At 45.9% G+C, this 288358-nt stretch overlaps 1 protein-coding gene across 1 annotated transcript; it reads left to right on the top strand.

Annotated features, from left to right (window-relative positions):
* The first annotated feature begins 50176 nt into the window (after nucleotides 1-50176).
* Nucleotides 50177-287686, top strand: PAPPA (pappalysin 1). The gene is made up of 22 exons (XM_027616550.1): nucleotides 50177-50963; nucleotides 82339-83401; nucleotides 103706-103851; nucleotides 107966-108259; nucleotides 115406-115598; nucleotides 122036-122157; nucleotides 129826-130324; nucleotides 157516-157644; nucleotides 162584-162675; nucleotides 191997-192190; nucleotides 217141-217254; nucleotides 218158-218293; nucleotides 220536-220749; nucleotides 229297-229465; nucleotides 231723-231906; nucleotides 241006-241216; nucleotides 241928-242099; nucleotides 250473-250620; nucleotides 255660-255769; nucleotides 264414-264485; nucleotides 269137-269235; nucleotides 282175-287686. The coding sequence occupies exons 1-22, from the start codon at nucleotides 50540-50542 to the stop codon at nucleotides 282280-282282; spliced, it is 4893 nt and encodes a 1630-aa protein (XP_027472351.1). The 5' UTR covers nucleotides 50177-50539; the 3' UTR covers nucleotides 282283-287686.
* The last annotated feature ends 672 nt before the right edge of the window (nucleotides 287687-288358 follow it).

The raw sequence follows: 288358 nt of genomic DNA, 5'->3' as shown, positions 1-288358 counted from the left end.
AAATAAATGTATTTTTCACAAGGGAAAATATGGGTGTCGTTTGCCATTGAGTAACATGGCAACAGATGGAACTCAGTGTGAGGCACAGAAATCCATGGGTGTTTCCTGGTGGAGATGCTGTTGCCAGAAGAACGCTGAATTGTGAGGCTGTTTTATAGCAATAAAAATTGTTTAAAAAGTTATTCAAACATAATTAATCTTCCCCAAAATATTCTTCCTTCCTTGGTGTTTTTGTTCTCACCAGTGTTTGAGGAATCTCTCCCTAGGTTTGAGTCATCAAACACCTATTTTGATTTTTTTTAATGTTTTATGTTTAGATACAGACATGTCATTACCCACTGAGAGCTTAGTCATCCCTTTTCAGGGTCACATTAGTGCCTCCACCCATCCCCAAGTCTAGCTTTTCAGCCTCAATTATCCTATACCCACCTTTAAACCCAGCTCATCTAGCTGCCAACTCGTCCCCATAGATGGCTTAACCCATCTCATCTTCATATCTTTGTGTTCCCCCCCTTCTGGTTTTCTCCCCTTCACATCCCCCTTAGAAAATCCTTCCATCTTCCCACATCCAGTCTCCTTTCTGAAAAAGCTTTTATTTATTTGTGTGTTTGTTTTTCTAATAAGCCTTTACCTATGATATTGCTATAGAGGCTCATTTACTTTAATTCTTCCAATTCCATTAGATTTTGACATGAGAAAAAAATAAAGGCAATTCTGAGATCCACTGGAAGTCAGAAGGCAAGAAAGCAGGAAACCAACATCCTTGAGTACTTACTCTGTGCCTGGCACAATGCCATGCACTTTACAGATCTTACTATATTGACTGCTCATGATGACCCTGTGAAGTAGACTGGCATATTCCTATTTAACAATTAAGAAACATAAAGCTTAAAGAGCTTAAGGAATTTCCCCAAAATTACCCAGCCATGAAATAAGTTAGAGTTTGGGCATTGAACCAAGTTCTCTTTGCCTCTAAATCCCTTATACCTCCCAGGACACCATTATATTCAGCTTCCTTCACTGAGTAAACCAGGAACCTAAATACTGATAGGATAGGATCGTTAAGAAAAGGAGAAACATACATATTTAACTCTCTAAATTTTAGTATCAACCACATTATCTATCCTTGGTTTCATGGAGATTTGGAATCTAAATAGTGCCGGCATGGCATATCTGTTCCTGCTTGACAAGTCAAGCATCCCATCAGCTTCTTCATTTGCACCAAAAAACTGGAAGAGTTGGTGAATTCAATGTCCCATAGGAAAACTGTCCAACTGCTTCTGTTACTTTGAAGTCTGTGTTATATTAAACCCTAAATGAATTCTTAACACTCCAAACCCAAGAAGAAGAAAAAGGAGGAGAAGAAAAATTGTACACTATTACTAATTTTCCTACAGCCAACAGGATCCCGAAGTAGTTATCATCAAATAGAAAACAGACACTGTATAAGAAAGCATTGCCCAGTAAAAACGATACAGACCCTAGAGCATAAAGTGATTTTTTTTTTCTTCTGAAGCAGAGGTTTACATTTCTATCTGGAAAAAAAAAAATGCTACCAGATGCTACCTGGCAAGGTATTGACTTTACTGCTCCTGGAACTTATTAAATAAACAACCAATTTATTTTTTAAAAAATGTTAACGGATTTTATTTATTTAGTTGAGAGAGAGAGAGCACAGAGGGAGAGGGAGAAGCATATTCCCCACTGAGCTGGGAGCCCGATGCCGGGCTTGATCCCAGGACCCTGAGATCATGACCTGAGCCAAAGGCAGATGCTTAACCAACTGAGCCACCCAAGTGCCTTTAAACAATCAACTTCTTACCAGGGCTGTTGTTCAGGTAACTCTTGTACTGGCAAAGAGTTAGCTTAGATGGTCTAACGTTCTATCAAGCTCTGATAGAGATATACGACATAGGGATATCAACTCTTACTCAAAATCTATATGCCAGGTATGGTGCTATATGTTAAACATGAATTAACTATTCTAACACACACATACACACACACACACACACACACAGACTAAGAAGCAGATATCTCTCATGGTCCTCATTTTAGATATGGAGGAAACTGAGGCTCAAGCAGTTTGGACTACTTATCCATAGTCATAGAACTCACGAATAAGGGATTGAAATTAGGTGTTTGTGGTGAAAATTTCTAGGCTACACTGCTTAACTTAACATCTCCAAAAGTATATAACACTCTTCTAGGTTATCCTGCTATGCAATTTCTAAACTATACTGCTTAAGTTAAAATCTCCATAAATACATATATATAACAAAAATTACATATAAAATAAAACTATGTTAAAAATATAAATATATACAACAATATATATTGGCCCAAGGCCGCCCAGAAACTAGATAACTAGATGATGGAGACAGAGGCAGTCTGATTGAAGAGACCTAACCTATATTCACTCCACTGTGATGCTCTAAATAGAACACCCTCTGGACCCCATTTTCCTTGTAAAATCAGGGAAGCATAACTCCGAAACGGAGAACAGAGATGACTAAGTAACGAAAAGAATACCTGGGAGTTAAGTGACCTCAGCTCTTATTCTGGTTCAGAAACCAGATTTCTGCATAACTGGGGCAAGCCATTCTTAGTGATTTTCAAACTGCAAAGAGAATATTAGGGGCTCCTGAGCTTTAGGGTCCCTGGAGGGGTAGGAGTGGAACCCATTAGATAAAGCCATGAGAGAGACAAAGAGGGACTAAATAGCACTTGGTGAGGTCCCCCCAGAGTTGAATATCACATGCTTCACATATATCTCATTTAATTTTTTCATCAACCCAGTGAAGGGGGGGTATCATTTTCCCCATTTTACAGATTAGATAAGCAAGGCTTATGAAACCTTAATAAGAGTGTATCCACATCTTACTCCAAAATCATTTGACCCACGCCACTACTCTAAGAGGATACTTTCTTTCTGAGGTGTCAGAGGTAGAACGGTTCTGAATTATGAGAAACTGGCCTCCTGACACTGCATCAGCCATCTTACCAGTGCAATTCCTGGGTCCCCCCACAGTTCTACTGATTTGGGGTATCCTGGGCTGTGTCCCAGTGATCTGAATTTTAATTAGCTTTTTGGATAATGCTTATTAACATTGATCTTATAAAACAACTTTGTGAAAGGAACAGTTGAGTGGAGAACTGGTAGGCTCATGCTGTGAATGCGAAAGTAATCAAGACTGATAGGGGTAGAGGAAGAAGGTAGGATATGCATGTGTGTGTGTGTGTGTGTGTGTGAGAGAGAGAGAGAGAGAGAGAGAGAGAGACATGGGCATATGTGTGTGTGTGTGTGTGTATAAGTATGGGGGTGGCGTGTGCATGCATATGAGTGTGGTGCTAAGAGACACTGGGTAGAGGAGAGAAAAGGGAGCCCTTTGTCTCAAGGATTTCTTTTGAGGAGTGAGTCACAGGTTCACTTTACTGTCAGGTTCTCCAAGAGACTTCCTGAATCATTCTATTCAAAGGTCTCTGCCATTATTCTCCATCACTTTGTCCTGCTTTATTTTTCTCTCTAGCCCTCTATCTTACTTTACTGGTATCTTGGCGCATTTACTTATTGTTTTTTTCCCTGTAGAATGTGAGCTGCGTGAGGACAGGGATTTTGTTTTGCCCACGGCTCTACATCATTCATAAACAGAACCCGTATCTTGTAGAATCTCAATAAGTGCTTGTTAAATGAGTGAATAGTAAGATGAGCTTCCAAAGAGGCATAATTTTGTGAGTTTTGAAAATCATTTGGAGTGGCCATAAAAGAAGGAAGATTAGGGGGCTCTGGAAGAAGTAGCCCAGTGAAAGAAAGCAGAGAAGTCTCTACCACCTGGGAACCTTAAGAAGTTGGTTCTTCTCTCTGAAAATGAATTTTACCATGAATAAACACGGCTACCTCCTGGGGCGATTTTCGGGGGTTAAATGTAAAAATGCCATAAAGGATCTAGTTCAGTGATAGGGATGAAGGAGAGACTTAGTACAAGTTCGTTTTTGAGGAGACAGTATAATGAAGTAAACCGTCTAGAGTACAGCTCTGTAGTCATATTGCTGATATTTTTGTTCTGGCTTCCCCGCTTCTTTATTGTGGAACCTTTGGAAAGTGACTCAACCTCTCTGAGCCTTTGCCCTTTTATCTGTGAAATTTGATTAAAATGATACCTACCTTACAAGTCACTGGGAAGAGTAAATGGCTCTGGTCAGGAGACTAAGACCAGGGAAGGTTTCCTGGACAGTGTAATATATCAAATGAACCTCAAATGGTGAATTGGACCTAGCTAGGTGAAGGGCTAATGTATATTGCCCTAGACAGAGGCTGCTCACATTGGCCAAAGTATGGTTAAGAGAGTGAGCAGAGGCTGTTTGCCTAGCCAAAAAGTCATTCAATGTAGTTAAAGGTAAGAGAACTCAAATTTCTTAGCATCTTTTTCATGCTTTCTGAGGCTATAAACTATACTTTATGTAATATTCACTGCAACAGTATGTGGTAAAATGGTCTCCATTTTACAGATAAGTTTGAAACTCAGGTAAGTTAACATACAAATTTGCAAGATATGAAGGGGGAGCTGAAATTCATACCTAACTTTCTTGGGCTCAAAAGCCTCTATTTTTTTTATTAGTGTCATGTTTCAAAAGACATAATAAACATCCTCAAGTTTCTAAGGTGCCAGCCATTTAACAAACATTACTAGCATCTGCTATGTGCCAGTCTTTGTGCTTCGTGTAGGTGTATATGTGATGAACTAGATAAATTCCATGACTTCAGAGATCTCTGAAATGTGTACACATATAAAAAAATAGGAGGTGACTTAATATCTGAGAAGAATTATGGTAAACAGAAAGAGCAGATTGAATTATAGGAAGATCATGAATTGGGGATCTGCCATATTGAATTTGAAATGCCATTCTATGTGGGGGTATCTAGGATGTAGGAGATATACATTTAGAAATAAGCTGCATATCTGTGGCATTTGAGACCTTAAAAATAGTTGGGTTTGCCAAGGGTAGGGTCTAGAGTAGTAAATTTCAATTTGCTCCCAAGTGTTTATTGAGTTTTTTAAAGAGAAGACTAGATTAGGTAGTGTTTTCTAGAGTTTGTTCACCATAGAATCCTTTTAACAGAGAAACTTTCAGAACCAGTGTTCCAGAGCACACACTCTGAGAAATTATGATCTAGTCTAGCAAAGAGAAGAGGACTCCATTAATCAAAACAAACTAGATTTTGCTCCAGTAGCAACTAACCTGTATCTCTTTTAGTGGTTTAAAATAACAAAGGTTAATTTATTGCTTATCCCTCATCAGTTGGCAGGGGGAACTTTACTAACTGTTGTTACTCAGAAAGCCAAATTGGTGGTGCAGCCACCATCTTTAATGTTGTTTGTCTCTGCATGAGAGGGAGGGAAAGAGCAGGGAAAGAGACCTCTGGTGGGTTGCAAGTCCATCCACTAAATTTCCTGGCATGGCAGAGATACATATTATTATTTATCTTTGTAACTCACTGGCTAGGACCATTCTCCTGTTCCACTTGTCCACAAGAGAGATTGGAAGTGTGATCTTACTGTGTGCCCAGAAGGCTGATCCTATCATGTGATCAGAATTATTTGGTGAGCATAAGTTACATTCATCCTAAGGAGACAACCTTAAGGAATTTTCTACTTATAGAGCAAGAGAGAGGCTTGAACAAAAGGGGTAATGAAAAAGGTTGATGAAGTATTTCAGAGTGTTCTTTAAGACACAGGTTTTCCTGCACTCTGATCATTGAAATACTCTTTTCAGACTTCTCTTTCAAATTTCTTTCCCTTTGGAAGGTGGGATGAAGATTGCTGGAAATTCTGTGCTGGTGTGAGTTTCGCTCTGATGTTCTAATGTTTCACCATTTCCCCTCTTTCTAATCTAAGGTCGCTTTTTTTTTTTTTTTTTTTGGCTGGATTGTTGATTCACCATGTCTGGCGCCCTCACCTGTGTCACTCTTTCTTCCTGAAATCCTTCCTGCTTCCTGACATATTTCTGGTTGGCGATCAACTTTTCCTTTCTTTCATGGTTTAAGGAGGTTAGAAAATAATCATCCAATTTGACCTTTGTGGTTTTACTCCTGGTGTTCTCTTGCTCAGACTTTGGTGCCTACCTTTAAGGAGCCCCACCCCTGGGTGGGGAGTGGACTTTCCTCCTGTCTCCCCTACTGTCAATTTTTCTCTCAAAGCCAGCCACCCTGCTCAACCCATAAGCCAACTTCTTCATCTTACTTAAGGTGACAAAGTGTGATGTATACAGGATTTGGAGTCCATCAGACTTTGTAAAATCCTGGCTCTACCAATTCTAGCCATGTGACCTTGGGTGAGTTACTTCTCACTCAATCTTCCTTTTCTCGTCTATAAAGGAAGTGATGTAAAACCTCACAGACCATTTGTGACAGTTATAGAAGATGGTAGGTAGTACATGAATATTGCTTCTTGTATCATTTGCATAGCTTACCACCCCAAAACTCAATGACTCAAAACATAAACAACATGTCATGGGTCACAAGTCTTTAGATCTACTACGAAGTTCTGATGTGGCCAGGCTTAGATAATCTCAGGTGTACTCACACATGTGTTAATAGTCTACTGGTGGGTCAACTGGGGCTGGCTAGTCTAGAACAGCTTCACTGATTGTTTGGCAGTTTGCTAACTGTGGGCTTGGGCAACAAAGGTGACTTGACTATGTGTCTTTTAACACCCAGCTAGCTAGGGTGGGCTTGCCTTCATGGAAGCTGACAAGGATCCAAGGGAGAAACTGTAAGTGTATAAGGCCTCTTGGGTCTAAGTTCAAAACTGGTGCAAGGTCTCTTTTGCCACATTCTATTGGCACGGTCCCCAGGCTATCCCAAATTTATGGTTTGGCGAAATAGACTCCACCTCTTGATGGGGGAAGCTGTCAAGGAGCACTACAAAGGCTGTTGATACAGGAACTTGTGGGACCTCAGAGCCATTTTTGCAAGCAGTCTGCCACAGTTCCAATTTCTTTCTTCTGCTCTCAAGTCTTTCCTATCCTGCTTTAGTTCTGGTCCCACCAATTGTGACCGTCTTAAAAGCAGGGTCTATATATTATACGTCTCTACAGTCCACATTTTCTGAGCACCAAATGAACACAACTATCATCACCGTATTATGCTGAACTTCTTCCAGACTCTGTTTTAATCATTTTTCAATACATCACGTTGTCCTAACAACTATTCTCTTTATGATTGCAACTCTTGACTGTCTTCCCATTCTCATGCACTTAGTAGGTGCCCACTAAAAATCTATTAAATGAACTTATTTTTCTTCTGCCCCCAGCTATTCTGTGGGGTTAACACCTGCTTTGTGGTTCCAGGAGATGGATACAGAAGTGAGACAGTGAGTCAATCATTCCCATCTCTGACTTCTCCCAATACCCACTTCTGTGGCTCACCTGTCTTACCTCCAATTCACCCCACAGACTTGTTATCCTGGGTTGAATTCAGCCTCCCATGAACTCTTGTAATACTTCTCATGCCCTGCAGTGCCTGTATTACTCATCTTGCTCACCCACACACCTCCTACTCCCCTCTGTTCATGTCGTTGCCCACAATCCTCCCAGGCCTTTGCTGATGTGAGTTTATCACAGTTATTTTTCAGAGAGAGATACCATAAACCTTTATGCTTAGTCATAAAGAGCAATAATAATAGCAGTGTCTTTGTAGTGCTAAGTACCTGTCCTGACATCTCATTTAAATTCTGGAACCACCCTGATAGATATGTGATACAGGTACAATAGTCCCCATTTACAGACCTCACCACCAAGGCATGGAGCGGGTTAGCAGCTTGCTCAAGGGCACACGATACAATGATGTTCAAGATGGGACGAAAACTTAGGATTTATGATTTATAGGCCAGCAATGCCTCTATCCTCTTAATCAACCTGATCTATTCTGAAGTTTCATACATTTCTCCAGCTTTTTGTTTGTTCTGTTGTTCAGCTATGCTAACTCAACATATCAAGGAACATCTAATGGACATCGGCTGTACGCCAGGCATGATTCCAAAATGGAAGGCATGCAACATCTTTCCATCTAAGGAATGCTGTGTTGTATATGAGAGTGCTTTGTATTTAAGCAGCCCTGGTTTCTAGTCAAGTTTCTATCCCTTGCTTGTTTTGAGATCTTGAGTACATTTTATATACACTTTATTTGCAGTTTCTTCATCCCCTAGAAGTGGATATTAACCTTCACATCACAGGTTTATTAGGACAATTAAATGAGGTGATGGAAATAAAGCTCTGACACATAGGAGCCACTCCACAGGGCTACTATTATTGTTGTTGTTGTTAATAAATATAAACAAGGTAAGAATGAGTCACGTTAGTCATGATTGCCCAACCCTCCCCTGTTAGATCTTCATCACATTTATGTCTCTATTATTCACTCCTTGTTTGTCAACCAGAGATATAAACCTTTTTTGTTTTATGTACCTAGTTCTAGGATGACCCTTCTAGCTCATAGTGGTAATTTGAAACATTTGTGACAAATCTGGATCCCTTAAGTATCTTTTTATTTTCTTTATGCAGAGGTACATATGAGCTAGAATTGTAGCCTTGGAAAATAATTGGTATCCAAAAAAATCTAGGGAGATGAAACAGTGAGTTCTTCATCTCTGGACTCGCATGGGACCCAATTTCTGAGTAGTAAACATAGCAGCGTGGACTGTGATGTTAAGAAGAACAGTTGGTTCAAACCCTTATGATCTACAATTCCTTAAAGTCAATTTTACATGTCTTATAGCTTTCTTATATTCTGAGATGTATTAAAAATCCACAAAAGTTAAAGACAAATCTAGACAAATCATAAGATTTTTCCCTCTGGTGTTTCATCCTCTGCAATGTTCTAATAATAAGTGAATCAACATCTTTGCTGGATTAGTTTTGTACTTCTTTGTTTACAAACAGGCTTGCATTTCTTTCTTTCTACTTAGCCATCTCAACACCCACATGAGTTAAAGTTATAGCTCACTTGTAAAGCTAGAGATGAAGAAATTGGACTCAGAAGGGTAAAGTGGCATGCCCAAGTTTGTGAAGTTAATGATAGGAAAACTTAAGTCAATAAAGGTGTTAAAAAACCAACCAAACAAGGAAGTCTGATGCATGTTCCCTGACACTAGTGCTCTTTCACCCCAGCCCAGGCATCTGTCTACCCTAATGGCTGTGCTGAGTAAGAAAAGAGAGGACCAAAGCTTGTCTGGTGAAAGCATTTCCTTCCACACTCAGCTATGCAGGAGCACTTGTAAAGCATGACTTTCTACTTGAGGATTGGAGAATTGGAAAGAACTGAATGGAACCATAGAAGACAGATTGCTCTGTGAAGGAGCAAGGAAGGGACTGAATAATTCAGTGAAATTTAATGGGCTTTTCAGAATATGCCAGCAATCTGTTCCCATTCTCAAATCAGATGCCACAGAGCCAGCACTCTTCCTGTCTGATCCATTTGAGCAGCCTCACTGGGGGGACAAATAGTGGTTCTTCCTAGAAGGTGGAGGGCCCTGTCCTGATAAAATTTGTCTTTTGAGAAGTTCTTTGTAGATGCTGGGGGTTGATTTGTGTGGATATTGGTGGGGCTAAGTGAGGTGGTAAGATTCTTGAGAATTCCCTCTTTTTGGACAAATTGTTATACACTAGAGCAGCAGAGATGTACTAGGTAGAGGTTCCTGGCCCCGTCACAGCTAGCTCACATCTGTGATGTCACAAACCCAGTTACCATTCTGGATGTCAGCTTACCATCTGAAAACAAGGAGGTCGGACTCTTCTCCCAAGCATTCTTTGAGTTACAAAATTTCATGGTTTTCGGTCATTTAGTAAAGTAAAGAGATCTCCTCAGGACTTATTTGGATGAGACAATCTAATTGTATCACCCACCTTGGGCAGATTCATTTACTTGAGCCTCAGTTTCTTCATCTGTAAAATGAGCACAAAAGATAGCCCATCTTATAGACTGTTGGAAAAAGTTGAATCAGTTCTTATATGTAAAATTCTTTGTTGCCGACCTTAGCAGCTAACACTCAAATTTTAGCTACCATTGTTATCACATTTAGTATTGTCTCTTTTTTTATTATGTTATGTTAATCACCATACATTACATCATTAGTTTTTGGTGTAGTGTTCCATGATTCATTGTTTATGTATAACACCCAGTGTTCTTTTATTCCTTTTTCACTGGTCTGAGGTCTGAGCAAGACGTAACGTGAAATTGCCTCCCTATGGACGTATTGGGCCCCAAGGAAAAATGGACACTTCACATCCTCAAGGCTATCATTTGCTATGGAAAATCTACTCCCCCAAAGAAAGAGAAGTATTCAGTTTCAAGCATGAGAAAAGAGAAGGAAACAAAGATTAGTCACAGCCCTAAAATGTTCCAATGCCATCCGTGTTATTATCTCAGCAGCCAGGTATCTAGTGCTTCCACAGCTATTTAGCATCATGGAGAATTGCTGACAAGCTTCTCAGCAACGCTCTCACTTACAGGTGTATAACCACAGTATTAGCTGGGACTTCATTGGAACAACATAGTCATCTCATGACTAAGTTGAAGGGCTTTTGCTTTCAGGGCACGCCATCTGCTTAATATAGAAATGCTGGCTTTGGGCTGCTTATATGTCTGTGCTAGATCACCCAAGAAGATTCAAGCTCCGCTTCTCGAACACACATGGGGTTGAAACAGAGTCAGGCCCCCTTTTAGGTTGGTCTCTCCTCTTATTCTATAGTGCTTTATCACCAAATGGGATCAGTTTCTCATTTGTCTCATGTCCTTTTATTCAGACAGTGGAAATAGTGAAATGAGACTGTGTATCTCCTTTATTCATTTGATTACAAACATACTCTATAAGAAAATTCAAGTAATAGATATATTCATGAAAATGTAAAATTACTTACCCAACTATATACCCCAATCTCTACAAGCTCATGCTCTGAAGGTTGGGACTATTAATGGTATAGACACTTTTGTCTGTGATTTATAATTGTAAGTAGATGGGGGAAAAATGCATCCGATGGAATTCATTGTATAAAGGGCATTTTTTGTGAATATGTTTCAGGTAGAAAGTGAGCTCCTAAGAAAGAAAACAGGAGCCCTAGTTATGGTAAGAAGGGTTTTGGAGGGAATAAACACAAGAGTTTTGTTACTCTGGAGGTAGAGAAAGGGAGAGGAAAGGGCAGGATGAAAGGGAAGGAAGTGACGAGGAAGCCAGCAAGATGTCAGGAGGCCATATCTGTTTCAATGCCACCCTATATGCTTAAGAATAACTCTACAAATCTTCAGCAATGTCCACAAAAATAAGAAAAGACTTGGATGTGATTTAATTCTTGGAGAGGCAGCTAAAAGGATTGAGTTTAGCATCCAATTTCAAATGAGCTATAATGAAAGCCGCATGGAAACATGGATATGGGGAAGAACATAAGGGGAAAAGTCCTGAAACCTGCAGATGTCACAGAAGTCTTTTCAATATTAAGAGTAGGTTTGGGCCAAGGTTAACCAAGGCTTTCGGTGTCAAGGATCCTCAGCTACTGATATGCATATATATGTATCTGTATGCTTTATTATTCTGTGTGTGTGTGTGTGTGTGTGTGTATAAACATGTCTGCATATCCATATGTGCATATAATATATATACACAACCATAAAAATATATATGCTATTGTTTTACAACTTGCTCTTTTTTACTCAGAAATATGTTAGGACATTGATTCATTGTATTTCAAAAATATTTTGTGATCACCTGCAATGATTCAGGCACTATGCTACGGGCACTAGAATCAGCCATGAAGAATCTTTTCATGTCAACTGACCTATCTATCATTCTTTTTAATGACCACATCAAATTGTATCGTGGAAAGTTTTGTTTTGTTTCATTCTGTTTCATTTTGATAACAAGTCCTCCAGTGATAGACACTCAGGTTATTTTTAGTCTGTTAAACAGAATGCTCCAGTGTACTGGTATATTTGTGCATATGTGCAAATATTTTTGAAGGTAGCTTCCATGAAGAGGTTTGGAAGAGTCAGGGCATATACATATTTTCAAATTAAATCTACTGCCAAATTCACCTCCAAAAGGCTAATGTCATGAACACTTCATTAAATCTCAAATAACTAAAGACTATTGTAGAAGCAGAACCCCACCAGATCCTGTCAAGAATACTGATGATGATGTTGATGATGGTGACGATGATGACATGTATCATATTCTTAAATGTGCCAGGTATTAGGCTCTGTGTCTTTCAAACCTTGAGGCTATTACATATGAGGTAAAGGACACTCAGGAATAAAAGTAACTTGTCCAAAGATACATGGTTAGCAAATGGCAGAGCCAGGATTTGAACACTTTTCCGTCATGCTCCAAAGCCCACTCTACTACTTCATTGTATGCAGGGTTTACCATACCCGAGTATTATGGGGTATTCCACTAGGAAAAACTGCACAATAAATGAAAGGATTCTATGGCCAAATGACTTTGGGAAACATTTTATAGAGTCTGTACATTTTTGGAGATTTACAACATTCATTAACTAAGTCCTCTGGGAAGATATTTAACCAAGCCAAATAAACATTTCTCAAGGTTATTTGATTGTGGAACCCTTACATTACAACATGTCTGTTCTGAGAAACACACTTTGAGAAATGTTGTCCTTATTGTACAGTATCTTTGTGATTCATTCCTAGAATCTCAGGCATTTTTAAAGATTTTTAAGTTATCACCTACCTAAAAGATTGATATCGATAACATGCCTCCCTCCATTGTTTGCTAGAAGATCTGCAGAAATGGGAGCTTACTACCTAGTGGGCCAGCTAATTACATTTTAGGACAGCCCTATTGTTAGAAAATCGTTTCTTATATATTCAACCCATATAACCCTGCGAAACTTATTCACTGACTCTCTCATCTTACCCATTTGCAGTTCCACAGAGTATGTTAAATCCCACTTTTCCCTTCAAATTTTTGAAGCCAGTAATTATATCTCAGTCCATCCATCATCATCTTATTCCTATGTTTCATAGACCAAGTTTTCCTTTCACCTGCTCTTACTTTATCATCTCCTTACTCTCAAGATGGTTCTCTCTTTAATATACTACAGTTGATCTGTATTGGCATCAAAGTGAGATGCCCAGAACTGGACAATCCGTTTCAGCTGTGGACTGACCAACAAGAATGAGTACAGAACCAGTCTTTCTCTTGCTCCAAACATTCCATTTCCATCAACACACCCGAGGTTGGAACAATGGGATTTTGTAGCCACGGCATATTAGATCTCCAACTGCACTTTATAACAATTCAACTTTCTAAATAGCTACTGGTTTGGAAAGGGAGGGGGTTGTTGATAATTGCAACTTTTGAAGAAAGCAGACATACAAGTGAGGGTGAAGTTTTGTTCAGTAGAGCTCTGACCCCAAGGGAATACCTAACTTTGTGCTCTCCCGGCTTGAAGAGCTCTCTCTCTACCCAGAGAAGCAGATAAGGGGTGGGGGGAGAGGGGAGCAAGAAACAATATGAAGAGTAAAGGATGAATTACAGCAATTATTTGGCAAATTTGAGAGGAAGATAAAAATCTTTAAAGTATAGACCAGAGGAAAAAGAATTAAAAATAATAGTAGGAAGAAAGTATAACTGTTATGACAATGTTTTGCATATATCTTCTCTTGTTTGGTTTGGGTTTTTGTTGTTGTTGTTTCCACATGTCTTCTCTCTTAAACTTTATAACATAAAGGAGAATATGACCCCTATTTTTAAAGGACAGAAACTAAGGATTTCAGAGGTTAAAAGGCTTGTCCAGTTCTAATCAGCTAATAGATTATGGAGTCAAGATTTCTGCCCAGGTATGTTCAATCTGAAAGCTCTAGAATTCTCATTCTAAGACTTTTCCCTCAAAAGCCCTAGATGAATCCTGGTGGTGTTGGGATGCAGCAGCAAAGCCCGATGAGCTCTGTTCTGAGATGGGCCAGTGGGGAGGGCTGGGTGAGGAGCAGCATACAGTGACCTGGAATAGTCATGACTAATTGCCCAGTAAATTGGCCCCCTCTGAGGCCTGCCAGAAAGTAAATCTCTCAGTTCCCCAGTATGAATTAATTATGAAAACCAAAAGCCTTATAGAGAACAAGTTGCAGACCTCCTGTAAGGTTGCCTTGAACTTCATTTCTAACTTTGAAATTCCTTTATGGCTTCTTGTAATTTCCTCTGATCCTGGGGATACCTCTGCCCTGATGGAGGAGTGAAACAGGCTTAGCTGGTGTCCTTTTCCTGTGTAGAGATTGGGGTTGGCCAACTTATTCACCTATGATTTTGATACTATCAATACGACTAATAGATACTAGTTATTGAACACTTGCTCTGTGTCATGCACGGTGTTAAATGTTCTATCCACAGCATCTCTTCCAATTTTCAAAAATCATATTTTGAAGTATTATTTTTGTTATTTTAAACAGCTTTAACACAACAATAACAATTTAAAAAACAGAGGGGCAGGAGGAAACTTTTGGAGGTGAGGGATTTGTTTAGCACCTTGACTGAAGTTCAGTATTAGTATCCCCATTTCTGTCGATAGGGAAACTACAAAGGCAACTTGCCCAGAATCCCAGAGTGAATAGGGAGTGGAGCCAAAATTCAAATACAAGTCTCTCTGAAATCAAAGCCTAGTTAACCCAATACTTAAACTGAAGGTGCTCAGACTTTGGAATGTGTTGTAATTTCCTAAGTCTTAAACACACATCCCAGTCCAGATTCTGATTTAGTGGGTCTGTAGTGGGCCATGCAATCTACATTCCAGTAAGCACCACCAGATAATTCTGAGCACCATATTTGCAAAGAAAGGTTTTTGAGACTATAAGTAGCGCCCTTAGTATGAATTCCTCCCCCAACCCCAAAATGTGAATACGATGTCCTTCTAATCAGAAGCTGGAGAGGGGGTTGGACCCGTGTGTGAAGAGAGAAGTGAGTGAGGTTGGGATAATGAAAGAGGATGAAATGATCCATCCTGAAAATCCTGACCCTCAGTGATTCCTAGAAGTTTGACTTACACCCTGAGTTCTAAGCATGGTGATCTTCCTTTGCTTTGTCCACTGGCTTCCTGAGTTACTGGTTGGAACATTTCCTGGACTACAAACAACACAGCCAGGAGAAGGAAGGAAAGCAGTGCGTGGGCAGGTGCTTGGTTTACAAATCAATTGCCTCTCCCCTCCTGCTCCTCCCAGACCCCTGCACCCAAGAGGAGTGAACAGAACCATGCACAAAGGGGCCAGAAAATGAGCAGTTTCCTGAGTGATATGAAATGTATAACTTATGCATTGCCTGGAAATGCCATAAGAAATTAATATTTGTTACAGAAACAGTGGGGCTACATTAATATTTTAATGGTGAATGAATATTTAATCCAAAACTCTGGATGGAAAGTGGACAAGACAACCATGGCAGGAACAGTTACAACCACCCGATTAGAGATGTTAATGATTCATTGGCTCTGTCAGTACTAATAATGCCACATGGTGTAGCCATTATCTAATTCCTTTGAAATATTGGTAATTGACTCCTCAGAATCAAAATCAGAACTGTTGTATATTCTTTGAGAGGCAGCATGATGCATTGGACAGTGTGAGTCTGTGAAATCAGGGGAGCCTGCAATTGGGTACCAAGTCTATGGTTTACTGGCTGTTCACCTATAAACAAGTCCATTTACTTCTTTCAGCCTTATCTTCAAGATGAGACTAGCATCTACTTGATAGGGTTGTTGGCTGCATACATTATTCACTCAACTGATGTTTCCTTTGTGGTTTCACCTTATTTTTATTTGCGAAAAGAAAAATTAAAAGTGACTAAAATGTCTCTTAATTTAGCCCCACACCTATTTCTCAAAGAAAGACAATGACATTTTTATTTTCCTCTCTCTTCTTGGGAGTTGGACCTGTAATCACTTCACTTCAGTGGAAATTACTATGAATGGTTTGGAGAAAACTTTGTATCTAATTAAAAATCCCATTCTACCTATGACCCTGAAAATGCACTGGGATGCTTGGGTGGCTCAGTCGGTTAAGCATCTACCTTCGGCTCGTGTCATGATCCCAAGGTCCTGGGATCAAGTTCCGCCTCAGGCTCCTTGCTCAAGAGGAAGCCTGCTTTTCCCTTTGCCTGCCGCTCCCCCCTGCTTGTTCTCTCTCTCTCTCTTTTTTTCTCTCTCTCTGACAAATAAATACATAAAATATTTAAAAAAATTAAAATACATTGATGATACCTGTTTAAATGCACTAAGTTGTCTCCATATGATCCCACTGTTAAGGGTCACATTTACGATATAATTGCAATGAATCAACAAGCTTCTCCTAGCAGGTAGTTCTTTTTCCTCCAGTGCTAGAATATAGTCTTGTAGTGCATGGTCCCTCTCATCCTTCCTCTGTGGTCCCACTACACTTTGTTAGCTTCTTTATCCCACCCCTCAGGACTTTCTATATTTAAATAGCTACACACATAGGTTTGGAGTCCAGTCGCCCTTAGATACTAGTCTCTGCTTGGCCTGTTATTCATAGCATGATCTAGAGCAAAGCCATCAACTAACCCCTAGGCCAGAGGCTCTTCATTTGCAAAATTGAGACAGTGGCATTTACCTCATTGAATTACAAGGATCTGTGAAATATGTATAGAAACTGAAATATTTTGGACCATTTCCCTGAGTCAGACTCCCTGCTCAGCAGGAAGCCTGCTTTTCCCTCTCCCTCTGTTCTTCTCCTTGCTTGTGTTCTCTCGCTCTTTCTCTCTCTCTCTCTCTGTCAAATAAATAAAATCTTTAAAAAAAATTAAAAAAACTAAAAACACAATACTGAAAAACTTGATGTTTTAGGTTTAAATCTTAGGTACAAATCTAACAAATATGTACAGGATTTCCTATTAGTAGCCAAAAACTAAAAAAATACTTGTAAAAAAATTTGAAGAAGGTATTGAAGAAATACCTTCAATAGAGAAACTTGCTATGTTCATGGATTGGAAAATTTGACAAAGTAAAAATATCAGTTCTTCCCAAACTGATCTATTGGTTTAATGTAATTCCTATCCAATCAAAGCAGGATTTTTATAGACACAGAGAAGCTGTAACTGAAAATTTATATGAAAAACAAAAGAACTAGAATACCTAAAATCATCTTGAATAAAATGAATAAAATTGGAGAAATGACACTACTTGATTTTCAAACTAACTTTAGGATAGCTCTATTTGTAACTTCTCAAAGAACCTCCATACCATTTTCCAGAGTGGCTGCATCAGCTTGCATTCCCACCAACAGTGTAAGAGGGTTCCCCTTTCAATGGAAAGAGCCGAGATGTCCATCGACAGATGAATGGATAAAGAAGATGTGGTGTAGGGGCGCCTGGGTGGCTCAGTCGTTAAGCATCTGCCTTCGGCTCAGGTCATGATCTCAGGGTCCTGGGATTGAGCCCAGCGTTGGGCTTCCTGCTCTGCAGGAAGCCTGCTTCTCCCTCCCTCGCTCCCCCTGCTTGGGTTCCCGCTCTCACTGTCTCTCTCTCTCTCTCTCTGTCAAATAAATAAATAAAATCTTAAAAAAAAAGATGTGTATATATATATATATATATATATACACAATGGAATATTACTCAGCCATCAGAAAGGATGCATATTTCCCATTTACATCGTTGTGGATGGAACTGGAGAGTATTTTGCTAAGTGAAATAAGTCAATCAGAGAAAGACAATTATCATATGGTTTCACTCATATGTCGAATATAAGAAACAGGGCAGAGGACCATAGGGGAAGGGAGGGAAAACTGAATGGGAAGTCATCAGAGAAGGAGAAAAACCATGAGAGACATTTAACTCTAGGAAACAAACTGAGGGTTACTGGAGTGGGGAGTGGGGATGGGGCAACTTGGTGGTAGGGATTAAGGAGGGCATGTGATGTGATGAGCACTGGGTGTTACATGCAACTGATGGATTCTTGATCACTACATCTGAAACTGATAATGTACTGTAAGTTGGCCAATTGAATTTAAATTAAAAAAAATAAAACTAACTTTATAGTTACCATAATCTATGCAGTATAGCACTGATGGAGGGATAGGCACATAGATCAATGGAACAGAATAAAGAAACTAGAAACAGATCCGCACAAATACGCTCAACTCATTTTGAACGAACGTGCAAAAGCAGTTCAATAGAGAACAGATATTTTTCTCAACAAATGGTTTGGGGACAATTTGGACATCCATAGACAAAAATAAATAAACCACACTTCACATCTTACACAAGAATCAACTCAAAATGGATTATAGCACTAATTGCAATAGTGCAGGCAACCACAAAACACTTAAAAGAATACATAGAAGATCTTTGTGATGTAAAGCCAAGTGAAGATTTCTTAGGTGTGATTCCAAAAGCACAATTCATAAAAAAATGTTAAATTAGACATCATAATAGTTTAAAAGGTTTGCTCTGTTAAAGACACTGTTAAGAGAATAAAAGACAAGCCATAGACTAGTAGAAAAGATTTGTAAATCACTTATTGGACAAAGAATTTGTACCCAAAATATATAAAGAATAGTCTAAGTGGAACAGTGAGAAAACAAGCAGTCCTCTTGGAAAATGACTAAAGACTTATACAGTCATTTCACCAAGTAGAACATATAGAAGACAAATAAGCACATAAGAAGATGTTCAGCACCATTTTCCATGAGAGAAATGAAAATTAAAAGCACAATGTGATGCCACTGCACACTTAAAATGACTACAAAGTCTGGTAATACCAAGTGCTGGTGAGGATGCAAAGCAAGGGGACAGCTCATGCATCACTGATGAGATTCTAGAAAGTTAAGTCATGCTGGAAAACAGCTTAGCAGTTTCTTATAAAGTTAAATATAAACTTAACCTTGTGAGCCAGGAATGGCCCTCCTGAGTATTTGTCCTAGAGAGATGTCTCATTATGACACAAAAGCCTGCATATGGATATTTGTAGCACCTTTGCAATTTCAAACCATTGGAAACAACCTGGATGTCCTTCAATAGAATGGAGAAAAGAGCTGTCAAACATCTACACAATGGAATAGTACACAGCAATGAGAAGGAACAGACTATTGATACAGCCAGCAACTTGGATGAATCTTAAAGATATTCGGCTAAATTAAAAAAAAAAAGGATCCTAAAATATTGTATACTGTGTGATTCCATTTTTATACCATTCTCAAAATGACACAGTTATACTGATGGACAGCAGGTCAGTGGTTGCTGGGTCAGTGTTGGGGGAGCATGTGCCTACTAAGAGGTAGAATGAGGGAGTTTGGGGGGTATTGGAACAGTTCTGTATCTTTATCGTGGTAGTGGTTATACAAATTTATACGTATGATAAAATCTCATGGAACTATATGCTCCAAAAAGTACATATAAAACCGGATGAAATGTGAATAAGGTCAGTAGTTTGGGAGTGCTGTGCCAATGTCAATTTCTTGGGTGTGTGTGTGTGTGTGTGTGTGTGTGTTTTTTAATATACGGTGGTTATATAACGTGTTATCATTGAGAGAAGCTGGATGAATGGTATATTGGAATGCTCTGTACTATTTTTGGAACTCTGAAAATACAAGAATAAAAGAAAAATTGAATATCTTACTCATTGTCATTTTAAGTCCAGTTGATTTTTCTTACTTCCCTGTGCCCATGAGACCATGAGCTACTATCTTCTGAATGTCTCAGCAGTTTTCCCACCCTTTGCCAAACTGTCATATAGAAGGTTTTTAACAACAACAAAAATGTGTTATTTTAGATTAAAATTCACTAGTAGCTAAACTGAGAGCAAGAGCAGTGCTTTATACCAATGGTGGATCCTCTCCTTTGGTAAATCTTCACTGAATGTCTATTATATGCCTAATGCTACAGTAGGGGGTGTACAGAGGTGAGTGAAGGGAGACAGGGGGTTATCCAGATGAAGAATCAAGAAAGTGGGATCAGACAGAGCACAAGTTACTATAATACAAAGCAGAAAGTCATTTTTGGCCAAGAGAAGAATATATTGCAAAGCAGGGATAAAGTAGTAACAAAGCAAGTTTTAATTCATATTTTGGGGTTCTGTGTAAAATTTCACTGGGAGAAAAAAATGTGTCCACTGATAAGAAACAGGAAAAGGGGGGGGCAAAACCCACTATGATGTCAATGAACTGTAACCAAACTTTTTTCTGGAAGAATGCATGAAGTATACGTGGGAGAGAGGGCGTGATGGATGGCTGCAAGACAGAGAAAAAGCCAATAGCCTGCACTCAGCAATAAGAGTCTGTAGTTCCATTTAAGTTTCTACTTTGTCAAGGAGGGGAAGCAACTGTATGATTCCCTGCTAGAGGCTAAACAAAATTCCTTGCATATCTAATTTCATTTACTCCCCCCAAAAAACCTAGGAGGTGGGAATTGAATGAGCAAGGACAGAAGTAACCTCTACTTGTCTTAAGCAATAGACCATTGCTGGGTGGCAGACGCAGAGGCCTCTGTAGGCCTCCACCACCTGTGGATATAGATTCTTCTAGATACCTCTGCCTCACCTGAAAATCCCCTCCCTCATATTTTCCTATGTGAACCACTCACACAACCTCCAAAGTCCAAGTCAGGAGCATCTGATCAGCCAATTCCAGGTAGTCTTCCAGACCAGGATAACTAATGGAATACATATCCCCACCCCCACATTGGCTCCTACTACTTTCCTTCCAGACTGACAGTGAAGTCCCCAAATTGGGAACAAGTCCATATCCATGGCAGACCAAATGACAATTACCTACTGTATGTAATATCATACCAGTTTGATAAATAAAAGCATCAAGGCTCAGAGAGGTATGAAAATTATCCTACGAATGCATAGCTGGGTTTTTTTAACCCCTTTATTCAGGTATGATTGACATGTAAAAAGCTGTACATATGTAATGTATACAACTCAATGAGTTTGGGGATTAAGTATGCATCCATGAAACCATCACCACCATCAAACCCATAAACCATAACCATCACCTCCCAAAGTTTCCTCCTGCTCCTATTATTTTGATGATTATTATTTGTGGTAAGAATGTTTAACATAAAACCTGCCTTCTTAAAAATGTTAAATATCTATTTCAGTATTGTTAGCTATAGACCCTATGCTGACTAGTAAATTTCCAAAACTTATTTCTTGCATAACTGAATTTTTGTACACTTTGACAATTTACTTTCCATTTCCTCCTCCTACCGGTCCCCAGCAAACACCATTCTATTCACCTCTCCTGTGAGGTTGGCTATTTTAGATTCCACATGTCAGGGAGAACATACAGACAAATATGTGTCTGGCTTGTTTCAGGTAGTATAATGTCCTCCGGGTTCATCCAGGTTGTCCCCAGTGGCAGGATTTCCTTCTTTTTAAAGGCTGAATAATACTCCATTTTATATATATATATATATATATATGTATATATATATATATATATATATATATATACACACATATACATATACACACCACATTTTCTTTACCCATTCATCTGTGGTAGACACATGGATTGCTTCCCCGTTTGGCTATTGTGAATAATGCAATTGTAAATGTGAGTGTGCGGATATCTGTTCGGATCCCTGCTTGCAATTTTTTGGGATACATACCCAGCAGTAGAAGTACTGAATCATATAATAATTCTATTTTTCATATTTTAAGGAATTGCCATTCCATTTTCCATGATGACTCTACCATTTTTACATTCCCACCAACAGTGCCCAAGGGGTCCAATTTCTCCACCTCCTCAATGCTTGCTAGTTTGTTTTGTTTTGTTTTTAATAGTAGCCATCCTAATGAGCCTGAGATGGGTTCCCTAGGAAAACTTTCAGTGCATGTTCAAAATGGCTCCCAGAGTTCCACAGTGGTAATTATGCTTTATTGGTTTCCCTCTCTTTCTTATCATACTTCTCTTTTCCTCTATTGTTTCCTTGGCTTACCTCCCGAATAAACTACTTATACCTCAAACTCATGCCTCAGGGTCTGCTTCTGGGGAACTTGAACCAAGATACATCCTTGAGATTATTTCTTATCCCCTATAGTATTTATTGACAACACCTACCTAGATCAGTTACATTAGACCAATCTGCTTCTCAGTCTTGGTTTTCCAAATGTATCTGTCCACACAAGCATCATGGAGACAGTGATATCCTAAACACTAATCAGCTCCATGAACAGAATCCACACTCCTGAAGAAGTACAGGAATCATTCAACCTATCCCATGGATATCTTTCTGTTTTGGGTATACTCAAAACCTTTAAAACTTACAACCTCAGAGGTAAGTGGGCATCATAGATCTACAGAGCAGTTGTTTTAGAACTGTGTTCCATGGATCCCCAGTGTTCTGGGAACTCTGCACATGTTTACTTTGTGCAATATGATAAATTGGTTCTACACCAAATATTAATATTTTTCAAATGGTCTAACTTGGGTTAGTTACCAAGGTCACTGTTTTTGGTACAGAACTCTGGTCACAAATTCTCCAACCATCTCTGTTAATTAAAAATTATGCAGACTCTCCAAGGCAAGATTTTTTTTTTAATGTTGTGATAGACATCCACATATCCTTGTCAATCAGTACTTTATCAATGCCGTTGTATAGTAACTGCAGATTTTAAAAAATTTTTATATTAATCAAAACACTGAGAATATGAAATCATTTCCAGGAAAAAAATACATTGCTGCATTTTTTTCTCATATGCTGGGGGTTCTAGTACAGTTTGATTAAACATAAACCAACAAACAGTAAGATTTCCATAGTCCTAAAAGTTTCTAAACCATAGATCTAGGTCAAGCCCTTGTCCAACTCCTAATTTCCCTCCACAGCATCTTGATATGCATGCTTAAGCATGATGAGTTAAAGAAAGCTTCTACCTCCTGAGAAAGTCTGCTCTATTTCAGAACATTTCTAATTGCCATGAAGATTCATGGTTTTCCCTTATTGGGCTGAAATCTGCCTCCCTGCAATTTCTACTCTTCCATCTAAAAGCAATGAGCTTCTAGACCTTGTTGGAGTTACCTAGTGTTCTCACACAAGCAGGCAAGACCCTTGCAAGCATCTGAACTCCTGAATCTTTTGGCACCCAGCAAGGACAGGGTCCCCCTTCCTCACCATTGGCTGGCAACAATCCTTCCTTCTCTAGCCCATCTGTAACATATAGGAAAGTGACGGCAAAGATACGGATTTCGCCAAACTTAATCAGAGCCTTAAGTGAATCAACAAGGGCAGGGGTGGGAGGGGAGTTAGGGGTGCAGAGAAGGGGTGGGCAAGTTTCCAGCCCCACAACATATGGCAATAGTTTCATTGAAAGCTCAAAACAGTATTTTTTTCATGCAATGACATCGCCTCAAGAAACACGCAGGCCAAATTCTAATACATGAACCCTAAATCCAGTTTTTCAGATCTCCTCTTCCTCTGATTTTCCTCCCCCCCAACTCAGTGCTAGTCCCTCCTCCTTATGTTTTGAAGACTCCCTGTTCTCCTTGGAAGCTGGGACAGTATGAATGGAATGTTTTGCTTTACTACAGCCCCCCCTGAATTCTACTTTCCCGAATCAATTAATTTCCGCACAGTCTGACAACTGAGGGGTAGGAGCAAGGGCTAAGGGGTGCAATGGTTGGGTGGTGAGAGGTTAGGGTATAGCAGGGGGTGAGGTGAGTGGGAGATTGGAGCTCCCTAGAGGGGGTTAGCCAGGGGAAGATAAATTACCCCTGTGCTTGGTGTTGAGAGAAAAGGACTGGGGGAGAGCTTGGGATCTGAGATGAGCACTGGGGGCAGGGGGATTGGCCGTCAATCAGAAGGCTTGAAAAAATAGAAGAAAAAGGCAACTTCCTTCCAACAAGAGAGGGAACTGGGGAATTAGAAGGCCTCCTGTACCTACAGCCCTGAGTTGCCTGGGGCCATCATTATGCTCTGTTGCCTGCCTATTTACTCCTGCAGCTGTATCTCCATCTGAGGTGGGTAGTGGTATTTCTCTAGAACAAATATTTAAGAATTCTGGTGGGGAAAATGGGAAGAGGAGCCTTTCCTTTTCCATCTTCCTTTGTTTCTCTATTTTAATCTCTTTTATTTTTCTTCCTTCCTTCTTTCTTCCCTTCTACCTATTCTCCCGTTCTTCCTGCCTCTCTCCCTTTCCTCCACCATCCCTCCCTCTCTCTCTTCCTGGCTTCCTCCCTTCTTCCTCCCTCCTTGCTTTTTTCATTCTCTCTCTTGATCACTCAGCCATTCATTCTTCCAAAATGTACTAAATAGCTATTCTGTGTGAGACTCTATGTTAATTATGATAAGAAAGACCAGACTTCTAAGATAGGATGCAATTCAATTGAAAAGACATTGGCTCATCAAGCTTTGTGCTAGATGCTGGACATACTGGTTTTACAAAGAGGAACACAGCACTGACTGTGATCTCAAGAAAGGCACTGCTATGTAGAGAGAGACAGACCTATCGTTACTCATCTGTTTATTCATTGAATCCCTATGTGAGGTGCAGGAACTATTGAATATTTTTGAATCTGTAGCATGTAGGACCATGCCTGGCCTCTGACTGATGTACAATAAATATTCAATGATGAAAGCAACTACATTTATTAGAACACCTGTAATGTGTCAGATATTTTGCATGCTTTCCTGTTAATCCTTTCTCCAACCTCATAACAAAGTATGGCTATTCCCATTTTATAGATGAGAAACAGAAGAGGAAGGATTAGGGTGCCTGGGTGGCTTAGTTCAGTAAGCATCTGACTCTTGATTTTGCCTCAAGTCACAGTCTCGGGGTTGTGAGATCGAGCCCCACATCAGGCTCTGCGCTGGGCATGGAGACTGCTTAAGATTTTCTCTCTCCCTCTCTCTCTGCCCCTACCCTCCTCTCTCTCTCTCTCTTCCTAGCTATCTCTCCCTCTCTCCTCCCTTCTTTCTCTCTCTGGAAGTATTATACAATTTGCCACTGTTAAACACCACTTAGAGGTAAAATTGAGTTGCTTATTTAGGTCTGCCTGATGCTAGGGCAGAATATTTTCCTGTTCTTCCATGCTACTGTTTGCAAAAACAGGTGAATAAAACACCATTAGGTTATTTTTCAAGTTGATGAGATTAAAGCCTTCCTAATTCCAGAAAGAACTCGTATCCTAATCTATCCTAGAAAATCTAGGTTGTACCATATTTTGCAATGTATGAACCAATACAGATAAATATGTAAATAAAGCTGGCATGTTCCATGTTGCACTGGCCTGAGGACTCCATAGCACAAACATCCAAATTTTGTTCCACATGCCCACCTGCATGATTGTAGGACCTCAGCACCAATCCACTTGAAGTCTCTTTCCAATTCTTTTTGGTATCAACATATGCTCAGTAGTAAGTTAACTCTTGTCCTTCTATGCTGATGTCTTTGTTGGTGTCTTCTGCACAAAATTACTTGGGACAGTTGCTCACCATTAACATGGTCCTCAGGACTCTGAAGGGAATAATGTGCTCCTGCTGAGGATGTTTCATCCCAGGGTCCCTGAAAACACACTACCAAAGATTTATGTATACTCCTACCACATGCCCAAAGTAGATCATCAAGGAGGCTCTGCTCATGGAGTAACTGACTCATCACATGCTTCCACCACCATTTCAACCATGAGCGGAGAGCTCCTTGAGTTGCCAAACCCTGCTGCTTTTTCTAGAATATACCTTGCATCAGAGCCAAGCTGTGTTCCAGTTAGAAATGAGGAGAATGCTCCACTCCTCAACTCTGCATGACTTTATCACCGGAGCCTGAAGAAAGTTTGCTTATATGTAGTAGATTGCCAGCAAAAGCTTTCATTCCTCCCTGAATCCATATCCTTTGATAGTAAGCCCACTGATTCTGGGCATGGGCCGTGTGACTGACTTTGTCCAATGAAATAATAACAAACAATGTAAGCAGAAGCTTGGAAAAGTACTTGCAAGAGCATGCCTGGACTTGCAGACTCCTGGAGGATGAGACGTGTGAAGCAGAGGTAGTTGGCCCAGCTAAGACTATTGTAGATTTTCCAACACTCAAGTGATCACCTGAGTCCCAGGAAGACCAGAAGAACTGCCCAATCAGGATCAGTTCAGTTCAGCAGAACTGTCTGATCAACTTACAGACTTATGAAAAATGGCATATCATTGTTTAAAACCACTACTTTTTTTGGAGGGGGATGATGGCTTTGTTATATAGCTGTATAACTGATCTTTTTATTGTAAGTCTCACAAATGATCTCGTGAAAACAGATTGTTTAGTTCTTGCCTCCAACATTTCTCTCCAAAGGGTCAGAATCCATCTGAGAAGGAAGCCTCATTCTCTACTTTCCCTTCCTTTCTGCCTTTTCCTCCAGAGATCTGCTTACAAAACTAATCTGTGGTGCTATCAAGAAGCAGATGATCTCTGGGGCGCCTGGCTGGCTCAGTCCTTAAGCGTCTGCCTTCTGCTCAGGTCATGATCCCAGGGTCCTGCGGTCCAGTCCCGTGTCAGGCTCCCTGCTCAGCAGGAAGCCTGCTTCTCCCTCTCCCACTCCCCCTGCTTGTGTTCCCTCTCTCACTGTCTCTCTTTCTGTCAAATAAATAAATAAAATCTTAAAAAAAAAAAAGCAGATGATCTCTTACTCATTCTACTCTTCTGCTCTTAACACTTCTTCCTTCTTCCTGTGCCCTCTTTCTGTATTCACCAGGGTGCCGACCTGCTCCCTCCTCCCTCACTGAGAGAAAAAGCTAAACACAAGACTCTCATATAAATTAACTCATGCAAATAGATGCCTCTGGGTTTACCAAATCTATTGCTTCATTAGGCATACACAGACAAAGCTAAATTCCCTTTAGACTAAACCAAGATCTCACTACAGAGAAAAGAAATATATGTAAATGTAATTGATATATACTAGAATATCACACACACACACGGAAATGTGACTTGTATGAATTACACACTGAGATTAAATCAATAAGAATAAGTAAAAGAGATTGTGAAGAGTAAAGTCAGAGAAGATTGCATTATGCAATAATACATTGTTACCACTAAGAGCAGACGTCATTACTATTTTGGCCTCTATCATACATTAGCATCACACATAACATCTCTTAATTATAGCAGATTAAATTAGCAGGACATGGTTTAAAAATGATTTTGTGTCTGCATCCTGCCTTATGATTTTGCCAAGCACACATGATAATTTTTGACCTTCCAGGAACCCACTGCTGGTAGCAGGTAGTGGACTGGCCCCAGCTTTGCTAGGTCATCACGGTGGCATCAGAGTAAATCAGTCCTGCGCTTGCTGGCATATTTCTAGGAAGCTCTTTCTTATCTTCCCGACGCCTACAGACAGCCCTCTTTTCTTTGATCCGTACTTTTATTTTACCTATTACAACCCTCAACATCAAAAACAGCCTATCTTCTTTCTGTCAGCCAAAGAAAACAGGTCTCTGCATTCATGAGCAATACGTTGCTTATGAAATACTTGACAAGGACCAACTCTGAGCATGTGAGTGCAGTAAAAGGAGTCGTGAATTAGGTAAGAGCCAAGAGATACAGGCTGTAATCACAGATTTGCCCCCAGTTTACTTGATGAACATGGAGACCAGGCTGGATTTTAGTCTTCTTGTCTTTTTGTCTCTGAAATGCAGAGTTGTATTAAATCCTCTTTAGTACTCTACCTTCAGAAACTAAATGGATTGATCCTGAAGTTCTCAAATTGTGCTGTAAGACATGAAGCTATACAGCTCGAGAGATTGGATCTTGGACTCCATCACTGGACTCCAAGGCACCGTAATCCTTTGCCTGGACCACTGCAAGAGATTCCTATTTGGTCTTCCTGTTTCCACTCTTGTGTTACTATAATTCATTCCCCAGGTAGAAGCCAGAGTGAGATCTATGAATAAATTAAATCATGTCCCTTGCATAAATGCTCCAGTTATTTTCCATTGAACTTAGAATAGAATTCAAACATCTACAAGGCACGACCTGGCCCACATCTCCATCATCTACCACCACCCCCACTACGGGCCAGAAACAGGAACTTCAGTCTTACAACCATAAGGACCTGAACTTTTCCAACAACTTGAATGAGACTGGAAGTGGATCCTCACCCAAGAGACCCAAAAAAGGATCACAGCCCTGTTGACACCTGGATTTCATCATTGTGAGAACTTAAGCAGAGCCCACTGGGCTTTTTCTGAGGCCCTGCCAAGCCAAACTGGACTTCTGACCTACAAAACTGTGGGACAATACATTGTGCTTTTTGAAGGCACAAAGGGAGTAATAATTTTTTATAGCAGCAATAGAAAACTAATATAATAAGCGACAGAGCTCCATCTGGGAAGACTCCATGAAAACAGCTATCCCCCAGTCTTCTTCCATTTCTTATGCCTGGTTTTCCTCTCTCAGAATCCTTTATTCTTCTCTCAAATAATACAGATACTAAGACTCCAATTACTCCCAGCTTCTGGGTGAAGTCTTAATTGACAGTACTGAGCTGCCATTATACATAGAGACATCAAACTTAGGCTCTAGAGGTGTCATGCTGATTTCCCCTGAAGTTAGCACTTGAAGATGCTAAGGACAGAGTGAAACAAGTCCAGGATGGAAGAGTCTGAAAATGATGAAACAGAAGGAACTGGGTAGGGGATAGTCATTTTCAGGTAGAGAGAGGGGAGCTCAGGGGAGACAAATACGTGTAACGTTCTTAGAGGGGTGAGGAAACAGACATCTTTTGGTGCCAGAGAAGAGAAGTTAAACTGATGGGTACATATTCTAGACAGTTTAGTGCTCAAGAGGAAAAAAAAAAAAAAACCAGCTAACCAAGAAAGGTGTTCAGGACTGCCTTAGGAAGTGCTCACACTGATGATGTTGTGTTAGGGGGAGCTCAGCCAAATTGGCAGAAACTCTAGCACCTCAGAAACTCTGGTCCCACATTCTATCAATGAGTAAACCAAGGCCCAGAGAGCAAGACTTGTCACATGACTTTTAGTCTTTTGCCACTCTGAAATTCCATTTAAATTATTCTTGCCTTATGGGATTATGAAAGGCACATGGGCAAGACTTGCCCCCTTCATCTCTGCTGCAGACTCTGGCTCATGGTACCTTTACAGTGACCTACTCCTGCTACTCATTTGCTGAAAGGAAAACATTATGGGAATTCCAAGTTCTTCCTTATATTTCCTTTCACACTGTGTCCAAATCCTGCTTTACCTGCTGAGAGACATTCGAACTTTCCTTCCTTCCTTCATTTGAAAACCATTAGTTCCTTCCATGCTAAATACAAGTATTGTAGAAATGAATAAGATAAAATCCCCACCGTCCGGTAGCTCATAGGGCAATGTTATGGGAAGAGACCACTATACCATACCGTATCATTAAGTGCTGGAGTGAGGAGCTCTCTAAGGTGAAGGTGAAGGTGAAAGGAACAAAAAGAGCAGAGCCTGAGGCATCAAGGGTACAGCATGTTCCAAGTACAGTTGGATAGTTATGCAGGGAGCTTGGGGACAGACAGACTGATAGCAGATGAGGCTGGGAAGGTTCACAGAGACCATGCATGCCATGTTAAGGCACTTTTATTTTATCCTGAAGCTCATGTGGAATGGAGGCTATATTTAAAGGAGAGAAAGGACATGGTGATACTTTGTTTTTAGAAAAAGATTTCTGGCACAAAGGAAGACCCCAATTTCCCATAATCCCCTTAGTAACATCCAATTTTGTGTTGTGCCAAAAATTATTCTCCTCACTACAGTAGATTCAGTGGGTTCCTCTTTTGGCTTTGTAAGGTAAGCTCCTAATCCTTGCTTTCAAAGGATACATGTCAGCAGTGATTAAAAAATACTTTTGTAATATTTGCACATCCATATTCACAGCAGCAGTATTCACAATAGCCAAAAACTGGAAGCAACCCAAGTATCCATCCACAGTTGAATGGATAAACAAAACATGATATATACATACAATGGAATATTATTCAGCTTTTAAAAAGGAAATTCTGGTGCATGATGCAACATAGATGAACCTTGAAGATATTACGCCAAGTGAAGTAAGTCAGTCACAAAAGGACAAATATGGTAGGGTTCCATTTATATGAGGTACATAGAGTAGTCAAATCCATAGATACAGAGAGGAGAATTGTGGTTGCCAGAGGCTGGGGGCGGGAGAAATGGACAGCTATTGTTTAATAGATACTGAGTTTTAATTGGGGAAGATAAAAAGTTCTGGAGATGGTTGGTCCTGATGGTTCCACAACAGTGTAAATGTACTTCATGCCACAGAATTGTACACTTAAAAACAATTAAAATGGCCAATTTTGTGTTATGCATATTTTACCATATTAAAAACCAATTTAGGGGCACCTGGGTGGCTCAGTCAGTTAGGTGTCCAACTCTTGATTTTGGCTCAGGTCATGATCTCAGGGTCATGAGGTCAAACCCTGTTTCCATCGGGCTCTGTGGCACTCAGCGGGGAGTCTGCTTGAGATTCTCTCTCTCCCTCTCCCTCTGTCCATCCCCCTGCTCGCACTCTCTCTTCCTCTCTAAAATGAATAAATACATCTTTTTAAAAAACCAATTCAGTGAAATTGAAGTAAGCAAAATCCAAATCCAGTTCTGACAGGTCCTGAGGTAGTGTTCTACACTGTCCATCTTGTCATTGATTGTGCAGTTGCTGCCTTCATTCCATCTACCTCGGGATTCCTTCTTAGATGCATGCCTTCCCTTAAATGGGATAGACTCATCCTCTTCTGGCCCATATAAAATGGAGACAGGTTCTACTGCTCATCAAACCCAAAATGACAAGGGGGTTTATGAGATCATTCCATACATCCCACGTCTTTGTTTGTACCAGGAGACACACTCGGGCCAACTCTTGTCCATTTTGTTCTGCTGAATCAGGGAAATTGCATCTCTCTTATGGTGTATGATCACACTATTAGAGCCTCAGGTAGCGAGACAGCCTGCCAGAAGTCTCTTGGTCTCTCGCCTTCTCTCTCATATTTGGCATGTGACCCGGAGCTCAGGCATTTTCAAAGAGAGGGGAGGGAACGCTTGTGAGCTGAGCCAGCCCAGAGATCCAGGTTGACAACTCTTAATCAGAAACCAGAGAGGATGTTTGCTGCAGAGTAGGACTCCAGAAACTTAGTGCCTGAAGATGAACCCCCAAGAAAATGGGAGGTGTGGTCAGAAACAGACATAACGAAGAAGGAGAGGTAGGTAGAGCAGTCCAAGTGCCACAGAAAAAGTAGTGAACTAGAGCTGGGTGGCCTGGGGTTAAGTCCTGCTCTGTGATCTTGGGCACTTCTCTTCACCTCTCTGCACCGCAGGAGATTTACTTCAAAAATGAACACATCACTCTACAGAGTTATGATGCATAGTAAACAGGATGACAAAATATGAAGTGTAGATATGGTGTAGGTGCCTCCAAATGTTACTTCCCCTCTTTTGGACATGCTATCAAGAGGTGGTCCAGTTCTACAGCATATACGGGTCTCCCCTCGACATGCATTTCTGCATCTCTCCTGCAAAAGATGACACCGTGCATTTTTCCTTGTGCGTGTCATCATCTTGTTAAATGCTTACAGTGTGCTGGGTGTTGTGCTGATCACACGTCTTAGATCTCATTACTAGCTTTTACTTCTGATGCCCAAATTGCTTTTGAGGCTTCCTCTGATTTCTCCTTTCAAGTCGATCTTGTCTTGTGGGTTTCGGACCATACTTTGGGGGAAGAATCATTGCTAGAACCCTGACTAGGTGGTACCAAATGATGCTTTCAGGTCTGTCAGAGCTTGTCCTTTCCTTATTCACCTCAGTGGGCTTGCATTCCGAGTTTTGCTGCTACTTGCTACTCTCAGTTACCTGGTAAGGGGATCACATGGAGTGGGGAATAGCCAGGGCCTTGCAAGTCAGAAAAAATAATCATTTAATTTTGCCACATGATTACAACTCCCCCTTGAAGATTTCTTTAAAGAATACCTTCACAGGATGATTTTTTTTTAATTTACATTTGAAAAGCATTTGTCTTTTTTTTTTTTTTTTTTTTTTTTAGAGAGAGAGAGAGAGGGAGGGAAAGGACAGAAGGAGAGGGAGAGAGAATCTTAAGCAGGCTCCATGCCTAGTGTGGAGCCCAACACAGGGTTGACCTCATGATCCTGAGATCATGACCTGAGCTGGAATCAAGAGTCAGATGTTCAACCCACTGAGCCAACCAGGCACCCCAAGCATTTATCCTTTTGAAGAAAAAAGAGTCAATAGATGATATTTGCTCCCTATTATGTCACATAACTAGGGACTGGCATCCAGGGATTTTAAATGTAGAAAGTCTCTGTGAGATCATTTGGTCCAGAGGTGATGAATTTAAATGTCCACCAGGGCCAGGAAGGGAAAGTGAATGAGTGACACCAGTCAGGATAGTGAACCAAGGAGACCACGGTCCATCTGAAGGGGAGGTTACTTCTAAGGTCCCAAGACTGATGTCCTCTGTATCAAAGAAGGCTCTCATACATCCAGATTTTAATGTATTAGCAATTAAGCTTTAAAAAATATTAATCTTGGCACCGAATGTAAGTGTTTTAAAAAATACTATGTAGGCTAAGCATAGCATGTTGGCACAGCCCATGGGCTACCATTTTGCAATTTCAGACTTTGCCCAAACCCATTGTTTTGTAAAGGTCCAAGAAATAGAAATGAGTGACCCAATATTGCACCAAATCCTTCTGGCAGAACTGCAATGAGAACACAGATCTGAGGTGGAGCCAAATCTTTCCACACCTCCAGCTATATTGCCCTGATGATCCCTTCACCCCATTTGAAAAGAGCGTGAAAAGAAGAAAGAGACAGTGAGTCACATTTAGAATGGGACAGCAAAACAGTCACTGTGATAGAAAATGTGATCACTTTCTCAAAACCTCATCAACCCAACACATTTTTGCTGAACAAACAGAGTCTGCTGACCCCATACTAAGCCTGGGGGACTCCGTGAGGAAAAGGCAGGAATGGTTTCCACCTGGTGGACATCTCTCTTTAAAGAGAAAGAAATTCAAGTGTTCAGGCAGTTGTAAAATGATGTGATAAGAGCTGAAAGTGGAACTTGAAAGGATTTGTGAGAATGCAACAGTGGGACCCTAAGCCTGCCTGGTGGTCACAAGCCTGAGGAAGGGAGTTCCAACGGAGCGTCATGGACTGATGGATGACAAGGAGGACAGCATTCCCTGGAGCATGCAACCCCAACTACACAGTGGTCAGAGGAAGAGGAAAGGTATCATTCAACTACCCCAGTGGGTGGCATTTTAATGAATTCCAGCTTTGAGTATTAGGAAGGGGCATTCCTCCCCTGTTTATTTCCAGCCTTCCTATCATTATCTACATTGGAGAAACTGAAAACCCATTTGTTGGGGTTGGTGTTGGGGGAACTCAGTCTCCAACTGACATTCAAAATGCTATTATGGTTGACAGCATTTTGGAATCACAGACTTTGGAGCCAAACTCTTGGTGTGTGATTCCTAACTCTGCTACTTACTAGTTGTGTGTTCTTCAGGGAGCTACTTCAGTTCTCTGTGCTTCGCTCTTCACCTTATAAAGTGGGAATCATAATGGCATCTACTTATAGGGTTATTATGGGAAATAAATTGTAAAATCTCAAAAAGCACATAGAACAAATGCCTGGCACCTGGTGAGCATTTAATATGCTCACTAATATAACTATTAGGGAGGTGGGATTCAGCGGTCTTTAAAGTCCTAGATTTCACTTCCTCCAGGAAGACTTCTGGGATTCCCCCTGGTATAAATACACACACACACACACACACACACACACACACACACACACATACACACACACTCCTCAGTGCCCTGTACTGCCCTACTAAAAGCACATATCATAATGTACTCTAATGTCCTTGTCTCCAATAGACACTAAGTGACACGTGGGCACATACCATGACTGTCTTCTTCATCACTTGCTCCCAGCATTCCTAGCATGAAAACTGGTGCTCAGAAAATGTTTGATGCCGTGCCCCTCCTAGGAATGGTGATGAAGACTATATGAGATCTCCAGTACAACCTCTCTGATAAACTTAGCATTGTTCCCCACCCCTGATCTCCTGAGAGTCTAATTCCCCTCCACTGTGACCCCCTCCCTCTACCCAGATCTTTCTCTCTCTCTCTCTCTCCCTCTGTTTCACCTCCCATCAGTTCTGGAATCGGTCCCTGCTTCATTAGGCGTGTGTTCACTTTGAAGCCGTGGCTACACATGACCACACAATCTCTGGCATCCAGGCCTCAAATCATCCAGATCCTTGGTGACCTGACAACAAAACATCTGGGCAACTGACTCATCTTGGTTTTCTTTTCATCCACATGGTTTGGCACTACTTAGGCACTGCCTGAAGGTCGGGCACTGAATCCCCGATGCCGTGACAATTTTCCTCTGGCCTCTTGAAATCATCAAGGGCTTGTATACATGGACAAGGCTTTTTTAATCAGGGACCAGCTGGTTGTGGTGGGGGATCTATTTGTCGCACCCACTATTAATTAGTAACATTTTGGAAAGCAGAACAAGCAAAGGGAAAAAGGAAAGTTTACAGCCGGGAGAGAGAATTGGAAGCCATGTGTAGAAACGGTGGGCAATGAATGTTGGATCAACATGGCATGATTGAAGATTCTCAGGTGGAAGACACCTATTTCTTCTCTGTGGCTTGAGAGAGGGAAGCCATGATCAAAAGTTTCAGGGGAGATGGTTTAGATGATTTCAGACGTTGTCCTTTCAACAAGAGGGACTGAATCAGGAGATGTTCTGTTGCCGTTGTTGTTTTTCAACAAACATTTAACAAACAACCTAGGTGTTCTGGGTCAGCCCCTGAGCAAGGCATGCGGTGAGCAGTCATAAAGCAGAGTTATGGCTCACGAGATTGTAGTCAAATGCAGGGGAAATGACACAAAATCAGAAAGTCCTGATGATGTGGTGTTTAAGTACAGTGGCACACATGGGCTAGTGGGAGCAGAGGAGCAGGGCACCTTTTGGGGGTTTCAGACCTGCTTCTACCACCTCCTGGTGAGGTGATCTTGATCAACTACTCAACATGATGGTAGTGAACCAGGAAGGATTTAACATAGGCAATTGCATTTCGGAGAGTGAAAATTGATTTATGGGTGTTAATGTCCACCTTTCACTGAGCCCAAATTCACACAGGGCAGTCTTTTAAGTGATTGAGCTCTTGGCCATTGGAAGCATTTAAGGAAGCCAGATGGCTTCCTGGATAAGGAACGTTTAGAGAGAGAGTCCTGCACTGGGAAATGCCAGAAGATCTCTTATTTACAGCATTTAAGACTGGTGAATTTGATTCTTGCTCTAGAACATAGAGAGTGTGTTAGAGTCAGGAAGCTATCAGCCACCGGGCACTGAAGAGTAATCCACCCCTGCCAGTGGGATGGAGAGGGCCATGCCTGACCCTGTCCAGGCTTTGATTTCCTTATTAACAATATATAACCGAGGCCACCAGCAAGGATGAGGGGTGAGTTCCTCTTCCTTCTCCAGTGCCCCTTACTCTATAGTTTCTTCTTCTAAAATTTTGCAACTCCTGCTCTGTCTCATCCTTCTCCTATCACCAAGTCCCACTAATCTTATTTCCTAGATATATTTGAATCATTCACCAGGCCTTAGCTTTGTTCAGGGCTCACCATCCCTCACATTAATCTTCTGGCCTCTAGCAACCACCATGGTCCCTTCCTCAACCAACAGCCAGACTGATCTTTTAAAAATGCAAATTTCAAAATACAGTCTCTAATATAAAACCATTTATTGTTTCCCACTGGCTTCAAGATCAGGTCCAAGTTTGCTGAATGTCTCATAGGGGCACCCCTCTAGCTTTCGGATCAATGTGCATGTACCACTGGTCAGCCAAACCAACTGCACCTTTCAAACTGGCTATCTCAGACCTTCCACAGGACCTTTGCACATGCTGTTTCCTCTGCTTGGAAATGTCAATCCTATCTCTATATGATTAAAATTATGTTTTCTTCTTCTTTGAAACTTTCTCTAACCTTTGCCCTCTTTACCCCTCATCTAAATTAGCATTAATCATTTGTCCCTTGAGGCCCCACAGTACTCCATGCGCACTTATATCAGAGCAGTTATAATGCTGTATTGTACTCATTTCTTTACAAAATTGTCTTCCTCTCTAAACTGCAATGTCTTTGAGGGCCAAGACTGCATCCTAGTCACCTGGCACACTGTATTTTTATTTTTTTATTTTTTATTTTTTTCACACAGTATTTTTAAATTAAGAAATTGAAACGGCCCAGATTACCATGTGGTGTTAAGAAGAAAAATATCAGCAAATTTATATACTCATTCTTAGGCTCTTTCATTCTTTAAGAAGTTCCAGGCACTGACCATGGAGCCAGAGATAAAATCAAGCAACTTTCAAGATTTACCCTCATTCTTCAAGTAGCTCACAATCTCTGGACAGGAGCCTGCTAATTAGACGTATAATTAGTGTCATCATGGAGATCTGAAGAATAATCAAGTGAGGTGAGATTTTTCATTTTCCTGTGCCACCTGGGGACAGGGAAAGCATGACTATCAGAAGCCATATAATGAACAAAACACTTCTTCAAGCAGGAGATAGTCCCATTCATGTTTCCGTGGGACAAGAGCCCAGACTAAGGATGAGCTGCTGACCTCTAACAAAATCTCACCTCCCCATCAAGGTTCAGATGGTGGGCATGTGGGCAGTAGCCAGTACTCCCATCATCCTTGGTGGAGGCTATGAGCCAGTGGTGGTCTGTCCCACCAGGGACCCTACCACGAAGGAGGAAGATTCAAGGAGCATATTCAGTCTTCAATGGGTCGCCATCTGGAGCTGTCAGACTTCTTTCCCCCAGGAAAAAAGGTGTTGTTTGGAGCTTATTAATCCAGAAAAATCACAACAACAAAAGAACATAATTACCTCAAAAATTTATCTGGGTAAGGCAGAAGTGGCAGGACCATGTATAACTTTCCTGAGAACATGACCATTCCTTGAGAAAACTGCAAAGGGCATTAACAGTCACCCTTCAAGGACAAGCAAGGAATACTAATGAGTACTTTTAAAATGGCATGTTAGTCTTCATGGCAACCTTTCTTCTGCATGGTAGGGGTGTACGACACCTTGGACTGGAATCACATCATTTTCAGAAGTCATGGAATTCCTCACAGTGCTATTACTAAGGTTGATAGCCTGTTGGGCTTATTTGTTGTCCTAAAAAAACTTTAGGCTGTATAAAGTGTTTCATTACTATATCCCTCCAAAAAGATTCAGCTGAACTAGTGCTATGCACAGGAGTTATGATAGAGGGTATTGGGCACTTATGTAGGACTCAGGAGACCTAGAATCTTATCCCAGTAGAGCCCAGAGTGAGTTGACACCCCCCTCTGTCCTTTTCTCTCCGAAATGGGGGTGGGAGCTGCTGGGCAAGATAGACTTCTTTCTAGTCCATTTCTCTTGGCATATATTTTGCCATGGGTTTTATTAACTCAGCTGCATCTCTCCCAATAATAATTCTATAGTAAGAATACTACAAAGAATTATTCAGAGAAATTTCATTAGAACATCAACATTTCTATACCTGTGAGAAAGAGATTTGTAGCTCTAGGGTCTCTGTCCTTTCTAAAGAAGACTCTGTAATCAGCCTTAGTGAGGTTTGATGTTGACTGAAGTATCTGTAATGTTCCAGAAAGTACTGACAACCACATCAAGCAGGTCATAGAAAACATTCATTACACAGCTACCATGACTGTAAAGGATCAAATCAAATTAGCACACTAATTGTACTTAAGTGGGCCACGTACCACTGTGGCCTGGGTCAGTACTCAGATTGTTAATACCAATAATAATAATAATAATAATAATTGCTATCTAGCTTTATATTATGTCCAGAAAACTTTTCAATTTGTACATGGCATTTCTTAGTGGATAAAGAGAGCAAACTTCTCAGGGCTGAGTCCTCATCTGACAGATACCAGCTCTGTGGCTTCAAGGGATAATGGTTGTAAGACTTACAGCATGGCATCTGGCATAAAGTGAGTGTTCCATACATGTGGGATTAAGTGTTGTCATTTCCATGAGACCTGTGAGGAAGGCAGAGGAGGAATAGTTGAGTGGCCCATTAACCGTCTGCTTTAGAGAAGAGAGCAATAGGGAAGGGGTTGGGGAAAAAGGAAGGGGGAGGGGAAGGGAGGAAAAGGGGAAGGGAGTCCAGTAGCATTCCTTGCCCGTGCTTCCAAGGAAGCAGCATTTCATTCTTTAGATCTGAATGTCAGCACCAAATGCAAAGGTTCTTTTGCCATTATTGAACTAATATTGAGCCTCCCTGAGAACAGGGGGGGAAAGGACAGACATGTATTTATAACCTGGGCATGTATGTTGCCTGGGCAGGGAGTTTGGGAGCTATGGTAGTGGATGTATCAAGGCGGTGTCTCAATTTCTTTACTGCTTGCCTGGCATGGCAGACACGTGTGTGATATGGCACAGAGAAAATGACAGCTAGAAATGCAAAATTTATGTTTATTTGCGTCAGATCCTAACTTCCCAGGTTATGTTCCCTAGTCCCTCAAGAGTCTGAAATTTAAGAGAGAGAGAGAGAAAGTTCCAATGAAAATAGAGAATGTCCTTTCTCTTTTTCCCTCATGAAATATAGACTGAGGATGAATGAGTCCATTTGGATAGAATGGGATCCCTTGGAACAAGTATCTGTGGTTGGAATTGCTCCTTTAAAAGTTGTGTAACTCTGTCATTCCATGGGTTCCAAGCATTGGCAATAGGCTGGGTGTGGTGTGAGACACAGACACCTAACGCAGACAGCCACGTCTCTAAGCACATACTCGGGACCAGGAGCCGTGCCAGGGCTTTTAGTGAACTATCTCATCCATGCTTCACAATAACACTGTGAAGTAGGTAATTTTAAGCCTATTTACAGATGAGGAAACGGAGACCAGGAGAGAGAGGAGGTGAGGGAATTTGCCCAGGGGCATGCATCTTGTAAGTGACAGAGCCAGAAATTACACCCATGCTTGCTTCCAAGACCTTTTCCACATCTTTACATTGTACATGGCCATAGAGGACATTTACATAAGACCACAAAGCCGGGGAGCTGCTTCCGCAGGGACACTCCCTTGTGCGGGCACTTTGGGTGTATTGGTCACATCAGCTTTAGAAGCACGCTCTGTGAAGTGAAGGGGGCTTTGTTGCTTCCATTTCTCAGATGGTGAAACTGAGGTGCAGATGGATAGAGTGATTGTCAGGTGGATAATGGTGGGACCACTTGTACAGGTGTTCAAGGACATTTTTCCCAGGAGTTGGCCTTGACGCTGAGGTAGTGGGGTCTGTCTTCTCCTTCTGATGACTGACATGGAAGCATAGCAGAGAACAGTTGGGAGCAGAAGTCTCTGTGGCCTGTTGGCTTTGGCTGAAGCCCTCACACAACCTCCAATGAGTTGCTTGACCTCTCCTGGAGAGCCTCGGGCTCCCCATCTGGAAATTGGGACTAAGAATAGTGCTGACTTCAAATGGATGTCGGAAGATTTGATGAGTTAAAGCTTAGTAGAGTGCCCTGTCTTAGCACCCTAGAAATTTCAGTTATATCCTCATCGTTGCTAGTGTTTTATTGTTCAGCAATGATAGGGACCTTCATTAGCCAAGATGGAGTAGCTCACGGATGAAGGTGCACATGAGAAACCTGGGCTCACCGCCTCTTAGCTGGTTTATCCCAGGACAGCCCCTGGGCCCCCTGAGTTTCAAACTCCTCCTCTCTCACATGGGGCTAGTAAAAGACCCCCATCCTGTCACCCTCTTTGCAGGGAGGTCCCAAGTCTCAAATGAGACCATGCAAGGGAAAACCTTTTTGCCAACTCTGAAGGGGACTGGGTATAAAAAGAGCCTGTGTTGCTAACTTAATATCATCCTCCGCTTTTTCATATCTAAAATGTCTACGCAAATATGGCTCCATTGTAAAAGTAGAAGCCAAACAATACAGACAAAGCAAAAGTCCCCTTGACTCATTTCTGTTTGTTTGCCCGGGGCTCTCTTGATCTCTTCCCCCAGAGGTCACTCAGTGTGCACCATCCCAACCTGTTTCTATCACACTTGTTTTGTTTTGTGTTCTAGTTATGTAATGTTTCGCCTTTCCAATGAGCTATGCACCTGAGTGGTTGAAGACTACGTTCAGAATCCAAACTGCCTGAGTTTGAATTGTGGCGCTATCATATTTTAACAATGCGGCTAAATCATTTATTCTTTCTGGGTCTCAGTGTCTTCCTCTGTTAAGCAAGGGCAGTCCTGGTACCCAACTTGGGTCTTCATTGTGAGGATTTGAACAGGTTAATGCAGCAACTGTGTGAACAGCACTCACCCCACCTGTGATTCTCCATGTGCGTTCAGTGGTATTATTATGAGACAGGTGAGCTCATAAACACATGGGTCAGAGTTGAATCTTTGGCACTTAGCTAGTGCCTGGTACTCAATGGACAACTGATAAGTATTCTTAAATCTGTAAAAGAATTCTACATTCAGTTTTATCTGGTGATGCTGTGAAGGAGTGGGGAAAGCTCAGTAGAAAGACGACTGAACTGAGAATACCTTGTACCACTTGAGCGTTTGCTCTGCACCACACTAGCCCTTTATGCTCTATATGTATTGTCTCATTTAAGCCGCAAAGAAAACCTACAGGGTAGATCTGACAATCACTGGCCTCCTTTTCCTGGTGAGGGAACTGAAGCACAGACAAGTTAAGTCTCCTGCACCTGATCCTGCAGTGAGGATAACAGCCCAGCCAGTGTGGGCTCATCGAGAACGTTCCTTTCTCCTCAACCTTGCTTCTCCCTCCAAAAGGTTTGTTCACTGGCTTCTCCTGAGACACTGTGTGACTTGGGCCGGTAACAATCACCCAATGGTTCCCCTGCTTATCTTTCTTGGCTGACAGTCCTCGCGCACCGGAATGGTGAATGTAATGATGCAGGACATGAAGATAAGTTAATATTTCCTTTGAGACCAGATGTGCCAGAGTAGTACGGACAGTTTCCAAAAGGCATGGAGACTGGTGGCTTGAAAGCTGGCTCGCCAGGTCAGGTTACTGTCCAGAGAACCATTCCTAACCCTAGAGCCCATCTGAGCTCAAGCGCTGACCCACCACTCTGACCTGTGGCAAACAGTAATGTGGAGTGAGTCCAGAGTCCTGACGAGATTCCAGGAAGAACTGAGTGGGAGGGACTGCCAGGGGGCACATCATCCCATCAGCTCTTAGCAGGATTCCCACTGGAATCAGGATGATGACGATCAGCTCTCTGAGCTCAGATGTGAATTATCCACCTGGGGTGATGTTCAGAATTATTTTGCAACTGATAGGTCACAGATACCAGGCAATCAGAAAGAACATTGGCCCTAGAAGATAGAATGGACAGTTGTCCTCCAGCCCAGTGGCACTAGGGTGTATCCCTTGGCTGTGAGACCCAGGGCTGGGTGGTTCTCTACTTCCCAAGTTTTGACAGGTTCTCAAAGGGAGAAAGGGTGAGCACTTGTCCAAGGAAGCACAGGAGTTGAGTGGCCTAAGTGAGAACAGAGCCTGGATCTTGGCCCCTCCAAGAGCTCCTCACCTGTCCAGTCTATCTCCTGGTCCTTATGAACACCACAGGAACACAGTCAAGTGGAAACTGGTTGTTTCTCTACCTGACACAGCCCCTTTCTCCATAGGAGCACTCAGCTCTCGACATCTGTTGGGACCATTATCTAAGGCCATTGTTGGTGGTGCTGTTCTTCTTCTTAATTAATTCACTGTTTAAAATTACTGCTTTCGCAAGTGGCCCAAGTCAGTCCATGTCTGTCTTCTCCCAGAACTGAGCAGCGTTCTCTCTCAACGTTGATTTTACCAGAGGTGCCCATTGACTTCTCAATAGAGGGCGGGCCACTGCTGGTTCTCTACATCCGTGAGTTTAAGGACGGGCATGGGACACTGAACAGTACATTCCCAGTGTCTTGAAGGAAGTTCCAAATTTCTCATTGCTGTAGTTAAGGCTAAGAATGTGGGCTCTGGGGATGCCTGGGTGGCTTAGTCGGGTAAGCGTCCAACTCTTGATTTTGGCTCAGGTCATGATCTCAGAGCTGTGAGATCCAGCCCCACATCAGTCTCCACGCTGAGCATGGAGCCTGCTTCAGATTCTCTCTCTCTTTCTCCCTTTGCCACTCCCCACTTGCACTCTTTCTTTCCCTCAAAAAAAAAAAAAAAAAGGAACATGGGCTCTGGAGGCCGTCATACCTGGTTTTTGGTTGTTTTGAATTCATGCAGTGTTCTAAAACTCTTTTTCTCCTCTGTAAAATGGAGGTAATCACATTACTTTCCTCTTAGAGTCGTTATAAAGATTAAATGATATAATGTATAAGCACTCACCACATAAAAGCAAGCAATAAATTTCAACTATCAGTGACAAAGATAATAATTTGAGAGTGAAAAATCATGCGAGACATCGAGATAGACCTTGACACAATACCAGGCACATAACTGATAACTGATAAATAATTGTTGAATGAACAAATGAAGTATCAGCACATGCAACAAGAGAGATAGCAGTATAGTAGAAAGAATGGTTTGGACGTGTGACTTTGGAAGAATCCCTTTCCTTCTGTGAGTTTTCATCGGCAAAGGGTGAGTGCTAGATTTAGCAGGCTGTAACACACTTTCTACTTAAAATATATATATATATATATATGACGACAGGCTGGTAGGGCACATACTGACATCATCCCCATTTGCCGTCTACATAGGGTTATGTCCATGTGACATGGTAAGTCAAAGCTATGCATGATAGTGTTGGCTGAATGGCTTGAAGAGAAGACATGAGAGAGTTGCAGCAGAGGAGATTAATTCTGATTGGAGGAGGGCATGAGTAAGGTTTCCTGCAAGAGCCAGAACTTTCTTCGACTGGGTTTTAAGAATCCAAAGAACGCAAGTTAAAGTGAAATGAAAGAAGCTGAGCATTATTCTGAATGTCACACATACCTAGGAGCTACAGAGGTCTCAAGGAGTTCACCAAATGTTCATGGAGCTCCCATTCAGCATAAACCATAGAGGATTAACCCCATGGGGGATCTCAAAAGGCAGAACACTCAGATCTCCTCCTCGAGATGCTTAAGATCTGGCACAGAAAAGAAGACAAGGGCATAAATCCAACAATATAGGAGAGGAAAGAAAGCTAAATAATCCTCGGGGAATGATTTATTTTAATGTTTAATAAAGAATAATGTTATGGAGAAGGTGACATTTGCACTAGATTGGAGAAAAGCACATAAGTTAGAGTTCTGATCTGGACATATATCTTCTAGCTAGGTGATTTGGGGTAAATTGCTCCCTCTTCCTGAACTTGAATTTCCTTTGCTTTTAAAACAAAGACCAACCTAATCAAGGTGTTGTCAGACTATGTACCCATAGGTGCATGCATAGCATAGGCAAGGTGCTCAATGCGTCCTGTTGCTCTTAACTGGTATAAAGGGAGTTCGTCAGAAAGCATCGCTGGATTAGTTTCCCAAGGGAAGGTCTTCACTGAAGAACGATTAATTGCACGCCTTCCATCTCAGTTGATATAAAACGTGGCCAATTGGACAGTGATTCTGCAATTTCTGGAAGAAAGAGAGTTGAAAGCATTGGCCATGTGTGACTCAGGCCTCTTCTCAAATAAGCCACAAGATACATTTGTCCTGGAAGTAAGCGGAAGGGGTTATCAAACGCTTTATTTTCCGTCAAGCAAACCATGGTGAAATGAGGAGAATGTCAACCATTGCCCATTTCTTTCTTTTTTTTCTTTAAATTTTTTTATTGTTATGTTAATCACCATATATTACATCATTAGTTTTTGATGTAGTGTTCCATGATACATTGTGCATAACACCCAGTGCTCCATGCAGAACGTGCCCTCTTTAATACCCATCACCGGGCTAACCCATCCCCCCACCCCGCCCAGAACCCTCAGTTTGTTTTTCAGAGTCCATCGTCTCTCATGGTTCGTCTCCCCCTCCAATTTACCCCCCTTCATTCTTCCCCTCCTGCTATCTTCTTCTTCTCCTTTTTTTTTCTTAACATATATTGCATTATTTGTTTCAGAGGTACAGATCTGTGATTCAACAGTCTTGCACAATTCACAGCGCTCACCATAGCACATACCCTCCCCAATGTCTATCACCCAACCACCCCATCCCTCCCACCCCCCCACCACTCCAGCAACCCTCAGTTTGTTTCCTGAGATTAAGAATTCCTCATATCAGTGAGGTCATATGATACATGTCTTTCTCTGATTGACTTATTTCTCTCAGCATAACACCCTCCACTTCCATCCATGTCGTTGCAAATGGCAAGATCCCATTCCTTTTGATGGCTGCATAATATTCCATTGTATATATATACCACCTCTTCTTTATCCATTCATCTGTCGATGGACATCTTCGCTCTTTCCACAGTTTGGCTCTTGTGGACATTGCTGCTATAAATATCGGGGTGCACATACCCCTTCGGATCCCTACATTTGTATCTTTGTGGTAAATACCTAGTAGTGCAACTGCTGGATCATATGGTAGCTCTATTTTCAACTGTTTGAGGAACCTCCATACTGTTTTCCAGAGTGGTTCACCATTGCCCATTTCTGATTTCTCACAAAGCTTCCTCTTCCACAAGATTATGGAGATATTTTATTCCCATTTAAAATAATAGGAAGCTTACAGGTAGATTAGAGGCAGATTAACAAGGAGTTAAGAACGTGGACTTTGGAGTCAGACAGACTTAGGTTCAAACGTGCCATATAATCCAACCTACCAAGACTCATTAAAGAAAAAAAAGAAAAAAACAAAAAAACAAAAAACAGGCAGCAAAGCAAAATAGCGATTAAAAAAAAAAAAAAACTACAGATGATGGTTTTGTGCATTAAATAATATATGTAACCACTCAAGATACTGCCTCTCAAATCATAGTTATTAGAATTACTAGCATAAAAATAAACATTTATAAAATCATGTTTTGGTACAAATTGAAAAAAAAAATGCAGTTTCAGGCAGTGATCTTCATCTTCGACTAAAATTCTAAGCAAAGAAATGTCTTCAGCACCAGAGTTGGGCAAAAACTCTTTGGGACGAGGCCGAGGACAAGGTTGGATGATGGAAGTTGCTCTTTAAGTTTCCAGTCATTAGCCCGCAGGAAGAGTAAGAGAGGACTCCAGTTCACTTCAGAGCTGCCCACCTGTAGACACAAAAGGTTCCAGAAATACAAAGGAAAACACCTCGAGCCCAGCCAGAGTGGTCCCTCACCTTGCCCTCTGCAACCCCACCTCATGAAACTGTGATTGCTGGCTCCCTGTTCCCCATGGCTTTGTAGAGCAGTCAATGATTACACCACAGACTTAATTTTTTTTTTCAGACAGAGCTTGGAGATGCTAAAAAAAAAAAAAGTCAGGGCTGAAAGTTATTTTTTCTAATATGAGTTAAGAAGACAGAATGATAGAAAGCTACTGAGCAATGTGGATATATCCTGGGTTAAAACCTACCTCTTAGTCCTGTGAAGAGAAAAGTTAAAACTTGGTGTCTAACACATAGTAGGTGCGCAACATGTTATCCTCTTGGCGTCATTTCTTGCTGTTGTCAACTCTGGTCTGTGTGCTAAATTAATATAATCCAACTACTGTTGGGGAGGAAGTAAAGAAGCTAATATTTATCCAGCACCCACTGACATATGTACTAGTCACTGTGCAACATGATATCCTTCATCTCATTTAATTTACCAGATAACCCCATGAAATCTATAAAAATGAAAAATGAGATTCAAAAGGTTAAGTGATTCTTCCTAGCCCCTGGAGCTAGAACACAGAGTGCTAGGTCCAGATTGGCTGGGCTCTCCACTATTTATTTAGTCTCTGTGATTCAGGTTTTTGTTTTGCTTTTTTTTCTCCTGTAAAATGGGATGATTATCAGACCTCCTTCGTAGGCTTGTTATGAGCATTAAATAGAATCATTCCTATAAAAAGCCTTTAAATATTGCTTGGAACCTACTGTGCATTCAATAGAGGTAAACTGTTGTTAGAATTGTTCATTTAAGCAAAGAGAAGATTTGAATCGAATTTCTTTTACTCCAGATATTCTCCATATATATGGAATAATTAAATTGAATGGTTCTAAAGCAGAAGCTCTGTGCAAAGTGCTGGGCTAAGCATCATTTGGGGAAACACAAATATGAAGGCAACAGAGTCTCTGTCCCACAGTGAAAGGGGAGACCAGCAGATGTGTGATTAAGTGTGATGGTTGGGTTTGGGGATGTGCCCAGAGAAATTCAGAGGAAGTTCTGTGAGAGCCCAGAGGAGGGAGCCCTTCAGACTGGTGGGGGAGGGCTGTGGTAACAGAAAAAGCACCTGAAGATCCTTGCCCCTGGTGGGTTCTGATCTTGAAAGAAAGACATAAACAGGACACCAGGAACAATGCAAGATCCTATCTCAGGGAGTTCCAGATTCTACCACACAGAAAATGCTTGCCTAGGAATTCTGAGATGAGTGTAATCCTGGCTTGGAGTAAGAAGTTGGTGGGGCTTGGCTGGAGATGAGAGGTAAAATTCAGAGCCCTGGAAAGGAAGAGAGGGTGCTCATTTATTGAGCACCTACTATGTCATACAGCCCATTGTCCTCGAGACAGTTCTGTGATAAGGCCACTGAGACTCAGGGAAATTCACATGCTGAAATAGGAACCCAGGTCATAATGATGTGTACTTTTAAAAAAAGATTTATTTATTTATTTGTCAGAGAGAGGGAGAGAGAGCACGAGCAGGGGGAGCTGGAGAAGAGGGAGAAGCAGACTCCCCGCTGAGTAAGGAGACCGATGCAGGACTCAATCCCAGGACCCTGGGATCATGACCTGAGCCAAAGGCAGATGCTTAACCGACTGAGCCACCTAGTTGTCCCTGATGTGTACTTTTTGATGTGTATATGAACCACTCTCACTCATTCAAACCCCACCAAACTTTAGGATGCCACTTAGATGTTACTCTCCTAACTTCCCATAGACCCTTACATCCTGCCTGGCAAAATATCTTGCTTTTAATTATTACCAGATAAAAGGAATAAGGAAGGTGCATAGCCAAAGAGTGGAGGAACAGAATTATTTTTGTTCTAAAAAGTAGTATTTAGGACAAAACTCCCCTCCCCAAACAAGGAACTCCTTGGGTGGGAGTTGGGATGGAATTGACTAAATATGGGACGATCCAGTGGAAATTACTGGCATACTTTAATAACTGGTGGCTCCATTATACTTCAGATTTGGAAGCGATCTTAGGTATCTTCAACTCCAGTTCTTTCATTTTATGGAAGAGCAAACAGGTCAAATGTCCACACAGGTCAGAATTAGAACCTGAGTCCCCTAACCATCTGATGATTGCTCTTTGACTGTAAATGATGAAAGGACAGGGGACAAACCCTTGAAAGACCAAGGGATGGAGTAAAAGAAGGATAGCAGCGGGTGATATGTATCTCATATAAATAAATAAGAATGGCTTGCTTCAACCAGTGATTAGGGTGGGTCCTAAAGCAAGGGTTACACTTCATTCAGTCCTATTCACTCAGTTAAAAGCAAACACATACATACATGCATGTATAAAAGTCAAAGTGGCTTCCGAGACAGGTGGGATAGAATAATAAACATACGCTCAATGAAAAGACCGGTGAAAGGCTTTACCACTTCCTCCAGTGCACTTCGGGACTGAGATCAAGAAGCGCAGGAGCTATGATACTTGGCTCTATCCCTTTGTCTTTGTGTCTGCCACAGGAAAGAAATGAACACTTGGCCTCCTGGATTTTCATTTGTCCTTAAGAACCTAAGGGGCACTTGACACTTGACAACAGCAGTAGGTTAAATGGTATTCATGTAGCATGTTTATAGTTTACAAGGTATTACACCCCAGAGCATATTTTGTTCTCAAAATGAATTCGTGAGATATTCCCATTTTAAAGGTAAAGAAGTGAAAGGCTTGTGAAGCAAAGTGGCTCATGTGGGGCAGAGCATTGGCATGTGTTGGGTGACTGGGGACTTAGAACTGTAACTCTTGTGTTATGATTCTTTGTGGGAAAGTTGACAAAGTCCCAAAGGTCTAGGAATATTCAAAACTATTGTATACAATGACTTAGAAGCCCCTGGAAGAAATACAGTTTTCCAATGCCTAATTGCCACAATTTAAGTGATTTAGTAGTCATGTTCCAACCTCTGTTAGGGAAAGAGGGGGATTTTGCCGGATGTAATTTATGGAGTTCAACATAGATCTTTTTTTTTCTTTTTTACTGAATGCCAACCTCATGACTTTCACAGATGACTTGGAATTGCAGAAAGTGAACAATTTGCTTGGGCAAATTCCACTATCTATGGCATTGTACCCCCAAAGATCGTTTCCTTTCAGCCCGGAAACACATTTAATATAATACCATTTTCATTTCATAACTGGAGAAACTGAGTTCAGACATTCTTGGCCTTAGACCATATGGCAAGTACTTCCCAAACCAAGAAGATCTGAATCTGGGATCTCCTGTTTTCAGAATAGTGCCATAATCCCTGCATACCACATTCCGGCTTTTATAGAGGGGAGGTCTGAGTCATTTGCTCATTCTACAAATCTGCATACTTTCACCAACACATATTCTCCACTGGTGTTCACTCTCCCTGAAGTGTTCAGGAATGATCCCAGCTCTCCGGAAGGATCTGGAGCAGCCTCGAGGACAGGAGTGCATGGGGAGGAAAGTCCCTGGTTAATGGAGCAAATTTCACCTCAGGCTCCTAGCATGCTATCCACACGGAAACCTCACACAGAATATTTTTATCACTACATTATTTGAACATACTGGTAATTAATAATTTGTAATTCACCCCTGCTAACTCATTTTGACTTATTAAACACTTGGAAGGAAAAAAAAAAGAACTGTTTTGCCATAAGGGGGAGCTTTTGAGTTCCATAAAGAGGGGGGAAAAAGAACAAAAATATATTACATATATGTCCCAGTTCAAAACAGATCCACAAAGCAGCAAATGGTCAGATCCTTACCTGTGACTTGAACAGTGTCAGAGAACCTAAATTTCTTAGGTTGAAAAGAGCAAGCAAATTAATATTTTTCTCTCATTTTTTAATAGAAAACTACAATAATTTCTAACAGCCAATAGAATATTTTTAAGAGTATTCAGGAGTATTTAGAGACCTAGTTGTGCTGAGTGTAAGCTTCGGAAAGGCAAATGCCTTGGAATATGCCTTTCCCCTGGTTGTTCCTGATGATTCCGTGAGGATTTTGGAGACAACACTTGGACTAACTGAAGCCTGCGGCACTGGGGGCTCAGGGAAGAGGGGGGACATTCACCATTGCATAACTTTAAGGGAATTCTGAGCCCGGAAAAGGATAGGGAAGGCAAAAGGGAGGGGGAAAGGAGGAAGGAAAGAGGAAGAGGGAGAGAAAGGGAGTGGAGAGAGGGAGAAAAGGAGAGGGAGAGAGAGGGAGGGAGAGAGACACATGAGAGAGAGGGAGAGGGACAGCATTACAAAAAATTTAGAGAATCAAGTTTCAAGACCCTTTCTGTGCTATAGAGAAGGATGAGGTTTACCAGCAAAGTGCAAAGGGGATCCTGAGCGAAGAGAGAGATTTTTCTCCCGCCAGGAGGAAAAAAATAATAATAATAATAAGGGGACGGGTGGTGAAGGGGGGGAAGCAAGCAAAACAAAACAAAAACAGGAATGTGTGTTTTGAGCAGGAATGAGAACTGGAAGGACTGAAAGGGGGTGTGTACAGAATTTCATTAAATTGTTACTTTAAGATTGTCTTCTAAAAAAAAAAAGGAGGGGGTGGAGAAGCGGGAGCGAAGGAGGCAAACGGCGAAGTAGAGGAAGGCTGGGTAGCTCGGCCTCTCCAAACTGATTGATTAGTCATGATCCCCGCAGTTTTAACAGGGACTCATTCAATTGGGAAGGTGGAGCGCTCGGGAGCAGATTAGCATACGCTTGTTTACTCATCTTCTGAGGGCTTTTTCCCCCCTCTTTCCTTTCATTTTGTGAAGAAGGAGGGAGGGGAGGGGGGACTGGGGGGGGAGAAGGGGGCTGTGGCTTGTGTTATAAAGGACGCAAAAAATAAATAAATTAGAGCATCTTTTGGGGGGGAGGGAATTCAGCGGATCAGTGTCTTAGAGGAGCTTTTTTTTTTTTTGAAGAGCGAGAAATCATATAAAATAAAATGAAATAAAATAAGGAGGAAGGCAACCAGCTGTTAGAGGGGGAAAATAAGGCAGATAAAGGAGCGGGGAGAGAAATTAATTGCCAACCAGGAGGAGTTGGGCTGTATTTTTCAAAGGTGGGGGGAGTGGAGCACACACCTTGAGGAGGGAAGCGAGAAAGAAAAGAAAAAAGCAAGTGGAAGGGGGGGCTCGCCCAAGAAGGGTGAAGAAGCGAAGAAAGTCGAGGCGCCGAGGCTCCCAAAGCTGGCAGCTCCGGGCGGCGGTGCAGGGGCGAAGGGGGGGCGGGGGGGACCGTCGGACATGCGGCTCTGGAGTTGGGTGCTGCGCCTGGGGCTGCTGAGCGCCGCGCTGGGCTGTGGGCTGGCCGAGCGCCCCCGCCGGGCCCGGAGAGACCCGCGGGCCGGCCGCCCCCCGCGCCCCGCCGCTGGCCCGGCCACCTGCGCCACCCGGGCGGCCCGCGGCCGCCGCGCCTCGCCGCCGCCGCCGCCGCCGCCGCCGCCGCCGGGCGGTGCCTGGGAAGCCGTGCGCGTCCCCCGGCGGCGGCAGCAGCGGGAGGCGAGGGGCGCCGCGGAGGAGCCGAGCCCGCCGAGCCGGGCGCTCTATTTCAGCGGGCGAGGCGAGCAGCTGCGCCTCCGGGCGGACCTCGAGCTGCCCCGGGACGCGTTCACTCTGCAAGTGTGGCTGCGAGCAGAGGGGGGCCAGAGGTCTCCGGCGGTGATCACAGGTAGGCGAGGGCGCCTCGGCGGGTGCCCCGGCTCGGGTGGTGGGGCCGGTTGGGGGCTGGCGGGTGTGTCTGGGCGGGAGACGCCCGGCTGGAGGCACCGAGGCACCCGGGCGAGCTGCAAGCCTCACTTTGCCCCATCTGCGGAATGGGTGCACTAGGAAGGCTTTTTGCTTGGCCCCTAGGGAGGAACTCAGGGAGCGCTCCTGGGGGCCGGACCGGACCCGCAGTCAGTGAGGGCTGATCCCTGGGGAGCCTTGTGCCTGTACATCTTGTTCGAGATGGTCAGAGGGACCGTCTCTGTTTGGGATGGAGGGGAGGATGACCCAATAGGGATGCATGTGAAAAGAGGCCAGGGGATTATTGATTTCTTTGACTTTTTAATGGAGGTAAGCCCCCCCCTCCTTCATTTGGGCCCGTCACCCTGAAAGCCTGCAAGAACAGGGTTGTTGTGATCAGAAGGACTTAGAAGTCCTCGAAGTGCCCCAAAGTTGCTTTCTGCTTGATGCCTGCCTGTGGCATGCACCCCCTTCTCCCCTGCACACACACACACCGCCATCCCATACCCTGGCTTTTAAAGCTCGCTGCCTGTCACTAGGGACTTGGGCAAAACCTTTCTAACGCACACCCAGCCAGTGTTCTCCGGATTGGGCTGCGAATCGGGGCGCTTTCCTCATTTGGGACTTTTACGAGCCCGTAATGAATTTGAGTTCTCCCTCTTCACCCTCCCTTTCCCTGTTCCACAGCAAAGCCCATGGTGAAACCGGACACTTTGCGAGGGTTGCAAACCTTAGAAATGCTCCAGCATCCATTCCCCCCCCCTAAATGAATCTGTGGCAATGCCTTTAATACAACTGGGGGGCGGAGGGGGGGTGGCGCTGGAGGAGAGAAGGAAAGTTTTGCCTCTTCTGACTGAAACGGGGAGATTCCCTTCCTGCACCAACAATCTTGCCATGTCCTAGGACGTCTTAAAGTGAGAGTAGGGGTTCCCCCTTCACTGCAGCCAGGAAACGTGTGGAGGCGGTTCGCGATCCCACCCCCTTACACACACACTTTCTTCGAAGGGAAAACTGTGAGTTCTTCTGGCAGTTCTGCCTCTTTCTGTCTTGCTGTGGACTTTCTCAGATGTTGTGCTGATGCTCTCCTCCTTGGGTGAAGCCCATTTCAGGGGACCCAAACTCTGCTGCTATAGCAAGAATCTGTCCCCAAAGCTCCCAGTCTCCCGCTCCCAAACCGAGAGCAAGAAAGTGACTTTCCCCCACATCTGACGTCATCACATGCTATTTTTTTCTCACTGTTCCCCCCACCCCACCCCAAGAAGGAGAGGGAAACTGAGCTCATTCATTGTTAGCTCCCAGGTCCTAGGCACCTGAAGCAGGGTATACTGTAAAATAGAGGTAAAGTGTTATTTATAATAATAATGATGATGGTGATAATTCAGGGCTATGGTATGTTTACTTCTCTTTCGGAACATCGGAGAAGCACAGAGCCTACTCCTTGGAGATGATGAAAAAAAAAAAAGAGTAGATCTGATCTTTCCTAAGCTTTACCTGTCATGCTAGTGAGTTGGAATGCTTTTCCTCCAGAGGGGAGGGCCCAGGGTTATATAGGTATCATCAATGGAAAGGTAGTAAATATGGTTTTTTTAAAATATATATATATAAAACACCTGGGATTCCTCAGGAGCCTGCTTTATAAATGTCTATAATTCAGACAAGGAGCCTCTCTTCACACGCGTTCTCTTGAGCACTCATTCACTCTCTCACACAAAGATTGTGCAGTAAAATACTTTAATTGGATGGGGACATTAGGTTATTATTGCTTGTATAAAATGCCTGGCCCATTTTATGTGTGGAAATAACATTCCTCTCAAAATGAAAAAAAAAAAGAAGAAGAAAGAAAGAAAGAAAGAAAGAAAGAAAGAAAGAAAGAAAGAAAGAAAGAAAGAAAGAAAGAAAGAAAGAAAGAAAAAGAAAGAAAGAAAAGTCACCGCTGTCATGTAGTACCAGAAAGCCAGGAGCTTTTCTCCTGAGGATTCTGGTGGATTTTTTTTTTCCCCTCCCCTCGTTGAGTCTGAGCCAGAATTGGCGGTGTGTAAACACCTGGCCCTGAGCCAGAAAAGACTCATTCTGCGTATCCTCCACACGGTACAGACTGTTGGACTAAAAAGAACCTGCTTCTCCTTGAATTAAAAAGCAAACAAACAGAGGTTCTTTGCAGAAGCACTTTTTTTCGGCTCCTTCCTCCGTTCGTGTAAGTTCAGGCGGAGAGAGGCAGGGCCTAGGTGGGCAGCCCGGACGCCGGTGCCCAGCCACGTCCTGCCCGCCTGCGACCTCCGGCGCCCGGTTTGCTGCCTGACCTAGGCCGGCTCCCTCTGGCTGGGCGTCGCCACTTTCGTAGGAATCCCTGGTCCCCTATCTTGAGAGAGCAGGCATCTCTCAGCAGGGAGCGCACTGCTATTTCAGGCAGAGGGTTGCTGCCTCGCTGTCAGGCCAGGCTGCCTTACATCACGCTTTGCTGCAGGATTCAATTGGGTTTCGTAAAGGTCTAATTTTACGGTGCTGTTAACCGGGTCTGTCGTCTGGCAGAGGCAGGCCTTGCTGCTCCTGGTAGGCGGGCTGTGCTCCCAGATCCGCCCGGGATGCTATTTCTGCCCCGGTTCAAACTTCACTGACACCGGTTCAGACAGGCGCGCTCAGGAGAGGCAGGGGGAAGGAGGGAAGGAGCAGCGTGCTTCTGAAGCTCAGAAAACATGCCTTTTATTTTTCCAAAAGGGAAGAAGAAAAAAATATATATATATATTAATAAATAAAAAGGGAAAGGCTGATGCAGGCAAAAACAAAGACAAAGTTAGAAAGTACTTGTGTCCAGGCTTCTCCCACGGGCCCACCAATGATGGAGGGTTTTGAGGATTGAAGAATCCTTTAAGGCTACAGTGAAAAGGGGTCCATAGGGGTTACCCTTCCCCCCTCCGCCCCTCCCCCCGCAGTTCTCTCTGTAGCCAGGTAGGGAGACAGAGATGGTAGGGAGGGGTGCTGCTGGATGACATAGCTCCTGGAGGGCCGGAACTTGGTTTTAATCTCAGGCATGCACCTTCCAGGCCTCACCACCCCCCACACACACCGCTGAGAGAACACGTCTAGTAAACAGCATCACCTCCTGGACCCACCACCTAGGCACAGCCTTGCCTTCGTGCAAGGCAATTTGGGCTCCCTTTCAAGTCCGGCGGGGGCGGGGCGGGGGGGCGGGCTTTCTTCCACACTCCTCTGCTTTTGTCCCGTAGCCGGCAGGATCCAGACCCCTGCCCCTCATCCCCAAAGGCCCCCTCCCCAAAACCCTCCAGTCCAAAGAAAGAGAAAGGAGAAGAAAAAGAAAACAATAGACTCAATTTGCTCCATGGAGCAGAGACCCCGAGCAGCAGTTAATCTTGTTAAAGTTTCTCCTGACGTGTTAGATAAGTGAAATGCGGACCCCACAAGTGCTGCCCTCCTCCCACCCCATCCCTTAGTGATCCAGCATTCCTGCTCTGAAGGGGAAAGGGATTTACCTGAATCCCGTCCAACACCTCTGTTTGCCACGCTTTTTTTCTTTTGTTCCAAATGTTGGACTGTTGAGTTTGCTGGCTAGTCAGAAGAATCTTTTTTATTTCCTCGCTTCTGCAGCCCCCACTTCGTACTACCCACCCAACCCCCCAAAAAGAGTGCATGCATTTCCCCAACTTCAGAAGTTCTGGAACAGGGAAGGCTGGGTTTCAAGGAGTCCTTCTATTAACATGGCTCACCCCCGACGGTCGTAGTCACATCCAGGGTCTAGAATATTGCAAGGGTTAGAAGCCAGTTTTAGCCATCAGGTTACGTACGTGAGAATCCAGCTCTGCCCCTAACTGGCTAGGTGACCTCAAGTGAGCTAGTTGACCCCTCTGGGCTTCAGCTTCACCTACAATGTGAGGATAGCAGAAGTACCTACTCATTAAATGAGCTCACACATGGAAAGTGCTCAGCATTGGACTTGGTGTATCATTAAAGTGCTCCAGAAACTTCACTCTTATTATTGGGCATGATTTTCCAGAGAGCTCAGTCTTGCCTTTATGGACTGAGGACACTTAAAGGCAGGAAGGAAGGCAGCTCTTCCTAGATGCCTCCAAGGGGCCGGGCACTGGGCTAGGCACCTGCCTTGTGCCTGCATACTTCACCCTCACAAACACTCTGGGAGGTGGGCATCACCTCCTTTAGTTTTACAAATGAGGAGATGAAGTCTCAGATAGTGGGGATGACTTAGTCCACAGCCCCACAGGCCATCAGGGAAGCAGAGCCCCTATGTGAACTTGAGTTTTAATTGCCCATTCTCTCTTTAGCAATCTTTCTGGGGAGAGAAGAAACAGTTCACATTCCCTTCTTTAGCCCTGCTGCAGAATGTTCCCATTCCTTTCTGCATTTCTGGGTGCTGACCATGCACCTACAGATTTAAGAGGATAGAAAATGAGTCAAAATCTCACGTGGAACTCTGGATTTGACCTAGCAGGTCTGTTTTTCCTTTCACACCAGATTAGGCAGACAGACTGGCCTTGGGATATCTGTTGCCGGTTCCTTGCCGTGTGGTTTGAATCCAGCCATTTTTTCATCTCTCTATCCTTTTGTTTCTTCATCTGTAAAATGGGCATAGTGATCCTGGGATATTGCAGTGAAGTAAACATGCAGAAAGTACCTGGCACAGTGTCAGCTCCTATTAGGGACTCGGTCAACGGTAACGGGATCCAGTAAGTAACTACATTCCCTTTTCCAGTTTGCTAACTTGGCCTTCAGGAAGTCAGGCCTGTTTGTACTGTTAGGGTGTCCCTTCTTGAGTTACTGGGGGAGTTTATCTAGAGTAGACCACGTATCTCAGGGGACAGTTAGACAACCCCCCCCCCACATCCTTCCCTTGCACTTTCATTTCCTCTTCTTTGACCTACTTGGATGACCCCTTGGTGGTAAGAGCCAGAGGAAATCTAGAACCACTGGACCAATGAATAAGAAAACCAGTTAGCACTGAAGAGAGCATGCACGCTCGGGAACGAAAGGCAGACGGTGGTCATAGTGGGGTCCAGGTCACAGATATACTGTCACATGCCTCTTGGTCCTTCCCCAGATGCCCTCAACTTACCCTTTTCCCCAAGCAGCCATTCATGTGGCCAGCTGGGGTGAGGGAGGCTGCACCACCCTCACTTCTCTGCATCGAAGAAAGCAAACTCGAAGCTCAGAGGTGTGGAGCTCAAGAATGGTTCATGCGGTGTCAGCCTAGGCATGGACTGGGACAAGCAGCTCATTGTGCAACAAGGAAGTTAAGGGCCAGGGTATTTCAGGGGCTAAGAATTAAACTATATTCACAAACTGTGCCCTCTCAGAGGGTCCTGGGAGACCATATTGTCCAGTAGTTCACAACCCTGGCAACACGTGGAATTATTAACCTTTCAAACATCCCAGTGCCCAGGCTGTATCCCAGGGATGCTGATGTCAGGCGTCTGGGGTTGGCCTGGTCACTGGGGTATTTCAAAGCCTTCTCGGGTAACTTGGAAGGACCACCAGTGGGGAGAATCTCTGATCCAGCTCAATGTCTACTTGCTCTGCAGGAGGGGAAATTGAGGCCCAAAAGGGAAGTAGTATTTCCCATTTGCTGAGCTGGTTAGTGGCTAAGACTTCAGAGAATTTTACCTGTCTTGGTTCTGAGTTGCCAAACACCAGAAGGGACCCTTCCTTCATTCTCAGTTCCCCTGCTGACCCCAAACCCCTGGGTGCCATGGCCCTGACATTGCATTCTTCCAGAGCCATTCCTGTGTGTGAAACTACACTCTCTCCATCAGGGGTCACCTCTAAAGTGCTAACGCTCCTGTAGGGTGGTAACACTGAGTTCTATGCATTTGATTTTAAATGAATCTCTCCAAGTGGTTGGGAGGGGCGCCTCACTGTGAAGGAAGGGAAGCTCATTTCTGAGGCATTCTTCACTTTGCACTGGGCTAGTTCTATAGGAAGGAATATGTTCCTGTTATTTCAGAGCCGCATCATCTGAGACCACTCTGAAACCAGTACTGGCTTTCGCTGTCTCAGATGAGGAGGAGGGAAGATCCCCAAGTGCCCTGGGTAGGAGAACCCCATCGACAGCTGGCTTGTGCCTTGTTGACCTAAGGCCAAGGGCTCAGGAATCCAGCAAATGCCTGTTTCCCCCCTCAGCTGGGTCCCCTTCCTTTCTCTCAATGCCCCCATCTCTTTCTTCTTGCTGCACAAAGGCTCCGCTTCATGCCTTGATGCACTTACTGGAAATACTTAACTGAGGACTGACCTGTGGATCTTGGCCCCTTGACTTCTTTGAAGACCTGAAACAGGGCCTCAGGAGCTCTGAGTTCAAGTACTGTCTTGGCCTCCTCTGAGCTGTGGGACCCGGGGCCCCTAACTCAACCACTGGGGCCTCAGGGGACAACATTTCAGGTGTGGTTGCATTCAACATCCCCCTGTCATGGGTTGTCACAGGAACCCCATGAGCCAGTGGTGGCAGAAGCTCTTGGCCAAGATCAGAACCCAGTCCACATGTCAGCAGGAGGAGGGGGAGGGGCCAGAAGGTGAGAGATGTGAGGAATTTGTGCGATCAAGGTCATTCCTGGGAAGGTGCCTTCATTATCATTATTCACATTGTAAATGATAAATAGTGATTAAGTTAGCAAATCTTTTCACACCTCTGACCTCACTGGAGCCCTTTGATGTTGGGACTTCACAGGTCCACGGAATCGTACCGCTTACTTGCTGCGTGACCTTGACAACTGCTCATTGGGCCTCCGTGTTCTCAGGGTGCCCCAGGGGGGTGCCGGGATAGAATAGGGGCTTTCAAACTGTACCGCACAATCATAGGGATCCCCTGGGGAGAGGCTGAAGGGCAGGTTTCTGCCCAGCCCCCACTTTCCTTTCACCATATTCTTTGTAAACTGTGCACTTCTATAAGATTCCATTTGAAGGAATGGACCAGAGTCAAACGGACAGGGAATGACATGGAGGAATTATTGTGAATTCTGTTCATGTGTGATAACGGTAATGTTATTATGTATACTTAAGGCCCCTAATCTTTAGAAATGTGTCCCGAAGTATTTATGGGTTAAAACTACATTATGTCTGTTTTATTTATTTAAAATGCTCCAGAACAACCCAACAAAAAAAATCATAGTGGGTGTGCTAGATGAAAGGAGATCAGCAGACTGATAACAGTTGTTGGGAACAGGTGATAGAAATGATGGGCTTCAATACATTTTTCATCTGTCCCTCCATGTATAGTTAAGGATTTCCATTAAAAAAAAGTTAAAAATAAATTAAGAGTTTGAGCACCATAGGAAGAATTGAAAGTCTTAGATCCTTGCATGTTCTGTGAGCTGATAGGTGTCCTAATACTGAGGTGCCCGCTTGGGGAGGGTCAGGGACTCTCCCAAGGTCACACAGCAGTCAAATGAAAGTCGGGGTGCAGTCTGGGCTTCAGACACTAGGAGCTCCCTCTGCCCTCCTCTCTGCACTCTCGCAAACTCAGGTGACTGCCCATCCTGGGAGAGCTTGAGGGGAGGCTTCCCAGCTGCCTCTAGGAGGGGCCAGTGGAACCCTGCTGGACAGTAAGAAGCTTTTGAGTGAGGACATTCTTGGCTGTATAGAAGCATCTCCCACACTGTGAAGCATTTAGCATCTTTGATACCATGCAGAAGAATCCCCCAGGATCTGCAAGTCACTGTGACAATCCAAAGCGTATTGTGACAGTACACACACACACACACACACACACACACACATTTCCACATTTTCCTATTTCTCACTTTTCTGGCTCCTGATTTCTCTCCATCTCCAATTGCCCTGGGAACTTCCTAGAAACTCCTTGAGCTCTGGGGAAATGACCTGCCTCTGCCAAATCTCAGGAGAAGTTGACACTATCAGGAAACGGGGAAGGGGCCTAAGTTTACTGAGGAAGTATTTTGTAGTGGTTGATCATCAGACGCCAGAGTCAGATGGCCTGAGTTTGGTTTCCTGACTCCCACCTGCTAGCCGCATGACCTTGGGCAAGTTACTTAATATCTCCAAGCTTCACTTTTCCCATCTGTAAAATGTGGATAACACTGGCTCCTACTTCATGGGGTTGTTTTGAAGATTAACTGAGCTTCCATGTGGAAAATGCTTAGTAATGGAATCTAGACCATGGGTAAGCACAGTAAACGTTAACTCATGTTGGTGTTATGTGCGACCGACCCTTGCCACCTTGCCACACGTTAGTTCTAATTCTCTCAATAACTCTGTGAGTTGGACAGGCTTATCTCCTTTGGCAGAGCCAGGGATTGCCTTTTCCCTTTTACCACGTGGGAAAGATACATTACTCTCATCTTAACATCAAACAGAAAGTAAAGTGAAAGGCAAAACTATGAACACTCTATTGTTTCATATTACGAAAGCAATGTGTCCTCATGGTAGAGAATCTAAGGAATACATATCAGAACAAGGGACACAGTAAAAATGTGTCCATCCCCTGCCCAGGCATCAATCAGCAAGTCGTTACTGAGTTCTTGTTACATGCCAGGTACCATGTGGGGCCCTGAATCCAGAGCACTGAGCATATGAGGAAGATATCCCTGCTCTCAAGAAGTTTATGTTCAGGGATGGAGAAGGAAGTGGGTGCAGAGTATAAATGAGTGAGTGACTATGTCACACATTTATGTGCTCATGAGGAAAAATAGAGAAGGAAGTCTGTGGCACATTATAGAGGTGGGGTCACAGGAGGAGTGAAATTTGGATGGGTGGTCAGGGGAGACGGTAATGAGAAGTGGCATTGAGGAAGAGTCTTAAGAGTAGACCCAAGGCTATCTAGAGAAGACCATGGTGTATTGGAGAAGGAAGAGCAGTGGACTAGGAGATGTCAGTTCTAGAGCCGTCTAGTCAGTAGCTCACTGTGTGACTTTGGACAAGTCACTTTGCCTCTTGGGGGCCAGTTTTCCTCATCTGTATAGTTGGAGTAGGGGTGAATTTATCTTTGCCCTAAAGACCCTCCTGGCAGAGATCTCCTAGGATTCTATAATCCTAATCAGGACTGACCTAATACAAAATTGTAAACTTGGCAATAGTTCCAGTTTTCTTCCTGGTTTTTGTGCATTTTCCTCCACTAGGTGGTGCCTGTCCCCCTTGAGGGCTGGGTGCCCACACACTTTCTGCTTCCTCACCCCTGGCAACACTCATTCTTGAAAAATGACCCGGTATTCCTTCTTGCTGAGGTTTCATTGACTGACAGCAACTTAGAATGTTGCTCTTCCATGGATATATATATATACTTTAATGTCTCCCCAGAAAGCTTTATATCAAAAAGCGAAATACTAATGGGTAGAATTTTAGTCAAAGACTGACTGAAGACATTATTTAGGTAATATTGGTACTTCCCAATAGCTGGAAGCCATCTCAGTCATTTTGCTAATAAATCACTGCCAGAAATACCCAAAAAACTGAGTCACTTTTCCAGTGGTCACTTACTTGGCTCATGGTTAAATTACTCACATTTTATAATTTCTTACTCTACAAAAGCCATTTCAGGCAAGGTCCTGAGCATCATGGTGGCCCCTGACCTGTTAGTCTTGCTTATCGTGTTAATCAGATTATTCCGTGAGGTAAAATACTAAAACTCTATGCTCCATGGCTGTCTGTTTTCCTTCTGTGAATCCCCAGCACTGTCACCCATGAAGTAACTCTCCTTCCTCTCTCTTTGCCCCCTCCTTCCTCTCTCCCTCTTTCTCACACCTAACACATTTTCCTTGGCTACTTAGATTTTTCTTGAAACAAGAGAAAGAGCATTTGTTTTTCAGTATGATTTGCCACAGACCCAGGTTTCATGGAACCTGGAAGAGTAGAAGTGACCCTTCTTCAATTTTAGAGAACCTGAAAAGGTCCCAGGTTCCAGTTCATTTGGAGGAAACAGAGACAGGGAGTCTAGAAGGTGGGAGGTCACAGATTGGCATCCATGGATCTAATTATGGGGAACATGTCTGGCCTTTTGCCTTCAAGAAGCTCATGGTCTACCCTGGACCTGTCCCCTTGGTAGTCAAGAAGTTACTCCACTATCTGTCCTATTCTATCTTTTCTTAATTCCTGTTGCTCTATAAACATGAAATGTGGCTGGGCAGAATATGACCACACGTGTTCATACGAAGGGGTTATTTCTCCCAATGACATTGTAGGTCTTTCAGCTACAAAGGCAGATGAAAAAATAGAAGAAGATATGATAACAGGCATATCAGGTACAAGATGGCCTTGTTCTGAGAGATGCAAAGTACCTGAGCAGAAAACCTAAGAAATGAATCCAGACTGTACTGTTTTGTGAACTAACAGTTCATGTTGTAAGTCCCAAGAACCAAGGTGGGTGAGTCAGAAGGATGCATCGAAGCCGTTCCTTCCATAGATGAGAAACTGAGGGTTGGTGGGAGAAGACTGGTCCAAATCAGTGAGCGAGCTGGGTAAGGTCCTCTGTCCTTTGAGTCTTAGGCCAGGCCTCTGTCAGCTTGTCCCCTGACTTTGCATCCTTTCCCATCGAGTAATCACCATCTCTCTGCTGATGAGCATCATTTATCTGCTGGCTTTGCTGGACTCCAGACTCACAGATCCACTGGACATGTTAACATGCACTTCAAACTCAACATGTCCAAAGCTGAATCATCATTTCTCCAAAATTCCTTGTGTTCTTGTCTGGTGTCACCCACTCTAGATAGATCACCCACCATACTCGGTCATCCATTTCTGTCTATCCTGCCTCCTTAACATTTTTATAGCCAATCTTTCCTCTTCTTGGCTGAAGACCCTCTGGACCTCTTGCCTTGACTATTTCCCTAGTATTGTAATGCCTGCCTCTCTGAGCCTCAATTCCTGCACTGCACCCCTTCAGTCTCTCTCCCAATGTCCAACAGTCAGTGTTTTTCAAAATGTGAGTCTCTAGCTAGAGGCCCTTCAATAGCACTGGCATTATCCACAATTCACCCCAGATACCCTGGACTTTTTATTTTTCACCTCATTTTCTTTAGTTGGTATGTTTCCTATATTCCCGATTGTGCCATTTTGCAGAACAGTTTCTTCCGGTTTCTGCTCAAGACTCCCTTCTTCTGGGAAACCCTCCCTAATTGTTCCCCACCTCTCTAATCCATCTGTCTCCACGATACCCTCTGCACACATATACCAAAACACCTGGAATTTTTTTTATCACATTTAATTGTGTGCATATTTGGGGTCATCTCAACTTCTTCACTGCCTCGCACAGCCTCTGGCTTATAAAGGTACTATGTACGTTTCTGTTTAATGAATGCATGACTGGATAGGAAAACCAGCTACATGTCTAATGATCCTGAGAGAAAGAGCTTAGGAAACCTCAGGCATGTTGCATTACGTAACCAAAGCACATGACCTAACCCGTGCGTCATACTCAAAAACATTACACAGTGGTTAATTCCATTTCCCCTTGAGCGAAGAAGTCAAAAGGGAAAAGAAATCTGGCCTTCCAAAACAGAGGGGGGAGGGGGCAGTGCTTTCAATGCCTCCTCAACTCACATTTCGTCCCCTCTAATCCAAGCCACATTTTAGCCTTGGTCTTCCCCTCTCCGCACTTCGCCTGTTGGCAAAGGATTTGTTTGGTGTGTGCACCGCAGCACATAATCCCAAGCTTTGCTGTCCTCTCAGATTTCCCTTTCTCCTCCTTATCAGGTTCTTACTGGGCCTCAAGTGCCCTGGAAGTCATATCTGTTGCTTGGGTTTTCATCCATTTTCTTCCTTCCCGATAGGGGGGCCTTTCCATCTGCTTCCCTTGATCTTGTGAGACCTTGTGGTGACCTCAGGATCTGGAATCCTCTATCTGCTGTTTATATACCCTTGGGAGAAAGTACGCATTCTCAGCAGTAATGACAGTAATAAAAGCAGCAAGCTTATAACGAGCACTTACTATGTGCCGGTACTGTGCTGAGCGCTACACTTTGAACCCTCTGAATTTTGTTTAGAAAGTCACATGACTTGCTGACGGCCCCACAGCTAAAGGGTGGTGGGACTGGGGTTCAAACCCAGGCCAGTTTAATTTGATCTGTATCCACAGGCTTAGAGTGTAGCTTGGAACACAGTCGTTGTCCAGAAAGTGTTCATGAGAGGATACATACATGCATGGATACATGGGTGGATGAAGGAAGGCAGGAACCCAAGATGGTGCCCCCAGTGACTAACGGAAACATTTCGAGATTGGTTGTAGACTGAAAAGGGAAGGAATGGAGGGCGGGAGAGATGGGAGAAGAATCTGAATGAACATTTTAAGATTTCAAAGACAGTGGATAAGAAATCTCTTCGGTATGTGAAATATGTTTTATTTGCAGGTGACTTTTGAACAAAAGACCATTGACGTCCGTGAGAGCATTATTCACCTATAAGTAGTCTTCTGGGAAGTAGACGCTTTTTTCAAGACTGCTCTCTGCCAAAAACTTTTCTGAACTCCTTGTTTGGGAATCATAGCTTAGGTCCGTTCCCCCAACTGTTCTCGACAGAGACCCGCTGTCACCCTCTGAGGAGCGGCCTGATGCACTCTGAGCTGAATCTGAGATGTGTGTAGATGATCATGCTGCATGAACTATGGGGTTCTGAGTAGGAGAATGACCTTGGAGTGGCAAGGCTGATTTTGTGGTGTGTTCTCACTAGAGCCGATTAAGCCCCTGTAGTGCCAGTAGTAAGCTCTCAGGATGACTCCTTTATAGAACAGCCCCACTGGGCTGATTAGATCTGATCTGCTAAAAAAAAAAAAAAAAAAAGTACCACATCTGGTTCATCCCTTTCCCTCTGCTTTATCAAATATGCTCAATATACAGATGGAGAAACTGAGGTCCAGGCAAGTTAACTTGTTAAATTAAGCTGATTTGATTAATGTGAAGCAGCAAGTTGGCAGCAAAATTATAACTATAACTCAGATCTCTTGACTTTCAAATCAGTGCTCATTCCATTGGATCACTTTGTTTTCCTTTGCGGGAGCAGTGGGGGTGGGAGGGATGACAGTTACATTGGTGGGTTCACATGAGTGACCTATTAGAAAACATCATACAGCTGTTCGGTAACTTAAGCACTTCTTATGTGCCAGGCTCTGTCTACGGCATTCTGTGAGGTTCAGTAGGAAATGGCAATCTATTAGAAGTAAACCAACCAACCTTCCTCCCACGTACCCATCCACCCACCCACCCACCTACCCACCTATCCATCCATCTATCCATCTATCCATCCATCCATCCATCCATCCATCCATCAATGGATAGTTGTTGAGCACCTTTTAGTCTCTGTATATTATATGTTGAACCAGGAGGTAGGGACTAAAAAGAAGTACAGGGCATGGTTCCATCCCTTTAGGAGTTCCGAGTCCTAGCAGCGGAAGCAGACTGGTAAACAGATACATAACCTCATGGTAACTGCTATAACGAAGCAATTAATAGCGTCCTGGGGAAGCAGAGAGGCAGAAACAGTGTTCTTGAACACCCATGTTTATTACAGGGCTAGGAAGTGTTCTGAGCTTTCAGAGGCATAAGAGGCCCCTTCCACCCAAAAGGGGCAGAGATTTTCTCAGCAAGTAGATAGTATGTGTATGTATGTGGAGTGTGTGCTTTGCCTTGCATGTGGATCTATCATGCATGCCATTTTAGATGTAGAGCCATAAATCAAATTAGAACAATAAACACTTTTGATTCATGTCTCAGCTGAGGACATTGGCCCAGAGTAGCTTTGAGGAGCATGACACTAGGAAATGATTAGACAATTCCATCCATCACCACCCAAATCAAGTCCAGCAGCCCCTTAAATCCGCCCCTCATCACATTTATCACTCTGATGTGTTTGCCTTCTTATATGTCTGTCTCTCCCCACCTGTCTCCAAGCTCCCTAGGAGCAGAGACCATTTCTGTCTTCATCTCTCTTTATTCCTTGCTTTAGCACAGTACCAGCCCTGCCCATCCGTACTCCAAAAACTTTGTTGAGTGAATTGGAGATGGCTCCCAATAAGAGAGAAAATGGGGTGACTGGAAGTGGGTGCCCTGAAGGAAAGGCATGTTGAGAAATGACATCACGGACCCTAGTAAGGGCCAAGCAGTGAAGGCAAACATGTTATGAATGGCACCAGCCGTTAGATATTTCCTCATTTTTCTGGGCTGACTAGTCACCTGTGTGTGTTCTTACCATCCTTCCCTGCCGCTCTGGCTCCCTTTCCATCTGCTGAGCCAGTGTACCATTCTGTTAGCTTTAAGGACTTTTCCCCATGGTTTTCTATCAGCGTCTCCAGCCCCATCCCTGGAGAGAGCTGCGAAGAACCAGGTGTAACTGTGTGGGATGTGCTCATGCTCCTCCTGCAACCCTCACCTGTGCCTTAGAGACCTCCCAGAGTTTAAGGGAGCAGGATGATGGCAGGAATCAGGTCTGCTGCGCTCAGGGCACCTTCCCAGGGCCTGGCACGTGGCAGCAGTTCAATAAATATTTGTGGGGAGATTTCTGGAGGAGTAAATGAGTAAATTTACAACACATCTGGGCCAGTTTCCTCAGGTCAGAGACAAAGAATCAGATGTCCGGATGAGGCAAGACAATTATCCCAAGTTCTATCCCAAATTAGAGCAGAGGATCAGTAGAGCCTAGTTCTCCTGACCATTCCTTCTGTCCTGTCATGTTGTGCTGGGATTTGAACTCAGCCCTCTTGAACTTGGTCACACAGGTTTCAGATCACTGAATCCTGCAGTTGGATAGGACCCAAACTATCCTTTTATGCCTGAGAAGTCTGAAGCCCAAAGAGGGGGAGAGATTTGCCCAGGGTCCCACTGCTTTGGTAGTGATGACACCAAAGCTTCCATAAAACCTCTGTGTATTGCCACATAGCCAACAAATATATAATACGTACCTGGCGCTGTTAGAGATGCAATAGTGAGCAAGATAGAACAGGTCTATGCCCGCATAGACTTTATATTCTTCCGGGAAGAGAAAGACAACAAACAAGTCAACAATTGTAAGGTCTTGTATATTAACAATGATGAGTGATAAAAGTGGGTCATTAGAGAAGACTGGAGTAGAGGGATTTTGGTTTAGGTGGTCAGGCTGAGGTTTGAAGGACAGATAAGGAGTAAGCCATATGAAAAGATAAATTAAGAGAGTTCTAGAGAGAGGCGCAGACCAGGAGGCAGGGAGAGTTGTTGAAGACGCTGAGGGAGCAGGTGTGCAAGCCACTGGGAGACGGGTGTCCATGGCTCAAGGCAGTTCAGGGCATGGAATTTGGATTTTAATCCAGATGAACTAGGAAGTTACAGGATTTGGTGATCACTCTGACCTTGAAGTGGAGAATGAATGACATGAGGCCAAGAGTAGAATCTCAAGTATATCATGATCAAGGTGTACATTGATTATTGATGATATTATTTTAGTAATAACTTAGTATTTTGGTTAATATCATTACCATGCATTTCCTTGCTAATACCATTACCAATTAAAATATCTGAAGAGCACTGGTATTAATCAACAGAGAAGCGGGGTTTTCTTGCACCCTCTGGGAGGACTTGGACAGATTTGTGAACCCTGATACGTTTTCTGTAAAATTTTGAAGGTGTGCACATCTTTCTGGGGAGAGGCTGTCATCAGTTTCATAAAGGGGTCTGCGGTGCCCAAATGATGACTTAAATGCCTAATAGCAGGGGGCACATGAGGTCATTTCCTGAAACCTGTACCCAGCTCTAAAATCTGGACACTCTAGGATATCTGTGAAAATGAGAATGTTGATGTTGAGTTGTCATATCAGACTGAGGAATTGCACTTTCCTTCATCTGTACTCTTTTTGGAGTAAATAGAATTTAGGACTTTTTTTCCTCTGAGGAGAAGTTAGTTTATTCTTTAGAAATATAATCTACAACTTTGTTTATTCAAACTCTGGTCTGAGTTTCTCTGAGTTTTAAAATAGGCAAGTACACTTCAAATGTAACCCGAGGTGGTCCTGACCATAATTATTCACTGTGGACTGTCCATGAATCTATGAATCCAAATATCCACCCACCCTTCCATCCATGCATCCATCCGTGAATCCATCGGTCCATCCATCCATCCACCCACTTCCTTTCCTCCCTCCTTCTCTCCCTCCCATCCATGCATCCATGTATCCATCCAACCAACTAACCATCCACCCACCTCCCTTCTTCCCATCCATCCATCCATCCTTTCATCTTTCTAACCTTCCATCAGTCCATACCCTCATCCATCTACCCTTCTATCTGTGTAATCTTCCATTTACCAAGCTGTGTGCTAGGGCTGGGGCAAGAGTTAGAAGACTCCAATTCTTGTTCTTAGGTCACTCTGAATCCTTGAGAAAAAAAAAATCCCCTGAGACACCTCCACTGAGTCCTTTGCTTCTACTAGACTACAATTTGAAAACCCCACTTTAGAAGTTGAAAACTACTTTGAAAAAATTCAGCTGCTCTGCTTGCATAGTTATATAATTATAAGTATTCCCAGTGGTGCTCTGAATCTGCGTCTAGACTACTGGAAGCTCCTTTATCAACACTAATATTTTAGATCAATAACAGCTTCCACCCATAGGTCAGTAAGTGGTGGAAAACCAATAGAGAATGTGCAATAGTGGCAGGGATCTTTGAGAAAAGGCAGGCTTCATAAAGGGAACAGAGAAGGGAGCTGCCAGTCACTTAGCTCCTGGGACTCTCTTTGCCCACAACCCCCAAAGCCCTCGGATAGTGATTCTGAGCCTTCATGCTCCGTGTGTGCCCCTGGATGCATGATGGAGCAGGAAGCCCTCATGGCATGGGGTTGTTTCAGTTTCCGAAGCATTTTCGACATGTACCTATCATATTCCCACTCGCCTTGTAAAACAAGCATTTTCATTTAATACAGTGAGGTCTTTGTATTCTCAACAACAAACACATGGTCTAAGGCTCTCGGACACAACCTGCCTTTTTCTCCAACACCACCCCCCGCCGCACTCTGTCCGCCCTTACAAAGCCCAGTGTCAGCAGAAATATCTGTTTACAAACAAAGCCTCCAAGATCACAGTATCAGTAGCTCAAACAAACCTCTAAAATATGTCCCCAACTCTGTCGTTGGCATCCCTGTGAACAGTGTGTATCACTGGCAGCCACTTTCATGGAAGGCTTTTCTGTCTTTCCATCTTTCCAACTGTCTTCATGTCTGGCTTCCTCTGTCTCCTTCCACTTATTCATTACAACCATGAGAAGCCTGGACTGGAGAGGCAGTCGGATGCTGGCCCGGGCCTCCTGGATATCTGGAAAACAGAGCCCAGACAGGGAATGCTTGCAAACAGCGAGACGGACTCAGACACATCTAGCCTGTAGTGTCATCTGAAGCAGAAGCTGACTGAAGAAGGATTATTAATTGGGTGGATGTAATAGTCACATGATCATGCAGCTCTAGATCATTTTTCAGTGGATATCAGGATTATCAGTGGTTGAAGTCACTCTTTTGTTATTCTCTCGAACTTGAGTCTACTATAGCTTCCTATTACCTTATACATAGTAAAGAGAATAGCTAACATAGGGAGCTTGTAATATGTGCCAGGTACTATTTTGAATACTTTGTGCATATTAAGTCTTTAGTCTTTTCAGTGATCCTCTGAAATAGATACTATTCCGATGCTAGGTTTCCAGATGAGGGAACTGAGGTACAGGAAGGTTAAGTGACTTGCCCAAGGTCACACAGCAAGTAAAAACCAGTAGAATCAATCCTTAGTGTCCATTTTCTAGCCACTCCCCCACAAACATCTCCAGATCAGGTCTGAATTTCTTAGCCCCACATTCAGCTTCCTCCCCAAACATTGTTGCTCACCGTAACTTTTCCTAGTTCCTTATATCTCAGTTTTTCAACCTCGGCACTGTTGGGGCTTTGGAACAGAGAACTCTTTTTTGAAGGATGTTTAGTATTGTAGGATACTTAGCCTTGACGCACTAGATGCAGTAGCAGCCTCCACCCCTCAGCTGTATTGTATGTATTACCAAATGTCCTCTGCGGGGCAAGATCTCTGCTGGTGAGAACCACTGACTTACATGGATTTTTTTGATTAAAGAGAATGTATTCCTAGAACACACATCCCCACCTCCACGCTTTTTCACTTTTGGTTTTCCCCTTGACCTTTCAGTGTCCTTGGTCTCCTCCCCATCAGTCTTCTCTGTTCCAGAGTCTTTCAGTTCCTCGGCATCTTTTATAGCCAGAGAGGAAATGCTAGCCTGTCTGGGTTAACTGATCTGCTTTTTTTTTTTTTTTTAATACATTTTTGTTTAAAAAATGATTGCCACCTCCAAACTTTACATTTAAAATCCCCTAAAGATTGCACAGCAGTCTTGACTTAAAAGCTCAATTCATTTCATGCATTCAGTGATGTTTATTGGTTCAACCATGTGTTAGGTCCCAGGCTAAGCACTCAGAGTATGAAGTCAAGGACATGGACTACCTGTGTCTTGAGAACTTATGTGATAGGCTATCTGAGCAAGAGAAGATTCAAGATAACTCTGTGCCCTCTCCCAGCTGAGAAGGTGGGGAAACCAAGCCCCAGAAGGTGGACGATATTTGATCAACATCAACCAGAGACCAAGCTCAAGGCTGAACTAGATCATCCTCCACCTAGTGGAACAAAATTAACATTCTGAAGTCCTGGGGAGATCTAACTACCATTTATCCTTCTAGAGCCTTAAAGAGGTCCTTTGGGTTGAATCATGATACACAATTTTCTGGTGGATATTAAAACAGTAGAAAATTAATATCTGAAAAGTCTATCAGCCCTCTCTCTTCAAAAGTTTGCTTACACTCCATGCTTTCCATTATAGGTCTTGTCTGAATGACTCCAGATTGCCCCAAGGAGCACTGGGCAGGGAGTCCTGAGACATGAGTCCTGGCTCTTTCAGCACTGTGTGATTCTATTGATAAGAACATGATGATCCCAAGCTAATGACTCCCCAGCCCCGCCAATGGACTCTTTCTCAAAACCACCAAAGATTCCCTGTTGTCTGTGGAACGAACTTCAGATCTCTTGGCATGCCCTTCACAGCCCAGGGCACTGTAGCCTCAGGCGGACCTTGCAATTTCATTTTCCTCTGCTACTCTGTGCACCCTCAGTTCCCTCAAGAACAGAGGTCTTTTCCCATCTCCAGAGCCCCCTTCCGGTGACAGCACAGCTCCAGCCTTTGACCATGTTCCTCCTTTTGCTGGACGGTCTTGGCCCAGCTCCTCCCACCCAGTCCCTGTTTCTCCTGCAAGGCTTTTCTGTGCCACTCATCTGGGAAAACTTCTCTGAGCCTTCTTGTCCCGTACAAATCAAGTGTTCCTTCCATTGAGCTCTGTTTGCTCGTACTTCTATTAGAACTTACTCTGTTATACTTTGTGGAAAATTAAGAACTGCCCCTTGTCCTCCCGCAATCCATTTTCCCTTAGCTGGGAAGCCCAGTTTGGAAGTTATGAACATGAACTCTCACGTCTGATTGCCTAGGTTCGAATCCCACCTGTGTTACTTGCCAGTGTGTTACTTAGGCTTGGGCAAGTTATCTGTGCTTCTCTGGGCCTCTGTTTGTTCATCTGTAAAATGGAAATAATAATTCTACCTCCCTGCTTGGATTGTTGAGAAGGCTGCCTGAGCTAACCCATGCCATTTACCGCAGTGCCTGGGACAGAGCAAGTACTAATACCGGGTGGCACCGGCCATGCAGAGCGGAATGGGAATCTGCCTGTCTGGCCGCGTCCCTTCCTTATCTCATGTTGCCATCGCTCTCCTTGAAAGGCTCACCCCTGGCTGTGTGGGCCAGGATGAGGTGATGGCACACTCATCCGAGAGAGGAGCTTTTGTTTCCAGAGCTCAGCCCACACGGTCTGGGGTGCATTTTTACATAACTTGCTGTGGATCTGCGTCAGTTACGAAATGTATATTACTTGGCTCGCCCATGTGGGAACCTTCTCCATCCCTCTCAGCTCCTTAGGTTTGGCTACAGGTATTCAGCGACCCTCTTGGTGCTGATTTGTAGATGAGGATCTAAGGTCCAGATGTGGATCCAAGGCTGAGTGAGGGTCTACTAGGCGCAGCCAGCATGGTGCCTGAAAAGCAAGGTACTTTTACGGGCCAATGGAATGGCTTGGTTTCTTTTTGAAAATCAGAAGAAAATAGTCAATATAATAACATGAAGTATATAATGATGAATCCAGCCTCTTGATTATATACATCTTTATGCCAATGTAATTGTAAAATATACTTCTATATATTTATGGAAGAAGGGAAAAGTGCCCAGGGCCAGGAAAGTCATGATGTGACCCTGGATGAAAAAGCATTTGCCCAAGATCAATAGTATGTTAGTGGCAAACCAGGGCCAAAGTTCATGGCTTAATCACTCCCAGCTTAGATATCTTATCCCTGCATTTTTAACAGACTCCCTTAGAAATGAGTTCACCATAGTCTTCTCTTTTTCCCCGATGAGAAAGTAGACCAGAGACGGGGTGCATGTTGCCACAGGTCACACAGCTAAGTTATGCTTTCTTGATTCCTCGTTATTACTTTTAGTATTTTACACAACCAAACCCAGTGACTACAGATGCAACCCCACCATCATACAGATGGAGAAATTGAGGTCCAAGAAGTAGAAGAGGCTTTTATCCAGTGTCACAAGGATACCACTCCTGCCTCCAAGTCCGAGCTCTTGTTCCAGTACTCTAAAGATGGTTTGAAACTTAAAAATCAACTCAAATTGGGTTTCCTCACAAGCCCTGGGCATATTTCTTTCTTTCATTCATTCATTCATTCATATATACATTCATACATTCAACAAACATATACTGAGTGCTTATGTTCTGGGTACTACACAGAAGACTCTAGATACAGAGCTGGTGAACAAACATGTACTCTTTACCCTCTCAGAGGCTCACTCTCTCCATTTGTATGAACAGAATCATAGTTTCTATTTTTCTTCCTTTAGAGAGTTCCGAGAAGAGCAAGTGAAATAATTAAGACTCTTTGTACTCTTTAAAACTTCAGGGAAACTTTATGCTTCCTGTATTGTTATAACCAACAGAGTGTATGATCAATATCAGGAAGCTTTAAAAAAATGACTGTATGAAGAAATAGTCAACTGATTTTAAAAGAATTTTTTCTTATATTTATTCATAGAAAACATAAGGCATTGGTTAATAAGCACTTGACTTTGGAATCAGAGCTGGGTTCTAATCTTATTTATGTTATTACAAGTCACAAGACCTTTGCCAAGTCAAGGAAACTGAGTCTCACTTTCCTCATCCATAAAATGGGACCAAGAGAACTTACAGAATAGTCATAATAATTCAATGAGATGATGCACATGAAGTCCTTATCCTTGAACATGACACATCATAAATGGTGACTCTCTATTTCCCAGTAGGTTCATATGGCTCTGAGTAGCGTTAGAACAAATCAGAGTAGTGATCCCAGGGAAAATATAAGGAGGCAGGTATGATAATAATAGGTATTCCTGACTGCATATTATTAATTCCCACTATATCCACATTGCATCAACAGGAGGACCGGTACTAGCATTAGGGATTAGTGGTCTCTTACAAGAGGGTATCGCCTGTGTCTGGTCATGCTCCATACCCTGAATGTCTGGGTTGAACTTGATACAGTAGATGTCCTATGAAGATGTGTTGAATGAATCAGTGAATGGGTAAGTGGATAAACCAGGCAGGACCAGGGGATGTTAACATGGGGAAATAAAGCAGAGATAAAGCAATCAAAAGCCTCAGACATCTTCACAGCTGTCCTGAGCTAGAGGGCACAGAATAACTCTGTGGGTCCCTGGAGACCAGATCCTGGGCCACTGGGTGGCAAGGAAAGGGAGTTGATTTGGGTTCACTGAAGGAGAGCCCTGAGAAGTGCTCGAAGGTGCAGAGGCCTTCTTCACGTGGCAGGGTTCTCTAATTCTGAAATACGAACGCTCTCCTGTCAAGATGTTATACAGGTGGTTCAAGCAGGAAGTCGGGGTAAAATGGAAGTTATAATGACCTTTGAGGGAACCTCCAGTCCTTACTGTGCCTGATTCCATGAATGATGAAGGGTGAGGGCTTGGCACTGCTGTGAAGGACATAGACGGCAGGATGGAACGGTCCTTGAGAAGTCACTGTCCCTGAGGTTTGGTGAGTGAACGGGGAACAGCTTATAGGTCCTCAGATCATCAAAATGACCCAAAGTGGGTTCTCCTCGCCCTCCTTCTTGTTTCTTCTTTGTCTTCTTCCTCTCCTCTGCCACTTTCCTTTTTAAGAAGTTTATATGCTCCCATCTCACCAACAACGTGTGAAAAAGAGAGCAAGGCACGTGCCTTTCTATTTCAGAGAATAGTGTCAGAAAGGGTAAAGTTTAACAGCACAGAAGAAGGGGGGGGAGGAAAACCTGGTCCCAGTTCTGAGGAAAAGGAACAGACATTCATATCAATAAAAAGTGTAGCTGGCATGCGTCACGTGCTATGCAAATGAGTGTTTGCGTTCTCTCACTAAATCCTCAAAATGGCACTGTGCGTTAAGTACTGTTATTATCAGTTTGCAGTTGAGAAAACTATCAGGTAGGTGAAGGGATTTTGCCCAAGGCTACATAGCTAAGGAGCGGCACAGCTGGGATTCCGACAGATAAGACTTCATAGTGCACGTGCTCAAGGTGTGTTATGAGGCCGGTGCTCATGTGCCAAGTCCTGGTATGTTCACTATCTCATTAGTTCCCCCTACAACTGGCAGAGGTAGATAGTATCACCCCATTTAACAGATGAGAAGACTAATACTTTCCCAAGGCACGTAGTTAGTGAATGGTGGAGCCCACACTGGATGCACATTTATTGCTCTATGAAAGCCCTCACCTTCCCATGTCCACACAGGCTGCTTACATAGGAGTAAAGGAGGCAGGCTGGAGAGTCAAGAACCTGAGGGAGACACAGGCACACCTTGAGCCCCCAAGAGCCCTTTGCCATCCCAAACTCACCATGAAGTCTGTGTATTAATAAAGCTAATGGGTTTCCGGAACCTGTAAGCATACTCTTGTCAACCTTGCCTTCCCTCTGGATAGCCTTAACTAGTTCACAAGGAAATATGCATTCATTTATCTCCTTTCTTTCTCCAATGCGTTCTGTGAGGGATAAAGGATAAGACTTTTTAATCCCTGCAGTACACGTGGGAAAGCTGAGGCTCAGAGCATTCAACTCCTCCAAGGTCACCCAGCTCGTAAAGAAGGAGAGCAGACCCACATAGTCAGAGGGCTTTCAGGTAATGGTTCCCAGCAGAAAAACAAGTACAGGTGGAGAGCAGACACACTCGCCACTGCGGGCACTCTTCCCACTGTCCCATGCCACCCGGCAAAGGAAGATCTGGCCCCACAGGCTCACATGCGTGGCCAACACATGGGGGACACTTGAGCGAATCCTGACCTTGTGAATTCCTCCAGAGGGTGACTCTTGGTGCTCTTGCCTCTTACACCAGGAGATGGGGATGTCTAGAACTCAGTATAGTATATGATGTATTTCAAACCTCCTCCTTCTACGGAGCCTAAAATCAATCCTTTAAGCCAAGGTGGGCCTGGAGGCATGAGGATGCTGAGGAGCAGTCCCTCAGGTACCCACCTCGGTGATGTCCCCCCTTTCCTCTGAATGCCTGGGGCCGCTGAGTCCTCCGGGGTCATTTTGGTAGTCCTCCCCCCGACTGAACCAAGTGCAGGGACCACGGGTATACTTAACCCAAATCTGTCTGTTTTAATCATTGTCCTCTGGACAGATAAAAGCTTTCCATAGGATTGCTCTCTCAAGCATTCCTCTGTGGCTTTGATACCAGCCATTAAATCATGGAAGGGAAAACAAAACAAAACAAAAAGGGACCAGCTCCAACCTTTGGCTTTTAACTTTTTTAGCCTCCTGAAAGAAACCAGATTGCTGACCTAATTCCCCCCTTTGTACCCCCTCCCTTTGTACCATCCTCCCATCTCTGCTTGTCTTCCTCTGGCAGATGTCCCACAGTGAGTGGACATCCTTAAATTGGAAGGTCCTAAAACTGCCTTCCTTCCCCTCTACCTCTTCCTCCACGACCGTACCTCTCCCACCGTGGAAACCAAGGCTGGGCTGTCTGAAGGACCCAGGACCTCAGAATCACAGGGAGTCTAAGTGGGGCGGGGGGTGGAAACGCACTATGGCCATCTGGTGTAACCCTCCTCCTTCATAGGGCAGGGCGTGAGGAAGCCCAGAGAGGGGGGTTGCTTTCCCAGCAACCCACAGCAGAGCAATGGCAGACTAGGCCACAAGACCCTTGACCCTGGGCTAAGAGTTATTCCCACCGGAGGGAAGCATCCCGGAGGAGAGTTCTGGCTTTAGAGTTAGTCTGGTTGTGGTTCTACTACCGTCTCACTGTGATCCTTGTGGGGAATTCACATAGCTTCTCTACACCTCAGTGTCCTCTGTCAAAGGCCTGTCAGGAAAGCCCACTTCATGGGGTCATTATGAGCACTGAATGGGATCTTTGTGCCCAGCAGAGGAACTGCTACATAGAGGCTTTTAGCTAATGTTCCTTATTATTATCATTATTTAGTTGAAAATGCTGCTTTGTTAGCAGCCAAAAGGACCCAGGTAGAGTATCCTTCTCCTCCCATGTCCACTCTACCAATGAGAGAAAACCAAATAATAATATAAACTTGATATATTTGTCATGCTTTGTTAATTGTCCTCCCTGACAGTGCTGAAAGTTAAGTGTTGTCAGAGCTAAGTTTGTGTTGACTTAAACCATGCTGGGAGAACATCCTAGGGGGGATAAAACCATATGCACAGCATGGAGACATAGCTGAGGTCCCACTCATCTGTGGGGGAACTGAACTTGAAATCAGGAGTCTTTAATTCCAGTCCCTCCAACCACTTAGTGCTGTGTGACCTGAGGCAGGTGACCTCACCTCTCTGAGTCTCAGCTTCCTCAGCTGTAAAGAGCACCTGTTACACAAGGTGGCTGTAAGCATAAGACACCTTGACACAGAAGCCGCTACCCACCTGCTCACCACACAGCAGGGCCTTCAGATATGCACATTCAAGCTGAGACACAGAATCACCCCTCCCCTGTAAGGCATGTTTCCTGCATATGGCAACAGCAACACCAGTCTTTGTTTCCTCCTGATACACCTTGCTTTGCTCACCCTGAGAATTGAGTAAATCGAGGCAAAATGCGTTACCAGAGGAGGATTCTGAACTGGGCACAAGGCAGTGGATAATGAGATAGATTTTAGAGACATCTTGGTGAGAGAGCTTAGAAAATGTGTGAAATGATGGTGTTCTAATCTGCCAGAGCTACCATAACACAGTACCATGGACCACGTGACTTAAACAAGAGAAACTGACTTTCTCACAGCTTTGGAAGCTTGGCCTCTGAGAACCAAGTGTCCACAGTGTGGGTTCCTTTTGAGTCCTCTCTCCTTGGCTTGTAGATGGCCGTTGTTGCCTTGTGTCTTCACAGGGTCCTCCCTCTGTGTGTGTCTGTGTCCCAAGTTCTCTCTTCTAACAAGGACACCAGCCCTACTGGATTAGGGCCCATCCGGAGGACCTCATTTAAAGCTTGATCATCTCTGTATAGACCCTACCGCTAAATAAGGTCACCTTCTGAGGTACTAGGAGTTAGAAATTCAGCATACGAATTTTGAGGGGACACGATTCAGCCCATAACAAACAGAAAGGAAGATAGGAGCCAGCCAAGAATGTGACTGCAACCTGGGCCGGGGTGGGGTGGGGAAGGAGAATATTTCTGTATAGACCCCGGAGGTTGGGACAAACCTGGGTCAGAAACCAATAGGTAGGAAAGCTGGGAGTGGAAGCCCAGGTGCTAGAGGACAAGCTAAGGAAGGCATTCTGAACTCTGGAAAGACAACAAGACCCAGGCACGTCTTGGGTTCCAGGGAAGTTGGGTGAGCCAAGTGGAACAGATTAAGACTAGTAATAAAGAACCATGGATTCTTAGTCAGTTTTTTAGACCCAGGCAGAAGAATGACATGAAAAGCAGCTTCCTGGCTTGCAGTTCAGTTCAACGTGCTTGTGTTGGCGCTGTGGGACTTACAGAAATATTTTCGGAGGGGGCTGTGCCTTCAAACAGCCCACTTGGCTCTTAACACAGTGCTGTGATGGAGCACCTGAGCCGGGGAATCCTATAGACCTGGATTCCAAGCTTTGTTGCCTTTGGGTAAACCTCTTCCCTCCCTGAGTCTCATCTTCCTCTAAAGAATGGGCAAAGCTGAGAGTTCTGTTGTGAAGGTTAAGTGGGAGAATTACTGTAAATACGCGGGACTTAGCGAGTTCTAAATAAAGGGTACTATGCTCTTGTAAAGAACACAGCACTAGGGAAATGTCCCTCCTTCTTTTCCTTCCTTGATTTTTAATTTGCAATGACAAACTCTCTGGAGCACCTGCAAGGTACCAGGGTCTGTACTGGATGCTGGGCACTTTGAAATGAACCAAACAGACACACAGATGGGAACCACAGACATTGGATGAGTAATTACAGAAGTGGTGAATTCTCAGACAGGAAGGGTTGTGATGGATGTATGGAAGATTTGTCTGTTCCCGGAGTGGAATGGAGTGGTTGGACGGAGCTACCCTGGGATAGTGCCATTAAACTGATCCCGAGAGGGTGACCCCAGAACCCAGAGGACTCCCAGTACAGCCCTGGCCAAGGTTTTTGGAGACTCCATAGGAGCCTTCTGCCTTTGGGCTAGCCCCTTTTACATATGCTCTTCATCTCTGGGATGAGGTTTAGTGGATAGATGGGAAGAAAAAGCAGCAAGCTTCTGGGGGGATCTGAAGCCCTTTTCAAAGCAAGCCTAGCTGCAAGAGGATGAGGGCACATTAGAAGGGCCAGCTGACCAGGGTTTGTGGGACCGCTGATTACCATGAGGCCCAGGGCAAGCCCCTTCCAGGTCTGGGATCGGACCTGTCCATCTGTGCATGCCCTCCACACCTCACGGTCTCTGCACACTTTCGGAGTCCGCTTCCATGCGCTCATAGCCTTGAGGCAGGCTTATGCTAATTAGATGTAGATTGTGTGCAGGATGGCCCTGTAGCCTTCATCTTGTCACATGGGAATGTGTCCCCTGGGGTCAACTTCCAGCACCACACAGATGGTGCAGACTGCCGACCGCCTCTCTCTCTTTCCTTCACTATATCTCTATCTTCCTGGACAACTGTGGGGAGGGACAAGGTGAGGGTGGGGAGGGTGCCCTCCAGAGAACACCGTTCTGTGTCCTCTGTGGAGATACACAGAGCAGAGGGGACCTAAGCACGCAAGCATTAAGAATGACACAAGGCACCCAACATTCAAATCAACACCTATGTTGAGCTCCTTCTGCTTACAAGGAACCATTCTAGCAGTGAACAAAAGAGCTCTTAAATTGTAGGGGGGGATCATTTAATCCTAACTTCTCCTTTTTCAGAGAAGGGAAAGGAGGCCTGGCAGCAAGAAGGGATGGTGTGCTTGTCCCAGGCAAGGTCATCTGGATCTCTGGTTCCAGATCCCTGGTTCTGGGCTGGTGGTACAACCCCCTGAGAGTGACTACTGTTGATTAGGTTATTTTCATACAGAAATAAGTCCCCGTCACCATCATCCACCCCGGTCCCACTCCTGCTGAAGTTCAGTGATTTACTTTCGCCACTTACACTCCAGATAAATATTTTCTTCTGAACTTCTGAAGCCACTGCTTCAAGGTTCTCATTTCCCTTAACGTGTTTCCTCTTGGTTCCACTGAAAAGCCTCTCTCTGCCCTTCCTCTCTGCCTCCCGGGGCTAAGCTGCCTCTTAGTCCATGGCTCTGTGTAGCAGAGTCTGGCCTTTCTCACTGTGTCTCTCTTCTCTCTCAACTGCAAACAGAGGGGGCTTGAGCCTGGGTCCCAAGCCCCAGGAAGGTTCTGAACTGAGGGCACCCTACAGATGTGTAAACATTTTACCTTGCTCACCCAGCTAGCCACCTTCCAAAGGCAACAGGAAAACCAGGGATGGGAGAGCCCCTGGCAAAATAAAAAACCTGCAGGGAGAGAGCGAGAAAGAGAGAGAATGAAAGAGGGAAAAGGGATCCCGTTTCAGACATTAATTTTCTCATTAGAAGAATTTTCTCTTTGAGGGGGGTGGTTCGCCAGGGGAGCAAGAGAAGGTGAGCTCAGAGGTGGGATGGGGAGCCCAAGCGTGGCAGCTCTAGGAACTTTGCTCTCACTGATCCCCATAGCAAGTGGCAACACATAGAGCTGGGGTAGCCCGTTCCAAATCTGGAGTCAGAGCTTCCGCTTTGGAAGGGTCCATGGGGAGGTAGCTTTTCACAGGCAGTGTCCTGACAGCAGCTAAGCAGATGGGAGTTGTGATTTCTAAGTAGGCTTTGCCAGTGGCTTTGGGGAGGACTCTTGCTTTTTTTGAGCCTTCATCCTCCCAGCTCTTGCTACATCAGTCAAGATGCCTTCAGGTACCATCTCCCTTTGGCCTTTCTGTATTGTGTTTCTCGCCATGTCCTCCTTGTCATCACTGACATCACTCCCAGACTTTCCAGCATCTTAAAAATGAGCTCCCACTTGGACGGCTACTGTATGCCAAGGATGGTGTATCCGCTGTATCTTTTAAGTATGACAGCACACTTAAAGAGAGATCTAGTCAAGAGGGAGAAGAGCTGCAGAGGTGAAGTGATTTTCCCCAGATGTACAGCTAGTAATTCTTTTATCAGAATTACCCCAAGTCCAAAGATCCTGCTTGCTCTGTGGTACCGAGAAAACACCCTCTCTTCTGACTCTCCCTGTCCTTTAGCCATGAAGACCTGAGTTAAGTTGATTCTGTTTGTCCTTTTTCCTTCTCTGGATGTATTTGGAATCCTTCCTGTGCTCCTTCATGAGACACTTGCTGAGCGCCCGCTGTAGACAAGGAATGGTATAAGGTCCTAGGCAGGATACAGATGGCCCAGCCAGAGTCCTCACTTTCAAGAAGCCTCCAGTCTAGCAGGACTCCAAAACCAGAGAACAAGTGTCTGGTTGCCTTAAAGTAAAATGAGTGCAGAGGAGAGATGAGCATTCCTCACAGGGCTATCACGGAGAACTTCTTGGAAGTTCTTGGCAGCTTTCACACATCCTAGGGAAGGAGCTAGAAACCAAGTGGGCACCCCTCGGGCACTCAGGACCCCACTGAGCCACATAAGAAACCCCAGGTTTCTGTTTTAGCCATGGGGAAACCTGGAGACACAGAAAAGCAGACTGGGACCAGGCATGTGAGGGGGACCTCATTCAGTCCCCTCCTTCACCAGATAGAGAACCAAGATCCAGAGGAGGTACTCAGTGCTTCACCAAGCTTGCCCAGCCTGTGAGAGCAGGTTGAATTTGTGAGAAGACTCCAGCCATTGCCTGAGGGACTGTTGGGCAGGGAGTTGGAGGAGAGGTATAGGCTGACTTAGATGCCAAGCCAAAACTGCCCTCTGCATCAGCTGCTAACAGAGATTTATGCAAGTTCAACGCCCCAGTACCCACAAAGGAGTAGAGACCGCGTGGGCCTCCTCTGTTGATTTTGCTGGAAGCTCTCCATGCTTGTTTGGTGAATGCTAATGGCCGATGCACGCTCAGAGTTATGGGGACCACAACAGGTCTCCAGCTCAGAGTAAGGACTGTCCTCCTAAATGAGCATCTTGTATTCATTCCCATCTCTCTCTCTTTATCCTCCCACCTGGCCTTGTACATCATCCCACACTTAAAATAGACTCTTAATTAGAAAGTCCTCTTCCCCATCCAACAGCCTGTCTGTGCCAAGGATACTGGGTATATTCCAGAAAAGCTGAGGAATGGGGATTGGTGATTATAAAGATAATTCGATCCAGAGAGAATCTGCTAAATGACTTCCTGGGGTTCCCAGAGTAAGTCTAGAGACATCAGCCTTGCGACCTTCCCAAATACTCAGCTTGTGGTACCCCCAGGCAGGTGGTGTGTTCTGGATCCCTGGTGGCTTTGATGAGGAAGAAGGAAGCCCCCGCAGAGTTAGTGCACAGGGTAGTGAATGCCAGGGTCTGATGGATCGAGGAAGCACTGACCAAATATTTGACCTTTAACCCATCCATCTCTTCCTTCCTTTAGAATCCATATCTGCCTCTGTTCACTTAACATCACCACCTTAAGAGTGTTACATGGATTAAATGAACTCACACATAGACCTTAGTACAATACAGAGGCTTGGACAATTTAAGTAATGAAGGAGTCCCCAGCACCTTTTATGTTAAGAGGATGCTTTTCATTTCATTCTTTTGCAAATACTTGCATTAGTGTCAGAGAAAAGCAAGCTGAATTGGGTCTCAGGACATTTGTTAATGATACTGTGTAACCTGACAAATGCCTTTCATTTTCTGGGTCTGAAATCCCTCACCTGTCAAGAGAAAAAGTTGGAAGTGGTGATCTTTAAAAACCTTTCCAGCTCAGATATTAAGCATGTCTGCCCTTCTTTGGGGCTGAATTTCAGGGCTAACCAGGACTGACTCCTGTTAGAAGGTGGAAGCATTAGCTTTGCGGCTCTTGACCCTCGCTTCTCTGGGCGAACTTTGCTGACAATTCACTATCACTGGCCATGTGATAACTGCCCATGGTGATGTGTGCTCAAAGTTTTGGTGACTGTAGTAGGGGCCCTCCTTCTCAGTGAGCATCTTCTATTCATTATTACCCCCACCCCCCAATTCTCCTCTTGCCTCCTATGTCATCCCACACTTAAAATACCCTCTTGGTTTTTTTTTTAATTTTTTTTGAGATTTATTTATTTATTAGAGCATATGCATGAGTTGGGGGAAGGGCAGAGACAGAGTCCCAAGCAGACTCCCCGCTGAGCGTGAAGCCTGACATGGGGCTCAGTCTTACCACCCATGAGATCAAGACCTGAACTGAAATCATGAGTCGGACGCTTAACTGACTGAGCCACCCATGTGCCCCTAAAATACCTTCTTAATTAGAAAGTCCCCTTCCCCATCCAACAGTCTTACAAAATCAAAGGTGTTCAGATTTCCATTATTATTATTGTTGGTATTTTCTTTAGCTCAAATACCCATTCTACAAATGCAAATCTTTCTTGTATGTTCCATGTTCAGAACCAATAAAAGTGAAGCAGCTTGGGCTCACATAGTGGTGAGAGGCCCCCAAAGCCAGCTTGCCCATCCTCTCTGTTCCTCTAGCCCTCACCTTGCCCTAAGGCTGGTCCCAGAGGCATCATTAGGAATTGGCAGATCCTGCAGAGCACGGTTCGAGAACTGCTGGTCTAGGACATCCTGATATAAGTTTTATCAGAGAGAAGTAACTTTGTGCCCTTCCTCCATCCTTTATTGACGCATCTTTCTCTCTTCGGGTCACATAGGGCTATATGACAAATGTTCTTATACCTCGCGTGACCGAGGATGGGTCGTGGGAATTCACACCGTCAGTGACCAAGGCAACAGAGACCCCCGCTACTTTTTCTCCCTGAAGACAGACCGGGCCCGGCAAGTGACCACCATTAATGCCCACCGCAGCTACCTCCCGGGCCAGTGGGTACACCTAGCTGCTACCTACGATGGGCAGCTGATGAAGCTCTACGTGAATGGTGCCCAGGTGGCCACCTCTGGGGAGCAGGTGGGCGGCATCTTCAGCCCGTTGACCCAGAAGTGTAAAGTGCTCATGCTGGGAGGCAGCGCTCTGAATCACAACTACCGCGGCTACATTGAGCGCTTCAGTCTGTGGAAGGTGGCCCGGACTCAGCGGGAGGTCCTGTTGGACATGGAAACCCATGGCCTCCACACTCCTCTACCTCAGCTCCTCCTCCAGGAGAACTGGGACAATGTGAAGCGCACCTGGTCCCCCATGAAGGACGGCCATGTCCCCCAAGTGGAACTCAGCGGTGCCCATGGCTTCCTGCTGGACACGAGTTTGGAGCCTCCCTTGTGCGGGCAGACGTTGTGTGACAACACAGAGGTCATCGCCAGCTACAACCAGCTCCCGCGGTTCCGCCGGCCCAAGGTGGTGCGCTACCGCGTGGTCAACCTCCATGATGACAACCGCGAGAACCCCACGGTGAGCCGCCAGCAGATCGACTTCCAGCACCGGCAGCTGGCTGAGGCCTTCAAGCACTACAACATCTCCTGGGAGCTGGAGGTGCTGGAGGTGAGCAACTCCTCCCTGCGCCACCGCCTCGTCCTGGCCAACTGCGACATCAGCAAGATCGGGGACGAGAGCTGTGACCCCGAGTGCAACCACACGCTGACTGGTCACGACGGCGGGGACTGCCGTCAACTGCGCCACCCTGCCTTCGTGAAGAAGCAGCACAATGGGGTGTGCGACATGGATTGCAATTATGATCGGTTCAGCTTCGATGGTGGAGAGTGCTGTGACCCCGAAATCACGGATGTCACCAAGACTTGCTTCGACCCCGACTCTCCGCATAGGTAAGACCTGCTGGGCAGGCGATGCCCAGCTGTGAGCTGACTCGGTCCCCCCAACATTGCATAGGCAAGGTGCCTGAGACTCCTAGGGGTTCTGGAACTTGGTGAATTTTCCAGTTTGCATGGCAGCTTGGTGACCGAGGCCAGGCCCTCACAGTTCTCATGGGGACGGTATGCTAGGATAGCCATCACAACAGTATTCGCTGAGCCCCCGCCGTGGGCTAAGAGGGAAGACAAGCCCTGTCTTCTCAAGGGGCTCAGATTAGAAACTGGGTGATGGGAGCCGCATACAGATAACTGTCATAATGTATGTGGTAGAGTGGGGTACAGCGCATTATCCAGGACGTAGTCCCTAGCCACATGGGACTGTTTAAATCAGTTGAGATTAAGTAAACTTAAAATCTGGCCTGAGTCATATGAGCCACATTTCAAGTACTCAGCAGCCTTGTGGGCTAGTGGCTACCATGCCTGACAGAGCAATAGGGACCACGCACCCCGGCTGAATGTTCGTTCTGTTGCACTGTGCTGGTAAAGCTGGGATCAGCTGGGTCAGACAGCCTGGGTTCAGGTTTCAGCCATACTGTTTCCTCACTTGGTGACCCGTTAGAAGCCGTGTCTTCCTCTGTAAAGTGGAAGTAATAAAGCACCTGCTTTGTGAAGCTGCTCTGGGGATGGAGAGGTGGCGTATAAAGCGTGGTCTCTCTTACGGTGGCTGGCAGGCCACGAGCTCTCAGTAAGCATATTTGGTATTACTTGTGTCAGGAAGGTGGCGTGTGCTGTGTTTAGGGAGTGCCAAGGGAGATCAAAGAGGAAAAACTGACTTGCATCTTGAATATCTCCAGAAAAGCTTAGATACAGTTTGGACATCCAAGATTGGGTTGGGGGAGGGAGGAGGGCGCTCCAGGCACAGGGACTTCGTCCCCTCCTGAGAAGAGGGTAGAAAGGGGAAGCTTCTGTCTAAGGCTTCGCTTAGCCTCTGCTTGCACTATCAACTCTAACCAGCACCCCCCAAAGAAAAGCCCAGAGGGGAACCCGTGGGTGATCTATATTCAATATGGGCCTAGTTCCAAGCCAGAGAGACAGTCAACATCCACTTTCCTGATCTCTCAGATTCACGCTGAACTTTTCCATTCTGTCCAGCGCACAGGACCCTGGACTTGCTGATAGCTCGAGCACATTTGCCGACCTCTGCAGGTTTTCTGCTGACTCTTCTCTTTATGTCTCTCTCAAAAGAGCAAGGGCCTCCTATGCACAGACAAAATACCTATGTGCAAAGGAATGACGATGCTGGCAGGAGAATGTCGTGCCTGGCAGCAAGCCAGAAAGCACGTCAGCTCAGCCTGCTGGCACCAGGCAGGCCCTGGACTCTCACCTTGGTTCAGAGACATGAGCAGCCTGAGTGGGAAGAAGCCTTGCTGTGTGGCCGGTTCCTTCCAGGTCACAGTGCACTTTCATCTCTGCTCTCATTTGGAATTTGACAGAAGTTGGTAAGGAAGGCAAGGCAGGGGTTAGTATTTGCATTTGACTGACAGAGAGCTAGAGGAGCCCAGCAGATAGAATGACTAGGCCAAGGTCATGGGTCAGGAGAGTCATTCAGCTAAGTCACAAATGCAAGTCTCTGAGATTAAGGTAGTGCGTGCTCTCCTGAGCTGGACTCCCAGGGGTTACCCATGTGCCCAGGCAGAGTGGGCATGGAGGAGGGCAGAGGGCCACGGATAGCTGGAAGTCATTCACCCATTTATTTGCCCATTCATTTGTTCCTTCTTTCATGCATGCATTCATTCATACAACGAATGCTTGTTCAGCACCTACCAAGTGCCAGGAGGGTGGGTACCCTTAGCCCTATTGTGCTGAAGGAAATTCGGGATCCAGAATGACATAGGGATTTAGCCAAGGTCACTCAGCTAATAAAATGGAGAGCTTGGATTCAAATCCAAGTCTATTGACTCTAAAGCTCCCACTGAAGGGAGGTATTTTTAAGTCAAAGAAGCAGTAAGAGACAGAGTTGAAGGGCGGGAGTGGCAGGCAGGGCGGCTTCACTAAAGCCTTGGGAGAAAACTGCTGAGTTGATTGGGTCAGGACCTAGGGCAGCTGGCCTTTGTGGCGGGTGCGCTGTCCTGCTGTGGAGGGGCCGCGGGGGGCCCCAGGTCCCAGATACCTCACCAGCAGCAGACAGACTTGGCAGCCTCCAACAGGCTCCTCTTTTCTAAGTGAGGGGACGGCCTGCCCAGAATGTCTGTGAGCAGCCATGTCTAAGCTCTGTGACATCTCACGCCAGAGCATTTGTTTGCTGGCTGGGAAAGTCGGGAGCCCTGGGTGAGTCCCATCAGGCAATGTGTCATCTCCTGACGGGGCTGGGGGTGACGGCGTCTGGGCTGTGTCAGCTCCCCTGTGCGCAGAGAGAAACCTGGGGATGTTTGCAGAGAAATATTTGCTTTGTGACTTTAAGAAAAGGGAGGGAGGGAAGGAGGAAGGAAGAAAGAAAGAAGGGAGAGAGGAAGGCACCTTTAGTAGAAGCGGTGAAAATTTGATTGACATTATCTAGGGGATTTTTAATAAAGAGCTAAACTTAATTCTCAAGATCCTCTATCTCTTTCTCTCTCCCTCTCCTCTCTCTCTTTTTCTGTTTTAATGGGTAAAGACAATAAAACTATTGACTACTTCTCAGTCTATGGTAAGGCACCAATTTTGTTTTTTCCCCCTGTATATTGCAAACCAATACCTTTGAAATACACAGCAAAAAATGAACCCATATAAAATGAAATACCACAGGAGTGTCAGCGTCAGAGTGTCAGAGTGCTTGAAAAGTTTCTCCATTCCTGTATGCAGTGTCCCGTAGACTAGTAAGTGGGTTCTTGCACTGCCTCCTTTGAGTAGCTCTGATTAAAACTCATCATTCTGACAATTTATGTAGTGATTCCATTGAGTAAAATAAGATTCCCCCATAATGCAGCTGGGCAGACCAGTGAACTCCGTCAGAGAAGTGTTTCTTTTAACACGTTTAGACTCCAGGAGAGCACCTAATCCGAGGTCAAATGTCAGACCTAGAAACATCCTCAGAGATCATTGGTCCAAACCCCTCATCCCCCATAGAGGGAAACTGAGGCCAAAACTCACACCGTCCATTAGTGGTCAAACTAGGGTTGGGTTGCTCTGGATTTCTGATTCCTGGTCATCTGCTGTGGCACAGCTGTCCAGCGCCGTCCCAACGACATCCTGGACGGTCACAGGTCCCTGCCCCCTCACGTTCTGTCCTCACTCTGCCCAACTATCCCCGAGAGCTTGGGGTTATGGAGTGCTTGAGTGAATGAGTTTGGGAGAGAAGTGCATAATGGCCTTGGGGTTCCATGAACCCCTGTAAAACTATTAGAACGACACTGGCAGCTAGTTTTCCTTATTAAGGGGCCAGAATGAGAATAGCCAGTGAAGGATGTGCACAAAGAGAGGGACTGGACAGTGAGTGGCAAGAGCTGTATATCATAACCACTAACCGCATTTGGCCCGGATGAGAAAATTCTCCTGGGGCCATGACTATAGGGCCATGATACACGCACTTCAAGTCTCCAGAGGCCTATCCTGTGGGAAAGGGAACAGAATTCCTCTATATGGTTTCTAAGCCCTGGCTAGGGCTGGGGTGCTGTAATTATAGGAGGCCGCTCAGAGCTGAGTAACAGATGATGTCATCCCCCCTCAGAATGGTGCTCCCAGGGGAGGACTTCTCTGCAAGGGAGTGAGCGCCCTGTCACCTGAGGCATGCACAGTGAGGATTACGGCAGTGCTGTAGAGAGTAGCCTTGATGGTTTTGGGATTGAGCCCGGCACAGCCCAACTCTTTGCTGGTATCTTCCTCCCATAGTGTTAATGTAACCACATGGTAACATTTGGTTACAGACATTTCTTGGGTATGTGTATCCCTGCCAGGCCCTCTGCTCTTCACTGGGGATGCTGCAATGAATGGGAGGCATCCCTCACCACTAACGGGCTTTCACTTTGGTGGGGAATCCTATTCACCCATAAGAAGCTCTGATCCATGACACCCAGGTGGACAAGAGCTCTGTGGGGGCAGAGATCTGCTCGGATGAGGGGAACAAGGTGGGTTGGCTGGCGGAGGCATGCTGGGGATGGGCAACACTTTCGGAGGTAGAGATGCAGGCTGCATAGGCCAGGTCCTGGCAGAAAACAGGTGATACATTCAAACAGAACAATTAAGGAGAGTTGAAGGAGGGGCTCATTTGAAGGAGAGGCTATTCACAACAGGGTAGGCAGGGTTTAGGACAGTCGCCAAGGCCAGAGTCAGTAACAGTGGGGAGCCATTTCCATCCTTGGCTTGGAAGGGCAAGAAGAGAGAGTGGTTTGGGAACCTACGAGAGTGTGAGCAGGGGACTCCTGGGCAGCCGTGGTAACTCTCTGTAAAGAGGGGTAGCCAACCTACTGGAGCCCCCAGGCCAGAAGGGAGCCAGGAGAGTAAATGCTATGTTGTCATTCTCTTCTGCTTTCCCGCCTTCTGCTAGAAGTCACAGCGCAAAGGAACCCATAGATGCACCCCAAAGAGGCCAGCCTCCCCAGGGCACAGAGCAGGGCGGAGAGGGACAGGCAACGGATGTGGATGAGCAAACAGCATGTCCAGAACACAGAGGAAGACAGCCCATGCGGAGGACACGGGAGAAGCAAGGGGACCGGAGGGGAGGAAGGGCTTGGAGAATGAGTCTTCTGTACGGCTGGACCCAGACCATGAGGACGGGAGGGTCTGCTTTATCTCATGGCAGACTAATAGCAGGTTAAACCCTTCCTTCCTGCTTCTCTCCCTGTCTTCACTTCCTTCCTCCCTTCTTTCCCTTCCCTCCCCTCCTTCCCTTTCCCTTCCCTTCCCTTACTTCCTTCCCTTTTTTTCTTCTTTTCCTCTCCCAGTGAATATTTGTTGAATGCTCCCTCTGTGCCGGCCCAGACTCTGCCTTTTGGAGCTCACCATCTAGTGGAAGAGACAGACAAGAAAGCATGCCATTGTGATCACGGGTGTGAAAGAAGGCTCCCCAGTGTCAGCCAGGAGGAGCCGTCTGTGTGAGCCGTAAACGTTTTTCTATCAGACTGGCCATTTAGAAAAAGACATTCCAATGAACTTGGCCATTCTCTACAGTGGTGGAGACGAGCCAGGTGGGCAGAATTTCATCTGCAGCCATTAGACATGTCTACTAACAAGTTAGAATGCATTTCACATGCCTTTTTATAGATTAAAGGGAAAAACCTGAGTATTAAGGGAAACCCCTGGTATCAGGAACTCCAGGGGCATTTGACACTTTGCGCTGGCTGCATGTACCCCATTGTGAGAGTATATTGCAACAAACCCACTGAGCTTCTGTTTGTATCCTCCAAATTGCAAGCTATGGCACAGTTAGGTGAACTTGACCTTTGTTCATGAATATCTGCTTGTATACAATTGGAAGATAGAAAAAGACTTCCCTTGTACACTGTTGGCTCATAGGGAAACATTTTCTTTGTCTTCCCTTTATTATTATTTTTAATGGAACAAGGGCGTTCCCCGGGGGCCATGCTATTTTTTTTGGACCCGAGCTGACATTGCTGGAAGTCTTTGGAAAGGACTGCATTTAGCCTTGAGGCAGGCTCCTCGACCCCTCTGCCAGCACTACAGTTCTCTTCAGTGGCCTCCCCGTCCCCTTGTCAGAGACCGTTAAATGGTTTGCCTTCCCCTGTTGGGGTCTCTTCTTTTTTGGGATGATCTCGTGAAACATACACTTCCTTCTCCCAAGTTCTCCCCAAATCTGGAAAAGTTGCATGGAATCAGGGACTTTCTGGGCTGAAAGGAACAGCGGCAGGGTCCAGCCCTCTCTTGCTATAGATGAGGAAGCCGAGCTCCCAGGAGGGGCAAGCACTGACCCAGGCCTCCCAGCGAGAGTGAGGCTAAACTGAGAGCAACACCCAGGATTTCATCTCCTAATTCCAAGGCATTCCTACCCTCCTCCATTGCCATGGTCTCTTAGAAGCTTCGGATTTGCAACTTGGAAAAGTTCTGTTTAGTATGGTTGTGTTCTTCCCCATCGTCCGTATTTTGTTAAGACACTTTTATACCCAGGGCACTGTGGTAACTTCCCTAGGGATCCAGCCTGTGATTTGTGTCCTGAAGGTGCTTACATTCTGTGGTTTAATGACATTTTGTTACAGTCATTCAAGAGATGGTGAGAAGGCAGGTGATTCATTTCTCAGTGAACCACACAGATGATCAGGCTTGCATGAGCTCTGAAAAAAAGGCAGGATCCCTGTGGGTTGAGGAAGTCAGAAAAAGTTTTCTGGGAGAGGAGGTATGCAAACAGACCACCAGAATTCACAGGCTTTGTAATGACAGAAAAGAACAAAGAATGAGGTGGGAAGGTGAGGGGAGGGTTCCAGGAAAAGGTAAGTCTACTTGGGCCTTCATGTGGTTGAATGCCATGATTTGTTTTTCTGGCTATGGAGCTCTGAGAATCAGACTGATACAGAATGAAGGGAGGATTCAGGAGAAATCGATGCTAGGTCCCGGCTCAGCAGTGTCTTAGCTATGCAATCGTGCGCAAGTCTCATAATCTCCTTGAGCCTCCATTTCCACATCTATGGAAAGGGAATAATAATAATATCTGACCGCCTGGATCATGTGGTTGCCTTGAGGGTCACATAAAATAATATCCCAGCAAGAGTTCTGGGAAGAGTTAACCAGCACGCAGATGAAAGAAGGCTTTGTTATTTGTTCAGTAACTTTGTTCATTCTTTTCCAGTAATCGTGTAAGAGAAATTGCTTGGAATTTTATAATCAGAATATCAGAGTTTATTTAATGTGACTAATATTCATTAAAGCAATAACAGGAGTCAGGCCTGGTAGAGTGGAAAAGTGATATGTGTTGGAGACTGACCAGGGTCTGTATCCTGGTTCCACTCTTCATTAGCTGTCTGACCTTGGCTCGTTTCTCAGTAAGAGTTGCTGGTTTCTCATCTGTAAAAATTGGGTGAGGACAGCTCTCCGACAGCACGTCGTGAAACTTACACGAAGTCATCTGTGCCAAACCCCTGGTCACAGTGTGTGGCACATAGTAGGTGCAAGTCCCCTCCCTTCTCAAGTGCACATACGGACCCCTCTCAGTCAGCATTGTTTTCTGGAGACTGCCTTTCTTCAGGCTCATAAAAAAAAGGCCTGGCTGAAACTGCAGTACACACACTGAGAGCATTTACACAGATTACTTTCATTCTTAAAATACTGACTTTTTTGTTTTTTTAGGCCTGGTCACAGAATTGGTATTTTTAAATAAAGACCGTATAACATATCAAACCCATTGAGGTCGCACACTATTTTTGAAACGACCCAAATGTCGAACTGTGTTAGAGGACATAGTTCCGCATGGAACGATCCCGGGCGATGTTGGGATTGGTCACCATGAGTGATGTGCTAATTTGATTGAAGGTCCTAGATTTTTTTTATCATCTCCAGCCTATGTGCCTGCTTGGATGTAGATGCACAAATACCTCTATCCAGGCCATGTGTGGCAGGGTCCCATTTTCTCTGCTTCTGTCTGGGTTACCTTCATGCTTTTCATCTCAACCAAGTTCACCTTTACTCACAGGTCCCATCTGTGACTCTGCACAGGTGACTTTGGTCTTTGAGAGCAGGATAGAGGGGGAATGGAGCAAAGAGGGCTGTTTGTGGCTTCTACACATGACGTTAAGAAGGAGCTCAAAACAGGGACTTGTGAGAAGCCATGGAGGATTGGTATAGTCTCGAAAATAAATAAGAGTATGAGTTTTGGAGACCAAGCATATTTGAAATCAAGCCACTTAAACATTTCCATGACCTCGAACAAGTCTCTGACTTTATCAAAGCCTCAGATGCTTCCTCCGTGAAAGAGGGGATGAAAGTACCACAGTCTACCACATTGAGGGGCTCAGAGGATTCAGTGAAATGCTACAGGGGTCAGCCCTTTAGAACAGCACCCGCCATTGACGGAGCAATCAAAATAACAGTGGTGGTTGTTTGGGGATTTTCCGTCTCTGGGAAATCTTCTGACCTCTTACACACATATTCCCTAATTCCCAGCCCCCTCTGGATCCTGAGCCCCCTCCCTGGAACCTTCGGGCTGGAGTGGGGGTTGGAGACAAGCTAATCCCTCTCTTCTACCAAAGGCCCTTTTATTTTGGCTCCTGCAGGTTCCATTTTTAAAAAGATTGTCTTTACTCCAAAAACCCTGCACGTGCTAAATGATACCATATTCATTGTCCCAAGCAGCACACTGCAGTAAGTTTATGCATCCGCAGCATAAAGCCAAGGCATGTCTGGGATCCCAGGTGGGCCTTGCTGTGTAGCTTTCACACATCCTAGGGAAGGAGCTGGAAACCAAGTGGGCACCCCTCGGGCACTCAGGACCCCACTGAGCCACATAAGACGCAGCGTAAGAAGCCTGCTCGCCTCTCACTCTGACCACAGCAGGATCTCTGTCTCAGAGTCTACAGGGGAAAGTTGCAGGTGCTCCCTATCTCACCCCTTTTCCTGGAGGTGCATTTCCATTTCCAGCTTTCCGGATGGACGGATGGACGGATGGGCGGGAGCGCTTGGTGCCCTCTCGAGGGCCCCAGCGGGAGGCAGTTGGGGTTTTTCCACCCCGGTCTGGCCTCATCAGCACTCTCCTGTTTCTTTCACCATCCACTGGTGACACTGACCACTCATGACAGCCTCAGCTCAGCCAGACACCCTTCCAGGGTGGGAAACAAAGCAGTGGGGGTTTGAGGGAGGGTGGAATGGACAGACACCAGGACGTTTTGCGTTGGGGAGACACATTCCCCTAAATTGTGCGCGGCTCAGCTTGTACCTGCAGACTCACAGCTGGCCGATTCTCCACCTCCTGCGAGGGGACTTCCATAACCCCGCTCTCACTTTCTGGAAACACAAAACTAGTGTGTAAACGGGACCGCGTTGTGCTCATGGGTTTGTTTGCCTGAGTCCAACAGGCTCCCATCTCCTGGGTTCTTTGTTTTGTTTTGTTTTTGGAGCCATGATTTCTTGTCTCCCTCTCTCTGTGCCTTCCTTTCTTTCTCTTTTCCATGCTCTCAGTTGTTTGGGTGATCTGGGGGGGGGGGGTGTGGGGAGAGGGCGAGGAGATTATGGTCTCCATTTCAGGTGTCTGACGTTTGTGATTGCAGCCTTTTCTGAGTTCAAACAGCACAGCCCCCAGCCTTGAGCTTGACTCCTGCCTCCCAAACTATTTGTATGGCCACAGAGGGCAACGGTGGGCGACCAGAACGCCACACAAGCATGGACAATCTCAGGCTCTTACAGAGGGTGGGAGAGAGGCATGAGGGAGAGACAGCTCTTTCCCAGGAGGATTCATGGTAGAAAAACACAGTTTGCCCTGTGGCTTGGCAAAACATGAGGAAGGAAGTGACTAGCTATTTCCAGTGACATCTTAGCCAGCATGGTGTAAGTCAGTTCTTTTATTTTAAATTCTTCATCTGTAAAATGGGAGGATTTGCGTAGGATGTTTCTAAGATCTGTTACTATTCATACATTTTCAAATCAGACATTGTAATCCAGGTTGCAGGCCTATGGGGACTGCAGCTGGAATACAAATGGGAAGCTTGACATCGAAAAGGTATGAGTAAGGCTGTGTGTTGACACTGGGGACATCCAGGGTTATAAGAGACCATCCCTCAGCCTTCAAAGTATTTACCAGCCCCTCTGGCCAATTGAGTCTGATGTGTTCAGTGTAGAAGTAAAGGAACAATTATACTCTCTGACAACTGGAATGAATCTGACTCCCAATACTCAGGTCTCTGTGGCAGCCTGATGGTGGCACCCTACTGGGGTAGTCTACGTGTCTGCCATTTTATTTTCCCTTAAACCCTGAAAGTGGCATCCTCTTTCCAAAAATCCATTTGAATTTAATGCGACTTTTGATAGCCTGACGTACAATCTCAGCATTATGTCCCCATACTTAAACTTTTTGATTGTCACATGACCTTTTGAGCACTCTGTTTTTAACCCCGTTAGGGACCCAAATTTGGGGATGTTACTAGACTTGTTCAAGTCATCCAGAGAGATCTCCATCTACTGTAGTGACTATTTGGTTGTGTCTCTACGTGATTCTCCTATTTGCCTACAGTCAGGCAATTTGCATGGGGCCACAGTTCAGGCTAAAATCTAGAAGTTGCCATATTGACACACATCGGTGATGATGATGTAATTTTTGCTCTATCCTTCCCAAACACAATATTATTCAGTCAGTCATCGTATAAGTTATAATGGCTTATGTGGCTCAGAATTAGAGCCAGACTACACAGTCTACTGAAAAATCGCCTGCACCCAGGACATGGTGGCTGCTACGCCTTATGAAAAGCAGTGATTTGGCTTTATTTTAATTGCACTTCAAGTGGATGACAAACCACAGGGTGCTGGTGAGCTGGGTACATTCTGCTTAATGTGGTCAGTTCTATTATTTATCAGTTGTGGTTTTGATTCTCTAAGAAGAAAGAGAGGTGGTGGGAAGAGCTCACTTGTGGGCTTGGGAACTGCACACCTGTGTTGTGAAAACAGTAGTTCGATGTGCGATGGTCACATTACTGTTCTGGTACTTTCGAACCCACCATTGTACTTTAATTGTTATTTCTCTTTACCTGTCAAGGTATTCTTCATGTTTCATGGCTTCCTGAAAAGAAGTAAACTCTGAGAATATGGGGCTATCAAAGTAGAGATTATAAAACCCCAAGAAAAGATCTTAGGGAAGTGACTATTCCTTCTACAGTGCGTGTGTGTGCATGCACACCTGTGATGTGCAGGCACGGTGCTAGGTGCTGGAGGCCCGGCAATGAATATTTCACAAGAAAGGTGTGATCTTGCACTCATGGAATTTTCTGCAGGTAGATAAGTAGCTAGTTGGATAAATGCTTTAGAGAGAAGTCCAAGGTCTGAGGGAACGCAGAGGATGGGTACTTGACTCATCGAGGGTCAGAGTCACTTCTAGGCTGAGTCACGCTAACCAAGTGAGTAGAGCTCAGCTTGCCAGGAACCAGGTGTTCTGACTCTTTGCCTTCTGCCCCAGCAGTCTCTGAAAGCCATTTTCAAAAAGGCAAATGAGAAAAATAGGAGCTGAGTAGATCCTAGTGAAAGGGTATTCATTTATCACTAGCGTCGTCTCTTCTGAGATTATCTTGTTCTTTCCTTAGGAGGATTACTCCAGTATCCTTTATTTTATTATGTGAAGGGCATCTTAAATGGTGTGTGTGTGGGGGGGGAGGCTCATCTTCACATGCTTTATTTATTTGTCAGAATGTAAAATTCATACTTCCTCCCCGTTTTTTTTTTTTTTTTAATGACCCAAAGCTCTGAGAACCTCTCCATTGGCCCTCCTACTTCTGAATCAGCACTTTCTCCTCCACCCAAATCCTCAGGATTCTTGATCCCACTCCTCTCCAGGTCTCATCCTGATCCCATTCTGCAGAAAGCTGCAGACCAGTGACTTTCCTGAGAGTTGTCCTTCCCCGTGACTTAGCAGAGGGCACAACCCCAGGGAGCCAACTCTCCTGGTGGGCCTACAGTTTTAGGCAGCAATATCAGGGACTTTGAAGTATAGAATCTGAGCCTGATAAATGAGAAATACTCCAGTGGTACAAATTAGAATCCAGACCCATCATTTCACCTCCTCTTTCTCCTACCCACATCCAGTATTACGTTGTTCCCCATGAATAAATACCTTTCCTTTTTTGATAGTCTCAGACCCACCTGCTTTTCCGCAAGTCCCTGCTAGGGTCTTTACTGCCATCCCTCCCTTTGTGCATCTTCCACATTCCTCCAGAAAGGAAAGAAAGGGTCTGCTCAGAGCCTTCAGGACACTGTCCATCCACTATAACCTGGTATATAAGACCTGTCCGATGTGGCCATTGCTGACCCCTCCAGGCCCACCTTGTGGAGTTGTTCCCATGTTCCCGGCTTTGCAAGTGCACCAGATACCTTGGAAGGTCCTACCCTTCTCCTGCTCTTTCAGGCTTCCTGGCTTTCTGGAGCCCCTGCCCTTTACCCTGTCTCCTACACTTGGCCCGATATCCAACCAAGGTTTGTTCTTCGTATGAAAAGCCCAGTGATGTCTTAGTCACCTTCAGCTGGGTAAATGTCATTGTTCTGTGCTTCCCTCCCATTCAGCGCCCCCTGTGTGAAAACACATGTCATTAGAGAAGGTTAGATATTAATAATTAGGGATATGGTCTGCAATATCCAACAGATGAGCGGCCATATCCCGCCTCCCACACCTGTAGCCAGGTAGAGGGACCTTGGAAAAATGGCGTCACCTCCCTGGGTCTCAGTTTCTTCCCCTATAAACTGGGGATACTCCTACTTAACACATAGGGTTTTTGTAAAGCTTCAAAGAGATCATTTTGAAAAGTACTTCAACAGTGCCAGTGTGTCGTAAACTCCCCCAAATGGTAGGTTTTATTAGTATTATCACATTATGTTGTGATCATCTGATTATTTGTCTCACTTCCTTCATAAAACTGCTAACCCTCTGAGAGTGAAAATTGTTTCTCTTTCATATTTGTGTGCCCAGTTGCTAGCTTAGGGCATGGTTATAATAGAATCTCTGCAAGGATTGGTGAACAAAAGAGGAACCGACTGAATGAATGATTTGCAGAGAGGAGAGAAGAAAGGAAAATGAAGGCGGGGGGGAGGGAATGAACGAGTGACTTATTCAATAAAAGAAAGAAAGAATGATCGATTTTTCAATTGCTCTTTCATTGGTGCTGTTACATTTTTTTCTTAGACTGTGTGTCAGGCTTTTATACAAGAGCTGTTATTTTGGAAACCAATCATTCAGGATTCTGAGAATTTAATAAACTCTCCAAAGCACTTTATTTTTTTTTCTGTGCCTCCTCTTACAAGAGAGGCAGATTTAGACATTTCTGACAATGAAACTAAGCCAGAGAATAAAGTCCAGATCATTAGGACCCTTGGGATAAAAACACAGAATCCAGGGTTCAGCACTGGCCACGGCTTGGGGAATGCTTGTTAATTGCAACAAGGATATGGATGCAATAAACATTCTGAGGTTTATCTTGCTTTAATGACTTGCCTTGGGTAGCTTTGATCTTTATATTTAATAATCACTTTCAAATGGTCTGGTGTGTTCTGAAATTGGAGTAGTGATTCAGAGACTTGAGATCCTCCTTGGGAATGACAGGCTGCAATCAGAATTTGGAAATGGGCAGTGCTACAGGACTTGCCCTGTGAGTTGTAGAAACAGGTCGACCACCTGTGGAGGAGATAAGCACCCTGATACAGTGATGGGAGCAGGGTTCCCTGATGGGAGAAAGACGGCGGGCATTGGGAGCTAAGGCAGCGAAGGCCAGTTTCCTTCAGCTGCATGAGCAAGCTAAAAAGAGAATCATGCCTCTTGGGCCCTTTTCATGAGTTGGGCACGCTTCTTGCTTTCTCACATGTTACCTCCTTAAATTTTTATATTCTCCTACCTAGGTTGAATTTTATAATCCCCATTTTACAGGTGAAGATAGGTTCAGAGAGGTTGAGTCCCTTCCCTAATGTCACAGGGACACTTCTTGGCAGAAGAAGTAGGACTTGAACCCTAGACTGTCTCTCTCTTAAGATGAGGCTTTTTTCAAAAAGTTATAAAGCCAATGATTACAACAATGAAGTACTTCTTGGTGTGGTAATGCCAAAAGAAAATGGTGAATACAAAAATGTGTACCATAAACTTTGATGTACTTGTGCCCTCCACTTTCATATCACTGAATGAAGAATAGACCTCAGTCCAGAACAATTCTATCTAGAACTGTACCCAAGGATATTTAATTATGAAGTAACAGAGAGTCTTACAATGTAAGACCATCTTCCATATGAATTACAAGTAGAATACGGCTCTAAGGCACTCTATTTAAATGTTATGCTGCCATGTATATATATTTTTAATTTCCCCTTTAAAAAAAGATGTTCATGTTTCTGTGGCACCCTGCTGCTCTTTCCTTTAATCTGAAAGAACTGTCACCAGCCCCTGGCTTGGAGGTGGCCCAGTCACAGCCAGGTTCATCTCAGACAAACCCTTCTCAGGTGGAGTGCATCAGCATGTGGCCAGCACCATCGCTGTGTCCTGCCTGCACCTGTCAAGAGCCTAGGGAGCAGAACTTGGGCAGGACACTTCTCAAAAATCTCCTCTGGCTCTCTCTTCAACAATGGGGACATCAGTTGGCTTCAAGTGGGAGTAGAAACAAACACTGGTCAGTCTCGATCTGGGCTCACTGTGAGACATACTTCTGATCAACCATCTGTAAAATGGGAGAGCCTGTGTATTCTGTCTCTAGAGCTGGAAAAACTCAAGCCCTCCATAATTTCACTTAAGGGACCTGTTGTTGTTGCTCTGTTTTTGAATGCAGTTCCCTTTTGCTTCCCTTTCAATAAAACAGGCCTTGACAGCCCTCTCCTTGAGATTATTATTACAGAGTTGTACCATCTCAGGCCAGTGCATTTAGGAAATATGTTATTGGCACTCACCAGCGAGTGAGATGCATAAAGAAAATATTCTAATGACAGTGGAGTTGAGAGAGCTTTGATCTCCCTCCAGAGCTGCCCTCATGGCTTTGAAATGCTGTTCTGGCAGAGGGGGAAAGTCTGGGTGCCTTGGCACTCTGGGGCTGGGCCCTCCTGCAACTGACATTCCAGGGGACCCACAATCTTCACGGTAGGACCCAGGGGCATGGGCTATGCAGGAAGCAAAGAGACACTGAGACACCTCTCTTGAAAGGCAGCTTAGGAAGAGGGTCTAAATGAGGAGGGGCTTTCCAATTTAGCCCAACATTTCCCAAACTCTGTTGGTTGTGCTGTTATTTTATTTTTGGCAGAGGCAGAGGTTAGGGTTGGGGGGAAAGGATTATGGTCACATGTGTCTGGGAACACTCACACGCTATCTGCTCTACTCCCATTTTGCATGTTAAAGGCTCTGATAATGCTTGCAGTGAAAAAATGTATGCACTGAACATTGTTTAACAGAGCATGTCCTAAACCCATTTGAATCAGAAAACTCTTTTCCTTTAAACGCACATCTGCTTCTTGTGGATTTAGCCCTCTGTAGACTGGGATTTGGAAAACACGGATCTAATTCACAAACTCACTGAACAGAAAGGGATTCTGAGCGGCAGACCGGACAGCAGAGTGTAGGGTCAGAGGCCAGACACTCAGGCAATGCAGGCTCTGTGCAGGGATGCTCAGCTGAGGGGTGCCTGGAGCTGCAGTCCCTCCCATGCTTGACTCTCGAAGCCATGCACCCTGGCAGGGAACTGTGTTCCCCTGAATGAAGAGGTGATTTACTAATTCGCGCAAAAGTGCTGCTACACATAGGCTAGTGAATGGAGGCTTGTCAGGCCCTTCTGTGTCCCTTCTTTAATGCCTTGTGCAAGTCACTTCACTTCCCTGAGCCTGGACTTCTTCAACTTGTTTTGAAGTTACACAATTTAAGAGAGTGGTACTCAACACCTGCTGATCAGTGGTCTATCTGGCTTGCTCGCTTGTTCTCTGCCTAAAGTTTTAGGGAGCACAGAGATATGAAGACTTGGTCCCCACCTACTTGAAGCTCATAGCCTGATGAAGAAGACAGGTGCTCATGGAGAAGATAAAGCAAAGCAGGGTGAGAAGTACTAGAATCAGAAGGGGGAAGCTTTGAGGAGGGAGAAGTCATTGTCAGCTAGAGGCGTGATGATTTTGGTGCTGCTAATAATTACCAGTGTGATAACAATAATGTAACAACAATAGCTTATGCTAATCAACGTGTGTCTTCTACCCCTCAGGCACTGTGTGAGGCATTTTCTTTGTGTGGCCTCTGACCCTCTGAGAGGTGACTGTCATCCTCCCATTTTATAGGTGAGGGTGGTCAAGAGTGGATGGAAGCTGGACTTTGCAGGGACGATAAGATTTTAAGAGGCAGAGACTCCAGAAGGAAAGTCATGAGGCAGAGGAGGGAAACCAATAGGCATGCGTGAGGAGTGGGCATAATCGAGGGAACCCAGAAGCTCCAGAGATGAGGACACCATGAGAACTTGAGGTTGAGGTTGCTGGAGGAAGAAGAAGGTTGGGTGGTGGGGATGAGATGTGGGAAGCTGAGACCCTGAGAACCACCCAGAGGCAGACAGTTTAGGTTTTTCCTCAGTCAGAGAAAATAGGAGACCAGAGTATAAAGGGGAGTGTGGGCGCAGGCTGTCCTGAGCTGTCCCATTGAGTCCTGCCGGTCTGCTAACTGACAGAGAGGTAAAGCAACTTGCCCATGGACATCCAGCTCTGAGTAGTATTGGCATTTAAATTAGTAAACACATCGAGATTTGTATTTGTATTGATTTTCATGGAGCATGGGTAATGATTTTTTTATTTTTTATTTTTATTTTTTTTAAGACTTTTTTATTTATTTGACAGAGAGAGACACAGCGAGAGAGGGAACACAAGCAGGGGGAGTGGGAGAGGGAGAAGCAGGCTTCCCACCGAGCAGGGAGCCCGATGCGGGGCTTGATCCCAGGACCCTGGGATCACGACCTGAGCTGAAGGCAGACACTTAACGACTGAGCCACCCAGGCACCCCAATATTTTTAAATAGATTTGACCAATTTGCAACATACACATGAGGCTAACCTTCCCACAGGTACAAAATGGAAAGCCAAGGGGCCCTGGGTAAGTCTTTTTCCTTCCCTCTTCACCAATCTCCCTAGACTCTGATGACCCATCTCTATTTGACCTTCTGTGCTTTCACCTCCATTCGTTGGCAGGAGGAATTAAACATTCTCAAGGTAGGGGAAGAGAAGAAAATACCCACATGGACTCCTGCCCCCCTCTCCGAGATTTTCCCTTGATGCATTCGGGAGACACCCAGCTTGGCTCTGAATTGGTGGGAAGACCTCCGCCCACAGAAGGAAAGTTCTTAGCCACAGAGCTGTTTTTCTTTGGGTGCCCCCCCCAAAAGAGATGGAGAAAAGAGAGGCCTGGGGGGCCAAGAACCTGGATGGCTTCCATGGATTCTTCCTTTTGGGGGAAATGGAGGCTTCTCAAAGTGTGAAAAAAAAAAACCCACATACAAGCAAGGGAGAGGCTCCAACATCCCACATGTCTGCCTTGGGCCAGGATGAGTACCACCCCTTGAAAAGATTGGCTTCTGCAATTACAACTGAACAAACAACCAATTAAAATGTCTCCCCCGCCCCACCTTACCCCATCTCTTCCTCTCACGAAGCTTTCTCAGCCTAGAGCGGCAGGGCAAAGAGATGACTTTGTCTCATAACATCTGTGTTCTCTGCCTGAGAGAATGCTTGATGGAAACGGACAAATCAATTAGAAAAAAATAAATAATGTGGGAAGGGCTGATCCAAGAAAATCTCGGCTTCTCTTTGTTTTCATTCGCCCACGCATTGTTTCCCTTTGCACCGTGGCTCTGCGTGAGCCTGGAAATGAGAGTGAGGCTGTGGAAAGAATTGGACACATCGAGATTTGTGCTTGGCGTTGTCACTATTTATGTGATCTCTGAACCCCTGTTCCTTCATCTGTAAGATGGGGATAAATAATAGGAATAGCTAAACACTGATTGAGCTTTTCTACATGCCAGGTATTGTCCTAAGTCCTTTATGCTTCCTTTATTACGTCCCAAATCCTCTGGGGAACCCGATGAGGTAGACTGTTTTGTGTGTATAGACACTGGGGCCCAGGCAGTGAAGTACATTGACCAGGGTGACCCACACATCGGGGAGGAGGAGCTGGATTCAAACCCAGGACTCTGGCTTGAGAACAAGTCATCCTACCCACAGTGCTGCATAACTTCAAATACTGCAGAGATGGGATGACAGGTGTTTGCTAGCACGGGGCTGGCATACAGCAAGTGTTTAATAAATGTTAGTTTTCTTTCTTCTTTCCTTCTCTGATCACAGAGTAGACTGGCCAAAACTCCTTATGAGGCTTCCAGGCTAAGAAGGTGAAGGTTAGAATTTCCAGGGAGAGAAAGCATGGCAGCAAGATTTCGGGTCAATATCTGAGCATGTAGCCATCTTGAAATTGTTCAGCTCAAGCCAGACATGGCTATGACCTCTTTTGGCCCTGTCTGTATCTCTAACTCATGTTCACCTTTTTTTGAAAAGCCAGAAAAAAATTATGGTCACATGATCAGTTATGGGCTCTTGATGATGTAGGGGACGAGGAGGGCTCTCTAGGTCTCAAATGTATCCATTCCCATTGGAGTAGAGGTGTGGGTCTGTGACCTGTAGGAATGCTCTGGGAAGCACTAAGTAGCTGCTGCTAATCCTAGTCTATTAGTAAGGAAACTGAGGCCTCATAGGAAGGAGACCGGCACCTAAATATTTTAGCTTTTTTCTTTCCCAATGTAAATTTGACCCCATCGACGTCTACTGAGTGCTCGCCCGCAGGCAAGCCCTATACTGAGAACCGGGTAAACAGAAATGGATAAGGCACATGCCTTGCCCCAGGGAGCCCCAGACAGTGGTGGATATAGACAGGTGGAGTGATGATTTGGAATGGTGTGAGTGCACATACTTATAGGAGGTGGATGACTGTAGAGATGGTAAAGGAGGTGGGGGAGAGATGGGAATCAGGGAAGCCTTCCTTGAGGAGCGGTACCAGCATGGGCTTTGGATTTGTTCATCAGAGGACAAAATGCAGAGCGGAGTCCCTTACAGAGGGAACAGCGTGAGTGAAGGCGCCACGAATGATGCATCGTGGTGGGTGCCCCCAACCCACAGTGGGAGATTCAGGAGAGGGAGCCAAGAGAGATGGGGCTGGAGAGGGAGGCAGCATCTTGGAGGCCATGCTGGGGACCTTGGACTTACTCTTTCACATACAGGAGGCCCTTCTATAACCCCAGGAGGGAAGGAGAAGGGAACTGTCATAAGTATTCTACCAGCCAGGATTTGTGTCAACCCCCCAGGGACAGATAGCATTATGAAAAAGGAAACAACTTCCAACCCGCAGTGTGACCTTAGCAAGGTCTGAAGCTTAAGTCTCTTTTCCCTCCTCCAGTATATAGGCATCATAATACTACCTACCTCGGTCTTATTAAGAAGATTGATTAAAGGAGATAATCCATGTAAAGTTGGACCACATAGAAGGGCCCATCAGACATTAAATATCGTTATTCATAGGCTTCATCTCACCTACTACATCAAGCTGCCTACTTGCTTGTTTATGTATGTTTTTATTCATTAATTCATTTCCAACCTTACTCAAGAAATGATTGTCAGCTGCTCACAAGGATACATGACAGCAGACATAAAATGGAGGCTGAAAGACTCAAGAGAGAGGAGCTAGATGCCTCTGTCGATTTAGAAAATGATCCGTTGAGTAATATGCCTGTGACTGATGGAAAGCTTTAGCATTTCAGTGGTGATAGGAGAGTTCATACTTTGTGAAGGAGGAGTTCTTACTGAGTACCTAGGAGGTGCCCAGTCTCTTTCCAAAGACCATTTCTTCCTCTCACCAACCTGTGATCGTTCTACGTATTAAAGAGCTGATGATGATAATGGAGAGTTAGTTTGCTTTCCTGATCCGTCAGTCTAAGTGGCAGCCAGTCCAAATACAACATCCCTCTCCAAGTCCGTTTTACAGACAAATAAATAGAGGCTTGCAGAATGCAGAATCTTCTGGGGGGTGGGGGCAGCGTGATGCCCAGTGACAAGATCATAGGTTTCCAAGGTAGACAGAATTGGCCCTGAAACCCAGTTCTGCAACTTTGGGCAACCTTTTTAATCACATGTGGGCCACATGTTCCTTATCTTGAAAACAGAGCAATAATCCCTCACTGCAAGGTTGGTATAGAGAGGCAAAGCAGGCCTCCTAGTGCAGCTCCATATTTGCCAAAAAAATGGTCTGACGTCCATAGTGAATGAGTGAAGTAGAAAAGAAGCCAAGACTAGAAGTCATGTTGTCTTTTTCATGGTCTGTATTCTTGATTTGCATGGTCATTGTGGGGCCCTTTCATCAGGCAAGATAGCAGTCCTTAAGGGCAAAGATGTTGATTTTAAGTAAATGTACGCTCTAAACTGAACTCTGCAATTTATAAGCTGAGCAAACTTGTCATGTCTCTTCAACTTATAAGGACTTAATTTTCTTAGCTGTAAAATGGGATCATCTCCACTTACCTTATAATATTATTGGGGGAAGTCATTGAGGTGATGTGTATAAAGTGTTTAGCAAAGTACCTGGCACATAGTAGCTCTTAACTACTCGGGGGAATAGCTATTATTTGAATAGTACCTTTTTTGGATGGTGATGACAGCCAAGGTTCTTTTTCTGTTACAGAGCATACTTGGATGTTAATGAACTGAAGAACATTCTTAGACTGGATGGATCAACACACCTTAATATCTTCTTTGCAAACTCCTCGGAGGAGGAATTGGCAGGAGTAGCAACTTGGCCATGGGACAAGGAGGCCCTAATGCACTTAGGTGAGAATTAGAAACTTCTTCAGGAGGAAATTGGATTAGCACAGGAATAACTTTAGTGGTGATGATAATGGTGATGGTGATCATGACCATGACGATGGTGATGGTAGTGGTGATGGTGAACAATCTCTTTACTGCTTTCCAGTTTACAGAACTCCTTAGCACTTCTTATCTCATCTCAACCACCAAGCATTGCTCTGAAGAAAATAACATGATATCATTAGCCCTGTTTTGCCGGTGGGGAACCTGAGACCCACAGAAGGAACGGGGCTTATCCAGGGTCACACACAAGTCCATGGCTGAGCCACATTTGGAGTTCAAGTCTCCAGCTCTGTCTATTGATAGACCCCTTGCCTCTTAATGCATGCAAATATCTTCCCAGCCCAGCAACCGCATGGTGCTGACACAGCCAGTCAGGGCTTGGCTTCAGAGATACCAAAGAGACAAGAGAAAGTGAGCTCGTTAAGAACTCCTTGTTCCTCCGTGGTCCACCAACACCACCGGGAACTCTTCTTACATCCAAAGTATTCATATCCATAAGTCATATCCATATATTTACGCAAACCCATCACCAAGAGGCAGAAAAGACAATGGTTTCTGAACCAGGCCCAGTAAGTAAACAGCGTAGCTCTTTAATTTTGATTTTTCTGCGCTCTCTTCCAGTACACGTCTGTATGTGCGTGAGTTTTTTGGTAACTTGTCCATATTTGAAAGCAAATATATAAAATTTTAGAACATAAAATTTTATGTTCTTTTTTTTTACTTCATATTATGCTACCTATATTATTCCACATGGTAGCAGTTTTCCTAATCACTTCCCACCCAACTTTTTCACTTAACATCACAAGACAAAAGCATCCTTCTGGGTTATTTCCATCTCCCTAAAGGTGATGTTTTTAATGACCACACAATATTCCATCGAATGAGGGCACAACAACGTGCTCAACCTTTTTTCCCTCGATAGAATGTTCCTGTTGTTTATACCAATGGATAGCAATGCCTCCCTTGTTGAGCATCTTCATCTGGGGAGGTTAGGGCTCAGGAGAGTGACGGTCTTGGTGTTTGCCAAGGCCCGCTGCTCCCCCAGTGATACACCCAGGGTCCAGTCACCGTCTTCAATCTGTGGTATCTTGGAAATGAGGGACTCTGCAGCTTCACATGATAGAGACTTCAAACTCTAGAGTTAGTTCCCTCTAGACTGCTCTCATTTCCCACTTGTTTTTAAGGGAATGAAACCACTGTGTGAGTGTGTGTGTGCGCGTCCAAGTGCATGCATGCTAGTGTGTTGTTGTGGTATAAATAGAGCTGGAGACAATGAGAAATCTGTAGTGGTTCCCAACTGGGGGAATTTTATCCTCTAGGAGACATTTGGCCGTGTCTAGAAATAGTTCTGGCTGTCACAAATGGGGGAATGCTACTGGCATCTAGTGGGTAGAGGACAGTGATGCTGCTAAATCTACAGATTTAGCAAGAAAGAATTATCCAGTCCAAAATGTCAGTCATGCTGAGGTAGAGAAACCCTGATGATGGATAGACAGACAGACAGAGGTTGGGCAAAAAAGAGCATGCAACTTAGACATACTTGAAAGTAGACAATTTGTTTCTATAGTGTGCCTGGTATGACATGGGAATCCTACTGGCTCAGAGCAATACACAGGGTTGTTCCCAGCTTTGATTCTACTTGGCAGTATGGCCTTAGGCAAGTCTCTTTCCTTCCCCAAGTCCCAATTTACTCAGATTTTAAATGAACAGGTTAGACTAGATGGTCTCCAAGGACAGTTCTCAACACTGAAATGCTGTCCTATTGGAAAAGCAACTGAAAGGCTCTTGATCAGAGTCTTAGAAAGCTTCTTAAGTTAGAGAAAAATACTCCTGATGGTTCCGTGAATTTCCGAGACTGGCTCAGGACCAGGAATACAGAAGGCTATAAATCCATAGCATGTTCTAGTGTTTCAGGATGATGTCAGGCTCTAACTATTTCACCTTTTAAGAGAAGCAGTGAAACAGGACTCGGGCTCTGTGCTGTAGCTCTGTGCAAAGGGGTGAGTTGGAGGGGATGAGGTAAAGCAAACAAAGCTGGCCCGGACATCAAGTCTACAATCCTGTCATTATCCCTGGAAATACCTGTGGGGTCCTGCACCTTCCCACCCCCCTGCCCAGTGCCTCCATGTTGAACCCTCATGGAGAAACAGTATCATTGGCACTGTTGTAGCTCTTTATTTTAGAGCTCAACAGAGATGCAAAGTCACTTTTCCAAGATCACACAGCCGGGGGCAAGCAGAATGAGGGTTGCTAACTGCCCAGGGCCCCCAGCCTTCCATCTCCCCATCCCGAGAAATGTTGGCCAGAAGCAATTACTCTATACGAACCCCAATCAAACCCAACTTATTAGAAGCATACATATATTTTTACCTTCTTTTCCTGCTGTGATGCCATGATCCCTGGAAAAAGCCTTGGGTAGGAAGGGGATTATGTTTCATATTATGATTGACAGAAAATAATTGAGAGAGATTTCCTGTCTCAATTTCTCTTCCTCCCTGCCTCTCTGCCTGCCCCTTCTCACACATGCACACGTGTGCACACACCCCCACACACCCTCTCATACATCTTTATCTCTGTGCTAGAAGGCTCTGAACAGTTCAGAATTAATAGACTCCGTGAGCCCCATGACTGAGCAAGCTCGCCCTCCTGGCAGTTCAACCCAAGATAAAACTCCCCCAACGCCTGCCAGTTCAAATCAACATGGCTCTGCCTTATCACCATTCTTTATAAGACACTGCTCTGCACTTAAACTCAGGACTTGCAGAGTGTTTGGACCTGAATTTTAACCTTCTCTTAAACACATTTGGATTGTAAAGTTTAAGTGTCTCCCTACCAGCCTATATGCATTTCTCCAGTGCCTAAAATGAACATGAAAAATGCCATCTATTGATTCTGCTGAAATCTGTTCCATCTATCTGCCTAAGCTAAGTCATGCTCAGTCATCAAAGACATGGGGGGTAGACCATGGCTTCTCAAACTAGAATGTACAGACGAGCCATCTGGGGCCCTTGTTAGAATACAGATTCTGATTCTGTAGGTCTGCAGTAGGGCCTGAGATTCTGCATTTTTAATCCCTTCCAGGTGATGGTCCTGCTGCTTATTCTCAAGACACTCTTCGAGTCATGAGTAGTTAGATACCCACTGACCCATTTTGAGTCATGGTGCTATGCAAGCTGCTTATGTGTGCTTAGGTGGACCTCAGAAAACTTCTTTCGTTGGGCTAAGGTTCAGAGATTCAACACACATGTAATGAGATGCCATATTCCAGGCCCTGTGATTGGCACTCATGGTAGAACTCATTAAGAGGCCTGGCTCTGGAAACTAAGGATTTCAAATCCCAGCGTGATACCTTTCCTAACTCCTGATCATGAGCCTGGGAATCAGTCTCTCCTATAGGGTTGTGAGTTGAGTAAGTGTGATTATACAAATGAAGCCCTGAGCACAGGACCCGAGGATACATGATAAATGCCCAAGAGACATTGGCTGTAATGACACTGTCATAATGATGAGCTCAACATGATGCTGGCCCTCATGAGTGCTCACTCTCAGAGAGGACCAGAGATGAAGAAGTGGGATTCAGGGATGGTAATCAACTTGCTCAATGTCCTAGCATTTGCAAGGGCAGAGTGAGGACTGGGACCATGGTATCTGACCATGAGGGCTCCAGTTGGACTAGACTGTGCGGGATGTTTGTAAACCAGGGCATGCCTTACTGTTGAAGGACAAGGTGGCAGCAAAAATGTCCACCGGCCCAGAAATCAAAGTCCTTAAATACTGATCATGCCCCTTTGTTAAGTAGTTTGAGGTCACCTCGGTTAGGGTGTCTTACTTCTTCGGCATTGGTGTTTTCATCTGAAAAATGGAAGGATTGCACAGAATGACTCTTGAGACTCTTCCTACCCCATCAGTGGTGCATATCACAAGTCATAACAGTTCTTGGGGCCGTGGAGTCACAGGGTGGAGAAGCCTGTGGTTACTTTGGGCAGCACCCCATTTGCCTGCGATTGATTAGGTGATTTCTGCAGCAGGAAGCAGAGTGCTGCACTTGCTCAATGCTCTGGTTTTCCCTTTGCAGGTGGCATTGTCTTGAATCCGTCTTTCTATGGCATTCCTGGGCACACCCACACCATGATCCATGAGATCGGGCACAGCCTGGGCCTCTATCACATCTTTCGAGGCATCTCGGAGATCCAGTCTTGCAGTGATCCCTGCATGGAGACGGAGCCCTCCTTTGAGACCGGAGACCTCTGCAGTGACACCAACCCAGCCCCAAAACACAAGCTCTGTGGTGACCCGGGGCCAGGGAATGACACCTGTGGCTTCCATAGCTTCTTCAACACCCCTTACAATAACTTCATGAGCTACGCAGGTAGGGCTCCCTGCTCGGCCAGGCTCATGCGGCTGGGTGTCACCCACGGGCTCCAGTCCTGGCTCAGAGGAGCCTTGGGAAAGCTGCTTTCCTTTTCTAAGACTTCTTCATCCCAACAATCCCTCATCCCAGACAATCAGGATGTGACAGTCCTTGTGTGAGATCTCAGGGGTTCATGGGAGCTGTTGCATCTGATGTCTCCTCAGAAAGACACACTTTAAGGAGCTGTCTGGGGCCAAAGTCAGGAGACCTACACTGCAGTTCTAGCTCTACCACTGGGTCACCCAGTGCCTATGGGTCTATCACATTCTGTCTCTGGGTCTCCCTTCGCTCAAGAAAATGGAATCTTCAGATCTGAGGAATCTTGGAGAAGTTTCCTCTAATTTTGCAGTTGTATTTTTCTAAGCTGGTGGTTACTGCAACTCTTTCTTTATCTTTTCTTTTTTTTAACTGCAACTTTCTCTTAAATATAAAGCTCTTATACTCTCCTTTACTCTTTTATTACAAAAAAAATAGAATGCTTTTGGTTTTGCAAATACGAAATTACATGAGAGGGGTACATTCTTTTCCTAACTGCGTATATCCTGTCAAAGCCCTTTTTTATACCATCAGTAATAGCATTAAGGACTCATGCTTTGGGTTCAAAGATGCCCTGTACTTCTTTTAGAATATATCAAGGCCAATTCTAGCCCTTAGAGCATTTTTGGAAAGTTAGACAAGGCATTCTTTTCCCAAGGCAGTCTCAGCCCTCCCTACTGGCCTCTTCGACCAGGAACCCTAGTGTAGGAAACCAATCCACAAATTGCACATGGTAGCCCGGCATCGAATTCTATTATAATATTCGACTTAGGTGTCTCTTGACCCTACGAAAACCAGCAAGTTCTCCGAAAGCGGAGATTGTCTCTAATGCACCACTATATTCCCAGCACCTAGCACAGAGCCTGGTGCTTAATAAATGTTTGTTAAGAAGAAAGAGAGGGAGGGAGAGAGAGGCAGAGAGGGAAGAAAGTGAATAAATTCTCATAAAGGTTTAAAAAAGTGATTCTTATCAATTCTAATATTTCTCCTTGTGTAAAAGTTTATGGTTCATAAAGGACATTAGTACACACTATCTCATTTAACTCACAACAAATGTGTGGGGTAGAAACTATCCCCATTTTACAGATGGTAATACTGTGGTTCACTAAAGTCATTTGTACCAGGTCACATATCTGACTCCAGACATTTTTTTCTTCTACTCCTGTGTGGGGCTGTAGGTCTCCATCTCTGCTTGAACTAGGAAAGCCCTCTTCCCACAGTTTTCCATTTCTTGTTTGGTTTTTGCCTCAGATTGCATTTGAAGAGAGGATTTTGCTGCTGAAACCCCATGAATTTGATAATCCCCAATAGATCTTCCTGCTTTCCCATGTGGGCTTATGACCTCTGGGGGCCTCTGCAGTTTAAGGCTCCTATCATTCAAACCCGAGGTCTCCGGGAGGGTCAACAACCCAACCTTGGCACCAGAAAGGGGTCTTTAGGTTTAGGTCTTTTAAAAAGACCACAGTGCTGGGTATTTCCTCAAAAGCAGATTTCCCACTGGACTCCCCTTCCCAGCCAAGCCAACATCCCACATCCGGTGCCCTGTCCCCTCACACAGCCCTGCTTACGTTCCATTTCTGTAGCACCTTTCCTTGGCCAGCTCAACGCACATGGAAAATAAACAATAACATGAATTTGGAAGTTTGCCGGACACTTAGGGGCCTCGGAGCTGCCACTAGCTACCAGACCCCCATAAACTAAATCTTTTTTTTTTGTTCCCCTTTGTACAGATCTAAAGGGTGATTGATTTACTGTTGTTTTTTTAAAGGAACCCCTCAGCTCAGTGACCCATTAACAGCAGAACTAATTCACTGAGCTACGATAACAAACTTACACCCGCAAAAGCATATTCAAGGCGACCACGAGCTTTGAAATGTTTGTTTTCCTTAGGATCTCTGATAGATGAGGTGACAAAAGCAGCTGGATGAAATTCAAAATGCGGAACAGGATCGGGTTCTCAGGACCAGGGAGAGCTATGCACAGGGGCTGTGCAGTCAAGGCCAGAGGGTGGAGACCCTGCTGGGTCAACTGCTCCGAGTTCCTTCCTTCCTTCCTGGGTGCTTCTTCCTCAGGCCTGGTCACTCACAGAGCGAAGAGTCTAGAACAGTGCTGTCCAGTAGAACTTTCTGCAAAGATGGGCATGTCCTGTGTCCATGCTGTCCAGTGTGATCACCACTGGCCTGATGTAGCTCATGAGCACTTCGAGTATGGCTTGTGAGACTGAGGAATTGAATTGTTCATCTTCAGTAACTTTAATGAATTGAAATTGAAATAACTCCACCTGGCTGGTGGCTGCCATATTGGTCAGCACAGGTCTACAATCATTATCGAGTGCCTAGGATACACCGCACACTGTGTGAAGTGCTTCATAGGCTTCTCTTGTAGAATCCTCAAAATAAGGACTATGATTACTGAACCTATTTTATGATGCAGAAATTGTGGTTTAATGTAGCTTAGGTAACTTGCCCAGGGTCGCACAAGAAGAAGAATGTAAGCCTTTTTCACTGCAGAGCCTGTGCTATTGATCAATAAATATCTGGCTCTCTTTCTGATGCTAAGGCAGGTGGGGAGGGTCCCAAGTGCTCAGCTCCAGCAAACACCAGGCAGGTGATGGGGGCATGCCCTAGTTCAGCACCAGGAGCTTATGGTCATCTTGAGCTGCTGGATAAGTCCTGGGCAGATGAAGAGCAGAAGCCCAGACTCTACTTCCTGAAGATGATAGGCCATAGGAGGCCTCCCAAGAGCACCCTCTAGGCAGGGCTTCCTCAAGAGTGCAGAAACCAGGCCTTGTCCAGCCTGCAAGAGCAAGTGTCTTGTTACCATTGTTCTGCGTGTCAAAGCCTTTCAATATGCACATCTGCTTCGACCCTGCCATCCCAGCTCTTAGGAATATATCCGAAGGAAAGAAATCCGTTGATGTGTTTAAGGATTTAATCATAAGAATGTTCTTAGCAATGTTCACTGTCCAAATATCAATTAGGTATTTACTCTCTGCCAGGCATGAAGAAAAAAATGCTTATATGCGTGAAAAATTAGAAACTGCTTGCAAGTCCAGTGAGCATGGATTGTTGAAATAAATCACAAGGCATCTGTATGATAGAACATTATATGGCCGCTAACGATAACGTAGAAGATGCAAGAGAGGTGTAAACAGAAGCAGAGGAACATGGTGGTGCAGAGCACGAAGTTCGGGAGTGCAGGCACTGAACGTGACACCTCCATGCGTTAGCCTTTGACCTTAGGCAAGGTACTTCTCCAAGCCTCACTTCCTGGACACCACGGAGGGTAATCACACCCACCTTGTGTGATAGTAGGTGTAGTCATGCAGATAAAGGATTTAGAACTGTCCCTGGTACCATAACCAGTGCTCAATAAATGATAATTCATAGGATTATTTGTTAACTCTTTAAAGTGAAAATGGTCACAGAGCCTTGTACCGTGTAAGACCTGGCATATAAACGTGTGTGTGTATATGTGTATATGTATGTGTGTGTGTATCTCTCTATATATACATAGACATAGGTACGTTTATACATATATATGTATAAATGTATGTATATATATATGGTGTAAATGTGTTTCTGATAAGAATTATAAATATTCACATGCAATATACGTATACACACACATAGACCTATGTACTAAATACTAATTGTATTATCTCTAGGTAATGAGTTTAGGGGGATGTTTATTTCTTTGTAACACTTTGGGCATATTCCACATGTTTTACAGTGAATATAATCATTTATTGCTATTACTATTAGTATCACTATCATTATTTAATAAAAACCAAAAAGGCAGGGGCTCTTATGAAGGGCAGCTCTGTTATCCCTACACCAGACATAGGTTAGCTTGTTAAATGCCCTCATTAGCTTTAGGAGGTGGTTACATCATTATTCCCTATGTTACAGTGGGTGAAAACGAGGCTGGCTGGAGCGGCAGGGGTGGGGGCAGCATCTTGCTCCTGGTTCCACAGCACAGGGCAGCGCTGGCCCCCTGGCTTGACCCCCCGTGCTCTGCAGTCTCCATGCTACAGAGGGTAATGTGTTCTGGCGAACAAGTTCAGTTAGCAAACTCCGGGCCAAGCACTGACAGCATGGGGGCTGGTGCAGGCTTCCACAGTGACGAGATCCCCGAAGTCCTCTCTGCTGATAAAATAGGAACTGAAGAACAAGATGGGCTGGCTGGTCCTGGAGCTCAGATGTCGGGAGGGGAAATGTGTGGAGGCAGGAAGCCAAGAGGGGCTGACTCTAGACATGAGCTAATTGAGACAGAGCATTTGTGATAAACGGAAACCCTTTGGTCCTTCCCCATAAGATTCCGATAGCAGCAAAGTCTCTAAGCAATGTACCCTGGGGCAGGCATTTTCAGACTTCTGTTTTTAAGTTCAGATACATTTCTGTTCCCCTACCAAGTTCTGTCACCTATCTGTTTTTCATACTCTTTTTTGTTGACAAACATGGAAATGGCTAATTTTAAGTCACGAAAGGAAAATGCACTTCTTTGGGGAAAAGAAAGAAAGAAACAAACCAGAGTGTATGGAGGGGGAAAAATGCTGTTTTTCTCCTCTATTCATCTTGATAAATACTTTATGTGTTCCAGCTCACTGAGTCCCCACAGCAACTCTATGGAGTGGGGTTGATTTAAATCTCCCCAATTTATACCTGTGGGACCTGAGTTTTAGAGTTACTTCCTTCTTTGGAAAGGACTGATAAGTATTCTATTTGGTGCCTGTGCCTTAACATACATAGCCATTCCTCTCTGAATAGAAAGATGTGTTATTTCCGATATTTTTACCATTATAAATGATGCTTCAAAAAATAGCCTCATACCTATATTTTCCCCATGTTTGTTCATGAATATCTGTCTATTGAATTCCTGAATGTGCTATTGCTAGATCAAAAAGAATGAATATTTTACATTCTTATCATGGTTCTTTGTGCTCCACTCCCCTTAGCCTTCAGCCGAGTTTGGAGATGAACATTCTTGGTACCCTCATCATCTCCACCTACAGATTGGAAAACTGAGGCCCTGAGGGCATGACTTCACTTGCCCATTTGACTCCGGATCCCTCACACGCTGGTCTAGCTCTTTAGCCATACTTTCTTAGCCATTATCCCTTCCCCTGCCTCTAACCTATTCAAGTGGCTTCTCTAGAGGGTACTTTTTTTCACTAAGAAGCTCAAAGTTCCTAGGAACAAAGAAGAACATGCCTGATGATCTGGCCCTTCTTAGGCTGAGACGTCTGGACTCTATTCTCCAGGCAATGGGGAGCCACAGAATGTTTGTTATCCAAGGAGTTAGGTGGCTGCATGTGGACTTGAGAGAGATGTATGCGACTGAGGGTACTTGCTAAGGGACACTGGGCTCTTCTGCTTTCTCCAAAGCTATGAAAGATGTGCCCAGGGTGCTGGACAAGGGACCGGCTGTCAGAAATTACTAAGGGGAGCTTCTGTGTATAACATCTTTCACTCCTGTCCCTTCCCCAACCTGGATTTTCAAGGTTCCATCCAACTACACAGCACCTGCCCAAACTTATTTTCTGTTTGTTTGATAAGGCGAAGTGAGTTTATGCTGCAGGATTCCCAGTGGCAGGTTTATTTTAAGATCTGGTGAGCCCCGTGCTCCCCCATCTGGGGCCCAGCTGCGGAAACCCTGACAGGGCGGACACCTCTGGGAAGTGGCGTTTTTGGAAATGAAGCCAAAATAGTGTCTTGTTCTGCCCCCAGGGCAGCTAAATGAAGCTGGTGGAGGAGTAGACAGGAGGCAGGCTCCTTCCTTAGGAGGCGAGTCTCAGACAGTCTTCAGTCCACATTGTAGAAACGAGAGTAGGGCTGAAGGTCATTTGATCTAAATCCATTTAAGAGATTGTATTCCAGCCCACTCAGACTTGGGCTCACAATCCTATTTATCAAGCACCTGCAGGATACTTTTCCCATACAGGGTCTCATTTATGCACAGAAAGTTCTCATATTGATTAGAAACATGGTCTAGGAGTCCAGAATGCCTGGGTTCAAATCTCAGATGTATCCCTAGCATTGTGATTGTAAAAAAGTTGCTTGACCTCTCTCAGTCTCAATTCCCTTCTCTGTAAAATGGAGCAAATAGTAGTATTTACTCACCAAATAGCGGGAGTGTTAAATGTGTCCAAAGCTCAGTGCACCCATGCCTGGCTTATACTAAGCACACAGTGAATAGCCAAGTGACAGTACTGTCCTCATTCCCAGCATGGACGCTGAGCCTGGATTGTTCCTAGGGCTGCCTGCCTCTCTGGCTGTGCTCACTGCAAAGGACTCCATGCCCCTGTGGGCCTGCAGCTCCCTCTCCTACAGCCCCTGACCTTTCTCTCCCCATCTTAGCCCTCCAGTCTGGATGACCTCAAGTACCTCCTTCTTCAGAAGCCTCCCTGGGTCACTGTCCTTTCCCCATGGCACTGTCTCTTGTTCATCAGTGGTCAGCCACAGACTTTCACAGTCTTCTGATAACCTTGTCTCGTATAGCAGACTCGCCTTCACTCTATGCCTAGACCTTCACTCTATGCCCTCCTCGAGGGCAGGAACATTTTTCAGTTTCATCTTTCTGTGGCCTTTGGCCCGGAGCAGAGAATATGGGGTAGATGCTCAGAAGGTTAGTTTGAAGGACAGTATCACGGCCTCCACGGACAGCAGAGTGAATGAATGAGCAGATGAATGAATGGGAAGGAATGAGTGAGTGACTAAACAAGTGGAGGAATGAATGACTGGGAGATTTGGGGTGAGTGGTGAGGGAGGGATGGCATAAGGGATTGCATGGCTTACTGACCAGGGATGGGGGGGCGTGGAAAACCATTTGGCCCTTGTCCTTAGCTATGACCTCTGGGCCACTGCGGCCCATCCACCCTCCCCTCCCTCCTGTTCCCTCTTACCTGCCTCCAGAAGTGATGACTGCACTCACTTCTTCACAGACCATTAGCTCTTGAGCACTGGAAGAGGCCAGCTCTGCGTTGGCAAGGGCCGGGGGGCTGGCTGGCCGGCCCCTCCGGGAGACGTCATGCAGCGGCTTCTTATCTCTCCCTCTGCCCACTTGCAGATGACGACTGCACGGACTCCTTCACGCCCAATCAAGTTGCCAGAATGCACTGTTACCTGGACCTGGTCTACCAGAGCTGGCAGCCCTCCAGGAAGCCGGCTCCTATCGCCCTGGCCCCCCAGATTGTGGGCCACACGACTGAGTCAGTGACGCTGGAGTGGTTTCCGCCCATCGATGGCCACTTCTTTGAAAGGTGAGTGTGGCCTGTGCGGTGTTGATCCCTCTTTCCTGCCGAGACGAGGGAGATTCTGAAGGGAAGCTGTTTTCTTCGTCCTTTCTCTTGTTCATCGGGACCCCTAGCACCTAGCGGTGATGGGTCCATAGAGACACATGGTCAATTTGGGAGTCAGGGGATAAATGAACGAGTGCTCATTGGAATTAATATGTAAAGATGCATGCTTTCAATGAATGGATGTTTGGCTCTATTTTATTATGAAACACCTGGAAACTTTTATTGCCGGAACATCCTCTGGGATAGAGATGCTGGCTTCCTCTCCACGAGCTCAGGAGTTGAAATTGCCTCTGGTCAAAGCACAATTGTGATAGATGTGTAACATATATTATATATGAAGGTGTGTATGTGTATATATTCATACATCATACATGAATACACATACTTGAATACACTTGAATATATGAATACATAAAATTAGAATTTTTGTGCCTAGGCCTTTGTTGTAGAATTGAGGGTAGAATTTTTGGAAGATCAGGGATGATAAACTGAGGCACAAGAATTTTGCTCCCCTGTCTTTCACTTACTAACTGTACTACCTTGGGCAAGTCACTTTCCCTCCTTAACTGGTCCTCTCCCACAGGAAAGTGGGTCTAATGATGCCTCAGTGGCCTGAAGGCAGGGACCTGAATCCAAAGGTCTCTTGTGGTGCCTTTCAGCATTGAGACCCCTTGAGGAGCTCAAACTTTAAGGGAAACAGATTCTGAAGAGTCAGGAAAACAGATTAAGATGATGATATCTACACTTGGCTATAATTTAGGGCTTATTAGTATATTAACCCCCATCCCAGCCTTTCTTAGGGGCATTTTGTCCAGTAGTGATGATATACCATTGATGATGGTGAAAGTAATAACCAGCTAATGATTAACTAATAATTCTCTGTGGTTGTGGTTGTTGCCATTTATCAAGTCCTTACTCCAGGCCATATTCTGTATTAAGGCTTTATATGCAGAGTCTCCAGTAACTATGAAAGGGGAATCATCAAGGAGGATCTGGGTGGCTCAGTAGGTTGAGCATCTGACTCTTGGTTTCATTCCGCTGAGGTCATGATCTCAGGGTTGCAAGACTGAGCCCCACATTGGGCTCTGCGATCAGCATGGAGTCTGCTTGGAATTCTCTCCCTCTCCCTCCATGTCTTCCCCTCCCCTCGTTTGCATGCACGCTCTCTCTCTCTCTCTCTTTCTCTTTCCCCTCCCCTCGTTTGCATGCATGCTCTCTCTCTCTCTCTCTTTCTCTCTCAAATAAATAAATAAAATCTTAAAAAAAAAAATAGAAAGGGGAATAATCTTCCTCATTTGCCAGGTAAGGCAGGAATTAGAGAGAAAGATGCTAGGAGATTTGACCAAGAGCCCATAGACAGTGCTGGGAGCTGGGCTCTGACTCACATTTTGCAACGTCTTGTCTCGGGCCACACGTGCTTTCATTAAGTCCTTCCAAAACTTAAAGTATGAAGGAGGTATTACCCCTCCCCTCAAAAGAGCCACAAAAAGTGGTAAGGAGCTCTCATGTGCCTGTGTGTATATGTACAAATATATATCAGATCATGGTACCACATTAAATTTGGGCTCTAATTTTCTCCACTGCCATCAGTCCCTGAATCTAGAACCTTTGTTTGGCAGCTGGGTGAATGTGTTCATGGGGGAATGAAATGCACTCCCTGGCCCTCTATAACCACCACACACACCCCCACCCCTGCCTTCCCGTGCCCCAGCCGCCCTCACTAGGAGCTCAGAGCTGGTTTGGGAAACGTCATGTGACACTTCAGAGGAGACTTTCCAGCAGCCTGTAGATTTATTTATTTTTTCTGTGGTGATGAGAAGTATCAGACTTTTGGTCAAGCCTTGGCCTCAGTTCCACTTAAAAATGGAAGTTTTGTAAGTGAAGCTTCCCGTGTATGTATTTAATTTGTATTTCATAAAGCAGTTATTGTCCATTAAATAAATACCATCTGATTGTTGGAAACCTATTGGAGGGTTAATTGTTGTGTAATGAGATATGTCTCTATTACATAGTACCCTCAGCTTCAATCAATATGTTTTTAATAACCTATAGTCAGTTGGTACTTGAGGCTCATACAATAGCTATTCTGTTCAGTCTGAGATTTCATAACGGAGTTATCATATGTTAAATTAAAACGGACATTTTAGAAACATGTCTAATTAGGGTTAACAGCTACAGAGACCATAGTCTATGGGTAAAGGAAGTCGATCAGCAAGTTCAATAAATTGCTGCAAAGACATGGAGCTATCACTCTCCCATGCCCTCAGAGTTTATATTCATGCAGACTGGCCTGGTGCAGAGTGCACAAACTTTGCTGGCAAGTTGTCTGCACTCTGTTCTCAGCCCCACCACTCCTGGTCTGCGGAAACTTGTGCAAGCCATCTCACCTCTCTGGTTCTCTCTGACCCTCTGAGTCTTCTTCCATAATTGTGCCCACTTTGCCTGGCTTTTGTGGGGAATCCGAGAGACATGACATCTGTGATCTGCTAGCACATACACTCTATGTTCAAGAAATATTAGCTCCCATCTTGTGCAAAGTTTCCCAGAGCTGTTTAGCTACTTGAAAATTCTCTTTCCCTGCAAAATCTCTGGTGTTTTCCACTGCATCCATCAATGCCAACCTCTCGCCGCTGGCTATCCCTATGTCCTCCTGCTGTTCCTCACATCTGTGGTCTAAGAGAATACAAGGGTTTTCCTTAAGAAAACATATTCAGATCCTCCCACAGCCTGTGTCCTCACACATGGGCAACTGAATAAATAATTCAAGGCCACCCCTGGCTTTTCTAACTCCTTTATTTTTATCTGTCTTGCAAACATGTGTTGACTGAATGGTTTCAGTTATCTGAACAATTGGCGGTGGCGTATTAGAAAGAATTCTGGACTAAGACCCAAAAGACCTGGATCTGAAGTCTTTGCAACCTCATTCATTTCCTCCTGCTCGTCAGCCTCAGTTTTCCGATCTGTAAGCCAAAGGTCATCTGGCCTTTCTCAACCAAGCTCCCTATTCCAAATCTCAGAACACAGAAAATGACTAGAGTAACTATTTTCTCAATTCTCCCAGGAATGGTGCATAACGAATACCATTCTAGATGCACAGGAGAGAAGTTAACTCATGACACACAGTGGATATCTTAAAGAAACACTGTTCAATAAGACTTCTGCTGTAATGGAAATGTTCTGTGTCTCTGTTGTCCAATATGGTAGCCATTAGCCAGCCGGCTATGGAGCATTTGAAATGTGACAAGCGTGAAACTGAATTTCTAAATTTATTTAATTTTCATTAATTGAAATTCAGAGACCCCCGTGTGGCTGCTGGGTGCTGTATTATTAGCACAGACTTGAGCTTTAGGCTTTGATTCTCATGGAAGGTGGGTAAGAAAGATGATCTCTTCCGGGGTTAACATCTTGTACTACTGTGATTTCAGTGTCTGTGTGTATGTGTGTGTGTGTCATTGTGTGTCTATGTAGATACAGGTACAAATAAAAATCAAATAAATGCCAAACATAAGAAAACATATACTCCCTGGATGTGTAGGATGCTGCCTGATTTTGGTAAAGCTTGTATCTACTCAATGACTTTACAAGCTATGAACTTGGCCTGATTACTTTGTACTCATGATTTTCTATTTCCTAATCTGTGAAATGGGAACATCACCCACTGCCCAGAATCACACCATTGCATTTAGTTGCCTACTTTGCCTTTACTTTAGTCCTTTTCTCAATCCATGTTTCCATTCAGCATGAAGACCAGCCTTTTTAAAATGCAAATTAGATCCTGTCACTCCCTGACTTAGAGTGGCTCCAGTGTCTTCCCAATTCTTTTATGTACAATCTCCGGGTGGTCTACTGGACCTCCACGATCTGGCCCTTGCCTACTTGTCCAGCTGCCTCTCTTAACACTCCTTCCTTCATTCATAACTCCTGTCACTCAGACTTCCTTTGGGATCCCTATAGACCAAGGCTTTTCCTGTGTAGGGCCTTTACATACCTGAGACTGCCCCTGGAATGCTTTAGATCCACCCTTTATGTCATCCTTCAGCTCTCACCATAGATGACGTCCCCTCACTAAGGTCTTTCATGACTGTTTCAATTTTAATTAGCCCAGTGTACCTCCCCCACCTGTATTCTTGCCTACATCATCCACTTACTTTCCTTCTAGAACTTAATGAACCCATGATTTTTTTATCTGTTTACTTATTTATGTACGGTCCACCTGGCTGCAAGCACACCTGATTTCCTTCCCCTTGGATAGTCAAAGTCTGGAACTTGTACAGTGCTAGCAACTAGAGGCGGTTCAGTGACTACTCACTGAATGAACAGATGAAATAGTGAATGAATATGTGAATCAGTGACTGAATATGAGGGAAGGTACTTTGTGGAGCTCTGTGCAAACAAGGCATATTTACTGTCAGGTGGATGATGGTTTAGTCACTCATCAAAGTATTTATTAGAAACCTAGGATGTGTCAAGAACTGATATACAGGGGACTATATGACCATCATCTAAAACAGAGAATCTAAAGAAGCAGAAAGAAAGGCTCAGTGGCCATTAAGGTCCATGTGGTTCCTGACTCCATCCCAGAACTTTTATAATCCCATTGTCATCATAGAGCCAGTCATGTGACCCTGAGCTGCTAGGCATGGATTGTGGTCGTTGTAATGGAACTCTGCCCTCCAGAGTGAGGAAGTCTCTTTCTCCGCTCCTCATTCCCCACCTGCAAGTGTATTGCTATAATTATTATTATTGCTAGTCCAGGAGTAATTCATAGATATTCAAAATATATAGAAAATTCAGAAAACCAGAAGGAATAAAAAGGGAAGGGTAATCATCCTATACTCATTCCACCACCCAGAAACTGCTGTTGATATTTTGTCATATTGAAGTTATTTGGACAGCATTGAGAAGCTGCACTAAATTCAGTTTGGAATATGATTTTTTCACTGAACATTGTATCTTACACATTTTCCATGAGATTTCATAGAATATTTTTTAACGACTGCTTACCATTTCATTGAACGTATTAATCTTAGGCTATTTCATCATTCTCCTTTCACTGGATATTAATGTATTTGCAAAATTTCTACCTATCTATGATTTCATATTAACACTGATAAAGCTGAGGATGCAAAATCTACAATTTGAGAGTTTAGACTAGGTTAGTTATAAGTCTTAGCAGCATGTCTGAGTGACTGGTATTTATCCATCTATCTATCCAGCCACCCACCCATCCACCCATCCACCCATCCACCCATCCACTCATCCACTCATCTACTCATCTGTCCATCCATCTGTCCTTCTGCATATGTTGGCCACCATATATGCAGATAATCAGGAGAATGATCTATTCAGTTATAGGTTTGGGGATGAGCTCCCTGGCAGCTGTGTGGAGGAGGAACAGGGAACACCAGCAGACTGATGCTCACCAGTGTACTCTTTCTTACCATGTGAACCCAGGGGCTACAGAGCTTCCCTATGAAGGGAAAGCTATAAGGCTCCTCCATTCTATCTTTCAGGTAACTAAAGGATAAAGGTCCTTCTAGGAATGATGAAAAAGGTGTTGGCAGGACCATGGCATTTTGAGAAATAATGGGCTGATCCCTCTCCCCTCCTGGCAGCTGCCTTCTAAACAGATGCCAAGTCTGGAGAACAAGCAAGATCCCAGGGGCTGTTGTGGCTAAGGGGAGATTGAATCCAGATACATAAGACACTTGACAGTAGAGGAAGCCACCATAATATTTATTCCACTTCTGGGGCTCTTCCCTTCAAGGGATTGGCTTGCCCCTTGGAAAGCTGCTAAAATGAATTAGATGCCATGGTAAGGAAGCTGCTTTTGACTGTTAAATCAGAGGTGATTCATCCATCCCCAGAATGTCAGGCCTGGAAGGTTCTATAGGTATCATCTGGTTCAGCCAACTCATTTTCAGATGAAGGAACTGAATCGTGCCTTCTTTTTATTTAATACCTAGGACACAGGATGGTGCCTGGCACATGGGAGGTACCCAACGAACACTGTTAAAAGAATAAAATTTGAGGTCAAATGGAGCTAAAGATTTTTTCGCAACCACACATCAAATCCTCAGTAGAGCTTTGGATGTCTGATGAAACTAAGATTAGTATGGGTAGTAAGTCCTTGGCCTGTTGATTCTGTACTGCTTGAAATTAAAGAAGTGTATCTACCATTAGGACAGAAGCCACATAAGTCCAAACAAGATATTTGCTGGGCAATGGGGAGGAATTTCACTCATGGTCGTATTCTGAAAACTTTGGCAAGGATAAGGAGGATGGGGGTAGCAAGGAATTGTTATGTCTTCTCCCTGGTGCCTTAGGCCTAGCCGGATCAGGAGCTCATTCAACTGTTCCTAAGTCGGTGCATTTCCCTTCTTTCCTTGGCCTCCTAGAGAATTGGGATCAGCATGTGACCTTTGCCTGGAAGGGAGAATCCTGGTGCAATATGCCATCAATGCCTCCTCCCCGATGCCTTGTGGCCCATCAGGACATTGGAGCCCTCGAGAAGCAGAAGGTAAGCCAGTCGGGAAGCTCATTTACAGATTGGGGGTGCAAAGAACAACTCTTTTGATGTAGATGGAGCTTTATGATTTTACAATCTTTTCTGCATACTATCTCATTTGATCTTACAATTGCCTGGCAAGGCCAATTTACTTTATTTCTGGCTTTTCCCCAAGCTTTATTGAGACATAATTGACATATAACATTGTATAGGTTTGAGGTGTACAAAGTGATGATTTGATACATGTATTATTGCAAAGTGATTATACCACAATAAGGTTAGTTAACACATCCATCATCTCATACTTTTTGTTTGTCTGTTTGTGAGCTCATGTAAGATCTACCCTCTAGGCAATTTTCAAGTATATGATAGGGTGTTGTTAACTATAGTCACCATGGTGTATATAAGAACTCCAGTGTTTATTCGTCATACAACTGGAAGTTTGCGCCCTCAGCTCAAGATCAAGGCCAATATTCATGCATCGATTCAGCACATGTCCTTTGAACTCCTGCACTGTCTTAAGTATGTCATCCCACTTTACATACAAGGAAACAAAGATGCTGAGATATTGAACAAGTGCCCAAGGCCACACATCTGAGGAAGACATGGTGTTTTTGTGTGCCTCCAGACCCTGATGGCCTGTTGGTGCACAGAAGATCACCTTAGAATCAGCACACATACCTGGGGGAGGGGTCAAGTTTTCAGTAGTCTTTGTTTTCTTTAGTTGTTGCTAGGAAGATCCAGGACATCCACACACATGCCATGAATATCCCTCTTGAAGTTTTCTGCCATGTACCCTCCTTTTTGGGATCTATCTGTCAGCAAGACACTGGAGGGAAGCACCTCATCATTGCCACTATTGGTGGGCTCTCCCCATGACCCGACCCTCCCCTTCCCGGGGATCTCCCAGGCCCTCCTAGGGGCCAGCAGTCTCTGTGCTCTCTTATGGCCCCACTCGCTGCCAGACTTACTGGGTTTTCTGCAGAATTTAAGAGAGTGCCTTTTGCACAATGCTTTGTTCCACCAGCACTTGACCCCGACAACAGCCACTTGGAACTTAAAGAACCCTGTGGAAAGTTGCCTACTCAGTTTCCTTCCACAATATCCCCTTCTTTAGGGCTCAGTTCTAGTGCCCGAAGCCCAGCTGGCAGAGACCCCATGTTCTCCATGCCCTCAGAGCTTATGCTCCACCCCCCAGTGTCTCTTGCTCCTGTGCAGGGCAGCTCTCATCCATGGTTCCTGGGTGGGGACACCAGCCATCAGAGAGAGCAGAATCTGATTCCTCCCTGAGCTTCAGCAAGAACTCCCTCCGTTTTCTTTTATATTTTTAGAAAGAAGGTTGAGAAGAAAAAGCCAGAGAATAAAGCAAGGGAGAAGGATCAGAGAGGAGAGTGAAGGAGAAAAATGACAGCACTGTACTTTGTTATCTTCTAAAGTAGCTTAAAATAAAAATGAGAGCTGAACTCGGGAACTCTAAACAAATCCATCTGGAATGTAAAGTGAGAGGGATGTCTGGGAGAAGCCCTCAGTTCAGCCCCCCAGGATCACAGGCTGTCAGACTTGGAAGGGGGGCCTGGCTCATCTAGCCCCGGTTCCCACCCAGTGCAGGAATCCCCCTGGTGCCCTCCCTCACCCAAGCTCCCCTAGCACCAGCATGTACATTCCTGGGCCTTCCATTCTAACTCCATTTGTTAGAAAGTTCTTCCCGAAATCTACAATCATGACTTTTCTATCCCAACGGAACCCACGTTGGGTTCTCATGGAAGAAAGCTCATGTCCCTGCCAGCTGACAAATTGTGTCCATGCAGAGTGAACCAGTCTCATCTATGGCCACCATAGGAGCTATGTGCCAGGCACCATGCTTGGTACATGGCCAAGAGAGAGCTGACCATCTAACAGGGGAGTCGGATGAGTAAAAGGGTGGTTTCCATCAACCACTGAGTGCAGCAAGGCCCATGATAACTGAAGCACAGAGTGCCAGGGGAATTAGGAAGAAGCTGACCTCATCCAGAACTGAGACCACCTGGGAAAAGTCACCACCCCAGCGAGCAAGGCACATTTGAGAACATGAAAAAAGTTTGGTATGTTTAGAGCAGTGGGTTTTTTTTTTTTTTCAGTGTGATCTGGAGGCTTATGGGATTCCTGGAGACTTTTTAGGGTATCCTCAAAATCCAAAATTATTTTCATAATAATGCTATGATATTGCTTACCATTTTCACTCCCATTTTCTCCTGAGAGAGCAGTGGAGCTTTCCAGTGGCTATGTGGAATGTGATGTTATTACTGCTCTGATAGCTAACGGAGCACATGCTTATGTGTTCTTGTGTTTAAAGTTCCTCAGTGTTCATCTATAACATGGTAACTACCAGTAGATGTGACCCACATAAATGAAAGCTGTTCAATAATGCTATGAGAGCTTAAGTGGGTTTGGAGCACGAAACGTGAGGTGTGGAGCAGGGGGAGTTTGGACTGGGTGTTCTATAATGCCTGGATGAGGATGGGTTTATACTGAGGGCAGCAGGGAGCTACCACATGCCTTGGTGGGGGTCTGGGGCATGGTGCGATATGTGTGTTATAAAGATTGCATGGGCTGCTCTGTGGTGAAGAGCCTGGGGATGGGTGTGCTAGAGGAAAGGGAGCAGCTGCGTGGCTGTTGGAGGAATCCAGGAGAGGGATGGTGGTGGCCTGGGTGTGGTCCATGGCTTTGAGAAATGGAGAGAAGTCAATGGAATTGAGAGATATTTGAGAGGTGGAATCAGCAAGACTGTCCCCCAAGACTTCTCTGGCTAAAACCATCTTGGTTTGTTCTACGTGCTACATGAATGAAATAATTTTCAGACATCTTCCCACACCTCCATCCAACCCAACTGTCAATTGGTTAAGTCAATTCATGGTTTGCTCCTGACCATCTTCAAGCATGATATGCAGAGTAGAGCTCATCTGGAAGTGCTGAGCCCCCGGTTCCCTGAGCTGACTCAGGCATGCAAGGAAACCCAGCAGCCTTGGGTTTTCCTTCAGGATATGTAAATTTAGTGCATGCAGGCCAGGAAAAGACACTGTTCTTTTTTTAGAGCATCCTATTACAGGCTCTGTGATCCTTTTGGCTCAGACCCTTTTAATATCCTTGAAGAAATAAACTTTTCCATGAGCCAAACTCTGCAATTTATTTCTCAACTCATTTTCATCCTATTTATCTTTGCGTGTTTAAGTTTTTGGACTTCCCAAACTAACATAAAACTCCCAAATCCATGAGCGATGCCAGACATATCTTTGGGGTTAGGGAAAGAGTATGGGGTGGGGGAGGGGGGTGGTGAGGACTGGACCTTGGTCCGAGCCCTGCCATCAATGTGCTCTGTACCCTTGAATGAGTCACTTAGCTTCTCTGAAGAGAGTATCTCATGCACAGAATAAATGTCCTCTCTAGCTCTAATATTCCATGGAATTGTAACTTCTTTAAATCCATATTAGTAAGATAGAAGGTTTTTTCATTTAACAAATATTTATTGCACATCCACTATCTTCCATTAACTCTATTCCATGAACTTCAGGTAAATACAGTCACAGAAATTCTTGCCTTTGGCCACAGAAAGTGGTTGAATGCAAAAGAAACCCTGTTTTCGTATCTCTTGAGCAAAAACTTTATTTCATAGATGAATATTTCCTGAGGTGTTCAATACCATGGACACTTGCTACCTAGGACTTTGATAGCTAGACCCCCATCAACTCAGATCTCAATTAAGATCACGTATACAAACATATAATCCATTGCAATGTTGGGTTTTCCATGAGAGAGGAACACCTGGCACTAGCTGTTTTCATTTTTTATATTTCTGTGAGTCCTTTCCCCATTTTTCTGCCTAGAATATTTCAGGTGTACCGAAGTATTCATCTGGAAAAAACTTGGCACCAAGTTTTTATAACTATATTATGTGTCAACAGCTGCAGTGATATATAATAGATGTCTGTATGGATCTTCATAAACGTAAATTTAAATCAGCATAAGTATGTATAAATATATTTCACACACTTATATGGCCTCATTTCTAGTGGACAGCTTATATAAACATGTAACTTTTCGTTTAGTCACCATATATACAAAAGGGTATGTATTAACAATGAGGTAACAGTACCTTTGCCCTTTTCTTCCTTCCCCCTTCCTTCTTTTGTCCTCCCTCCCTCCTTGCTTCCCCTCCCCTCCCTTCCCCTTTTCCTCTGCCCTTCTCCCTGCCTCACAGCCATGCCTGGTCAACTTTCCAGCCTTGTTCTTTTTTCCCCCTTAGGCACTGTGGTTAGTTGTCAACTCCTCTGATGTTCCCTTGTCCAAGCCACAGGTACGATTATCTACATTAGTACAGCCATTTCTCCCCTGGTGTCACTAGACTAGAAGCTCCATGGGGCCGGAGACCGTATGTGTAGAAACTTGTTTCTCTAGGGACTAGCCTAACACTGGACACAGACCAGGCAGTCGATAATTATTCTTTGGATGGATGGATGGATGGATGGACGGACTGACAGATGGACAGATAGATACATGGATTAACACATAGATGGATGGGTAGTGTCTATGACTCTGAGCAGTGGTTTTTCTAAAAGACAATTCTCACTTGTTTGCTTACAGTTTTTCACCAGCCCCCCATCCCTCTTGGTATAAGATGCCGATTCCTTAAAATAACCTCTAAGCCCTTTGTGATCTGGGTTCTGTTTAGTTTACTGGCCTCATCTCTTGCACTTTCCCGTTGTGCTCAAAACCATAGTCGTCTTCCTTCCCGTTCTCTCTCAGCTGTTCTCTTTGCTTGGACTACCTCTTGCTCCCAAGCTTTCCCCTATTAATTCTTCCCTATGTTTCATAACAAAGCTAAATATTTGTGAGCATTTACTAATATCCCATCCCATTCGAGTTTTACAGCACCCCTGTGAGCTAAGTATCGTCAGAGTAGGTGATGCGATGAGAAGCTGTATAGCTGATGCTGTAACCCAGCTTCCGTTGCTTCAAAGCTTGGCATGCTGCCTGGACCAACAGTATCACATATACTCTGTTCCCCATCAGGGAGTGACTTATCCATCGGAGTCTCAGTTCCCTCTTCTGTGAAATGATTTTTTTAAGTGCCATAGACTTACTGCCAGGACGAAGAGAGCTGAGGCACGTAACGTGCTAGGTGCAGTGCCGCGCGCCTAGGGGATGGTCAGTTCATGGAACCTGGTAGGGGTAAAGGGGTTGCTGCATGGGTGATGGTTGGACTCAGCACACCCCCAAGGCTCTTTTTTTACATGTAAAAGTTTATCTCTGATAACCAGACAAGCACAAGCTTTGCTAAGATCTCCATTCCTGTTTATTTTCTTGAGTGTCATGTCCAGGCTCACCTTCCTGTCTTTCGGAAAGCATTTGGTCCCTCTGTTGATTAACAAGAAACTCGGGAGAAGAGAGGAGCCAAACCCATTTGTCATCTTTACTCTCTTGTGGCTCCCACCACCGATAGTCACTTTCTCCACGGAAGGGAGAAAGATGGCACCATCCCTTGACAGGTCCAGGAGAAAGTGTGTGAGGGGGTGGAGTGCTAACCGGGTGCTCCCTGTCAGCAGGAGTCAACGCTCCATGAAGTTCTCACTTTTTTTTTTTAAGATTTTATTTATTTATTTGACACAGAGAGAGTGAGAGAGAAAACACAAGCAGGGGGAGTGGGAGACAGAGAAGCAGACTCCCCACTGAGCAGGGAGCCCGATACATGACTTGATCCCAGGACCCCGAGATCATGACCTGAGCTGAAGGCAGACGCTTAATGACTGAGCCACTCAGGCATCCCAAGCTCTCACTTTTCTAACCCAATATTAACAAGATAGGAGATTCTTCATTTCACAAACATTTATTGAATGTCTGCTTTGGTCACTGTCTGTGGACAAAGCACTATAGTAAATAAAGGCTACCTGAAATTGAGTGAAACAGAGGGATAAGAGGCAAAAACATAACTGTCTTATGAGATCTTGGTGACAATCAGATGAATAAATTAATGGCTAGGGAATGTGCCTCACACAAATTAAAATGCTACCCTCAGTAAAGCTTTGTGAATAAGTGATATGTATGTGCCAATACTCCACAAAGCCAAGAAAATCAGGAACTCCAGTGAGTTGGAGAGTCTACAGGAAGAAAAGCTTCAGCCTCATTAAGGAGGCTTTGACTTAAACCACTGGTCACTTCTAACCAGCCTTTGCTGTAGATAATGGATGGACCTTGCCAAGGAGTGCTGGAGGTAATCCTGTAGTTCTGTCCATCTCTTCCTGCTCTGATGTGTTTTATCTAAAAAGTCTTTGGAATTTTCCTCACACTCTCTCCCTCCCTTTATTTCCTTTTTCTCTTCTCTTCATCTCCACTCGGTGTCTTCTCTCTTCTCCCTTGGCTGGGCAGAGACTCAGAGATTGGAGGCATTTTTATAGCCTTCACTGTAGTAGCTTTCCCACCCAAAATGGCTTTCTGGTTTTCATATTGTGATTCCTATGATACTGTAACAGTACCACAAAGCCATTTCAGACAAGAGATTGCCTTTTCCCTTTTGCTTTATAAATATCCAGCATCCCACCTCCCACCAACCAGTGATGTAAAAGAAGAAAAAAAAAAAACGTAGCTAATAGGACAATTTGAGATCTTCCATCCTACCATCACCAGCTGATCTGTATCTCTTGCTAGACTCCCTTAAACAAATTAGAGCCAATCACTACACTGAGTCCTGATTACTTTTCTCAGCAGTGCGAAGGAGAGCTCTCTGAGGGTCTAGGACTAATGATCTCAGCAGAGAAAAATTCAGAAGTTGCTGCAGGCTGAGATCAGTGGGGATGAGACATTGTCTCCCCAGGGAAAAAGTAGAAGAATCCCTCCTTCCTTCTCCCCACCCCCCCGCACCTTACCCAACCCTCCCCTTCCTGAGTCAGACCGGACAGAGCTCTGAGGAGCTCAGTGGTATGGAATGACCTCATGTGGCTTAAGAGGAGGAGAGATAAGATGGCTCCAGGGCCGCCTTCCAGCTCTGTCATTCATGGTTCTAGACAGTTTCCTCCCAGAATCCTCAGTCCAAGGGGAGAAATGATCTGTGCTCACCTCTTCTTTGCTGAAGGTTTCTGGTTCTTCTGTCATTTCATGCAGGTTGTACTGAAAGCAATACTGCAGGGATCCTAGTTTATTTTAGTGGCCTCTGCATGCAGTAGGGAGAATAAAGAGTATGAACTTCAAGATGAGACAACGCTGGGTTCTAATGCTGACCTTCACATCAAGCTGTGAGACTTTGATCAGTTCACTCCACATTTCTGAGCCTTAGTTGCCTCACCTCTGAGATGAGTCTTTGCAAGAAGTAAGCAAGTTCAGGGGACATATGGGTATTTGGCAAATGTGTGTCCCTCCCTTCTTTCCATCTAAGGCAGCAAAGCCTACAAGTAGGATATGAAGAAGGAAAGATGGGGCATTCACTAAAGAGTAAGATACTTATTGAATGTAGTTTTGACCAAATGTTTGGTGATTCATTCAAGATCTGTATTGCAGGGGTGGAGACGAGCTGGGTGCTATGCATACAGCTGATTCACTAGAACACTGAGAATCTTCCTTCTCCTTTCCCCTCTCTCTGAGCTCAAGTCAGGCCAGTCTCTCCTAGTCTCTACAGGGCTTTCAGGAACTCATACCCTCATCTCTTCTCCATAGGTCATCCAGATGTTGAACAGCCCTGTAAGTCCAGTGTCCGCACCTGGAGCCCAAATTCAGCTGTCAACCCACACACAGTCCCTCCAGCCTGCCCTGAGCCACAAGGCTGCTACCTTGAACTGGAATTCCGCTACCCCTTGGTCCCTGAGTCTTTAACCATCTGGGTGACCTTTGTCTCCACTGATTGGGACTCTAGTGGGGCTGTCAATGACATCAAACTGTTAACTGTCAGTGGAAAGAACATCTCTCTGGGCCCTCAGAACGTCTTCTGCGATGTCCCACTGACCATCAAACTCCGGGATGTGGGTGAGGAGGTATACGGCATCCAGATCTACACATTGGATGAGCACCTAGAGATTGATGCGGCCATGTTGACCTCCATTGCAGACAGCCCGCTCTGTCTAGAGTGTAAGCCCCTGCAGTACAAGGTGGTCCGGGACCCTCCTCTCCACGTGGATGTGGCTTCCCTCCTACATCTCACTAGAAGATTCACGGACACGTAAGTGCACTCTCTGGATAGGGAGATGGTCAGATGGGTGGGCCGCAGACGAATGTAAGGAGGCTCAGAGAGGCCTCCCTCAAAGAAGGTTCATTACTTCTAGGGATTCATAACCTCGCATTGACAGTAGAGTTGTCCTAACACGGCAGGGTTGATATGGTGGGAATGGCAATGCACAAGGAACCAGAAAGCCTGGATTTTTGGTGAGAGCTCTAATGTAACGCTAAGACTCCCAGACCTCTCTTAGTTTCCCCAACGATAAAATCAAAGAGGCTGAGTAAGATTAGCAATGAGAAAGTCATGTGTTACTCATGAAATTGGAAGAACTGAAGTTTGCTAATGATTTCATACATATATATATTTAAAGATTTTATTTATTTATTTGACAGAGAAAGACAGTGAGAGAGGGAACACAAGCAGGGGGAGTGGGAGAGGGAGAAGTAAGCTTCCCGTGGAGCAGGGAGCCCAATGTGGGGCTCGATCCCAGGACCCTGGGATCATAACCTGAGCCAAAGGCAGATGCTTAATGACTGACTGAGCCACCCAGGCTCCCCTCGTTTTTATATTTAATTGAAGAAGATTTGTGCATTATGATTGATTTTTCAGTGAATGGAAAGGGCGTGAAGTTATAGCAGGATGCCTAGAAATTGAGCGTGTTTCCGCATATTTGCATGAGAATGTTCCTGGAAGGTGAACATAAGTAGTCACAGTCCTTGTTTGGTTCCCTTTTCTGAAGTGGAAGAGAGGTTCAAACCCATTTGATCCTTAAGAGCCCTTGCAGCTCTAGGTCTCCAGGAGACTTCTGGGATACTCACAGCTTTTATGTGAGATAGTGCTTGCCCTTAATATTCATTTCTCAAGCTACCTCTTCCTCAAACATCCTCAGAATTTATGTTTTAGGAAAGAGACCACCTTACAGTGACCTCATCAGTGTCTTTGCCTATATACCAGACAGTGGGCTGAAATCTTTGCATCTTTTACTCATTTCATCCTCTCTGTAACCACAGCCCAATTATCCTTCTTGTTTTACAAAGAAGGGAATGACAGCCTAGAGATGTGAAGACACTTGTCCAAGATCACATAGTTAGAGAGTGGTAAGATCGAGGTTCTGTCCTAACTCCTAAGCCAGTACCTTCAACCAATGTTCAGTTAAAGATGTGGTTTCAACTTTTGCTTAATCTAACCGACCTAACTTGGGTACCAAGAGTCTACAAAGTTAATCACCAAACGTTTGTTGAACATCTACTATGTGCAAGGGATATGGGTCAGGAACACTTTGAGTACTGGAGAGAACAATAGCTCAGAAGTCAGATACCTTGTGTTCAGCTCCAGCCAGTCCACTTACTAATTTTAGATAAATCCGTCAATCTCTTTGAGCCTTACTTCCCTCTTCTGTGTGATGAAAAGGCTCAAGTCAATGGTTTCTATGAGCCTTTTGTGGCACTTTCTTTGGTTCTAAGATGATATAAGATCCAATTTCTGCTCTGTCTACATGAAAACATTTACTGAGCCAATCATTAATAGAAACCAAATTTTGGAGGAAACTTTTAATCTTTTTAAGAGAGAGAACCACTTTCAAACACTTTACCAGCACTCCCTTTTACATGCCAGCAATTAACGTGCACATCACAAGCAGACCCTTGCCCATTCATTGACTCAGAGATGAAGAACATCTGTTCAAGAACTCAGAGGGAGCACTTGGTTTGTGTTTGAGAATGTACTTAAAATTTAAAGGATCATCTTGCCTTGAAAATATTCCACAACTCTGTCTCTTTCATCTTCTTGCTTGTCTAGAGTGGTAAAGTTCTATAAATATGCATCCACTTAAAATTTCTTTATAAAACAATGGAGAGAAGTCATAGATGCCTTAAACTCTCAGTTTAAACACAGCTTTCATTTTTTGCCTGGAGTTGTGCGCCTGTAAGAGCTGACGTGGGTTGGGTTGGTAAGTATGGACGGGTAGAAATTCAATTGAAGAAGTGAGAGCCCCCTGAGTTCCATTCCCAGATAGTCATGAAATTGCTCTAGGATCTTAGGCTAGTCACTTACACTTTCTGGCCTTCTGAGGCCTTTATCTATAAAGAGGAGGTTGTACTAGACTGGGGGTTCTCAAAGTTATGTGCATGTCATGGAAATTTGGGACATTTTAAAATCTCTTGTGTTTCCCCAGCAACCCCTCTCCGACCCCATCCCCCCCCCCCCCACCGCCCCAGGTACTCGATTAACTGGTAAGGGGGATAAAGCTGGGCCATCAGAACTTTTAAAATCTCACTGGATGATTATAATGTGCAACCATGTTTAACAGCCACTGCCAGTTCTCAAAATAGGGCCTCAGACCAGCAGCAGCAAGACCTGAAAACTTAGGGCAAGTCCTTAGATCCCAGCCCAGACAACTGAATCAGAAACTCAAATATGGGGTCTTCCCAAATGACTCTAATGCTGGCTACAGTTTAATAGCCGCTGCTGCAAGTGATCTGTAAGGCTCAGGGATTTCCAAGGTCTCTTTCCCAATACTCATTCAATTTACAAATCTGTTTTGAGAACATTCTGTGTGCCAGAGTGTTCACTGGGAGCTAGGTATTTCAGGGATGACCCGGCTCCTTTCCTGCAGACACTCACACTTCAGTGCTGAAGCCCTTAACCATGTGGTTAAAAACACCCAGTCCTGTGCCACTTTGCTTCCAGAACCACCACTATTCAGACCCACACTCTAATGCTCCATTTGTTCCTTCATTCACTCAACAAATCTTTCTTAGGCCCCGCTCTGATGTTTCAGACACACGGGCTAGACTGAGCCTTTCACTGACTTCCTCTATGTCTTTCTCAAGTCCCGAGGAATTTACTGGAGACCTAGGCTGAGCTACGTTTCCTGACCTGAATGTTCTCTGAGTCTCTAAAAAAAGTAAAACATCATTCCAAGTCAACCTACCATTTCAACCCCTTTATCTCTTGGTAATTTGAGTTCTGAACTCCAACACAAATACCTCTTTGTGTGTGTGTGTGTGTGTGTGTGTGTGTGTGTGTGTGTGGTGTGGTGTGGTGTGTGTGCTGTATTTTGCTGCTTTCACATTTTTTCCATATCAAATAAATTGGCTCTTATACAAGTTCTATATAAAGACTGTTTTGGAGAAAAAGAGGAAAGAGAAAAAAAATGCTTTCTTTTTCTTCCCTGACTCAACCCATTACATGATTCCCTTTGACCTTTGTCTTCATTTTTTTCTCTCAACAAAAATATTTATTCTTTCCTTTATCTATACTGGAGTAGTTTCCCAAGGTATGACATTGATGAAGGGAGAGGCTTCTGTGCTTACCCAATGGACACTTCTAGGAGACTGATTACTTTTGGCCAGGAAGAGGAAGAAATGTGGAACTTCTCCATTCCATGGAAACCCATCCATTGAATGAGAAGTGACACTGGTGGAGGAAAAGGGGACCAGCAGTGACTCTGCCACTAACTCACCATATGTTGTTCAGACACATTGCGTCGTGGCCTTGGTCTTCAGTTTCCCTCTTTGTAAAATGAGGGGGGCGACACATTAAACTCTTCTCTGTGGGTAAACATCGTTCTTAGGTGACAGGTGATTCATTCCACTTTTTTTATAGTAAAAGGGACGTTTAAAAAGCCAGTAAAAGGGACTTAGCAGAGACTGTTTTTAAGAATCAGTACCCAGAAGGTACTCACTGATTCACTGGGATGCCCTACTACAATGTGTAGTGTGTGGACAATAATAATAAAAATAACAATAATGCCAACCATTTGCTGAGTATTCTCTCTACTTTAAGTGCCTTGCCAAATATTTATGAGGTAAAGCTCAGAGGAGAAGCTGAAGCTCAGAAAAGTGATTTATTCAACCTAATACAGCTGGTAATGGCAGAGCCAGGATTAAAACCCACATCTAATTCCAAATAACACCTTCTCAACCATAACACCATATTGCCTTCTGCTGTAATAAGGCAAAGGCAGAATTCTAGCGTTCAGACATTCATCCAAACTGGCTAAAGTTTGAGATACAGCAAGTGGAAGATAGGATATGATTCACGAGCCACCAGCCCTTAATCAGTTACTGTGACCCACTCTGGGAGTCCGGCAACACAGTTACATGGCCAGTTCCTTATGCATCTGGCTGGGAAGAAAGAACAGGGAAGCTTCTGTTTCTCAACTTGACTGCCAAGTGCTTTTGTACTGGCCACTGTGCTCCTTCGGTCTGCATAGAATCTTTAGATTTCTCAAAGAAGTAAAGACTCTGGACAAAATTAAGCTTTTTTTTTTTCTTAGAGAAATTGAGGTATAAAGCAAACCAGAAACAATGTATAGCAGCTCACTCTTTTCATCTATGCATCTATCCATCTATCCATCATCAATTCATTCAGCAAATATTTAGCAGTGTCCATCAGGTAGCATGCACTGTTAGGAAATGATGATACCGTGGTGCCAGGACAGGCATGGAGTCTGAGCTCATGGTGCCCACACTGTGAGAAAAGAGGGAAGCAGTGTTACCGCAGTATAGTAATGTGCTGAAGGCAGAGACAGAGACAAAAAGTGGCTTCTAACCCAAACTTGGAAGAGCCGAGGTACAATTAAGGAATACAAACTTCCTGAGGAGTGGATTTTTTTTTTTTTTTTTTTTTGCCTGTATGTCTGCTAGTGCTTTCCAAGTGCCTAGAACAATTCCAGGCACAAAGTAGACAGTGAATATTTTTGAATGGCTGTTGAATGAAGAATGGGAAGGAGTTTAGTGGTTGAAGAGAAATGGAGGAGCTATAATTTACTGAGCACCTATTATATGTCAAGAACTTACTAAGGGTGTTACTTAAGTAGTCTCATTTGATTTGATCTGCACAGCAGCTCCACAAAGTAGGTGGTCTTCTTCCCAGATTATAGATGAGGACCTGGCACTCAGGCTTTAAACAGCTATCAACCTGCCTAGCTGGGGTTGTATGTAAATCCATCAACTCCAAAGCTAGTGCTCTTAGTCATTCGTTCTCTGGTTGAACAGGTAGGTTTGTGTCTCTCTCTTAGGATTTCTGATTTAGAACTAGAAATATTCTTAGAAGTCATTTCTCCCAATTGGCTTATATGTGTATCTCAATTAATTATTCTATTGATTTTTCTCTCACGTTCAGACCTGTTAACCTGCCAACACAATCTCTGTCTATTTTGCCTCAGCTTCTTGGCATTCTTAATATAATTCTTAGGGGAAATGAATGAGCATAAGGAAAGGATACATTTATATGATCTGAGTGCAATTTCTTGTGAATATGAGTCCAGATTTTATAAATCAGATCCCAGATCGGATTCTGGACTCTACATGCTGAGAAACCCCACCAATCAGCTCAAAAACTTTAGTTCATTTATCAATCCCTTCACTTAGCAAATATTTCTTGATTCTCATCATGAGCCCAACTACTTTCTAGGCATTAGGGATGCAGTAGTGAACAGAGCAGGAAAAACCTCTGCTCTCATTGATTCCTATAATGTAGCTGGGAGACACAAACCAGAAATGATTGCATAATATCCCAGTTGGGTAGGATATAGTGACTTTAGAGAAGTGGTAAGGGAGGGCCTCTGATGAGGTGATATTTGAACAGAGACCAGAAGTGTCTCTTAGTGATTCATAATAAAGACTAACTGAACTGCCATCACTAAGTTCCTAGCCTGTTTGGAACATGGTGTCTTATAACAGGATCCTTGGTCCTTGATCACTGTTTGGCTTGTCTTATATTTAACTGTGCTTGTGTTTTTGTTCCTTTTTTTTTTTTTTCCTTTTCTCTGACTTGGTTCAGATTCTTAAATACAAAATTTAGCATGCTCGTATGTGACAGGATCAGGGTTCCATGAATGCTTGTTGAATGAATGAGTGAAGAATGAGTCAACAGTAACACAAAGTGGAACCTCTTGGAATATGGGTCTTACGCTTCCAGATCTTAGCCATAACATTGACATGTGATGCCATATTAAGCCTCAGAGGATTGGGAAAGTTTAGACCAAATCAGGGTCAGCTGAAGGCTCATGTGGCTCTCTCATGCTGTTTCTATGGATCTCAAGCTGAGTCACCACTTCATTGTTTTTCTTAGTCCCACTTCTTTTCCTGGCTTTCTGTATGTCACCCAGGCATCCATTCTTTGTTCTTGTATGTGTCCATTTATTAATTCATTCATCAACCAAAGAGTGCAAATCAAATATAATTGTGTTCAGTAATACTTGTTAAGTTTAGCAAGTATTTACTAAGTGTTTGTTCTGTGCCATAGACTATGTTGGAACTAGGAATAGAGCCCTGATTCCTAGCCTCATGAGCACACAGTTTAAAGGGATTGAACAGGCCAGGAACCAGATAACTATTCTGCAACATGAAAAGCAGTCTAGGGCAAGGAGCACAGGAGGTGTGGGATAACACAGGAACAGTATCTACCCCAGCTTGAGGTGGTTAATGAATGTTTCTCAGAAGAAGCAGTGTCTAAGCTGAGATCTTAAAGATGATTAAGAATTGATCATTGAAGAGGTTTGCCCTAGTACAGATGGTTGAAACCAGGTAGATTCTCAGCAAACATTGATAAAGAAATGAATGAATGGATGAACCAACATACCATACTTTATGGCAGAAGTTTGGTCACAGACCAAACATGGAGTTTTGAGGGAGGAACATAGTAATCTGGGTTATCGATCCACTTTGGTTCTTAAATTTGTTTCACTCCTTTTAAATACCCTACAGTACTCTGTAGTGGGAATGTGCTACAAGTTATTTAGCTGTACCCCTAATGCTGGGCATTTACACTGTTTCATACATTTTTCTATTACAACCAATGCTGTTGTCAGTACCCTTATAGGAACCTCCTTGTAGGCACATGTGAGCATTTCTCTAGAGTTGATACTGAGAAATAGTATTACTGGGTCGTCATCTGTGGGCCTTTTTCATTTTGGTGGGTACAACCTCTGGTATTCTGAGAGGGTGAACTATCTCATATCTTGCCAGCAGTGTGTGGCAGGACCAACTGTTCCTCACTGTCACTACTCCCTGGCAAAACAAAAGTGCTTTGTCTTTGTCCATTTCATGATTGAAAACATGGATTCTCATTTATGGTCTTGTGACTGAACATCTTGAGTGAGCATCTTTTCAAATTTACTGGATATCTACACTTTCTCTTGTGACTTGCCTATGAATGTCTTTAATTTATGTCTAGCTTTTCATGTCTCAGTTTTCCCATCTGTTACACTGGGATTTTGATGTCAGTGCTCCTGCTTATCCATCAATGTTATTGGAAAATAGGGTAGAATAAGTAGTCAGGAGAGAACTAGCATTTGTGAAGAAGTTACTCTCAGTGTAATCATTCATACATTGATGTATTTTTCAAATGCTGATTTAGCATGCTCCCTGGCTGGGAACCATATCACATTCTGAAAATACGATAAGGAAAACCAAACCAATTTCTGTCCTCCATGGATCCTGAATTTAGTCACTGTGTTAACCACCATCACATATGCAGATAGCACCTACTACTAGTAGCACTAGCACTAACATCACTACTACTAACTACCATGTAGTGAATACTTCCGATATGCTCAGTATTTTTATAAGCCTACTAAATGAGGTATAGATATCAATATGCCTTATTTTTAGATGGGGAAGCTGAGATTCAAAGAGGTAAAGCCATTTATTTAAGTAAGATCTCACCATTAATAGATGTTAGAGTCAAGTTTTACATCTCCTTGCCTGACCCCCAAAGGCTGTTCCCGGCAAATTACTGAGCATAATCATTGCTGTGACAGGCAGAGCATAAGGTGGCATCTTGATGGATGGAGGAAGTAGATATTTCAATTAGCTTTTCTTGTTTCTAAGGAGCAATAGAGTAAGAACACAAAAGAGAAGAAATATTTTCCTTTGTTTTTTGAACATTTAAGTAGATGAGGAGGAGGAGACTTGATGAAGTGTGGGGATAATCAGACCAACGTGGTTTCCATTAATGTTTGGCTGAAATGCATGCCTCAGGTCAGACCTCTTCCTGAGTAGGTCCTTCTTCCATGCCAGCCCAACATGGTCTCTCCTGCATTCTGATGTCCTGCCTCCAGGACTGATGAGCAGCATCAGGAGTAAGTGCTTTCTCTCCAAGCCCAGAATAAATACCTCTGTTCCTAGCCCAGGCTAGCAGGTTATATAGTCAGCATAATTTTACTCTATTTCTAGAAGCTGGGCATCATCTACCTATGACTCTCTCTTGTCAGTCTAAGGCCAAGTACCTCTTAGAATGAAATATGGGTTCTGGGAATATTAGAGTAAGCAAAGGATTTAGCAAAATCAACAGATCTCCACGGTTCGCAGCAGTATCCATAGAAGTGCTTGCGGTCTCCATACCTTCATGATTTTGAAAGCGTGAACAGTTCCTGTTTGGTGCTACCACCACTGAAATGACTTAACTAAATTTCTGTGGGTCGGTCTGATGCACCACTGGACTTTAAACTGAGTTGTTACAGTGTCTCTTTAACAGATGTTAAAGAAGACCCACAGAGGTTAAATGATAGACCCAAGGCTCCACTGATAAATTTATTCATTCACTCATTCAATACCAAGTGCCCTATTGTGTGTCAGTCTCCATGCTGGCACCGGGATTCTGAATCTTACAGTTGGATAGGAGGGCTGGGCTGAATAAATAGCTAAATAAAAATAGAATTACAAGCTGAAGATTATTATTATGAGGTTATAATAGAGTATAATCCCTCCTTGAATTAAGGGGGGATATATATAGAAGTCAAGACTGGAGAGGAAAACAGAGGCCAGATTATGCAGGGGGTGTGGCCAACTTTATGGAGTTTGGGTTTATTTGTTGGGAAATAGAGGAACAAACCAATCAGACCTGTGTTTTTTATAAAATTGCTCTGGGTACTGTGTGAAGAAAGGACTGAGGGAGAAAGAAAGTCCATCCAGAAGTTATTGCTCAAGTCTAAACTGGAGATTATGATTATTTGCATAGTGAAGTGGATGGGTTGGAGGTATGTTTTAAAAGTAGAATCAACAGTATTTGGTGATGTATTGGATGAAAGGGATTTAAGAAGGAGCTGTCCAATGACTTTCAAGTTTCAGGTTTGAGTATTTGGAATGAGGGAAATGTTATTTCTGGAAATCAAAGAATAGATTTTAATTTAGTATGTTATTAGAGGGTGGGGTAAGTCAAGAGTCCCTTTGGAAAACAACGAGTTAGTGAAATTGGGTTGCAGTGAGTGTCTTGATAGCACCTACTTTTTGTTCTTTCGCTATTCACCCTGAGGGTAGGTAGGACGGACTGGACTTGGTTGTGCTGCTCTAATTCCTGATTTTTAAGGAAACAAATGAATAGGAAAGAGAAGGAAAATAACAGCCATCAGAGTAATTACAGATGTGGAAAGAATGGAGGAATTTATCTCACACTGTCCAGTGAGATTGGCAAGAAGAGTGGACAAAATCCATTCAGTCTGTGCTCAGAGATGATGAGAATCCTTTGGGCAGATCTTAGTGGGTTCATGTTGTGTCTGTTCTAACAGGAACCTCAGACATTACTTTAGAGAGGCTGAATTAGAAATTAAGAGACCTGATTCACAGGCCAGTACACAGCTGCCTAACTGTGTGTACCTGACCGGGTCCTTCCAGTGGTTTGAGCCTCAGCTTCTTCCCTTCAAAAAAAATGGGTGACATTTCCTATCCGTGCAGTCTCTCAACGGGTGTCCTGAAAAAAAAACAAAAAACAAAAAACAATGAGATAATGGGCTTGCAAGAACACGACGCAATCCGGGGAACCATAAAGCTTCAAATGTTCTGATTCTTTCTGTTGTTTGGTTTTCATTAGGCTTGTTCTTGGACAGGGCCAGTCTGGAGAGTATGTGTGAGAGGCAAAAACACAGACATGTACAGACACACACATGAAGCAGTTTCCTGTGAAACTCTAACCAGAGTTGCTAAGGTTCAGTGTCGGATTAGAAGAAAGGAAAGACAAATTGCACTGTAATCTCTGTAACTGAGCTGAAGAAAAAAAAAAATCCCCCCGAAGCTCTGGCCATGGAATCAGACCTGGGTTCCAGTACCGATCTCCTAAAATTTTTCTGGGACCCCATCCGTGGACCCAAGCCTCCTTTCTGTAAAATGAAGGCATAGGTAGATGACTCTGCAGCACATTTTCAGCTCTGACATTCTGTTCGGACCCTCCTTGAGCTCTCATCTGCACTGAATGCCTCTAATTCTGTGAGGGTGGAGGGAGCAGGTCATATGTCACATGAGCAAACGGGTCTGCACTGTGAGCTCAGAGACTGGCCATCTCTATAAAAAGCCTTCTAAGATTCACACTGGGGCTCTCAGAACTCCTCACGGACATCCTGTCTCTCTCTTAGAGCCTGCCAAGCTCTCCCTTTGGGACAGTTTCGGATGTCTCTCTGTGTTTTTTCTGTTGGGTGGCATTTTGACTTGACAGTGAGATTCCAGAGGTGGGGACTAGGTCGTACTTGCCACATTATCCCAGCTTTTGGTGTGAGGCCAGGCATCAAGTAGATGGTCAGTAAATGTAGGTAAATTAAATGCATGCATGTATGCATGAATAAACTCTGTGACAAATCAATAAAGTCAGAAATTTATGATAATACAGATGATACATGGTATAATGGAGGCCTCTCCTTTAACTTCTAAGGTGGATTAGTCACCAGAGGATCGGAAGGACAAAAGAGAATCTTAGAGCATGGTCCTTTCTTCTCTTGGGGCCTCAGATTCCTTATCCTTAAAGTGAAGGTATTGGGCCAGATGATGTAAATTAGCCTTCCGTTCATCCAACAAGTGTTTATTTGGCTCTGTCTTTATCACAGACCATGGGCTAGGCAGTGGAGATAAGTAAACCAGTCAATAAGAGAGTCCTAGCCCTCTAGAAACTCCATCAAATTAATATAAGAAATGAACAAATAAACAAGTGATCACAAAATAGTGAGAAATTTGTTGTGGTGAAAGAAGCAGATGGGTAGGAGCTCCCCACTCAGCTTACAGGCTCAGTGAGCACCTCTGGGAGAAGGGTAGCCCCTAAGCCAAGGCCAGGGTATTTAGCGAGGAATGGGTGTTGAGACTACTTGCTCCTGGCAGGTTGGGGGCAGGGAGGTAGAATTAAGAGAGGTGGAGAGAAGCCAGTAATGATGGTTTCATTACCATCAGATCAAGCCAGAGGGTCTGGGCTTGATCCTGAGGGTGCTCGGGAGCCGCAGAGTGTTAGGCAAGAGGATCCTGATCAGATTTGGTTATAGGACAGGTCTTTGGGGATGTGTGGCTCTCGCGGTAAATGTAGGGGTGGAGGCACAGATTGGAAATGGTCAGGGAAGTAAGACGCTGCTGTCAGAACTGGCACAGGAGACAGACAAAGTGGGGGTGGAGAGAACTGCTAAGGGGATGACACGCCCGGCGACCGGCACAGGGAGGAGGCGGGCGGGTGGGCCACGGCAGATGCCCATGGTACTGGCATCTCGGAAACAGGCAATGTGGAGGTAAAGGCATATTTGGGCTGGGCTGAGAGGAGGACGCATTTCAAAGTACCTTTTCCAGTTGCCAGCTATGAATCAGTGGCAGGAAGAGAGCTAGTGTTCACTCTGAACCGTAAGATTTCTTCCCTGTGGAGCGATGCAGGAGCAACTGAGGTGAGCTTGTGTATGTGCGCGCACGCGCGTGTGTGTGAATGCCTGAGTGTGTGTGCGTATGTGCTCATGGGCGTGTGTGCTCACGTGTGTGAATGCATGAGTGTGTGCATGTGCCTGTGGGGCAGTGGGCACACAGGACCTGTGAGTCTACCTGTTTTCATCATCCACTGATTCTCAAAGTGTAGTCCACTGTTCTGAAAGGTGCCCTGGGGGGGGGTCATGGGGTTAATCTTCCGTAGCACTAATACCTATAACGTTACAAGGCATGGGCTTTGTTTTCTACCCAGGATTAATCATTCACTCGTGGACTTTAATACAAGCCAGACACTAACTCACTGTGCCTCATGCAAAGCAATGCCAGTCCCCCTCCCCACCCCCAACCCCCACCCCCACTTTCCATGCTAATGCAGGCTTTTGCATTCTTGTTGTCAGAGTGGGAAGTAGGTTTTTTTGTTTTGTTTTGTTTTGTTTTGTTTTGTTTTGCCCCAGCTTCAATATCCTATGAACTGAAAAGTTTGGAAACTTCCATCCAAGGATGTTAGTCAAAAATACCAGGAAAGCTGAACTCTGCCATTAATTATCTGTATGACTTGGAGCAATTCATTCCCCTTCTCTGGGCTCTAATGTCCATCCCACAATTAGAAACTTGGAATAAGTGATGCCCAAAGACATTCAGCTCTGTTTCTGCATTTTTGTGTTTCCTTCTTGAGCTAAGCTCCTTGTGTACAAACTCAGTCTCCGAAATTTTTAAGCAGAGAGCATTCTGAAGTGCTCAGCCCCACCACCATCTAGGAATTTTACTCAAAAACTCTCAGACCTGGAAGGAGCATTGAAACACTGACATTCTGCCAGTGAGAGAATTGAGCCCAGAGAGGGGAGGACAATTTCTCAGAGCCACACTGCCATTTGATGGCCATACAGGGAATTGAACCTCGGGCTCCTGATTCCCAATCCAGGTGCTCCTTCCCCCGCATAACAGAGTGCTGGAGTTTGGCCAAACCTGGGGACTCCAATTTGAGTTCGGCTCTCTGTGATCATGGAGAAGTCTCCGATGATGCTCAGAGTGAAATCATAGAAAGCTGACATCAGGAACGTCATGGCAGCTGGTGCTGGTGAGGGGGGTGGTAGAGGAAATGAGAGAACACATTTGGCCAAGCTCAGGGTCCACGTGACCCTCCAAGAGCCCTCATTTCAAAACAAACTCAACCTTTTAGGTTCAAGTTCTCCCTCTCGTCAGAAACGTGACTTCCTGCTTCTAAGAAGCAAGGCTTACAAAAGGGCTTAGGAGGCTTCGTGGACATCAAATAGCTCTTACAAAATAGCGTTTTGATGAGTTAAGTGTAAATGAATCAGAAACATAAGGATTACATTTTCCCCAAGTGCACATGGGTTTCAAAATTTGAGGGGAAATGTAGTTTGCTAACTGCACGCCGGCTTTCACCAAACCCAAAGCATTCATGGGGCGGGTGGGGGGAGAGACGAAAGAGAAGCCCAGCCCCCAAATGGTTTTAGATGTGGTGCCAAATTCAAAAATGCTGTTGGGCTTGCCCTCTGCCAGTAATAAAATTGCTGGCCACCCAGAGAGGCCACAGGGAGGAGAAAGGAGATTGCTTTCCCCACCGGCCCCTGTTCCTCAACAACTGTGTTCAGTTAGTGCCCCTCAATCACCAGCTGTCACTGGGTCCCTGCTCTCTCCACTCACTGGCCCCTGCTTGGCCTCGATTTTCACACTGTGCCGCATGCCTTGTTTACCTCCAACTATAGCTGGTGTTTTGGCTCTCAGAGGCCTTGGCGACCGGTCAGCTTGTCACAGACCCCAGCTCTGTAATCAGGAGACCTGTCCATCACCAGCAGGGGTGTTTGGGGAAGCTGTCACACATCGCCTTTGGTTGCATTCAGGAAAAACAAGAGTCCCTTACAGATCTTTCCTCTTCCCTTTCTTTAATGCTATCCAGGTGTGGTGCTTTCCCCAAACTGGCAAATGTCTTCCCTTCCAATCTGCGCCTGACAGAAACAACCAGTTTAATCTCAGCACTGCTGTTACCTTATCCCAGAATTTGAAGCTCTGGATCTTTTATAATTTCCACATTGTCTTTCCATTCTTTCCCTTGTATTTTATTTCATTGCATCAAGAAAGTAGAAAATCATTTCAATGGTGGTAAAGATGATTAAAACAAAATAACAAAAGCCTTGGCTGAAAACTGTTAGTTTTATTAAATTTGCTACTGTGTTTTAAATTGGTACCAGGGCAGATCTTTAGGCAATTATATCAAAGGCTGCTGGAATTAATCGGTTGCGTGCATGCATTTGCTCCTTCCTGTGGACAGAGTGGGGGCAGCACTGCAAGCAGGAGAAGAATGAATTTTGTGTTACCTGGGTGAGAGGGGCAGACCTTGGCCCCACTGGGAGGGATCCGATGCCCAGTGGACTTCAGAGCCCTGCCAACACATTCCCATTCCTTTCATTCAGACTGTGGGTTGGAGCTCACAGTGGTCACCAGAAGGAATAAGTGATGGATATTGTCTTGCAATAACAAGACAAAAGTCCGAAGTCTCCCTAAGCCTTTGGCATCTTCCCAGCCACTACTTGGTCCCTGCTATGTGTTGGTGCTCGGCGAACTCTACCTTAGATTACAACCATGCTATACTTGATTTATCCTTCCTTTTGCCCTTTGAACCCTTTAAGACCAATGATGGTATCTTCTTCTTTGGGAATGACTCCTACCAGAAACTCCATACATGCTTTTTTTTTTCTTTTTTCTTTCTCTTTCTTTGTTTCTTTCTTTCTTTCTTTCCTTCTTTTCCTTCCTTCCTCTTTTTTTCTTTTTGAATAGAAGAAAAAAAGTGAGATCCGAAGAGGAGAACTGATTCATCCAAAGTCACAGCCAAAGTTAATGGAAGAATTGTAGTCATTTTTCCTGACATGTAGTCAAGGTGGCATCCACAGTGATGTCAGACTCTGTCTTTCAAGCTGTTTTGTTCCCAAAGGCATGTGATGCTCTCCATCCCAAATCCTTAACAACCACCTTTGCCCAGTAAAAAGTAAAACCAAAGTGCCTCTCAGCCTAGAACAGAAGTTAAGTGTTCTCTTAAGAATTCAAGGTGAGGAGCGCCTGGGTGGCTCAGTCAGTTGAGCATCTGCCTTCGGCTCAGGTCATGATCCCATGCTCAGCAGGGAGTCTGCTTCTCCCTCTCTCTCTCATGCACTCTCTCTCTCATAAATAAATAAAATCTTTAAAAAAAAAGAATTCAAGGTGATTTAAAAAAAGAATTCAGGGTGATACCCAGACAACACTGGAATTACGGAGTTTATTGTTATGTGGGACAAAACTGAGTATATGTAGCCTTAATGTATGAATGTTAAGGAATAAACTCTTTAGAGAAGACTACACACCGCTCCAGAGGCATTTAGTGAGGATATTTTGTCTTAAGTTTTAGTTCTCTTTAAACAAAACAGAATATGGCATCTCACAGGGGCCAAAACTTGGCAGATACTCAACTTGTTCCTGCTTCCTTCATCCTGGGGGCAGTATTTGCTCTCCATACCACCACACACTTACTTTCTGCCTTTCCCCTTAAGCCAGTTATCTATACTGCTACCAAAATTGTCTTCCACACAACAAGTATGATTGTGTCATTTGTCTAGAAAGCCGGTGTTCTCCTCCTTTTCCTGACTTGGTTTCTCCTTCCCTTTTCCAGTCAAGCCCGAAATCCTCCTTTGGGAAGTCTTCTCAGACTCTCTCCTTCTCAGCCTGGGTCAAATATCACTCCTCTGTGCTCCCATAGCCCCTACACTTTTTAGGCTGTGTTAAAGACATCTATTTTAATGTCTTTCTTTTCCCCCAATGGCTTATGAGCATCCTAAAGACAGGACCATAGTTTGTTGATCTTTGCATCCCAGACCTACGAGAAGCTGGGAGGAGGATTCAATGAATGCCATCTGCACAAACAAATGGATGAACAAATGAAATGATATAAACACATTTACCCAGAATTTCAAGAAGTGGTCAAAGCCATCAATGTAATTAGCTAGCATAAAGCTAATTAGCTGGAAGTACTTCTCCTATACCCCTTTTTCATGAACACTAAAGATGAAATGATATAAACAGATTTGTGATCTTATATTCGTGGAACATAGTATGTGTTCCCATTTATACATACAAAGATACAGGAAGGGATGCTGACCGGAAAGTTCTTGGTAGCTGTCTCAAGGTAATGGAATTTTATATGATTTGACTTGATTTTCAGTTCTCTTTTATAGAGCTCTAACTTGTTAAAATAAACATGAGTGATCTTTATGGTTAGGAAAAAATAAACCAATTATGATAATATGCTGTCACTTCTCAATTAAGAAGAAAAGGTCAGCTCTCACCCTAAAAATATGTTAGAACTGAAGCAACTTTCCTCTACAACTCGACAGAAGAAATATAATGTAATTCAGCCTGAGTTGCAGCCTTATAAAAGACTTCAGGACTATAAGGAGGAGCTTGCCTTATCTTCATATAGTTTTTAGCCTTTTGTATTTGGATTGGATATTAATTGGATATTAACATCTTGCTTATTAGTGTGCTTATCCAAGGAGTCAGATCAATGTCACGGAAAGGTCAAAGGTTCCAGAGTCAAACAGCATGGTTTAAATTCTGCTTTATAATCATTACTCCCTGACCTTGGACAGATCACTGCGTTATGCTGGACCTCAACTGAACAATGCAAATGATCTCTACTTTTCAAGTTTATATTAGAAATCGTATGCAGAAATTTGGTGAAGTAGCTAATCTAAAGATATCTCTGGTACGAAACATCTATCCAGATATTCTAGATTAAAATATAACTGATAAAACTATCATCCTTTAAAATGGGTGACTGAGATCAGAAAAGCAGAAAAATATGTGGCCAGGGGCAAGACATAAAATGAAACAGAACTAGACAGGTAATCCCTGAAGCTGATGCTTTACTGTTGTAGTTGGGATAAGGGAGAACCATCAGTTTTGGCAACTGAGTGGATTGAATATTCTTGCTGATCCCATCAGAAGAGATTTGGCCCTGCAAGTTTTCAAGGTGAGGAATGGTACCCAAGGCCTTCAGAATAAGGTGGGGACCTCTGAAAGTCTACATGTTTAGTGAAAGTGTGTACTAGAGGAAAAATATACATGTGTATGTTCTAAACCTCACGAAGCTTGAGGTTTGAGTTTATACTGTGCAGTATGGTCTGGAAATGCCTGAGTTGGACAACTACTGAGAAAAAAAAAAGAGAGAGAGAGCAAGGGAAAGAGAGAGAGAAAAAAAAGGTTCTAAGTTAGTGATATTCCAGAGGCACCCAGAAGTGGATATGAAATCACTCTGGAGGAGGATATAGATTTGACCCAGGGGGCACATGATTCCCACAGATTAAAACCTAACAAACATGAGTTCATATGTCAAAATTGAAAACACAAAAAAAGTAAACAAGAAATCTAGAGAAGAAATCTAGAGAAGGGTCAGCAATCAACACCAAGATTTATATTGAAGTTTGATCTTGGTAACAAGTATGAATAATAATTAATATTTTAGGGTGAGAAAAATAAATAAAATGAGAAAATAAAATGAGAAAAATAAATAAAATTACAAAATATAGTCTCCAAAGATTAGAAGAACTGAGAATGGGGAGGAGAGAGCAGAAATCAGGAAATCCAGCAAATCCAAATGAAGGCAAGAAAGGGGGGAAATAAACCTGCAAAAAAAAAAAAAAAGGAATGATAATTGGAAAGCACAAAGAAGATGTGAGAAAAAAATCTAATCTAATAGTCATTCCACTAATAGGATTAAAGTACCCATGAAGGTTCTCAGGTTGGAATTAACTAAAGATAAGTTCACTGAAAGGTAAAAGGTAATGGAGTGGAAAGTATTTACCAGGCAAACACTAAGCAAAACAAATTAATATTCATCAGACAAAGGAAATATCAAGGCAAAAAATATTACTAAGATAAAGAGGTCACCATATAAATGATGAAAGGTAATTATATAATGATTTTGAGCTTAAATATTCCAAATAACATGACCTGAAAATGTATAAATCAAAAATGCCTCTTACCTAAAGAAGTGATAAATTCATAATGATATTAGGATATTTTAACACACCTTTCCCACTAATTAATAGATCAAAATAAGTAACGATCTAGAAGATTTTGAACAACACAAAAGCATGTTTCATCTGATGAAAGCATATAGAACCTTGCCAGTGAATTAAATTATATACATATTTCTTTCTGGGATTTGTAGAATATACTTTTTTTAATTTACCATGTCATAGGCCAGAAAACAACAAATATCAAAAGAATCAGTATACATAGAATATTATTTCTTTTTTAAGAACATTATTTCTATAAAGCAACACATACATACATAAGTGAATACATGAATAAATAAATAATTAATTAAATGAAAAGGAGAAAACTTTTTGGTAAATTAAATATATAACCAAGAAACAAAGTCTTGTGTAAGATATTAGCAGACAGAATTCAGCAATGTATTAAAACCCCCACACTCATGCAAACATTGCACATTGTACCTAGGCTGGATTATCCCAGAATGAGAAGAGACTCTAATGTTAGATGGTTTCTGGATTCCAGTAATTCACAATACTAGCATATTAAATGATTTTTTTAAAATAAGATTGTCTTACTAGATGCCAAATTTAAGTCTCTTGTTAAAATCAGGCCCCTCATGATCAAAACTAAACAAAGCAAACAAAACAAAGTTATCTGGGAATAGAAAGGAACATCCTTAATCTACTCAAGGGTGTGTACTGAAATACAGTAAGTATTATGCTTAATGATAAAATATGAGAGATATCCTTTCTGATCCCAGGGTCAAACCAAGAATGCCCAGTAACACCATTGGTCCTACCTGGCGCAGGTGGACAAGAAATATAAATAAAAATTCTGGGCATTGTTATTGAAGAAACAAACCATTATTATCCTTACCTGTAAGAGAATACATTAAAAAATTAATAAGAATCAACAAATTATTAGAATTAACAAAACAATCTATGAGGCCATCTAAATATAGTATCAATTTATAAAACTCAATTATTTTATCAGCCCCCAAATATGAAAATACAATTATAGATATGCACGTACAAGTGTATATATATGTGTATGAGTAGATAGACAGATTAAAGCTACCATTTATTAAAGTTCTGACATCTATAAATACTTAAAGTTAGGAATATATTCCTAATAAAATATCATCCCAGTTTTTATGAAGAAGGCTTTAAAACTTTACTGAAACTATAAAAGGAGACCCAAATAAATAAAAAGATAAACTGTGTGTATAAATGGGAGGATGTAATATCATAAAGATGTCTCTCCTCCTCAAATACATCTATAAATTCAATGAAATTGGAATCAAAATCCCGACAGGCATTTAAAAAATGAAACTTTAAATTCATATGAAAGACCATAGGGGTTTTTTGAAGGAGAAAATCGAAGTATAGAATGGACTTGTAGCATAAATCAAGACTTTTATAAAACTATGGAAATTAAGACAAAGTGCTATTGATAAGATGATTAGAAAAAAAAAATAAACCAATGAAACAAGATAACCCAGAAGCAAACTTATCTAAGTATGGAATGATATACGGGAAAGGTGGTATTACAGTTCAGTAGTGAAAGGATTAACTATTATATAAAAAATGCTGGACAAACGGCCCATCCATATTTGAAGGGAAAACAATCATTACCACACATCACTTTAAAAACTGTATTTTTTATGATTAAAGCCATATATGTGAAAATAAAAACCATAAAACTATTCAAAGGAAATAGAGGTGACTATTTTATGACCTTGGAGGAAAGAAACATTTATTCAACAAGACATAAAAAACACAAATCATGAAGGACATGATTTAAAATTTCTGTTCAACAAAGCAGCATAAACAGAATGAACAAAAGAGGAGTCACAGACTTGGAAATAGTATTTTCAGTAACTTTAATTACAAAGGATTAGTATCCATTATATGTAAATATACTTATATAGCAATAAAAAAAGAAAGAAAAAGAACCCAATTTCAAAAAAAGCACAAGGGTTGAACAAGCAGGTAATATAGCTAGAAATCTACATGGTCAAGAAACACATGAAATGATACTCGGGCCTGTTAGTAATCAGGGAAAGGTAAAATGAAGCCTTATTAAATGTCATTTAATATCCATTGGATTGGCAAAAAATTAAATGTTAGGCAGAATCAAGTGCTGATCAGGACCTGCAGCATTGGGAAGTCTGTTGACAGCATGTTAATTGGTACAACCATTTGGGAGAATAATATGGCAATAACTATATAGTCACAGATGCAATTACCTTCAACTGAGCGATACCACTTTAGATATACTTCTTTCAGAAAATTCTTGCTCTCTGTACAAAGGAAAATGAACACAATGTTTAAAAGTAACACTGCTGGAAATGAACAAGGTTAATAACAGTAATATTTGTATGCCTTCCTTGGAGAAATGTCTGTTCATGTCTTCTGCCCATTTCTTGACTAGATTATTTATTTTTGGGGTGTTAAGGTTACTAAGGTCTTTAAAGATCTTGGATACTAGCCCTTTATCTGATATGTCATTTGCAAATATCTTCTCCCATTCCGTAGGGTTGCCTTATAGTTTTGTTGACTATTTCCTTTGCTGTGCAGAAGATTTTTATTTTGATGAAGTCCCAATAGTTCATTTTTACCTTTGTTTCCCTTGCCTTTGGAGATGTGTCTAGCAAGAAGTTACTGCAGCTGAGGTCAAAGAGGTTGCTGCCTGTATTCTCCTCTAGGATTTTGATGGATTCCTGTCTCACATTTAGGTCTTTCATCCATTTTGAGTTTATTTTTGTGTGTGGTGTAAGGAAATGGTCTGGTTTCATTCTTCTACATGTGGCTGTCCAATTTTTTCAACACTGTTTGTTGAAGAGACTGTCTTTTTTCCACTGGATATTCTTTCCTGATTTGTTGAAGATTAGTTGACCATTGAGTTGAGGGTCCATTTCTGGGTTCTCTGTTCTGTTCCATTGATCTGTGTGTCTGTTTTTGTGCCAGTACCGTACCGTCTTCATGATTACAGCTTTATGATAACAGCTTGAAATCTGGAATTGTTATGCCCCCAAGCTTTGGTTTTCTTTCTCAATATTCCTTTGGCTATTTGTGGTCTTTTCTGGTTCCATCCGAATTTTAGGATTGTTTGTTCCAGCTCTATGAAAATTGCTGATGGTATTTTGATAGGGATTGCAATGAATGTGTAGATTGCTTTGGGCAGCATAGACATTTTAACAATATTTGTTCTTACAATCCATGAGCATGGAATGTTTCTCCATTTCTGTGTGTCTTCCTCAATTTCATTCATAAATGTTCTATAGTTTTCAGAGTACAGATTCTTGGCCTCTTTGGTTAGGTTTATTCCTAGGTATCTTATGGTTTGGGGAGTATTACTCAGCCATCAAAAAGAATGAAATCTTGCCATTTGCAATGACGTGGATGGAACTAGAGGGTATTATGCTAAGCAAAATAAGTCAGTCAGAGAAAGACAAATACCGTAAAATTTTACTCACATGTGGAATTTAAGAAACAAGACACATGAACATAAGGCAAGGGAAGGAAAAATAAAGTAAGATGAAAATTGAGAGGGAGAGAAACCATAAGAGACTCTGAGCTCTAGAAAACAAACTGAAGGTTGCTGGAGGGGAGGTGGGTGGGGGGATGGGGTAACTGGGTGATGGGCATTAAGGAGGGCACTTGATGTAATGAGCACTGGGTGTGATAGACAACTGATGAACCACTAAATTCTACCTCTGAAACTAATAAAAAATAAATTTAAAAAATTAATAGTAATAATAATAGAAGCAACCTAGGTGTCCATCAAGAAAAGAATGGTCAAATAAAGTACGGTATATTCATACAATAAAATCCTTATGTCAGAGAAAATAATGAGCTAGAATTGCATGTATAAATATATGTGATCTCAAAAATAATGCTGGGCAAAAAAAATGCCAGTTGTGTACCGATAAATATGGTATTAGAACATTTATGAAATTTAAAATATGCAAAACAGTGCCTGTGTATAAAAAGTATAAAAACATTCATGGTAGAGAGGGAAGAACACACAGGTGGGTTGAAAACAAATATACAGAACAGTACATTTTTATTTCTTTTTACAACAAAAATAAGAGATGAAAATATGGCAGTGTTATGATTTGACAAATCTGAATAGTGAGCCTTCCAAGGACATTTTTTATAGTGTTCTCTATACTTGACTATATAACTGATATATTTTCTAATTAAAACAATAATAAGGGTATGTATAAAGTCCTTTGGCACATCATTTCAGGCTCAAAAAGTGACTATTTTCCTTCTCTTCCCATTCTTGGCTGGAAGTTGGTGTACAAAGTGCCTGGGTATTACCCTCTGATTCTCAGCCCAAGGCTGAACTGGAAGATTTGGGCTCTTCCTGAGCCAGAGGCATCCTAGGTGGTCCCCCCACCATGTCTTCCAGCTCAGACAATCTGGGTGGTAAATCCTGAACTACACCCATTCTCAGTGCACAATTGTAACTGCTGAGGCAGCTTCTAGCTGGTAGAAAAGATGCAACACTACATTTCTCATGAAATTTGAACTATGCACTGCAAAGCTGATCATCTTCCCAGATTTCCATTTCACTGATCAAGAAGTGGATGGTCAGAGAAAGGAAATGGCTTGTGGTAGTGGTAGTGTTTAAGGCAGTTTGTCTTTCTCCTAACTTTTAGAACTTTCCAAGTGGTCTTTGTATGTGGACTCTACTTGGTTCAAAACTAGGGCTTTTAACTTCTGTTCTGCAGTATTCTCTCATTCGTAACCTCCCTTGCGATGGAGTTAGACCTGGCTCAAGGCCCTGCCCCCAAAGCAGTGTCACTGTGGGCCGTAGAGTAACCTTCCCAAATATGACTTTCTTCATCTGAAAGGGGTGATCATCATAATTATTCAGTGAAATGTTATTTTGATTAAATGAGATGATTCATAGAAAGTACTGAGCATAGTGCCTGGCATATAATAAATAGGCAACAAATGGAAATGACAATTGCTATTATTGCAGAAGAAGGAGTTTCAAAAAAGCATGACACAGTTAGTTACACAGACTATGTGGAGAGACAGAGTATGATCAGGGAATGGTATGATATGGAAACAATAAGGGGGTCAATAAGGAGTAATCAATCTTTAGAGAGTGTTTCCTAGAAGCAGCAAAATGGGATACTTCCATATTGCAATGAGGCTCTCTGTCCCTCTTTTCTGGTATGGGACAAGAATCATATATCCTTATTAGAAGGTAGAAAAACAGACCCAAAGAAGTGAAGTGACTTACCTATAGATTTCAGATGGGTTTTAATAGACCAATCACAATATGAACTACACACCAACACTTTAAGAAATACGCATTTTTTCCAAAAGCAAGGTCAGGTAGAGCTTAGCCTCCTTATAGATATTTGTGTATATAATAATATTTTTAAGATAACTATTTCATAATCTGTAACTAAATTTTACTGAAAGATTGGGCTCCAGGCACCATTGGCTGTCTCAGTTGGTAGAGCGTGTGACTCTTGATCTTGGGGGTGTAGGTTCGAGCCCTACATTGGATGTAGAGATCACTTAAAAGGAAAATCTTTGAAAAATAAATAAAAAATAAAAAAGATTGGACTCCAGATCTCGTATACATTGCCATCAATATGACATTTCTGAGGATAACTACTGAAAAATCACAGCACTTAAAAATACCACTATTTTTGTTTATAATTGCCAGAAATGGAAAACTAAGGCTGATACATCACTTGAGACATTTGTGAAGGAACAATGGCTAACTGTTAGCAATTTTTTTAAAGTCATATAAAAGATGCATAAAACCACCCCTCAAAAGTAGCCAAGCAATCTCATCACATTTCAGTACTGTAATTTAAGTTTATTAGCTGGACACATGAAATTAATCTGAGATGCAGTTTGAGGAATTGACCATTAAATACCAGTGGAGGTTAGCTTTAAAAAAAAATAAATGACACTCAGAATTCTATGAAAGAAATCAGAAGTGATGCAATTTATCATGTTTCAGATGAAGTGGTAACATTTTAGTTCCCAACAAAGAGTAAATAGGGAGTTTGGGCTTGGTAGTGTGCCCCCATCACTGCTCTAAATGAGAAGATTTTGAGCTGGGGAGTGGCTTTGGACCTCAGAATATTCTGATGGCGTTGGCAAGCCTGGTAAAGGGAGATACCAGGGGCTGGTTCAGACGTCAAGGTTGAGATATTGACAGCAACACGGATGTTGAGGGGATGACATGGAAGCTTTTGAGGTGAGGAAAAGTGACAGGGTTTAGGGTCTGCATGGAGATGGGAGGTGCAGGAGAGGCAGGAATTCGAGTGACAGCATAAGACTTTCCAGATGGGTTTAGGAGCAGCTAAAAGGAACAATTTGACATCAGTGGCCCACTTTTAGACCATCCATGAAATAGGTCCTAACCTCCAGCAAAGCCTTTAGAGACCACTAGCGTGTCCTTCCGAAGGGATTCTATTCTACGGAGATTCTTGAGAAAAGAGCCCTCATTTGGCATTAATTTTAACTTCAACTTGGAGAAGATGTGGTCTTATCATAAGCATTCTTCAGTGGAAAAACATAATATTTTTAGTAGCAGTGGTCCTGTTCCCCCTTCTCTACCTTTTTACCAAGGGAGTGACTTGGGCTTCTGTTGTCCTATCTGAAAACTTGGGATAACAACCCCTGCTTCAAAGAGCTGCTGTCAGGCTTCCATGAAATAAGGATACATAAGCCATGCACACACAGTTGGAAGGAGGCTTATCAAGGTCTTCCTACCAATCAGATGTGTTCTGTGTGATGCTAGTGGGTGAGAAGGAGGTGTGGGTGGAAGTTATAGGGAGACAGATTTTGCCCCAGGGTAAGACAAACCTTCTGGGATCCAGAATTTTCAGAAGTTGGAATAGCCGTGTGGAACGAGAGCAAGATGCAGGCACTGAGGGTCTTCTAGCCACATGACGTGGTAGAAAAGAGACTTTCCACTAAGCTGTGGCACACACAATAGGTGGTGGCCCCACTTTCGTGGGTTTGCCTAACCAAGGTTACATATAGCTATCTGTCACTCCATCCCTTCTACTAAAGAGAATGTAGCATAACTCCAGTGAACGAGAGCATTGACAATTTAAGCATTCATAGTAATGGGTTAATATTTATTAACTATCATAGGCTAGGCACATATGTGCTTTCTATGTGTTCTCACATTCAATCTGTAGGAGACTGCTGTGAGGTCAGGTTGATGACTAATTCAGAATAGGCTCAGAGCCGAGAAACACCTGCCTATGACTTCTCAGCTTGTCAGTGATGAAGCCAGGGTAGAAACACGCGTTTGCTTGCCTCAGACTTGTGTTTATTGAGAAGCAGGAGAAGGAAGAGGGAAGGAAGGTGGACAGTGTAGGGGGGAGGAGGGAAACGTTCACAAATATTAGCAGAGCACCTTAAATATTATCAGCCATAAATCATTTGTGACACACATTACAAATGGAAAACACAACGTAGAGAAGTACTTTTCACACCCTCCCGCGTTCCACAGAAGTGCTCCATCTGCTTCAGACAGTGGCCATATGCCCCCAGTGGCCTGCAATGCAGTCTGAAGAAAATTTCTTATTTTATTTCATAACACGGCCATATTTGTTTAATATAAAACATGCCTCCATGTTTTAGAGGAAAATGAATATACAAGAGAATGCACGTCTTCTTTACCTTGTGCCTCCTTGTATCCCCCAGGGAAAGCCACTCTCCCCACCACCACAATATTTCAGTTCTAGAAGCACCACCAGGAGAAGTATATGTTTGTTAGTCTAGAGGTGGATAAAATAATAAACATTTTTAAAAAGAAGAAAGAAAGCCTATATCCATAAATTAGCATCCCAGAAGTTTACAAGGCAACAGTTATTCATACATTCCTATGTAAAATATCTCGGTATTTGTATGCATTTTACTTACCAAGCTTTCATTGGCAGAACACTGACGGAACCCCCAGGGACTTCTGGTCTAGCCCCCAATATTGCTTTCTGTTCCAGCACTACCAAAACAAACTCTCTTTTGGGTAACAAGTCCAGCATTCTCCGGAAGGTTATATTCCTCACTAGAGTCCTTCAACACTCATAAACTCATACTCATCGCTGTGTTGAGAGTCAGGAGACATTGTCTGCCCATTGCCTCTGCACCTGTTACCTTATTGGCCTTATCTAAACAGCCCCAGCCCTAACAGCAGCTGAAACAACAGATGGGCAGGAGAACTTGAGATTTTTTGACATCATCCTTTTGTTTATGAAGTCCCACCCCCCAACTCTGGAATCTAAAAGGAATTCTCTTCATTATCATTTTGTAGGGTTTTTTTCTCGCCTGTGGCACTTTTATTATTATTAAAAAGTAAATAATTAATGCAGAGGGAGGTAGAAAAGGGAATAACATCACCCTTTGAAAGTGGTCAAAAAGGAAATGGGCATTGTGATTTGGTGATGTGGAATTGACATAAATATATCTCGGCCTTGGAGGATAATTGGCAGTAGCCAGGCTTGATGGCAGGATGAATTCAAGCGGGGAGCTGAGAGGGGCTGAGGAAGGGGAGGGAGGAAATCTGGAGTAAGGTTGAGTGCAAGGAAGGGGGAGCAGGCATTGCACTGGGAGGTCTTGTGAGCAGTGGGGAGAGCCACCAGTGCCTGGAATTGTAATTTCAGGACAGAATCCCCCTTTGCAAGGGATGAGATTATTAAAACAGGCCTGAGCTATGGATTAGGGAGGCAGAATGCAGGCTGCTATTTAGTAGCACATGATTGTAAGCAAGTTGATGAAACCTCTCTCTGCCTCAGATTTATCATCTGTAAAATAAACACGAAAACACTAGCGCACATGTAGGGTTGCTTTGATTCTCAAATGAGAAAATACATGGAACGTGTGTTGCCCCAAGCCTGACATTCAGTTAATGGATGCTGCAACTGTTACTTTTTTAGTGAAGAGTGAGAGACAGGGACGAGCAAGAGGTGGAGAGGTGGGCAGTCACGGGATGTGAAGCATAAGGAAGGGGCTTGCTCACATGTAATGGGGTTTCTGTTCAGGGCCTAAAAGGAGGCGAAAAGATCAGACAATGCTCACAGGATCTGGCACGGTACTTTCCCAGCTCTGTCTGCTTATCCCATTTCGTTTTCCTGGATGACATTCTCCCAAACACCTTCATTATGGGCCACATACCATCCAGTTATTATCCACCAGGGTTATTATAAAGGTTAAATTAAAGATAAAAGTACCTGGTAATATTCATGGGTGTCTGTCATTTGACGCTAGTCATTATTGCTCTACATTTTGGTGTGGTCCATCATGCATAGGAGAGTGCCTTAACCACAGTAGACAATACAAATTATTGGATAACTTAATGTGCGTGTGATTTCAAACGTAAGCAAGATTGATAGAACATACTCAAGGGGATCAATTTCATCTGCCCCCAGCATTGTGTCTCTATAGCTAATCGTCTTTGTTAATAACCTCCTTTGTTTTCCAGGAATCTCAGTATTGGCAGTGTGTACCAGTACTGGGTTATCACCATTTCGGGAAGTGAAGAGAGTGAGCCATCACCTGCTGCCATATACATCCATGGAAGTGGGTACTGTGGTGATGGCATTATCCAGAAGTAAGTAGATCTAATTAAAGAAAGGGAAGGGAGTGATGCTCATGAGGCCAAGAGAAGGTCAGGGTGCTACACAGAAGAGCTTACGGGAGACTCTTCAATGTGGGAGCTGTGAGTTACCAGCAATTACTAGCAGTCTGTCAATTTGTCTGCAGGTAGTCCGCTGGCCTCAAAGGAAAAGCAGGGTTCTTTTTCGAACACGTATATGCAATATAATATGTGATTCTGATAGAGCTACCATTATGTGCTTACTACCAGTATGCTCTTATTCTTGATCGTTTTATGGGTACTGCAAGGATTCTGTTTGTTTTTCCACTCCAGCTGACATTCAGTTAATAGGACACAGGGCATCCAGGTCAAAACACTTTTACATTCTTTGCTGGTTAACCATTTAAATTTGTTAAAACTGCATATTTATTTGTTATTTCTGTTGTGTCGTCTTATATGAACAATTTACAAAATGGGTTAAAGGTTCATAAAAATAACAAAATATTCTAACTCGCTATACTGTCGAAACCATAAATAGTAAACAGTATTCCAGAGTGAATACTGAATGTGAACGTAAATAAGTACAAGGAGGCAAATGAAGCAGAAAGTGTAAAGACTCCACACAAGCAGCCGAAAAGGAAAAGTGTGAGTAGAAAATATAAAGCTGCATGACTACACCATGGATTTTATTGGGTCATCAGTCCATTTATCCCCTTGTCCACAGGGTGAGATATTGTACAACTGTGAAATAGGGGCAAGAAGCCATTAAGACTCTCACATTGTTTAAAAAAAAAATTTTTTTTTAAAGTAAACCTTTGAGTTTTTTCCTCCCAAATTAGCACAAAATGTTTTCTGGCACAAAACAGAATAGTTTTGTCCCTGGAGGTGAAAAAGAGACCAGAAACTGTTCGCAGTTAAGTTTCTTATTGCTAAAACTGTGTTCCTTATTGCTAACGTGGTTGCAAGTTACACTATTGCTAAGAGACTTTTAAAACTCTGGGCCGATTTAATGACAAACGTCACACATGGAGAGGGCAAACAAGCTATTGGCAAAATCCCTTCATTAAATGGAGCTGTTGGGTGTCACATAATATCTGTGGAATTGCAGTGGCTGTTTCTGGAGGGGGAGGGGCTCTGTAAAGAGAATTTGCTTCACAGTTGGATGAACCCGCTGATGTGTAGACCATGAATCATATGTGTAGTACATACCTGAAAGAGAAGTGCTAGATGACTCTTGCAGTTCATCATTGACTCTAGTGCTGGAGTGGAAGAGCAATTTCATTTGGTACTGTTGATTTTGTGGTATGTGATATAAACTGGAAACCTGCTTTGGGATGAAAAGAGCGGCCAGGAGCACAGCAAGGCTAACCCAGTTGTGCAAGTAAAGCATTTGCACATGAATACCCATCCACACAGATGTCAGAAAGCAGTTTGCTTTCTGGTCATGACTTAGCATGGAAGGAAAGATTGAATGTTACCTATATGTTTAGGTGATGGCCAGCATGTTACGTCTTTTCGATTTAGCTGTGCATAAAGAAAGTTTCTGCTACCCCACAGACTGAAGCATATGAGCTGTTACAAGAAAGGTACAAATTCAAGTTTTGGGGATAAGAGAGGACTTTTTTTTTTTTAATGTTAACACTAGCAAGGCCAGTAATGATTATTTGCACGATTTCAAGAGGCTTGCTGAGGTGACGTATCTCGGGGGTATGGATTCATGTCTTAAATGTCCTGCAACTATAATTTCAAAGCTGAAATGTCAAGATTTTAATATCAAGGAGATCGTATAAGGACTTTTAAGTGTGGAATTATGGTGAAAACCACCTGATTGCCAAGAATTTGACTGGTCAAGCTCCTCATTTGTCGAAGGAAACTCACGGTGTGCTGTTGTGTGCATTTAAAATCCTATCCAAATGCAGCAACCAAACATGAAGATACAGTTTCCAGTGCTTAATATAACACAACTGGGGAAAGGGAAGCCATTCACCATTCTCTCCCACATTAAGACATCAACTTCTGGCTCTTAACACAGCTGTTGTCTGATGGAATACTGAGCAACTGAGCAAGGCAGTCTCCAGGGAGAGTGCCCCATCATTTGTGGGCCCAAGATTGAGCTGCGTATCCAGAATATCCAGGAAACACTTGCGGTCATAGCTGACAACCCATAATTGTGATTTGGGATTTTCTAATTTAGCACAAAGAATAAAAAAAAGAATCTCACCAGATGTGGAACCTGACCTACAACTCAGTCTGTCCATTTTGGAGCCAGATATAGATGGATTGGTAAAACACTGCAAACAATGTCATTCTTCTTGCTGATCTAAAACTATTATTATTTATTTTATTTTATTATTATTAATATAAGTAGTGTTTTCAATAAAGTTTTTTAGTATTTTTACCTAAAATTGGTATCCTACACAGATATCACTTAGGTTACCAAATAGTTGTTGACATGAGGTTACCAAATAGTTGTTGACATGCTTTGTAGAAAACCAAATGCAGCTTATGGATGGTTCCCTAGGCAAAAACAAACAAAGAAAAACTTTGAGGAAAAGGAGTAATGTCATCTTAGCTAATTTTCATGGGATGATATGTGCTGATTCACTATATATATTTAAAGGAATTTACAAAGATACTGAGATAGGCTCAACACTTAATGAGGCCCCAATGGATGAAAGCACTGGATGAATATAATGATAATATTCATAAATATTTATTGAGCCTCCACTATGCACGAGCATTGGGCTATACACCATTATCTCCTTGGGTCCAACCATATGAAATAGGTTCTATTGCCATACTTTACAGAAGAGACAACTGATGTACAAAGACTAATAACATGGCTTTCTCAAGCTTACACACCCAGTAAAGAGCAGAACCAAGATGCGAATCTACGGCCCATGTTCGCATTTGGATTCACCGTTGCCTTGCTGTGTCACCAACAGGCCCACAACACTAGTAAGTGAGGGAGTAGCTACCTGCTCTCTGCTGTATCCCAGGCACTATGCCAGGCATTGCGGTGCTAGGATGACAAAGACTGTCATCTCCTTTGACATCTGAAAGCCCAGTATAGGGGGCTGTCAGGTAAACGCAAAGGTGGTCAGTTTGACAAGTGCTAGGATAGATGGAGCCTGGTGTCTTTGGGCACAGAGAAGATGGACACCCATTCCAGCTTGGGAGGTCAAAGAAGGTTTCTATAAGAAGCTCTCTGTGTAATGATAGATCTGCCATGCCTAGAAGATATTTGTGGTGACACTAATGTTTTGCTTAAACCAATAGAACATACTGTTTGGGTGGTGAGGGAAGGCGAGTTAGATGTGTTCTTTGTGGCTTTGGGAAACCAGCCCAGGTTAAAAAAAAAAAAAATCTCTCCCTAGATAACACATGAGATAGCTAAATAACACAAAGCCTTGTCACCAATTTCCAGCTCTCAAGATTCACTGGCAGAGACTGGAAATATGGGCCCAGCTTGGAATATGGATCTCTCTTCTCCTCGGCTCATGCATTTGCAGACAGGAGAGAACTTGAGAGCTCTTCAGAAATCTGTGCAATGGCCCAGCCACCTTAAGGATTGATGGCAAGGCACCATCCTGCTACTCTGACACCTCCTAAAAGCAACAAACATTGCCCAGTGTTAACTGCCCGGGTGAAAGGAAAAGTCTGAGGCCTCTTCCATGCTTTGACAGGTCCCAGCTGGTCTCTAGGGAGGGAGGGACAGCTGACACACAGTCTGCAGAGACCTCCCAGGACTGAGTGGGATGGGAACCCTGATTCCCTGAGCATCTACTATCTATCATGCACCGTGCCAGCCACGTAAAGTTCCATTCAATTCTTGTGCCAGCTCTAAGGAGGAGGTATAGTTATTTCCATCTGAACCTGTAGGAACATGGACACTTGGCTTCTGGAATAGCACGGTCCAGTGGATTCTTCTGCAGTGATGGAAATATAGTCCGTGCTGTTCTGTCCAGTAGCCACTAGCTACATACCACATACAGCTATCGAGGCTTGAAATGTGGCAATTGTGACTAAGGAATGGAATTTTAAATTATTTTTAGTCTTTATTGATTTAAATGGTCCAATTGAGATTAAGAGGCTTGTCTGAGATCACGCAGCTGGTTTGGAATAAGAGGATCTAAACCCATGTTTTCTCTTTCTCAAAGGATGAGAATTTTCCAGGTCGTGATAATCCACTCAGTCTTTCAGCTCTTTCTCCTCCTCCTCATCTCCTTGGTCCAATTCAGAGAGCATTGCTCAGTTTCTGTCCATCCCAACCTCTGCCAAACCGAGGTGATAGAAATAATTCCTAACAAAACAAAACAAAATGAACAAACAAGAGGAGACACTTTTATTTCCTAGCAGCATAGTTCCCACGGGCCTTAGAGTTTCTCACCCCATGAAATGACACACCGGATGGAGAGAGCAATACTTTCTAGTGAAAGGAACACCAGACCCAAGCATGCGACTGGAAAAAAAAAATCTTTATTTCTAAGTTCACAGTTGTGGGGAGGTGGGGAACAAGAAGGAGGATAAGGTAGGGCATAGTGAAGAAGTGAAGAACAGAATTTATATTTCAGAAGCTCAGAAATTTCCTTCAAATCCACCATTTTAAAATGGCAGCGAGACCTCCCAGACACGGGGGAGCAAGGTCGGTTCCTTCATCCCTTCATCCATTCCTTTCTCCCATCTGACCTAACCGACAAGATCTCAGAGAACAGGTTTGAGGCAGGAACTCAGCTTTGTCGTGGCAAGCACAAAATAAGGCAAAGTAATAGGGTCTTACCCATGTATATCTTTATACATCTCATTTGGAAGAAGAAGAGATGGACACTCGGGGTAAGGGACTTGCCTGAGGCCTCTTGGAAAGCTGATGGCCTGGGGAGGGGCTTTCCCGTGGCCAGCTGTGGTTCTGAAGCTGCTCTCTCTGACAGATCTCTCTTCTGTTCCCGGTCTGCAGAAGCCGAGGTGAAGAATGTGATGACATGAATAAGCTCAGTGGTGATGGCTGCTCCCTCTTTTGCCGACAGGAAGACTCCTTCAATTGTATTGGTAAGTGCGTGTCATTTCTTGGGGCTTAGCTGGAGAAGGGGACCCGGCGGGATAGTGTCAGGCCAGTAGTGGCAGTAGTGAGGACTAATGATGATTTATTCCTTTGTATTACAAATATTGACGGATTGCCTCCTGTGGGCCAGACCCTGTTTGAGGCACCAGGGAATACGGCAATGGAAAGCAAAGGAAAACAGGCAAATGCTCCTGCCCTCACAGAGCTTATACTCCCTCCCGTGCCTGACAGCAGAGGCTGCTGGTAACTCCTTTTCAAGCCAGCTTCTTCCTCGCTCTTCTTCGCACCAGCTCTCCAGGAGGGTGATTAGTATAGATTTTTGAAGGCTTGTATTCTCGCTTTCACAAGCCAGAGAAATGATGAAAGTGGTCCAGAATCTCATGGGTTAGAAGTGATTGGAGACAGAACCAGGGCTTGAACCTGACCCTGTCTGATTCTTAAGCACGCGCCGAGCTCCTTCTGCGGCACAACCTCCAGCCAAGATCCGGGAACCCCGGTAGTCCCCTTTGCACACTCAGAACCTTGGGCCGTTTCTCTGACGCGAGGGTGGAGGAAGAGCAGACCAGCTTGTGTTTAGAAAGAAAACGTCCTTTTCCCATCTTTACTGAGTCAGTTGGGAAATTTGTGTTCCTCTGGCTTCTCTAGGAGTCTGGCTGATCTTGTTGTTACAGTCCCACTTGGGAGGCCCTGGCCAGCCCAGGGCTGGTAAACAGACAGGGGTTGGGGGGCAGGGATGGAATTTTGAGCTGGCTCAGATGAGATCATACTTCCTTTAAGATGCAAATCGATACCTGAAGATCAAAGGTCCCCCGGCTAATCCCCTGGGCTGGAGGTGAAAACTAATCACAATTCATTTGCAAGTACAAAAGACAGAGGTGCTCTATCTGAAGAGAGAAGGGGCAGCTACTGAGGGGATGAAAACATTGGTGGGAAGATTTCACACTGAAAGGCAGTTTTCTAGGAAGACGAAAGGGAAGGAAATGTCATCGGGTCCTCCCATTCCTAGTGCATTACAGGGACGCATTTAGACCTTGCTTCTCCCGGGAGATTGTGAGCACTGTGAGCTCTTCACCACGTCTGTATCACTCACCCTTAGTCCATTCTCAGCACACATGGATTGAGCACCTACTGTCTCCTTGCCACCAAGTAGGGGCTCAGCAACACAATAAAAGGTTTCCCACAGCTAACTGTGGATGGAAGAAAGGAAGATGTGGAGGAAGGAAAGACAGAAGGAGAATTTCCAGGCAGGACCTTGGGTTTTTAAATGACAGAAGGCTGTTTTCTTTGCTCTGTTGATTTGCACATGGTCCATGGTAAAAACTTGATGTTAGCCTGGTGGTGTGGCAGAAGGAGCCTGGGCTGAAAATTAGGAAAACCAGGCTCTAGTCCTCACTGTGCTTGAGAACTTGCCACATAACACTGGCCAGGTTGTTTCCCGCGTCTGGGCCTCAGTTTACCTGGTGTAAACTTCAAAGGATTGGGTTAGGTGGTCTCTAAAGGCCTTACCTACACTTGACTTGTGCTATTCCCAAGGTGTGTGACTATTTCCCATGCCCATGAGCTGCTTGCCTTTGTCATCATCCTCTTGACACCCAGCATCACTCCCAGATCATGCTGGAAAATATCTACCTATTTTACTCACACTAAGGTGGCATGTCACTTAAGTTACATGAGGGATATGGGACCCTCAAAGAGATGCTCGGGTGGCCCTGGTGCCCACATTCTGGGGTGCTTCGGCACCATGCAGCAATACACAAAAACAAGGTAGCCTCCGACAGCTAGAAGCTCATCATCCGTGGAAGGGGTCTGCAAACTCCAGTCCACGGGCCGGAACTGGCCTACTGCCTCTATTGGAAACTAAAGTCTTACTGGAACACAGCATACTCCTTACTTTATGTATCATCTATGGCTGCTTTCCTGCTACAAATTATTGAGCGGGTACAGCAGAGGCCCTATGACCCAAAGAGCCCAAACTATTACTAATCTGGCCTTTTACAGACCTTTGCTGACCCCTGGCTTATGGATTTGAAGTCTTTGATAGTCTTGGTTATTGGAGCCTGGTGCAGAGAGGAGGTGACAGTTATGACATCGTTTGCCATTTCTAAGAAAAAGAACTGAATTTTAAGCATACGATGGTGGGGCCTGGAGATTCTTAGAAAGAGCACTGGACAGTGAGTCCAGTCCTAGCGGGCCTTCCCCACCGCCCCCACCTTGGGCCTAACTTCCCTCCTCAACTTTAGCCAGAATGACTGTTTTGGACTAGATCAGTGATTTTTAAACTGTGTTAACTGAGATGCTTAAGAGGAAAGAGGTGAAGGCGAGGGAGGTGACAAGAAGGCGAGATCTGGACCGTCACCATTTGATATACTGTTGTTCTCTACTAGATTCTGAGTATTCTGCTGGCGATGGCAATATTTATTGAACCTCCATGATATACCAAGCACATTTATAAACTCTCATTTTCATAATAATCTTTTATGGTCCTGCTTTTACACAAGAGGAAGCTGAGGCATGAGAGGTGAACCAAGGATATGCAGTTAAACGGTAGAACTGGGATGCAAACCCAGAGTCTGACTTCAGACAGTGGTGAGCTACCTGCAAAAAAAAAAAAAAAAAAAGTTTATCTCCTGGTCTTGTAGGATTTTGAGGGCGAACAAGGAACACACTGCTTTAGAACAGTCTGTCTAGTGAATTAATGGACTGGAATACAGAATTGTCAGTGGGGTGGATGGTGCCCAGGGAAGATTCTGTGTTACCTGGTATATTGAGTATGGTTTGTGTTAGAGGAATGACCTCAGGCTACACACCCACCCTCACCAATTAGAATTCCACTTATAGAGACTCAGTGAGACACGGGACATTCCAAGAATTAAGGAATCAATCCGGAGAGCCCAACTCCCAGGAACTACATTCCAAGGACAAACTCCATGCCTTTGAGTCTAGAAAACTATCTTCCCTTAAGAACAGCTGAAGAATAGACAGTGAGTATTTGGCTCCCACCACATGCAGCTTCAGTGACTCAGAGAAATGGCACTGGAGTGTGGGAGGCTTTGCTGAGGTGGACTGGTTTCATCATTGTATTTGTCAAGACAGTGGCCAAGAGAACAGGCTTGAGTGATACTGACTTGGGTGCACACCATGGCTTAGGCATGCGACCGTAGCTAAATGTCAGTGTTCTCATCCAGAAAATGGTAAAAGTCCTGAGACTCAACTGTGGAAGATATTTATCAATAATTTTGGAAACTTATTATCTGAATCTCCTTCCTAGATTTAGGAAATAATTCTCCTTGATGGAATAATAATGAGGCAGAGCCCAAGCCCTCTGCAGAAGTTGAACATCCAAAAGTCTCCTTCCCTGACTCCCCTTTGCAGCCTGAGCGTGGGCACAAGAACTACACTTTCCCCCCAGTTGTTTTGATAAGGTTGGCTACAACCCGTGTGTTTCCACAGTACCAGTGACAGCATGTGGCATTGGTGTTAAAGTGACCATGTTCTACTATCTTCACAAGACCAGTCCTGGGACCTCATCTTGAGCTTAGTGTTGGGCTTCGGAGTGTGCAAGCCTGGCTCTCCAAGCCCTCCCAGAGAGTGTTCTATAACTATCCAGTATTCTCTGAATAGATTTTGTTTGTTTGCTTGTTTGGCTTCAGTTGGCCAAAGTTGGTTTCTGTTGATTGTCACTTAGAATCCTGACTGAAAATTATTGTCATAAAATACTATGAGGTTTAGCCCCATTCTTAGCAAGTTGGATGTGCTTGAAGTACATTAACTGTTACTTATCTCAGTGAATGCGTATGTGTGGGGGTGGGGGTGGGGGATGAGTATCAGCAACAACCACCATTTACAGTCACCCATTAGGTGTGATGTATGTCCCATGTCATGCCCCTTTCTTTAGTGTGAGCCTATGAGAGGACTCATATTCAGATGAGGGATCTAAGACCTGTTATGATGTCTTAACCTGGCCAAGGTAACACAGCTCATAGATGTGTGATCCCATCTCAGACTGAGTAGAGACCCCCTGATTTTTCTACTCTACTACTCTGACCCCCATCTGAATGGATGACTTCCTTCTCTTCTCCCTCCCTTCCTTCCTTCCTTCCCTCCTTCCTTCCTTCTTTTCCTCCCTCCTTTCCTTCCTTCTTCCTTCCTTTCTCTTCTTCTTCATTATGTTTTTTGTCACCGACCACTTAGTTGGGCCAGTGTTTTCCCTGGGTTTGGTAACACCAGTGTGAGGGTGGGTGACAGATTTATGGTGGCATTCCCATTCACTTTTCAGAAGCCCACACATCCGGAAGTATTCCCAAGGTGCCAATGTGTTATTATGCAACACCCCGGGACTTCCCTTTCCCATTTTCCCACCCCAGCGCCCTCATCCCCCAGCACATAATAAGTTGCTTGTTAAAAGGAACACCACCCACAAGACCTCTTAGGCAATGCAAGCTGCATCCCCAGCAATGTGAAAATTATCTTGTCCTTTCCCCCCTTTTTAAAATACTTAACATACACCAGGCCCTAGTTTTCAGTTAAAAAATGTGGTATCAGTAAAATGATAACTCCCCACTGCGCACCCCCACCCCCACCCCAACAGACACTGGCTGGAGGCATTGTTTGGCAGCACTGGGAATTCTGTTCCTATAGCACTGAGTCATAAACTTCAGCCAGGCTGCTGATAAAAGCTGAAGGAGGGAAGGTAATGCTCAAATTAGACAAAATGCGAAGCATCCCCAAAAGGGGCTCTACATCTCGAGCCATTGCTGGAAATGAGCGACCTTCTGAGATGACATGCAGTCCCCTACAGGAGATGCAATTGGGGAGGACTCCTCATGCTCTGTTTTGGTTTACCACCCTGTGTCCTTCAAGATGGCTGGTCCCAGGGATGAGTTTAGATGCGGGGGCCTGGGCTGCAGCAAAGCATCCAGGAGCCTCAGTTTCCTCCTCTGTGACATGAGTGTGATCGCGCTGAGGACTCTGAAGCTTCCTTCCCTGACACTGGGGCATCCTCTGTGTGTCATTTACTTAAAAGCTTTGGGGTTGCAAATCCTACTTGATGCTGATACACAGTTAGGAGAACAAAGCAAAGGGACCCCCGTGTTGTCATTCCTCTGTGTCTCTTTTTCTGGCTTCTTCCCGACTCCTTCCCACCATGCCAGGACTGCCGTGAGCATGACGTTGTCTCTGGTCCCTGACATAGCATCTCTAGACCTGTCCCAGAGCCAGGGCCATTAACTCAGTTATCTGGGAGGCAGCTGAGGGGGAGAAGGGGACATCAATCCTCCCCCCCCCTCCGCCGCCCTCCCTGGGAGGGGCGGGGGTCACAGAGCCTTGTGGCCCCTGTGTCAGGCTGCCCTGGCCTGCTCTGAGCCAAGGCGGGAAAGGAAAACAAGAAGATGAATCGCCACGTCTTCTTGGTGGATGTCCTAATGATACTTTAGAGCAACAGTGACTAAAAAGAAAAACAGCATCTGGTTGGGGGGAGGGGGAGTGGAAGGGGGAGGCAGAATGGGCTCTGCTGGAAGTTGCATTTATTATTATTTTTCTTTCTAACAAAGTGAAATCATAATAAAATGATCCACCTCTCACCTTACAAAAAAATTAAAATTAAAAAAAAATTAAACCTTCTCCTGGATGCAGGTATTCCTTCAGATTTTCCTCTGTGGGAAGCGTAACTTTCACCAAATGACCTTCCTGAAATAAAGCCTCCTTTGACATGAAGACATGCATTGAAAAGAAGAGAAATATTAGCGGTAGTGGCAGTGGCCGTGGTGATCGAGGCGTGGAGGTGGTCACCTGCCAGCTAGGCCAGGAGGTGTGATGGTGCATGGACAGTGATGAAGAACATGGATTCGGGGGGGGGGGGGGTGGCGCCTGGGTGGCGCAGTCGGTTGAACCTCTGACCCTTGGTTTCAGCCCAGGTCGTGATCTCGGGGTTGTGGGTTGGAGCCCTGTGTGGGGCTCCGCTTTCAGCAAGGAGTCTGCTTGAGATTCTCTCTCCTTCTCCCTCTGCCACTTGTGTGTGCTCTCTCTCTCTCTCCCTCTCAAATAAATACAGCTTTTTTTTTAAAGATTTTATTTATTTATTTGACAGAGAGAGACACAGCGAGAGAGGGAACACAAGCAGGGGGAAGTGGGAGAGGGAGAAGCGGGCTTCCCGCGGAGTAGGGAGCCCGATGCGGGGCTCGATCCCGGGACCCCAGGATCATGACCTGAGCCGAAGGCAGACGCTTAACAACTGAGCCACCCAGGCGCCCCTCAAATAAATAAATCTTTAAAAAAAGAACATGGATTCTGGGTGACAAGCCTGGTTCAGCCACTTTGTAATCTGAGCTTCAGTTTTCTCATCAGTAAAATGGGTTAGTAGTAGATCCTACCTCTTAGGATTGTTGTGAGAATGATATGAGGTTGTATATGTAAAGCATTTTTAAACAGTGGCACCTGGTAAGTGTTATATATGTGTTTGCCACTCCTGTATTCTTATTGTCCTTACTCATACCACTGATTCAGAAGTTGTATCAATCCATCCAGGAGTCCTAGGAGATAAATGATGTTATTATCCCAGGTGCCTGCAAGAGATCATCTGAGGTTCAGAGAGGTTAAGGAACTTGCCCAAGGTCCCACAGTCGGAAATAGCAGAGGAGGGGTTCACAGTCCCCCGGGCAGGTCTGCCCGCTGAACCATGAAGTCATGTCGTTTTGTAAGCACCCAACTGTACCGGCTTCTGTGCTGAGAACCCTTTTCTCAAATGATTTCATTCACTTTCCCATCAACTCGGCACATTCAGACTCATAATGTCCATTTTGCTAATGAGGAAACAGAGGTGCCGAGTTTCAGTGGCTTGTCCTACGTACTCCAGTCAGGTGGACCAGAAAAGGAGGCTTCAGACCCCATCTGCCTGCCTCTAAACACCATGTCCAGTACCTGGACGAACTCCCAAGAAACAGTAGACAGCTTCTCTTTCCCACTCTTCCTGCTTTGGTACCATTGGCGTACAGCGGGAAGTGAGAGTGAATGCGTAGACCCTTCTGTGCCTTTTTCATGAGTCATGAAAACTACAACTTTCAGTTATTATCACCCTGTAAACATTCCACTGCATAAACCCCCTGCCCCCGACAAAGGGCCCTCCTGTGTTTTGGGCTGTATTTTCATTTTTAAGAGCTCACCCTCCATGGACAGTAGCCACATTGTTATTTTAGCTTAGGAGGACTTTTGACACTTAATCCTGTTGTCAGGGCAATGTGGTAGGGACAGAGGAGCCTGAGTTCAAACATCCAGTGCTTGTAATTACTCCCTGGGTCATCCTGTGCAGCTCCCATCCTCTCTCTGGGTCTCAGTGTCATCTCTGGAAAATGGGCATGATTATAACTCCCAGGTTGTGTTTAGAGGAAGATGGACATCATGTCGGTGGCGTGTTTAGCTTAGCGCAATGCATGGCAGTTAGTGGACACTTGACAATGTCAGTTACTGCCAAGTCCCCTTCCCCTTCCTCACTCCTGTGTCAGTAGTGACTGATAGAAAGGCCTCTGGTCCATGGGGCCGGGGCGGGGCGTGAGGGGGGGAGTGGTCCTGAGCCTGCCTGCCGTAAAAATGCGGTGGTCCCTTGTGCAAAGTGACTGCCGCCTTGATCTCAGCTTCCCCAGCTATCAGGTGATGGGGTGAGCCAGATGAGCTCCCAGGGCCCTTTCAGCTCTGACTTCCAGAATTTAAATCCCAGATCATTATTGTTTTTAAACTGTGCATTTTAAAAGAAATGAGGGCTTGGGGAGGAGAAAGGAATTCCTTTAACCCACAGGGTCAAAGGGAGTCACTGAGAGGACAAAGGAGCAGGAAAGAGAGGCGATGGGGCGGAAGGCTGCCGTGAGGGCAGGGCCGAAGATCTGGAGTCCTCAACCGGGACGCCTGATGGATGCATTCAAACACCCCAAGCTGAGTCAGCCCCGGTTAGCATCAAGCTGGCCATCCTGCCTCAGAGCTCGGCTCACCACCTCCTTCGGAAACCCGGGAGGCCTACCCCACAGAGAGGCCGGGCTGGAATGAAAAGAAACAGGAGGGCTCTGACGCCAGAAGGGAGGAATTCTAGCCCTCAGCCCAGGTCGGCTTCCTGACTCTCAGGGAGGGGTCGGGCTCAGAAAGGCTTGGAGCTTGCCTGAATTTGAGGAATCAACACCACACTTTGATGTGTGCCTTTGAAAGGCAGCCTGACTCCAAGGCAGGTGAAGCCGGGTAGCCAAGAACAAGGGCTTCTTTATGGCCTTTGAAGTGACCAGAGACCTGCCTCACCTCCGTGTGCCTTGCTGGGTGTCTGTGCCACCGCCGTGGCCGAGGTAGCTGGGGGACGTGGCGGGGGGGGGGGGGGCGGAGAGGCCTGGGAGGCCAGGTGTCGGGGCATTTTCCTAGCTGCTGGCTCTCTGCTCTTTCTTGGGGACCATGTTGTGTTGGAAGAGACACTTAATATTCATGAGCTGTGATCTCCACTTGAAGGGAGTGCCCTGGGGGAAATTGAAATATTAAGCAAGTGAGGGATATAGACCTAATTGTATCCTCCTTTTCTTTTTGGACAGAGAAGTAATGTGCTTAAAATAAAATGATGGATGGGCAGTCAGGACTGCGTGAAACCCCCAGTGCTGTAGCCTCCAGAATAAATCAGCTCTAACATATGCAGTCAGAACCAGGCAGAAGATGGGGCAAACGGGCTGCCGGGTCCCGTCATGTCGTTCATTCACACGTTTCTTGATGCCTGCTTAGCCCAGTGCTAAGTGCAAGAGGACAAGAGAGCAGTGAGCAAGGGAGGCCAGGGAAATGACACCAATAATTACTTGAACGCAACTGTTGAAAGTGCCAGTAAGTGGACGTGCTTGAAAGTGTGTTAGTGAAGGGCCTCCTTTACATTGGATCGGAGTGGGGAAGGGCCTCCTTGAGAACACCTGTATTTAAGCTCAGACTTGAAGGTCAAATAGAAAATAGACAAATTAGGGAGATGTGGAGCAGGGTGATGGAGTAAGGAGTGCAAGAAGTTCAGACTATTAAATTCTCAAGGCAGGCAAGAGCTTGCGAGGGGGTCAGAGAAAGGCAGCATGGCCAGACGGGAGTGAAGGAGGGAGGTGAGGCTGGAGCCTTGCAGCTTCTCATCCTTTAGGCCCCTGCAGACCTCGGGGAGGCCATCACTCCCGACATGGCATTCTGTGCCTAGCCCTGCACCAGGCACAATAGGCAAGTGCATGCTTGCATTGATCAGGGGTCAACAAGCTGCTGCCCTTGGCCAAACCCACCCTGCTGCCCATCTGGGTACATACAGTTTCACTGAAACCCACGTAGGCTCCTTGGTTTTGGTATTTGCAATACAAAGACAGAGTTGAGCAGTTCTGACAGAGACCTTGAGGGCCCACGAAGCCAAAATATTTACTATCTGGCCCTGTCCAGAAAAAGTACAACTTAGCACTGGCATAGATGGATGCGTATATAGGCAGGTAAAAGAACAGCCACTTAGGGAAATCAAGGCACAAGAGAGATGAAGAGGTGAGGGTACTCCCTTATGCATCTTGCTCCTGGGCCTGTAGAAGCTTAGCTGTAATTGTATTGATCCCCTACATTTTCCCATTAATCATGGGTTTCCCTTACCCTTCATGGAAGAAGTTAGCCTGTCCGTTCCTGTGTCCCCAGCATTCCGCTCCAGCCAGTCATTAACTGATGCACTGAACTAAAGGACACTCTGGGGCAGAAAAGAGTGCCCAGAGGAGCCCAAACTGCTCACCACTTAAAGGCAGTCCTGGATCCTCCCCCGGCTGCTGAAGGGAGCGTGTGGGTATTTATGGAGAACCTACTACGTGGTCTCATTTCAAACCCACAACACCCCCGGCAACCAGGCATTATTATCACCACTTTCCAAATGACACAACAGAGCCCCCAAATGTTTAAGTGACTTTTGAGAAAGTGGCCTTCATTCAGTAAATATTTATTGAGCTGGAAAACCACCACGCAGGGAAACAAACCTTCGGGAGTGCTGCGTCCCATGGCTGCTGGTGGCCTCACAGCATACTTAACCTCCTCTTTGGATCTCTAGGAGGCTGCAGGAAGCGGATGGGGGTGGGGGTGAGGTATTGCTGCAGGAGAAACCGAAGCTCAGGGAGGTGAAGTGACTTGTCCAAAGCTGGTGACCGTTAAACAGCAGAGCTGGTATTCGAACCCAGATCTGCCCAGCTCCACAAGTGGAGGAGCTGGGGCTCTCCTCCGAAATACCAGACTTTCAAAACAAATAGGAGTGGCGAGATATGTTTGTATCTTTCCCTCTTCTTCCATCTCACCGTCCCCGACAGTAGACATTGTAGTAGAAATAGCTCATGATTAATTTTATTCGTTTCATTAATTTAATGCTTTTTCTCTATTAACTCCCTTGATTAATTGCATTGACCCTCTGTGGTAGTTTTAATATTCTGCTGGCTAGAGATGGCTGGATAAGAAAAAAGCACAGAGAAGTTAAGTAATTTACTCAAGGCTTCCAGTAAGGGAAGGCTGGCTCTTAAGCCCTCAGGCTGAACTATTAATTTATGCTAACTCTCGATCATTAAGGTTATCTAATAAAATGTGTCCTCTTGATCAAGAGCTGAACAGCCTGCCCGCAAACAGATAATGAGAAGGGGAAACAATGCGTGGTGCAAAGGAATCTTCACATAACAAAAGGATCCCAGGATCTCTTTAAGAAACACCGTCTGAAAGTGTTTGTTTACAGATCATTAAATACTTAACAGAGGGAGAAACTAAAAGCGACTTTCTTTTGGCTGCTACTGATTCAGTACCGAGAAGAAATTAAGATAAAGCAAATCTGAAATTATAGTAATTTTTAAGGGATTGAGTTTTCAATTTTCATTTGCCAGACAGAAAGATGAAACACTCCACACCCCGGGGGTCTGCAGCCCTGCTCACCAGGGCTAAGGTTACCTTCCCCCCTTACCCCAGGCAGCAGCTACGGGGGTCTCACAACAACCGCTGGAAGCCCATGTGACCAATCTCACACTCCTTTTTGTCTACGTTAAGCACCTACTGCATGGGCTCTGTGCTAGGTAGGGTGCAGATGGGAGTGACAAGTGGCAGCCGAAGTCCTTCATTGGAGGACTTTGGAAGACGCATGTTGTTAAGGACGTGCAGGCGCTGGTGGGAGGGGACCACAGGAGGAATGTGAAAGCCTCCTGGTGTGGGGGGTGAGTCTGTGAACAACGCTTCCTGGGCACCTGGGCTCAGTAAGACCAGGTGCGGAGCGCTGCAGCTATAAAGGTCCAGAATGAGGCTTCTTTTGGGGGGTGCAGGGAGTCAAGTGGTTCCAAAAATAAAAACTACTCAGGGGAAGTCATAAGATAGGTGGGTGTCTGGGTGTGATTCTGCAGCAAGGCGTGGTTTCTGGGCAGAAGCCTGACATGCAGGGGCGGGGGGCACTGTTGTTAAGATCAACCTCCCCTCAGTGGGATGCTCTTCAAGGGCCAACCAAGTACTCTTGGCAAACTGATCTGAAGAGAAATCAGAGTGAGTTTGGCTTTCAACACCAGTCAGAACCCCAGCCCAAATTATCCGCAAGATTGAACTACACTTTCAACCACTGTTGGCAGAGCTGTATGAAGTCCTGGCTGGGGCCGATCCCTCAGTTCAGGAGTCCAAAACCATGCCTATAACTTGGGTTCAGCCTCATTACCCATGAGAGGGCTGCACATGCATCTTAAACCCCTCTACTTTCCCATTTGTCTGTGTGTCTTTGGCCAAGAGAACTCCTAAATGGGGAGATAGATAGAGAGAGAGAGAGAGAGAGAGAGAGAGAGAGCCAATTGACCTGACTGACCCAAGAGTACAGGGGACTGCTTCTCTGCTCCAGGCTCAGTCCACCAAACATCTTTTTTCATCTGTGAAGTGGGAGTGCTGTTCTTCACTTCATTGGGGAGCTAGGATATATCCTTTCCTTCCTTTATGAATTTACTCATCCCAGATTTGTTGAGTGCCTTTTACATGTCAGGTCCGTGCTAGGCACTGAGGACGCCAGATCTGCTGTGCTTGGGATGGTTGGTTCCTGTCCTTCAGAAAGTGTTCAATAAGTATCGATTACAATGACTATGAATAATCTAGTTCTTACAAGTAGCGAACGCCCTGTACCTGAGATCAAGCAGAAAGTTAAGAATCTTGACTCAGGGAAGCCATGAGGGGGATTCTATTAAATAACATGTTTACACAGCCCCATTTCAGTGTGTTTCTCCCCTAACTTATCTGGCTCTTTCTTGAAATTTTTGAAACTTCCTCTGAAGTGTACCCCTTTCCAGTTTTCCTTAACTCCTCTGGCCACGCCTACACAGATCTTCTGCCCACCCTTTAAAATATTAGAGCTCTCCAAAGTCCCCAAAACAGGTACTTCTCATGCTACACTCTCCCTGAGCTCAACATTCAAAACCAAAGACCCCAGAATCTCTGTCTTCAGTCTGGGCTTTTCTCTAGACCTCTGTATGGACTTGTATACCTAGTTGCTTTAACTGGATGCCTCATGATACTCAAACTCAACACATCTGAGAGCAAGCATACTGATTTTCTCCCCAGACCTGCTGCAAATCCTGTTTCTCTCAGTCTCAACTGGTGGCGCTACTCACCAACCAGACTTTTCCACTAGAAGCTTGGGAAACATCCTTAACTCTTGCCTCTCTGTCATTTGCCACATCCAGACAATCACCATAGTGCCCATTTTACTTTGAAAACTAACCCCCCTCCCCAAATCAGCCCCCCCTCCCTCTCCCTGCCTTCCTTGCTCTGAGTCCCCCACCTGCTCCTGCCTGGACTTTTGCAAGAGAAAAAGGTCCCAGTTTCCCCATCTGGCTTGCCCTCACCCATCCTCCCCTGTAGTGAGAGCATGCTTTCCTAAAATGCAAACATCATTTTGTCACTCTCCCTTTGAAGAGTCAGGTGCCCTTGATATAAATCTAAATCCCTTACTGCGGCGTTCAAGGTCTGAACCTGGCATCTGTACTTCACGCCCCAGCATCTTCTGTGCTTTATCTACTGGGTTGTTTCTCTTGGCTCACAGAGACTGGCATGTAGCCCCACTCCCCAGCCTAGGACCTCTCAAAGATTCAGCCCCTGCGTTACCTCCCAAGGGAAGCCTTCTCGAATCTGGGTAACACTCAGGGCTCTGTGTGTGTGTGTGTGTGGTGGGAGGCCCTCCTCTGTGCTCCCATAGCATCTCCTACCACAGGACAAAATACTGTGTACTCAGTCGTTGACTTACTGGCCCCTGTCACCAGACTCTGGGCTCCTGGAGTGTTGAGATCTGGTGTAATTCATCTGACTCCCCAGAATTCAGTCCCGGACCTGGCAAATAATTTGCGGCTCAGTAAATACAGAATAAGTGAATGAAGGAAGGACATGTTTCTTGGCAGACAGTTTTATTATTCAGGCAGCAAAGTGTAGTAGAGCTTTGTTGGTCTTTAGAGGCAGACAGACCCCTGTTTAAATCACAGGCCCTTCTGCCTTCTCTGGGTCCTCACCGGCAGGATGTCTCTCACTGTGATGGTTTTGTGCCCAGGCTCTGGAGCTGAGTTGCTAGAGTTCCAATCCCATTTCTGCCTCAAAAGTGGGGCGGGGGCTACTTTAGTTTCTTCATCTATAATGGGACCACGTCACAATATTGACACACCGTGGAGCTGCAAAGCCCTATACGAGTGTTTGCCAATAATGTTCTTTTGAGCCTCTTTCCCTTGGTATAAAGGAGAGAGGGACTCGGCCACAGCTGTCTTTCCCCATCTCAGTGTTGACGATGGCCCTAACTCTTTGACAAGGTCCACACAGTTTAGAACCTTAGCAGAAGGGATGTGCAGATCCGGGGCTTTGGTGGTTACTTAGATCCCCCCCGCCCCCGCACAGGGCTGTCTGATAACCCCAAACTGAGCTGCTTTTCAAAACCCAGGCCCAGTGCCTGCTAGCTTCCTTTTCGTGAGGGAGCCTAATTCTCTGGTAGCTGGAAAGGACTGCAGGTAGGCCACCCCCCAGGCAGAGAATTCAAAGGGAAGTGGATAGCTGTGTAAATAGCACTGCTTTACGGGGGCATTTAAGCCTGTGCTCTTTGTTAAGGGAATTGATGGCTTTGTAAGTACTGCCTCTGAAGGGAGTACTTGAGTTGAAGGCTCCCCATCTGTCCTCGTAAATTCCCTAATGGACTGTGGGCCCGGAGGCTGGGCCCCGGTGTGTTCAAACACCTGCCAACAAAAACTCGGATTCCACTTAAAAAAAAAATTAAAAAGGTTTAACCAAAACATAAGCGATTGAGCCGGTGCAGTTTAACTGGCATGGAGTAGCAGAGACAGATTGCTTCCTTTAGGGAAAGGGGACTCCTGATCTTTCACGGAATCTGTTTTCCTGCTGGACTCCATGCCAGGTGTTTTTTATACAGCTTCTCATTTCATCCCCCGAATGTCTGAAAGACAGTCCTTATCTCACCGATTGGCCAAGGAGGAAACCAGGTCTGGGACGTGAAGTGTGCTGTGTGCTGCTCACGGACACCCAGCTCCTTAGTGCAGGGCAGGGATGTGAACTCAGCTCCAGCAGCCTGCCCCCCCACCCCCCCACCCCTCACAGACCACAGCATCACAGCGTCTCGGACAGACTCAGATGAACTTGTCTCTTTAGATCCCCCTCAGTGTCCACAGCCACACAAAAGACATGAATTGGGGGCACCTGGGTGGCTCAGTCGGTTAAGCGGCTGCCTTGGGCTCAGGTCATGATCCCAGGGTCCTGGGATCAAGCCCCGCATCGGGCTCCCTGCTCAGTGGGGAGCCTGCTTCTCCCTCTCCTCCCTGCTCAGTGTTCTCACTCGCTATCTCTGTCTCTCGCTCTCAAATAAATAAAAATAAATAAAATCTTTAAAAAATTAAAAAAAAAAAGACAGCATGGGTGGATGCATGGGCACAGATTATGGAATCCAACTAGTCAGGATTGGATCCTAGCTTCAACTTGTGAAACCTTATGTGAATCTAATGACCTTACCTCTTTATACACCAATCTCCTTGTCTGTTAAGTGGGGATAGTAATAGCACAAAACACACTGGGTTTTTCTTGGATTAAATGACATTATAGATTGAAAAACATCTAACATTTAACAACGTGCCCAGCACGTTCCGAGTCATATGATTATTCATGTAACCACTACACTTATTACCTGGTAGCTAATATTGTTATTGGAGAAGTAGAGGATGCTATGGGAAGACATAAGAGAGGGGCAAGCAGGCCCTGGGGGGGAGGGGTGGATTACCAGAGACATTTTGCAGAGGAGTTGTTGGTTAAACTATGGATAAGGATGACTGGAGACTAGTCAGAGGAAAATCAATGCTGGGAATTGGGGGAATATTGTCCCTTCGGGAAGCAGCCACACTTTGAGGCTATCAGCTGAGACTTGAGTACACTAGAGAAGAAAAGAGAAAGCTACAGAAGCAGGCAGGGACCAGATTATGCCTTGTTCATCATCATCAAGCCTCTGCTGGCAAATGTTGAATGAATACCAGTATCTTCTGAGTCAGCCAATTTCACTTTTGGCTGGGCTGCAGTTAGTTAGAGGGGTTTTCTGCTGTGTCCGCTCTGAGCCTTCTCTTCTTCAGGTTAAATGTCTCCATACATAGGAATATTGCTCAGTGATCCTGCCCACCTTGGGTCCCATTCTCTGACCATATCCTAGCTCCTCAGGGGCCCCAAACTGGTCTGCCCAGCTTTCTGAGAACCACAGGGGCTTCTCTAATATCTGTTCTGGAATCTATAGCCAGTTATGCAGTCTGCAATCCCATGTCTTGTTTGGGCAATCACATTTTCCCGTCAGTAAAAACTGATCTCAGAGTGACCACTACTCCTGGGAACTTTTTCTATACATGAATAGTAATGCTGACCCTTATCATTTCTGATAAAACAAAACAAAACAAAAAACAAAAAACCAAACAGGTTTTGATTGATATTTTTAAATGTTCCAGGGTAACTCTTAAAATTCAGACCCAATTTTCCCTTCCTTCCTTCCTTCCCTCCCTCCCTCCCTCCCTCCCTCCCTCCCTCCCCCCTCCTTCCTTCCTTCCCTCCTTCCTTCCTTCCTTCTTTCCTTCCTTTCCTTCCCTCCCTCCCTCCTTCCTTCCTTCCTTTCTTCCTCCCTTCCCTCCTTCCCTCCCTCCCCTGTTTTTTCCCTATTGGGAGTAGAGAGAGAGACACACACACATATACAAGTTTCTGTAAGAACAAAAACGGTTCAACAATACAGATCAAAGAGCATATATTCAAATTAACATAAAACCCTCTTCCAAGGGCATAAAAGGAGTCCCCGACATCATGTAAGGTAAAGAAAACTTACCGGAGTACAGCTCAGCCCATTGACTTGGCTTCTGCCGGTGAGCACAGTGCGGCCTGTCTCACCAACTTGGATATGGAGGACACTGTGGCTTGAATGCCTCATCTTTCTGAACTTATCTGAACCATATGGCAGGAGGATGGTCTTCAAAGTGGGCCAAGCCAATCAGGGCTCGGGTGGGAGGGATCCATTTTGACACTCTAGTTTCTTGCATGGGAACCCCACCAAGAACCAAGCATACTGCGGTCACCTTAGTCACGACCAACTGTGCCAGACTGGGGTGACTGGCTTGGTTTTCATGTGGTGCCCTGATTCATCCTCATTTCCTTGGCTACTGTTATTTTACATAGCATCCACTTGCCCAGAAGTCTCTCTTCTCTGGAAACTTGAGGACACCCTAACGGATTGCTAGGTGGCTCGTTTTACTGCATTGACGAATAGGCATGCGTATGTGCCCAAACTGCCTTTGTTTGGATGTGTGGTGTTTTCCTTATGGTTACATACACACATTTCTCACAGATCAATTTCTATTTGAAATTGCATAGCCCCGATATTTATATAATGAGCCTTAATGAGCCAACCCAAACCCTTGGCCTGTAGCAATGAACCTCACAGCTTTTAGTGAGTTACTTAACCTTTCTCAGTTCCCACATCTGCAAAAGGACGCACGCAGACTAGATAATTTGTAGAGACCCTTGCAGGGCTAACCATCCATTCGTTCATTCATTCAGCACTCTGTCCTGACTGTCCTCGGTGTCCTGAAATTGGAAGTGCAGTAATGGGCAAAACAGCCTGTGTTTCTGCTCTCAAGGAGCTGCCATTTTATGTGAGGGCAAATGCAGTCATCAAGTGCACTGGTGAAGAAGCAATATAATGCTCCGTGGACAGTGAAATCCTGAGTGGGATACAGTCCGCAGAGATGGGAGTAAAGGCAGCACTGTGGGAGGAGGGTTCACTGAGCACTGGACATGAGGCTGAGGCTAAGATAGTGAGCTGAGCAAGCCATGTGATGGTTCGGGAGAGGAGTTCTAGATTGCGTCTGCGATAACGAAACACGTCTGAGTGTTTGCCGTAACCGTTTAGCTGATCCTTGCAGCCACTTTCTAAAATGGGTGGGAGAAGCAGTCTTGTCGTTTCGTTCTGATAGACACAAAGAACAGACCCCAGAATGACAATGTGTGTTACCCGGTATTGGAGAATTGAGCTTCAGATTTTGATTTCCTGTCCTTTATTCCACCTGCTATTCGCTAGTGTCCTCTCCTGTGGTTCTCAGAACAGGTGCAACTGCACTGTTCTCAGTTTTCATTTTGCTGATATTTCCCCATCTTCAGACTGAAAACCTGGTTTAATGATTAAAGGGGGGAACATTAAGAACAAAATTCATTGTAGAATGACTCTGTTGAAGGGGATCATAGAGCTACTTGACATAACTCTTTCTGGAGAAGGGAAATCACAGCTCAGGGAGGGGAATGAGAGAGCATCTCTTCTCGACTCCCGTTCTATTGACCAAGCTACTGATTCTGAGAAAGTGGCCCATTCTCTTCCCTTTCTTTCTTTCTTCCTTACCTATTTTTTACTTATTTATTTTTGGTGTGGGGCAACGAGATCACATTACAGCCACGGACACCGGATTTGCAGATGTCTACCATCATTACCCTTTTATGCCACTTTTGTACATTCTCTGCATATAAATGCTTCAGATCGCTTTTCTCCGTTTATTATTAGCTTCTATTATCCAAGACAAATCTCATTCTGTTATTTCCTGCTCATGCTTTTAAAGGCCTTCTGGTCCTAGGTATCACTCTCCCTCCTGTCTGTGCTTAGAATGCTGCCTGTTTCGTGGCCACAACATAATTCATTGTGGGACTGAATTTTACCTCCTCTTCCATATCATGAGATAGCGCTGGAACCCAAAAGAGACCCAGCTGAAAATCATTCAGGGCTTTGAGCATTCTGCTCTGTTGAATGCCTTGTCACTTATTAGGATCACTATCTTTGCTTATCATCTTTTTAGGCCCTTCAAATACCTATTAAATTCAAGGTGATACAAATGTATCTTCAAGTTCCAATTCATAAGACCATCAAATCTCTTTATTAAATTTCAGTCCGGTATGCACCACCTTTTCTATCCAGATGTTCCATTGCTTTGAAATTCAGTTAAGAAAGAAACTAAAACAATATTTAGGACAGATGGTGAGGCATGATGTCTCATGGGGGAAAAATATTATGGGATGGTTTAGATAGAATTGGATTTCTCCCCCTAACGTGTGCTTAGATTTATAATAGGATCTCATTCTAATTAATATTTTCATAAAAATCTTTCTATCGTACAATCTGCTGAAACAGATTCAAGTCAGGTTTGCGGTCTCTTCAGTACAATCAATAACAGACATTCTGAAACTCCAAAAGAACTTTGTTAATTCATCTTTTCCTGAGCTGCAGCTACGAGAATGGCTTGTCCTAAGAATCAGAGATGTAAATAGAAGTTAACACTGGAGACAGCCCAGAAATGTCTCACAATCCAAGAGCTGTACATAGTCACTCTATTCATTCATTCTCAAATGTCAATTACATAATATGGTGAGACAGTTTTCTTGATCCTGAAGAAAGGTGTGCACTTGGAAACGTGCTTCCATGAAACCTGTGTCACATGGGGCAGGGTGGGGGGAGAAACAATAATACATAAGATTTATTTTTAGATAGTGAATAATGGTGTGAAGGAAATACAACAAGATGGTATGTATGCTCTAATGGGGATGGAGGAATCAGATGTGAGCTTACTGGCAAGACAAGTTGTTATTTGAGGAAGTAATACTTTAACTGAGCCCTAAATGATGAAAAGGAAGAGGTTGTGAGAAAAGCCAGAGAAAAAGTATTCTAGGTAAAGTGAACAGCAAGTTCAAGTTCCTGGAGCCATAACAAATTTGGCTCATTTAAGAAATAGATGCATGTTGAACAGGGGGATAACTGGGTGGATGGATGGATGGATGGATGGATGGTTGGTTGGATGGATGGATGATAGTGAGCGAGGGGGCCAGTAGTAGGAGATGATCAGCTAAGGTGGGAATTTGTTGGCCGAGATAGAGACTGAATCTCACCTCATGTGTTATTGGAAACCATTGAGGAGTTTTAGGTAGGAAGGTGGCCTGAAAGTTTATGTTTTTAAAAGAGCACTCTGGCTGTGCTCTGGAGGAGGGGGGATTAGGAAACAGACCGAAGAAGCAGAAAGACTAATTCAATGAGCATTGGAGAAGTGACAGTGGCCTGGGTTAGGGTGGCAGCGATGGAACAGAATATCCCGAGACGAAAGGGTATACAGGATGTGTTCATGGGCTTTACGTGGGGTTGGAGGGCAGGCTGAAAAAATGGAAGAGATGACTCAGACGGTTTTGGTTTGGCTATTGTTGGTCAATGTTGTCATTTACTAAGATGGGGAAGAAAGGAATGTAGGGAGAAACCATTACTTCTGCTTTAGACGTGATGATTTCGTGATGCTTTTAAATATTTAAGTAGAGATGTCACTGTAGGCAGCTAGGACTCAGAGAAGAGGTCATTTCTAAAGAAATGATTGAGCCATTGACACATAGATATTTTAACATTTTTATTACAAATGAGGACTGAATGATAGAATGTAGATAGATATCGGAAAGGGGACCCAAGGCCTGGCCCTGAAGCCTGGCAGAATTTACAGAGATTTAGGGAAGCAGAAAGCAGCAAATAAGTCTATGTGGGATAAGCTGAGAGCCAGAAAGAAATGGGATGGCATGTGCCATGGAATCCATGAGAGAATGCTTTGGGAAGAAAGGGAAGGGCTACTTCTTTGTATGCTTCAAGGCAGTCTAGCGAAATGAGGATTTTGATGTTACGGTTTTAGCCACCTTGCGGTCAGTGGTGATCTTGACAAGACTGATTTTGGTAGAGTAGCGAGTACAGAAGTTAGACTGGAGAGAACTGAAGAGTGAATTGTAGGTGAGAAGGTGGGCAGTATAAGTAAAGATAACTCTCAATAAACTCTCTGAATCATGGAAAGAGAAGTGTAAAGTAGGAAACATAGAGGTAAGGAGATGTGGAATGAAAGGAGGTTATTTTATTTTTTATTTTTTGCATTTCTTTACCATTTTTATATAGGCCATATCCTGTTTTGCTGGTTTGGAAGGAGGGAATAGTGATGCAGGAAGGAAAGGGGGTCAGTTTGTGTTGGACAAGTAACAATACGAAAGAGTGACAGGTGAGGCTTCATGGAGATAAAGATGTCTGAGTCAAATCTTTATGGGAGACTCAGGCAGCGACTAGCCTTTCAGGCTAAAGAAATAAGGATAGACTCTCTAAGCTGTGAATTCTGGGAAGAAACATTTGAGGGCAGAGCTATGGTTGGGAATGAGGATAGACAAGACAGTTGGAGCTAGCCTGTGGAAGGATTTGAGTGCTAGGTGGGGACGTTCACATTTTGCAGAATTCAACTAAGTACTTATTTCAAATACCATCATAGATAAATCACTCATAGATTAATCACTTTAGGTCATTACTCTTAGGAAATGGGTAAGACTCAAACCAGTTAAGAGAGTATTGTAAGGGCCAAGTGGACAGAGGACCAAGCTGTCCCCCAGATGGTGTTCTCCATGATAGGCCTGGGTGTGGGATGGGAGTGTTAATGTGAGGCTATATTCAGATCCATCCTTCTTTTCCTAGTGCTTTCTGTTTGCTAGATGATGCCTGGTTGTCACAGTGAAACACAGGAAGGAATTTCTGGCCCACTTTTATATATGGCCAACCCTTGCAGGAACCAGAAACCAACTTAAGCTCCTCAGATTCAGTAGACCTAACCAGCATCTGAAACTTGTTAGCAGATTCATGGTTCTTTAGAAGCCCTTCACCACCCTGTCTTCTGTACTCCCAACAGGCTGATCTGGTTGAGGAGGTTAAGAACAAACCCCAGTTTGAATAGAATTAAACGAGGTCAGCAGTGTGGGTTTGACGTGAAACCTTTGAAACATGGGCGATATAAAGTCCGGTTATTTCTGTTCCAGAGGAAACATATACCAATATTGCCACCACCATCTCCCCGCCAAGCTTCCCCTTTGTAAACCTCGGGGGGTTAAGCACTCCAGTTTCCCATGTTCCAAGAAGCTATTATTTGGACACAAAGACTGTGCATTTTTTGGTCGTTTGTTGTTGTTATTTGGATGAATTGTTATGTGGCATGAAGCTTGTTGTGGTTGGACCCATCCCTAAACAAACAGCTGAATTTAAAAATACTATTTTTTCTGGTGTTTAAAAAAATACAGAAAACAGTAATCATTGGACTAACTGAATATCCTAATGCCAATCACTGTTCCCTCAGCTGGAAATAGAAACGGATACTAATTTCTCAAAAGTTGACCCATCTTCACAGACAAGAAGTTTAGAAAGACTGGTAAATTCTACCATCCTTTGGAAGGTAGCCCATGATAGGAGAGCGTGCATTCAAATTATTTGGTTACTCCCTGAGTCTTATTACTTATTACATTTCCTATTACTTAAAGCTGTCATCTGTAGAGTGTTTTTTTTTTTTTTTTCTCAATGGGCTGGAGACTTAGTAACCCCAATAGCTTCTCAGACTACTAATATTTGGACCACACCAGGGATGTCGTGAAAAGTGAAAATGGAGATTCCCAAAAGGAATATTGAAACTTGGTTAAGGGTGACAAACTATTTTGCCACCAGAATTATATACTGAAAACCCAGTCTGGTAAATCGGCATGGTGTAGTAGAAAGGGCATTGTGTTAAGAGTTCAAGAACAATGATCTAGTCTTGACTCTACTGGAGATGTCCTCTGAAGGCTTCAGCAAATCACTTCAATTCCGTGAACCTCAGCTTTCCCATACAGGAAATGAAATCATTGCTTTCAGCTCCAAGATCATCATCGTTGTCATAGACCATTTATTGATCACCTGTTATGTCCTGAGTGCTTCACCTACATTTACCACTAGACTATTCGTTCCATGAGGTGAAGGTCATGGATGATTTATTTACTACTCTGGACCTACAGTTTATCACAGTACCTAACACACAGAAGAAACTAAGCAAACATTTTGGGTTGTTATGTAATCACATGTATTATTAAGTGATCTGAGCATGATAGTAAACATTCACTCCTTCAACCATTATTCAGATGAAGAAAGCAAGGTCTAGAAATTCTAAGTAATTTCCCCAAAGTCACATAAATAGTAAATGGCACACCTACTAAGCAAAATTAGGTCTTATACCTCACTGCCTCTAAGAGTATGAAAATCACAGGTATTCCTGTGATTCCTCAGAAAAATCTTCAAAGTCTCTCCATTTCTAAACAGGAAAATTCAAATACCTCAACATGGCATTGCAGTCCTTCCTTACTCTGGCCTCAGGTCGGCTTTTCAGTTCATCAGTTCCAGGACCCATCATTCTCCCGTAGCTCTAACCTTGACAGCTTCCTCATATACACACTCATTGGATGAGGCTCATCCACTGCTCATACTCTTCCCTTCACCTCCCCAAATTCTTTTCTTCCTCCAAGATGCTGCCCCAAACTGTCTTCTTGGGAAGCCTTTCCCTGTTTTCCCAAGCAATATTGATTCTACCCAGAAAGGAGGAGCCCAATCTGATGCGTTGGTGTATCCCCAGTACCAGCACAGACACAGAGCAGATACTGAGTAAATAAATATTGGTTATGAGGATTGATTCTATTCCCCAGTTCGTATCAAGGAGTAAAAAGCTATCTTAGCTGAGGATAATAACGACCCTCACTCCCGAATCTTCAGAAAGCTTTCGTGCCTCTTACTTGTTGCCCATTCATTACTGAAATGATTGCAAGAGGATTACTGCTTTCTTAGTCCCAGCTGGACATTATGAATATGTTTGTGAGACACCTACTGCGGGTTTGTTGTAGAGTAACTGCAATCAGTCCCAAAGTTTGAAGAAATTTTATAGCAAAGCTAGTTGACCTTTTAGACAAGATATATCATTCCACTGGAAGAAGATACCACTGTTTTGATGAAATCTGGTTTGTAGTACTGTCATGGTATGGCTGGTAATCTCATCACAGAAAAGTATACCAACACCTGGTTAGTTGAGAACATGCCTAAACTGGTAATAATCGATCATAAATATAATGCATCCATTGCTTTCATTTGTCATTCATCCACTCATCTATTCCTCGACCATTTGTCAGGCACCCCCTTCATTCTAGGTCCTGTGTTATGAGTTGGGAATACAGGGATGAGAGTTAGCAACTTTGTACCCAGAGATACCTTCTGCCTGCTGGGATAGGGCTGAAAGAGGGTCTTGTTCATAGACAGGTTGACCAAAGCTGGATGCAGGGAGTCCGGGAATTGTGAGAAAGAGCACAGAGGAAGGTTGTCTGATCAAGCTAGGATGGGAGTCAGTGAGAGAGAAGGGAGGATGGAGATAGCCTGCTGGAGGAGACGCTCTTAGCTGCATCTGAAGACCCGACAGGAGTTAGCAAAGTGAAAAATGAGAAATAGATCCTAAGCAGAGGAAACAACCCTTGTGAGTTCGTGACAGAATGATGGGGAATGGCTGGTGTGGAAAACTGCAGGAGAGGTTCATTGTGGAGGGTCTTGTATGCCAAGCTAAGGAAGATGATCTCCATAAGTAGGGAGATCTGTCACAACATTATATGTGAAGCACGGCATGGTCAGAAATGGATTTGGGGTTAGGATAGTTACTCCTCAAATCTGCTAAATTATCCCCCTATCCTGAGGAATACACATTATCTCAGGCCTTGTTTGAAGAACACATTGGCTTGAGTTCGTTTTTGCAGTAGTCAATAGTTTATGACTCTCTGGTCTTCAAGATTCTTGAGCTGAGGGCTTGTGGAAATCATCCTAAGATCTTGTACTGAGCTAACAAGAGCAATTTAAGTACCTGCTTCCTTTTCCAGCAATGAACTCTCTAGCTCTTTCTTTTATTCATTCACCTCAAGGATTCTAGTGGTGTTGCAAATTCGCAATTTTCTAATCAAGCTAAGTTCATTAGTGTCCCCCAGTTGGGTTGACGTAGTTCCACTATAAGTAAATAGATTCAAGATTACCTGATGATCATGGACAGATTAGAGGCTTGAATCCTGGGTTTCTGACTTTAAGGATAAGGATTCTTGACAAAAGCCTAAGCCCCAGCCTTTGCTTACATGCCAAGGTAAACTCATCTCATTCTCCTAAGACTTGGGTTCCAAGCTCTCCAGAAAGGGCAATAATCTCTGAGCATCTCAAACAGTGTCCTTCAGACAAGCCTCAGGAATGCAAAGGCATGGCATTTCATCCTGATGCTCCAGACAGTTGGAAAGTGAAAATTAAGTCAATGAGAAGCGGCATCATCTGTGTCTGTCCACTTACAGAGAGTCCATCTGCCTCAGGCTCCTGGAGCTGAGCGCATTTCTTCCAGAAGGAAAAGAAAGTAGCACAGGAATGTTCAGCTGGGGATGACAGACTTGGCAATGCCTGCGCCCCACATCAAGTCTTTTAGCTGGATAGAGCAGTTTCTAAATGTGTTACTGCACAAGAGGAACTGAGTCTGAGACAAGGAGTTCTCTTATGTCAGGGGAAGAAGGGGTGAGGTGGGGAAATCATACAGCCCAATGCAAGCCCACTGTAAGCCAGTCACCAATGGCATCTCAGCTCCTTTCCCTCCACCCTAAGACCCTGTCTAAAGAAACTTCTCAAAGGGTGCAGAGTGTGAACTATATTTGGACAGGAGTACGTGCATTGGGAGTGCTGGATTTTAGTCATTCATTCATTCAAGAATTATTTGTTGAGCGCTCCAAGGGGCTATATGATGATCAGTGCCGCCTAGCTACTACAGGGAAGGCAGGTGCCAGGGTAGTCATTTGACCTTGGTATTGACTTTAAACTCTTTTCACTATAACCTGGTCAGCTACCAGCATAACGTGTTCAAAAAGCACCAAGTAAATGGTTGTAATGAAAACGGAAAGGCCAGTTTTGTTTTATTGTATTGTTGTTGCCATCTTTTGTTTTTCCTAGCCACACATTTTTATTCCATTCCTCGCTCTGTTCTCTACAGTGCTTGGGGCATGGGAGTAGAGAGGGAGAGAAAATTCCCCAGATGAAGACTGGCAGATGTAGCTGAAGGGCCCCCGGGACTCCAGTAGCAAGAGAAAATGAATAGCAGAGTCCAAGGATGTTATTTCAAAAAGTGGCTCATGGTAGCTATGTCAGCAGAATCTTGGAGGAGAAACCAGGCATATTTATTCTCTCTCTCCCCCTCTCTCCCTCCGCCACCTCCTGTCTCTCTTTTAACTCTGTCTCTGCCTGCCTGTCTATCTATCTATCTATCTATCTATCTATCTATCTATCTATCTATCTATCTATCTATCATACTGAACTACCTTCCCACTTATTTAACTGCTATGCCTACCCCCACCTCTCCTTCATTCCCTGGTTCTGCTGAGTCCCAGCAGACAGAAATATGGAGGTCTTAAACATAATCAGGGAGAAGTTAGCCCTCATGAGAACTCCGCTTTAGCCCCAATTCCTGCCATTCTGAGGTGTCTTTGCTGAGAATATGAATTAAGTCATCTTAGAGAATAGATCTTCTGTGATCTTATTATAATCTTACCCTCCCTGTCTTCATTTTGGAGGGGGAGAATGTGGTACCAGCAGTCAAGCGATCTTATCCTCAAGAGGATGTGGTTTCATCACTCTGTAGCTAGAGCATGGGGGCAGAGGGGCATTACCCCCCACGGTATAAAAAGCCCAGGCTCCTCCTTCTAGCTTTGCCACCATCTCCCTCTGTAATCTGGAAGCAGACTCCTTACCGCCTCTGGCTCTCAGTCTCCCCTTAGCTAAAATGGGTGAAGTTGTTGGCATTGTACACATCATCTCGTGAAATAAGTGCAACAACACAGGGTAAATATATTATTTCCTCCTTTTCTTTTCTTGGATGAGAAAATAAAGTTCAGAGAGGTTAGGTTAGTTTATTTAAGTCCTATAAGCCTATATATGACAGAGCTAAGATCTGAACCTGGCTTTGTCTGATGCTGAAACCTGTGCTTTTTGCAATTCCCTTGACTGCATTTTGAAAGAGTGAAGTCTGGATTAATGGCTGGTCACTCTCGGATTGGGTCTACATTTTATTATATATTAAGTTGGCCCCGTTCACCAAGAGGTTGGAGCTACTGAGAAATGCTGAGTCTGTCTCCTCTCCATCCTTGAGCTGCCAGGCATGCTACTGGTCACTAGAGTCTTCAGCTGGCTCAGACTCATCCTTAAATAATTGAATTATAATGAATTGATTTATTCTGGCTCTTTTGATAGTATTTCACTATGTAAACTGTTTGCTGAAATAAACAAGGGATTTTAGGAGCTTGGAAGGGGCTCAACATTCTGCTGCCCCTGAATTCACAGACTCCTTTTTCAGATAGTCAGCATCCTAGAAATCCAAGTTTTAATTCTACTTGACGCTGGCTCTTTTTGTTTGGTGGGGAGGGGATGCTGTACAGAGTGTTTTAAGTGAGTACTGATTTCACAAGGTGATTCCATCCAACCAGCTAGAAATAAATTGACCCCTTGGAAGAAGAATTTTTTTTTCTCTTGACTGTTATTCTAGAATGTACAAAGCATGTTTATGTCCATGTCCTATGAGAGTTTTGTGGGTATCCTGAGAGGTTGTCCTGGCTGGGACAGTCATTCCTTTCTTTTCTTTTTGTTGAAGTATAATTAATATACAATGTTATTTTATTTTATTTTTTTTAAGATTTTATTTATTTGACAGAGAGAGACACAGCGAGAGAGGGAACACAAGCAGGGGGAGTGGGAGAGGGAGAAGCAGGCTTCCCGCGGAGCAGGGAGCCCGATGCGGGGCTCGATCCCAGGACCCTGGGACCATGACCTGAGCCGAAGGCAGACGCTTAATGACTGAGCCACCCAGGTGCCCCCATACAATGTTATTTTAGTTTCAGGTGTACAATATATTGAGTCAACAGTTCTGTACATCACTCAGTGCTCACCATGATAAGTACAGTCACCATCTGTCACCATACAACATTATTACGGTGTTTAGGACCATCGTTTCTGTATTACAGATGGAAAGCCAGAGGCTAAAAGGTGAAGCTAATTGTGCAAAGTTATATAGTGAATCTGAGGGATAGAAGTCAATTCCTGATTGGAAACGGGGCTCCACTCTATTGTTTTGGAGTAAAGAGGGGAAGGATGTCCTAGACCAACCAGCATCCTTAGGATGACCTTATGTTCCAACATGCCTGGGATGTTCAGATTTTCCCAGGAAATGCTCCTATTGCCTGGACATAGTTTTTAATAGCATCTCGATCACTAGTTTGGATGGTGATTTTAAGCGCACCCGAAGACACCGCATAGTAGGGACCAGATTTCAAGAAGCTCAGTCTTCCAGAGGAACTGCAGCATGCAGATAGGATGGCACAGTTAAGTGTTAGGGTAAGGACCTTCATAAAATAGGAACCCACACAGGCAGGGGTATTTAGTTTTGCTCTGGAAGTATTGGGAAAAGAGCACAGATGACCTGACATTTGAGTTATTGAAGGATGGGCAGGGGGATCTCTTTCAGATGGCTACATTCTGATTTCTCCTTGTGTTGCTCGGTGCGGAACCATGCGCATGGGTCCTACCTCCTTGGAAGGCACCTGCCAACTCCACACTTCCGTGGTCTGTGTCCTGGCCCCCGAGAATCACTGCAGCCAGCTGCGGCTTTAAGTTGTCCCAAGCAGAAATCACTGCTGTGATTTGAATTACGTGGGAGCCTGAGAACTCACTTGGCCTTTCACTTTAACCACCAAGTCCTGAGGAGCCTAGGCCAGTAGACAGGAAGGGCTGCTCCTAGAGGCCCGGCACGCAGACCCTCTTATCTGATCGAGCCCAGAGGGGGAAAGGGATTTTTTTTAAGTAACAGAGCAGTTGAGTTACAGAGTGGGGACTGAAGCCAGTGCCTCCGATGTACCCGTTCCTTCCTTACGTGACACTGGGACTCTCTTCGGAGCTCAGTAAACGTGTTTGCCACTGTGAAGTTCTGTGGTATCGGATAATGTACCCAGAACTTGGAAAGTGAAAGCCTGAATTTAAAACCAGGATCTGGCATGAACACACTGTGTGACTTTGGGTGTTATTGTTTTTGAAGAGTTCATTTATTTATTTATTTGAGAGAGAGAGAAAGAGTGCGTACACATGAGTTGGGGGAGAGGCAGAGGGAGAGGGAGAAGCAGGCTTCCCGCTGAGCAGGGGGCCCGATGCAGGGCTTAATCCCCAGGACTTCGGGATCATGACCTGAGCCGAAGGCCGATGCTTAACCGACTGAGCCACCCAGGCACCCCAACTTTGGGCACGTTATTAAAGACACATGGGATCTTGGTGTCCTAATCTGGAGGACTGAAATAATTAAAATAATAATGCCTTCCTCACAAGGTGGCTGTGGGGCTCACTTGGGGTATAATGAAGTGTTGGTCAATCTGTGTGTGGTCAAACATATATAGCACAAGATCTACGCTCTAAATTTGCAAGTATGCATACACTTAATACAACCATAAACACAATGTTAGCTGTAAGTGCGATGTTTTATATCCTCTTGTATAACTGCAATGGTATACCCACTGAACAATAACTCTCAACTATTCCCCGCCCCCCCCCGCCGCCCCAGCCCCTGGTAACCACCCTTCTAGTGTCTCCTCCTATGAGTTTCACTACCTTATATTCCTCATGCAAGTGGAATCATCCACTAGTGGACCTTCTGTGTCTGGCTTTTTTCACTTAGTATCGTGTCCTGCAGGTTCATCATGTTGTCACAAATGGCCAGATCTCCTTTTTTAAGGGTGAATAATAATCCCTTGTGACTACTGATGATGGGCTTTACAGTGCTGATGATTCTGCTCATCTGATCCCACCACTGTGGATTTCAGCTGAGACCACAGAACAAATATCTATCTGTTCTCTCCCTTCTTTGTCCATCTCCTGCAGATGAACCCAGCCGGTGCTATTTCCATGATGGTGATGGTGTATGTGAGGAGTTTGAACAAAAAACTAGCATCAAGGACTGTGGGGTCTACACACCCCAGGGGTTCCTGGATCAGTGGGCATCCAATGCTTCAGTATCGCATCAGGACCAGCAGTGCCCAGGCTGGGTCATCATCGGCCAGCCAGCAGCCTCCCAGGTAAGCTCCCAGCCACGTGTGACATTTCCTACAGACATTCTGCATCTGCTCTACCCCTCTGGGTTGCCCTCCTCAAATGTAATGTCACTGGTTGTAGCCCCCTGACCATATCTCTAACCAAATGTAATCCTAGGGCCTCATGAGTACCATTTGTCAGGGATGAGACTATGGGATGATTAAGTGCAGGGGACATCAGCATAGTAGGGTAAAGCCTGTCCTCCTGCTTCTCTGCCTGTTATAATTCATATTTGGTGAAGGAATTCCATTTTGGATATGCCGCTGGAATTCAATGGGTTAAAACTAAATTCTTTTGGGGGAGTCCTGCTTTTTTTGTTGGGGGGGGTGCCAAGTTGTGTGCTCTTTGAGCACTCACCTGTGAATTAACTCTATCATGAATTTGCTGTGTGACCTTGGACTAGTCTCCCCACTTCTCTGGGCCCCATTTCACCCCATCTTTAAATTAGAAGGTAGTTGAGCTTGATGATCTCCAAGGACCTCCCCACTTTAAAAAGCTGTGACTCACTCCTCAGGCCCCTAATGCACTATTTATGTTCCAGGATTCTTGCCCGAGGGGACTGCCAGTTTAGTTGAGGGAACAAGAGATTGGGGCCACCAATGCTTGTGTGATTCTAGGGATGGCTGTACTGTCCCCAGAGCCCCCTTTCCAATTATCCTGCTGAGCAAGCACCTGCCTTCTTCCGAGACTCCCATTTCCCAGAGACACGACTCAGTGCTTCCAACCGCCTGGCCCGGTGGCCATCTTCAGAGGCCAGCCTGCTCCTGGCCTTGCAGATGAGTCATTATTCCCATCCATTCCTCTATCACATTGCCTCCCTGACTCGGGGTGGGGGGTGGTTCAGCCTGATGTCTAGATGAAAGAGAGATGTGACCTTCCTCTGGGGCCCAGGGAAAATCCCTGGACGAGGTACAAGATAGGTCCACTTCATTTATAAGTCACAGTGTTTATTTGGTCATTTTTTCATTTGTCTGTTTGCTTGTGTTTACATGCATTAGATTATTTATGCGTTTGCATTTGTTTCTGACTGCCCGAAGTCCGGTGGAAGGGAGTCTTGCATAGTGCCAGCCTGGTGAATGAATGAATTAAGAAATGAATGAATGAGTGAGTAAGTGGATGTCTAGGGTTCATCCTCCCCATGCCACCTGTGTACTTGCTGAATTTTTCTTTGGTTGCACCTGTCACCTTGAACCCGAATTACCCAGGTGCATGTCTTGCTCCCCCTAGGCTGCTCATTCTTGGAGAACAGCTTTGAGTTACATTCACTCTGTCCTCTCATCTTCAAGCACAGGCCTAGATAAGACTAGGTGCTCCGGAAACATGTGTTTAATTGACTGTAGATGATACATGCACATGCACACACGCACTTGTGCGTGCACACATGCACACGCGCGTGCGCACACACACACACACACACACACACACACACTGCTGCATGCAAATGAGCACCGCCAAGAGAAGATACTCGGGCATCACCTCGCTGTGGCATAGAAGGTCCTGCTCGGGAACAGCAGGGCTGGCCGGCAATAGAGCCAGGAATTCCCAATTCAACACTGGCAACGGGTTCTAGAAATGTTTAAAAAACATCATTCAAACAAGGGAATTAACACACTCAGAATCTCATATGACCAAGAGCTGAGGCAGCAGCTGTGTTTCAAAACCACCCAAAGTGTTATGGCTGCTAAAGTAAGAAAAAAGAGAGGTGGAATTGTCCAGCCTTAGCATTTGAAAAGAGACTTCACGGGGCAATTATCCCAGCCTTTTAAGGAGGGGCTGTCAGGAATTATGGGTGATTATCTCTTCCTAAACAAAAATCCAATTTCAAAAAAGTCATTATAAATACTAGCTCTTCGATCTACAAAGAGGAGATGAGGAAACAAAATCATCCTATTGAATTATTCATTGTAACCAATTTTATTTTAATGAAATCGACTAGGTTCCATTACTCTGGGCTTGGACATAATCTTTGTTACAAGGAGACTTCAGCTGTAACTAAATTTGCCATAATGAGATCAGCTCACTGGAGAATACGGGGTCAGGGGAGGGGATGTGTTGCTGGCCCGGTGCAGGGCCAGGCAGGCAGCCTGGAGGGCGGCAGAACAAAAGTCTCCTGAATTCCCCCACTGAAAGCAAATGCCTAGAAGTCACTCACACACTGCCCCCGCCATACACACGCACGCCCGTGCACGCGCGCACAGACACGGAGCCTGCGTGATTCTGGGCAAGGTGTTCCCTGGAGGGTAAGGGTGGCTCCCTTCTGACAACAGAGAGGAGGAGGGGGATGTATAACCGTGGCCTTCATTGTTACCGTGTGTGCTGATCAGAGGAGGCTGCTGGTTAATTTTCACCCAGTCAGGGCTTCCAGTGAAGAGGTTGATGGCTTGAGAAGGAGCTGGGAGGTTCTTAGATGCATCACGTGCCCCTCGCCTTCCCCCAGTGCAATTAACTTTCTCCTCTTTCCTCTTCTTCTCTTTTTCTGTCTCTCTTCCACACATGCATGCACGTGCATGCACACACACACACACACGAAATTCCCATGCAGGAGCCTGGGTCCTGGGGAGAGTGGGGGGTGGCGCAGGGTCATGGAGGTGCACCAGCCACTGCATTGGACACTCCCGCACTCTGCAGCCAATCCCGCCGAGTGGCTTCCCCGGAGCCACACAGCCCAGAAGTGAAGAATCTAAGATTAGGATCTTGCAGAAGCTGCCAGTGAGATTGGGAATATGCCACCTCCAAAAGTCAGAAGTCAGTGCACACCTGGAAAACTGCACTGGGAAACAAGCAGGAAGAAACGTGGCTGGGCAGATCCTATCTTTGGTGTCACTGTGCACAATGCTCTGAGGCACTTGGATTCTCCTCTAGCAGATACCTGGGTGCTGCCCACACCTCTGAATTCAGGCTGTTCTCACTCCCTTCGGGGTGGGCTGTTGTGAGGTCCCCCAGTGGTCATTCACTGGGACACTCCATTAACTTGGGGGAGGGATGAAGTGACCACAGTTGTTTATTCCTCTTTACAAGCCAGCTTTGTCCATGCTCTGTCTTTCCCCCCCCCCCCCACCGATACTATAAACATGGTAAAGGCAGGTGTTTGTAGGATAGGTGCCTACCTCTGCACTGGAGCCTTTGGGAAAAACCAGGGAGCAGAAGAACCAAACCCTGGGCTTGTGAGGTGTAAGGATTCTATCAAGAGGAGCAGCCCCGTCAGAAGAAGCTGGCAGGTTCTCGCTGGGATGGCCACCGAGCCACACTCGTCATACTTCATGAGTCTAGAGAATTGCTGAAAGCCTGAGTTTCAATTTTGTGAAAGCCCTTTGCTTCTAATAATTTCCTGTCTCTCATGTGTCCATTCTCCTCCAACAAGGTCCCCAAATTTGGTTAGGGCTACGCCATTCCACCCCAAGCCTTGAGTCTCCTATCCAGATGTTATCAGAGCCATCAGAACCTCCGGATGTGCAAATTGGGCTGACCACCCTCTCATAAAAGACATTCTTTGGACATTTTGGCCATGCACCTTCTCAGCCTGGCTGGAATTCAAGAAGTCCCTGAGACAGAACAAAAATGGAAATGAACCAAAAGAATCAAGTTATCTCTCTTCAGGGAACCTCAGAAATGGTTTGGGTTAAGTGCTTGCAAAAATTTCGTCTTATCCTCATTTTGTCTCCATGTTTTGCATTTCTCTAGTGCTTTACACCATAGGCTGCCAAAATGAGATGTAGATATTCCTTCATCCTGCCCCCACCCCCAGTGTTTCTACCATAGTCCATTTCCTTCTATCTAGACAGGCACCTCCCTCCTTCTGCAGTGGCCTAAGGAGGAAATGGAAATACTGATGATCTGGAATGCGCAGCGCTCTCCAGGGATTACAGACCTTCAGTCAACTAACCAATTATTTGGTTAATCCATTGAGGGTAAAGCTTAGACTAAGCATTTCCAGGGCAGTGGTTTCAGGGCCAAAATAAAGAAAACCTTTCTAAGAACGAGAAGCATCCATAGGAGGACAGAGTGCCTTGTGATCTACTAAGCTCACTATGGTAAGGCATTCAGGCTGAGCTGGTGGTTGAACGGGAGATCCCTGCCTTAGAAGGCAGGTGAGAGTCTAGACACCTCTCCTTCCTTTGTAATCGATTCTCTGATTTTCTATTCCATCCACCCATTTACTGGGCCTATTGGTCCTTTGCCACTTTACCTTGAGTTGCTATGACCAGCTTCTAGGCATGTCCATAATACTTAGGGCCTCCATTAAAATAACAAATCATAATTTGTCTTGAATTATGTATTAACTTATTCATTGGCTATATATATATATTCATTGGCTATAGCAGAAATCTATTTGAATCTTAAGCTGCGGAACAAGAGTAGGTAAAGAGGTGGAGGGGTCATTTAATGGAAGTCACATGACTGTGGCTTTTCCCCTCTCTGCCCCTCCTCTGACTTGGGGGCCTTGAGCTGATGACTTCTCTGGGAACTTAATTTCCTCTTTTGGAAAGTGGGAATGACAGCATCTACCTGGTGGACGTTGAGAGAATAAACGTAGAGAAGACACCTAACCCTGTTTTTTTTCCCCCCACTTACTGGGTAGTTCAAATGTTAATTCTGTCTTGGTCATGTTAGGCGTCTCCCCCCACACCCTCACCCAGAGGCCACAGGGACCCTCGCTTCTGTAGACATTACATTGAGTCAGACATAGTTGTGTTAGCGCCTGTCTCCCACAACCTCAGGACTATACCAGGCATTTTAAGAAACTCCAAAGAAGCACTGGTCCTTTTGCTGCCCTCAGAGGGTTCACCGTTTCATCGGAGGGGTGTGTCCTACTGGAGATAGCCGCCAAAGACCCAAGAGTGAGATCCGGAGGGAGTTTCCCTGAGGAAGAAACCACGGTGCTATCAGTTTACTCAGCCAGCAGGGATGAGAGCCAGCACGTGGGGAAGGAAAAGTCCTTCGCCCACTTTCCGAAGGCCCTGCACAAATTATAAAAATAACATTTATCAAGTTCATCCAGCTTCTACCTCAAATTCCTTGAATCCTACTGAAACTGCTACAAAAATAAGAATCGCTGCTCTCACTTCCCAGATTAGGACAGTGGAGCTCAGAGGGTTGGGTGAGCAGCTTCGGGGCTCACCCCTGTAAGGGGCAGAACCAGGGTGCTGACCACTGTGTTCATCATAGGAGCTCAGGTGCAGGACGAGGCAGCTCCCGCCTGCCGAGAGCGACCCTGGAGAAGCAACTGAGAGAGCTGGTGTCTTTTGCATCTTTTCATACTTAGTGCACATTCAAGGAACACCAAGAAAATGGAATTTGCCACACCACTACCTCAAATATTGCCCCCACTGTTTCTAGCATATGGTGTAGACTCTGCCCTGCCGCTTCTGCCATGTGGTGTAGACTCCACCTGTAGGCATTCATCCTCTTAGGTGAAGCATTGCCCTCTCCAGAAAGTCATTTAAAATGTGTTTATGAAACGATGGGAGGACTACAGGACATGTCTTAAGTTGCTGACCCCAAAGGGTAAAAAAGATTTCTCAGATCTACCCCTAATTACTTCTGGGTTATGGGAGAAAGCAAGAAGAAAGGCACAGAGAGGACAGTTGTGGATGGAAGAGGTAATTTTGCTCAGTTTCCAGGTGTGTTTCCGGGCGTGTCGCAAGCCTTGTGTTCTACACAGGAAACCCTGCAGTGTCAGTAAGAGAGTTGCAGCGTGTGTGCACTCCTCGATGGCCGCTGAGTCCGAGCAGGAAGCAGGGGCCATTTCTCAGTGTCTTCTTCATCCTCACATCCCAGGAAGGGAGCAGATACCCACTGGGTTCTCTGGACACAAGAGTAAGACATCCCCATGAGCATTTGCATTGCAGTATAGGGAGTGTGGAGGGTCCGGGGAGAGACACAGGGGAGGGAGGTGGAGATGGACAGACAGACATCCAAAAAAGAAAAAAAAGCCAGTAAGAAAGAAAGGGGAAATTGAGAGATGCGCTTCTAAAGGTGTGCTGGGACATCCTTCAGATGACTGGAATTTAGACTGTATCCTAAGTGCAGGGGGGAGCTCTCCAGAGGTGAGAAGCAGGGGGCTAACAGAATCGGACGTCCATTTGAGGAAGAGGAGAGACATCTATTGAACACCTCCTGAATGCCAGACCCTTTATGAGGGCTTTAAAGCACATGATCAAACTGAGAAGTTTCCCTGCCCTCTCACAATGAAGAAACTGAGGCTCAGGGAGCTGAAGCACCTCACCCACGGCACTCTTCCCCTTTCCTCCTGCCTTTCCTCACGCTGCCCTACCGGCACTGCAGGGAAAGAGCCTCCCCGGGAAAGCGTGCCCAGAGTAGCAATTCTCCAGTGCTGTTTAGATGATCTGATTTGCAAAGGACAGAGAGAAATCTTGGCCTCAACCCCCCAGTGGTGAGGTCACTTCTGAGAGTTCTCCTTTCCGTGCACATACCTTCACCAAAGCATGCCTCTCTTCTCACTGGTGAAATGGGACAGCATCTGCCCGTGGTGGAAGGGGGACAGGCAAAAGGAACACACTGACATTTCAGAGAAGATTCCAAGCAGTTTTCCCAAATACCCATGGGATGTGCTTTCTCCTGGTGGTTTATGAATAATTTTTCAAGAGCACATGTGCGAGTCATCTAAGGAGACAGAACAGAAAGTCCCATGGCCCGTTACACCCTGTCCCATTGATGTGGGGCACCAGAACCCCCTCCAGGAGAATCAGAAACAGTGCCTGCATCAGAACGGAGCCCCTGGGCTGGTCGCTGTGACCGCCCTGAATTTGTCATGGCAGACTCGGCCTGGCAGGGACTTGAAGTCGGCAGAATTATTCACGATCACTGCAGAGGCGGCCACCACCAGAATCTCCTCCCAGCCCTCTCTCCTCTCCTCCCTCCTTCACTCCTTCACTCTGTTGGTATTTATTCCGACTTAAGAAATGGCAGGCATCAGGACTGGCCCTGAAAAGCTTTGGATGAGGAGAGTTTTAAAGAAAAACAAGGTGAAATTTCGGATCAGGTCACGTGGTTTCGGGCTCCAGGGCCCACCACTTACTGGCCCTCTCACTTGGGGCAAGCCAGTTCTCTTGGCTCCTGCCCAACTTCCTATCCATAAACTAGCAGTAATAGTACCTATATGGCAGGTACTTGTCAGGGGTGAGACAGTGGATCCAGAACTGTGGTTTTTTCCTTCTGAGAGCAACTGAAAGATTTTCTAATGAAATGCTTCTTCCTGCCCATGAAGTTTTTGCAGTTGAAGCATCCAATTAGGAATGACTGAGTGTGGTTATTTATTTATTTTTTTTTAAGGCATACTCTTTGGGGCACAAGTTGAGAGAGAGACTTTGAGTCTCTTGGTCTTACTCCACTTAACGAAGAATTGACTTTGCTTCAACAACTTCCCCCAACCTCTCAAGCCCCTATCTGCTATGAAATGATTCTGCTCTCTGGATTGAGAATCAGTGGAATCTTGTTGTCTGCCTACTATGTCCAAAGCATCATTTTCAGCCATGGGTGGAGGTCGAGACCAAGCCGTGAACCCCGGCCCTCGAGCAGCCTGAGTAGAAGAAAGGACAGGGACCCTGAAATTGGACAGGACAGAAGTTGGCAGGGTGCCATGACCCATGGACAAAGGCAGCTGGCCTCAGAGGGCCGTCCGCGGAGGGGGGTCGGTGCGCCGGGGCGGGGGGGCTGTGTACAGAGGGGGGGTCCGTGGCCAGCCCTCACAGGCAAGCACCAGCCACGTCCGGACCGGCCGGGACGGTGCCACGTGGAGCAGGGAGGGCCCGGTTTGAGGAACAAGTCTTCATCTCTTGCTTGCCAGTGGCCTCCTGACTCGGAGCCCAAGAACAAGCACAGCTCTGTGGTTTGGGGCTGCTTCCACCGGTTTTCTGCGGAGAGGAGCCCTGGCCCTGCCAACCCAGCCCACTGCCCCTCTAGGAAGATTCCTTTGTCTTCCCTCCAGGCCTGCCCCGCTCCCATCATCAGGGCTCCACATCTTCTTTCCCCACTCTCAGACTCAGGACCAGACTCCTTCCTTCTTTCCATCCCTGGCATTCACTCAGGGCCCCTTGGGACCCCTCTCCATCCTTGCTGTTCATTTTTTTTTTCTTTCTTCTCTTCCTTTTTTTTTTTTTTTTAATTGTTTCTGTTTAAGTGGGGGCACCGGCGTGTAGCCAGCATGGCCTTTGCTGTATAATTTAGTTTCATGTTCTGTACCCAAGAAACATGTAAAAAATGTAAACAGCGTTCACCCTCCGGGGCGGCAGTGCGCTTGGGAAGCAGCAACCAGTCAGGCTTGCTGAGCCTGCTGCTTTGGCGGTATTGAATTCTGTCCCCAAAACCACATGCTCATTTCCCTATGTCTGAAAGTAAACTTTCTCAAGCCAGGCCCAAGGGATGGGGTTCTGAGGGGAGCTGAGGTTTGGTTGCGCCCAGGATTTTGTTTTTGTGTGTGTGTTGCAACCCTCCTGCTCCCACCCCATCCCACCAGCCTTACTTTGTGAAGTCGCCTGGGTGTGTTATCTATAGACCTAGACCCAAAAAAGGGCCTTCCATCCTCTCTTCCACCCCCAGCCCCGGGTTTCTTCAAACTCCCCTAATGTTTCAGCCAGATCCAAGTCCCAGGAGGTCCTGGGTACATTTGTGCACGGTCCTTTTCCAGGGAGGGATGGGCTCCTCTGGGCTTGGGAGAGGTGCCCCTGCCCAGAGGCGTGCTTCTGTGCCAGGCCAGTCCCAAAGAGATTTCTGGGCTCCTGCCCTCCCTGGGGCCCTTGCCCACACCGGACCTGTCCGTGCAGCTGGTGGACGGGCATGCTTGGCTGGTATCTGCGTCTCTCTCTCCGTCCTGGGACACAGCAGAATTTGGCCCGCAGATCTGGTCTGCTGGCAGGATCCGGCTTTCAGGAATGCAGCTGCTGCCAGAGTGATGGCCAGGTCTGCATGGCTGCCTGGGAGCAAGGGGTCTGGGGAAGCAGAGAAACTGGCAGGTGTCGGGGAGCTAGGGGCAGGGGCTTGATGTTCCAGAGAAGGCAGAAGCCTTAGGAGCCCAGGCTCCAGAGCAGCTGTTCCAACAGAACTGTCAGTGCCAGTAGACGTGTTCTATATGTGCACTGTCCGATAGCGTAGCCCCTAGCCACCTGTCGAAATGTGGCTCGCAAAACCGAGCAACTGTTCATTTTACTTAATTTCCGTTTAAGTAGCCCTGTGGGGATAGTGGACTACCTGTTGGACAGAGCTGATCTAGAGTCTGTCGTATCTCGGAGCTGCCACGTACAGGGAGGTCTCGGGGGGAGTTACTCAGCCTTCTCATCTGTACAATGGGGGCAGTAAGCAGTAATTGTGAGAATTCCAGAAAATAGCACACATAACGCACTTGGAACGGCGCTTGACCTATAGTAACTGCCACCTGAATTCGTTCAGTTCAGTCATTGCATTTACATCCTTTTAACCAACCTGGGTAGTAGGAACCATGTTTCCGTTTCATAGATGTGGAAGCAGAGGTTCACACACGGTGGGACAGGAGTCAATCCGGTTCTTCCAGGGTCCACACCACCTGTCCCAATCAATTGTTTAAAAATAATATTCCTCTCTTTTCCAGAGTGAGATAGGACATGTTAATCTTTCTTGTGAAACAGTGTCTTAAATCTTTTAAAATGTGCATATACCTTCAACAGAGGAGTTTTGCCCTTGGAGTACATTTTCCATAATTCACCATAAATATGGGTCTCTGTGATCTCTCACCTGCCAATCTTTCTGTATGGCTCCCTGTGGTCTGTAACATCCAAAGGCCTGAGCAGGCAGGACCATGCATGACCCTTGCCAGCTCCTTTGCATAGGTCACTGCCTGACAGGTGCACTCCGGGCAGAACGGGCGACTGGCAATCCCCGGACGGGCCTTGGGGTTTCCATTTCTCCTGCCCGAGGGAACCATCATGCACCTGCCCACCTCTTGGAGGCTGAACTATCCTTCAAGGTCTAGCTCAAATGGCTCCTTCTCCATATGGTCACCTCTGAACACCCACCCATGTGCAGCCTTCACTCTTCTGATATCACATAGCCCTTCTGGAACCATCCAATGACCCAGAACACAAGCTGCCTTCTGCTTTGCATTTCCTGCATCCACAGCTTTTCATACCAAATGCCCCATGAGCAGCTAAGGATTCGGGCTCTATCTTTAACATTTAAGGATTTCCTGTGCTGACCATAGGGTTTGCTGCCTGGAAAGTACTCAGAGGGTGCTTCTGGATTCACTGAATGAGGCCTTTGAAAACAAATGTCTGCTGAGTGATGTCTCCTTTATGATTGGCTTAAATATACAAATCAGAGTCTGTAAGTGATTCCCTCGTGGGGGAGGGCATAGTCCCCTGATACATGCAGTGGGTGACCAGAGTGAGGGGGGTCCTTAAGTCCCCTGCTTTGTCCCCTCCATTGCCGACGGGGTGCACGCCATCATGTGAGTCAGGGGAAGGGGTCCTGAAAGCCCACCCTGGGCCCCAGACTGAACTTCTCTCTGCTGCTCTGTGCCTCCATGAGCCCCTGCTGCTCCAGAACGTTAGCCACACAAGCACAGTGGTCTTCGTTGTTGTTTCCAAGATGAAAAAGAGGGCCCGGCACAAAGTAGGCATGTGGCAAATATTTATGACTAAAGCTGCACTTTGCTCTGTTCACAGCTTTGTGCAGAAAGTAGGAAACAGCTTCTGGAAGCTGGGTTGCAGGTTAAAGGCTCTACCCTTTTGTATCTTCTTATTCCGGGAGAGATCGGTGTCTCAGTGAGGTCCCAGTGAGTAGATGACTACAGAGGTTGATGGAACCATAAGGGACTGTCTTTTTGGCTTGTGAGTGTGGCTTACCCTCTGGAGGTCTCCCAGTGAGAGGCCCAGCCGAGGAGAGTATGAAAGAGAAAGAGATGGACTGGAGGGAGGAGGAATAGGTGGAGGGAGGCGGAAGAAGGATACAGAGTTAAGGGGGAGGGGGGAGCGGTGATTCAGCAATAATAAAGGACAGTAAAGGGAGGAACCTGATGGTCATGACAACAGTTTGCCACAAGGACAGGAGTCAAGTGAATGGCAGGTGAGCCACAGGGTCTCCACCCAGAGCCCCTCGCTGTTCCGGAGCATATACACCTGCCAGCCACTCTGTGAGGCAGCCGCTCACTCCCTCCTTTGCAGAGGAGTAAATTGAGACTCACAGAGGTTAAGTAACTTACCCAAGTTTCTGCAGCTGGCCCAGAGGTTGGGCAGGGAAATCTCAAGTTGGAACCCAAGCCTTTCTTCCTCTACAGCCTGGAAGAAAGAAGTAGGGAGGGATGAAGTAGGGACATGTTAGTTGTATGTCTAGCAGGTGGGGCACGCCGGAACGTTTGCATGTGTGGGGATCCTTCTCCAGGGGAGGTACGAGCATCTCATTTTGCATTGGAGGAGTTTAACCCTCCCAAAGGGTTCAAGGTCATGCTGTCAGCACAGGGCAGCAGCTGAGATCCCAGCCCACAGCCCTTTGACTTGAAGATGTGTGTGACTTCCGCCGCTCAGTGGAAGGTTCAGGGACGTGGCAGGTGGAGGGATGGTCAAAGAGTTCACATTGTGGGTCCCAGATCCTGCTGCTTCTTTGACACTCTGCTTTCGTGCATCTGCACGAAAACGTGTGCTGCCTCGGCCGCCCCTGGGGGAAAGCACCGCTCTGCATGCTCTCTGTCCCCTGGAGTAACCTGCTCGTGGGGTGCTGGACATGTAAGTCAGCAGTGGCCATTGGGCGCTTGGTGGGCAGAGCCCCCAGGTTGCATGTTACAATCACCGGCTCTACCTCTGAAATCTGGAGGGCCAGGCCAGAGAGCAAGGCTGCCCCTGTCCTTGAGAACGAGAGCCCCTCTTTGAGCTTCAGGCTCAGCAGGACACTGTTAAAAGCCAAAGCAATCCCTGCCCTCTTGTTCCTTGCATAAGTCAGTGCCCGGCATCCTTTGGGGCCTCTTTCTAGGAGAAATCAAGCTCAAGGCTGCCCCGGGGAAGAGCACTGCCTGTTCTTCAAAAGTGAAGACAAAGGAGACAATCACTCCGTGGCTTCCAGCCCTGGCTCCCCAGGGTTATAGGAAGGGATGAGGGAATCCTGAGCGCTGCAGTGAGACTCCAGGGATGGTGCACTTGGTGTGGCCATCATGGCATCAGGTGGGGTTCCCTGCAGGGCATGTGACTCAGACTTCATCGTGGATACAACTTGGAACACACAGGTCTTAATTAGGAAAGCTGGAGAAGAAGAGGAAGGAACAGAGAGCATGAGGAAAAACAAAAAAGAACAACCTGGAAACTCCCAGTTTTATGTACTCGAGAAAGTCTTGTTCTTTCAACACACAGATGTTTTTAAGTGAAAAATCACTCCTCTGACCTTTCTTGAATAGGCCTATGTGGTCAAAACTGCCATTAACCACTGTTCAACTAGCTTGGATGTGGTCAGCGCTCTTCTGGTTAACCCGTGAACATCTCAGGGCTCCTGGAGAGAGGCCAAGAAGAAGTCTACAGGATGCCTAAGACATACCACTTGGGTCCGTGTGGCTCTAAGTTGAGTGGTGGAGACTTCCGTGTTGTAGGACTTCGCTCCAGAGCCGGCTGTGTTCTCCACTCGAGAGCCAGGAGAGAGGGCATTTTGGATGGAAACTACCTGGAGTTGTGTTCTCCGGGCTTTGGTTTCTGATTCTCCACAGGTGGTGTCCGGGTGCCGGATTTAGAGCAAACAAGCATTGCCCAGTCCCATTCTAGAGTCACGGTCTCTCAGTAGTCTGGGCTAACACTGGAAGTGTTTCATGCTCAGTGTACTTCTCCAGAACTGGCAATACCTCTGGGCTCTGAGATAAAAATCGTGGTGCTTCTGGATTCCTATCTGGAGTTGGTAGTTTCGCAGGATTTTCATCTTTCGCCGGCAGCGTCTCTGTGTTCCCATCTTGAGTTGAATTAATACTTCTGTTGAAGCTAACAGTGCCCCTTGATCTGATCCAGAGTCTACGCTGCTTTTACCGATCCTGATCTAGAATTGATGAAATTGCATGAATGGCTTTCAGTACAAATGCTGGGGAAAAAAAGAGAGAGAGAGAGAGAGAGAGAGATTTGGCAACACAGAAAGGTAGCGGCATGCTTTTAAAAAGCCGTGTGCTCAGAACTGTGCTTGCAGCAAGATCTGCATCTCGAACTTTGTCCTTCATGCTTCTGCTGTTGACATCATCTGGGAAACCGGGTTTGTCATGGCTCAGCTGTGGCCCGTTTACCCCTTCTCTCGCCTCTGCTCCGGCCTCTGTTCTCCAGAGCCCACGTGATGTTAGGAGTTTGTGTTTCGGACATGGCCCTCAGGTACAGATTGCCCTGGAAACTTTTTCCTCTGTGCCCCTCCCTCAGCCCGAACACACCTTGAACACAGATCCGACCGCGCTGTTCTCGGAGTATCTGCTTCTAGAGCCCTTTACCTCCCCTTCCCCCCACAGGAGCTATTTGTGAGAAGGGGTTTTACCTTTATTGCCTTTTGAATCTGGGATCCATCTCCACCCTGTAGACCAAGGTGAATAAGGAACCTACACGTAGTAAGTGCTAAGTAAATGTACATTGAATTAAGTGAATAAGTGAATGAATGAATGAATGGAGAAAGAAATAGAAAAATTCAAGGTTTGGCTGGAAAAAGAAATCTGAGTCTCCCAAAAGAAAACTGAGATCTCTGGGAGCCCCTAAACCCCAGCCTCTCAGCCCTTAAGAATTCCAAGAAGGTCCCCGCACGCACTCTCCTAACCCCGTCAGCATCTTGCTGTTGGAGGAGGCACATGTGCCGTGAAGTCACCCACGGACCATCTGGCTGGGGATCCCGTGTTTCCTCTGTGACGGGAGATTACGTAAGCTGGACAGCATCCTCCAGATGTTAGCAGTTTCTGCTCATTTTTTTTCCCTCCCTTCTCAACAACAATAATAATCATTAAAACAAACAGAGGCCTCATCCCCTACCCACACCCCTGAAATTACAAACAGGTGGACCCAGATGCCCTTCCCCTCCAAAGACCTCCTGGTCCCTAAAGCCCAGCCGCTGACCCTCAGCGAGGCCGGCCCTGCACTGGGAGCCAGACAGGACAGCCAGGCGAGCTGCCCCTGGGGCTTGGGCCACAGGCCTCAGCAAGGGGGCCGTGGGCCATGTCATGAGAAGTCCCTGTGCTGGGCTTTCCCTCTCCCGGGCTCCCACCCCCAAAGCCTTGGCCTCCAAGTTAAATGGATGTATTTTGGAAGACTAGGTGGCTTAAGAGATTAGTAATGAGATCCCAAGTCTTTCACTGCTGGGTCAGGAGTTCAGAGGCGGGCCTGGGTGACTGGTGAATGGCATAATTACGGAGCTGGGAGCAGGCCTACGGAGGGCCCGTGTGAAATGAGCCCAGCCAGGCCTTTGGGGGCGGGGGGGGGGGGGGCGGCTGTCAGCAGCACAAAAGCCGACCGCCGCATCCGACAGTAATCACTCTCCCTTGTTAGAGGATTTACTAGCTGGAGAAGCTCGAGCCCCTGCCCAGTGCCTCCTCGGAACGGCTGTCTGGGCTCCAGTGATGGGTGCAGCCCAACGTCTGGCTCGCCTGTGGGTAAGGTGGGGAGATGCTGCTCACCCCTTGGGGTGGGACTGTGCGGACTAACGTTTCATACCGTATGAACTGGTGACCAGTGTCATTATTCGTAATTCGTAACCCGATTATTTTTCCCTTGGCCTCAGTTTCCCCATCTGAAAATGGGTAAATGTGAAGCTCCCCTCTCCTGGGTTCCCACGCCCAAAGCCTTGGCCTCCAAGTTAAATGGATGTATTTTGGAAGACTAGCTGGAGAAGCTCAAGCCCCTGCCCAGTGTCTCCTTGGGATGGCTGGCTGGGCTCCAGTGATGGGTACAGCAAGGCCAAGCGTGCCACGGGCTGCAGTTACTGGAGGTGAAAGCAGCTGGGGCATCACCATTACCACCTCATGCTCACCATTCACACACCGTGGCCCTCAGTGTCCTCCCCTGTATCGCGGGAGATAGATGTGGAGTACCTGGGGCCGGCAGGCATCACACCCGGACCTCAGCAGCCTTCACAGGTGTGGCTTTGGCATGCTCCGTATCTGTAGAGTAAGCGAGGGCGGTGATGCCCACCTCCCGAGAATGTGAGGATCTGCGTGTGGAGTACAGTCGCTGGTTTCAACTTGGCCTTGCCACCTCTCACGGATGCTTTCTCAGGTCCCTTGAATAAACTTTACCTTTAGAAGAAGGTTAGGACATCCGGTTTCCGTCCCCTAGAACCGTAGAATTGATTGTGAATCCTTTCTCCTCCAAGAAATGTAGTTTCAACTGTAAAAGCGTTAATGTGCTACAGAACAGGGATGTCTTCAGTGAGTTCTACATCTGTTCCGCTCCAAAGCCTAGCTTCTTCTCCATGGTCATTTAGATCAGGCTAGGGGTTTGGACCCTAAACCTCAGGATTCCGGACATGTGGGAAGGTGCACAAGGCCCCAAGATCTTAGACCCTTTTGGAGTGTGCAATACCTAATGTGTTAGGGATAGACCTTGGGGGCACTGAGGGTCTAGTCACCCAGTGCAGAGCCCCAAGGCTGGGAAGGCATCAAATGCCAAGTGATCTTATCTGGAAGTGACTCCTGGGTGGAGGCCTTGGGGTCCGCTGCTATTTCCAGAGCTCTGGGTGCTAGGAAGGGGCATCTCTCCACTCTGCACACCCCTCCTTGTACACAGGAAATTCAGCTTTGCTTGATTGTCTGTCCATGCCAAATAATAAATCTCGAAACTGAAAGAAAAGCAGTCCACTCCTCCCTCCTCCTCTCTATCTCTATAAGGCAGGCATCAAAGGGGAAGGCTGCTCTGGAGGCCTGGGGAAAGTGGTAATTGTTTCTAATGGTCTCTACAAGAAAGCCTGGCTTTTCTTCCTCTCTCTCTCTCTTTGTGTGTGTGTGTGTGTGTGTGTGTGTGTGTGTGTGTGTGTGTGTGTGTGTGTGTGTGTGTCTGTTTCTGTCTCTTTTTTCAGTGCTATTAAGTATGTAAAAAGGAGGTCGGAAGAGGGGATTGGAGATGTGTGTGTGTGTGTGTTTATCTGTCAAACCTCAGTTGCCTTTAAAGTTCTCTATGTTCAGGGGGTCAGTTTCGAATGAGGGGCAAAGGGAAGTCAGGATGGACATGGGAGTGAGGAGAAGAATCCAGGAGGGAGGATTCCAGTGCTCTGCAGGCAGGAGGATCTCGACGTTTGGGTTTCCAGTGTGTGTGTGTGTGTGTGTGTGTGTGTGTATATATATATATATATATATATATATATAGTCAATTAAGACCAAGCACGCGAAACACTTGTTAGAATGCCTGATACAGGTTTCCTCCACTCTCCGAAAGCAGGGTGCTCTTGCGATACCTTTTGTAAGCCAAATGGCATAAAGCAAAGAAGCAAATGCTGTTAATTTATAGGACAGAATTTTTTAGTGTTCCCAGACCCCAAAAATAATCTCTTAGGCTTTTCTGATCCCTGAGGACACATCTCACTAACGAAGGCACAAAATAAATCGAGATCAAGCACAGATGCTCACAGGCACAGGCCAAAGCTCTGGTGGCTTGATCCTGAGATGCTGAGTGTAGTTCTGGAGAAGCCCCCAGTGGGGTGGCTCTCGCTACTTGGGGTGCACACTGCCTCTGTAAGACTTACCGCAAACAAACCCTGAATGCTGTTTTTGCTTTTTGCCTTCTTTCATAAAAGCGAAAATCCTCTTTCAATTTCTTTTGGTTAACGAGGCCTTTCCTACAAGCAAAGGGGTGCAACGTGAACTTTGGAAAAGCAGGGGATACCTGTATATAGTAAAGGATCAACAACATTGTTCTTGTTGGTAATTCATTCTTTTATTCAACTAGTCTTGGCTTTAGTACTTACTTTAGGCTTTTCACTGCTCTTGATACTGAAGATGTAAGAGGCAGTAAGCTAACAGCCAGGTTCAAGGATTGCAAATAGGTTCATCTCCTAGGCCAATCCTGACCAATGGTGAGTGGCTTGCCATAGTGTTTTATTGAGATGGATTCTGGGGTCTCCACTCAGGGCAGCAGCATGCTCCATTTAATTAATGGTGTCTGTCCCGAGCAAGGGCTTGGGGGAAGACAGCACTGATGTGTGCCTCAACTGGTCCAGCAGTCTTGAGGGCCCGTGTCCTCCCTGTTAGTGATCAGCATATTTCTCATCGAGGAAGTAGAGGTAATATTAATACCTTCCTCAAAGGCTGGTTCTAAGAATTAAATGAAATAATGGAATCGGACAGGCTCTGGTGTGCATGAGAGTAATGGGAGAAATCACTGCAAATACCAGGTATTACCGCCATCATCATATTTGTTGCCCATTAACTGCGTGGGAGCCTGGGTGGTGGACAGGTCCAGCCATTTAGTGCTCATGAATGAATCCAAGGTCTCCTGGGGCCTTCTCTGTACCACATTGCTGTTCCCATGTCCACACCCTGGGCTTCTGGATCAAATATGTCAGCCCTGAACCACGTGTTTGGCCTTGGAGAAGCCACCATAGTTCAATATGGCAGCATTCACCGAGCCATGCCTAGTGACCTGCACTAGACACCAGTGAAGAGGAGAGAGAAATCGGGCACAAACACTGCCCTTGACTCAAGCATGGAGACAGATGGACAGACAAGAAACCACAAGAGGTGTGACCAAAAGCTATTGGGGAGTCTCCACCCATGGGGTGAGAAGTACAGGGACCTTGAGTCAGATCACTTGGTTTTGACTCTTAAGCTGAGAGCAAGTGCCCAGTGCCTTCCAAACCTTGGACTCTTATCTCTCAAATGGGGACAGAAGTGCTTATTCCTCCCAGTTATGGCAAGATGATACCTGGGCAGCATCAGTACTGTGCACTGTCTCTGAGAGTCAGTGCCCTTTCCCTCCCCTAGCAGAGCACTGAGGAGGGAGCACCATGTTCTGGAAGGGAGAGCCACCCTGGCTTTATGGAGGTGGCTTTATTGCACCGGGCCCACTCAGTGTTATGGTCTCCGTGGCCTGACCCATGGTCTCCCAGCCGGCTTGCCCTCCCACCATCTTGGGAGTCCTGACTGTCCCTCTCACAACCTTGCAGTTCTTGGGGAAGTAGCTTGGCATTGGATCTACATGACTGATGTTAAAATGTGGCCCAAGTGGAAATATTTGGAAACACTACCTGGGGTTTGCGTGTGCGTGTGTGTGCGTGCAGGTGCGTGCATGCACTTGTTCATTCCCCCATGCTCCCCCTTCCTATTCCTTTTCCTCTCTTTTTCTATGAGCCCCATTCCCAAGTCCCTTTGGGTTGAAAGAGGAAATTGGAGAGGACGGGCCAGAGATTTGAAGAGCACTTCTTCCCTCCTGTGATTGACAAAAGGGCATGTAGATCTGTAAAAGTGAAATTCAATAGAAACCTCATGGCATCTCCCCTGTGTGGGAAAATACCAGAACTCCCGCTCCCCCTGTTCTCCCTCTGTCTCCCCGCCTTTGTGTACGACGTGTGTGGGTGGAAGATAAACTGGATTTAAAAAACCCTTTGAAAGCAAGACATCGTTAACTCCTCTAATTGAAAGCAGTCTTCGGCAAAGGGGGAGTTTGGAGGTGGGTGCAGGATGGAGTGGCTGGTGGTGCGTGGAGTGGACAAGAGCCCCCAAGTCCTGGGGCCACAGAGGCCTCTGTGTCTGTCAGCCCAGGCAACCTCAGTCACCACCAGACATCCTGGCCCGTCCCAGAGGAGCTTGCGGCTGGTCTCTCCCATCCCCAGTGGGCCCTGTTCCCCATCTCTCTGTCAGATGTGATGGCTGGAATCAGATCTCTGAGGATACCCCCAGTGCAAATATCCAGTGATCTCAAAGCTTTGGGGGAAGAACCAGCTCTTTGTCACATGCCTGAAAAGAAAAGAAAACAGAAAACACATTGCCTGAACGGCTACAGTAAATGTTTACGTTACCCCTCTGGTGTTCGTAGAAAGGTGGCTGTGAAAGTAGCCTTCCAGAGACCAGAGACATGGGGTCCAGGAGTTGACTCAGGGGCTGACAGAACAATCCCATTTCGTGAGAGAGTCTCTCTCCTGCAGACTCTTTCTCCTCCACCAGGAAGAGGCTGGGAGAGAAAAGCTGGCAGAATGTCAGAACTGAAAAGCCTTTTAGGGATTCATCTTATTCTGTCCTTCAGCACATGGGAAGGACGAGTGTCAGAAGAAGTAAGCAGGGTGGGTCAGCTCTAGCAGGCAAGTCTCTTGCCTGGCAACCCAGGGCTCTTTGGACCACATCACCCACCCTGGGGCAGCCCTGTAGGAGCCTGCTCTGGGCTGCTGAAGCAACTTCTGTTCAGGAGAAATCCCAAGTCCATCCTCCATGACCCTGAGAAATAGGCAGGCAACACTTTTCAAGGTGGCCTTAATCTACCATTAGGAGTGTGGGCTGAGTTTGTGCCTTAGCATTGACTCCTGGTCCCTCTAACATGCTGTGTGACCTTAGGCAAGGTACGGGGGCCTGGAGTCCTTATCTATAAAATGCGTATAATCATAGTACCTCCCTGACAGAGTTGTCATGAGGCCTGCATGATCTAGTACATATGGAGACCTTAACAAAGTGCCCATCCTAGGACAGGCACCCCCTAGCTGCTACCACTCCTGCTGGGACTCTTGTTCTCGGGGCACCTACTGCGTCCTGGGGCTGGGCGATCGGCTAGGATTGACATGAGCATGAATAAAGCATGCTTCTCACCTTGGAAGTCTTCAGAATTTCAAGGGATAAGACTGGGCTCTAAACAACCATAATCCAACCTGACAAGCACTGTAACTGAGGTATATAAAGAGCTATATGAACACAAGAGAGAGCAATTAATTCTGCCTGGGGGGGGGGTGAGCAAAGGGGCTTTCAGAGGAGGGGTGATATTTGAGACTGGCTTTGAAGTGTGTGTAGTATTTCACAAAATGGGCAGCCAGTGCAGTGGAGGGGGGCGGGGGGGCGGGAGAAGTCTGGGCATAGACATCGTGGTGGTGGAGTCCAGGGCATGGGAGGGAAAGCATCCCTCAGGGAGAAGGGAGCACCACTGTGCACGTGTGCGGATGCCCACCTGCTGTGTGGGGAGGGGAGCGGGGAGGAGGGACAGCCGCTGGTGATGAAGGTGGTGACAGGGCTGAAACCGGCTCCCGAAGGCCTTTGCAAGCTGTGTCTGGGAAACCTCCCATCCCGTGGTCCCTGGGCAGCCATGGAGGGGGTGATAAGTAGCAGGGCAATGGGATTAGTTCTTCACATTGGCGGGGTAATTATGAGGACCTTGGAGCAGGGAGAGCAGGTGGAACAACTGGAGGCAAAGAGAGGGGTAGCTGGTGCCTTCCTGTCCATCAGACGAAGGGGAGGTTTTGACCAAGACAGGCACACAGAACACAGCATCGGAGGGATCAGAGTCTGGCTTCTGGCTGTCCTACACAACTGGATAGATGATCTTAAAGTGGTTATTTAAAAGTCTCATCAGAAAAATGGGATGATGATTCCAACCTCAGTGAGCATAAATGACATTGTGACCTTGAGACCCGTGGTGGATGTTATGACTGTGGATGTCCTTAAGCTCCTGGGGTACTGAGGGGTCTTTCCGTGCAACCACTGTATTTCCCAGATGGGGCAGCTCAGGTGGGGGAGATGTCCAGCTAGTAAGGACGTAGCCAGAACTGATCCAGGTCTCCTGTTGCCCATGGAGGGTGTTTGGTGTAAGCACATCTCTGAAGGTGATGGGGTGTCTAAGGCATTTTCCTAAAGACCAAGTGGGAAAGCAGTCTCCTACTCCTCAGGTCCTGCAGGTGTTAAGATGGGACTGGAGGACAGTGGTTCCTCGGCTTCCATCAAAGACCTAGAGCTGGGCTTCTCCTGGAGAAAGGAGTGGCATGGGCGCCCGAATTCCTGTCTGCTCTTTCTGCCATGAGTTCTTGGGGAAGACGGAGACATCTCACTGGAGGTGGGTCTACACACAAAAAAGGTAGGATTGAGGGGCTCCTGGCTGGCTCAGTCAGGAGAGCATGCGACTCTTGAGCTCGGGGCCTTGAGTTTGAGCCCCACATTGGGTATAGAGCTTACGAAAATAAATAAACTTTTTAAGAAAAAAAGTAGGATCGAGGGGGTGCCAAACATAGATGAGGAAAAAAGCACCAGTTCCTGAAGCCAGAAAATTCTGCATTTAAATAGCAATTTTGCCACCTACTTACTGTCTTATGTTGTACAAGACAGCCCACCCTTCCTTGAGCCCGGCAAAAGGAATGGTCTCAGTAGATAATTTCTCAATTCCCTCTGAGTCTGGAACTCTAAATCAGAAAGCTTATAGACATTGCTACTTAGAGGAAAAAGGAGGAGGAAGTATAGCCAGACTTTTTTTCCTGGCAATGGGGAAGAGCTGTCCAAAGGTCAGTTGAGCTGCCTATAAACAGAAGTGAGTTCTCTGGCTCTGAAGTAATCAAGAAGATACTGGGTAATCCCACCACCAACTCTGAGAATACCTAAGGGAGGGTGCTTGCCAGCCCAATCACGTCTGCTCTTTGCCTAGCATCATTATTTGAATTTCTCTCCCACCCCACACCTGAACTGGCTCACTTATTTTATTAATGTATTCGTTCATTCAATGAATAGTATTTTAGTCATTCAAAATATTACTGTATCTCACCTTATTGTGAGAAAAAAGTTAACAAAAGATCTACCTTTTTTAAAAAAGATTTTATTTATTTGAGAGAGAGAGCGAGAGAACAGGGGCGGAGGGAGAGGGAGAGGGAGAGAGAATCCCAAGCAGACTTCCTAAGTGCATGGAGCCCGACTTTGGGCTTGATCTCAGGACCCCGAGATCACAACCTGAGCCAAAATCAAGAGTCAGACACTTAACTCACTGAGCCACTCAGGCACCCTGAGATCTACCTTCTTAACAAATTTCTGTGTGTACAATAAAGTATTGTTGACTACAGGTACAGAAGACTTCTAGAACTGAATCATCTTTTTCTCTCAGGGATGTGGAGCCCAGTGTGCAACCACACACCCTCAGTAAGCAGCTGCTGAATGAGCAGAATCCACAAGGTCTATAAAAGCGGGAGGCTTGTGTGTGTTTCCTTCACCTTTCCCCTGCAGCCCGCTCCCCCCAGCCTCCTCAGGAACATAGATGGTTTTAAGATCAACTGGGGCTTTGGGCAAATGTTCAGCTGGATTTGTTTGTTCCTCTCTGATCTGCTTTGACTGTCCCTGGTCAGGATCGCAGCCAGCTTGAAACAAACACAATCCAAATAGGAAAACAGGAGAATAAAATAACAGCAGTGTGTACCTCTAAAGCCCTGTCTAGTGCTGATAGAGCTGATGAGATAAGAGAAAATTGTATTTAAGCAATAAGAGGGGCTTTGTTCACGTCTTAGACTTCTCTGACCGTGAATGTTTTAGATGCAGAGATAAGCCCCCCCGCCCCCGGCCCCAGCACTCCAGAGATGTGCTCCACCACACTCTGCTGGGGACAGGCAGCTCAGAACACAGGGGAAAGAATTCCAAAATGATACATGTCCAATTGCTGGCCTGGATTTCAAATGCCATGGATAGTTTATGCAAAGTCTCGCACTGTTGTAAAATGTAACACAATCCACTGGCAGATCTGCCTAAGCTCCGTCCCAGTTGTTTTTGAGAAAAATAAACTTGAAGACATCTTCCAGCCTATTAAAATGGCTGCTTTGCCCGTAGTCTCTCTGGTATTAGGCTTCTAAAGATTTGAATAACAAAAGCCATCACCTGCATCTGGCCAATGAGATGTTTGATTCTTGGCACCTCTACTCTTCTTAAGATGTTACCTGTGATATTCAGGACCCACTGGTTTCTCGGAGACGGGGAGGGGAACTTTGGCAAGAAACAGGTTTCAATACTTTTCAATGTTCTTAAAGCAATGAAGCTCATTTCTTAAAGGAAACATTACATGGCAGCTCAATATCTAAGACAGATGAGTAGAGATGCTACAGGTAAAGCAGTAGAGAATGAAGGAAGCAGATCTCACATCCTGACCCGCAGGCAGACACCTCCAAGGAATCCCTGAAAACCCATGACCTAATCCAGCATTCAAATGTCAAAGATAAACCAGGGTCTCCTTAAATGAGGCCAGCATGCCACTGCAGAACTTTCTGGGTGACTGATCTGTGATTCTCCAAAGCTGGCTAAGTGACTTATCTTCCTCTGTTTGGGGTTTCAAGAATGAATTGATGAAGATGCTAACAGTAAGGGACACTGGATGAAGCATACTTAGAGGACTCTGTATTACCTTTGCAACTTTTCTGTAAATATAAAATCACTCTCCAGTACAAAAAAAAAAAAAAAGCTCATTAAAAAAAAACACTGATGATTGCAGTTGTAGATTACAACACAAGTATCATGCATTTTATCTTGAGTTTGACTAGTGAATTTGATATATGACTTTTCTACTCTGTTTTTAATTCTTCTGTACTCATTTATAGGAATCTCTGGGCAATATATGGTCTTGCTTTGTGTGATTTTTTATAAATGACATCATATTGTGGTTGTCCATTTATACCTTGTTCCTTTTGTTTTTTGTTTTTACTCAGTGTTACACTTTTGCAATCTCTTCATTGATGTCTTGAACTCAGGAGTTGGGCTTCTGTTTTGAGTGGCCAGGACCCATACTGGACCTGACATTAAATATTTCTAGTATCATCCCTGTATAGGAATCTAATTCAGGCCTCTTAAGTCTTTTGCTGTATAGAAATCTGTCACATGAATATTTCGTACCTGATGCATCCCTTCCCCAACAGATGAACATATAAACTATTCCCGATCTTTTGCCACTACAAATATTGCTGGAATAGGTATCCTTGATCCTTGTATATAATTTTTTCTTTTTTTCCCTTTTTTGTTTGTTTTACATGTATGTTTACTATGATCGATATTAGATTATCTTTTGGGTTTTTTTTTTAATGGCTTTCAAGAGCCTTAGAGTTTGCTAGGTCAGCCTTTCTCAGGTGAGTATAGGGAGACCTGCCTGTGTCTAGGGTATAGGGAGACCCAAATCCACAGGGGAGTGTTGAGAGAGAAGCCACATTCAACGTCAGAGGGAAAACACAAATGTGAGCAAAAGGTTTGACCAATCTCTAGAACAAGCCAGTTGCTCCTAGCTTTTTCCATCATAGAACTTTTCTGTTTTCTACTGTACAGTTCCCAGTTGTGTATGATGGTGTGGTGCCTTGATGGACATCCACACTCATCGTCCACTGCAAGCTCCCCACGTCTGTCTCGTCCCACCGGTGCTGGGCGCATAACCATCTCCCAACAAACATGACTCCAATAAGAGAATGAACTGAGGAATGAAATGACATTTGGATACACAGTATGCACGCATACACAGCGCGCGCACACACACACACACGCACACTCTGTCTTTGGGGGATATGCCCATCCTATCCGAGTCTTTTCTCTGTCCTTAATACAGCTCTGAGCATAATGTACAGATTTATTCTAAAATGGCCTGCTTGCGATTCACGACTCAATGATATTTCACCCCGATCCTGCATTTTCTGCCACCTTCCCCAAGCTCTAAGAGTACCAGGCAGCTTAGCACACCCTAAGCATTCTCGATTTCTCCATTCCTCTGAGCCTTTTCTCCTGCTCCTCTGCACCCGCAGTGCCCTTCCCCTGTGTCCACTCTGTTCTTAAAGATCCAGCTCAGATGTCAACTCCTCCGGCATTTGCCCCCGTGAGCATTTCTCTGTCACCTTTGCCACCAAAACATGTTCTCTGTTCTGTCCTTCACAGTGTTGAGGACTCCCAGTTCTATAGTAGAATGTGGGCTCCTGGAGCCGACTCCAGTCTGTGCATCCCTGTTTTCTCCTGCGGTGCCCAGAACAAAATAGGTGGATAGTAAAGGCGCATCTAATTGAATTTAGTTCAACCGCTGAGACCCTCTAAAACATTTTTTTATTTATCTCTTCCCAGGTGTGTCGAACGAAGGTGATAGATCTCAGTGAAGGCATTTCCCAGCATGCCTGGTACCCTTGTACCATCAGCTACCCGTACTCCCAGATGGCTCAGACCACTTTCTGGCTCCGGGTAAGCCAAAGTTTTACGAGCCTTAGAATCTCCAGCAGTGGCCCCCAGGAAGCACCAACTCCTGTGACCCTTTTCACAAGATGGTTTGTCTCCCCACTGAGGGTGTTAATTGTAAGGACAGAGAACAAAACACTTAGCAGTAGGAGGCTCCCTGAAATAGAATCCCTTCATCGCGCATGGAATGCCCCTCGTCCTTCTTGTTTTGGCAAAGACTTTGGAAAACTTTTGTCTGCCTGGAACCTTCTATTCATCATTCAAGGCCTTTAAGATTGTCTTCTCGTCCTTGAAGTCTTAACTGATCCCCACAGAGAAGTGACTGTTCTCTCCCTTCTAGTCTTGTACATGTCCGGCCATCTGTTGGAAGGTGCTTGTCACATGGTATTATATCGCTGTCTTTAGGCCCATCTTCCTAAGGATTATGGATTGTGTTTGCACATCACTGACCCACTTTGAACTCCACAGTCTGCAGAAATGCAAGGGCTGGGTCTTACTTTGCTTTGTCTCCTTGATGCCTCTCACGGAGGCTAGCATGGAGAAGTGACAAATAATAGTAATACCTTTTTTTTGTGGTTTTAGGATGTGCCAGACACTTTGTTCCCATTATCTTACTGGAAACTTGCAGCCACTCTGTGATTGAGTTATTTACTTAATATATCACTTAGAAATGAGGGAACTTAGGCCCAGAGAGGCAAAGCGACCACTCCCTGTCACACAGCTCAGCAGGTGCAGAGCCAAGTTGGGACAGAGTTTCTGAACTTCAGAGCATGTGTTCTTCACTGCCTCCCTATTCCCATGATGGACCCATGACGAATGGCCCAGGCCCTGAAATGGAAGATGCTCCTTGAAACCCCTGCCCCATAGCCCGAGCAAGTGAGTGACCCTCCTGTGCCTTCTGCATTTCAGGCATACTTTTCTCAGCCAATGGTTGCTGCAGCTGTCATCGTCCACCTGGTGACTGATGGCACCTATTATGGGGACCAGAAGCAGGAGACCATCAGCGTCCAGCTGTTTGATACCAAAGATCAGAGCCACGATCTCGGTGAGCACGTTCTCATGCAGATGGCTCTTGGGACCGAATCTGCCCGGGGTGGTTCAAGGAGCAGCCGAGAGCTAGTTCTTCCTTCACCTTTCCTCTTTCTTGCTTCTCTGGCATTCTGCTTGCCTTCAAGTCAGGAGGCTTTTGTGTATCCAGAGAAGCCTGGATGTGGCAGATATGGGGATCAAGGGCCACTGTCCAAGTCCTCCCTTCAGGAGCTCCCTTCTGCCAGGCACCTTCAATCTCAGGCACCCCATCTGATCCTCAAAAGACCCCAGGAAGGAGACTGAGAAAAGGCCCTTTCTCCAGGTATCAGTGCCTGAGACCCCCAGGAGAGGCATTGAGAGACCCCGGGAAGAAAGGAGAGGAGCCAGGTCTTTGGAATCATGGCCATGGCTCTTTCCCCTGTACCCCGAGGCATCCCTTGTGCCCCACAGCGGCAGCCGTGTCTGCGCACCACCTGCGGGGCTCCCCGCGGGAGGAGGAATAAGGAAAGGCCGGGAGTGGGAAGGCAGGTAGAGAGCCAGGTCCTGCGTGCCAAGAAGCTGCCTCCGCACAGGGCTGGTGGGGAGGACGAGACCAGAGTTGTCACTTGCACACCCTTCTGCGCACCCACGTGTGCACGGGGCAGAGGGAAGAGCCCCAGCTCCGGAGCCAGTGGCCCGGGCTTCAGTCCTGTCCCTGCCACTCGCTCGGCTCGAGAAGGTGCACACTTCTCTGGACCTTGAAGTCCCTCATGTGGCATGTTGCTGTCCTCTTAGGCACGTTGGGGACAACGGTGCCACTTCATCATCAGAGCGAGATTGAGAGATATTCTATGAGCTGTCCTTAGGGCTGTTGTGCCGGTGTCCAGCACAAGACCCGGCCCTAGGAAAGTCCTGTTATCCGTCCCACATTTGCACTACACCTCCAGGTGTTTGGAATCCCAGGCCAGCCCTGAAGCCTGGGCTTCCGAGCTATGCATGCACCATTCCACAGAGAGCTCTGTTCGAAGCCCCGTATGAAGCCACCAGGCAAGGGGTCCTCACAGGGTCAAGCAGAAGCCAAGGGAGCAGGGAGAGGATTTTGTTTTGTTTGTATGTTTACTTATTTAGTTTTAGAGGCAAGGCAGGGGGACATATGAATAAGGAAAAGGAAAAAAAAAAAACCCTCTGGACTTATCTGGATTCCGGAGAAATTTCCCTAAATGAGAAGCAAATATTTTCCTAGCTGTCCTGGCACTGCAGAGAGCTCGGAGGCGTGGGGGGAGGTCCAGCTCCACAGAAGCTGCTGGGATCCCGTGACTCAGTGTCTGAGGCTTCCACGTGCCCGTCCCTCCCCGCAGTGTCCCCTGGCCTCTGGCCTCCGTATCCTGCCACCACCTGGGGAGCCTTTGCCGTTCTCAGGGACCAGAGAAGGGTGCCTTCTGGATGGGGAGCTGAACGTCCCCAACAGCGCAGGCCTGCCAGGATGTGCTTAGGATCAGCCCCAAGTTTAGATGCAGAAACTGCGTTTTAGGAGCTTGCCGGAGTCGCATCGTTAGGTAGGCTAAGTCGTGATGTGAACCGAGGTCCACCAGACACCAAAGGAGGTGTCCGTTTTTCCAACTCCGTCCCACCCCATCGTTCCCTTCCCGCTTCCGGGTGTGCCCCTCCTCTCTGCCCCCTGGGGACCTGTTCCCCATTCTAGAAAGAACCAGGGGCTTTGGGATGGGGCAAGCCTGGTCTACATGGCTGGCTGTTCTGGGCGCCTCTGGAAAACTACTTCCTGCCCTTGATTCCCAGCGTTACCTCTGCAGCCTGGCTACCGAGGTCCGGACCTCACAGGACTGCTGCTGGGTTCCTGGATTAAAAACGAGGGCAGCCTGTTGCTGTGAATGATTTGTACCATCTCTGTGGCTGCCTGGGAAGGCAGCCTGAAAACTAGCAGCTCAGGCCATCCAGCCCGAAGGCAATGTGGGAGGGTGGTGAGGGCCAGCCATGCTTGTGTGAGGGGTGGCCACTGGGGGAGGGAGAGAGGCTGTGGGCGCTAGGTGAAGGGAAAGCTTAGGGGGCGGGAGGCAAAGGGATTGGAAAGATTTGGAATCAAGAGAAAAAGGCAGACAAAGAAACTTTCAATCAAACTCAAAATCCCCACTGGCCACCCAATGGTGCTTTTGTGCAGTGACATGAAAGGGTCTGGGGGCTTCGGGAAGGGCCCGTTGGGGAGGGCGTGACTGGCCTTGAGTAATGAGCCTGGCCCCTCGGCCCTCTGTCTCTCCTGACAGGCCTCCATGTCCTGAGCTGCAGGAACAATCCCCTGATTATCCCTGTGGTGCATGACCTCAGCCAGCCCTTCTACCATAGCCGGGCGGTCCGCGTGAGCTTCAGTTCACCCCTGGTCGCCATCTCGGGGGTGGCCCTCCGCTCCTTCGACAACTTTGACCCCGTCACCCTGAGCAGCTGCCAGAGAGGGGAGACCTACAGCTCTGCCGAACAGAGGTAAGGGACCCGGGGTCTGATTGCCCTGGGCCGTTTGCTAGCCAGAAGCAGATGGAGGAATTCTGCAACTGCGTAGACATGCGTGTGGCTGTGAAAAGTCTGTGTGTTCTCCCTGCTCCATCGTCTGGCCTCTGGCCGCCTCCGCCTTTGGGCCTGGGAGGCCCACACGTCGTCTCTGGATTCCAGGGGCCAGGGAGGGAAGCAGGAACGCGCGCTGGTGGAAAGTCTCCCTCACCTGGCTCGCAGTCCCAGCGCTGACGATGGCTTGCTCGTGGGGTAAACATCACTTTCCCTCTCTGGGTCTCAGCATCCACATCTGGACAAAGAGAAGAGAGGTGGATTAACTCTCCTGCAGCTCTGAAATACTGGAGTAATTACTTAGGGGGATGGAGGGAGCCTGGTATTTGCTTCATCCCAGTTCCACCGCATTCCAGTGATGGGGAAATCTCTGCGTCTTCCCTAAACGCAGCTCCTGGCATCCCCTCAGTGGTCTCAGAGTCTCTGAAAATGGCGGGGCATCACTCCATCCGTGCCTCTGATCTGGTGGTGTTAATGCCCCTCGTCTGAAGCTAAGAGAGCATGGTGTTTCCTGGCAAGAATAGGAGTTTGGGTGATACTCTTACCTGGGTCTGAACGTGCCCCTTCTCGCCTGTGTGTCCATGACAAGTCACTTCACTTTTCCGAGTCTCGCTCTCCTATTTTTGAATAAACGGACAATAATATCTACCCCACCGGGGGGTCATGAGGGCTAAACGGTGCGCCACAGGTGAAGGTCCTCTTGCAGACCATGAGACACTGTGCCAAGGTGACGTATTAATACAGAATATTTATGGCCACTTTCTGATCTGATGGGGGTGCTTCTCTGCCTCGAACTCTGCATGACGCTCTTAGAGCTGGAGGAAGCTCTGGACATCATCTAGGACATCCGGAGTGTCCAAACTCCTGCATTACCCTCCAGAATTCTAGGGCCCCCAAAGGGGAAGGGCTGGTCCATGCTTGCACAGCACCTCTCAAGTTTGTTTAATGAGATCCAGAAGGAAACAGAGAGACTGAGGCAGGGATGAGGGTCTCGGTGGGCTCCCCCAGAGTGAGGCCCTCTGAAAGGCGATCCAGCCCTGCCCTGTGTACCTGGGAGCAAGGAGACGAAAGGGTTGGGGGGCTGGGGTGGGGGGGAGACACTGCCTTTCCCATGCCCCTGCCACCACAGGGGACACAAAAGGTGGTTGCAAAACCCACATTGTTTTGCACCCACTGTCTCTAGCTTCTGTTGTGCAAAGCCTGTTGCAATCCTTCGGAGGCAAAAGAGCTCCTTAAATATAAATATAAATATATTTCATACTAAAAGGGCTTTTTCATCCCTGGCTCTCCAGACTATAAAAATAAGTTGATTCTCAGAACCCAGGGAAACAGTGTCAATGGGAAATGTAAATCCATTAGACCTTTTCTGCAATGCTTTCTTTCCCGTCCTTAACCAGCCACCGGGACCACGGGCGAGTTGACGGAGGCCAACACTGGCTTCTTTGAATTCTTAATTAACAGTTCCTGTGCCCGAAGTAAACAGAAGTGTTTAACCTCAGAAACAAATCAATTGTTTAGCATTTGTTGAGTTCTTTGGTGGCAGAAGAGCACCAGGCGGGGACTCACTGGTTATATGAGTATGAGCCAGTCACTCCACCTCTCTGGGCCTCAGTGTCCCCATCCATGGGATGATGGTGATGGATTGGATGTTCTCTCTGGTTCCTTCCACTTCTGACATTCTGTGCTTCCCAAGAGCTGGGAGGGGTGAGAGGGTGGGGGAAGGAACCAACATGCACTTCATTAGCTTAGATCATTATTTTATTTCACGATCACACCTGTCCTGTGAGGTGTGGACAAGAGACAGTGAGTCAAGGCCATCCGGGCAGTAGGGAGGCAAAATCCTGCTTTGTCTGCCCCTGAAAGCTACGAGGTCCCCGTCGGAGCCAAGCACGTCCAGGAGAGAAGGGGACTTGTCCCGGCTGCTCATGTGTGAGCATTTAGTGAGGGGGATGCTGGACGTGAGGGGGCTGTGGCTCTGAGGGCCTCCGTGGCTCGGTCCTGAGCGTGGACCTGGCTGAGATGGGCTGAGCCCCCAGTGTCACAGCTGCGGGGGGGGGGGGGGGGACTGGGGGCTCCTCCTGAATGCTCCAGGGGACCGGGGGTGAGGAAGGAGGAGCTGCTCCTGGAGAGCGGAAGAGGCACACACCCAGTCAGGACTGCACAAATGTGCAAATGCATTAAAACAAGCAAACCGGGAGGAGGGAAAAGAAAAATAAGCAACAACTGTAAAAAGCCATGGGATGTTTTTCTTTATTCTCAAAACACCAAGGTAAATAGCATGACTTTTTATAGCACACATTTCAGCTGGCTCTGGCAGAAACAGCCCACTTGCCTCTCAGCTGTTTCCCAGGTAGTGAGAGGGGCCGACCTCGCCTCCCCAGCCTCCAGCCCTCCGCCCCTCATCGCCCATCCCCACTGGTCCTCTTTCTTGCTGCCTCTGTGCCTTCCCTGCCATCTCCACCTGCTCAGCCTCCTCTCCCACCCTTTGCCCCTTCCCGTCTTCATTCTCCTCTCCGGAGAGCAGCGTGATACCTAGTGGGCTGCCCTGGGAGGAGCATCACTACAGCAAAGTCAATCCGGGTGGTGTGTTCTGACCTAGATTCAAGGGTCTCCAGGCCCCGTGCAGCACTTACACTAAATTCAGAGGCCCACGAAAACAGGATTGGGTTTCAAGGGAGAGGTCCAGCGGAGAAATTCTAGCCAAATCCCAGCGCCACACCTAGGGGAAGGGGGAACGGGTGGGGGGCTTAGCGATGGTGGCGAGGAAGATAAGAGGCTTCCTCGGTGAGAAAAGCAACAATCTTGGATTGAGGCTCCTGTGTGTGTGTGTCTCTCTCACACATGTACACACATACGTACACACACACACACATGCACACACACTATCCTGTGGTTCTAAACAGATTGACCAGCTTATTATAATGGGCCATGTGCTTACACAATTAGTAAACTCCCTTCCTCTCTCCCTACCCTCCCTCCCTCCCTCCCTCCCTCCCTCCCTCCTTCCTTCCTCCCTCCTGCCCCCTTTATTGTTTGCATTCTTTCTCCCTCTACCTCAAACTCTTCCCACTTCCCTATGCCAGCCCACCCAGAGAAGGGCAGTTCTGACAGGGAGCTAACTTTGAGAAAGCCAGCTCTAGGAGGAAATAAATTCTTCGTGTGACCAGATTGAGTCCTTCCAGCCAGTGTGGACTTAGACTGGGCGGGGTGGGGGTGCGGGATGGTGCCTACAGGAGCCCATGCATGAATATCCATCCCATGACATGACTATATAGGAAATTTGCATATGAGATTTGGAACCCAGAAAGAAGCTTCTCACGGCCAGAGACCACAGGCTCCCCCAAGTTATCCAGCCCACAAGGGGATCAGCACCTCTCGGAACACCTGTTGGGAGTTGCTGGTCTGGGGGATGCGCCGGCAGATGGAACTGTGGTGCCTGAGCACATGTGTCTCTTTGACTGGACCAGATGCTCCTGATTCTTCTCCAAGATGTTGTTCAACTTCTACTCCCAACAGGGTTCTCCTGGAGTTCCTCTGCTTCCGCATCCTTGTCAATAATTGGGATTATCAAAATATATTTCTCCCCCTCCCCAAGGGCTCTGAGATTATATACCTCTGTTGTTTTGTCTTCATAAAACTGTGGTCCCTGGAAGCTGGGAGGCCTCTGACAGGTTATCTGGTTCTGCATTCTCATTTGAGGTCCCAGCAAGGGACGTGAGCTCCCCAAAGCCACCCAGCCACTCAGCAACAGAATTGGCATTGAAATTCACTTCTCGGGCCCCTCTTTGTCAGAAGCTTCAAGACTGCTGTCACATAGGCCAGATAAGACCACAAATAACTTGTGTTTAGCCCTCCTTAATCCTCTTCTTTAATTAGTCGCCAACATTTAACTACCAGGAGTGTTCACAGTAAAGACATCGGCAGATCTGGAGACACGGTGGGGCCGGTGCCTGGGGGCCACCTGGGCCAGGAGTGACCCCCTGCCACTCTGCCGGCCACCCTTCCCTCCCTCGGGAGCCCCAAGAGAGCTCGCCGCCATCCTGACCCTGCAGGCCTTGACTTTGCCTCATCGCCACTGGGCAACCGCCTCACTGGCTCCTTGGATCCCAGGGTACAAGAGCCTTCCAGGATCCCTTCCAGCAGTCGATGCATTCCTGGGCAGAAAACAAGGAGTCCTATCTTGATCATTCTTTCTCAGTCTTACTTCCCAGGGACCCTGCAGCGCTCCTACCAAAGAGCATCTTCCCTCCCTTCCCGGTGGGGACATGCTGTCTTCTTCGCTGTCCCCATCTGAGCAACCCAGAGTGACTTATAAACCACCTTCCCGTTATCATTCCAGCTCTCCCACCCCCACCCCATGGTGTAGTTGCCGCAAAGGGGCAGGGCGCAGGAGTTAAGCCTAGAGTCAAGGGACACAGCCAGCAGTGGGACCCTCACCAGCCCTTTACCACTGGTCTTCTGTGTTCTGGTTGAGCACCGTCCATCCTTTCTGCTGTGCATGGCTGGGGGCCAGTGCCCTGTGCAGTGGGGACAGCAGTGGGGAGATTGGCTATTGAATCACTTGAGGATATGCCTCTAGGTGGAACTTGAGTCTGTAAGTAAATAAATTAAATATATAAATAAATAAAATAAAATAAATATATGTGTGTGTATATAAATATATATATACACATACATACATATATATATGAAGAAAAGACAATTTATAAATATCTCATCATCTTTGTATAGGGGGAGGGTGTCCCCATCTTTGCCCAGGTCTGAGAATTTCGTTGATAAAAGTAACTATGTCCCTTCCCCCATCCCTCATATCATCCAACTTCCTCCCTCTGAGAAGTGGCTTCTTTTTTTCCTTCTTTTATTATTTTTGTTGCTCATCACTGATATAAAATCCTTCCCCCATTTTTTTTTTTTTTAAATGAAGCTAGAGGCCTTTCTTTTGTTTTCCTTGTTTTTGTGTTTCAGCCACGACAGGGCTCTGTCCGGGAGGTATTTGGGAGGGGCACTTGGGGTAATGTTTATCATTTTTGGACAGTGTGTTCACACAACCCTCGCAACTTAATGGGAAAGCAAAGAGAAGAGCAGAGGCTTAGGGGACAGACAGGCAGAACTTACTGGCGTTCTGTCCACATGGAGTGGACAGGCAGCTAAGCTCACTGAGTCTCACTTTCCTCTTCTCGAAAATGGGAGTAATCGTACTGTCTCAAGGAGTTATGGTGAGGATGCTAGCCAGGTGATACGGGTAAAACACAGTAACTGATAGCGGGTACACATGACCTTCTTTCCCCGTTTCTCCTTGTTTTCAAGCCTGTAAGCCAGGCACACACAGATGTGCTGAAAAAGCAGGGATGCTCCAGTCCCCACAGTGTGTTCTGGACGACACTAGTCCAGATATGTCCCATTGGACAAGGTTATCAGAGTTTGGAAAATGTGTGTCATAGCACCTTCTGGAAATCCACAGTGTGCCTTAGAACACTCAAGGTTCTGAGAAGTCCTGCAACTGAAAAAAAAAAAAAAAAAAGCTGACTTATTAATCTAGTGCTACCCCATTCTTTGGACCATGAAACTTTTTGGTCAAATAATTCATGTGACCAGGGGTATTTTCCTTCTACAGCAGAGAGCCAGAATAGAGAAACCCTCCAACTTTTCTTGCAGCATCATAGTTTCCAAAGTATTTCTCACACATGGGCCCTTCGATTGTACAAACATGCTGAGCTCCATTCTGTCCTGGACCTTTGTGCATGCTCTTTACTCTGCCTGGGATTCCGTCTGCCCCAGACCTTTGCATGGCTTACCCCTTCATTTCATATAGGTCTTACTTCAGATGTCCCTTTCTCATGGAGGCTTCCTTCCCTGACGCATCTGCACACGGTGTCCTCCCCCCAACCTCCAACAGTCATCCTCTATAATTTCACCTTTAGTGCCCTCTCTGAGCACATGACTATCTGAAACAGGGTTCTTTATGACTTTTCTGGGGTGCATGTCCTTTCTCCTCAAATTCACAGGTGGCAGGCATCTTCTATGCATCCCCAGTATTTAGAACAGTACAGCAAGGTCCCTCTTGAAGGTCTGTTGAGTAGATGAATGAGTGGCTGACATGCCACCCTGTTGACACTCTTGAGAAAGAAATTGGCTTATTACTTCCATTTTGCAGATGGGAAGACTGAGGCTCAGCAGATAATGTAACTTTCCAAGGTTAAACAATTGGTAAACGACTTTCCTGGGGTAGGGCTCGGGTGTGCCCAGTTGCTAAGCCCTGTGCCCTTTCCATTTACATCAAATCAGTTTTTTTCAGTTTATTCTTTTTCTTACGAAGAACATTAATGTGCAAAGAAATGGGGGGGGCGGGGCGCAGGTACATGCTGCTTCTCCCTTCATGGCCCCACTGCCCAGGGCAGCCCGGAGCCCCCTGGTCTTCATCCCAGGAGTGCAGAACAAGCATAGCCACACTGGAAGGCATAGGTCAGAGGACCAGCTTGGGAGCTGGTAGCTTGTGGAGCAAATCTATTTAAATCGGAACCATGTGGCTCTTCGCCCCCAGCGTTAACACACCATGAACAGATGCATCGTGTGGTGTCAGAGCCCTTGTGTTGACTCCACAGTTTCCCTCTTGGAGGCCTCCCAGTGGCACAGGGCACAGAGCAGGGGAGGCTCTCAGGGGCGGGAAGGGGGGCGGAGAATCCAGTATCTCCGCAAGTGTCACTTTATCCCTCTCCCGGTGCCTTTCAGAAGGGGGTCGTGCGGAGAGGCAAAGCCCACATCGGTATGGGTCCGAGACCTAAATCGAATGCTCCCCTTTTCTGAGTATTTGAAAAAAAGGGAATTTGTATGGAGGCTTTTAGCTTCACCCCCACCCCAACTGGGACTCTCAGCAGGCTTCTGAGCAGAGGAGAAAGCATGGGGATGAGTAACCATCTTCCTGTGAAGCCCCCTGCAGGGTATCCTGAAATGGGCACCCCGAAAGCAAATGGGGACTTCCTTCTGAAGCTGGTTTGGCCACCAGTTGCTCGCCATCTCCTAGCTCTGTGTGCATACCGTGGGGCGGGCGTTCCCCTAGCTCTGTGTGCATACCATGTAGCAGGCGTTGGTGTAGAAAAAGTCAGGGAGGCAAAGGTTAGAGAAAACTGCCCCCAACACGCTTTCACTGTTCCCAATCAACGTCTCAACCTCCTCCAAGTGCTTTAAGAGCTATCGCCCGACACTGCCACCATTTAGGAAACACCCACTGCGTGCAAAGCTTCTTTATTGCAATGCAGAGTATACCAAGATGAAACAGGCATTATCTCTACCCTCAGGGAAGTTCCAGTCCAGGTGTGGGGCAAGGTTAACAACAAGGACTTTGGAGTCACACGTCTGGGTGGGAACTTAAACAAGTAACTTGATCTCCCTGGTCCCTGATTTTTCCAACTATAAAATGAATAACACTTAGCTCATAGGGGTGTTGTGAGGATGGAGTGAGCTCATGTACATAAGCAATCGGTGAATAGTCACTAATGTTACTGAGTGTCTGTGTAACAGTAACATGAGGGGAGAGATCATCTAGCACAGGGATTTTGGATTTCCATTTCTTTAAGGATTAACACACATTCCGGCACATGGTGGGTACCCAGGCCCTGTGCTGTCAATGCATGAAGCGTGAGGCCCGTGAGAGAAAGGAGGGCAGGAGGCCTGCCAGGGAGCCCCCCTGGGGACACGGGGAAGCTTCCTGTAGACATTTACGTGGAGGTTGGACTTGAAGAGTGGGTAGAATTCAAATTGGCAGGAAGATTAGAACGGCAGCTATAGCAAGAAGCAAGGCGTGATCGCTATACAACCTTACTAACAATTCATAAATCACTTTATAGTTTATAAAAGACTTCTACCTTCAGCATCTCCGTTGAGTCTCATGGCCCTATGGGTCGGCCCAATTTGAGTGTACTCTGAAGCTCAGGGAGGGGACGTACCTTGCCCAACGGCACACAGCTTCTAGGTACTAGAGCATAGACTTGTTTACACTATTAGCTACCCCTTACTGAGTGTTTTTTATGGGCCGGGAATTCTGCTCTGTGCTGTTCCTGCCCTCTGCGCTGTGATGCTCACCGCACCCCTCAGAAGCAAGTACTACCACCAAATACAAAGAGGCTATCGTTCAGCTCGGCGCCTGGCGCATAAGAAACTCAGTGACTACTTGCTGCCATCGTGATCCCTATTTCACAGATGGAAAACCTGAGCTTCGGCAAGGTTTGAAGATTCACAACACATCCCACTTGCTGCAAGACTTGAACCCTGGCTTATCTGCCTCCACAGACTGCCCTGTGATCAACGTTGCTGCCTACAGAGCTTTCTTCGCCAAAGCCAGCCCCTCTTCCCCTCCTCTGTCTCAGCCTCCTGGAATCCCGGAGGGGGATGCGTCAGCTTTGCTCTTCCCTCTGGCATGTGGCAGGCTGGCAAGGAAGCCCCCTCTTACCCCCTTGTTGCTTTCCTCCCCAGCTGCGTGCACTTCGCGTGTGAGGCTGCCGACTGCCCAGAGCTGGCCGTGGAGAACGCGTCTCTCAACTGCTCTAGCAGTGACCGCTACCACGGCGCCCGGTGCACCGTGAGCTGCCAGACGGGCTACGTGCTCCAGATACAGCGGGACGACGAGCTCATCAAGAGCCAGGTGTGCGCAGGTGCTGGGCTCAGAGCCCCTCTTCGGTCCCCCAGGGCGGGGCGGGGGTGGGGTAGGGCGGAGAGGCTGGCTGACCAGGTGTTGAGCATCTCACAGGGTGCCGCCACCCAGCAAATACTCAATAAATACGTGTTGATTGAATGCATCAATCCATGAATCTGGAATTTTCAAGACCAGGGTTTGGTGCGGAATAGTGTTCCATCCATACAGCATGTATCAGGGTCTTTGTTGGGGTTGTAAGTGTGGAAAAGCACGTGCGGAGCACTTGGAAAGGAAACCCTCACAGGCTGAGCTCCGCTACAGTGGAAGGGGCTGCTTTAGAAAGAGGTGAGCGCTCTGTCAGTGAGGTGTTCACTCATTCACTGTCATTGTAAAACAGATTGCAAAACATCTGTTCGCCAGGGACCAGATGCTGTAGTAGGTGCTAGAGAAAAAAACAGATGTCACTAAGATAAACCTAGGCCCTCCTCCCAAGGAGGGCTGTTGCCGGGAGCGGGCAAGGAGTGAGTCATGACCTCTCAGTGTGATAAACGCCCATCTAGGCAGGTGCCGGGTGTGGTGAAAGCCCAGGGGGACTCACCCTGGAAGAAGTGGCTTGAAAACAGAGAACCAGATAGATGGATGGGCACAGGGGTGTGTGTTGGGGGTGGGGTAAGAAATGGGTGCTCTGGGCACAGGCAGAAATGGTAGGAGGAAGCCTGTGGCTGAGAAGAGAGCACACCACAGACAGTTATTCCACCCCCCACTCCGCCCCCCCCCCCCCCGCCGAACTCACCCAAGCAATGAGGCTGGAGGGGCCAGCAAGGTCCACCAGTGCACGGCCCTGTTCGCTTGGCCAGGAAGTTTGAGGTTCATCTTTAGGGCTACAGGGAGCTTTTGAAGACAGTGACGTGGTCGGATCACGGTTGACCAAGATCCTTCTGGCTGCCCGCTTGGGTGTGGCTCGGCGTCCAGCAGTGAGACCCATACCGGCGAGAGCCCTCTCAGGTCATCGTAGTTGCTCACAGAGGAGGGCAGTGTCCGGCACGAGGGCCATGGCAGTGGGTGGATTTGAGATGCGGCAGAGTGTTGCTTCAGCCAGATGCTGCTGTGGGGTCTCAGGGTGGGGGGTTTGGGGAGTGGGGCGATGAAGCCTGGAGATCTGAGGGTTCCAGAGCTCGGTCACTAGACACAGCCTTTCCCGGGGCCCTGCTGCCGGGCTTGCCCTTCCTGATGCAGACACACAGGGACACTCTTTGCGGCTAGGGAGGCCGCGGTACGGAGCTTCTGGGCTGGAACAGAGTCCCGCTGGAGGGAGCTCCGGGGCCCTCAATTGCTTGTCTTAGACACCTACTTCCTTGTGTTTGACATGGCAGGTCTGAACTCCTGCGGAAACAATTAGGCTGTTTTGGCAGGGAGGGACCTCTGCTCCCTTTGATGTGTGCTCAAGAGGGGAAAAATGTCCTTTGCTTTTAAAATCCCAGATCAACATTTGGCATCCCCAATCCCCTGGGATCTGGCGGCTTCCTCCTTGAATGGCAGCCTGTGGGCTGCCCACGGCGGTCCCTCCCTTGGCTCTGAAGCTCGGCCTCGCCCCTCCACCCACGCACCCCTGCCATCTTCTGGTTTGGTTCAAATCCCTGTCGACCCTTTTCGCTTTTCCCAGGCTTGTTCTGTCCTCACGTCTACCTCTCTCAACTATCTCAGGGCAGGGCGGGGCTCTTAGAGCCATCCTGGGGTAGAGTGCCAATGCAAGAGCTCGAGGAGGGAAAGGGACTTGCCCAAGGTCTCATAGCACAGAGGACAAACATCCGGGCCTCCCGTATCCCAGGCCAATGCCCACTCGGTGCCAAACGCTGCAAGGAGTACCTGTTACCTCCTGCAGAGCCAAGAAAAGATATGACAATCGAGAGCCAGTGAACCACCTTGTGCATTTTTCACAGGCTAGTTCACGAAAGAAGTCATCAGGCCCCAGGAGGTCTGAGCCTCGAGATTCTCATCAGCCAGCACCATGGGAATACTGATCTGGGAGGCTCTGCAGGGAGCAGTTAGGAGTGCGGCCGTGTCACTTGGAGCTAATCAGTGTCCCTGAGCCTCAGTGTCTGCATCTGAAGAATGGGAACTGAGATACCTAATTCATTAAAAGCCGATTACAGTTCAATGTGGATCTCCTGGGGCCAGGATGAGACTAGCGGGGCTGGGGTGGGGGGAGAGGTGTTCCCCACATTTGGTGTTCAGTGTGCTTATTGTCCCCACCTCTGCCTTCCAGGTGGGACCCAGCGTCACAGTGACCTGCAGGGAGGGCAAGTGGAACAAGCAGGTGGCTTGCGAGCCGGTGGACTGCGGCGTCCCAGACCAGCATCACGTCTATGCCGCGTCCTTCTCCTGCCTTAAAGGCACCACCTTTGGCAGCAAATGCTCCTTCCGATGCCGTCACCCAGCGCAGCTGAAAGGTATGGAGGAGGGCCTTGGGCTGGGTTTGCCCTGCTTGCTCTGTGGGAAACCCGGAGGCTGCTTCCAGGCCCTCCCCTGGGTCTCAAACACCCAGGGTCGGGTGGGCTTTTATCTGCTCTTCTGATTTCCCTCCACCAATGGAGGGAATTTACGTGCACTGCCTTGCTGTACAGCCAAGGAGAAAGTAGAGTGTGGATAATAAGATGGTGAAATGCCCTCTAGGGTCCTTGCAAGTCTTACAGAAGAGAGAAGGGAAGGAATGGAGGGGGGAAGGGAGAGAAAAATGAAAAGAAAGTAACATTTGGAACTGGCTAGGATTAGGGCCCAGTAAGCCCAAGAGATATGTTTTAGGATTATTGCTCTGTTCCCAGCGGAGGACATGGAGCCTCAGAGATGTTAAAGAGCTTGCCCAAGGCCACACTCTCCAGGGTGGGATCCACGTGGGGGCCCAGGTGTGTCTTTCACAAAAGCCACTGTTCCTCTTTAGGAGGGATCCGCTAGGAGGGGAACAGTTGTGGGCAGGAACCCTTGCTGGGGATCTCCTGGGCAAGGCCCTGGAGTGTTGGGGTGAGTGAGGCAGAGTCAGGCATACTGGAGAAGAAGCTGGCCTGGCTGACTGAGGATGTCAGGACCAGAAGGGTTCTCAGAGCTCGGGTCAAATAACTGATTATTTGGAAACATGGTAAAACCGAGGTCCAGTGAGAGGGAAGAAGGAACTTGGAGAAAATCACAGAGCAAGTAAGTGGTATTTCTAGAACGAACGCTCTTGGCTTCCAGTCAGAATACTGGGGGTTTGACATGACGTGACATGATCTCCAAGTTATGATGGTTCGACTTGCAATTTTTTGATGGTGTAAAAAGCAGCGTGCTTTCGGTAGAAACCATACTCTGAATTCTGAATTTTGACCTTCTCCTGGGCTGCCGATATGTGGTCCAACACAGCCTCAGGGTGCTGGGCAGTGGCACCTCGCCGCTAATACCCAACAACCATTCTATCTGCCACTTTCAGTAGAGTAGTCAATAAATTACATGAGGTATTCAGCTCTTGATTATAACACAGGCTTTGCATGAGACAATTTTGCCCCACTTTGTAGGCTACTGTAAGTGTTCTGAGCATGTTTAACGTAGGCTGGGCTAAGCCAGGATGTTCAGTAGGTTAGGAATACAAATGCATTTTTTGACTTGCAATGTTTTCAACTTATGATGAGTTTATTGGGATGTCACCCCATCATATGTCGAGGAAGATCTGTATACCCATTTCTCAGAGGTGCCAGAACATTCTCCTTTCCTTGTTTTATGAGAGGGAACATGGTCCCTTTATCAGATATCCAAAATGATACCTTAATCAAGCACGGGTCCTACCTCAGATGTGTCCGACCATCAAGCAAAGGTCCCTCCATCATTCTACTGAGTAGGAATAATGGACTCCCATGGGGTGTTGGGGGGTAGGGAGCAGCAGGTCTATGAATTCCCTTGAACTTAGATGTAATATTATGTATTCCTGAGTTTCAGGCATTTTGATGATTGGAGAGGGTCAATAGTTTCCCCAAATTTTCAGGGGGATGCAGAACTCCCAATGATTACTGGACATGAGTTCCTGGAGGGCAGTGGCAATGTCTAATCCATTTTCCCATCGCTGTCAGCAAGCCCGGAACCTGCCCTTAATAAAACTTAATAAAGTGTTTTGACTGGATGGCTGGATAAATTGATAAAAGTAATACCACAGGAAATGTTTCTTTTAAGAAGTAAATGAAAGACCAAGTAATCTCCCTATACTACTCCAGAAGAAAAACAGGAAGCACTCATGGGATTCAGCCTTTAGGTCCCCTCATTTTTAACCCAATGTGATTTGAATACAGAAACTATAGACACTTCAGGTGAGGTACTCTAAAGACGTAGGCTGGAGAGAGGTGAAGAGATAGTGGAAATTGTAAGCCCTCCACCTTTCAGGCTTTCCGAGTCCCTCCCGTGGCCCAGATGTGGGGCATGTTCATGACTCCAGACCAAGAAATCACACTTCTCCTCTCAAACAGAGACCTTTGGGAAGGAGGGGTGTGTAAATTAGCATTGATTATTAGAACCCCCACTGTGGCTTAAAATTATCTTTTTTTTTAAAAAAAAGATTTATTTATTTTGGAGAGAGAGAGTGAGAGAGAGCGTGCGAGTGCACATGCATGCGCTCACACGTTGGGGGGAATGGGCAGAGGGAGAAGAAGAGAGAAAAATCTCAAGCAGACTCCGCACTGAGTGTGGAGCCTGACACAGGGCTTGAACTCACAACCCTGAGACCATGACCTGAGTCGAAATCAAGAGTCGGATGCTTAACTGACTGAGCCACCCAGGCGCCCCTGCTAATAATGATTCTCAGTCAAAGTGATTCAGACCCTTCTGCTTCTCTGCTGACTGTGATGGAAGGGGGGTGACCCTGCTGTGGGGGCGAGGCCCCAGAGGGACCATCATTTTGATCATTGTTAATCCCAACTTTGTTCTTCCCTTGAGAATACAGAGAAGCCTCTCTCCAGTGGCCACACTGACCCACTAGGACCCACTGGCATTTCATGCACCTTGGTTGTCAGCATCATCTGGTGCTCAATCCCAGATCCAATGCTTCTCCTTGGGTCTGCAGGCAGCAAGGACTGGGTGAAGGACCCACTACCTCTCTCTTGAACTTGTTAATGCCCCCCCTTCTCAAGCGAGGGGGTAAAGAGGTGAACAACACAACTTTTTTCCTCCATTTTTTGTTTGCTTCCCTTTCCTCCCTTCATTTTGCTTTTGCTAGCAGCATAATTGAAGCAAAAAGAGCACTGTCTTTAGAATCAGACAGACTAGGATTCCACTCCTGGCTCTGCCCCAACTGTTGATCTTAGGAGAGCTACTTCATGGCTCCAAGCTTCAGTACTCTCATCTGTAAAATGGGCTGGAGGACGGCTCACATTGAAGGGTCAGGTTGAAGCCTTGAAAGAGAAGGTATGTGTGTGATTCCAGAGCCAGAGAAAGTGCTTAGCGAATACTGACCTTCCCCAAGGGGCGCCCCTTGTGAGAACCTTGTGCCATGGCCTCTCTCCCAGCCCTGACCTCTGTCTCGTGGAGGCCTTAGTCCTGGGGGCTGTGGAGACATGCTCCCTCGTCCACGCTCCGTCCAGGACCCGGAGGTTAAGCGTTGGCAGCTAAGCAGCCAGCACCCAGGACAAGCAGTTACAGGTAGCCCCCTGGCAACTGGTATAATGTGGGTAACCCCCCCCAAACCCACTCCCCCTTCTATTCCCAGTGAGGTTTTTTTGAATATCCCCACTTTCACTTAAATTCTGAGCCCTCTTCAAGATGTATGCAAAATATCCTGCAAACTCACAGCCTTAGAGTTCCTTCTGCCAAAGCACTTTACCAAGTGAGCCCCACCAGCACAGAAAGAAGCTACAGAAACAGGGGGAGAATACATTCTCAAGTTCAACAACAACAACAAAACTTCAAAGTCATAAATGTTTAATTAAAGGGCTGAACATGCCACATTACTTATATCACCTCGTCAACCTCAACTCAGCTGTGTTGGGTGCACTTGATATTCAGTGTGGAGTGGGGCTTCCAAAAAGCAAGTGTGCCTTGGAGTGCCAGGCTGGCTCAGTTGGAAGAGCATGGGGTTCTCGGTCTCGGGATTGTGAGTTCGAGCCCAGTGGTGGGTGCAGAGTTTACTTAAATAGGTAATCTTAAAAAAAAATAAATAAAGTAATCACACCTTCCTCTTACAAAGATCTTTTTAAAAGACCCATTGTGTGCTTCTGGCTTTTGTTGGCTTTTCTGCCTGTTTTGCTTCTTTAACCTCAGATTGAAAACTCAGCCTATTCACTTGTTTCCAGAGGATACCCAATACCATTGAGCTCTTCCTGATTTCTCAGACTTTACCAAAGACAAGGATGTGAGCTGGGGGGACACCCAGCATCTCTCCCTGCAGAACCCTGTTATGACTTCCCTCGCGGTAGAGATTGCACATTCTCTCTTCTGTCTCAGGAGGAGACCCTTCCTTCTGTCTCAGAAGCAGGTGGCCAGGCCCTGGAGGGCCCCAAGGGTCTCATCAGGGCATCTTCTCCACAAAAACAGGGTCATCCCCTCACCCCAACAGAAATGCTCATACAGCTCCTAAGAGAACGCTGCTTTCTCCCTCTGTCACCTTAGTGTTTGGGATGGTGAGGGTCCAGGACGTCACTGAGTCCAAACCACTGCTGAGTGCTGATGGGAGACCACTACTCAGATTCTGCCTGGGGACTTGAGGTTCACAGTAGAGAAGGGACTTGTCCATTATGAGACCACTTTTCGATGTGACCAAGGCTAAGATGTCATCTCTTAAATAATTCTTCCCATCTCTCTCACTCCTGCTCACACTGAGCAGTTGCCCAAGTTTACAGAGTCAAATCTGCTCTTACTTGGTGTCTCAAAAGCCCTTTAACCTTTCCTAAAGTCTGTCCCTCAATCCAGAACCCCATCAAAGTCTGGAACGTCAAAGCTGGGAGGAGCCCAGGGGTCATCAAGGCGAATCATTTGATTTCACGATGGGGAAACTGAGGCCCAAGAGAGGAAGTCATTTACACAAGGACACATAGGAGTTACTATTAGCACTGGGGCAGGGGTCCTGACCCTGGAAATGGTACCCCCTTGCTAGGCATGCCATTCCCACCTATCTGGTGAAATCATCTAACTCATGTCTGCCATCGGCATTCGCAAGCCTCTTCTTCATGGCAGGTGTCCGGCGTTGCAGACTCCTCTCTCTCCTCTTGGGAAGGTTTCCATCACTTATTCCTGACTGTGACTGCATCTGACAACAGCCTCTTTCCTTTGAGCCTAACATGTGGAATGACAAATGGGACCCCTTGGTAAAGAAATTTAGAAGTGACGGGCACCATTCTGGACAGTGGCAGGGGGAGGTTCTGAAATCTTATTGTATGACCAGTTCTTGATTTTGAGATACTCTACTCGTCCAAATTCTCCTGATTCCATGAGATGTTCTTTGGCTGTGCTCATGGATAGAGGCTGTGTTGTGGGATCAAGAGAGCACTTAGGAGTCAGGCAGACCTGAAGGGAACCCCGACTCTAGATTGAGGGAACTCATGTTCCCTCCTTGGGGACTCAGTTTTCTCACCTACAAAATGGGGTTAGTGACAAATTGGGTTATTAGGAGCGTCAAGCAGATGGCCCTGGTAAGTCCTGCCTCATGGGCTGAATTATAAACAGCCCCATTAACAGCCTTCCTTTCAGACATTTAGGGGGAGAACTGGACAAGTAAACGATCAAGATATAACCTGATTCACCCCCGCTAGAGCTGGGAGAATCCAGTTTGACTGAACAAACGACATATCTTCTAGGACTGCCAAGCCCAGCTCTGATTTTCTCTTTGACTCCTTGGAGTCCGAGAGCCTAGCAATGTGCCTTCAGGACTAAAATTGGCAGAGGTTTGCATGCTTCTCTTTAACGGGTCCATCTCTTCTACCTCGGTTTTTCCTTCTGACTTGCTACAGCCTGAGTGCTGGGTGAAGTTCCCGTTGGCTATTGTTGGGAAAACAACCATCCTGAAATCCTTGACATCCTCATTTCCTGCCTCACCTGGCCCTGGACCTTGTACACAGAGACCTCTTTACACGTCCTTCTTCCTCTTCCTCTTCTGTAACTTCTGTTAAGGTCTATTTCCCATCAAGAGCAATGAAACTGAATCTCCTCCCAGTTCCAGCAGCACTAGCCTTTGGCTGATGCACCCTCCCGAGGGCTTGCATGTCCACTTCCAGTTCCTCTAGCTGCATCTGTGTTTTCTCAAAACAATACAGTGGCCAATATTCTTTCACATTCTAAAATGTTAGAGCTGCAAGAACTCAAAGACAGCTTTGGCTTAGGGCCAGAGAGGTTAGGTGACTTGTTCAAGGTCACATGTAGATTCATAATAGTTCATGCATTTAACAAATAGGTATTAAGGACCTACTGTGTGCTTGGCACTAGGCTAGGTTCTGACACTAAAAGAATGAACAAGGTCCATTCCCTGGCCTTAGGATGCAGGCACCATGTAAGAGGTATTAAGAAAACCAGACGTTAGGGCTCCTGGCATTTCTCTCCTTATAGTCTGCCCTAGGTTAATTTCAATCTTAAAGGCACTCCCGAGGAGATTTGGTCTTCTGGGTAATCTTTTGAATGAAATAATAAAAATAGGCACGTCTTTTTGACAGCACATTTACAATTATTTTAATGCTCGTTAGAGACTGGAATTTCTTGAGGCACATTCGTAGACAGGCTGAGCACGATTTATTTTCCTGACTTTAAAAGATGAACGGATGAAGGTTCAGGGTCGCATAACCTTTTGGAATCCCGTCTGTGACATCAGCACTGTTACCCCCAACCAGAAGCCCCGGGCTCAGAAATGCCTGCGCCTATTGTCCTGAGTCATGTTCCCCCAGGAAACACAGGTAGGGAATGAGACAGGGAGGCTTGGACATGACAGAACCATCCAGAGTCTCTTTGAGAGTCAGGTTCTGCTGTGGGCAACCAGAACTCAGTCCTGTTGGGGAGCTATGGGAGACAGGGCAGAATCTTCTTCAGAACTAATGCCACTTCCAGCAGCACTGAAACCCCAGCACCGGGAGCTGGCCCTATGGGACCACAGCAAAAGGCCTCTGGTGTAGGGTTGCAGGTATGGGGACCATCCTTTGGGGTATTGAGTCAAGGCCAAGGGGATGAGGGCAGGACATGGATAGCGCGTGTCATACCCTGCTTTCTTCAAAGCCACATGGTGGGTATAGAGTAGTGGCTCTAGCTGGGTCATGGAAATACTGATTCTGTGCAGTTCAGCATCTGCATCTCCTGGATTTTGTTTGTTGGCGGGGAGGGGGCATGTCCATGGTCCTGAACCACCAGTTGTGGCTTTAGCGTGGTTCTTCCTTTGACCTTGGTACACAGCTAACTCCTACTTACCCTCTCTCAGAATTAACATTTCTGGTTTGCGTTTGTTCTCTTGATGAACATTTTGCAATTTTTAGGTTCTCTTGCCGCCAAAGGACCATGACTTGCCCTCCACGATGTATAATTTGAATAGCTGATTGTGCTTTTAGGAGTCCTAACACTTTTTTCCACCCATATTTCATCCTTCTTGGGGAATTCAGAGATGTGTGCACCCTGTATCTTTTATAACGTCTCTTCCCCTCTCCCCTCCTAAGTTTCTCCCATGGCTTCGGGTATGGCTGTATACCTCAAAACACTGCCACAATCACAAAAGCAATGCAAAAAGTAGTTTGTAGTCTCTGGTGTTCTAGAACCCAAATGAATGATCCTCCACTTGACGTAGAAATCTCTGCAGTTTGCAGCATCACTGTTTATAAGCACACAATCCTCTGTGGGGTTCATAGACACTAGGTTGGCTCGTGCTCACCAGATGGATCACACTGATGCAGGAGGAGAAAGAAGACAGTGAATGGGGTCGGGGGGAGCAAGGAGCCTACAGAAAAGGGCACAGCACTCCCTGCTTCATCTTTGACCTGCTCTACTTGTCTCTAGATTACCCACTGCCTTCCAGCACACCAAACGGTGTATTGCTTCGTGCCGTTTCTTGGGTTCCTCCCTATCACTCTAGAATCGAAGCTCCAAGAGGGCAGGATTTGAGGGGTTTTTGTTTGTTTTGTTCACCGCTGTGTCCCAACATACAGAGTAACTGGCACACAGTCGGCATGCCCAGATGCTTGTTGGATGAACGAAGGGCTCTGTGCCCTCACACGGCCCTCCTCAGATCAGCCAGTGAAGGCAAGGTTAGGAGGGAGGGAGGGAGGGAGGTAAGAAGGGAGGGATGGAGGAAGCAGCAAATAAGGACCCTGACAGCATTTCCCTGGCTACTTTTCAGAAATGTTTCCTTTTGTCTTCTCATCGCCATGAGAGACAGGCGCAATCGTTTCTCTTTCTATAGACCAGAGAGCTGGGGTTTGCCTCTCTCGTTTGGCTCCCTGAGAACAGAAGAAAAGGCTCTACTGAGCATAGGTAGCCAGGTTCCCATAGAAAACAACTCCTCCGTCGTTAGACAACACTGATTCTAAGCTTCGGTTTGCCTTTTACTAACTACAAGGACTTGGGTCAGGTCACTTCACTCTCCGAGTCTCTACTCCCAAACATGCGTCGTCCTGCTACGAGCCCACGGTGAGACTAACTCAGACAACGTCCCCACGGCACTCAGGACGCAGCGCGTGTCAGCTTCGCCTCTACCCCTTCGCCCCTCCACCCCTCCACCCTTCCCGTCCCACAGCCTCCGACGGGCGTCCAGCCTTGCTTATCAACACCGTTCGGTAATAACCACGGAGAGGAGCGTTCGGTTGAGAAACGCGGGCTTCGGGTCCATCTCTAGTTGTCTTGGGGAGGTTTGGGGCAGGCTGCACATTGATCATATATGAGCCGGCAGTGAAAAGCCCGACACCTTGTGGTTTACTTCTCTTTGCACCGTAGCCTTCTGGTGGCAATCCGCAGGCCTGTCGGAGCTGGTACGGGCTTCAGGGCAGCGCTGCTCTGGCGAAGCTTCAATGAACGCTGGGGCCTGCAAAAAAAATATCAGACCTCCAGACACCATAGTGCCATCACTTCCAGGCCCGAGGGGGGCTAGGAGAAGTACGGGGGCGCGGAGCCCAGAGAGGAGCGGCCCCAGCCTGAGGTCGCCCGGCACACTGCTACCAGAGCTCAGAGTCGATTCTGATGGGAGCCTGCTTTGTCAGTTATTAGAAGGCATATGTACTTTCCCCTGTGGGCTCGGATGCCCGCCTGGCAGCAAGGAGGATGGATGGAAGGAGCAGGAAGGTGTCTTTCCTATGCAGTAGAAGAGGTTCTGAATCGGGAGTCAGGATCCTTGAATTTTAATCTACTGTCAACGTGGGGTGAGTTAGTCCCCGAGCTGGATCTTCTCTTTGTCACAGTGCTCTCCATCTCCTAGAGGCCCTCAGTTGCAAACAGAAGGGGTTGGAATTCCAGGAGGAGGACCCTGCGGCTTTTCAAGCTTAATGAAGCCCAGGCAGCCCATAAGTTAGCCTGGGTGTCAGAGAACCCCCGCCCCCTGCCTCCCACCCTCTCTGCTAACTGTGCCTGCCTGTGTCCTCCAGGCAACAACAGTCTCCTGACCTGTATGGAGGACGGCCTGTGGTCCTTCCCGGAGGCCCTGTGTGAGCTCATGTGCCTAGCTCCGCCCCCAGTGCCCAACGCAGACCTCCAGACAGCCCGGTGCCGAGAGAACAAGCACAAGGTGGGCTCTTTCTGCAAGTACAAGTGCAAACCTGGATATCACGTGCCTGGCTCCTCTCGGAAGTCAAAGAAGTAAGTAGGGCTGGAAACACACTCTCACAGGTTCTGGAGGCGAGGAGAACCAGGTCTGAACGGATGAAGGTTCAGGGTTGCATAACCTTTTGGAACCTGGATGTCTGATTATAAGGAAGCGCTCATTTTTTTTTTTTTTTTTTGCTGGAGGCAATACCCACTGTTCATCACATGCTGCCCTGTGAGAATCTGCAGGGACATTGTTAGTAACTGCCTTCTGGCTCTGTGACCTCAGGCAAGCGACTTCACTTCTCTGGGCCTCAACTTTTCAGCAATAAGATGGAGATGATAATACCAGTTACTGCATTGTATTATTATAAAGAATAAATGAGGATGTGTTTAGAAAGTGTTTGCAAAGTGCCTGGCACATAGTAATTGTTCAATAAATGGTAGGAATGAGTATCATCATTGTACTAGCACCCATCAGAACACTCTAGAAGGAAGGGAGAGGACAAGAGTTTGCAGGACTTGAGTTTATTTCAGTCCACATGGAACTGAGAGAATGTCTGAAACTCTTGCTCGCCCTAAGTCAGTGAATTTTCTTTAATCCCTACACATGCCCCTTACCAACCAATAGGGCAGGTGGGGGATCAGGAGTGGGAAAGGGAAATGAGAGGCCAGCTGGCTCCAGAGAAACTCGGGTGTTTGAATAGGGCATGAGTCCAGCCATCTGATCCTTGAGACTTCTTTTCTTTTATCTCTGCTTTGAAGACGGGCCTTCAAGACTCAGTGTACCCAAGATGGTAGCTGGCAGGAGGGAGCTTGTGTTCCTGTGACCTGTGACCCACCTCCGCCGAAATTCCACGGGCTCTACCAGTGCACGAATGGCTTCCAGTTCAACAGCGAGTGTAGAATCAAGTGTGAAGACAGCGATGCTGCCCAGGTAATAAGACTCTTTGAACTTGAAGGTCGGTGCTTGGGCCCCATCCTATCTGCTTACCGAAGACCCACCTGTATCTGAAGAACAGCATCTTTCAGGATCCTCTGCGGATATGGCAGTGTCACCAGTGCAGAAGCTAAGAAACTGGGTTTTGATTATCTTCTTTGGGAATCTCCCTGAGCCTTGTTTTCCTCCCTAAACACCCTATTTTGGCTCAGAGATTCTTAGCTTTGCAAAATGGTTAGTGTTAGAGCCCTTACGAAGGAAAGCATATATGGAATCCCATGGTATGAAAACGATCACAGTTGAGTTACTGTGATAGGAATGACCAGGGTGGTTTTGCCAACTTTCCACCACCATCACCTGTGGTTGTCCCTGGAGTATTTAAAAATGCAATGCCGCCATGTCCTCAAGACATCAGTTGGCTCTGGCAGCATGAAGAGAAGGGAACCGCAGTCCAATGAGAAGTATACAGTCTGGAGAACACTAGGGAAGAAAGGGAGACTAGGAGGAGATAGCAGGGTTGGAATCTCATCTCCACCCCCCTGTAACTGAGAGGAAGCCTGGCACTCCCAGCCTTTCCTGCTGAAGGAGTCTATGACTAAAGTGTCTCTTGCTCCTTCTAAGACAGGTAGGGAATCTAGAACAGAAAAGGGGAACGGCAAATCCACCGTGGTTCCACCACGGTAAACGAGCCATTTTGGGTTGATAGGCCGAGCCCTATATTTCAAGAGTGTGCAAGGACCTTCCGCCAGGTGGGGCTGGGGTTTAGCCACCTGCAGCCAGTCCTCATCCGTCTTTATTAGTGCCCCGCCGGTGCCAGGCCCTGCCAAACCACCATCTTCAGCGACCCCTCACCTGCTCCTCACTTGAAAGAGCTCCTCTCCCCTTTTCCAGCCACCTCGCTCCTCATCTTCCTCCCCAGGCCAGCCTGGGCACCCATTCCAACGGGAACCCCCTTTTTTCACTGAAGGATGGTTGACACACGATTCGTTGCAGGTGTACAACACAGCTGTGCTCGCCGCATATGTCGCTACCACCGGCCACCGTGCAGGGCTGCCACACGACCGTGGACTACCTTCCCCGTGCTGGGAGCCCATGCCTCCCACTCCTACTCCCCTGCACCTGTGTTGCCCATCCTCCTACCCCTCCCCTCCGGCAACCATCAGTTTCAGGAACTCTTTCTTGAAGTCCCTTCTACGGTTGGGCTCAGTGCCTCTGCTTGGGGGCCCCCCACCCCAGCACTGGCCACACTGCCCTGTAACTCATTTCAGGTGCCCCCTTCCCCAGGCTGTGAAGTGCTTGACCACCTCTTTCATCTGCCCTGAGTTTTCAGCACTTGGGACAGTGCCAGACACCTAGGAGGTGCTCATGGACTGTCAAGCCATGAAAGCCACAGTGAACATCCAGAAAAATCTCATTTTCTAAAGGAGAAAAATTCACGCTCAGAGCAGTCACTCAACCACCCAAGGTGACACAGCTGGTGTCGCCCGACTCAGAATCCGGATCCCCCCACCTGTGGACAGACTGAATCCAATAAGCACCCCCTGAAAATCCTTTGTCATGTATACTCTTAGATGTCTGCGTACCCAGGTCATTCCCATCCTTGCCTGCCAGGGAAGCAGAAGCCAGGGCCGGGACAAGCAAAGGCCAGAGATTACCACGGCCTCACGCAGGCTGATCAACTTCCCTTTCCCTCCCTTACATAAAACTGTTGCTAACAGTTACCCAAACTGCTGAGCCAAATACTATTCTGGCCGCGGTCATGTTATCAAACTGAAACCCAGTCTGCCTGGGGCCTGCCAAGTACCTTTCATGGCCAGTTTGTATTTAAAGGAGAGGAAAATGTAAATTTTTCAGACGACTCAAGCAGTTCTGTTTGGCAACAGGCGGAGAGGCTAGACGCAAAGGAGAGTGGTATTGCTTGCCGGCTCAAAGAATGAGGGGACGCGTGCCAAATGGGCTCCTAATACAATTGACGTTTCTAGTTTGTACCGAAAATGAATTTCCTCTACCCTCAGACCGGGGGCCTGAGAGCCAAATCTAGTATTCACCTCAGATCCCCTCTTGCTGCCTGTAAACACAGCAGAAACCTACGGCCCAGAGCATCTTGAATTAAACAGCTTGTATGGAGCCGGACTTCTTTGCTTTCCAAACAAGTTCCAGATCCTGGCAGAAGAGAACAGGGACGAGTATAGGGGAAGTTCACGTACTCCCTCCCACTGCCTCTAAAAGCAAATTGACAAAACCTCCAGTTCATTTGTTCCTTGGGAGCCAGTATGATGCTGGATCTGGACTCTGAGTTCGAACCCTGACTTCACCACTTACCAGTGGGAGGACTTGGGCAAGTTGTTAAACCCTTTAAGTTTCAGTTTTCTCATGGGGGGTGGGTGGGTGGGTATAATATCACCTGCCTCATGGTTTGGCAGGATTAAATAGGGTAATGAAAGTACAGCCTGCCTATGAGTAACCCCTGAAATTGTATAGTATACAACCTGTGCCACTGTACATGGCAGCCCTGGGGAAGAAAAACACAGATGAACTAGCTTCCCTTTAAGGTCACTTCTAGTGGAGAGAATCCCTGATGCTCCATGTGTGCTCCTATAGAATCTGGAAAGGCAATGGCTTGAAAGTTATCCCTCTGTGGGTGGCTAGCCCCAGAAAGTCAGGAAAGGGGGCATCTGTCATGCCTGAAGTCACAGTGTGGGGTGGAGAGACTGGTATGAACCATAGGGAAACCTGACTTATTGCTCAAGTAAACCTGTACAATATATGAACTCTCTAGACTAGCAATGCCCAGTAGAACTTTCTGCTATGATGAAAATTGTCCCAGTCTGTGCTTTTTGGTATGGTGGCCACTGGCCACATCTGGCTTGTGGAGTACTGGAAACATGGCTGGAGCGACCAAGCAAACAAGTTTTACCCTCTATTTAATTTTAAACCGTTCAAATTTAAATGCAAACAGCCCCACTAATATAGTAGCTACCATATTGCACAGTTCAGCTCTTGAATTTATAGTGTTGGTATTTTTGTAAACCAAGACGGAGAACCTTGGTAATAACAGCTTCTTCACTTTTAAAATGTTTCCGGAATGCCAGACTGATGCCCCGGACTTTCTCTCATTTTGACAACTCCCACCAGCCAGACATTTGAAAAAGAAACCAACATCCCCTTTTTCGAATGAGGGAAGAAGTCCCGGAGGCTAAGTTCTTGCCCAGGGTTAAGAGTGAGTGGGTGGTGCTGACGGGCCCCACCGCCCTGCTCTTCCTACCACCCCTGAACATTTCCAGGGCATGCTAGTGGCAAAGGGTGGGAACTCCATCCCCAGACAGCTGGGGAGAAGTGCTAATTGCCCCAACATTTAATCCAGCGCAGATGCTCCTGAGCTGTCCGAGGTGATAACTCGGGCCTGGTTCCGCAAGAGAAGCATGCAGCAGGGGGTGGCATTTGTAGGTGATTAGGGGAACAGCCGTCTTGTGATTGGGACAGAGTCTGTGGGAGGTGGATGCCCGGGGACTGCAGCAGAGGAAGAGGCTAAAGGTGCTTGTGGACGAAGTAATGCTCTTAACAGGGATTCTAGCAACTCAGCAAGAGCAAGACAGGAAGGGTAGGAGTGCAATCAGTAACGCACCCAGGTCATTGCATGGATCGCAGAGGTGGCTGTAAAAGCCTTCCTGCGACTAGTGGCGTGCGTCTGGCTCATGCCTTCATGGGCTCTGCTGTGGATACGGCGGAGTCCTCCCATGTACGATGGCTCTCCAAGCAGGGGTGGCTTCTGGTTGCAGCATTGTCAAAGGCTTGCCTGGACACTCTGGGCTTCCTAGAGCAAGTTAGAAACTTCACAGGAGGTGGGCAGGACCTAGGAGATCCCCCGCTGCAACCTACTTATTTTATAGATGGGACCACTGGAGCCCAGAGAAGGGAAGACACTTGCCCCAAGTCGCACAGCAAGGCACCAGCAGACTCAGATCTTCACGTCTCTGATCTCCTAACCAAGTCATTGCCCACACCCGATTTTCTGCTGGTCCTTCCTCATACACGTAGGGCTACACATCACCCTTGGAAGGTGCGAAGTGCATATAAGGGCACTGCCTGGGAATGAATTAATAGCAGCAGTGATTTGAGCGTTTACTCCTTGCCAGTTACTGGGCTGAGTGCTCTACACAGACCACTTTATTTCAGCCCCACAGCATCTGTCTGGCATTACTGCCCCATTGTGTAGATGTGGAAGCTGAGGTTCCATGAGTTAAGGTGGTTCCCCCCCCCACATATGGCCAGGAGTGGTGGACCGGAGATTCCCGTTCCTAGGTCAACCCGCCTCCAAAGCTTAGCCCTTTGTGTCCCGCCTGCGCTGCCTGGGTCTGTCTCGCTCTGAGGCGACCCTGTGTCTCTTGGCCACTCTTTTGTCTATTTCCATTTCTGCTAAGGAGAAGAAATCTAATTCTCCCTCTCCCCGCCTCTCCCCTCCAGTGTAGGTGATTTTTAGTGTAGGTGCCTTTACTAAGGCACAGAGGCTTACAGTCAGGAGACCCGCCTCTGGCTCGGGAAATCCCCATGTCTGGGGAGTGCTGACTTCCCACGGGGGCTACTGCCACTTCTAAAATGTGAGTGATGTTTGAGTCAATTCTGAAGTCCCCCCAGAGACATGGCAGCAGAACGGTCTAGAACCTTCGCTGACACTGAGAGAGCCCAGTGCTTGTGTGGAGCTCTAAAGGCTTCCCATAATCTAACTTACTTACTCCGTCCCTGTGATGACTCTGTCAGGCAGTGGACTCCATGCCCATTTAACAACTGAGGAAATTAAGGAACACAGAGAGGTTAAGGAGCTTCCCCAGGTACTCACAGCTAGGCAGTTGCAGGGCTGGGATTTGAATCTATGTTGTTTGGCTCGAGTCCACGCTCCTAACCATTAACACTAGCATCATTTAAAAAACTCACTTTTTCACTTCCTAGCTGAGCCTCAGTTTCCGAATCTGTAACAAGGATATGATTTCTACTCTACTGTGTCGTTAAAAGGATTTTTAAATGCCTGTAAAACACTTGGCACATGATGGGCATTTGATAATATAATTATTGTATGCCTTAGTGCTTTGTGAGCCAGTGTAACTAAAGAGAGTTTGAGAGAGCACATGTGCCTTTTTACAGACCTATTCATGGGCACAGAGAGGCAAAATGTTTTGCTGAGGGATGTTCAGCCCTCTTGGATGAGATTTCACCTTTGCATACAGAACTGTGCATTCAGAGCCGAGTACACCTGGCAGGCTCCTTGCCCAGTGGTCCTGGGTTCTCTCAGATTGCATCCTCAACGTCAGGTCTTCCATGGTTACCCCAGACTTAACATCAAGGGTTAATTCTGAGGCTCTGTACTAGCTGGTAGGTAAGCCCTGAGTGCACCAAGATCTAGTCCTAAAGGGGAACTTGGAAATCCAGAAAGGCTCTGGAAAGTCTGTTGTGCAGAGGGCACAGTGAGGGCAAAGATGTGGAGGTGGGAAGCAAGAGAAATGTGCAGGAGAGACCAGCTAACCGTGAGACTAGAAGGAAAGACAGGTTCATGGCAAGGGATGGGGCTAGCCTTGCCATCTGGGCTCCACCGTGGAGGCCCTGGAGTGCCAGGGCACAAGTGTGACTCGTTTGGAAGGCAAAGGTGTCTTAGCAGAAGGACGGCATACTTTTTAAACGCAGATTTAATCAGCAGCCGAAAGTGCCTAATAAACTGGGCAGGAGGGAGAGGGGCTGGAGGCAGCAAGACCAGGGCCTTTATGCTCCCTCTTCTATGGGGGAGCCTTCTATGGTGGATTTCTCTATGGCGAAATTCCCTGAGCAGATTCCAGCTAGTTCTAATACATTCTCTGCTGCAAACCAAGGTCCCCAGCCAACTCTGGCCCACGTAGTGCTGAGGTCTGCAGCCCTTCAGGGGCTGGAGGCCAAATGCATCATAGGCCCAGGCCAAGGCTCCAGGAAATTGGGGTCAATTTCCTATTCCTCCGAGGGCCCAGCAGAATCATGGGGCCTGAGGCCTGGGGCTCCAGGAGGGAGAGTCGCTTCTCTGAAGCCACACGAAGCTGCCTAAACTCTCCCTGAGCTCATGCAGAACCTCTGGGGGTGGACTCTGCAAGACGTCCCACAGCTGCATGCTTGGGATGGGCCACCCTTGTCCCGTGGCCACTGAGGCTTCCACTGCAGTTGGAAAGGCCCACGAGAGGCCCGGAGAGGGCCCCCCTTTCTCTCCTGAATCCTGTCTCCTTGCAGCTGTTTTCTCAGACGGGGGACCTTCGGCCTCCATCAGCCCTTTCAACGAGCTGATTCATTTCCTCCTGCATGCACTCATTCATTTATTCCCTCATTCTCCCATGTCTTTGTTGGCTCACCCGTGCGTTTATTCCCTCACCCACAGGTTCACTTGTGTCCTTGCTTATTGAACAAATTCACACCATAACTCTCCACCTATTCACCCCATCTTCTGTTAAACAGTTCTTGAATGAGCGCAAATATCTACTGAGTGATGAATGAATGGACCAGGTGGTCAGGACCTATGATGTGCTGTGGAAAGGCCCTGAGGATACGGGGATGGAGGGGGCACCGTCTTGGGCCTTGAGGAGTTCATCCTCTAGGTGGGAACGGATGGTAAACAGAGGCAGGGCGTGTCAGAGATCTTAAGGTAGTGTGCTCTGCGGGGTTAGAGCAGTGGTAGGACAGGGTCCTCTGTGCCAGACAAGGTGTCTGCGTGGGGAGAGAGACACAGCCGCCAGAAGGAGCATGAAAGCAGAAGCATGGCAGCCTGAGATGGCATACGGTGCATTTGAGGGTGCAGGCGATTTAAACCAAAGTTCGAGGTTGGTGGTGGTGCTGTAGGGAGCAAAACCATGGAGAATGAGCCAGAGCTAAAGCCGTGAGGGCTCCAGAGGCCAGGCATAGGAGTTTGAGCAGAAGCCGAGGGGCACAGAAGCTAATGCATGCAGAGTAGAGCAGTTGGCTCCTCTGGCCTCATATAGAGATTCTCTTCTTAGCCAAAGCTTGAAAGAGGGAGAGAATATACAGCTTGTTCTACGATGGAGGGACCCCGATCCCAAAGCCACCCTTGGTTCTCCATTCTCAAGGGGTAGAGGCCAACACACTCCATAAGCTGACATTGAAGGCCCCACCCTCCATGTGCCAAGCAGCTCATCCTCCCTTGCTCCACAAGATGAGAACCCCCAGGGAGCTCTCTGTTGCTCACTATCCTTCCTTGCATTTGCACATGCCCTTTGGCCTTCCAGAAAGGTCTTTCTATCCCTGTTCTGCCTGTGATTCTATGCATCCTTAAAAACTCTTTTCCATATATCACCTCCTCTACAGGGCCTCCCTGCTTGCCCCTGACAACCGATTGCTCTCCCCGTGTCCTCACAGCACCAAGCACCTTAGCACTGACGGGGCTGGCTGCTCATGTGACTGTCTTTCTCACGGGGGCCGATACTGGCTCACTTTACTTTTGGATGCCACAGAGCTGGGCACAGACTGGGCAATAAGAAATGGTCCTTGGATTCAGGGGCAGTTCTAAAGTATCTGCGGAGCGGGACCTCCCATGAGAATCCCAGACTTTGAAAGGGGGCTCAGCGGGAGAGGACGGTGCCTGCAAGCCGCATGTGCCTGCCTCCTTGTGGAAGATCGAGAAACTCTGTAGTGTAGTGTAGTGTAGTGTAGTGTAGTGTAGTGTAGTGTAGTGTAGAAACTGTGTAGGGCAGGGGAGGGCATAGATAGAAGTATCCCCACACCACCCTCCGGCGGTGCCATTGCTGCTGGAACGGAATGGAACGGAACAGAACGGAATGGAATGGAGCGGAAGGAAGGAAGGAAGGAAGGAAGGAAGGAAGGAAGGAAGGAAGGAAGGAAGGAAACACTTCAGACCTGCCAAGTTCGCATGTGGCAGAGCCCTCCCATGGGGTGCTTTCTCACTGGCTGAGAGGAAACAAGCTTTGCTGTATGCCTACTCTCTCACAAACAGCTCCAGGACCCACGTTCTTACTTACTGTATGAGCTGGGGTGCATTTGGTCACCTACCATCTCAGTTAAAAAAAAAATCAACACACAAAACAAAACCCTCTGCCTGAAATCTCTGAAAGAGCTCGAAGCTAGGGTTCAGGAATCGTGGGAGCTAGGCTCCCTGGAGAGCTCTGAGCATGTTTGAGTCCTCAGTTTCCCCATCTGTCAAGCAGAGATGTTAACAGTGCCTCTATTTTAGGGTGAGTGGGTTTCTACCGTTGTTAAGCAGGTGTTTTCCGAACACTTCCAGGGCCCTGGGGAGATGAGGAGTGGTTTTCTCTTTTATTTGGAGGGGCTGATTATGGTGAGGGTGACAATCCCCCTTGGTCACCCTGACTGTTCTTCTGTGGTGCTCAGGGACGTGGGAGCAACATCATCCACTGCCGGAAAGACGGCACCTGGAGCGGCTCCTTCCACCTCTGCCAGGAGATGCGAGGCCAGTGCTCGGCCCCGGACCAGCTCAACAGCAACCTCAGACTGCAGTGCCCAGAAGGCTATGCCATAGGTACGGGGGGCGTGTGACAGTGGCAGTGGGAGGGCCGGGTCCTTCTGGGGGCCTGGGGCCAGTGCCTCGCTGGGTGACTGGGCACCTCTCTCTCGTGCTGCCCTGTGGGAGGGAGACAGACGAAAGAGAACAGGTCCTGTGCTCCCAGAAAGAGAGTGAAGGGCAGGCATGTTGGAAAAGCCACGGTCGGCGAGTGTGGAGAGTCTGACTGGAGTACAGAAAAGCTGACCGCCGTGTCGGGGGACACAGGAGGCTCCCAAGGGAAGGGATGCTGCTGTGGGGATTGGAAAGAGCTTGTTGGGCAGGAGATGGGCTTCCAGAGAGAAGGAACCATGTGGTGCAAAGGGAAGGAGATGCGGAAGCACACGTCATATTTCGTAAAGCAGTCGTGGTCCAGTGTTAATCTTAAATTGTGCATAAACCTAATACTTCGTGAGTACCTATTAAGGGTCAGGCCCCACAGCAAGCACTTTAGAGGCATTGTCTTGTATCTGCTCCATGACCTTTAACAGACGAGGAGATGGAGACTTGAAGGGATAACAGAACATCTCTCTTACTCTGAAGCCCGAGTTCTTGCCCTGGCATCTCAGTGGCCTCCCACTGAGAGGATGAAGAGCATGTTCAGAATACTATTTGTGTGGCGATAGGCTAGCTCATAAAATGCTCACAGTGAGGGGAGACAGCCTGGGGTTTGATGCCAGGGATTGGCCTGGTTGAAACCAGGCGTCTGGACAGATGCATTAATCACAGGCTCCGAGGCTTTCTGGGGAAGTGGGTGTGCATTGAGTCTGACCTCAGTTGAGGGCAGTGATGCTGACCTCTTGGGCTGATTCCCTAATTGACCATGATGAAAAGCCCAGGGAATTGGATGTTCATTCTCATGGCCAATGTGATTTATGGGATAATCACCAGGGATGTCTGGAGCAGAAGGTTATCACATACATACTCACTCCCAGTCACACAGAGCCAACAAGTTCTGCATCCAGCAGAATGGGAGCTGTCACTTCTTGTCCAGAAGCGAGGCCTGTGGTTGGAGAGGGGAGGTGTGTGGGGCCTCTGACCACCGCTTTTCAAAGAGGGAAACATAGAGCCTGAGAGCGCACGTATGTTCTTCACCTACAAGCAGACTAGGAATCAGCGCTCCTGCATGGAGCCCAGAGCACCTGCTCCTACATGGGTGAGAAAAACCTCCAAGTGCAAGGGTGCTTCTCCAATGATTCAGAAGGTAAAGTTCCTACAGATCCACCAGTCCAAAGGACCCTGATCAGGATGGTTGCAGAGAGGTGGTATCTTGTGTCATTTGCCAATATAGGCATTCTACAAGGTTGGGGCAACAGGTGTAGCAATGGTCAAAAACATTGGCTGCTCTACCCCAAAGCCATCGCTTTCTTCTCTCCATCATTCCTGATAGGTGGTTCTAGACACTTATGTCTGTGATGGGGTCCCTACCCCTAACTCGGTCAGGATAAGCAAGTGAATATTCACTTATACTCATGACTGGTATTAAGTGGCCCTGGGAGGGAAAATTTTCATTAAGTGACTTTTATTTAAAAAAAAAAAAAAAAAACACCTAGAAACAGACTTCTTGCCTGTCTACCTCACGGATACACTCAAATATATTCACATGTGCAAAAATAAACACAAGCACAAATGTTTAATAACCCAACATAGACCCAAGCCCACACATTGTTAACTCATGCCTGGCACGTACACATCAGCCAAATACTGCACAAACACATCACCTAACACAGCTACACATAGCAGGCACACACGTGTGACATATGATCACACACCTGTCACAAGCACAGACACACCTTATGCCCTGAAACATGTTACATGTGTAGAGAGATGCACAAATACACCCCATGGCCACTGTGTGCATTCACCCCACGCACACGTCACAGCCGCGCACGGCCGCGCACGGCCCGGCTCTCTGCTCGCCCAGCTAGAGGGAGGCAGATGTGTCGCTGTAGCATTCCTTTGCCCACCGAGTTTTTCAGGGTCAAGCAGAAAGGGAAAGAAGTCAGTACCGACACTGGAAACTGGACTTCCTTCCCTTCCTGGTACCCATGTCCCCCGCTGCCATGCAGATGCCCCTTTTATGAATATGGTGATCCATGGTGGTGGGGGTGGGGGGCAAATGCGGGAGCTAAGAGGGTAAAGGCAGCATGGGACACTGGGAGACGACCATTGGGAAGGAGGGGAAACAGGTTTCCCTCCTGACCTCCAGGTCTCTCCCCTTCCTCACTTCCAAAGACTCCTAGATCAGCAGCCCAGGCTGAGCCCCTCCCTGGGGAGAGCCCACCTCACCAAGGAGGGGATTTGATCCAAGGCCTTATAATCAGGGGTGAGGTGTGTGTCCCTTCGTGTGGGCTTGGGGGCTGGAGGACACGTTCTGGAGCCGCCCAGAGCAGCTCCTTGTGGGCCCCTCCCCGGGCAGCACAGGCTAGCTTCAGTGGCAATTAGGAACCCTCAGAAAGTTGCTACCGCCCCCCCACAAAACACACTGGGCTGCCACCCTCCCTCCTCCCTCCCCCTGGGGAAGGAGAGGCAGGGGCCTGGTGAGATCACCCTCTGTAATGATGCCAGTTCCGGCTGGCTCATATATCACAACATAGCAGCCTGATCCTAAAGCCCCAGCCCCAGTGGGTGGGGGAGGAGAGCGCAGGGGAGGGAGCTGCGGGGAAGAGGAAAGGGAGATGGGGCTGCTGCTGAGCAGGGCAGGGATGGCCTCATGCGTTGACCATTATTTTCCCCTTTGTGCCCCTCCTGGGAGAAGAGAGCCTTTGGCTTTTCCTCACAGGCTGCCTCTTGTTTTTGCAAAAGAAGATTTTATCATCACAGCCTTGCTTCTACCTCGCTCCCTAAATACTCCTCTAGAATGGATCTCCTGACAAACACACAGCACTTTCTCCAGCTACTTCGTGACTCCCCACCCCGCCTTATTCCCATCACTCATCTTTTTGGTATTTTTGCAACCCCCACCCCCCATGTCTTTTCTCTCCTCTACCTTCCTTTCTCTTTCCTCTTTTTGGGCTCCCCTGTATCCATTGCTGGGTTGGAAGGCCCTCCGACAGAAGGATGTGGGTTTAATTCATGGGCCCCTAATCGCCTGCTCTGTAACCTGAGCTCTGTGCACGTCTCTAACCTGAGAAATGGGTGTGATGACAACCTGTGGCACAGCATGAGGTATTCAGGAGAACGGGTGACACACGAAAACCACCTGCACAGCCAGGGATCTGCCCCCGCTTCTGGGCTGGGGGGCCCTGTGTGTAAAGTGAAGAGGTTTTAAACACTGTCCTAGGTCCTTCCACTTCACCCTCATCCCCTCTTCAGTCCTGTTGAGTCTCTCAGACTGAAGAGATAGACAAAAGGACAATAAGAAGGGCCCTCATAGATAAACTATATATACATATATTAAGTATATGTGTGTGTTGGGGGGGATACACACACCAAATATACCTTTAGAATGGCTGCTAGAATCGAGTTGGCTGTCTCTTGGGATCCACTTACTTAGTGTTCAGCGGTGGTCCAGGCATTAAGGTAGGGGAATGCCCTCCTTAGGGCCTTGGTCAGATTCTGACACGTCCATTCTTTGCCCACGTGAATGAGCACGGCTTGAGAGTCCTGGAGATACCTCGTGGGATAGGCTTGGTTTTCAGGAGACTTTACAATGTGTGAGGTCAAGGTAGAGAATGAATGCACCAAATTATGGTCGGCTTGCCAACCCACAGCTTAAAGTCAGGTGTCCCTCACTCAGGGCTGCTGTGTACCCGCCTGTCCCCATTTATCATCAGTGCATTCATTTTTTTGTTCCTTTATCCACGTATCCAGTTTTATATTCATTCACTCCCCCATCTGGGTACCCATGTCCTCCTGTGCATTCACCCACTCCCTCGGTCCCTTGTCCATGGACGCATTCACTCACTCCCTGTCTCTCCCACTCATTTCACAAATACTTGCTGCCATGCACAGTGCCAGGCTCTGGGCATGGAACGGGGAGCACAGAGAGGGCTGGCCTCGGGAGTTTACAGTCCAGCAGGGAAGAGAGCCATCGATACAACAGTCACCAAGCCCGTGGGAAGGGGCTAGTGCCCGTGAGAAGGCTTGGCCTGTCAGGAAAGCAGGGAGGGCTCCTCAGAGTAGGCGGCACTTGGATTGGGGTCTGAAGGATCACTCATAGTGCACTAGTTGAAGAAAAGTAAGAAGGGTCTAAAGGCACAGGGGAGGCGTGTGTGCCAGCCCTGAGCAAGCAGAAAGCGAGGGGCTAGGAGGCTGTGCTGCATTCATGGGCTCACCACGCCCTGGACTGATGCATCCTGAGCAGTCCCTGCGTGTCAGGCACCGGGCTGGGCTCACAGATGAGTCCCGCTCGTCCTTGTCCATCTAGGGCATCACTGTAACTGTGGAAAGGTAGGCACAGGGATGGCGTAAGGCCAGCACTGAGAGACTCCTCGTTGCTGAACACTGCTCTCACTCAGGCGCAAAAATCAGGGCAGGCTTCTTGGAGGATTTGAACTGGGCCATGAAGAACTGATAGGATTTGACCTTGAGAAGGCAGCTGGGGGTGATTCAGGGGAAGGGGTGAAAGGGAGCAGAAACATAGAGGCAGGGGGCTGTGGGACTCAGGTGGAAAACCTAGGGCAATCTGGCTGGACCACCCAAAGTGTGAAGATGGTTAATGGGAGACAAGATCGACTACGCCATGGGAGCCCATGGATGCTAGGCAAAGGGGATTACACTTTGTCCTGCTCGTGGGCAATGTTGGAAATGTTCTCAAGCAGAGGAGGGGCATGTCCAAACGGGGCTCAGGGCCAATGAACATGGCGGTGGGTGCAGGCCAGATTGGAGACGAGAATAGAGTCAGGGAGACCAGAGGCTGCCCCGCTGGGAGTTCACTTCTTTCCACTGTCCTCAAGGCCGGGATGGCCTGGTCCACTGGGGACCAGGCACGACAGGGCCTGTATGGTGGGAGAGCAGCCCATGGGCATCAGGGGACTGGGGGCTGAGCTGTGGCCTCACTCTGTGCTTGCCCTCAGGGTCGGAGTGTGTCACCTCGTGCCTGGACCACAACAGCGAGTCTATCATCCTTCCAGTGAACGTGTCTGTACGGGACATCCCCCACTGGCTGAACCCCACACGGGTGGAGGTGAGTGACAGGGCTGTCCCCGGTGGCTAGGGGAGGGAAGTGACCCCGTTGGACACTTACTGTGTCCCGGTCCCTCATTAGTCCTTTCACACATGTTCAGTCATCGACTTATCACGCCTGTTCTGAGGGGTGGACACTGTTCACGATCGTCTCTCCAGGCCCCCGGTATTTCACCCTTGCCCTCAGCGAGGCCTGTGCGGAGGACCTTTTATTTACTGTTCCACTGGATCCTGATGACAGTCTAGGAATAAGAGGACCGTTGTCCCCAGTTTAGAGGTGAGGACACAGAGGCACCAAGAACACACAGCAAGCAGAGTCAGGTCACAGACCCATGTCTGTCTGACCAGAAAGTCTGTCCCTATAAGGATACTGCGATCTGGCTTTTCTAGACAAGCTCTTAGAAGGCCTTCCACGTGCCATGGCCTAGATTTCTGGTATCCTTCTCCATGCTTAACTTGTTTGGTGGAAAGCAATTAATATGTGGTCTGGGGAACCGGTAACACCCACTGCTTATGAAGCACCCACCATGTGCACGTGCCCAGCAGTCAACACACAAGACGGTATTTAAGACTCAGAATTGTTGTATGGAGCAGGGGGGGGACATCGCCTGCAGTCCCTGCTTGGGGACACTGAGATCTCAGGAGTGAGCGACGGGCCCAGGGCGAGGCCTCGAACCCGAGCCTGAGTCCAAGTGCAGTGCTTGTCCTCAGTGTCTAGCTGGTGTGGCCCTGGCCAGAGGCCATGTAGGCTCCGCCTCCTGGCAGCCGCCTCCTTGCCCAGGTCCACTTGGGGGCTGGGCCACTCCCATGGTCTACGTGTCACCTGATCCATCCATGGCCCTACAGCTGAAGCGGAACCCCACTCCTGCCCTCGAGGGAAGCGCAGACCCTGGGCCTCATGTACCCATTCTGGGCCCTGGCTCAACCTGGAGAGAGTGAAAGGAGGAAGCAGGGCCCACAGGGCAGTGTTCGGCGATGTCCCTCCCGGCCAGCCTTCCTGCTTGGGGTGCGGGGGGCCTCGCTGTCTGCCCTCCTGCTACAGATCCCGCTCCGGATAGCCAGGCAGAACCCGATACGAGGTGTACTGTTTCTCAAATGAGCTGAGGGCATGATTGCGAGGGCTTACTCAGCACTCGGCCTGTGGTGCTGGCACTGGACTTGGACACCCCCCCCCGCTCCCCTGTGCACCCCAGCATTCTCCTCCCCTCCCTCCTCCTCCCCAACTGCCCTCTGCCCTACCTCCAAGTCTTGTCCCTTTTGCCTGCCTCTGTTTCCACTGTTTCTCTCTGCCTCTCCCAAGACCTCTGTCGCCTTGCTCCATGTCCCGCCCAGCCACCCTCTTTCGCCTCCATCTGCCCCTGACTCTCCCGTGCATACCCTATGTAGCCCTGTCTCCCCGACCTCATGCTCCCCATCTGCTCTCTGCCCTCGGCATGCCTTTCCCCACTGCTAGCCCAGCGCCCTGCACAAATTCTCATCGAGTGCCCAGGTGGATGCCGGCGTGCTGTCCACACCCAGGGGTGCGCACAGAACCCCCGTGTCAGAAGCTCAAGGAAGTTGGAGATCAAGTACAAGCCTGTCATTGTACAGATGGAGAAACTGAGGAGCAGGAGGAGGGGATTAGGCCAGGGTCACAACCGGAAGCAGAGCCAGGACCCTGCCATGCCCCCCCTCCCCTCCCCTGCTCCCACATACCCAAAGGCAGGGGAATTACACTCCTACACAGAGCAGACATGGAGACCTCCCTCATACCCCGGTCCTGGAGGTCCTCTGCCCGGGGATTCAGACCAGTTTCCCCTGGCCCGGCCCCCTCCCGCCCCCCAGGTGAACTCCCACCCTTTCCTCGGTGAGCCCCGAGCACTAAAGAGTTCAGTTATAATTCGCTGTGAAATAAATCCAGGGATTTGAAAGCCTGGAGCCCCCCTTCCCCAGTTGCCCACCCGCCGCCTGGCCGCCCCAGCCCCCCTACCCCGTTCCCTGGTCTGCCGGCCTTTATTGATGCCGGCCTACGGAGAGAGCCATAACGAGGTTCAGACCTCCCCTAGTCTCCGGAGGCCTCATTATCCAGGAGGAAAAAAATGTGGTAGAAACAGGGAGGAGGGTGAAGGGCAGAGATTGATGATTTCCAGGAATAAGGCAGAAAGCTGGGCCTCTGCTGTACCCTTGCCCCCCGTGTGCTGAGAGCTACAGAGAGAACAGAGCTGCTGGTGCTGGTGCTGCTAGGCCAGGGCAGAGGCCTCCGGGGCCGGGGCAAGGCAGATGGGTGGGGGCCAGGCTCGGCTCCAAGTCTGCTTACCTTTGTCCCCGGGGAAGGAAGTGCGGGACCAGAACACACATTTCGTGGATGCGCGCCTGTGAATCGGGCACGGGGTCATGCTTCCTTTACACCCCTTCCCCTGCCCTCCCCCCCACACACCCGGTAAGGCAGGTTTTCGTCTCTCCCCTGTTTCCAGTGGAGGAAGTGGAATCTCAGCGGGGAAGCCCCTGGCCTGAGAGAGAGTGAAGGGAGCCCCTGGCCAGTCTGATGTGCCGTTGTCGCGGGGTCCCCGCGCAGTCTCTGTTGAACGCATGACAGTCATAACAGGGGCAAACCGTTTACTGACCATTTGCCAGGGAACGTGCTGCTGCAGAGTTAACCACTCACTGGCTCTCCGCGCTCCCCTCCCCCTACAGTCGCCCCCCCCCTCAAAAAAAAACAGCCACCATCTAGAACTCTGATGTGTAGCATTTGCCAGTTACCGTGGTGTACCCGCCTGGGTTGCCAAGTTGCCCTTGCTGCGCACAGCACTGGGAGGGACAGGCACCACCACCTCTCGTGGGGCCCACTTGAGCCGCTGAAGCCCACGGTGGCGTGTGGGGGCACGACAGCCTCTATTTTAAGTACTTTACACGGATCGGCCTATATGATGAGAACAGTGCCTACTTAGATGAGTGGGAGATCACCACTGAGATGGCATGCTGTGATGAGCGCACCGGAATGGTGACCTTTGTGAAGGCAGGCCCACGGGCCTCTTACTCACCATGGTACTCCCCTTCGTGCCTAGCTCGCAGTGGGTGCTCACTAAATACTAAGGTTTGCAGGATCAGGTGACCAAGGTTCTAGTTCAAGCCCAGGCATCTTCTTGCGGTCTGTCCTTGGACAAATCCTACCACTTCTACAAGCTGCAGTTGGCCCATCTGTGGAATGAGAGATAGGCCTGGATCAAGAGGTCACAAAGTCAGACCCCCATGGGAACCAGGCTAGTGGGGACAAATGGGTGAAGCAGGCCAGGCGTGTCATTCTGTAGATTATATACCTAGGCATATTATTAATAGTGGTAGCAGGATTTGCTAGACATATTTCAGACAGACACACTTAAAATAATACAAATGTCCATGTACATTTTACCCAACTTAAGAAATGACTTCTAAATTTTCTTCTTATTGAGATTTAATGCACATGCTGATCTTACATGTAAGGTTTGGTCAGTGTCCATGTTTGTGGCCACTCGGGAAACCACTCCCCAGGTCAGGATCCCTGGCTCCCCAGAGGTCATCCCCTCCCTGTGCCAGGCAATGGCTGTGCCCCCAAGATAACGTCTACTGGGTTGGCTTATTTTTTTTATTGAGGTGTAATTGACATATAAAATTATAATTACTTTCAGGTGTACAAAAATTTTTAGTTTTACTTTCATAAGGAAAACACTCCCTTTATTGTTTAAATTTCTTTCTTTGAAAGCCCCCACTCAACTACCCCCACCGCCCCGCATGCGCTGTTGGAAGTGATAGGGACATGGAGAAATCTTCCTCACATCTAAGAAAGGAGACAATACAAACTCAGTGACAGATGGCAATGTCTCCTGGGCTCAGTGCTGGAGAGACTGCAGGGAAAGGTGGGGACAGTGGTAAACTCTGGAAAACACATCCTGCTTCCCGAGGGGGCAGCTCGAGCCAAGTGTGGCAGTGTGGAAATGGGTGCCGAGTATGGCTAGATCTTCCACTTTCGTCTTGAGTATAAGAAATCTGGAGTCTTTAAAATATAAAATCTCTAAATTTTTTTTTTAAATACTGGCAAATAATTTTGACTCCTGTCAAGCACATTGTGTGCCAAACTGAACATTTCTGTGGGTTGTGTAGCCTGGAAGCTGTTGGCTTACAACCTTTGGATGAGGCAGACTCCTAGCCCTGGGCATCTGGAATTCAGGGTAGCAGCCTCTCTGTCACAGCTCCGAAGGAGCACCCCTAGTCTGCCCTGAACCTCGACATGTTCACAGCAAATGCAGCTCACAACCTCAGAGCCTTATAATTCCTCTAGGCAGCTGGGACCTTGAATTTTATAATGGCATCTGGGCAAAGGATGGAAGGAGGGAGGAAAGAGAGAAGAAGAAGAAAGGGAGGGGGTACTTAAGGGAGAAAAAAAGGAAGTTACCATTTATTATCTATGATATGTGGGCACTGTTTGTTAGGCAGGTCCAAATGTGCCACCTCGTTTTGTCTCTACCATACTCCAGTGAGATCAATAGTATCACCATTTTACACAGGAAGAAGCTGAGGTTCTCATTGGGTTTTCACTGCCCAATTCATGTAACTAATGCGGTTGAATCAGAATTTGGACCCAGGGCTAATTCTCCTGCATTTTGTCTTGCAGGCAACCACCCTTATTTTATGAATCACTTGACACTTGCAGACAAAGGATGCAGAATTTGATCCTTGAAGGGAAGGCAGCAGCACTGTGGAAGGCTCTGTCGAGTCTAAAGTCAGAGGTAGAATGGTTCTGAGTGAGCATGAAGTCCAGATGTACAGAGAGGAGATATCGTGTGCCCTGCAGGTAGAGCCCATACTGGAGAGATATGTCCAGAATCCAGTGATTTCTCATTCACTCATTTGGTCACTGGTTCACTCACTCATTCAAAAACATTGACAATGTATTTGTAAATGGCAGGCATTCTTCAAACACGAGGCATTCAGGGTGGAAAATGCCAGGCTTTTAAAGAAAGCCAGAAGCTCCACAACTGATAACGAAAGGCAAACATAAGTTAAATGATATCATTCATTCACAGAAAGTCCTATACATCAAGGGAAGAATTAAAGAGAAAAGAGGGCTCATCTTAGAAGGTTTCAGAAGGTGTGTCCAATACGAGCCTCAGGATGGGGAGGCTCTCTTAAGATGCTTTCTCGCATGTCTTCAGCTCTGCCTGGGGCCCCATCTTCCCTGGGATTCCTCTTGGAGACATTCTGCCCCCCCCGGCCTGCCTACTTTTCTCTCAAAGCCCCTCTACCTTTCTGAACCTTGGTCTTTCCATCAGGCCAAAGAGTAAACTATTTTATATTTACAGTTTTGGGGGTTAGGGGAATGTGAAGGAGAGTGTAGGGTTTAAATATAGACCTGGAAATCACAGAGCTATGGGCTTATTTCCTGAGGGTCATGGCCTGTGTGTATGGCTTGGAGCAGGTTGGTTAACTTCTCTGTGGTCTGTTTCCTCCTGTATAAACCAGACTGAAAAATAATACCTCTCCCATAGTTATGGTAAGAATTAAATAGATAAAGCTCTGAGGACAGGGCTTATGTGGATGAGGATGATGACAGGGTTGGTATCAGTGCTATGATGATGATGATGAAGAAGAAGATGACAATGATGACAAAGACGAAGAAGATGAAGAAGATGATGATGAAGATGACGACGAAGAAGTTGAAGAAGAAGAGGATGATGATGATGAAGATGGTGGTGGTGGTGGTGATGCTGCTGATGGTCATTGCAGCCAGGAAGGAAGGACAGTGTATTCTTCTTATGCATCAAGGCAGGAAATGAAAGCCATCTTACAAAACTTGGTCTGAAAGCTCTCTCACTGGGCTAGAGGTCTCATTGGCATCCAAAGGAACAAGGCTGACATATGAGGGGCCTCATCTGGGATCTCCCAGTTTGTGGTGTAAATAGCCTAGCTTTTCCTTCAGCTCCTGCTGCTTGCCCCCTTCCAGTTCTCCTCACATACAGAGGGGCCCTGTAGTGAGACAGGTAGGGCATGTAGCCCTAAGGAATACTGGAAAATCCAAAAGCCTTGGAAAGATAAATAGGCTCATGCAGATTGTATAAAAGTCCTTTTTCTGAACTCAACGTCAGGTAAACCTCAGCTGACAGAAACGTGTGCAACCGCACCACAACATTCCTACAGATGGATTAAATTAGGTCTCGGATAAACAGGGAGGGATGGGCATCAAATCCCTTGTGGATCCCAACTCTGCTGTGTTCTATTACTTGAGCCATTACCAAGGGCCCCTCCAGCACCCCTGGATTTTGCCTGGGGACAGACTCTCAGACCCAGAGATGAAAGTCTGGGTAAGGTCTCCCAGAGAATGAAAACAGGTGATTCTCTCCACTTCTGGCCCTGAGGCTGGGATACAGAGGGCACCAAAGTAAGCCGGAAGAAAGAAAGGAACTCTGGAGCTACTCACATTCCTTCATCTATCTCGTCAACATGTATTTGTTTGCTGTGCTCCAGGCCCGGTCCTGGGGAGAGACAGTGATGTCTAAAAGCCCGGTCCTCAGTTAATCATTCCCGTAACCGTTTATCTCCATGTATCATCACGACAAGCCCATGATGTGATTTTTCAGGACCCACTTCCACAGATAGGAGAACCAAGCCTCAGAGTGGAAATTTACAAAGCAATTTCAAGTTGAATTGCATCCACATCTGACATACCCCCTGCCCAAGGTCTTTCCCACATGTCATCTCGTCTAGGTGTATTGGGAAAAGGTAGAAAGGGAAAGGAGGGGCTACACAGTAGACTTCACATGGCAAGACTGGTTGTCAGATCTTCACCTTAGGTTGTTTAAGACTTTAATTCTGCCTATACTAAACTGTCTTCTAGACACTATGCTAGGCATGGTAAGGGCTCTTCTGATGTTCTAGAAGAGAGGAGGACAAGTAAAGAAAACTGCCCATTAATAAAAATCATCTCTATTTTGAGATGTCACCATGCATTTTATAACATAAACATTTATGGGCATCTCCATGTGCCAGTCGCCATTCTAGACGCATGGATGATCAAGGGTGAACCACGGATGCTGTGCAGCAGAAAGGAAAGGCACCACCCCGTCTTAGCCAGTGTGATTCCTTTTGTTCCAAGCTCACCAAGAAACCAAAGAATTACAGTTGGGCTCCCATATAGGTCTGCCTTCAGGGAGAAATTGGGCTGCTCAACATGATTTTCCATATTCTGGTCCATAGGACTGTTCATTTCTTAATTAAAATTAATCAGCTGGCACTCATCCAGGAGAGCAAGCCCTGATCACATAGACTTCCATGGCTGGTCCCTGACACTTACCTGTCATTGCAGATCTAAGCATTTGCCTCCAGGTTATTTTCATTTTATTTTGTAAAGAAATCATTGTAATTTTGGCATAAAAAGTAAGGCATCTATAGCAGAATAGAGAAAGGAGCTTCTGGGAACACCATATTAGCCCCATTTCTGAGGCTATTTACCTTCCTAGCTTTATCTTTCTCTTTTCACCTCCTTTAAAAATTATCCTCATATTGGATTTTATGTTAAAAGCTACCTTAAATAATTTCCAAAACGAGGCTCCATTTCAAATCCTTGGTTTTCTTCACTAAACAGCTATGAAGCCTGGGGAATTTATTCTCCTTATGACCCAAAGATTAATGCCCCCCTCATGCATGGTAACGAGTAATAAATAAGATAATACATAAGTAATTAGCACCACAAATGAACTCAATATATTTTAGTTGTCATTATCATAGTAATAATTATTATTATTAAAGGAGTCTATAAATAAATGCATACATGCAAACCTAGAAGCTCTGAGGGGGGTTGGGGAAGGCACCACAGGGGAAGTAAGTCCTTGAGCAGCAATTTTGAAAGATAACTAAAGCTTCTCCAGGAGATAAGACGGGGAAGGGCATTTCAGGGAAGGAGAACCGCAAGAACAAAGTCACAGGGCTGTGGCAGTGTGGACAATGTCAGGGAATTGGGAGTGGGCCCATATGGCATGGTGGCAGGTGGAGACAGGAAGGGTTCTCTATGTCTCCGAGGGTTCTGAGCCAGTCCCCTGCTCCCGAACTGTAGTGTGTATCAGAATCATCTGGCAGGCTTTTTTTTTTTTTTTTAATGTGGAATCCCAGGCCCTGGCCTCAGAGATTTGGGTTCATTAGATCCAGGGTGGCTCTGAAGTATCTGCCTTCTTAATGAGCTGCCATAGTGACCCTGGTGAACGTGGTCCTCAGCACATGCTTTGGGAAACCCTGCTCCACACCATTCTCTCATCTTCCTCCTGCAGCCGTATATCCATTCTGCCTTTCCCCCTGCCTCCCACCTTGTTCCTAACTCCACCCATGGATCAAACATCAGCCAAGAATTTCCTGAAGGGCCTTTCTGATCACGTCTTCATCCCCCAATTCTGCTTTTCTTCAGCCCTTATTCCTGCCAGGGAGATACAGAATTGTGATACCTACAGCAAACACAAATACTATTGTAATCTCATGGCTCCTGTTATTGCAAGTGTCTGGGCAAATTATCCATGTAAATGCCAGGGTGAAGTCAGGAATTGGAAGATCCAAGAAGAGGTGGGGTGATTGAATGTGGTGCCAACAACAAGACGGCTTCCTCCCAGCCCCAAACCAATCTGACTGCTCTCTCCCTCTCTCTGCAGAGAGTAGTCTGCACGGCTGGTCTCAAGTGGTATCCTCACCCTGCTCTGATTCACTGCGTCAAAGGCTGTGAGGTGAGTCCCTAGAAGTGATCCTACTGTTGTTAACATTATTATTATTGTTCTGTTCTTAATTATGGCTGCCATTTGCTTTATCTACAAAATGCTGTAAATATCCCTTAAATAGACTTCTTGGACAGGAATGAGCAACCCCATTTTATAGATGGGGAAATTGAGGCACAGAGATATCAACAAACATACTCAAAAATACATTTCATGGATAACAGAATTAGGATTCCAAGCCAGGTGTTCCTGTGTTCTAAGCTTGTGTTCAACATAATGCTGCATCTGTGAGGGAGGGAGGGAGGCCATATTGATTTTGCATCTGTAACATGCAGGCATTTGACCAAAATTATCACCTTTAATGTTTACAGAATCACAGGAGGCATTTTTTTTTCCTTCCAGTTCCTACTTTACTGCTGACCATTACTTGTAGGTCAATTCCTTTGCCACACATTTGTCATTCACTCATTCTTCAAACCCCAAGAAGTAATATGGATACCTTAGACTCTACCATAGAGCTGAAAGTTAAGATCCACTCTGACTTCAGCAGTTGAACCATTCCCTGGAACTTGGCTTTATGGAGATCTGTCTCTGTGTCTCAGTGACAAGCCTGGAGAGGCAAAGGGGCAGGGTACTTAGGATGTCATCTGTATTCTCAAGGGGTTACACTGCCTATGGAACTAGGAGATATTTCTGTGTACCCCAAGTCCCTTGTGGGTCTTCTCAGCTGGCAATGAAAAGAAGCCCCAAATCCCATCCAGGTGGATGCACAAATATTTGTGCCCGCCCCGCAAAAGCCTACTCAGGAAAATGCAGGTGAAAGAGACTAGATTGTGCCCTAGAAAACTTTGTATTTGATGAAATTCTTAGAATGTCAGAGTCAGAAATGCTCTTTTAGATGATCTAAACCTGACTTTTTAAGGTGTAGCCAGATCTAAAATTTGATGGAATGCCACAACAGGAAGGGTTCTTAGTGTGATCAAACCTACTCGATGGTTATATGAGTGGAAAATGAGGATCAGAGGAGATGACTGCCCAAGTTTGCACAGCATAAAAGCCACAGAGCCAAAGCATGAACCCAGGTCTCCTGACTCCAGGCCGGAGGCTTTTTCTCCTCCACTAGGCCATCTCCCACCCATGAAGCACCCTGACAAGACAGTCCCTGGGTCACACTGTTCTCTCCATGTATTGGCTGGGGGCTCCCTGCAGCATTTCTCAGGACACTCGACACTGTAGTCTTTAAGAGCTCCCCAGTCTCCCAAGGCTCAGCCAGGAATGGCAAAACCAAGGCCAAGGCCCTGTGCCTGTGCTTCCTTCCATCTCTCTGGATCAGTCCGGCGCTTGGAGAAAGAAAGCTTGGTTGGTACCTGGGCCCTCGTTCTGCTGAGTCGGCGGGCTGGGCAGCCAGTGTGACAGCAGAATTCGATCCCTCCTTTGACTCAGCACCGGGGCCTAGAGACCCTCACACTGTCAGGCTCTGAGCCCTGCCAACGATGCTTATCGCCTTTGCCCTTGCAGGTGATCACCTTTCCTCCTTAGCTTAGAGCTAATAGTTTGCCTCATGCCTGGGGCTGAAAGGAATGCCTGAAGAGATACAAATGCTGGGTCCAGGGAGGAGCCATCACCTGGAATGTCTAGAGGTAGCAACAATTGAGGAAAGGTTTTGGGAACTCCTGAGCCCTCTACCCCAAGCTGTGTCTGAAGTGTCCCTTCACTGTCTCGTGCATCAGAGTTTCTCTGATGCCTCTTAGGCACCGACACTACCCTAGGTTCTAGGAACACAGTGACCTTAGTCAAGTGAAAACTATGCTCTTCCTGAGTCCAGATGTGTGGTGTCTTCTTGCCCCTTGTCCATCCATGCATCCACATATCCATCCATGAAGAACGGAACCATTTTACCGAATAAACATTGAAGGAACAAAGGTTTGGTGAAGTTTTGCTCAAATCGCCACATGTTTTGTGGCACAAGGAAGTCTTGGATACAAAAATGGATGACACACAGTCCTGTCCATCAGGAACTCACAGTATCATGAAGGAGATAGACAATTGAAGAAGGAATTCTAAAATACGTACCAAGAGCTGTAACCAAATCAAGTACAAGCAGCTATGGAAGCCCAGGATGTGCTGAGGGTACCAGAGAAGGCATCTTGGAGGGGTGAGGTTGGAGCTAGACCTCGAAGGCTGAACTGCTTGCCTGAACACAGTAGTGGTAGCAGCAGCCCTGAGAAATACCAGGGCTGGGAAAAATCTCTTAAGTGCCAGAGCTTTTCACATGTTATTCGCTCTCTCTCGACGTTCTCCCTTCTCCACCTTCTCCTAATTAACCCCTCGCTCATCTTTCTGATCTCCGCTGAAAGGTCATTTCCTAAGGGACACCTTCACAGAGCTCCCTGATGAGGTCTAGTCCTTTTACTCTTTAACAGCCCCATGGTACCTGTCCTCCCTCGCTCTTTACCAGAGTTGAAGTTGGCCAGTTAGATGTGTGATTATTGGATTAAAGTCGGCCTCCTCACTGAGGCATAAGTTCTGGAGGAGTAGGAGCTTCATCTATATTGACTCACTGTTATAGCTTTGTCTTTAGTGCAATGTATAACATATAGTAGGCACTCAGTAAATATGGTTAAGTACAGGGTGCATGCGTAGAGGGCTGGATGGAGCCACGGATGTGGCTGCAGGGTAGCTGCTGATGAGACTGGAAATTTTTTTTCAGGGGCCAAAAAAAAGTTTCATTTATTTTGTTCTCTTCTTCCTCTTCTTTCCCAGTTTTTTCTTTCCCTTTTACCGAGCCAGTTCTTTCATTCTAAGGGTCATTGGTTTCCTTCCTTACTTTGTTTTATATGATATAAGAAAGATCATAAAGAACAGATCCCGCAGGCAGATCTCCTCAGGCACAGAGCAAAGCCAAGGGCTTATCCTTTGTTTGTTGTTTGTGCCTCTCTGCTTGGATATGAACGTAATAGTGTGTTCATTATGGCAAGTACCTGTCAGAGTCACACTTGTGTTCATAGCCATGCACATGTACACATGGACACCTGAGCACAGCTCTTGCCTGTTCTTGGTTCTGTCTTGCTAAGATATTTTTTTAGACCCTAATAGGATAGTGATGAAATGGGATCTGGCATCATGAGTTGGGAGCACAGAGCCTTGACAAATTTGGAGCAGAGATGCAAAGGCCAGGGATGCCACATGGGAGGGACTCCTTGTGAGCTTGGTTCTCCCCGTAACAGGATGGGAAGGAAAGACCACTGGATCATAGGGGTTGTGCTGAGATGCAGTGGTCTTAGCCAACTGATGATATCTTTCCCATTGGTGAGTCACTGAGCATTAGAGAGCCCAATGTGAACTTTAATAAGAGAGGTCTTACTTTCAACTGCCTTCTGTATTAAAGGGTCACACAGTATTGCTTTTGATGTGTGGAGGGGTACGCTTATTGCTGTGAGAAACCAGCGGACTAATCCTGCCTCTTTATTTCACAACTGGGAGTCTTGAGGCCCAGAAAAGAAAAGCCACTTAACCAAAATCACCAAGTAACCCCTCCAGTTGGCTGAGGTTTGTTAGACTAGAACCCAGATTCTCTAAACCCCTCACAACTGCCTTTCCACTATGCCAATATAATATATGCAATTCGAAAAACATCACTAAAAGCCAAAGTTGTACCCAGCATTAAACTAGGTGATAGGGAGACAAAGATTGAGCTGGATATTGCCCATGTGTTCAGTGAGCTCACAGTCTTACACCAGCTGCAGGTTCATAAACAGACATTAGAAAAAAACAGTGTGCTCAGTCCTTGGATGGGGACAAAAAAGTATTAGGGGGTCTGCAGACACTCCGGACTTCCCCATAAGATTACTCTGGATTCAGATCAGTAATGATTTAACTCTGCATCTTTTCCTCATCTTTGGGGCACCACAGAGCTGGAGGAACACAGGGAAGAAAAGCAACACATCAGTATGTGCTAGATACAGACTAGAATGGCAAAGAAAAAATAGGACGTCAACTTAGATTTAAATCACTGCTCTGGCCCTGCCAGGCTGATCTTGGCTGAGTCCCTTTCTTGCTCTGAGCCTCAGAATCTTCATCTGAAAAGTGGGAATAGCAGTGCTTACCTCACATGTTGTTTGGAGAACAAAAAAGACAACAAACACATAAAGCATGTGACATCAAGGACATCTGTACTCCAATGCTAGAGGACAGGGATCCCACAGACCATTGTGCCAAATTCCTATGAACTCTTACGTTTGATCTTGACAGTTCTTGGGCAGATTACATTCAGTTTATACTGTATTATAAATTATGTTTTTAACTACCTACTACTGGAAAAAGTAGGGGAAGGGTGCTCAAATTTTCTCATCATTTCCTCAAGTCAAATGAGTCCTACTTTAGAGAGATATAAGTGCTCTATCCTGTGGCTTTGCATATCCCAGCCTAGAAGCCTGTCTAATAGCAGAACCACAGTTGAGTTGGGGAAAACTTAGCTAGGTAAGTCTTTACAAATGGTAGAAGTGATAACTTGTCCAAGGGGGTGTTGGCATTTGAGGCCAGGTAGGCTGTCTCCAGAGGTTTTTAAAAGGATAAGAGATAGCTGAACAACGGCAGGGCCATGCCCCACCCACTCCTGGATGCTAATGGGCCACCTTCCTTCTGCCTTTCTCCCCACTTGCAGCCCTTCATGGGAGACAATTACTGTGATGCCATCAACAACCGAGCCTTCTGCAACTACGATGGTGGGGACTGCTGTGCCTCTACGGTGAAGACCAAGAAGGTAGGCCCCCCTGGGCAGCTGCCGCCTGCAGGTCTCTCCAGCTTCCTAACCAGGAGCACCCTGCATGCTGGACATCCCTGCCCACAAGCTATGCTACATTGTTTTGTATTTTTTATTCTTTGAGGCAGTAGTTGAACTAATATTATGGGCTGGGCCCTGAGCTGGGTGGGCAGGCTCGTGAATGATCTTTGCAGATGTGGTTCCTTACCCTCAACGCTTGGAGACAGGTATGGAAGCAGACAAATACAAGTGTAATCAATACTTCTAGAAGGAGAGGATAGAGCACCGTGAGCGCCCAGGCCAGGGGTTGGAAAAAGGCTCTACCGGGGATCAGCACTGACACCGAAACTTAAGGGATAAGAAGAAGGATTGGGGAGGTGGCCAGGAAAAAGAGTTTCTGGGGCAAGAGACTAGCTTGTAAAATCCTAGAGGGAACTTGCATTTTTCGGGAGTATGTCTAAAATCTAGGGGCAGAGAGAAGATGGGACATTCTTACCAAGGTAAGTCATAGCCTTTGATTATTTTATAATTTCTTTGGTTTTTCACACTTGTAAAATTAGGGGGAGTGGTCTTGGTTGTGATTTTCTTCCTTTGCAGATTAGGGTGCGACAGGAGTGATTCTAGTGTCTCGAGTAAAACTGGAACATTTGACTGTGATGCATACCCACCACTCACAGAAGAGTGGCCACCCCACTTTCTTACTGATGAGGGCTGGGACCCCAGCCGAGAGCTAGGGGAGAGGTGGTCAGACTGGGCAATCTGGGTTGAGGAGTGCTCTGGTGATGAATGAGTTAACAGGGAGCTATTTCTGGTTTTGTACTCATCTACAATCTGAGCTGAAAAATTGTTTGAGCTAATCTCTCTCTAAAGAAGGGGGAACAGTGTTCCCAAGACCGGTCATAGTCAGTCTTGGTAGAAGTGCTATCAGTGATTATCTGGTCCAAACTTCTCATTTCCTAATGGGGGCACTGAGGCCCATACAGGAGAAATGATTTGGCCGCGGTGGCAGAGTGAGTGAGAGAAACAGAGCAAGGTTTCTGGCTTGCTATCCAAGTACCTTTATATCGCATCATCCTTAAAAGAATTAGTTCCTTTTAAGAAAGATGCTCTGACCCTAGAATGTGGGGATGAATAGGGCAAGACCCAAAAGAACACACTCAAACTGCATCTTTGGATAGATGACCAGGGCTGCTGAGGTTCTCTGGGGTCAGCGAGTCTTGTATGGGCAACACTTCAGCATGCCCACCCCCTCCTTTTTTTTTTTTTTTCAACACTGAAGGTCAATACTTTCTGCTCAAATACAGTAGAATAAAATTCATTTCCTACTGATGAATTTTATTTTTCTCCCAATATGAAACAATACATCTACTTTTCGGAAAATCCAGAAAGCAGAAGAAAACAACAGAATCACTGCTCATCTTACAACCCGGAAATAGCCGTTGCTCTTCCTTCTGCCGTATTTTACTGTGTGTTTAAGTGTGTGGGTATTTGTGCCTGTGTATATCTCACTGACATTCTAGTGTGGGATCCTGTTTTGTTCTGTTTTGACTTAGCCCAGGAAATCTGATACATAAGAATGATCTGATATTATTATGAACTTTCCAGCTGTCGTTTTTGCTCTATTATTATTTATTAGAGGGTTGTGATGTATCATAGTTTATGATACAGGCTGTTCACCTCAGGCTGTTCTTTTTCACTCTTGGGTTACTTCAGTTTCTCACAATGATAAATAATGAGGCTCGTGAATATCTTTGCAGATAAATATTTCTCCAGTTCTGTTCCTTTACAATTGCCTTTTAGAACCGAAATGACTAGGATAAAAGGTGTGAGTATTTATAAGGCTCTTGACGCCTGGTGCCAAGTGCATACAGATTACAATAGTGTCGATTTGACTTGGTGGAGTCCACCATTTTCAAAAGTGAATGGACAATGAAGTTTGTGTTTTAAATAGAAGTTTGGGTAGAATTATGACACAGTATTCATGTGACACCATCAGTGCAAGAGCAGCTCCGATTAGAAGAATTTTCCTACCAACTATAATTTATATACAAAAACATTAAAAAAAACCCTAATTTATTTTTATTGGGAGACTTCCTTAAATGGATTGCTGTTTCTACAGAGTGCATGGTAGGAACATGAAGTCATGAGATTGAGGTTCAGGTGCAGATTCCAAATGATTACAGTCACTTGAAAAAATATACATGTACACCAAATGGCCATTTTGACACTCTGTTCATACTGGGTTCAGTTACAACAATTTCAGATGTCAGAACCCTTAGGTGCTGCCTCTGTAGTAAGGGACCCAGAGTCAGTTCTTTGCTAGTTCTGAATATGCTTCCTAGTTTTTTTTTTTTTTTTTTTCCTTTCCTTTTCTACCCACATTATACATGTAATTTTGGCTTTCTGGGTTAAGAGATCCCTTCCACTTTAAATTGATGATCCTTCTTGTCGGCTGAGGCTGCAGAATGCAGACGGCCAAGCTTCCTTCGTTGAGTGAGATGCATGTTCCTTGAGCATCTGGGAGGGCTCAGCACTGTACCGAGCTGTGTGCCCTGGGCAGAGTCTGGACAGACTGGCCCCTGCCCTTGCAAAGCTCGAGGCCTGTTAGGGGAGCCAGGTATCCAACCAGGCATTGTAGTACCTTTGTCAAAGGGCAGCAAAGGAAAGGAGCAGGATCTTATGGAGACCAGTGTGAAGTCGGGGAAGGCTTCCCTGAGGAAGCGATGTCTACACTGAGACCCAAAGAGTGAGTAGCTTTCCTGGAGAAGGTGAGTGGTGGTTGAAGACAGGATGGAGAGGCCTGGAAGCACTATGTGGGAAGTGCGGATGACAGAGCCTGCTGCCTTCTCTTCTGGTGCAGATGGCTTTGCCATAGTTCCTTATTCACAGTGTTTGGGGTTTTCTTCGGATTTGAGATGCTTGGGAGTCTGACTTCTGGAGGAGAAAGGGATCTCAAATTAAACTCGTACTTCCTACTATTTAAATTCCCCAGTTTAACTGGTAAATAACTTCCAGCTTCTCGAATGCTTTAACACTCTCTCTTGTATACGCCCAACTCCACTTCCTGCCATAGACTGGTTTATCGAGACAGCAGGTAGAGAAATAGAGAATGAAAAAGGCACCCCTAAGTGAACCGCCGCAACTGTCAGACATCCTGCCAGACACGTGTCCTCCATCACCTTCTTGAATCCCCGTGGCAACTCTGACAGGTCTCTGTTAGCCCAGTTGCCCAGGCGAACCAGTTTGGGCTCAGAGCACTTGCAGGATGTGCTTGAGTTCACTTGGCCACAAGTGCCGAGGCCCAGATTCGAGCCCAGGCCTGCCTGACACATGAGCCCAGCTCTTTCTTGTGCATGGGGCCCAGTCCTCAGTGTGCCTGGGCCTAACCCTCCCAGTTCTGGTTGGAGACAATTCACCGTGAACCCCGACTGCCAGGGAACCTTGGATGGGGGACCCCTCGCCTTGGCCAAGATGAAAGCAGCTTTTCCCAGCAGCAAAGACAGGGTGGGGAATGGTTGAGGCTCCCAGCCTTGCCAGCCATCCCTGACATCCCAGACAGCAGTTTCCTCTGAGTGGAAAAAAGTCCTGGTTTCTGTCTCCAGCTTCCCCAGCAGAGAGCCTTTTACAGCAGGAGAGGGGCCAGGGGCTGGCTTCCGCCCTCTCACTCCCTGCTCCGTACCGCTGGTCCTGGTCAGTTCCTAGCTGAACTCTTGGCCCTAGGCACCCATCGTGGGGAGTTCCCTGCCTACAAGCACACAGCCTGGCACTCAGAAGCTCACAGGTAGGGCAGATCTGCTACATGCACCTTCCACAGTGACGGTAATGTCATTAATGGAGCACATACTATGTGTCTGGCCATGGTTTAGAGTCTCTGTGCCTCTTGTCTCACCTTGAGACCCCAGGAAAAACCGGACAAGGTAGACGCAGTGGAGGCTCAGAGAGGTGAACTCCCTTGTAGGAGGTGACAGAGCTGAGTGCAGGATTTAGGATTTCCTGGCTCCGAATAATAGTCACTACTACTTATGGAGGGCTTACGATGTGCCCTGCACAGTGGTAACTGCTTTTGCATGTGCCGTCTCTTTTCCGCACTCCGTCACCCTATTGTAGGTGCTGTCCTGTTAGCTTCATTTTATAGACAAGGCAGCTGAGGCTGAGAAGGGCTGAGGTCCCATGGCCAGCAAGTGGTAGAGCTGAGAGGGAAACCTCGTGAGCCTAAGTCACGAGGCAGTTGCCTCTAACCCCTATTCTGAACATCTAGTCGTAATGAGCTTGCATCTTGCCCAGGCATTTTACCCTTCCCCTGGTGGGTGGTCTTCTTCCTTCCTAGTGCACCTGGACAGGAGTCCCGGGTCTGAACTCAAGGCCAAGGGGTAAGCACACAGCATCTTCTCCCAGATGTCCTTCTAGCGAACTCTCTAACTTAACCTCTTCCCAGTCTCCAGGGCTCAGGCCTCCTGGTCACTTGGCCCAGAATGATGTCTGTCTGCTCCCTTCATCCTTCCTCCCCTTGTTGGTCTGTCCAGACGCCAGCTGTTCCCCACATCTGCCTTGTGGGGTGACCTGGGCTCGGCTGGCAGACAAGAGCAAGATAGTACAGGAAACTCAGTCTGACAGCGGTGACCATTTTCCCATCCAGACACCTGTCTGCAGTGCGAGGCAGACAGGAAGGGGTGGGACTCAGCTTCTCAGTGTGTCAGTTTATTATTTTCCTGTTGGAGCCTTGAGGAGTCTCGAATACAGAGATTTCCAGAATGGTTGCTTCAATAATTTACCCTCATAACAACAGAAAAAATTAATTTATAATTGGAATCATCCTAAGGAAGCATGTGTTGGACGTTTAAAGGAAGAAGGGGAAACAGCCTTAACTTATTCAACATAGCAAGGTTTTGTAAGGCGTGGTGGCCTGAAACACTACTTATGGTCATGTTTTAGACAGCTGCTAAGAGACTGATTCTGGAAGATGTCTGGGAAGTTGGGGTGTAGTCCCAGTTCTGTGACTTACTTCTGTGACCCTGGGCAGGCCAGGCTCACCTTTGGTTTTTATTTCTTGACACTTGGATGATGTTCATGTCTAAGGATTCTCCATCTGGCTTCCTGAGGGAATTGGCCATTGGTGAGAACCTGAAGGCTATTTGGGGCAGAGACCAGTAAAGATTAGGAAGAAATTAATCCCAGAAACGTCTCAGCACAGGACGGCATGCCTAACTGATGACATTAAGTGTAGGGTTGTAATATTTATTTGCTAAATCTAAGTGAAAACGTGGTTTTGTAGGGAAGGACATTATATCCAAACATAGCCCATTGGTCTAAGGAGTCTAGTCATTCTAAAAATCCTTAGATGGACAGCAGCCTTCTATGCTGCTGGGTGGTCCATGCTGAAGGGTTGGGTATTGGGCTGTAGAGTTGGTGATGTCCATCAATGGCTCTTAAATCTCAAATTAGCAAACAGAATGGTCTTCCTAAAACAAGTCTTGTGGTATCACACCTCTATGCAAAGCCCTTAAAGTGTCTCCCCATTTTTCTCAGAATAAAAACCAGGCCTCCCAATGACCTATAAGGCCCTATGTGCTCTGCCTACCTCCATTACTTCTCTGACCTTACCCCCTACTATCAGAACCTTCCCTCACTTAACTCCAGCTGTCCAGCCAGGTGTCCTCCTACCTTACAGACTTTGTCACTGGCTCCTCCCTTAGCCAAGAACATTCTTCTCCATTCATCCACATGATTCACTCCCTCTCACCTCCTCCAAGGCTTTGCCCAAGTGTCAGGTTCTCAATGAGCTCCATCCTGACCACCCACCTTACATTACCCCCGGCACTCACGCACCTATTTGCTTTGGATTCCACTTTTCTTTCTTTCATAACCCTGACCACCTTGGCACATGCTATAAAATGTATTTATTATTTCATCTTGCTGATCAAATGAAAATTTCGTGAAGTCAAGAACGTGCATCTGTTTGTTCAGCGATGTATCGATAGTTCCAGTGTTCCCCACTGTTGAGCACCTGCTATGGGACAGATACTGTTCTAGGCCATGAGCAAGATGGACCTGGTCCCAACCATGCTGAGTTCATGTCTTGTGGACTAGTGGCCACATAGTTAGAGTATATTAAGTGCTGACAGAGACAGAGCCAGTGAGGAGAGTCAACAAAGCTTCCTGGAGAAGGAAACACCAAAGGTGAGGCATGAAAGGCATAGTAGGTCTTAGCTAGGTAAAAGGAGTAGGGGGTGGAGGACCAGAGATTAGGATGCGAGAGAAAAGAGTGTTTCTGGCAGAGGGCACAGTCTGTGCAAAGGCCCAGACATAAGGAAGCATATTAAGGAAACCACAATTCCCTGAGTGTGGCCAGAGCACAGAATGAGAGGGGATGTAAGTAGTAAGAAGAAAATGAGCCTTGAGCAGACTTTTAAAACCAAGCCAGAGAATCTGAATCTTATCCACACGGCGTAGGAGTGTTCAATGATTCTAATCACTGAACTAGTCTAGAGGATCCTAGAAGGCTTCCTGGAAGAGGGGCTAGACATGTTTAGCTTGGAAGATTAGTAAAAGACAACAGGAAGATGACTAAACAGACTACACTAATTCCTCCTTGTCCCAAAAATCACTGGCTTCTGGAGTGTTATAATTTTTCTCTATTTGAGGTGTAGCTTTGACTTTTTCATGTGGCTGAATTAGACACTCAGTTTGATCCTACAAAGGGATCAGACCCTTCTATCCCCCCAAATTATCATCCTCATAACCACTGTCAACATCATGACCACCATCAACACCAACATCACTGATCTCACTGTCACCCTCATCATCCATCACCATTTACTGAGCATATATTACATGCCATGTACCATGCTAAGTGCTGTACATGAATTTTATACTTTACCTAAAATACTTTCAATGGGCAGGACTGGTATTACCTCCGTTTTACAGAGAAACTGAAGCCCCCCCAAAGGAAAGTAATTTGCCTAAGGACATACACTAAGTCACCAACAGGGCAAGGAATCAAACCCAAATCTCATTCCCTTTTCTCCACCTTACCCTCCACATGAGCACTGTTTCCACATTTAAATTGGAATACAGGCCTCTGTATTCATGGACTCTTCCATGCCCTGTGCCAGGCATGTATCTACCCTACCTCCAAGGAGCTCACAGGGAGTCCTTGTACTTGACATCACACCTTGGTCTACTGGATCTCATTAAATCTTTCTATCAACACGATGAAGTCCTTGGGACTCAAGAGTGGTTAAGTGACTTGCCCAAGCTCCCACAGTGGGCGGGTGGACAGGTAAGGCTTTCTGACATTTGGCATAGGATGTGTCTTGCTCCCCACACTGCACACTCTGCTTGTGACCTCCCTGTTGAGTCTGAGTCAGAATACCGCCCCTGCCAGCGTCAGAGGACCTGCAGCCAGGGCCTTGTGGTGCATTTGCCTGGGCTGCATTCCTGAGCAGCTCTCTCACACATACACAGATGGAGGTGTTATCCTGGGCAACTCACCCAGAGGAGAAACCCCTGTGCCTGAGCACCATCTCCAGCCCAGAGGAAAAAAAGGAGAGAATACTGGCCTTTAGTCATTGACCTGGGCTTATTGACAGAATCCTAGAGTGGGTGGCCAAGCCATTTATGGGGTAGCCTAGCCACACGGTGCTGGGAATCCCAAATGTAAACTGGCCACCACAGCATTTGTACTGTGGGTGGTAGGTTTTCTTGGGAGGCCATCTGTGGGAGAAGGTAGGAAGCTGCTTGGGGAATCAGGGAATCTGGGAATTGGGCTCAGAGCTGACTTTACCAGGATGTGGCCCTTTTTTCGGTGTCTCAGTTTCTTCCTCTTTCAAAAGGGGACCTTGACTCCTGCTCTGCCTGCCTCCTGGGGCGGGGGGCTCAGTACCAAGGAGTGGTTACAAACAAGGATGCAGATCGCAGGCCACCTGCCAGCCAAGTGACTTATCTCTGTGCATCTTAGTTTCCTCTTAAGATGTAAAATGGGGCTAGTAACAATAGCTACCTTATTAGGGTTGCTGGGAAGAGTGAGTGAGATAATGCACACTGGGTTAATTCAGCCAGGCACATAATAAAGGGATAAAAGGCTATTGGCTGTTTAAAAAAAAAGAAAGCAGTCAGCCTGGCCAGGTTGTGAAGGAGGAGCCTTCTTATTCTTGCTGGCTGAAAAGCTCTCGGTGTTTGGAGTGGACTTTCAAATCCTATGTCATCTAGTTACTGATGGGTAATGAGGCCCGGGGCAAGTTTGCTTTGTTCTAAATGTTCTGAAACCTCTATTTTCTCATCTGCAAGATGGGTTGCTAACAACAGTAGCCTCACAGGGTTGTGCAGAGTGGACTAGCCAGGAGATAGGAATTACCCGGCACGTGGAAGGCCCTCAGGAAGTATGTGTGTGTGTATGTGTGTGTGTGTGTTAAAGTGGTGTTCACTGCTGTGCACCTGCCTCTTCCAAGTCAGACCGAGGAACACCTGGGAAGTGGCTAGAGCTGCTAGTCTCTACCCTTCTTTTCCCACTTGTAGGCCCCTGAATAGGGAGGAAGCTTGTGACAAAAGGAGACCCCAGGGCTGGCTCTGAACAGGCAGTTCGCTAAGACGCCAGAGGCAGGGAGGCGGAGGAAACAAGATGCTGTACATCTCCTCTGCACTAGGATCTCCGTGAGCTGGTTTGGAGACATTACTTCATTGACTCCTCACCAGAATCTGGTGAGGTCTTTCTGAGGACCCTTGCCTTACAGATGGTTAAGATGAAGTCCCCAGGGTGCCAAGGACTTGCCAAAAGTCAAGCAGTGCCTATGTGGAGCCCACACCTGAACCCAGGCTTGTCTGCCTCCTAAATTCCTAGCAAGGGCTCAGTAGATGCAGCTGCATGCACAAGCATGCAGTGAAGATAGGAAGGCTCCAGATCTGCCTCCTGAGACCAAACCTTCTAGACTTTGTTGTATTCTGATCAGGGTTCCTTCCCTCAGTTTCCAGACATGTTTCTCTGGGAAAATGTTGAAATTGCCGTGGTTGACTTGGGGAAGGAAGAAAATGGTCATACCACACCCACTTAGCCACGGTGGCCAGACTGGCCAGAGAAGCTAACTGGTGGTGGAGCCCTCCCAGCTGATGACTTTGGAGAAGCTGAAGGACCTGGGGATGGCAGAAAGGGGAATGTGCAAGACAGGGTTTGTGGGAGAAAGTCTAAATTCCTACATCTTTTCTGGCCAGGGCTTTGGCCTTCTGCTTTTTTTCTCAGACTGAGAAGGCTTTTCAGACAGATGGGAAGGTAGAGACCATTAAAATTGAATCTTAATGTACAGGTAAGGAAACTGAAGCCCAGAGAAAGGAAGTAACCTGTACCTAGTCACGTAGTAAGTGAGGGCAAGAGCAGAGGCTCCCTGCCTTGGATCTGGGTATATATTCATGCATTCATTTGTTCCTCCATTCATGAGTCCACTGAGGGCCTGTTATGTGATATATAAAGGCCTAGGTCAACAACAGACAGGCTCCCTGCCCAGACTGAGCTGGCATACAAGTTCAGAGCATTTCAGCACAAGAAGGGCTTACGTAGGATGCTGTGATATGGAACACAGGTGATGGTACCATCTCTGGTCAGACCAATGAGGGAGGAGGTGACACCTGAGATGAGACCTAAAGAGTGGAAGAAAAGCCAGCCAGGAAAGAGGAGCGAGGGCAGAGGAACGTTAATGGCTGGAGACTTGCTCGGGTGGGGGTTCTCTGTGTAGGCTGTTCAACAGTGTTGTGCCAGCCAACAGAGGAAAGGCCAGACTCACAGAAGAGTGTTCATGTAGAAGAAAGCAACATTAATGATCCACACAACCTCCTGAATGGGTGTTCTATCACAGAAAGCCTTATCAGTTCAGTAATTCCAGTTAATCTACCAAAGAATTATGTTTTACTTTTGTAAGGTGTACAACAGTGATCTATTTTGGTGTCAGTTTTTCAAAAAAGTTTTGATTATGGGCAAAAAAAAAAAAAAAAAGTAGGAAAACACTTGGAGTATTTGAGGAACCAAGAAGTAAACAAGCCACAGAAAGTGAGGAGAAGGGGACCAGGAGAGGTCCAAGAAGTGTGTGTGATCAAATCATGCAAGGCCTTGATCTCATGGTTAAGGACTTTGGGTCTTATTCTAAGAAGTCTGTTCAATTTTCGCCTATGTGAGGTGCAGCAGAAAGCATGAGCACTAAATCAGATGTGAAATTACCTCTAATGGGTCACAGAGATGGAGAGAATTGTGCACAGGACGTTAGAGGTAGCTGGATCATTTTAATGTTAGAATGTGGGCAGGAGAAGAGAACAGATAAAGGAATGGGTTGAGTTGAGGACAAAGAAGCTGCCGAAGTCAGGGAGGTAGGAGAGAGGGACGACAGGCAGCAAAGGTATGACAGATGGTGAAATGTGAGCTGGTGGGAAATTTGATTCAGCACATATGTATTCAGCATCAAGCATCTCCTGAGTGTTAGACCACGTGCTGGGGCTTCTGGGTATTCTTGTTTGATCTTCACAACCATACGAAATACAGTGTTTTTAAAAATCACCCTTTTATAGATGTAGACACGAAGGGTCAGGACAGTGAAGAGATTTTCCCAAAAGTGTTTAGTGACTATGAGTCAAGCAAGGATGCCAGTCCAGGCCTCCTGGCTCCCACAATGGTACTCTCCCCACTTGACCTCAGTTATTAACTTTGGACTTGGCTCTGCCATCAGAGCCCCCCCTTGGAGATTTCCCTCTCTGTCTCTTCCAATTCTAACATTCTCTGCTTCTCTTAGAGATACGGAGGTTGTAGAAGAATACTCTAGATTAGAAGGCACAGCCTCCACAAAGGCAGGATGACCAGGAAGTAAAGTAGTTGTAAGCAGGACAATCTGTGAGAATGCTTCCCGTTCTTGGGAACGCCTTATGAATTTAAGTTGAAAAGAAAGACGGAGTTGTGCTAGTCATGAATATAATGAAAGGGTCAGTAAGAGATGGAGAAATGAACAGACATTCATTCCATTCGATGGCTCAGGCCCTGAGAAAACAAGAATGAATAAGACTGACGTGGTTCCTGCCTCACTGAGGGAGAGAGATGAGGAGATAGATATCTGTCATTTGATTGACCTATGTGCGGAGCATATGCCAAGAACTGTGCATTACATGGCTTTCGTCTATTCCCTTATCCTTCATCACAACCTCAGGAGGTATATGCTTTCATTATTCCCATTTAATGAATGAATTAACTGAGGCTCACAGAAGTCCTCACATGCTCAAGGTCACAGGAGTAGGTGAGAGAGCTGGGGCTTATACTTCAATCTTCCTTTTTAAATCGTTGCAAAATTGCAGGAGGGAGAGAGGTTGAGAGGGAGGGAGTAAAGGAAGGACAGAAGGCCAAGAGGCAGAGAGAAGAGTTTGATACAGAGAATGAGTCCACAAGCTAGGAGGACAAAGATGTTCTCTGAGACGGTGTGAGCACTTGGAGACCCTGCCTAGGCAGGAGGCGAATGAGGTCATTAAATCCATCTGCGCAGATGGGGACCCTCTGGGAAAAGTTATATGCAAATATCATGATGCAATGAGGTGCAATCTGAAATCCACTTGCGTTAGCTCAGGCTGGGGCTCAAGCAGGGACTGCACTGTGCTCTTTGGAAAGATCATCTGCTGAATGAAGAAGACATTTGCTCTTTCAGTTTCTAGAAAGGAAAGCCAGCTCAAGGTCACAGAGCGTATGAAGGGATGGACGGGGACCAAAATTCAGGCTTCTCCCCCATGATTGTTTTCCTTAGAGAGAATGCATATGCTTGAGAGGGGGGAGAGGCAGAGGGAGAATCTCAAACAGACCCACACCCAGCTCGGGGCTGGATCCTGAGATCATGACCTGCGCAGGAATCAAGAGTCAGATGCTCAAACGACTGAGCCACCCAGGCGCCCCTCCCCCACTTAAAACATGTTTAAAAATTTTTCCCAGCTTTCATAATATATGTGGATAACCACATTGTATACCTCTCATCCTTTCTTATTCAAAATCTGCTCCTGAGAGCCTTAAAACCAAACCTTATGCAAAATCTCTGTGTGAAATGTCCCCCACCAAGAGCTCAGGCCCCCTGGAAAGCGGTCTGAGCTTGCTGGGACATGCTCTTGTTGTTTTCATCCTTGCCTCCCCAAATCAAAATTCCCAGCATATGTCTGTCTTAAAAGATACGCGCCTGGGTGGCTCAGTTGGTTGGGCGGCTGCCTTCGGCTCAGGTCATGATCCTGGAGTCCCGGGATCGAGTCCCACATCGGGCTCCCTGCTCAGCGGGGAGTCTGCTTCTCCCTCTGACCCTCTTCCCTCTCATGCTCTCTATCTCTCATTCTCTCTCTCTCAAATAAATAAATAAAATCTTAAAAAAAAAAGTTTAAAAAAAAAAGATACTTTCATGTACTTTCTTTCACTTGACCACCACAACGGCCCTATAAGTTAAGTATTCCATTGTGCCAGTCTTATCAACCAGCTCTGGTACAGTACATTACACTTTTCACCCATGATTTCCTTCAGCCGTTAGAGTTCCCAGGGCAAGGTGGGGCTGGTAGATACCAGTTGTACAGCTGGGCACCTGAGGCTCAGAAGTAGCTTGCCTATTTTAAATACCATGTCCGTCATCTGTTACTTTGGGCAAATGCCTGCCCCTTTCAGAGAGCCTCAGTTTCCCTGTCTGTAAAAGGGTGATTGTCCTAGTATTTATCTTACAGAGTAGCCTGACCCATCATAAATGCCCTCAAAAATGAAAGTTGCTATTCTAATGATTGTGATAAAAGTTATGACATGGCTAGCAAGAAGCAGAGGAAGGACTTATTAAACTTGAATCTGCTGCCGACACCCACCCCCCAATCCAGTCATTGTCCTCCTGCTCAGCACTGCTTCTCTGAAAATTACTGCATCAGACCCAACCACCTGGCTCACCTCTTCTTTCTCTCTCTCTGCAGGTCACCCCCTTCCCTATGTCCTGTGACCTACAAGGTGACTGTGCTTGTCGGGACCCCCAGGCCCAAGAACACAGCCGTAAGGACCTCCGGGGATACAGCCATGGCTAAGGAAGGACAAGGAGTTGACAAAGAATTCCCAGCACCAGGACTCGCATCCCTTTGGTATTGATTTCACAGTCAGCTGCTCAACGGAATGGCCTCCCCACACCAGGGATCCTTAGCACCCAACCGGTCTGCCTTTAATTTCACCCAGGAAGGACTTACAGTAGGGGCGCATGAGCCAAGTCTCACCACGCTGGATGATGGAATGGAATCCCATCCCAAAGTCTTAGATGGATTGCAAAGATGAGTGTGCAGTCCCAGAGCCTAAAATTCTCATTTGTTACACAACCACAACAAGAAACATGTTCTATATTTAGGAGTGTGCACATATGTGGTTAGTACACATGCATGCATACACACCCAAACAAACATCTGCGTGAGGACAGTTTGGGAGACTGAGCAGAGAGAAACTGGAACACACTCAGTCTTTCCTTTCCCAAGCTCCTAGCCAATACTGTCCTTGGGAGAAAGAGAGTTGCAGAAACTGCCAAGGCCAAGTGTTGAGATGTCAAGATAGCTTGCACTCTGAGGCTTGGAACATGTAGGGCATGCACAATCGTGCAGTCCTTTGGGATTAGAAGTGAATGGTCTCTGATCACCTACCTTCTAAGGAAGTAGGACCCAGGACGAGGTAAAGAATCCAAGGTACGCAAAGCCCCCAAATTCTTCTGCTGCCATGGGGGATTTTACCCCAACTCCAGGGTTTGCGGCTAAGCTGGAAATGGCATAGGGTTGCAGTGTCAAGGTATTATAACAGCCCCCTGCTTGAGGCCATAATATCCCTCCAGAACCCACCCATTCCCCAAATCTTGCCTTGGGACCACATTCGCTGCTACTTTTCCTGCTGCTCTATCCTATACATTGAGTACCCCCAAGATGGTAGGACTAGGTTAGGAAAAACCCCACACAACCAAACAGTCTGCCTTAAAAGTGACCCACATTTTTCCACAGCTCCTCACTTCTTAGCCCTTCTGCAAGAGAAAATTCCTCATTGGCCTACATGGTGAGAAGTTAAATCCCCCATGGGTGGGCTTCTCATCCTGGAAGGGAGTAGAGGGACTGGAGATGCTGAAACCCTCACTGAGAGTCCAGAATGTCTGAGCCAGTGTTAGATTTTGTAATCAAGTGGACCAGTGTTAAATGTCTGTGATGTTGGGGCCATCCAGAGACTGCCAGGATAGTGGGGACTCTTGAGTTATTAGCCTCATCCAGGCTTTTCTGGCCCTCCCGGCTAGGTCAGGCTTTGGTGCTGAGGACCTTGCTGTGGCCCTGAGCAGCTATAATTCTAGGACAGAGAATCATCTTGGGCATGATCCATCTAAACTATGTTCTCGAGGGCCATCAGAGAGAAGCCCGAGAGTTCACAGACTCAGTCCCCAACAACCCAACATGGTCATCATGTTTTCCACATCATCTTCCATCTACCAGGACTCCCATCCAGACCTGTGGTTGGTGAATCCTTCCCTCTTTCCCATGTTTAGCCTCCAAAACTTAAGAGGAAGGTAGTCCAACGCACGTGGAAGGCCCTACCTCATTGGGCTCCTCTTTGCCTGTGTTCCACCAGTTACTTGTCCACTCCTTTTGAATTAATATGGAAAGAAATTAACACAGAATGAGGTAGAGAGAATGGTCAAGCTGGACATAATTTCTGAGACCTGGACTGAGACAGTGAAGCAATGGGAGGGTATCATATAAAGACTGCTATAAATCAAGTCATCTCAAATCTAGTGAAAACAACCAACAAAAACAAAGCCTAGCATAGGAATGGGAGACCCCAGGCATACATGCTGACCCTCCTCATTCCTGCACCTGAGGCAAGCGCTGTTCATCAGTCATAGTCCTTTTTCCCTATGGGGACCAAAAATAACTTCAGGAACCTTCTTACTACCTTACTCCCAACAGCGATTACCTGCCGACCAAGAACACTTGAGAAGCCAACATACCAAAGTGCTTTTTGCACAGGTGCCCACAAATTAGGATGCAGAGCTTAGATTTTTGTGGCTCGTACCATATTCCAAACCCTGAGATTAGGTTCCAAAATGGAGAAGCTGCCACCATGGGTAAGGACAGGCTCAAGTCCTTTATGTTTCCTTCTTTTACACACTCATATCTCATTTCTATCCAGAGCACTTTCTATAGTTACCAGGGCCAATCCTTAGCAAAATAATCATAAAAATGGAAGAACTGATCCCATTTTGTACTCCTTCCAGTACCTTAGAACTCTTGCCAGCTAGTAAAGCCCTCTCTTGCCCTAGCTGAGTTACCAACGTGTGTGGTTAGCTGACAAGATACGAACTAAGAAAGGTAACCGTGTGGGCCCTCCCAGTTGCTCTGTCATACCAATCAGTAGTGCAAAAGGCCTTGGAGACCCAAAGACGCCATCACTGATACTGGGGTTGCAGGAACCACAGAAAAACCTCACCAGCTTCCCTTCAGTTGACTCTCATCCTTTCTGCCTTCACCCTCACCCAGTCTGTGCCCACACTCTCCAGCTGAGCAAAGCTTCCTAGAGGCTGACTTCTATCTTCAGACCCACAGATTGAGTCGAGCAAGGAGCCACCCAGTCTCCTCCTGACTGTCATTTAAACCTGTTACTCATAAATTCATATTTGCCAAGGATATTAGGCAAGACAGGCTACTTGACGGATGGCCAGCCTCATGCCCACATGGAAGGCCCTTCTCAAAACTTAGTGAAAGAGACTCCATTCTATTCATGCAATGCACTGATTTCTGGCTTCGTTTTCTTTCTGGGAATAAACTCATTGTCGTATCCCTTCGATTATCTCCTGTTTAGGATCATGGAGTACTCACAAGGAGGCAGATGTGAAGCCCTGTTGTCTATCAGCAGCTCAGGGGCCCTAAAGCAGTTGGGGGTTCTGGGTCTGAAGAAGTATTAGCCTGTTGGCAGCAAGAAAGAAAAGATGAGGAAGACGGTTCTCCAAACCCTGTTTTGGGGAGCCGTTCCGAGCCACAACCCTAACTGCATGCCCAGAGGACTTGTATTACCCCCATATTCTGTGCCAACCACCTCTTAAGGGAAGACAGGCCCTGGCAAGTCCATTTTGGTGGCTGAATTAGGGTGTTAAGAAAGGGAGCGATCAATGGTCATAAATAGCAGGGCTTTGAAGATGAAGGGTATCGGCTGCTACTCCTGGCTTCAGCATGTTGAGTTACTGCCTAGACAGTTCTCTTGGTCTTTTTTCCACCTTGGCCCATGCTTACATGCTATTTGTTGAAAATAATTCTTTGAGACAGATTTCAGCTACCTCCCTTCCAGGTTCAATTTGACTTGGTTGTAACTGTCAATTTGTTATAGGTCTTACCTGTGTTTTAAAAAGAAAAAGAAAGAAAGAAAGAAAAAGGAAGGAGGAAAGGAAGAAAGAAAACCATAAATCCAAGTTAACAGTTTGAGGTTTTTGTGGCGTGTGTGTGTGTGTGTGTGTGTGTGTGTGTGTGTGTGTGTGTGTTTTCTGGAACTACTTCAAATGGGAAAATAAAAAGGAGAAATTGATGGTAACAAATCTGTACAGATAGAGATTGATAGAAGACAAAGAGATGAAAAGGAAATAAAAATGCATGATTAAAACTAAGAATTAAAAAAAAACAAAACTATTTTTGTGCTTGCTAAAGGGAACTATTTATTCTACAGGCTGAGTAGGTAGACACAAGCATAAAAATTTCCCTAGAAGGAGACATAAAGCGGGATTTTATAATGCTGTTATTTTCTGTACATTGTGATAGGGTCCAGGAAATAAGGCATCTTCCCCCTTGATTTGTTGTTGTTGGGGGAGCATTTTGTCTATATGTTTGGTGGCAATCGGTGTTAGTAGGGAGTGGGGAGGGCTTGAAATTGGTTTTACCTGATATTAAGGGGACATAGTGTGTTGTGCTTTTCACTTTATAAAATGTTTGTATTTACCAGTAGAGCACTGGGCTTTCTAAAGACTGCACTTAGAATCACACTGCACAGTCCACTTTCCTAAAAAGCTGCTACATGACCAGACAGGTAATTCCCCTGGTTTTTGAGAAACGACACAAAAACAAACCAAGCAAAACAGCAAACATAAAAACTAAGTAGCAAAGGAATAAAAGCCTGTTCTTTTTAACTTATTCAAGTTTTGCCAAATTCCTACCAATTGATCTTTAAAAGAACTGTAATGATAGCCAGGAGAGGAGTTATGTCTCTAAAGAAAGAACCTGGAATTCTTGACGCCAGGCTGCAGTTGGCTAGTGATCTTGAACAAGTCAACAAAGAGCTTCTCCATTTGCCTCAGTTTCTCCAGCTGCAAAATGGGGATGATATTACTTACCTACCTCACAGTGGGATGGCAGGGGATGGTGAGGCCCTGAGGTTCTAAAGGGGCTGTGGCAGTCTGTGAGAGACACAAAGTCCATGGGTTACTTTTTCAAGAATGCACGGGCCAGTGGCCATCTACACAAGACAGGGAGTGCTCATCAGATGTTTCAAGGAATAAAGCTGGAGCTCCTGCATTTTATTATCCACCTGAAGAGAGAGGCTTGTATTTGGGAATATTTCACTCATAGGCAAACTGGATTTTTCTCCCCCTATTCTGGCCTTTACCAGTTCTAGAATTTTATTAAAAGCCAATTACATCTTCCAGTGAAAAAGTCAGTTTACTGTGTGGTCTATTCAAGACTTATGGGCCATTTCCAACTTCACAGAGGAAGGGAGTCACTAAAATCTCTTCTCCTTCTCAGACTTAAAATTCCACATTAAGTGTTCCATTAAAACAAGATATGGCATTCTGAGTGCAAACAACTCGGGGCTTCTTAAACTAATACACCAGCAGTCAGTGAGGAGAATTTTGAACAATTCTTGAGTTGCTTTCTTGGGTCTCTATAATCAATAACCTGTCCGCAGATATCTATCTATATAAAGATATTATATATAAATATAAATTTACATATATATGCACATGTATATATAGTTGTACATATATGTGTGTATATATATACTTAAATGTAATATTTACAAAATAAAACTGTGATCTCGTCTAGAGAAAATGTATTCATATTACAAACTGCTCTTCCATATTTATGTATCATATTATACCTTTTTATTATTGTTATAATTATTATGGGTATTTCTAATTATTATGATGTTGAAATCTGTTTGGCACCTTCTGGAAACAACCAAAAAATGACTCTCCATTGAAGTGCTTACAATCTGTTCTCATGAGAATTCTACTGGCCTACTACTATAAAAAAAAAAAAAAAGAAAAAAATCTAAACACCAAAAACAAAACACAATTCCAATCCTTTTTCTGTACCTCACGCGCATAAATTTGCTGCTCCTATTTTGGGTTTTATTTTTTTTCCTGTTTATGTGTTTTTATGGATCTAAGTTAAGTCTTTCAGCAATATATAAAATTGTAAATAGTAAACTTTATTTATTAAGAATGTCATCTTTTTTAATTTATATTTACACAATTGTTCATCTAATTTATTTTTTCTATACGGTTTTAAATACTCAGACATATTTTGCTGTTCGTGATATTTTTATCTTGTTCTTGTGGATTTGTTTTTCCATACTGTTTTCTCTGGTCTCAATTACAGGTTGGATCTCACACACACACACACACAAAAAATGATGTCAAAGACAGAAATATTTTGCCACTGTTGATTACTATACCTTAAAATTCTATATTATGAAAATATATAATAGCTTGTATGCTTCAATATGTAGCAGTGTGGTTTCTGTCTGTCGGGGAAATCTAAAGGACTCTCCTATGGACACACTCATATGCAAGGGAACCCCATGGCCTCAAATGAGAAGATCTATGGTAGCATGAGGTTGAATTTAATATACGCCCAATCTTCTACACAAATAGCTCCTGAAAAACATCTATATTTTGCATATACAAAAACTGAAAAATATTCTTTTTTTTAGTTATTATCTTCATTGTTTTATTATGTTAAAAATATTCTTACATGTTAAAAAAAAACTTCAGTTTTCGGGAAACTGAAACAAGTATCAGTACCAGCTCTATGCGGCCTTTTGGATGCTATCTTCAACGATGTACTTCCAGCCTATTCTTTATTTTCATTTTTTTCTTGATAA

This window comes from Zalophus californianus, chromosome 13 (genome assembly GCF_009762305.2).
Source record: "Zalophus californianus isolate mZalCal1 chromosome 13, mZalCal1.pri.v2, whole genome shotgun sequence".
Classification (NCBI taxonomy): domain Eukaryota; kingdom Metazoa; phylum Chordata; class Mammalia; order Carnivora; family Otariidae; genus Zalophus; species Zalophus californianus.
This window is presented reverse-complemented; position numbering and strand designations above follow the sequence as displayed.

What these genes read in the sequence shown, in the direction of transcription:
- PAPPA (XM_027616550.1), top strand. Translation starts at nt 50,540, where the DNA reads ATGCGGCTCTGGAGTTGGGTGCTGCGCCTGGGGCTGCTGAGCGCCGCG. An exon ending in AGACCACTTTCTGGCTCCGG is followed by an intron (nt 217,255 to 218,157) that starts GTAAGCCAAAGT and finishes TCTGCATTTCAG; the next exon opens with GCATACTTTTCTCAGCCAAT. An exon ending in AAGACAGCGATGCTGCCCAG is followed by an intron (nt 242,100 to 250,472) that starts GTAATAAGACTC and finishes TGTGGTGCTCAG; the next exon opens with GGACGTGGGAGCAACATCAT.